We start from the raw sequence: 288358 nt of genomic DNA, 5'->3' as shown, positions 1-288358 counted from the left end.
CGAATTTCGAAGACGTCTAACTCCCTTTAATATTAAGTTATAATTTTCAAACTCGGACCCTAAGTAGGTGTCTATGCTCCAAGCATAATGGCTGGATTAAATTTTTATAGGTGAATTAGGGGGTGCAGGGGGGCACTCAAAGATCTATTGCATAACTGACCATGAGAGGACTTTTGAAGCGAAATTGTGGCGGGCTTATCGTATTTGAGTGGTATGATGGTCAAGACACCGGACTAGTAACTGACGTCTGTGGCGAGGGGTTCGCAGGTTCGAATCCCAGCCTCAGCAACTTTTCTAAAAAAAATTCCTTTTTTTTTCTTCCGCTTATTTTGCATTATATTATTTTTTTAATGTGTTTTTCTATATTTTAGAGGATCCTACATATAGGAAATAATTTTTCTTAATTTGGGAAAATAGCGAATAATGGGGAAAAACTGGAAAAATCCAGGAAAATTGGTTTATTTCCATTGTTTAAAATTATTTTTACAATATATTCGACAGTTTATCATGTGTAAGGTTTTCTATGAGTAGAATAGTGCATCTTTCTTTGTTAAAGAACGTATAAAGAAATATTAATAAAAAAATAAAATGGCGGGTAGGGGTTCGAATTTCGATGCCGTCTAACTCCCTTTAATATTAAGTTATAATTTTAAAACTCGGACCCTAAATAGGTGTCTATGGTCCAAACATAATGGCTGGATTAAATTTTTATAGGTGAATTAGGGGGTGCCGGAGGGCACTCAAAGATCTATTGCATAACTGACCATGAGAGGACTTTTGAAGCGAAATTGTGGCGGTCTTACCGTATTTGAGTTGTATGGTGGTCAAGACACCGGACTAGTCACTAACGTCTGTGGCGAGGGGTTCGCAGGTTCGAATCCCAGTTCAGCAACTTTTCTAAAAAATTTCTTTATTTTTTCCTTCCGCTTATTTTGCATTATATTATATTTTCAATGTGTTTTTCTATATTTTGGAGGATCCTACATATAGGAATTAATATTTCTTAATATGGGAAAATTGCGAATCATGGGGAAAAACTGGAAAAATCCAGGAAAATTGGTTTATTTCCACTGTTTTAAATTATTTTTACAATATATTCGACAGTTTATCATGTGTCAGGTTTTCTATGAGTAGAATAGTGCATCTTTCTTTGTTAAAGAACGCATTAAGGAATAATAATAAAAAAATAAAAAATAAAATAAAATGGCGGGTTGGGATTCGAATTTCGAAGCCGTCTAACTCCCTTTAATATTAAGTTATAATTTTCAAACTCGGACCCTAAGTAGGTGTCTATGGTCCAAACATAATGGCTGGATTAAATTTTTATAGGTGAATTTGGGGGTGCAGGGGGGCACTCAAAGATGTATTGCATAACTGACCATGAGAGGACTTTTGAAGCGAAATTGTGGCGGGCTTTTCGTATTTGAGTGGTATGTTGGTCAAGACACCGGATTAGTAACTGACGTCTGAGACGAGGGGTTCGCAGGTTCGAATTCCAGCCTCAGCAATTTTCTAAAAAATTTCTTTTTTTTTTCTTCCGCTTATTTTGCATTATTTTATTTTTTCAATGTGTTTTTCTATATTTTAGAGGATCCTACATATAGGAAATAATTTTTCTTAATTTGGGAAAATAGCATATAATGGGAAAAAACTGGAAAAATCCAGGAAAATTGGTTTATTTCCACTGTTTAAAATTATCTTTACAATATATTCGACAGTTTATCATGTGTAAGGTTTTCTATGAGTAGAATAGTGCATCTTTCTTTGTTAATGAACGCATAAAGGAATAATAATAAAAAAATAAAATGGCGGGTTGGGGTTCGAATTTTGAAGCCGTTTAATTCCCTTTAATATTAAGTCATAATTTTCAAACTCAGACCCTAAGTAGGTGTCTATGGTCCAAGCATATCTGCTGCAGAAAATTTTTATAGGTTAATTAGGGAGTGCTGGGTCCCCTCAAAGGTCTATTGCATAGCTGACCGTCAGAGGGCTTTTGAAGCGAAATGGTGACTGGCTTCTAGCGTACGAGTGGTCTGATGGTCAAGACACCGGAGAAGTACCTGACTGCTGGGGCGACGGCGCGCAGATTCGAATCAAAGCTTTGTAAGCTTTTCAAAAAAAAAAAAAAATTCTATTATTTTGCATGTTATTATTTTTTCAATATGTTTTTCCATATTTTAGTGGATCCTACATATAAGAAATAATTTTTTTTAAATTGGTAAAATGGCGAATAATGGGTAAAAACAGGAAAAATGCAGGAAAATTGGCTTATTTCCATTGTTTTAAATTATTTTTACAATATATTCGACAGTTTCTCAGGCGTAAGGTGCTCTATAAGTAGAATCGTGCATCTTTCTTTGTTAAAGAACGCATAATGGAATAATAATAAAAAATAAAATAAAATGGCGGACTGGTGTTTGAATTTCGAAGCCGTTTAACTCTCTTTAATATTAAGTTATAATTTTCAAACTCGGACCCTAAGTAGGGGTTTATGGTCCAAACATATCTGCTGCTGGAAATTTTTATAGATGAATTAAGGGATGCAGTGGGGGCCCTCAAATTTCCATTGAATAGCTGAAAGTAAGAGGACTTTTGAAGAGAAATTGTGGCAGGCTTCTCGTGTTCTAGTAGGCTGGTGGTCAAGCCACCAGAGTAGTAACTGACGGCTGGGGCGACGGGGCGCGGGTTCGAATCACAGCTTTAACAACTTTTCAAAACAATTTCTTTCTTTTTTACGATTATTTTACATTATATTATTTTTTCAATGTGTTTTTCCATATTTTAGTGGGTCCTACATATAGGAAATAATTTTTTTAAATTGGTAAAATGACGAATAATGGGAAAAAACTGAAAAAATGCTGGAAAATTAGTTAATTTCCATTGTTTTAAATTATTTTTACAATGTATTCGACAGTTTCTCATGCTCAAGGTGTTCTTTGAGTAAAAGTGTGCATCTTTCTTTGTTAAAGAGCGCATAATGGAATACTAATAAAAAAATTCAAAATAAAATAAAATGGCGTTCTGGGGTTCGAATTTCGAAGCCGTCTAACTCTTTTTAATATTAAGTGTTAATTTTCAAACTCGGACCCTAAGTAGGGGTTAATGGTCCAAACATATCTGCTGCAGGAAAATTTTATAGGTTAATTAGGGAGTGCTGGGTCCCCTCAAAGGTCTATTGAATAGCTGACCGTCAGAGGGCTTTTGAAGCGAAATCGTGACTTACTTCTAGTATTCGAGTGGTCTGGTGGTCAAGACACCGGAGTAGTAACTGACGGCTGGGTCGAAGGGGCGCAGGTTCGAATCCCAGCTTTATTAACTTTTAAAAAAAATTTCTTTTTTTTTTCTTCCGATTATCTTGCATTATATTATTTTTTCATTGTGTTTTTCCATATTTCAGTGGGTTCTATATATAGGAAATAATTTTTTTAAATTGGTAATATGACGAATAATGGATAAAAACTCGAAAAATGCAGGAAAATTAGCTCCTTTCCATTGTTTTAAATTATTTTTTCAATATATTCGACAGTTTCTCATGCGTAAGTTGTTCTTTGTGTAAAAGTGTGCATCTTTCTTCGTTAAAGAACGTATAATAGAATAATAATAAAAAAATAAAATAAAATGGCGGGCTGGGGTTCGAATTTCGAAGCCGTCTAACTCTCTTTAATATTAAGTTATAATTTTCAAACTCGGACCCTAAGTAGGGGTCAATGGACCAAACATGTTCTTTGGAGCAAATTTTTATAGGTTAATTAGGGAGTGCAGGGGACCCCTCAAAGTTCAATTGCGTAGCTGACAGTAAGTGGACTTTTGAAGAGAAATTGTTTCAGGCTTCTCGTGTTCTAGTGGTCTGGTGGTCAAGACACCGGAGTAGTAACTAACGGCTGCGGCGAGTGGGCGCAGGTTCGAATCCCAGCTTTAACAACTTTTCAAAAAAATTTCTACCTCATATACCAGCATTGAATAGGAAACAGAAAGGAGGATAGCGGATTTTCGATTTTAATGAAAATTCTGTATCCTTTTTAATTTAAATCCAATACAGAAAATTTGAAACCTTTCGGAGGTGCAATTTCTCATCAAGGACGAGCCATTTCAGCAAAACCTTGTACATTATTTCAAGGCGAAGAAAACCACGAAACTCTCTCATTCAGACCAAATATTTAGAAAATGTATAACCGGACTGGTTCAGAATTGAAATTATGAAACTAAAGAGTAAAAAAACAACAAGTAGTGAAGAAAATTCAATTTATACTCAAAGCTTATTTATTACATTCATAGGTGCTTCAGTTTAATTATAAGCGTGAATGAACTCAATATATATTTAAATATCCTCAAATGAGCTTCTTTTTAAGTTATGAAACCTTTACACGGATTTTAACAGCTTTATAGGAGTGTATTTTCTCGTAAAACTGGAAAGATTTTAAGAACTTGATGTGTTTCTTGTTTATGAAATTCAAGGAATCATTTAATGTATTTATTAATTGTTTCAAAAGGTTCCTTGTCTTTGAAATTAGCACATTGTAAAAAATTGCTAAAATTTTTACAGAAACTTTCCATGCATTTTTTTTTTTACATTACCGGTAACGATAAGTTAGCCTGGTTGGCAGGCCGCTGAATCCACATTCGTGAGGACGGGAGCTCGAATCCAGCCAGCCGAAGACTCCCCGTGTAGCAAATACAGAGTCCGTTATCCATGATCCTAATCTTTTCCACTAGAGCGTTTTGTTTCATATACTTCTATAGAAAAAGAAAGGTGTGCGATCTGGGAGAGGTCGTCAATTTTATCAATGCAAATATTATAAAATATTTATCTATTAGTATTGATAGATAAATATTTTATATAATATATATTGTTGTTGTAGTCGGATATTAAAGCAGAGGGGGTGCGATTATTCTTGTTTTTCAGTGGTGCTATCTATGGCCAAGAATTTGGCATCTGCTATACTCGTTAATAAGGCGGACTCATTCATGCATTCATCCACAGATCGTAATTTTGACCTGAACCGGAGAACGATAAATCTCCAATTCAGCACCACCAGTATTGATTTTTATGGGAACATCGAGGACTTTGTGACCCATCAGATTTAGCGTGCATCAGTCACCTTTTTCTATACAAAAGTCTACGGCCTGCTGAATTCAAACTCCCCATTTCATAAGCGTAAGTCCAGCGCCCTACATACCAAGCTATTCCGGTCTTATTTTATATCTATCTACCATTACTATGGAAAGCTCCCCGGTCGGAGCTCGGAGATAATTTTAAAGTTGGCAGTTAGGTGCGGCGGGAGTTTCTCCTGATTTTTTATATTTAAATTTAGAGTTGGCTGGCTTGGAACGGCTAAAATCGGTGAAAATTATCGTCCTAACACTGTTTTGAGTCGTGATGGCTCAGTGGTTAACGCTGTCGTTGAGAAGAGCTGGAGTTCGATTTCCAGAGGCGGTATGAAGCCTTCTCAGCCTCAGATCGATGGGGTATCAGTTGGTGCGTAAAGTAAAGGTGGCCTGTGCACAGTGCTAACCACATTGCTACAATCATGCCATTGGTCACGAAATGGCGCAGTCTTATCCTCCATAGTCCACTACGGGCTGTTGCGGGAACTCTTTACTTTACCACTGTTTTATTTTTTATACAACGCTACCACCAGCGATCTTAGGAATTTTAATGAACTATGTATTTCAAAGATAATAAAAAACAATGCGTAAAATTAAAAAGGTAAACACTGAAAAACTATTAATATTTGAACTATCCGTAGTTTAAAGCAGTGCAAATGATGAAATCATTTGCACAATCATTTCCTCACAAGGGTATGAAAAAAAATCCAATTGGGGTGTGGTTAAAATTTCAAAAGTAATTAAATAGTAAAATATTTTTCTGAAATTATTTGAAAAGGCTTTAAGCAAAGCAAGAATCATCTTGCAATGTAGAACGCTAGGTGAAAATTTCAATATAAAAATTTGTTTACGTCACAAGACAAAAAACGTTTAAATTAATGTTAAATTTACTGAATAACTAAAACTACTTTTTAATTCTTTGAAAATATGTTCTGATTCGATGCGGTGTGGTTATTCCTTATAATTTGAATCAAAAATGCGTCGTAAAAAAGACGTGTTTCTCTAGAACACCGGTTCCAAAAATCTGTTCTGCGGATGACCAAGAGTTGAGACAATTCAATTAAATTGTGCCGTGATGGATCAGATTATATATCCTTTCAATGATGTGAACCGGGTGCGAATCCCATCAGTGGCTGGTCGATACGAATTCCGGATGCGGCTTTCTAGCATACATTATCCTCAGTGGTAAACGGATCATGGGTTAGAGTCCCCTTGCAGTCAGGCTAACTGAGGGAGATTTTCCTCTTCATGTAACGCAAATTCGGGTTTGTTCCATCAAAAAGTTCTCCATGAAGGCAAATTTTTCCCAATGCTTGATCCAGGAGTTCTCTTGTCTTTTGGATTGGGTTCAAAATTACAAGGCTACTGAGTTAAACATTAGAAATCGTTAACCCTAACAAATGGGTCAGTCATAAAAGAAAATTCAAATAAAATAGCAACAATTTTTGAAACATACAATTACATTTATACCTAATCATTATTTATTTAATATTTCGATTATTTCTGCTAAATTATTCAAGCAAAATATCACTGAAAAAGTTACCAGTTTTTAAAAAGTAACTCGCCTTTTGGAATTCTTTTAGTTTTGTTTCTCACCTTTATTTTTTCCATTTCACGTTTGCAACTTCGCTTTTTATAATTAAAATAGCCATTGTTTCGTATCATTTACACCTGGCAAATCTTGAAAATGAGTGCCTGTTTTTGAGCGCATGAAACATGTTGATTCTTATTTCCAATCAGTACAGCGAATTAAGTTTTTAATTAAGTAATATCCTACCACTTCTGTCTCCTGTTTTTTAATACTAAAAAATCAAACTTAATTGTTAAAAAAAGTGTTTCTATAATAGCCACTTTCAAGGTTTGTATTATTTGTTTTTTTATATATTCTGAAATCCAGCTTAGTTTATTCATTTTCAGTTCATACTAGACTTATTCTAAATACAAATTCAGAACACATCCAGAAGAATTCAACCAACTGACACAACACCTAATTTTAAAACTATTGTTGTTAAAAAGATAGCATAAACTAATTTTTCACTTCAAAATTAATTTATTAAATTGGTGTTTCGCCACATCAATCATTTAGAGTTCCGCAGCCTGAAAAAATTGGGAAATGTTGCTCATGGAAAAATATGTTTTCTTATGATCTTATATCCTTTATGGCATCTGCAGCGTTTAATAAATTATTTATAATTCGCTTGAAATAATAAGATAGCACCATGGGCTAATCTTTAGATCCAAAAAGTTGTTGGTTATTCTATTTTTCTTTTTAAATTTTGGAGTTTTTATTGGGTTTTATATACTCTTTAAAAAACCGCAGTTTCCGTGAGGAAAAGCCGATTAAAAATGTATTTTCTTATAATATTAACTCTTAGCAATTTTCTTAAGTTACGAAATTAGTCGAGAAAACGCTTTGTCTCTGAATAAACATAACACTTTTTTTGAAGCATGCGGATTCCTGACACTCAAATCTAGTTAGTAGCTGCAATCAAGGAAATATGGTCTGAATATATTAGTCAGTCGAGTGACTGGAATCTCTCTGAGCGAGATGTATCGAACAATTCCTCGGAGGTCAGCAAATTTTAAAAATGCGAATTTTTCTAAAATTTGATATTTCAGAAAATATTTTACCCATTTCGCTCAAATTTTTAAGTAATAAAAATTACTAACATTTGATAAAAACTACTTTTTGATAGAAGTTTTTCCTGAACGTGAAAGTTTACACTATGTTCGAAACGTCGATACAGAGCATTTGGTTGGTTGGTTCTAATGCCACTTGCCACACGGGCAAGCCTGCTTGGTGAAACCGAGCAAATTTAAGGCAGAGTGTACGTTCTTGTTTTTCAGTGGCGCCATCTATGGCCACTTCTGGCACACTATACGTCGCACCCGTTTATAGGGCGGAGCTATTCATACATCCATTCATTCATCTACAGATCGTAATTTTGACCTGAATCAGAGATTGATCGATCTCCAATCCAGTACCCCCACAGGTTGTGATTTGTTATGGGAACATGGAGGACTTTTGCGACTCGACAGATTTAACGTGCATCAGTCACTTTACTACACGGGAAGGCTTCGGCCGGCGGGGTTCGAACGGAGTTCTCGGAAATGGATCCAGCGCCCTACCGACCAGGCTATCCCGGCCCGAGCATTTCTATTTTTCCACTATGACAAAATTTCTCCTAGCTGCCTTGTGGATCCTAGTCCATGATGTTTTCTCCAAATAACACCTGTATTTTTTGGCCCCCTCTAGATGTTGATTGCTACTTATTTTTTCCATCTATATTCCCTTGCTCTCTCTATTTTCTTTATATATATATATATATATATATATATATATATATATATATATATATATATATATATATATATATATATATATATATATATATATATATATATATATATATATATATATATATATATATATATATATATATATATATATATATATATATATATATATATATATATATATATATATATATATATATATATATATATATATATATATATATATATATATATATATAAAAAATTTTTAAAGGAAATACATATGTTTCTTTAATTGAATGCGTTGATAATTAAAATTTGAAAACTATTGTTTGTCTTAACAATGAATTCTTTGTGCTTTCAGTTAAAACATGAATTTTCGTCAGAGGTCCGCTTTCAAGAAAATATTCAACCTATTTCATTGTTCTGAAGGGATCTGGCTGCCAGATCTTCGCTTTACCCAAATTATGACAAGAAAGTTCAAAAATTTTAATTCCTAATTTTTCATCTGAACGATTGGTTTCGTATAAATTTTCTATTTCAATATTCGCTGGTTTTTAATCATTATTTTAATTTATTTCATTGTTAATGCTCATTGCTCCATTGAAAGTAGAAATCGCCCTGTATGGCAATCGCCCTCAGTCTGTGTACCACTGCCTTAATGTATGCCCAGTTATGCGCTGACCATCATTATTAGAAGGAGAATAAAAGCTATTTAGTTTATACTTGTCTGCTATAGCCTCCCACTTCCTGCCAACCGAGGGCGGAGGGCGGGACGGAGGGAACCGTCGCACTCTCTGAATTTTAAGCGAGGGGGCGAAGAACATGTTTTGCCCCTCCTCAAATGTGAACATTCGGCGCTAAAATAAAGTCACGTAAAATTGGTAATTTTAGAAAATAAAAACTTTTTTTTTCAATTTTGAAGTTATTTAAAGAGAAAACTTAATTTCTTAGCTTAATTTTCTTTTGAAACTTAATTAAAGGGCCAATAATGAGTTTTGATTAGAAAAATTAGAAATAGAGTAAAAAAAACTTTTTTTTTTCAACTTTGAAGCGATTTTTTTAAGCAGAAAACTTTTTTTTACCCTGAAATTAAAGTGAAAAAGCGAATAACGTGCTTTGCCTCTTCTAAAATTATATTAGACATTCATGAAAATAATGTCAAGTTAAACTGATAATTTTAAAAAAAAAATTCCACCTTGAAGTTATTTTCGAAATTTAAAACTTTACAATCAATTATACTCTCAATATACTTATAAAACTTTACTCTCAATTTTGATTGAGAGGGTGAACAATTTGCTTCGCTCCTTCTGGACTTTCGACACTTGTGAAAATAAAGTAAAATAAATTGGTTACTTTTCTTTTTTTTTTAAAAAAAAAAAGAACTATTTATTTAAATTTAGACGCTACTTTTTGAAAATAAAACTTTCTTTTGAAATTTTGTTTAAGGGCAAAGGATGTGTTTTGCTCTTTCTGAAATTTAGACATACATTATTGTCAAGTTTAATTAACAAACTTAATAGAGAACAAAAAATTTCCACTTAGAAGTGATAAAACTTTACTATCCTCTGAAATTAAAGTAAGCTGGCGAATAATATGTTTCGTCCTTTCTGAAATTTAGGCATTCGTAAAAATAATGTTAAATTGATAATTTTAGAAAGAAAAAATATTTTTTTTTTTAACTTTACTTTTGCAAGACAAATACTGACGTGAAATATCCTCAGTGATAGACAGATCATGGGTTGGAGTTCCCTTGTCGTCAGGCTGGCTAACCATGGGAGGTTCTCGTGGTCTTCCTCTCCATGTAACGCAAATACGGGTTAGTTCCATCAAAAAGTCCTCCACGAAGGTAAAATTTCTCCCAATGCTTGATCCTGCAGTTCCCTTGATTGGTTCAAAATTACAAGGCTATGGAGTTCAACATTAGTAGTCGTAAACCCAAAAATTGGGTCGGCTGTTCAATGACGGTTATTAAATTAAATTAAATAGATTTTGCAAATAGAATAGGCCGGAATAGACTGGTTGGTAGGGTACTGGGCCCATGTCCAAGAGTTCGTGGGTTCGACCCCCGCCTGCCAAAGTAAATGGTGACTGATGCACGTTAAATCTGTAGGGTCACAAAGTCTTCTGTGTTCCTATAACAAATCATACCTCCGGAGGTACTGATCCAAGAGTCTCCTAGTCTTCTGGATTGGTTCAAAAGTACAAGGATACAGAGTTGAACATTAGTAGTCATAAACCCAAAAAAATTGGGTCGGCTGTTCAACGACGGTTATAAAATATAAAATAGATATTAAAACTATGTTCTTTTAGGAATATAATGTATTCACTAAAAATTGGTGGTAGCTCTCTCAATGCTGTAAAAGCGCTTTATAATGTAACAGGGTTGGCAAGTTTTTGACACATGACGGTTTTTACCGGTTTATACCATGGTTTTTACCGTCATGTCAAAAACCCCTCTGTCAAAAACGTCAAAAACTGTCAAAAACCCTAGTAAAACTGTATTTTTATTTGAGTTTAACTTCTTATCATTTAAAATTAATTTATTTTTGGGCAATAAAATTAGAAAAAAAGTTGTTAAAAGATATTTAAGAACAGGTTCTTGCATTTTCCCAACATGATTATATCAAAACATACTATTTGAAGTAAAATATTAGGATACTAAACAAAATTTTCAACATTTCCAAGCATCATTTTGTTTGTCATATTACATTACTGAAGAATGTCAAGTCATTCTTGACTTAGAGTTTGTTAGTAGTTACAAGTTTTGAAAGTTTTGTTTAGCTTATTTCTAATATTTAAGAAATGCCAAATTTTAAATTCTTCTTTTTAGTTCTTGAATTTATTAATAGTTCCAAGCTTTTTTGTTTGTTTGTTTATTTCTAACAATTAAGAAATGCAAATTTTTGAATCCCTTGCAAATCAAGCTATAATGATAAAAGCAAGTATCACTATTTTCAATAAGTATATTACAATATTTCTGCATGAGTGTATATCCTTCTCTAAGAATGCATGTATATAGTTGCAAAATCAATAGCAATCATTTACAACATTCATTTATAAAGGCAATTATGTGAAAATAATATATTGTCCGCTATATGCCATAAGTTAAAGAAAACAGTAGGTTTTTGACAGTTTTTACCGGTAAAAACACGGATTTTACCACTGTCATGTCAAAAACCAGTTTTTGATGGCAAAAACCCAACCCTGTAATGTAATTAAAACATTTAAATTTAAATGGAATAAAATAATTATGTGAAATATAACGTATAAGTAATTAAAAACTGCTCTGAATTAAAATATATATTATTAACTATGAAAGTATCTATCAGAAATTAAAGTCTAAACTGAAAATTAATAATTAACTTCATAAGTACGATATTAAATGATTTTAGCTGTAAATTGAAATAAATTTTGCCTATTTTTCATTCAGTCTATCATAAATATAATTTTTGAAGTGTTCAGCAGATTATTGTTTTTATAATAATTTTCTTAATAAAAGGGTGAAAAATATGGCCGATTGAAAAAGAACTATCAAATTAAAACTATGTAGATATAGTTGAAATATTAACGTTGAAATATAAATTGAAAGAATTCTTTATAATGTAATATTGGATGGCGAGACTCTCCACACGCTATTGGCGAAAGCATGCGTTGCCTTCGGTAATGAGTTCTGCTCTATGCCACCTGTGTCCCGCAGTGGACTGATAGTAAAGACACGGTTCCCAGTAGAACACCGAAGTCAAGCAAAACTGGCTGCGGTCAGTAAGCGGGTGGATCACCACTTTGATTAGTCTGAGTAGGGACTGAGGGTGAGCGGTATCGGTCCTCGTAAAACTGTTCTGCGGTAAAGTATTCGACTTCGAGCGCAGGTCGTCTGTCTACAGGTTAGCCATCCCCTCAGCAGAGGATTAGAATTGAGATGGCATGTCTTCGTATCATCCTCAGGGATGTTTCCCAGACCATTGCCACATCGTGCAGATCTAGTGCGATGTTAATAAAGTACCCCCCTGTAGCTACTACGTCTCCACAAAGCTTTGAAAGCTTAAAGCTTGTTTTAAATCGCACAGATATATGCAGCAGCAAGCAACTTAGCAAAACAAAAAATTTGATCTCTTTCTGATTCAAGATTCTAGTTATTATTTAGTCTTTCTGAAATAAATATCGAACATTAACTTTTCTAATAAATATATTTCCGAATTAGGATGAGTTCTCCTACTTTTAATGATTCAACTGATGAAGAGCAGGTTGAGTTTAATTTTTTATGTATTTTGTAATCAGCAGTTGGGCATGGAACTGTTTTTCTCATATTTCTTTTAATTATGGTATCTGATTGATTTTTATTAATTCATTCGACTTTAATATGAAATCAAATTATAATATTAATTTGATTTCATATTAAAGTTGAAGAAATGTGAGTCGTTTGTAAAAATTGTAACGAACCTAACTATTATTTTTTTATAGTAAATGATATAGTTACAAGTCAAATGACACTCATATCTTTTGAGCGGTCTGTCAAAAAATTTTATAAAACTATAGATTTTTACTAAACTTTGCGTTAATTCATTAAAATTAAGAGCATAAAGTATTAAAATTAAATTTTTTTAAAAAAACTGGATTTTAAAACAAAAAATATTGTGATGGATCTATTTTCAAGACGAAATATTGGTGTAGAATTACTTAAGGATATTTTTACATTGATGCCTGTTTGGTGCTAGTAAGTTTTTGTCAGCAGTGAACAAAATTGTCCGCTTTTTCTTTTGTAAACAACTAGTTATATAATCATGCATCTAATGATTAGTTACTTTAATTTAGTACATAGGTTATTCCCTACAAATTGTCTATTTTCAGGTAGGAACAACAACTACGAAAATTAATAATTTTCTGTAATAAGCTACAGGATACGGTACTAAACGAAAAAAAAAATAGCAGTCTCGGTTATTATTAAAATAAAATGCTTTTATTATTTTAAGTATTTATTAAAGTGAGTTTATGATAGCATAGTAAGAGAATAATAATTCTAGTCACAAACATGTTAAAAATAATATTTTTAATGAACATGTTTAAGCACAGTACAGAACCCGTTATCCGGAAATTAGAAAACCAAAAAACTGGAACGAAATTCGATGAATTTTCCCGCCATTTAAAAAAAAAAAAAAAATTTTCCTCATAAGATTTTAGGATTTTTCTTTCTTTTTTGAAAGATCTTTACCTTACCATCATTTTGGAAATAATCATTAGTGTACTTCATCGTTTTTTCTTCTTTTTAAGATTATTTCCAAAAATTTTTTTTCAGTTGGGTTTAACAATTAAAAAAACGGCTTTTTGTAGCGATTCAGAAAACCGGAAAAATCAGTTATCCGGAATAGCGATGGTCCCGATCATTCCGGATAATCGGTTACCTACTGTACATCCTTAGTCCTTAATTGCTTTTTGAATTATATATTATCCATTACTGCCAAGTATTAACTGTAAAATATATATATTATTTAATTGTATGAGCTATAAGTAGTAAACATGCAAATAAATTATGGACTGCCAATTTTTAACAGGTTTTGAGTAATTCCATCTTTTTTAACCATTAAGAACCTACTTTTTATCATGTTATGGTAAAACTGGTTATTAAAATCTAACCTGAACCATATAATTCCAAATGTTATTTTAGTGTTTCAGCAATTGAAAAAGCGCTTGATTCCAAAACGATCAATTTTAGGAAACAACTCTAAGAGGGGAAACATATTACTGAATAAAAAGTTTAAGTCTCTTTTTCTGCCCATTATTGAGATTTATAATTTTATTCTTTAGTGTCAAGATCGTCATAGCTATTTTATAGGAGAATTCAGATGATGGATTTCTGACTGATTTAGAAGATGTGATTGGCTGTTGCAAATTCATGAAGCTGGTAAAGTTGCTGTTGATTGGGAGTTTTCTTTAAAGAACAATTGCTGCCAGCTCTAAATATATCTTAATGAGTAAATATCTACCTGATTTTTTCATTGCAGATCCACATATAAGAAAAACAAGTACCAGAAGTTCACATTTAATAAGGAAGATGCAGATACATAGACATTCAACACAACAGACAAAATTCCAAGAGCTCTACACTCTTTAAAATCATAAAGCCATCTTCAAGGTTAATGCCTAAACATATACATATAACTAAGAGTAAAAAATGAAACCACCGTCCACACATGGTTTTATTTTTCTGAAATAACAAATGATTATATGATAGTGTTTTCTTTAAAGAATTATTAAAATAGACTCAAATTAAATTCTAATTTAAAATGTATTCTTAAAAATTATTTTTCTTATTGAAGGGAAAAGATTCTGTTTATAATTATCGTTACGATTGCATCTTATTATTTTTACTTTCTATAAATTATTATTTTCCTCTTTTTATAATGTTTTATGGTATGTTAACATTAATTTTGGTCCCATCTGTTTTAAAAAATAATTTTTTTATGGATAATATAATTGTCTTTAAAGCAATACGAAGCTTTAAAAAAAAAAAGTCATGAACGTGGTATAAGTATTAAAAAATACTGTAGTGTAAAAATAAACGATTAATATTAATTTCGTTGCACTCACTAATTCTATTAAATAGTTTCTACGATTAACCACTGAACCAATAGAAGTTAGTAAAAAGTTTTTAAGAACTGTAATTGGAACCATTACATTAATGAATAAAAATTTACTCATCCATTATTTGAAACATTTTAAATTTTGATTCAAAAACTAATTTAGTTTGCATGGAATGCCGGATTTTTTTTTTCATTAACATTACACTTATTGTTTTGGGTATATACATTTTTCCTGCATTTATATTTTGTTTTGAAAAATGACTTAAGAGAATTCCATCCCCTTAAGAAAACTTTTCATTGCAAGTTCTCCTTCATCTCCATAACTAATTTAAAGTGAAGAAAAAGTGAGTTCAGACAAACCTAGAGTAAGTTATAAATTTTAAATCGCTGAATTTTTTTTTCCTACCTTTAAAAATGCGAAAAATTATTCGAAGTAACCATTGCGTAATCAGAAGTTATCTTCTCATAACTTATTTTCATTTTGATACTTTTAATACTTCATTACCAGTATTTGAAACTTTATGACTTACTCTAGGTTTGTCTGAACTCACTTTTTCTTTCTTTTAAATAAGTTGTTCTAAGGTGAAAGAGAATTTGCAACGAAAAGTTTCCCATATGGTATGATGCATAATTTTGCTCTTAAGCATAATTTTGCATTTAATAGTATCAAAATAATTCTTCTGTCAGCACTTACTTTGGACCAAAGCTTAATGTTGCCTTCTACGTTTCATCATGAAGTATACACACATAATATTTAAGTAGTATTTACCTGTGCAATTACTGGTAAGAAGATAATTAGACTAAAAATTTCTTTACAATGGCAATTAATGAACATAATATAGCTTTAATTATGGTAAATTAAGAAAATATTTTTGAAGAAATTATCCAGATGAAAAACAATGGGTCCAAACCAATTATTTTCTGCTAACCTTGTATTTCTACTTATCAAATTATTTCCTGATAACCTTTACAGTTTGAGCCTATGTCAGTGATCAATTTGGTTGTCATTCATTTTATTGATGCTGAATCTTTTTTTCAGATGCAAAATGTACTTTAAACCCTCCTTATGATGGTTCTACAAAGTGAGAGTGAACTACTTATTCACACATTTTGCGAAATGCTTACAAAAGCAGCTGCCTCAAAAATGGCTGCAGTTTGCCTGAAAGTGTAAGTTTTATTTTAATGCTAAGTTCTGAATATGTTTGGATATGTATATGAATCAGTTTATGTATCACTGTTTCTTAAAAAAAGTTTTTGTTGCAAATTCGGTGTGAAGGAGGATATAGACCCATACGTGTGCAGTTTGTTTTTATAGTTGGGCCATTCCTGGTTTTATGGCCTGCTTATTTGATCCAAGTTTTTGGATGAAAATTGCTTGAAATTGAGGAAAACTTGTTTTGTTTAGAGCTTGGATCGTGTAAACAAGGGGCGCACAACCTTTTTGAGTGAACGGCCACTTGCACAGCTGGTTGACTAACGAAGACTGCACATGTATTTGGACATGTTAACAGCAAATGTAGTAATATTTATTTAAACATTAGTGTTCTAATTTTTTTTATCAATAAACTTAGTAATATATTTGTAGAAAATTAAAGATGTTCAGGTATTAAAATACATTAAAAAATGAAAAAACTAATACTTTTTTTTTAAAAAATTGCCATTTTTATCATATCAAAAATAGATTTATCATAATAAATAAATAAACATTGGAGAAAAGAAGTGCTTTTTTTATCATACTTTGCAGTACAAAAATTCATTTTAAAAATACATTTTAATTAAAAAAAAAGACTAAAATTATCACATTTCAAGGTAAAATAAATTATTATAAGATTTTTAAAATTGCAAACAAATTTTTTTAAGTCCAAATAATGCATCATAACAAGAGGACATGGAATGTTACAGGAAGTCTTACGAATTTGACAAAAAGTTAAAATTAAATATCACTATTATAAGTTACTTTTCGGTTATTTAAAGTTGGAGTTGACATCACTGCTATAATTGAAAACCGTGCTACATCTTTGTAGTTATATTTGGAAGTTTTTATTTTACTAGACCGTGTTTAAAAAATTTAAAAAAAAAAAGTGCATTGTTTGTTTCTTTCCCAATTTCAGTTATTTCAGCAACAAAATTAACTGCTAAATTTTTTCCTAGAGTTTTTTACAGTTACAAAACTATCAATTGTACAATGGTTATAAAGTAAAAAGCCAATTGAGGGATTGTCACAAGTTGTTATGTTTAGTAATTCTATATAGTTATTAGGCAAACAACTATGATTTTAATAGTAAATTCACATTTTCGTGAGTAGCACATACACATTTTATATGGTGTTTTACCTACACATAAAATATGGATAGTTCGTAGTACAGCAAACTTAGATTTGCCAATTTTTATGTTTGGATGGGTCTGCTTAGATACTTGATAAAATTCCATCAAGGTGCACATATGGCTTTGTGGACTTTCTGTCCATTTTCTTTGACAATCATACACTCAGCTCTACCAAAAGTCTGGTAAGAAAATTTATTTGATGAGTAGAAATTTATTACAAGCCTTTTTTGTTTCATCAGAAACTCAGTTACTAAGCTATTTCTTTTGTTTTGGTAGTAAGGTTACAGAATATGCGGAGAACAGTATAATGTTTTATACATATAATGCTTGGTTGGCTTTTTTTAATACCTTTCTCCAATGCCTAAAGAATAAGATAAAGAAAATATTCTTCCTCAATTTCTAATGCTTGTATCAGTGCATTTTTATTGCTCCTTTATCTTCATTTTTTTTTCAATTTATCTATTTTTCTGTTAATTTTTTTTTCAAAATACTTCTGTTATCATAAATATTTGCCTCATATTCTTTATCTTTCTTCTTACAAATACAGTAGAGAACCATTTATCCGGTATCCAGATTACCGGGAAAAATTTTGATCGGTTTTCCCGCCATTTTAAACTAGAACGATTATGAAAAAAAAAAACGAAAATAGAACTCATCCTTGAAGTTGAGTAGAGGAAGATGTAAGGAAGGGGAGAATTTTTTTCCCCGTTTACCCAGAGAAACATCATTTCCTTCGCGACCTTGAAGGCAGGGAAGGGAGGAATGTTTTATTTTCTCCTTTAGGCCGTCAATCAAGCTCAAGGGTGTGGCATGCTGATTTCGTTTTCTGTTTGATTTACGAGGGGGGTGGGAAAATGCATTGCATGCATATCAGTGAACAGAAGATGAAAGAGAAAAATATATTTATCTATTTGACATCAATTAATAAAATAAAATCTTTTTCTTCTGAATAAATTCTCATTCTTTGGAAGTGCGGTATCATTTGCAAGTTTTTATTGATGTGGAATCACATCAGCTGTAATTAAATATCGTGTTTTTATCAACAAAAAAATAAAAGGAGAATTGTTTATTAATTTAAACATAGGATTATTTTATGACGCAGATTGCAGTTTTGTTTTTCCGATTTCACTATGTTTGATTTTTTTTCTTCTTCCTTTCACGATAAATTTCGCACTCAATAAATTAATTCTTTTTATTCATAAATTTTATCATTAGGTTTTTTTTTAAAATTCCGTTGATCTTGCTTTGTTCCGGTTTTAATATTTATGATAGTGCCTTTTTTAACTATCGTTTCGGTTCGATAATTTTCAAGTGTTTTCTTTTTATTTTATCGTTTCCCCCGTATAATTAGGTATGAAATATATTGCGTTATTTAACCATTGGTTTTGTTTATATTAGTTAATTTAGGAATTGTTATTATTTTTAAAAAATAAATACGAGAATTTTGTATTTTTTGAACTTGTTTTTCTTGTCTAAACTTGCACATTTTTTTATTCTTTTAAAGTTAGGAGTACCTTTCTTTTTTCGCTTACTTTATGCATTGCACTTTTTCCTTGTAATTCGGATTCGATAAAACATCGATTAACGACACTTTTTGGTCGATCCAGAAAACCGGGAAATTCAGACATCCGGGATAGCGATGGTCCCGAGCATCCCGGATAATTGGTTCTCTACTGTATCTTTATTTATCTGAGAGAATATAGAACATTCTAGTTCTAGATTCTCTCATTCTTTCAACTGCTGTTTTCCCCATACTGATTACTCACATAAAAATTTTTTAACTATTAACTAAGCACAATGTCAAATAAAAATTGCACAGCTTTGTATAAAAAGTGTGCTCTAATAGTGCAGGAACTGGTTTAAACTAATTGAATCAGGATGCATTAGCACTTGTTTATATTCTTAGAGTTCCTTAATAGTAAACTTATCAATTTTGCAATAGAGAGGGATCATTTAGTTTTGTCCTCTCTGTTATAGAAGAAACTTGAAAATTTTTTAATTTTTTTTTTCAAAAATGTAACATAACATGCTTGTACTTATGGACTTTATTGTAAACACCAAATATTAAGTAAAAAGGTTTTTTGTGTAATGAATAAAATAAACTTAAGAGAATAATTGTAACAGAGGGGACAAACGTATATTTGAGATAATTTTTGACTTAAGCAATAAGAAAAAATTTTTTAGCAGTAATCACTGCATAATTAGACTCAGGAACAATTTATTTTACAATATAAATCAAGCTGTATGTAAAATCATAATATTTTTAATGACCTATTCTTCTTTAAAGCAGACAGTTTTTTTTTTTTTTGGTAAAATAAGTCGAAATCATAAAGCCTATCTATTTATGATAAATTTTACTATACTCATGCATAACTCCAAAGGGGAATACTTATATTGAAAATGAAAGCAAAACTTACTTTTATTGCTTTAAAAATAGATTTCACTTTTTTTTCTTATTAAAAAATATAATGTTTTGCTTATAAAAATTGAACATCAAAAACTTTAATGGCACTATTTGTAGATTTACTTTTCTTTTTATTCACTGGCCCTGGTCTTCTCCAAGCAATCTCTTTTGATGATTGTTTTCCAGATTTTTGCCTTAAAAGTGTTACAAAACTTATGCATCTCATCTGAAATCTGTCTTAAAATAGAGTACTTGTGGAGTTTGCCAGAAATACTTTTTTAAAGCACCAATCTTCTTTCGTGCTGGTCAGGCAACCTGCTTATTTAAATCTCTAATATTTGGAAAATTTTACTGCATGTTGCTATAAATCTTGTTTTCTATCAGGTTGTCTATAGATCTTATAAATTTATAGATTATATCTATATATATATATCTGTTTTAAAGTTATAGATATATCTATTTAAACACAATAAATTACATGATTTCCATGGTTTCAGAAATTATTTTTCCTAGTGATTTTGAAAGTAATCAATTATTAAATAAAAACTGTTGTAAGTTTCTCCACCACTATGTATTCGTTACGTAATTTCAAAACATCTCAAAAATGTCAGATTGGCGAAAATGCCTTGCTCTCAAGTTCTGTGATATATTTCATAAACATTTTATTTTTTAAATAACAAATCCTGCTTTAGTTCACTATGATTGGAAAAACATTTTGCAAAGGCTTCAACTATTATAAGCTATGTATGATATAATATTAAATTCAATACTTAAACCACTTTGAACAACAACAAAAAAAAAGTCACCTGATAAATAAATTTTCTGTTCTGAAAATGGTTTCCTTAACTGCTTTTCAAGCAAATTTTTTTTAATAATCTTATACCTTCCTTACTTTTTATGATTTTAAGTTATATATGGGCAATTTAGTTACGTTGGGCTTGGTATATTTTTTTTGAATATTTATATCAGCTACATCTCTAAATGTAAGCGATATAATTGGTTGATTCTGTTTGATCATCCCTTGTTGCATTAAATTTAGGACTGCTTAATTTTTTTTTGTCCTTCTTACTCTTATCAATCCTAGTTGCGTTTAAAATCATTCTAAATAAACCTCTCCTTGGAAGATATTTACGTAATTGCTAAAAATAATTGTTTAAAATATGTATTTGAGATCGCACTTTAAATTAGTTGGAAAAATATTTCCTGTTGCGAGAGAGGAAAAGTACTTACTTTCATTCAATTTGTTTTATCACTGAAGTATTATGCAGCATTAAAAAAGCTTAATTTCTGACTTTGTTTCCAGGGCAAAAAAAAGAAACTAGTGTCCTACACGGTCCTTAAAAGTGCTTTTAAACTGCTTACCTTTATTTTGAAAAATAAAGACCCTTAAAAGTACTCAATTTTGGTGCAAGGTTTTAAAAAGTCCTTAATGTTTCAGCATCACTATACTCGATAGGAACAATTTTTCAGTTCAGTTTTTTTAAAACAAAGAATCGTTCTCTTATCACCTAGAATTAGACCTTGCACCGAGGGTAAAGCATTTTAGAAAGACTAAAACGGATGTGTATGAGGGGGCAACAAGCAAGGAGAACATATCCTTTCATTTATATATTGGTTCGTTGGTATATGCATTAATATATATAGATTTATAGATGGCTCTTTTTAATTCAGATCTTACTAATCACGAATAATATAAAAAAAGGAAGAAGAAACTTTTCCTCTTTTTTTCTCTCCCCCCCCCCCATTAGATTGAATTTCAGCACCTTATTTGCAATTTTAATGTTGTATGATTCTAACCTCAACTTTCCTCCTTAATGTGTGACAGACTCAGAAAATGAGAAATAGATGAATGATATTTCACTGGACAATGGACTATATTAATAATTTTTTTAGTCATAACATATTTAAAACGTTAATTGTGTTTAATTTTTCTTATCTTTATTTTTTAGTGCTGCTATCCTCTTAAGCTATCCTGGAAAACACAAGATTCCTCTTGAATATGTCATTGTTAAGGTAAAGTTATTTCATACAATAGCTTTAATTAATGTATTTGAGATAAAGAATCCTAAGAAACGGTTGCGGAAATATTTATTTGATAATGTAAAAATTTTAGTTAATTCATGCCTTGAGAATTTATGCATATATTCATACATGCTGACTTTTTCCTCCTTTATAATTTGGAAAGTAAAATTAAGTTTTAACATTTTTAAGTAATATTGCAGTGTTTAAAGATTTTTTTTTAATAGAAAATTTGCTTTGGTTTATACATTTTAAATATCTGTTAGAAGAAAAAATAACTTTTACTTCAGATTTTTTTCCCCTTTTAAAATAATTTTCTTTTTTCTTTTTTTTTTCTACTAGAGTTGAAGTATTTCTAAAAGTTTTATAATAAAATTTAAATAAATCATTTTTTTATGTCGCAATGCTAACTGTACATATTTTCAGGGTTCGTGATTTTTTTGATTTTTTTAAAAAAAAATAAAAAAAATCGGATTATTTTGGTTTAAATCACATTTTTTGGATTTTTATACAAATACACTATAAGAGCTTTAATTTATGATTAAAAAAACTTTATAAATGTTTAATCAAAATTAAATTAATATTAAAACTATATTATAACAATATTTTAGAAGCTCTTATTTACTAAAAATATTTTTCATTATGATGCATAGCGACCATTTTGTTACAAAGGCATGATTGAAATTAAAAGACAAGATAAAATAGATAATTTAAAGAATACTACTTTAACTAGTAACACAAAGTTTCAATTAGCACACCATAATTTTAATTTAAAATTGTGATCTCTTTTTTTTCTCATGATTAATAAAATGGCAAAATAAATGCAACTGATTGTGTTTATAAATGTTGTCATTTATGAAAAAATAAAATATTCAATCTATATATTTTTATGTTAAAATATTCATTTTTATTCCTATATCGAAATACATAAGTTAAGCTATAAAAAAACATTTAAAAAAAAAATCTATGTAGTCATTGGAATTTTTTTTTCACAAAAGAGAAACTGATAATTTCAAAGATACTGTAAACATATTATGAGAAAAAAAAATACCACTTAATAACCCTACTGCTTCAAATAGACTTTGAAAGGGAAGAATGATACTATATCAGGAAAAAATTTCTGAACTCAGCTTTCTTTACCTCATTCTATTTCTTTCACTCGTTCTATTTTTTGGCATTTTAAGGTAATTTCTTTTTAATATAACCTCAAGCTTTAGAAATTTCCATCAATAAACTATAATGTAGATTTGAATTCCATACTTTTTTAATCAAAAGGTCATTTCAAGCTGATCAAGCTCATTTAAATCAACGAACCCTGCATATTTTAGAGAAAATTTCTCAGATCTATCTTCCACCCTTTGTGGGTAGGAGAACTTTGGAGAATAAGATTCAACTTTATAGGCAGCAAGTAACATAAGTTATGGCAGTACAGTCTGATATCTGGCTTCCATACTATCTGACCTAGGGGGGGGGGGAAGTGGAATATAGGAACTAGAAGCTGTTTGTGAAACTCAATGTGGTTGGTGAAAGAGGAAAAAAATTAAGATTGCTAAAGCAGTTGTCCATACACTTTTACTCTTCCTAATCATAAGTTTACACATTTGTGTTATTTATCCATAAACATTGAATATTATTACACTAATAATTTAAGTTAAAATGGGTGATGGGTATTATTAACCCACTGACCATTCTGCCTGTAAAAAATCGTATTTCAACCTGCAGTTTTCCCCACAAATCAAAACCAGTTTTTCCATGTTAGGGGAAATGGGGAGAAACATTCTCTCAAATTTTCCCATTTACTGAACTGCCAGTGGGATTTTGTTTTATAAAGCCGACATTTCCCTCTTAATAGACTGGATAGTTGGGAGCCGAATGTATAATTGCTAAGATTACTGAACTTTGTTTTAAAAAGCTTGAAAGTTAACCTCACTGAGATTTTGGGTTTAGAAATTCTTAGATTTTCTTAGTTGGTGGATCTTGAGCAACAGGAACACCACTGACCTTGAGGTTGGGTGACAAGGAAAAAAAAACTTTGAAAAGTTAAAACTGAAGTTGTCACTGCTTAGGAAAGATGTTAAAAGAAGTGTGGGGTTAAGCAAATGTGCTAGATTTTCTGTGTTTTTAGAAATAAATAATTAAATTTTACTTTTTTTTTAAATAAATTATTGAATTTTACTTTTTTTAGAAATAAATTGTTGGATTTCGCTTCAACATTATTATAATGTGTCATATTTTTCTTCTTCTCTTAAATATTCATCAAAGGAGAACAAAATTTCTCTCTGATGTCATTTTAAAGAAAAAATACCTTATTTTTTTAAACTTCCTATGCTAATTTAAATCTTGATTGATAGTTAGTTCTTTAACGCTATGAAAATAATAACTTCTGATTTTTAATAAAATATGCATTTTAATAAAGAGGTTTCCTTTCTTAATGTTAAAATTTTATACCATTTCTATGCATTTTTGGTTGTTTTCTAAGTGAAAACCTGAGTTTTTAAAATTGTTTAACATATGATTTAACCAAAGAATTTTATTAGAATTATGGTATATATTTATTTAATAAGTGTCTATTTATTATTAAAAATATCCCCAAAATTATGATTTTGGAAATGAACTCAAGAAAACTATTTTTAGATATTAAGACTTTCAATTGCCATTTTAATAGTTTAGGCGACCATTTAATATCTATTTATAGTTATTAAGTTTGTAATATAACTTCCTAAAATATTTTACAGTGGGAGAATAATAAATCAATTTATATTTATTTATTTTTTAATCTTTGTTTTAATTTCAGGTTCTATATGGGGAAATTTTCAAATAACCTGTTTCAAACTATTGTTAGGTCTGCTTAGGTTCGCTTTTTCTTGAACTATGTAAACTGCAACCCAGTACAATGCCTCGAATTGTATCCTTTCAAGTTGCTTTTTTCAATTTTTAGTGTTTTATTTTTATTGGCAAGCATGCAATTATGTAGTGTTATTAGCTAAAATAATTAAAACACATCATCTTCCCTCTCTGTTATTCAGTTTATTATGTTTTACATTAACTGAAATTTAAATATTTATTGATAAGAATTTACAGAGCAACCGAAATTATTATCAACAATTAAATATATATTTGATTTACTTTCTGATGACGTTTGATTTACTTTCTGATGATATTTAATTTATTTTTGAATTTCATTTTAAGTTACATGAGGGTAGTTTTGTTGGAATTAAAGGGTAATTTTTTGAGAAGTTACCAAGTCGATATAAAATATTATTTCTTTTTTAACTCTCTGGACTGCAATATCAGGTTTATGATTCATAAATGAATTGCAGGAATTATACGTCACTTTTATGTGTTTAAGATTGACACATGAATTATTAACTTTCCAAATGAATTAAAATTAATTTCTGAATTTATTAAAATTGTTTGTGAAAGCACATGTCTGACTCCAAATTGTATATATTCAAAATTAATTTCTGTAATAATAGTAGCAATACCATTAAATTACAAATTGAATTTTGGCTATTTAATAATTAATCACATTTATCAGAAGTATTTATTTATTCAGTTTAATATTTATATTTTTTTATGAAACTGATTACTGTTTTTTTCCCTTTTTCTTTTTTTAAGCATAACTGTTCTTGGCTTTGTAATAGCTACTACTAATCAGTATTTTAATAATGTAGATAATAAAAAGGAAGCAGTATTTAATATTTGTTTGTAACTAAAAAAAATTATAGAAGTTTTTTTTTTAATATATCTGTATACCTTAATATTATTTTGATTTTGCACTATAGGTCTATTATTTTAAACCTTTGTTTGAATCATAAATTTTCTTAACTTTTACATAGCTAGCTCAAGCGGTGGAATTAATTTATGAAAGATTAGATACAATGAACATTGATTGTAACAATAGGTCAGTTTATTATTTTTTAAGAATGTTCAGAATTTTTTAAATAATTTTTAGCCAAATTTTCTTTATTCAAGTGTATTTTAATTAATTAAAACTAAAATTTTGGCTATGATAGCTTATCAATTTTTTAGCTAGTTAAATGTAAGCACCTAGTCTACAACATTAACAGTTCTTGGAGCTTTTAACAGCTATGATAAGAATGCTCACATAATTTAGTTTCCAGTTGGATAATGGGAAAATTTAGATTTTATTTTGCTAAATAATATAAGTTTTGTTTGGTTATAATAAATTAATGAATAAATAATATTTATTGCAATTAAATGTCTACTATTTCAGATTTTCTAGTTGGTTTGCTTATCATTTAAGCAATTTTCTGTTTTGTTGGAATTGGGATGACTGGAATGACTGTATTAGTATAGACCCTTTACATCCAAAACCTGTGTTTATTAGAGAAACCCTGCATTAAGCTTTAAGGTAAATGAATCAACTATTCAATTTAAATACATATTCAAGATAATGTTAACTGATTCTATTTGCGTCAAAATCATTCCTGCAAAATTGTTTTAAATTAATTGCTTAGTTATCTGTATGGAAACAAGATAATAATCTTTCAAATTATCTGAAAGTAGCAAAATTCAGAACAAAATGCAAAAAATATTTAAAAGTAATTTTTTTGTATTTTTTTATTTTAATTCAATAAACTATTTCTTATTCAATAAAATAAATGTTTGTAGCATTCAATATAATTTTATGTACTAAAATCCTTTACAATTAGTGGATTAGATATCAAATCATTAGTGAATTATGGACCAAATTATAACAAATTACGCAGACTTTGGTTCTAGATTAATAAAAAAATATTTTATGAAATTAAGAAAAAAAATTTAATTTATTCATATCTGATTAATTCTTGAAATATTGTACCAAACATCTGTTATTATTTTTTTCAAAAGAATAATTTGTGCAATGTTTAATTTTTTTTTAATATGATGCCACACATTCTTCATATTTAGTTAGCAATATTCAAGCAGTTTAAATCACTGTATTCATGTTAATTATATAGCAGCATGTATGCTTCTTTCTTTCTTCATGTATGCTTCTCCCCTAGACTTTCTTATTATCAAAGAGTGACTGACTTAGTGAAAGAAGGTTAATCTTGTTCCTTTGAGACCTGTGACTTCTTTTAAATATGGACAAGAAAAGGCTGGTGAGATTTTTAATTCACTTTTAGATCAAATGATGATTTTAATTTTCGATTATTTATTTAATGATGTTTTATGTGAGTTATAAAAAAAATATTCTATTTATATGGCATTTTTTCCCCAAAATTGTTGTTTAACTGTCAAACTATTGTTTTTGTGTTTAAATTGTTAATTTTATTTATGGTAAGCTGCAAGATATTAACATAAGTCTGTTCAACCAGTGAACATTTTAAAGGTTGCTTTGGAAGTGCATTTTGTTCCAGTGTACTTCATTGTGTCCACCCACCATTATTAAACTCAATACTTGTATTTGATCAATCAATAAAACATTTTGACCTTTATTATGCTGTGAATTGTAATATTTAATTACATCAGACAGAAGATATCAAATTATGAATTTCTGAATTTTATAGGCTGACTGTAAGTCATATTTGGCAACTTTTCCACATTGTGTGTATAATTTTATTTTTGCAAAGTGGTTACTTAATTTATGAGTTTTTTTATTTAATTTATAGATTTATTAATTTGTATATGCTAAATATTGTTATGCATGAAAAATATAAACAATTAATATAAATAAATTCCACATACATGTAAGTGTGTAATAGTTATTAAATTGTTAAACATCCGGTAAAGAAATATTTCTATCTGTTATTGTAATTCAAATGTCATTTCTTTACCATTTTGAAAAACTCTCAGAAAAGTAAAAGTTGCCAAGTGTGCCATAAGTTGGACAAGCTTGTATTAAAAAAGAATTAATCTTCGGTGGCTCATAATGTTTGTTTCTTTATAATTTTTCATAATATTTTAATATGCATAAATAAGGAATAACTAAAACACTATTTTTTGTATCTGATTAATTTTATTAGGGAAAAAAAGTAGGAAAACACATTTGTCAAGTTTCACCAATTCTAATACATATATATATTTGCATACAAAATTAATGAGCCAGAATCAGGGGGAAATTTATATCTTTTGGTGAATTTACATTTTTGTTTAAAAATTTTTTTAAGGCTGTCTGAAATGAAAAAATTGTAATTATAAAATATTTGTAATGGGAAATTTGACTGAGTAAATTTTCATGATGCACATTGTGTTACTATAGGCAACAGCTATACAAGGAAAAAAAAAACAACGATAATACTAGAAGAATTTTTTTTATATCAAACTGTGTGTACAGCTTAAGAAATTAGGTATTCACTTTTGAAATATTTTTTTTTCTAAAAGTATTAAATCCATAATTTTGTTTGAAAAATTAATGAATAAAAAGAATCTTAAATCAAGAAGAAATTCATAATAATTAGGTTATGTGTTATTTACATCACATATCTATAAAAGAGTAAACTGATATAACAATGATATAATTTAGATTGTTAAGTAAACTGAAATGATTTGTTATATTTTTATCTTTTATGAAATCATCCAAAGTCTATGGTATATCAGTTAATATTTTTTGTATTTTTGACTCGTTTTCGTGAACGTTTTTCCATTTTATTTGTTTAATTACTAAATAACTTAGGACAAGACTTTTTAAAAAAATTAGTCTTGGAAACTTTCAACTTTCTTTCCGGGTCACAGTACACTGACTGATAAAGATTGAGTATATGCAATGCTGTATTAAAATTAATATTGCATTATAATAAATATTTTCCAAACCAAAAACTATTTTAGAATAGAATAATCAAGTTAAAATTATGTGAGATTTGTAAATATGTTAATTAAAAAAAAGAAATTCAGCATGATTTTGTGGATTTCCAGAAGTGTTGCCAGGCACTGTTGCAGCTCAGCAGTTGAGAGGTGCACTGCTGAAGAGGCCTTGCCGCTTATCAAAGACTTGCCCTATCCTCTCCAAGAAGATAATGGTACATACTTCTTTTTTTTTTTTTATTGTTGTTATTAAAACTTTTATATGATCTTTAATTTCAAACTTCGGCAAATTTTTGTAAAAATGCTTACTGCAATCCCAGTAAATGTTTTGAAAAATATTAAATGAATTATTTCAATTTAAAAGAAGAAAATATGTGTTTTTTTTAACATATCCCCACTTTATACCGTGTACCCACTTTACCCCACCTGATCCTACATAATGCTATTTCATTTTGGCACGGTATGGCCTATTCCTGCTGGGTCATCAAACTCTTTATCTAAATTACTTATTGTTTTTCGTGTGCCTAATTTTTTAACTCTTTATATGCACCAATATTTGATTTTGATTCTTTATTGCCTGTTTATTATTATATTTTAAGTGTCATTATATCTATATATAGATATATTTTCCTGATTTTTGTAATATGTATTGAATTTGTTACATGCAGTGGAACCTACACACAACCCTTTGAAAATCGATGTATTTGTGCAGTCATTATTAAATTATGCTGATAAATCATTTTCTCATGCATTTGCTGCAATAGCAAAGTGAGTTATTTATTTCCTTGAATATTTTATTTAATATCTAATGGGTTTTTTTTTTAGTCAGTAATGTCAATATTGTTATAATACAATATGATTCTTAAAAAGTTAGTGCTCTAAATATCAGGTTGAAAATAAAATATTGATAATAAATACTTTTTATTTGTCATGAAATTATTGACATATGAATTATCATAGGGTTTGTTTTCTTGTTAGAAACAAGCTGTTGTTCAAATTGGTGGTTTATATAAGATAATTTATTTTCTCAGTTTTTTGTATTTAAGTAAATTACAATATGTTTTATGTGGATATCATGCTGTTATTAAAGTCTTATCCACATCAGAAGAAGCCCAAATTTGTATTTTGCGAAGCATGTTTGAACTCTGGCATGCTCATCAACAGGTTTGTTCATTTTATTTTTTATTGCATTTTCTTTTCCTTTCCTGTTAAATTTATTTTTGTTGTTGACACCTCAACACTAATTATTGATGACTGATGCATACAAAAGTTTGGACCCTCTTAAAAAGTAATCACATCAGCAGGAGTGGAATAGATTAAAGGTAGAAGACTTGTGATCCATTGTTGAAGTGTTTAAGCCACTGCTTCTCTGCAGAAAGCTGTCACTTTGTAATCAATTAAATTTATTAATAATAAGAGTCTACTTTTATTATAATTTATTATATTTTGTTAATTCATTATTTTTAATGAAATTTGATTATTGTTTGTCCAGGTTTTTGTTTTGTTTTGTGTTTTGCTGCTCCCTGTTTATAAAAATGTTTCATTACATGCTTCTAAAGATAATTTTTATTATTTTTTATTTTATTTCAGATGATGGTAGGGTTAGTTACACAGTATTTGAAAGGTAAAATAGTTGAATGTTCTTCTGTAGTTAATTGGCTCTTTTCCAAAGAGATGTCCTCAGAATTTCTTAAGCAAGTATTCTTTATTATTATTATGAGACATTTGACTTATTACTTGTTTATATGAATTTCTAATGTATGTTTATATATATACCTACTGGGTGTTCCGTAAATGTTGCGACAAACTTCTGTGGGAAGTAAGTTGGGCACATCATAAGGTTTAAGAATTACCTTGGAAACCATAATCGGTAATGTCATCATACACTGCTGGGGCGCTTTATTATGGACATGTTGTGCTTTTGAATTTTTTCTAAAATATTTTAATTTCATGTTACTATTAGTTATTGTCGAGAGTTCCATTAAAATAGGCTTATGAACTGCTGTTTTATCGTAATTTAATGATTAGGCAAGCTTGTCCAGTTTGCCAAATCATTAAATTACAATAAAACAGCTAATATTGTACTTATTACAATGTTGTACAATAATTAATAGAAGACAAAAAAATGAAGATAATTTAGATAAATAAAAGTACCTGATGTTCACGGGCACAGGAGGTAACAGTTCATAATAAGAATGCCCCCTTAGCAGCATACGATAACATTTCTGGTCATGGCTTCCTAAGTAATTCTTAATCCTTATGACATGCCCTATTCCCCTAGAAACTTGTCACAACATTTATGGAACACCCTGTATGTGTATATATATGCATACATGTACAATGGATCTCCGGTTTTACGTTGTTAGTTTCATATGTACGTTATTTTACATAGTATTTATTATGCATAATAACTTAGACATAACAAAATACATTAGTTTTTTTATCAGTAATTTGATAAAGTATAATACCGAGCATAGGGATTTGTTTTGATTAGAGATGAATAAAATAGTCCATCAGACTCCAAAAATTATTCGTAGAAACTGTCATAAGAGGCATCTATTTATAACACCCAAAACTACTAAACATATTCCAAAATATCAGAAATGTGTTTTAAATTACTACAAAATAAACATTTCTTAATGATTGTGCTAAATCTTTTTTTAGCTGGTATTTTTTATAAATTTGTGAGATTTGTTCAAAATAAAATTAAAAGAAATATTTGGTTGTAAAAGTTTAAAATAAAAAAACACAAAAGTTTGGATATTGATTATTCTAAGTAGTTTAAAGTTATTGTTCTTCATACTTCTAAAGTTTAAAACTGTTTCTTCAAACAAACAAATTTCGAAAGTGCAAAACTGTGCTGTTCTATATTGTTCCTAATATTCAATCATACACTGTAATTAATTAACAACATTATGGTTCTTTTATATTATCTCAAGTTTTGAAAAATTATTTTATTTTAACTGGTCTTTTTTAGTGGCATAAAACTCTGATTACATTAAAATTAATCTCAACGAAATGCATCTTCATTTGAATCACTTTTTTGTATAATCGTAGTAAAAAAAGTAACATTTACGTAGTTAAATAAGTATGTATGTATATGTCTTTTGATGAATTTTTATATCAACTTAGTCTATGTGTACATTTTGTTTTAAGCTCTTTATTTTTTTCATTATATATTTTTCTTATAAATATGGATGTATTTATATTAACTTGTTTTGGAGCTTAGTTTGTTTTCTGTGACATATGTTATATTTGTAAGATATGTTTATTTAATTTATTATGTATGAAATTTTAAGATTTTTTTTATAAGTGTTATTTTTTATATGAATTTTATGCACTTTTGTTTTTTCTTTTTTAAAATAAAAAAAATCGACTGATTCATTAAGAAAATAGTAATGTAAATTTTATATTGTTTGTTAATAAAATTATTTACTAATAAAATAATTTATTAAATAATAAGAAATGAGCTAAATGTATTGGATGCTAGATAAAAATGCCGCAAGTGTCAAACATTGATGACCTAAAAGCCAGAATTACAACCGCAATAGCCTCTGTGAATGCGGATATGCTTGCCGCTACCTGGCGTGAAATTGCCTATTGACTTGATATTCTCCGTGTGATGAAGGGGGCAGACGTGGAAGTTCATTGAACCATTTATGTTATTAATTTTAATCTATCTTAATTTTTTTATGTTATTAAACATCAAAATGGGTCTGGGACTTTATAAACACCCTGTATATCTAGAAATTTAATGAGTAATTTTTAGAATCAAAACCATTTTTAAGTCTTGGTTCAGTACAGTGCCTCTGTCACACAAATCCACCTAACAATAAATAGTATCGTTAAAAATTTTCATTGGAAATTTAAAGTTGATTTTATCAAAGGTAATTTACTTTTTTAATGGTGTATTTATGATTCATAAACTCTGTACTGGCAAATATTAATTTTGTAAATTAACATAGATAAAAAAAAATGCACTAAGGAGCAGAAAAGCTTAATTCTTTTTCCTGAATTAGTAAAGAAAGTAAAATTTAAAATCTAAAATTTAATATTTTTCTTAATTATTTTGCTCCCCTTATCAAACAAGGAGAAAGTCTATTTGTCTATAATTTCGTATACCGGTAATCTATTTAGTATAGTTATTTTCATCTAATTTTGTATGCTTTTATTTTTAAGAAAATGCCATCCCTAAGAAAATCTTGAAGTATGGTCTATCTTTAAAACTCTTATATCTAATATAAATCTCACAAGGAAACCTTGTGTACTTTTGCTTTGTTAGCTATACATATTCTATAATCTAAAATATATAAAATTTCCTCTTATCTCCAGATTGTTGAATTTTTAATGCAATAAGAAATGCCCATTTCAAAAAGCCTGGCTTTTAGATGAAGCATTTTCCTCATGGTTGGAAGCTATGCCTGATAAATTTTCAGCATATTGCAAACTTTGCAAATCATCATTTAATCTTAGCAACATGGGGAAGCAAGCTGTGCTTAGTCACACAAAAGGAAAGCAGCATAAAGAGGCTGTTAAAGCTTCATCCTCTCTCAAAGTAAAAGATTTTTTCACTATGAATCAGAAAAATTCTGAAAATGATGTATCATGTGTTACAATTGAAGAAACAAACGCTTTTGAAGCAAGTGGCCAATTAGAATTAAACAATTAAGTGCAAAAAAATTTTAAACTCAAAATGTTGCAAAATTTTTAATTCCTGACTCAGTAACTAAAGCTGAAATATTTTGGTGCCTCGTAACTGTAAAGGAACACTTATCCTTTAGAAGTGCATCAAGACAGCTGAAATTCTGTAAAGTGCTATTTTCAGATAGCAAACTTGTTGAATAAATGCAATTAGGAAAAACCAAAATTGCATACACTATAACGCATGGTCTAGGACCCTATCTTAAAAATGAACTTGTAAAAACCTTAAATACTTGCAGTCATCTTGTCATTTCATTTGATGAGAGCTTGAATAAAATTTCACAATCTAATCAGATGGACTTATCAGTCAAGTATTGGAATAGTAAAAGATTCACAAGATACCTAACTTCAGTGTTCCTGGGACATTCAACTGCAACCGATATTTTGAAATCATTCTTAGAAGGATTATCTGGAATTGACTCTTCCAAGTGTCAATGGATGAACCAAATGTCAATTTAAAATTCATAAAACGGGATGATTCTTCACCCATAGTTATTTTAGAAGTTGTGGACTCCATTCAGTTCATTGTGGCTTTAAAGCTGCAATAAAGGATTGGGGAATTACAGAATTCTTAAGAGCTATCTATAATTTGTTTAAAGATGTCCCTGCATGTAGAGCTGATTATATCAGTTACACAGGAAGCAAAATATTCCCTTCTACTGTTCGATGGGTAGAAAATGTAGATGTTCTGTCACTTGCAATTGAAATTTTGCCAAACATCACCAAGTACTTAGAATGCGCTATATCTAACAAAAGAAATCAAAGTTTTGAAACGTTAATGAAAGCTACAAAAGATCATTTAATGGAGTGTAAATTAATTTTTGTGAAGTGTTTAGCTCAAGAAGTAGAACCTTTTTTGACCACTGTTCAAAATAATGCACCATTAGCATCATTTCTACGAAATGACTTTGAAATACTATTATTAAATCTTGCTCATAAATTCATTAAGGAAGATGTTCTTAAAAAGGTATCAATAACAAAGGTTGATTTGGTAACTGACGAAAATCTCAAACCCTTAGAGAATATAAAGTTTAACTGTGAAGTAAAAGCTACTTTGAAAAAAAAATATAAAAAATGTTTTCAGATTTAATGCTTTAAAAAAATTATTACAGAAGTTGATAGAACGATCACCACTGAAATGACAAGATCCATTTCTATAGTAGATCCTTCTGTCTTCCTTAACAAAAGTTAAACGTCTATCATGGAAATTCTTATGGAAAATAATTGGATTTCAGGTAACACTGCTGATAAGGTTGATGCAGAATTTATGTGTTCAAATACATTTATTATTCAAAAAATAGATACTCAGGAAAGAAGTCATTGGGTAGAGATTCTGTCAATGATGCAATGGAATTAAAAAAATTTGTAGAATTAATTCAGATCCTTTCGCATGGAAATATAGAAAGGGGATTTTCAATAAATAAAGAATGTATTATTGAAGACCAATCTGAATTAAGTTTGGTTGCTTTGCGGCAAGTATATGATGTGTTGCAAGATGTTGAGAATGTTGCAGCATTTAAAATCAGTAAAGGCAGGATTCATGCTGCTCGAAATGAACATGCATTATATATTGATACTATATACTGAAAAGAGAAAGAGAATTAGAAAAAAAAGTTCAGAAAATAAAAGAAAGAAAAAGAAAACAGCGGGAATTGAAAGAACTGGAAGCTAAAAAGCGGAAGATAGAAGCAAAAACTGTTAAAGAATTATATATTGTAGATAAGGAAATAGAAAAACTAAAAAAAGAAATATAAAGTTTTAAAAACTTAAGTTAAATATTGTAAAGTGTTATACATAACTTTTGTATTTGTGAATTTAAAATAATTCAACTTTAACATTTCCAGTGTAATAATTTTCCAAATAATAGGAATAATTAAACTAAAAGCCAACTTGTGGACTTTTCCTAAAGTTTGGAATCTAATTAAATTCTATAGAAATTAAACCAGTAACCCAAGGTTCCAAATATTCTTTCTCCATAAAATTGTTTATACTTTAAAATAAGAATAGTTCTTAAGATTTAAAAGTGTATACAGATTTTGTGTAAATCAGATTGCTATAGATTGAAATCAATGATAAATTAATGATATATATAATAATAATTAAATAAATTTCTTTTAAATTATTGTTGTGTATTGTTAATTACTACTCATTTAATATAGATGTTCCATTCATGCATCGGGAACGAATATAAAAATTTGGGAGGATAAAGTTTTTTTTAAATTAAAAATCTTAAACTTTGATTGTATTAGGTTCAAAATATGAAATTTTTTAATAATTTAAAAAATTCTCTAATTTGTTTTTAAGTGTTTTATTTTCAGTTTGCTCGTAATGTATGTAGGCAAAAGTATCGAGAAAATTCAAGTAGTTTGCTTGCTGGTATTTCCAAACTAATTACTTATCTTGATTAATCCTAATGGTTTTTGTCAAGAATATAAGTAAAAAAATACATTTTGAATAAAAGACTTAATAATAATAAAAAATTTTCTTGCAGGTTAAATAACACGGTAACCTGCCTGGAAATTTTAAGATTTTTACCTGGAAAAATCAGGGAAATTTGAAACCAGATTTGAGTGGCCACCCTGTTTATCCCACAAAAGTCATCGTACACTTTAAAAGAAAAAACTCTTTCTATTAGTAAATATTCTAATTTTTCTTTAAATTAACATTTAGTAGAGTTTACTTTCACATCTACAATTATGTGAGTTTAAAAATTTTACAGAAACTTTTACAACACTCAATTGTGAATTTATGAATTTTTCCACAAATTTTATAATTTTAATCTCTGATATGAAGTCCTTCTTTTAAGCATTTTATCACATGTTTCACAGTGCAGTAGGACACAATGAACTAATTTAACATATTCATTACTGATTTACCTCTTATGATGACAAATAATCAAATTTGGTCTATTTTATTATGACTAGGAGTCATTTTTGTATGATAAAATGAAATGTTACGGAGTTAGCAAGCAAAAATTAAAATATAATTTTGCTATTATAAGTTTGATACTAAATTGCTAATAAATAAATAAAAAATAAATAAAAAAATTGAAGCAATTGATAATAATTTTGATTCTGAAATGCGAAAACATTTAACTGTACGATGGAGTAAAATTTTTGTTACTATTTCATTATTAATGTCTTAAAAATTAACTTTTGCTTTGTTTTTAAAATATTCCATGCAGTTTTGCTAAGAATAGATTATACGTCTTATTATCAAATACCCATTGTGAAATATTCATTTTAATTGATGAATATTTCAATAACAGTTATAAGTGAACGAACACTTTTGGGAGCCACTGTAATTATAAAAATTTATTGATATATAATCACCCGAAACGATTTTCCTTTGCTTAATGAAAATATATTAAACAATACTTAACCAAGGTTTTATTGGTCATTCTGTTTTTGCCATTTTGTAGATACACTTTGAGCAAATACTACTTAAAGTAACACATTAAAAAAAATTTTATTCAATAAAAAACAATATATTCTGCAAGCTATACATATTTTCTACACGTGTCTTAATTTTTAAAAAAAAATTAATGTTGTACCAAAACATTAAAAAATAAACAAACAAAATCTTGTCAAGAAAATTTTTTTTTTCTATATGATATGTTAAAAAAAAAAAATGACATTTCGAATAAGATATTGTACAATATAGACACTTTTCTTGTAGACATCCTACACTTTATAAGAAAAAAAAAAAAAACATTAACCTGGAAATTTTAAGATTTTTACCTGGAAAAATCAGGGAAATTGGAAATCTGATTTGAGTGGCCACCCTGTATAATTTCCTTACTTAATTATCAGTCCTGAATTTCATAAAATTTCTATAAAATTTGAAACAATCACAAGTGGGTCTAATATAATTACCTTACTAAACCTTGCATAATTTTCTCTAACTACCTAAATAAAATTATTAAACAAGGTTTTTCTTAGATTATCACTAATAATCAACCGATTTTAGAATTTATTTTCACAATTTAAAGAGTTGTGCTTTTAACTGTATACTTAACCATCAGTTGAAATCTTAACAAGGTATCTTGATTGCAATATTAATTTGAAGGAACTTGTTCTCTTCTAGCTTTTGCCTGGATTCTACTGGTGATTCATATTTGTCCCGGGGAATAGTCTCACAGCATTGTCTGCTTAAAGCTTTTCTGTGAGATATGTTTACCAGGACTTAAAGTTTCTACAGTGGCTTATGCAGATTTTCATTTACTGTGAAAAATATCTCAGTGCCGTAACAAGATGACATATCAGTCATTAATTTTGCAATATGTATTATATATAATTATATATTTTTTTAAATTCATAAAATAATTAAGCTCTTTATTTTCTGGCACGGTTGCCAGTTATTAATATAATTGAAGTCTTCAACCAGAATTTTAAGATAACATGACTGCAGACACCCACTGCAGAATTTAAAGATAACATGATTTCTATCTATAAAAATGATTCTATTTTACTGCTGATTAAGCAGACAATATTTATAAAGAAGACTGCTCCTTTTCTCAGGATGTTGCCGCTAGTAGTGGTCATATGATTGCACCTTCATAGAGTCAACCTGGCTACCAATACTCTCCCAGAGAGCAAAATAAGGTTTATTTTCACTCAGCAAAAACCTTTTAAAATAAAACTAAAAAGGTTTGTAATACGGTTTACGTGTAAACCTTCAAACCTTAAAACGAGATATATGACAATCTGCTCTATATTCTACGCACATTACCCTAATCCAAAACCTTGGAAAAAAAGCTTCTATATAAAAACCTTAATTTGAGGTTGACTCAGGGTTTTCAAGCGTGAAAAGAATCCTTGAATAAAGCTAGTCTCAAGATGAAAATAATCTTAAATCTAGGTCATTATGAGGTTTCTTTTCGCAAAATTTTGTATGCCGTGCTAAAAGCCACCTTGTCATAATGGACAATGCAATTTGATCGTATCTCTAGTGTGACGTTAGCTAAAAAGTGACAATACTTTTTAAAAGGCCGGGATAGCCTGGTCGGTAGGGCGCTGGGCCCATATCCAAGAGGTCGTGGGTTCGATCCTCGCCGGCCGAAGACTCCCCGTGTAGTAAATGGTGACTGATGCACGTTAAATCTGTCGAGTCTCAAAGTCCTCCATGTTCCCACAACAAATCAATACCTCTGGGGGTACTAATCCAGGAGTTTCCTTGTCTTCTGGATTGGTTCAAAATTACAAGGCTACGGAGTTGAACTTAAGTAGTCGTAAACCCATGAAATTGGGTCGGCTGTGCAACGACGGTTATAAAATAAAATACTTTTTAAAAAAGCTTTAAAAAATAACTTTTACTGTAGTAAAAGTACATAATAAGTTAGTAGAATAGTACGTTAGTAGAAGTCAATTGACTAAAATATTGATAAGTATTGAACAAAAGCTGGCTCTATATCCAAGGAAAAGCCAGAGTTTCAGGAAACGAAAGGCGTTAGTTAACTTTTTTTTTAATAAACTAATTTTTATAACTAATTCAGCTTTTTATTTTCAACTAGATGAATATCCGCTCATCGATCAGGATTGACAAAACAAAAACAGTAACTCTGTACTTAACAACGCAGCGAACTCATGGACAAAACCGAACAGTATATACTGACAAAATTAATAAGCACAGGGTATCCGCGCACCTGGAAAGTCATGAATTTTGGTATTGAACAAAATTTGTCATAAAATGTCATGATTTTTACTGTATTTTTTAAAAAAAATCATTGAAAGTCATGGATTTAGGTCTCCGAAAAATCTAATTTTTAAAATGGAATCTCCCTCCCCCCAATTTCATCCTGTTCCAAATATCTGAATTTCTAACAAAATCACCACTCAGTCATATTTTATTTGAATATAAAATGATTTTATCACGTTCTTTAAAAATTATGGAGTTCTTTCAAAAAATGAAAGAAAAAAATATCATTTCTAGAGCGAATTATCCTTTAAACTCTCTTCTGTGATTTAAGAATTTTTATTATTATATTTTTTTTAAATTTTATCAATTAAATTCTAGTTGAAGCAAACCAGTTATTGGCGAATTTTTTTTTCTTCCGAAATGAACAGAAAAATCAGGAGTATTTCTTTCCTCTCTGATGAACACGAAAAGTATCTTTAGAATATAATTCTGCAGAAAAAATTTTTTTTTGCTTTTGTATTTTTTTCAGCTATTTTATTGTTGCAACTCTTTCCTAACTCTGTTTTTTAAGTTTAAAATCTATAAATATGAAGATAAAGAGTATAATAATTTTGGTTATGCCTATTTCGAATAATGTTATTATAATGCTTTTTTAAATTATTGTTGCGTTTTTGTTGGAGAAAATAGCAACTTCGTTAAGTCATGGAAAATCATGAAATGTCATGAATCTAACATGTAGCAGATACCCTGTAAGCAAAAACATAGCAAACCCATTTTTTGTAGTTCAGCCCATGAAAAAATAGAGATTAACTGTATTTAACATTACTAGACCTCATATCGAAATTTACCGTTAACTTGGAATTTTTGTGAATAAGTAATTTTTTTAATTCATATAATAGGTATTATCCTTATTAATTAAGCATCATTGGCGACAATAATAGCATGGCGCTTGTTTATGATTAATCTGAACGAATAAGTACAGCATACCTGAACTCCATAAATGTTGCTTTTTGTAACAGATTATTTTTTAGTTTTTCAATATATGCATCTATTACATTACTTAAATGAATTGAGCGTCAGTGTTAACCATTTGACACAGAATTTTCATTAAACATATTTTTTTCATTATTTCTTTGTAGTAATTTATGTCAGAATAAGGGAGAAATATTATATTTAGAATTTTAATTACATATGATAATAAAATAAAATGTGAAACACCATGTCTTTTTCTGCGTAAATTTTTCATACGCGGTTCACTTCCAAACAATTTAACGCAGTGTATTTAAATCTTAGCGAAATAGTTATTTATAATTTAAACTTCTTTAATCTACAAAATCAATTATTAATACATTTAGTGAACATGAATAAAAAAAAATTCCAAATTAATAATTATGAATTTTATATTTGAGTAAAATTACATAATTCTGTAATCTAACAAATGGAACGGTGATGGCTCCCTTTCGTTTCGATAGACTGACGACATGCACGCGAAATCAAGAACTTCAACAGAAAATTTTAACGAGGACCGATACCGCACACCCTTGATCCCTTCACAGATTGATCCAAGTAGTCTCTCACCCGCACGCTGGCATCGGCCAGTGATGCTCGACTTCGGTGATCTGCTGGGAACCGTGTCGACGATCAGTCAATTGCGGAATTGTTGTTGATTTATGACATGGCTGAAAAAAAGTATGCGCAATAACTCTTTTTTTTTTTTTTTATTAAAAAGAGCTATCAAGTATCAATGATTTCTTTAAGATATTTGAGGAAACAATCGCTAACGCTTAACCAGTTAACCTCGCTTAAAGGAATACCATCGATTCCAGCCAAATCTATGCAATTAAGCGGGTTATTCGACTAAAAGGGGAGTGCAATGTTCATATCTTGAATTTCTGTGAAATTTTACTCTTTAATTGTATTTAATGCAAAGTATATGCGTTTTGATTAAATAAACTTAGTTTTATGATCAATAGACAATTATAATTAATACTATCTGTGTTAGTATCATAAAATATAAATGTAATTTAAAGTTACATAAAAATAAATCAATATTAGTGAAAAGTATAATATAAGTGACGCCCGGTGGCTGAGCGGTAGCGCTGTCGTGCCACAGGTCCCTGGTTCGATCCTCGGGCCGGGCAAGGTTGACTCAGCCTTTCATCCCTTCAGTGGGTCGATAAATGAGTACCAAGCATGCTTGGGAACTAAACACTGGGGGTTCCGCGTTCGGTTGACCACCTGACCGGAACAGGGGCGTACGCAAGGGGGGGATAGGGGTTTAACCCCCCCCCCTTGAACTCAGACAAAGTGAATTTACAAAATAATACAGACAAAAATAAAAATTTTAGTAGAAATTATGCGGGTTATTATTTTTTAAGACTATATATTTTTATTTGCCTTATGCCTACTTTTTTTTTCTCACGGTATTTCTCAGAATACTGATAAAACATTTACTATAATAGGGTTGTATTTTTGAAACCAAATTCACGTGATACTGTTACGGGCGAGCCCCGATCACTGGTTCCTTTCTGACCTGCCAGTCGCGATAGTTTTCGAGACTGGCTGGCATTCGCGAGGTCTGGAATCCTAGACGTTCTGTCGTCCTTGAGACAATTCGAGAATTTTGTAGATGCGGTTACAAAAAATTATATGAAAGGGGGTTACATTTATTTTCGATTTTAGTCAGACTAAGAGTTATCTCTGCCGCTTGTCCTTCGGAGCTTGTTTCTAAATCTGTTTTGTTTTGGAGACTCTGTGTTCGTTGAAGTTATTCATTCCAGCTCGAAGCTTTGAGATCGTAGCTTAGTGGATATTTCTGTGCCAATATATATGTATATATTTTTGCTGTTCTTTGATCTTTAGGATGTCTAAACGCAAGAATTTAACAATTTTTAATTACTTTGAGAAAAAATCACGACCTGAAATTAGTGAGGTGACAGCATCTAGTACCAATGTAAGTTTTTCTGTTGAACAGAAATGTGATACTTCCGTTGAAGAAAACGTTTCTAGCGTAACAGAATCTGATGAATGTGAAAGCGGCCCTCAAAGTGTTACTTCCCACCCATATGACATTGGACTTTTTTCAGAAGATAATACATGCGAGGATAAAAAACTGGATATACTTAAAAATGTTTGGGAACCCAATCCAGCATTTGTTTCTCCTGAAAAAGGAAAAAGAAAATTGAAATTTCAGTACTAATGGCTTTATCGCTGGAAATGGCTTGCATATTCAGAGGTTAAGGGTGGTGCTTTTTGCAAATTTTGTGTACTTTTCGCCCCAAGTGGTGCCGGTTCTGGAAAGCAACCTTTAGGCCAACTGTGCAATGTAAAATTTGACAACTGGAAAAATGCTGTAGAGCAATTTTCTGAACACGAGAAATGTCTTTATCACAAAAAATCGATCGAAACTGCTGGGACATTAAACGATATTTTATTTGGAAAGATGAAACCTGTGGATGAACAAGTTCACTGTGCAGCAAGCAGAAGAAAATTAGAAAATAGAAAAAACATTACTCCAATTATTGAAACCATCCTATTTTGTGGAAATCAAGGTCTCGCTCTAAGAGGACATAAGGATTCGGGAATAATTGCTGAACAACCAGGTGAAGAGAACGACGGAAATTTTCGGGCATTGCTTCGTTTCCGGAGTAAGAACGATTCGACTCTTAAGAACATTTTAGAGTCAAGCAGAAAAAATGCTCAGTATACCAGCCCTCGATTTCAGAACGAAGTTATTGAGGTTTGCAATATTTTAATACTGCAAAAACTAGTCAGCAAGATTAATGATGCAACTTGCTTTTCCATTCTTGCAGATGAAACAACTGATATTGCAGGTATAGAGCAATTATCGTTATGCGTTCGATATGTCGATAAAGAAAATTTTAACATCACCGAACAGTTTTTGCAATTCATTCCGGTGCATGACTTAACCGGAAAAGCAATAGCAACAACAATATTAGACCAATTACAGTCTATGAAAGTTGATATAAAAAAGTTACGTGGACAGGGGTACGATGGTGCTGCATCAATGAGTGGAAAAATTAATGGTGTACAAGCCCACGTAAGAAGTATTGTCCCATCAGCACTCTATGTACATTGCTCTGCTCATAGCCTCAATTTGGCTGTATCAAATGCATGCGAAATAACTGGCATTAGAAATTGCTTAGGGACAATTAAAACATTAGACGACTTTTTAAATACGCCAAAAAGACAGTATGTCCTATCTTCAGCAATAGAGGAGATGGAAACCAGCTCTAAGAGGGAGAAAATTAAACAGCTATGTGCAACCCGTTGGATGGAAAGATATGACTCAGTAACCGCTGTGGTGGAACTTTTCGAGCCTATCGCCGAAACACTACAAAAAATATCAGAATGGAAGGATAAGGAATCAGCTACCCAGGCTAATTCTTTACTGTGCACAGTATCTAATTGCCAGTTCGTAATATCTCTTTTGTGCATTTACAAAGTTTTCACCATAACAATCCATCTCTGTAGATACCTACAAAAAACAAGCATAGATTTGATAGAGGCAGTGAGTCTTGCAGAAGATGTCATTAAAGATCTAAAATTAATGCGTGAAAATGCCACTGAAACATTCTCTGAAATATTCAGCTCTTCTTCTCTTATGCTAACAAGCATTGGATCTTCCACTTCCATGCAAATCCCTAGAATAACAGGAAGACAGAAAAATCGCGATAATTTTCCCTCATCGACACCGGAAACATATTTCAGAGTTAGTGTTTTTATTCCATTTATAGAAAATTTTATAACACAATTAAACTTAAGATTTGTATCGCATCGTGATATTTTGAAAGGATTTCAGTGTCTTCTACCTGCCGATCCTTTCATTTGCCAACCTTCAAAGATAAAGGCTTTTGAAGCATTAGTGGAATTTTACGCTGGAGATTTGGATACCTGTAAAGAAAGCCTTAAGTCTGAACTAAAACTCTGGTATAAAAGATTAAAAAGGATTAGTGAAGACTGAGGTAGTGTTCCAAAAACTGCGGCGGATGCTCTTGGAATGTGCAATAAAGATATAACACCAAACATTTTCAAACTCCTAGAAATATTGGTCGTTCTACCTGTTTCAACGAGTGCAAACGAAAGATCCTTTTCGACTTTGCGCCGTTTGAAGACTTATTTACGCAACTCAACGGGAAATAATAGAATTAATGGATTGACGCTCTTAAGCATTCATAGAAAATTTACCCCAGCTGTCGAAGACATTTTAAACGAACTTGCAAAAAAACCCGTCGTTTGGATATTACAGTATAAATCAATAAATTTTTAGCGTGTTTGTATACTGGTTTAATTCCCTATTTGTTGGTAAGTCATTTTTTAGTTAAATTCATTGGTTTTCTATGGAATATTCACATTTATATGGTTATTATTTAGGTAGCTGTTACAGTATGAGTAGTTTTTTCTGGCTTGATTTATTCCTACTTTTTAATAAAAATAAAATATTTTACCTCTTATTATAAAAAAAATTATATTCTTAAACTTAAAAAATAAAAACAAAATTTAACTAAACAATGTTGTCGAAATAAAAAGTCAAAATTGTCTAGCTGTCTAAATTAGGGAAGTAATAGTGCTTTATTACATACTCGAATTTCTTTTAGTAATTTCTGAAAATTATGAACCCCCCCCCCCCTTGAAAAAATTCTGCGTACGCCACTGGACCGGAACATCTGCTTCTGAACCCCAGAGCCCAAGGTCAAGAAAACTGAGATGGGCACAGTAGGCTTTGGCCCTCTATGGGCTGTCGCGCCGCTGAGTTTTATAATATAAGTGCTAAAATATTATTTGATCCCTTCCAAGAAAATCTATAATTAAAGACTATTTTTATACCCGTTTAATTCGTCAATTTATCAAAGTCAGATTTTCCCTTTCAGTTTCTATTATAACTTTCATGACTTGCGTATTCCTTTCAAATACATTCAGATTGTTTTTTTCTAATCCTCGTCTTGAGAAATTCTAAATTAAAGCGCTATTTTGGATTTTTTTATAAGTATATTGTTTCTCAGATTCATTGCTTTTTTTTTTCTCCAATTAATCCAAATCCATTCTTTTCTCGCTCAGCTTACAACCAACTCAGAGTTATTCACTGGATTAAGCAATAATTATTCTTACTTAAGAGAAAGACACAATGTGTTATGTTTTTGAAACTTTTTCTTATCAAAGCTAATAGCGTGCCAGGAGGGGACCACAAGTCTTGACAACAAAACAAATCCCTCTGTGTCTTTTTTACATTCTAAATAATGAGTGAGTGAAGTAGGTCAAAGTGAGGTAAAAACCCCTTCGCCTACTTCAATGTATAACTCGCAGCAAGATTAGATTAATTTTTCAACTTTATCACTTAACACCTGTTTAGACCAACTAATTAATAGGAATACCCTATTGAAGTGAGTTCCTTTTGTATCCTTATCTTAACTGAAAAACAAAAACTTCATTTAGTCATCAAAAACTTCATTAAGCGGGTTATTCGATTATCCAATATGCAATTAAGTGGGGACAACGCAAGAAAATTCCATTCCGTTTTTCGAACGGTTTGTAATAGAATGTTTTAATGTCGAAAGTGAATATCGTGCGGCGAAGTATTATTATGCCAAATTTCATCCCTCTCTGTCAGACGGTTTAGTCCATAAGGGATAGACAAACAGACATTCATTTTTCACCTGTAGATAATGCTATAAAAATCACAAAACTCAATAGTTCTAAGTGAAGACACGCAAATGATTCAGAAATCAAAAATATTGCCTTACGTGGAATAGTCGGATATTTTTATTCATAAATTTCAGCAAATGCGGTAACATAGACTTACTTGTAAAGAGGAGTTTTGTTCACTAGATAATAAATTTTAAATGAATATTGATATGTTGGATATTAACTAATAAATAATGTTTTATTTTATTTCCTTCACTGCAACAGTTCTAGAAAGATTGTTAAAATATTGATCTATCTCTGCTCCACTAATGAAATGAAACTGAAAACTGGTTAAACTTTTTTGTTCTAAAAAATGGAATTTTGAAGTTAAAAATACAATATATTTTATCATTCTTTTGTCATAAAGTATGTTTTTTAAGTAAATATTTAAAAAATACACCAGGAAAACTAGTTAACGTATATTTTGTATAAAGTAAGAACTCCCCCATCCATTCGTCAGGAACCTTGGCTGTGACTAAGGTTACGAGGTATAACTATTTCAAGGGGTGTGGGGTCATTGCTTAGGATAGATTTTAGCTAAGTGTTAGAGAGAGAAAGGGAACCTTTTTCTTCAATCTACTGTGTTAGCCCTAGAGTGAAGAGAAGCTACCCTCCCTGAAAGGAGCTATTCTTGTATCCATAGCAACAGGCGGCCTCAGACCATGAGGTGGGGGGAGTTCTTACCATAGACAAACTATAAGTACTCAGTAAATTCTACATCCATTTATAATTACATTCATGTTTTTAAAATATAGGAAAGAAGCAAGTGAGTGCGAGCGAAAGGGACACATAGCCTCTAACATAATTGACAACTGATCTTTTTATGTTATTCTATCTAAGTCCTTTTTTTTAATCAATTATTCTAAACTAAATGCTCTCTCTCACACTTATTGAATTATTTTTTATTGTAAGCTGTAATTATTTTTTATTTAGTACTTAAACAAACACAAAGCTAGCCTACCATACATTAGTTATTTTTTTCCTTTTATCTTCTTCAACTTTTTTAGGAGAAGTCTTATAAAATATTTTCTATGAAATAAATGTTATTCTTATCTTGTAACTAATTCACATATTTTTTGCGTATCTAAATGTAAACCATTTTTTAATAAGAAAACTATAATACACTTGCTAAAAATAAAATTTTTATTTCGGATGCATTTTAGGAGCCAAAAGTATGGGATAAATATTATTTTTGATATGAATGGTCGTTGATTTATATATTCGTTTACGAATTTTAAGCTTTTTACTCACTTTTCCATGTATATTGTGTTAAATGTATTGAGGGGGGAAAAGTTGTACAGCAGACCGCTTTCGATTAATAAAAATTTTGGTTTGCAATAATTAATATTTTATTTTTTTAAATTTTTATTTCAATGCTGCAAATTTGTAAAAGAATGCTTCAATTAAAAAAAAAAATTAATTTTTTGAGACCACATATTTTATTAGGTTAAATCAGGTAACTTTGATAGTTGACCTAGCTTCAGAATGTCATATGAGGTATCAAGTGAAATGTCCATTTATTAGCTTTGCAATGATGTTTGAATTTTTTTTTCTGATTTAATTAGAAAAAAGTTACAGCCTTTTGTAAGTATGCAAGTCTGTGGTTTTTTTTTAATGAAAATTTTCTTTTTTCAAATGTCTATAACTTGGACGATTTTCAACTTAAAAATCTAAAAATTGTGTTTGTTCCACCAAATTTCCTTACAATCCGAGTAGGATCGGTCCAAAAGTGATTGATTTGACGTGGAATGACTCATTATAGAATATTTCCTCTGCTAACATTTCCTTCTACTTATTATATTAATATAATTTGAATTTTAAGGGATCTTTTTAATAAATATTTTATAAATCAAAAAATAAAGAATTCTACACTTTTATGTTTCAAATATATATTTATTATTTGACTGTTAAAAACAGTTTTCTAACAAAACAGTGGCAAATTAAAGAAAACTTATACTTGCCACTTGACATAACTATTAAAACTCAGCAGTTTTAATAGTTACGGGCAGTAACAGTTTTAACAGTAGTAGCAGTTTTAATACTCTATAAAACCTCATAAAAATGAGTATTCAACTATTCGAAAACACATTTTCTGTAACGTTAATTTTTATCATTTTAATGTTATTGTTTATCATTATGTTCTTAGATTTACAAAAATTTATTATTACTTTTCATTATTTCCAAATAAATAAATAATAATTGATAAGCATATAAAATTTTTAGAGATAGCGCACGTTACAGATTCTTTTATAAAATGCTATAAGTAGAAACACATTTAATGTCGAATAAACATAATATATAAACACGTAAACATCAAGCTTCACTGAAGAATTTTCTTCTATGTTACAATGCTCAATAATTAAATAACAAAGGTTAGGAAATATGCATAGGATGATTAGCTTTACTTGGCATAACTATTAATTAAAATCCGAATTTTCTTTTTCTAACAACAGAACGTAAGATAATTATATAAATAATGCAGCTAAGGTTTTTATAAGAGAATAATTTAAAAATATTTTTGAGCCCCTGTTCTCCTCTTAATATCAATCTCGCAGTGGAGTGATCCCAGCAGATCACCGAAGTCAAGAGTCAGTGTGCGGGTGGGTGACCGCTTGGATCAGACTGCGCAGGGACCGAGGGTCTGCGGTATGGGTCATCGTTAAACTGTTCAACCAAAAAGTGCTCGACTTCGCGTGTAGGTCGTCGGGCTACCGAAGTGGGGGTGCCATCCTCTCTGCAAAGGATCAAAATTGTGATGACATGTCTTCGGATCATCCACAGGGATGCTTCCCAGACCGTCGCCAATAGCCCATTGGGCAGCTCTAGGGCGACGTAAATGAACTACAACAACAAAAACAATATCAAAATGATATAATTTTATTTAAAAACAAATAATTACCATAGCAAAGAAAATAAATATTTATTGTAACATTTTCAGATATCTAAAAATTCGAAAACACTTTCGTATAATTTCATTTTTTAAGCAGAAGTTGTAGTAGTTCATTTACGTCGCATTTGAGCTGCACAATGAGGCTATTGGCGACAGTCTAGGAAACACCCCTGAGGATGATCCGAAGACATGCCATCACAATTTTGATCCATTGCAGAGGGGACGGCACCCTCGCTTCGGTAGCCCGACGACCTGTTCGCGAAATCGAGCACTTTATGCTAAAACAGTTTAACGAGGACCAATACCGCACACCCTCGGTCCCTATGCAGAATAATTCAAGTGGTCACCCTCCCGCAGTCAGTGATGCTTGATATCGGTGATCTGCTGGGAACCGTGACGATCAGTCCACTGCGGGGCTTTAAGCAGAACTCTCCTCTTTTCTAGTGGTTGTAAACAAAATAAATGTAAACACTATCTATCAATGAATCCAATTGTGACAACACACCAAATAGGAGATTATGCACAAACACAAACATTCATGCACCAAATTATTTGAATTATTAAATATTTTAATTCTCAATAAACGCGATAACTTTCCAAATTCTTGCAACCAAGACTGATATTCAACAGTTAATCACCATGTCAAAAGCTAATTGCCTAATGACATCATATTCTTGTTGCCGTTCTGTAGAAGAAACTATGGTTTAAAATTAAATACCAATTCCTATAACGATAGAGACCCGGGAAAAATAATAATTTTCAAAGGTGTTTAATAAATATTTTTTAGCATATGTATATGCTTTTAGAAACTTTGACAGACATCCAATGACTTGATATTAATATCAAAGTTCTCTAGAGAACCGAAAAATTATAAAAAATCATTAAATTGTCCGCTATACGACCCCCTCAAATGCAGTACATAAAAATAATTAGACTGCAGAGGGTCACAATGCCTATATCCAAAACAGACAATGGTTCCCATTAAGTGAATGCCAAAAAGAATGTTGTAAACCCGACTCATGTCATATGTTTGCATCATTATCGATTATAGCGACGCCTATGCTAAAAATCTAGCATGACATGTACAAAATAACAAATTTTTTAAAGATGTTTAATATGTTCTACTAATTATTTTATTTATAAGACTATCAGTAAAATTAAGATTGTAAGTAATTACCTTCGTTAGATTGGATATGATTGTTTGTAAATTTCCAGCTTTTGTGTACATTTTTTTAACAAAGCAACCATTACTCTTTCATTCATTAACTTGATTTTATTACGATTTTTAAATAGTAAATTAGTTCAAATTTTATTTTGAACTTCTTACGTTAGATACAATTTTTAATCCGTTTTTAACAAGATTTCTTAAACATTATTTTTTACTCTTTATTTCTGGCCCATATTTTCTAAAACTGGATTCATCATCATTCACAGCGACATTCAAAAAATGAATCGAAAATAAATGCTAACAGCAAAGTAAAACTGAGCATTTTTATCAAGAAAATTACGAAATCGACGTAAACAAATTTTTAAAAACTGCTATCCCATTGCCGGAGTAAATTAAAAAATCAATTCTCAACATCAACTGCAGAATCTTTAAAAATGATAATCTCACTTTTCTCAATAATGATTTGTCATACTTCGATAAAGTTTTTTATTTATTTATTTATTTTTCCCTTATTGGATTACTGATTTTCTGCTTTACTTGATTTCTTTAATTCTTAAAAAGATAAGGAAGGTGATGGTGGAGCATTATATATTAAATTAACTATTTTAGATTGTACGCGTTTTTAATTAATAATATTAAATTTAATTTGGCGTAAAATAAATGGAAGGTGAACAAAATCTCACTTGATTTCTGATTGATTTGAATTCAAAAAGTAATAAGCGATAAAAGAAACACTATTTTTTTGCATTAGAAATTTTCTTAGTTAAAATTTCTTTAAACAAAATCGTAATTTAGATTGTCTGAATTCTGAGATTTCTTTTAAAAAAGAACTAAATTTCAAGTTAAAATAGCAAAACGTAGACACATGAGCATATCTCTAGTCAAAATACATTGATTAGAGTGTGCATTTTTAAATCAAAGCTCTTTCAAAAGAAAACGTAATTTGACCTGCTAGATATAATTTATTTAAATGAAAGTTGGAATCAAAATCTTTAATGTTTTCTATTTACTGTTTACTTTTGAAGTGAAGAATTCTGAAAAAGAAAAATACAATACCTATATTGAATAAAATAAATTGTTTGAGGGCAACATTAATTTTAAAGTATTCAATAAAAAGAATTAATGGCGAGTATCACCATCCTGTAAATCAGTCTATCCTGGCAGAATGCGACATTGCGAAAAGTTTCGGCTGTTTGTTTGGTTAGACACAATAATTCCAAGGACTTTAATCACATTTATTTACTGCGTGTTCTTGATCATTATATTAAATATAATAATAACATGTATACGGCCGGGATAGCCTGGTTGGTAGGGCACTAGGCCTATTTCCAAGAGTTCGTGGGTTCGATCCCCACCAGCCAAAGATAAACAGTTAAATCTGTCGAGTCGCAAAGTCCTCCATGTTCCCTAAACAAATCAATATCACCAGAAGCTCCCTTGTCTTCTGGATTGTGATCAAAATTACAGGGCTAAGGAGTTGAACCTTACCAGAGTTAAAACCGAAATTGGCTGTACAACGACGTATAAAATTAAAATAATAAAATAACATGTGTACAGAAGAAAGCATTGCCTAAAATCGAAATCATGAATAGGTTACATTAAAAATGCTGATGAAATTTTTTTAAAACTAGTTTCCTACCATATTTGCTTTAATAGTGATTATAGCGAAACTTGTGTAAACTATATTTAGTGAAAAAGACAGAAAAACTATTTTTTGAAAAGAGCTTATAAATATTTTTTAACATTTTTTTTATGTTTCAGAAATTTTGACACCTAGCCTTTTCACTAGATATTAATATCAAAGTTCTCTCTGTCAGACATATAATAAAAAATTTGTAAATTGTCCACCAAGTGACCCCCTAAAATGCAGCATGTGATAATAATAAGTAAATAAAAGAAAACAATGCCTGAAACCGTAAAAGACAGTAGGGTCTTTTAAACATGGGCTATACAAAATTTCTTATGCCAGCTATTCAGAATAATTTAAAGCATCTCCAATTTGAGCGACAACAGCATTAAAAATGTAGAGACAGGGACAAATTAAAATTTTCTTAAAAATATTTTATACATTATTCTTAGCATATAAATAAGTTTTTCGAAATTTCGACACCTTTCCTTTGACATGGTACTAATATCAAAGTTGTCATTTGATCCCAAAAATTACAAAATATAATATAAGTTTCCACCAAATGATTCCCTCAAAACCAGCTTTTAATAATAATTAGAAAGAAATGCCGATAGTCGAAGTAGACAATAAAATATAGACTAGGCAGAATTTTTTAACCAGCCTGAAATCGGATTTTACATCATTGATTTTGGCGACACCTGTGCTAACTATTGTATATAGATGACAAGGACAAAATAAAATATTTTTTTAAGAAGTGTTATACTTGGTATAAGTATCACAGTTGCCATTTGAACCAAAAAATTATAAAAAAATTTTAAAATGTTCACCAGATTATATATAGAGTATGTGTATATATTTTTAGAAATTTTGACACCTATCCAATGACTTGAAATTAATACCAAAGTTCTCTTGATAACCAAAAAATTATAAAAAATAATTATAGTGCTCACTATTAGTGACACCTGTGCTAAAATAGATACCACTAATAGTGAGTGTACCACTAATAAAAAAATGAATGTATTTTTTACTATAAAAAAATTGCACAAAAGTTAAAAATCACAACTGGCTATTGATATCACTAATTATAAATTGTTAACTCTGCAAAAAATAGCCAATCGAAAAATAGGTTACCGTAAATTTTCACGGCTAGCTTTATTTTTAAATAAAATTTTTTGAAATTTTCGTTTGTTGCATGATATTTCGCATAAGAAAGCGTACCCCCGCAAAACTGTTCCCGTACCCCTGGGGGTACGCGTACCACACTTTGGGAATCACTGGCGTACTTCAAAGTAGGCCAAAACGAATTTTTCCCACCCTTCTTATATCTAATTTGTATCAGTATCGATTTTAGCGATACTTATGGTAATAATCTAGGGAAAGATGGACAAAATAATTTTTTAAAAAGATGTTTAATAATCATTTTTCTTCATATGTTTATGGAAAATAAAAACAAATTATTAAAAAAAAAGAAGTTAGATTTAGTGTTTGTATGTTTTTAAGGAAGTCAATGCTGATATTTTATCGTGTAGAATAATTTCTTTAAAGTATTATTAAATAATATATTCTTATAAATTCTTTCATTTTATAATTAATATATATTTCATGCTAAAGGATTCTCTACATTTAAGTCTAAACGAGCATGCTCACTGCATGTCACATATGCTATTGCACTTCCTTGAACTGTGCTCGGTACGATGTGATTCCTTGATACTCGGGGCAAGTAATTACAATGTCGCCCGCAAATTCGATCATGCTTTAGAAGTTCATTTTACATGTAGTTTCTTAATATTCACACGTATTTCTCGGGCAATCGATTGCAGTATAAATGACTTGCGAGCAATTCGTATGATTGAACTAGAAGATGCGAATGAGAATTTGAGTGGTTGAATATATTTACCCGCGTTATCTTGCTAACTAGGTTTTCGTTGAATATGTTTTAAGAATTTTTATAAGTGTAAAATTAATATATATTCGAAAGGGAAATTACATAACTAACTAGTAATCACAAGATCACTTTGATAACCAGATCACTTAGATGATTTTTTTAATATGATAAATTAGACGATTTATTGTATAAATTAGAATATTTCTTACATCAGGTATTACATTAGTGTATTATAATAATTAGACCTAATTATTAGACATACGCTAGTTTTTTACTAATTCCATGCGTTGCACAAGTTTAGAATGTGAGTGAACAAACCTCATTCATGGCCATATACAACATGGCCAGTATTTTTCATAAATATCAATCTATTATTTTGAATTTCGTCGCATATATATAAGTAACATGTTTCACTGCATTTCAAAATTATAGGTAATTTAGAGGGGAGTGGCAGCTAAAGTACATAATTGAAATCTCTCTCTTTCACAGTTCTTAGTGGTAAGAGTTTGGGTAACATAGTGACTAAGCATATGTATTCACTGTTTTAATTTTTGTCAGAAATTTTTACTTTTAAAGAAAAATAATTAAAAGAGGAATTTTACACTAAACTATATGCATGTTTTCTTGTCTTAAAATTGATTAAATTTAGTTTTACATAAAAAAATGCATATAAAGTTTTACCCTTCTAGAAAAGTGAATCAACAAATTTTATAAATATCAATATATAATAACTTGCATTGGGGCAACTAGGATATTGTTCTAAGGTGTTCCATTGGCCTCTCATTTAAGTTCCAAAGTTTTATGCATTAAACCTATGTAAGAAAATTATTAGTTCTAAGTTTTACAGTTACAATTGCGCCTATGCTTATAATACTTTTGTATCGGTAAACCTGTTTTAAGTACATACAAGAAAGAATATTATTGGAGGTAAATGTAGGATAAGAATGATTCGTTTACTATTATTGTAAGCGAGAATTTATGAGATTTGAGTTTAGTTAGGTTTGGCTAGTTTTGAACAAATTAGCTATTAAAATTGAAAGGTCATGAGGCTATACAACGCCCAATTTTGAAATTGTTTCGAAAGTGCTAAAAGAAAAAAAATGTATAGTCCGTGGGGTGCATTCATTTATCGTTCAAGTTTGTTCCGATACTTAAGGGGCAGTTTTTTCTTTTAACAAAACAATAAGGAATGTTTTAGTAACTTCTATTTTATTAATTTCTCAAAAAAATTATTTGGTCAAAATTTAATAACAATAGATTTTATTCCACAATCTATTTCAGAACGCTTCAGTACAATGAAATCCTTGAATTTTTTTTTCTTCTTCTGACATTGTCTTCTCACAGTTGCTTGCAACAATGTTTGCATTGAAACTAATTTTCTCGATTTCCCTTTAAACTTTTGAAAAAAATAATAATAAAAGGGCTCTTTAAAAAGCCATTTATATATTGAAAATATTTAATTATACCGCTGTGTTGATCAATATTTGATTTTTGTTTCAAAACGAGAATTGTGCAGGCAATCACATTTTAATACTTCACCGACGTACCTATAAGAATTCGTCCTTAATTATAAAATACAAAATATAACCTTTGCTTTAAAATAAGTGTGAATTGCCTTCCCTATTTTAATTTGTATAATATTAGCTCATACATATTTAAAGGGAATATTTCTGTATAAATCACACCAAATGAAATAAAAGTATTATTATTTTTTAAAATATTAACAATATTTTTTTTAAACAATTTTTCCTTTTTTTTATGAAGTAGATAAAATTTTAGTCATAAAAAGATTAATTATTAAAATTAAGTATTGTTTTTGTGCATCATACGGCTTTTCCACTACGCTATTTTGTTAACTTTGTTATACAGGAGAAGAAATGGGCATGGGACCACTTACACCGATTTGGGGGGGGGGAGGGCAGGAAGAACACACTGAATTCTCAAGGTATTGGGGAAGCATGAGAACTTTTAAAGCAATGACTTGGGTCATGTTTTGTCCTTGCATGTACATATTTATATTTTTGTATTTTTATCTTTTTAGATATTTGTACTTTTTGTCTTGCCATTGGTACTAGAAATTTTTTTTCACTTACAAAGGGGCAATGATAAGTATTGTTTCAAAAGTTGGTAGTTATTAATGGCTTATTTATCTTATATAATAGATATTATAAAATAAAGTTGAAAGAAAATACCATTAAATAAATATTAAAAGCACTAAAACTTTATCCCTTTGTTGCGAAATTATTTAAAAAGGTCTGAAACATAAAGATTTAAAAATCTTTCAACATTCTTAATTTCTTCTAGACTAACAGAAAAGAAAGTGCTAATAGTCATTATTCTAAAACAAGAATACTTACTGCAAATCAACATAAGTAAAATGAAGTTTTTTTTCCGAAGAATATTGTTATACACATTTGTATTGCTGGCATTTTATATTGCCGGCGCACATAGCATATTGTTGGCATTTCAATTTAAAAAATTACCTTTTTTGAATATTACCTTTTTTAAAATAAATTATTTAAAAAACAGTATGTTCAGAGGGTGTAAAATACACTGTTCTTGTATAACGTTTTAAGCCTTTAGTAGAAGAGGATTTAAGATAAAGTGTAACACCAAAAGAAAAAATCAAACGAACAAATCAGTTAAAATTTATTTGAATCTTATACAAATGGAATTTTATTATTTTTATGTCAAACTAAATTTCCAATATTCATTTGTATGAAATAGTTATTTTTCTAACTAAAAAATGAAAGTGATATCTGAAATAAAAAAGAAAATAAGTATATATCATATTAATATATAAGAGAAAAATATCTCCATATTTTTAAAGAAAATCAGATTATTTTCTGTAGGGTAGCAAGCAATTCTCAAAAGGTTTATGCAAGTTCTTATTTTTATAGAGAAGAGGAAAGACTTAAATTTTCTACAGAATTCAAATTTAAAATATTTTTACAAAAATTATTTAAAAAAAACTCGAAAATTATTAAAGATAAATTATTATGTCCCTTCATCAAAAAACTATAGTTGTCATAGTCTGAGATTGCTGAAAGCTTTTAGGCCCTGAAGGGGCCTTTTACCTTTTCAGATTGAATTAACAAATTATGTGATATGGTCATCATGATTAAGAAAGGAAAAAAAGAGATTTTAAGATCTTGAAGTAAGTATAATTGTATAAAAATATGGAAGTGCTTTTAATAAAATTGTAGAGTTAAACGCATAATAAACAAGAAAGAACGAAGGCTATCGTAATAAACAGACAGTTGCTTTTCTTCTGATTAGTTCATTCATTTCTAAGCGATGTCAAAGTATGCTTCTCTTCGGATATTCTCAGGCTAATTCTGAATTTGTGAAAATAAAACAGTTCCTCACTGCTTTGATAACTAACAATTAATGGACAGTTAAAATTTTGAGGAACTTTTTAAATTTATGTTTCTCATCCAAGATTGCCTCTCAAATGTCAGAATGAAAATTAGTTTAGAACTACTTTCGAGACTTTAGCCAATGGGCAATTAGTGTTTTTAAATATATGTCTGGAAACAATACTCAGCAACAGTTTAAGGTTGTAAAATTACCGCTACTAAAAAAAAGTATAAATGCTCTTAGTCCTTCAATTGTCTAACAAAATTTCCTTTATTATAAAATTGCTGAAAGATCAAGTTTAAGTTTTATGAACAGGTTAAGTTACAATATGCTTTACGTTTTAAATTTAATGCTTGAATTACAACAGGAAAAATAACAAATTATTGAGACTTCTATATTTACGCTATACATGCACAGCAGTACAAACAAATTCTTGAACAAAATTTTCTGTTGACAGAAATTTTTTGATATAGTAACTTAATTTTGAAAAGTAAAATAACCTATTAATAAAATAAGTCAAAATAATTGACACAGAACAATTGCTTTAGTATAGCTTTTTTTCCTTAAGTTAAAAAAAAAGTCATAGCTGTTTTAGAAAATATCACAGACCTGGCTTCTGATTGTCATAACTGAAAATTTATTTCATGATCAATATTAAATTTTTACAGGAACGTTTTGAGAACATACTGATACCAAAATTTAATTGCTGTGATAATTACTTTCTTAGTTAGTTTATTTTAAAGTTATAAATTTACTCTATGCGTGGCGTTTAGCAATAACTATTCGTAGGAAAATTGAGATTCCCCCCCCCCTTTTATTTTTACTTTTGCAGTCACATACTCTCGTGTCTGGAAATGATTGCACTTTAAACTTTGAAACACTTTTAAGACAATGAAATAGTTTATACTGACGGTTTTTAAAATTTTTCAATGTAATGTAAAATGTTATATACCAAGCTTCCAACATTAATGTACTAGAAAAAAATTTACAATATGAATCATCAGAAATTTTGGTTACATAATCAATTATATATATATATATTATACACCGAAGAGCCATTACATTATGACCACCCTCCATTTATAACATTGGGCTCGCCTAGATTTTCATGGTTTCTCGCCCAGGAACAATGTTTTCATGGGGCACATTAGGACCCATAATCCTCATAGAACAATCCACTAAGTCTGCGGCAGTCTGGTGATATGGAAACAAGAAGAGGGCATTTTAGGGAGGGTGGCTTCGATGAAGAGGTCTCCTTTTCTTTCTTCGAAACTAGTCCTAAAGAGGGACCCCTCATCCCCACTTGAAACTATCATACCTCGTTACCATAGTCACCGCCACAGCTTCAGACGAATTTCTGGCAGAGTATCTATTGTAGACAAACAGTAAGTTACTTGAACATAGATGCAGACCAGGTTCACCCATTCATGGCAACAGTTTTTCCTGCCGGGGATGGTTTTTACCAACAGGATAATGCCCCATGTCATAAGGGTCGAATCGTCATGGATTTGTTCGAAGAACATTCCAGTGACTTTTAAGTCATGTCTTGGCCCCCAAATTCACCTGGCCTTAATCCAATAAAAGAGCATTTGTGGTACTACTTGGAAAACCAATTTCGTGGTGCCACGCTACCCCCTTGCAATGTGAGGGAATTGCAGGACCAGTTGGTGAGCGCTTGGTACTAGATACCTCAGACTACCTATCAGCATCTTGTGGAATCAATGTCACTGCGGGTGCTAGGAGTTTTGAGGGCTAAAGGTGACCCTACACGTTATTAGCAGGGTGGTCATAGTGTAATGGCTCTTCGGTGTATATATACAACAATCAAAAACTAATTTAATGCTAATAAGAACACAAAAGTCAACAGTTACAACATTATCAAAATTCTTACACACATTGTAAAAAATTCCTTCATTAAATATCATATTTTCATAATAAATTGCAAATCGAAAAAAAGTATATTTCAACAAAGGAAATCTATAAAAAAAAAGGGAAATCCAGAAAAAGGAAAATCCATAAAAAAAGAAAAAAACTTTTCATCAACATTTCTCAAGTTTCACTTTAAAACACATTTAATATTGTATCAACATTTTTCTTGATTTATTTTGTCAAAATTTTGATTACAGAAAATCACCTCAAATCTAACTTTTCGCCAAAACAAGATTAACATTATTTTAATATGACTGTTGTACACAAATTTATATATGTAAGAAATGTACACATTTGTGAAAATACTTAAAGTACACTGATATAAAAAGTAATATATGTTATGCAATAGCTGAATGTATGTATCTATAATAAATAAAAAGCGTACATCAAATATGCAAGATAAGATCATTTTCCCTGTGACAAAACTCTCCACCGCTAATGTCTTTCTGCAAGATACTTTTAATAATTAACAAACATATATATCTTACTAATTTAAAATAACAAAAGCGCTGCGTTTACAAGAGGGAAAAAATAAGAAAAAAATATGCATAATTTTTTTTTTTATTGAACATATAATAATTTTTTTTATTTGAATATTATGGGTGATATTCTCGCATTTTGTTGGAGGGGGGGGGAGACGCAAAAATTACTCTCCCTTCTTTGTATTTTGTAAGTGATCGTCACAATAAAAAAAATAATTAAAAATCATGAAATCTATTGTAGTAATTGTTGGAAAAAAGATCAACGGCGAAGTCACGGGACGCGATCGATTAGTCCGATTTGCGTGATGCAAATCGGACTAATCAATTGCATGTTTCGTTTTGAGATTAGGTTGTTGTAAATAATATTGTATCAAAAATATTGGATTTAAAAACTGTGGAAAAATCCACAGCAATAACTGACAAAAATTCGATAGAATTATTGCTTTAAAAAGTTAATACTCAAATGCACAATTCGAATTTTCCATATTGTTTGAAATATATAGGGATATTTAAAAAAACACGTAAAAATCAATATCAGTAACTGCTCAAAATATAACCGAATTCTGCAAGAACTAGGCAACTCTCTGCGACAATGTCGTCGTGTCACAACGATTCTGCCACTGGGGGTTCTATCTCTTATAAAGCCAATAAAGTAAAAGGATTGCACCAAGATTCAAAAGCATATTTCTAAAAAAACTGGCAATTTTCGTGCTTGGAAATCTTATTGAAAGCTTAATATTAACATAGAAGAAACCTATACTCAATCTGCGTTTATCCCACATCCTGTCAACTGTGTTATAAAAGGCTAATTTCTTTTATGTGGTTAATTGTATTTTGCTATTAACAATACACTGACACAAATAAGAATTACTACCCAAAACTATATAACAGGGTGCAACAAAAAATAAGCACATTTTAAGCATTCAAAAAATATTTGTAATCACTTTTTAAAAAATATCATAATTAGGCAGGGTTGGAAAGTTTTTGACAATTGACGGTTTTTATCTTGTTTTAACTGTCATGTAAAAAAAAAATATTTTGGCATTGTTTTTGACAATTATCAAAAATCATGAAATTTTGAATCGTGTAAAACGAATGGCGTTTTCATACTCTACGAACTGATAATACGCCAAAATAGATAGGGATTGAATTAATTGTGAAAACACTGAATAGAGCAATGTGAACTGTGTCTTTTTGCATAATTTGTAGAGAAAATCAACATGGTAAAGTAAAAATCTCATTTTGAAAAAAGGGAAAATTATGCACTTTTTAAAAAACACCCAATGAAAAAAAGCACTTTTAAGAGCTTTTGAAAAACGAACATCGAAAATAAGCACTTTTAAGCACTTTTTAAAAAAGCTATGCACCCTGTATATATGTTATAAGTCTAAATAAATAAAAAAAAGATTTAGAACAAGTAATTTAAAAAGAAAAAAATTAGATTTAAATAAACTGATTTTTTAAAAGTAATTATTAATCTAAATCCCACTTTCCCACTGAGCTACCAACTGACCCATGCTTCACATGCCAGGCCCGCGAATATACAGCTTAAAACACCTCCTCCCGGTTAGTCAACAAAACATATTTTGGCCCATTTTCGGCCCACTAATGGGTCTATAAAAATGTCCTCGGGTGCAGTTGTTCGTCACATTAAACTCTAATGCCTGCCCTAGTTTGAAATTTATAGGTTAATATTATAGGGAGTTACGGGGTGTGATGTGTGCGTGCCTCCTGATACGACTTTTGTCCCTTTTTCAGTCATTATTCGCTCTTTAAGTTTCTTCTCTGATTTTCGTCAGTACTTTTTAAAATAGTAAATCATTTCATAACTTGTAAATCAATGTTATTGAAGTATGTTAAAAATGATAAATCAATTTTTAACATACACTTCAAGAAATTCTAGATGCACAAAAATTCCATGTAATATTTAGTTGAAACTTTCTTAATCGGCTTTAGTTCAGAACATTTGAAATAACTAATTTTTTAAAATTATAAATTATTTCACAACTTAATTTAATATCAAGAAAATCTAGATGCAAAGAAATTTCACGTACATTTAGTTCAAACATTTTTTAATTGGCGAATTTTGAATTGGCGACTTTAGTTCGGAAAATTTCAAGTAACTAATTAGGGAGAACAAGGATTATAACAACCCTGGAACACAAAACAAATTAGAATTCTCTCTCTTCTTGTAGAACATGATTTAATTTTTAAGGTTTCTGTAATTTGATAAGAGACGTTAAATATAAGTTTGTTCTTTGTGTTCGTTGTTTGTTTGTGTCAAAGTATAGTGGTATTTGTAACATAGTGGTATAGATATATGTTAGTGGTTTTCGAGACTGAAAGTAACAACTCAAGTCTGGCTTGTGATCTATCAAGTAAGTTTCCATTACAGTTGCTATATAATTCGTTATTACTATTCGCTTAGTTTTTGCATTTATTTCATAATTGTTTACGCTAATAGTTGTGATTGAAGTGATTTTTTATTTTTATTCATAGATTTGTTTCTTAAGAAATGCAGTTATTTTCATCAATTTCGGATTTTTATTTATGTATTTATATACACTGATTTGTGTGAGGTTAAATTTCAATAGAGATGTATTATACTTTAAAATGGTATGTGTAAGGAATGATTATCAATTATTAAATCTTATATTCTTACAAAGTTATTTTAGGAAGATGTTTATGAATAAATTTGTATAATTATAGATATTTGACACAACTCCTATCGGACACAGATTAAATCACAGTTTTTATATCAATCTTTCGATATCAATTCAGATAAAGATAGTATAAATTAAAGAATAAAGAATTGAATTGTTACTTAAGTAATTTTTACGGGTCTTACATGCTTGCTTAAGAAAATTATCTAGAAATTTTATATATATAAGAACACACAAATAACGTTCTCACGGAATATTAAAATCAAGCATCATGATTCTTATTTATGAAATTTCAAACCACGCATCGTGACTCATATTCACTTGATTTAAAAGTAACACACTGTGATTTGCATCTCAGGAATTGTTATTATCAGTATTTTAAAATTATGTATCCCGGTTTATATTCACGTGATTTTAAAATTAAACTTTGATTCTTCTCCGTGCTAGAGCCCCTGAATTCCTAGCCTTACTCCGTACTATTTTAAATTCAAATATTACGATTCGCAAACACTATAAATATCACGTTTCTTATTCCAATGATTTAAAAGTCGCACATTGCGATCACGAAATTTAGCTTTAAGAATTTAGTTTTAATAGTTGTAAAAAAGTAAGTAAATTTTTCCTCTGACATACTTATAATTTAAAACATACTTGTAATATTTATGTTCCTTACTCAACACAGATAATTAAAAAATGTTGTTTTAAAATTTTTAATTTTTTTTCTGAAGCTATTTTTATCATTATTTTTTAATTATTACTGAAGGATTGTTAAAAACTATCATATAGTGTTATGCATTTCATAAATATTGCTCTAAAATGTATATTAATTGCATGAAATAATATGGCTTGTAAGGCACATGAATTAAATTTATTTGTACTTTAATTATTTCCCAAATGAGATTAAAAATTAAATATTGATTTCTCATTTTTAAAAATTGCAATTAAAATTTGCAATATTCTAAAAGAAGAAATTGGCCATAATAATGAATTTACATGTCTCTTAAGTGAACTTTCTTTACCCCTAAAATGTAACTTATTTTTTCATGAAACCCCATTCACTCATGTTCATGTTTTTTTTTTTTTAAATTGTCATAAAAACATTAAATATAAGACTGAATGATATTCATTTATTTAAAAATATGTAAGGTTATTTTGGTTTAATTTCTAGGTTCATTTATTTTAGAAGTGTGATCTCAATCTTTGATTCTAAATTTAGGATTAATTTTGTTCTAGGATTAAATTCAAATATAAGATTGAACTTCGCTTTGAACGAAATTTGTTATAATTCAATGTATATAATTTTGATAGTAATATTTTTTTGGATCTTTTGTGTTTTGCCCGTGTGTGTACAGAACACTTCAAACAAACTTTTTTCCAATTTTTTTATCTCCCCAAATTTAACATTATATCAAATTTGAAAATTTTCAACGTGCAGTTTCATGTTATAGTTTTTATTTCGCATTTTAAGAAAAATAATAGAAATAAGACAATTTTAACATAAGCATTACTTATATTCCTCCTCTCTTATCAGCAAAAATATTAAAATCACTAACCCTCTCCCAATGTTAAGTGCTTATGTGATATTTTAATAGCCCTGTATCAACCCTATTTTTCCTCTGAACTGTTTTCTTTAAATTTATCTAAATATTTCATACAGTTAAAAACTAAAAATATTTTTCAAAACAAATTTTTTTTATTTTTATTTTTAGTATTTGTACTTATATTTCTTGAAATAGTTTTATCACATTTAAATCGTTTACTCACTTTTTTTTATACGAAATTGCTAATGAAATGTAAAGTACGCATTTAAATATGGAGAAAAAATGTTTTTTTTTAAAAAGTTGTTTTTAGAAGTTATACACCGAAGAGCCATTACATTATTACCACCCTGCTAATAACATGTAGGACCACCTTTAGCCCTCACTACTGCTAGCACCCGCCGTGGCATTGATTCCACAAGGTGCTGATAGGTAGTCTGAGGTATCTAGTACCAAGCGCTCACCAACTGATCCTGCAATTCCCTCACATTGCGAGGGGGTAGCGTGGCAGCACGAATTTGGTTTTCCAAGTAGGACCACAAATGCTCTATTGGATTAAGGTCAGGTGAATTTAGGGGCCTAGACATGACTTGAAAGTGACTGGAATGTTCCTCGACGATTCAACCCTTATGACATGGTGCATTATCCAGTTGGTAAGCACCATCCCCCGCAAGAAAAACTGTTGCTATGAATGGGTGAACCTGGTCTGCAACTATGTTCAAGTAGCTTACAAACGTCAGGGATTGTTCTATGAGGATTATGGGTTCTAATGTGCCCCATGAAAACATTGTTCCTGGGCGAGAAACCATGAAAACCTGGGAGAGCCCATTGTTATAGATGGGTGGACATAATATAATGGCTCTTCGGTGTATATTGAGTTGGTTTAGAATCCAAGCTTAGCTTGAAATTAAAGATGTGAAAACTTATATACACTTTAAATAAAATTGTTTTCTCATATACAATATTATCTTTATATTCATGAGAAATAAATGTCAGTTATTCTATTCAGATATTATGGGTTTGCATTACCTTTAAAAAATACTTTATATCTTTAACAAAAATGTGAGCTTAATAGACAACTGTTTAGCTTTAACCATTGGTTGCTACGCTTTTATTAAATCGCTTTTGTATGTATTTGGCTAGAATCATGAAAACTTTCGACCTATCTTTGATGATCTAGAGGACTAAAATTTAAACTGGGAGAGCTTTAAAACCGTCGTTGAACAGCCAACCCTACTTTTGGGTTTAAGACTATTTATCTTCAACTCCGTAGTCTTGTAATTGTGAACCCAATCCAGAAGACAAGGGAACTCCTGGATCAAGTATTGGGAGAAATTTTGCTTTCGTGGAGGGCTTTTTGATGGAATTATAACCCGCATTAGCGTTACATGGAGAGGAAAACCTCGAAAACTTCCATGGTAAGCCTGTCGGCAAGGAGACTCTAACCCATGATACGTCTACCACTGGGGATATTTTGCGTCAGCACTGTTGTCGGTGTAAATCAGACGCGGTATTCGCATCGACCATCCATCTCTGGGATTCGAACCCGGTTCACCTCATTTAAAGGAAAAAGCTCTCTATCCCTTGAGCCGCTCAGCTGTTTGCGGAAGTTTCTATCATTTTTTCTGATTGCTAGAAGTAGCTTTTATTGTAAATCGAAATTTCGAAAACTTTCCGATTAGCCAAAGCATTCAAATCTCGACTTGAGCTTTATGCAAAAAAAGACAATACATGTTTTAATAGCTCCCTGAAAGCGATAAGAAAAAATATCATTACAATTATATTCCAAACAAAATTTCCTACCAAACAAAATTGCGATTACTTTTCGTCTAGTTAGAGTGTTTAAATTTCAAATGATGTTTTGACCTTGGCTACAACAAATTACTATTTCCTAAAAATTCTAAGCTAAAATTTGTTTCAATTTTTAATTCCAGTTGAAAATCCGATCACTTTCTGGCGTAAACTTAGTCAATAACAAAAAGGAAAGTAATAAAATGAAAAACTTCTTTAAAACTTTTTATGGAATTAAGAAAAAAAGGAGAAAGTAATCCTATCTGCAATGGCAGCCAATACCGACCGTCTTTCAAACGTATTTATCGTTTACCTTACGTTTATAGTTACTTTTAATGACAAACATAGAATTATTTCTACGTTATTGTCTACTTCTTAAAAAACGTTGTTTTTAAAATTTTAATTTTATATATGTTAAATTCATTTTTTTATGTGTCCAAGCTAAGTACATTTGTTTAAAAATGCTGCTATATATTTTTAAATATTGTTTCTATTGTAGTACTCAAATTTAAAACATAAATTCTTTACTTTTCCTATCTGTTTCATTGATGTTTTTCTATATATATATATATATATATATATATATATATATATGTATATGTATATGTATATGTATATGTATATGTATATATATATATATATATATATATATATATATATATATATATATATATATATATATATATATATATATATATATATATATATATATATATATATATATATATATATATATATATATATATATATATAACGGTTATATATATAATAACGGTTATATATATAATATTATAACCGTTAAAAACATTAATTTAATGCCAAAAATGAAATATTTTTTTCTCTCTAGTTTAACCATGATTGAAAATCAAAATATAATTTATATATATTTTTAGACTAATATGTGATTTTGAATGTCGAAATCTAAATTTTAAATAATTTTATTCCCGAAAAATACATGAACTTTTTAATTTTTTTCTCAAGTTTTTTCGATATTGTGGATTTTTTTATTTAAAATTCTTTACCGAAGAATTTTGATTAGTTTGATTAATATTACTAAAATATATAAATTGAACATTAATTTATTGGATGAAAATTATCTTTTGGTTAAGAGGAAAATGTTGAAAATCGATTATATTATAACAATCGATTACCTAGCTATCGGTTAATCGATGGCAATAACTAAGTTAACATTACTTTATTTTCTATTACAAAATGTTACTTAGATTTGACAACAGAAATTAGCGTATCTCTTAAAAAGGTAATTTGATTCAGCTACAAAAAATAGTTTAAGAATATTATGGACGGAATACAAAACTGTGTTTATAAATTTGTTTGATTTAATAACTAATTGAACTTTTTAATTACTTAAAGAATCCTTTCTGGGATAAAATTTTTTTTTAGTTTTGTGAATTTCGAAATATTTAAAATATGATTTTATTTGGTTACTTATAACAAAACGTTAATGTAAAATCCATTTTTTTATCTTTGTTATAAATATTAAGCTTCTTAAATAAATATCAACTGAAAAATCTAGAAATTAAGAACACACACAGACGTTAAAGCACTTAATTTACACAAATATAACACAGATTACACTACCCGCTAATTCGAAGAGTTGAAGAAAAATCTTAATTTTATTTTTCATTTATAAATGTTCAGTTGAAGATCGGTTCCACGTGAATTTTTTTCGTCACAGCAGAAATCTCAGAACGGCGTTTGTGAATTTTACTCTTTCTCTTTTTCATGATAAGCTATGTTTTATATTTGTTTCTTTAATACCAATTTGAAGTTTTAAATTAACTGTGCTGTTTATTTCTAATGTTCTTTTTCAGCTGTCTTTTTTTTAATAATAAGTTACATATATATTAGGTACCAACGTGATTTTTCATTACCGTCAATTTCACGATCTTTTTGACTATTTTTCCATTTAGTTTTACAGTAAATATTTGTTGAATGTCTTACATTATTCTAAAACATCTGAAAAGAGTTCCTGAATTTAATGAATGTTTTAGTTGAAGTAATTACGTTCTACTGATAACTAGATTCAGAAATAAATTAAAATTGTAGAGTCTAGTATTACAATCAGCTTATTTTTCAGAAATGATTAATACAGGAATTTGTTAGTTATAGATGTACTATACGAATATGCAAATTAATATTTTTATAATACCAATGACGATTAAGATGTGCTAAACATGTAATTTTTTTTAACAGAAGAGTTTGTAATTTTTAATTGCTGCCGTTGTAATTTAGAACTAATTTTTAATACTTTCTCTTCTCTGCGTACCCTGGGATTATCATGTCTATTTTCGCCAAAAACCGATATTATCACCAAAAGGTAGCTTCCGATTAGAATGGAGCTCTTTATTTTGCTATCAATTAAAAAAAATTACAACTTGAATTGGAATTTTGTTCACGTGGAAAAACGTGGTTTTTGTGTTTTAAATTAGACTGTGCGAACTTTGTCTTTATTAATGTTTTTTCAAGAATGATTTTATTACTGTTTCCCGATTACAGGGATGTAGCAGATTATGTCTATTTAGGTTTTTACAAATATAACGACAGTTCAGAGTGGGCCAAAGGTATGAGGATTGAGGATTTTGCCAGGGAAACTTATTCTTTGACCTGGACATCCAATTTTTTACCCCAATCACTCTAAAATCTGATTTCAAAGAATTGAGATACCATTGTTTTAGGTGTTTCTCTTATATATTTGCATATATGTAGTTTATTTGAAGAAAAGCCCTCCTCCCTCGAATGAATCGTATTTTCCCTTATTCATTTTGAATTGGTTTTATCACGGATTAAATAATCACTGATATCTTACAATATTTTATCTATGTATATATCTATGTATATATATATATATATATATATATATATATATATATATATATATATATATATATATATATATATATATATATATATATATATATATATATATATATATATATATGTGTGTGTGTGTGTGTGTATCATACAATTGAAAAATTATAAATATGTTTTGGTATTTTTTTAGGTAGTAACGCCTTTACTGGAAATAGCAGTGGGGCCCCTTACTAAAGAAACATTGTTGCATGATCCGAAGACATGCCTACCTAATTTTGATCCTCTTCAGAGGGGGTGGCTCTTCTGCTTTGGTAGCCCTGACGACCTGTGTGCGAAGTAGAACACTTTACTGTAAAACAGTTTCACGAGGTACCACGGGAACCTGATTGAACTGGCAATCTAATCTGGAATTAGTTTACTGGTCATTGTAAGTACTCATATTGATTTATTAATTGCTATTGTGGTCTTTTTTATTTTTATTTTATTTTATAATCGTCGTTGATTTAATTTTATCTCATTAAATGTTTGGGTTTAAGAATACTGATGTTCAACCCCGTAGTCATGTAATTTTGAATCCAATCCAGAAGAAAAGAGAACTCCTGGATCAAGTATTGGGAGAAATTTGCCCTCATGGAGGACTTCTTGATGGAACTAAGTCGCATTTGTCTTTCATGATTTCGGAAAACTTCGAAAAACTCTCACAGTTAGCCTGATGGCAAGGGGACTCTCACCCATGATCCGTCCACCACAGAGGATATTTAACATCAGCAGTGTGGTCGGTGTGGTCACTCTGTCCCCTGAGCCATCACTGCTCGGTCTTTTTTAATTGAAAATATTCGTATATAGAATTTTAATCTAAGTGTAAATATTATGATTTTTTTTACCCCTTTTGTTAAAATTTTTTTCAGCCCATTTTTCTAAAAAAAGTAATGTTTCAAAATAAATGCTAAATAAGGAAAAGTATTTTGCGTTTTCGAAATGTCCCAGTATTGTATTTTTTCCCCTCCTTTAACTTTATAACCTTTTATACTAATACTAACTTCCTTAATCTTGTGTTTTAAGTCCCGCAGTGAACTGATAGTAAAGACATGGTGGTTTCCAGTTGAACACCGAAGTCAAGCCTTACTGGCTGTGGTCAGTAAGTGGGTGGGTGGTCACTTTGATCAACCTGCGCAGGGACCGAGAGAGCACGGTATCTGTTCTCGTTAAACTGCTCTACTGTAAAATGCTCGACTTCACGCGCAGGTTATAGGGCAACCAAATCGAAAGAGCCTCTGTAGAAGATCAAAGTTGTGATGGCACTTCTTCGGATCCTCTTCAGGGATGTTTCCCTGACCGTTGCCTATACCCCATTCTACAGTCCGCAAAAAAAAAAACGAATCACCCTGAATAACTTTCGTTCTAATGATTGGATTTTCACGAACTAAGTGTAAATCTTAATGGTTCCTGGGGGTGACCTCAAATATGCTAATTAATTAGTGCTAACTATTAATTAAGTTACGAAATCAAACACAAAAACGTACTTTCTCTGAATAAACATGCATTTTTTTTACATATTTGGATTTCTTATCTTCAAAATATAGGGGGTAGCCGCAATCTGGGAAAAGTGGTCCCCATAGTTTAGCCAGGAGAGCGATTCAAAGTTCGTACCCCTTAATGTTAATTTCGCTTTTTGCGTTTTCAGTCATATTTTCAAAACTAATGAAGCAATTAAAAAAAAAATTGCACCCACTCGTAAAACTCATTTACCCAAAGATAATTTCCTGCAAAAAATAATTTTTAATAATTATTTATTATTTTTTATTATTTAATTAAAGTGAGGATGAAAAAATATTGAATTATAAGGTATGAATTTTTTCATACCATATTAATCTACATATTTTTCAATTGAAAAATCTAAAGTTTCAACTGTTTTTATTTATTAGAAGCTGAGAAAAATTAAAATTAATTATTTTTAAAAAAATAATTTGGCAGCAATAAAGAAATAACTAATTGGGGTGATTAATATTAAAATGTGATAAACTTGGTAGGAACTTGACTTCGCACGCGTAGCGTAAAATTTCATTCATATTTTTTTCGCTAATAATCGTTTGCTAATCTTTTTATTTTTATTTCTTTCACACTATAAAATGCGATGTTTCTTTTTTAGTCATTTAATAATTTATTTGCAATCTAGTAAAGAATTTTGAATAAAAAACACTTTATTCAACAAATGTCTAGCTTTAAAAAAGCGTGCTTCTGATAGAATACACCAGATTGTGCTTATTTAATGGGATTATTTTTTATTTTTTTTTTATTTTGTTTTTCAATAACTGATACAATTTCAATAATATACAAACGTATGCATAGATTTGGAATAATATATTTATCAATTTCTTGAATATATATTTTATAAATATTAATAAAAATACGTAGTCAACATTTTTAAACATCTCTCACAACATCGCAAATTTCTCAACATCTCATAGGGTAAACTAAACAATGAAAGAACACTTAAACTTAGCTTGCCTTTAAAAAAAATTCATAAAAATTTCAAAATTTGAAATTTTAGTTAAATGATGGTGTCGACATATTTGTTATTAAATGCAAATTATGTAAAAAAAAGTTAGATAACTTACATAATATTGTTTTAAGCTTTTGGTAGTTTAAATAATAAGTAGTAAGATGACCAAGTGAAGGAACAGTTCTTACCACTGAATAAACACTAAATTTTCCAGTGAATGAGCACTTAATTTTGAGAATGTTTGATGCTCGTTAGGAATCCATAGGCCCCACAAATGTCTAAAAGCAAGATTTTTCTTGGAATTACGACATATAACCATAGTTAATGTGGAAAATATTACTTTTTTTCAGTCATGGAATGGAAAGTAAAATATATTTTTGAATACATAATTTTAAAAAAATGTTTTTCATTTTTTTCTCACAGTTTAATAGTCCGTTCTAAATTATGAATGTTTATCCTTGTGTAATCCGATGATGTTTTTATTATTATTATAATTCGATCATTTTTTTGTTTACTCTTTTCTCCATATTTTTTAAGCTTTTTTTAAAATCTTTTTAAGTATTTTTTTCTCTTCGTCATGAGTAATTTATTTCTTTTTCTTTTGATTTAACCTTCCTCTTTTTTCCAAATTTTTGGCCAATGTAAATGTATCTTCGAAATTTCTTTTGATTTTCCAGTTCCATTTCCAGAATTTCTCACTGGATAATAAATGAGAAAAAGGAGTTTCGAAGTTTGAGTAAAACCCATCTCTCATTGACTTATATCTAGTAGTTACTTATGAAACCAATTGTTTTTGCAACTAACAATGCCTCAAGAGGACTTATCTCAAAATCAGTTTTCAAGATACTTTCATTATTAATGTTAGTTGTCTCAGCTTCAGAGCCAAAATTTGATTATACAATTGTTCTTTTTGAAATAAATTCTTCAATATTAAGAAAAGCACAGGCTATTGGATATTTGGGAGATTAAACTTTTCTGTCAATGTTCCTTTAAAAATTTGCAACATAACTTGTGAGATTTCCTTCTCAAACTTCTGAAGAAATAGTGCATCGTTACTCTCGAAGCATGTGTTTTGCTGATAAGTTGTCTTGCTCATTAACTCTTGGTGTCTGTTTTGCATGCATTTGTTACTGTCAACGTTTTCTACATCGAATGGAAAAATATCGCATTTCATAAAAGCATTTTAACTTCATCAGTTGATGCCTCAAATCTTATTTAAAAATGGATGTAAAATTTTCTAGACATATTGTTTTACAATTCTTTTGTTTTCAAGATCTAACGAGAGATGTCCAAGAATTAGGTAGAAAACTAAACCAGAAAATTTGTTTTGAGGAACAAAACTTGCTCAGTTTCAAATTGATATGAGATTTATACCTATCCAGAAGAAGCAAAATATGGAATTTGATTGCATTTTTAATTAGCCATGGGTAGAAACATTTGCAATATATTTTTAAAATGTTGCTGCGGTCATCGTTTCATTTCATGAACAGCTTTTTCCAATGAAATATGTAGCAGGGACTGATTCTGTAAAATCTCTACGAATTCTTCTGTAAGGAAAAACTACCAATGGAGGTACTTTTTCTTTCCTAGGTACTTTAAAATATAAATCCTTATAATTTTTAAGGCCGAAGATTTTTCCCGTTTAAGGGCAGTATTCAACTCTTGTTTCATTTGCATTGTAAATGCTATCACTTTATAAAAAGATGCCAGGGCTACTTCACTCCTAAAGATTCTTCTGAAGTCCTTAAAACCAGTATTTCGAATATTATTCTCTAAGGGAAGTTTTGCCTTTTGAAATTATCTTCGCATTGCACTGAGTTATCGGTGGATGTCGCCTTAAAAAAACTTCACACCCATTTTTCACCTAGATAATTGCCTTTAAATGGATTTTTCCTACCAGTTCCCGTTAGGACATTAAAGACGGCAATAAGATAATAATTTAGCTAATTATTGGCACAAAATCCTGCAAAGAAATTTTCTATTCAAGCTTTCATTATTATATTTAGTTGTTATATTTAGTTAATTAACATAGTTTATTAAGGTGTCTAAGGTATGATGTAATAACTAATCACTACATTTATAAAGATAAATAATAAATTAATTATTATTATAATTCTTTAAATAAATTCAGCAATTAAATTTGCATATTTAAATGAAATTGTTATAGGAACTATTCATGCAACATTTAACTGAATTTTAGGAGTCCTCTATGTCGCTGAACTACTAATTATCCATGTAAAATCATACTTCACACATACTATTCATTCACTTGGAAATCTATTTTCAGTGAAGGAACATGCCTATTCCTTCACTGGTTAGAAGTTTTTTTTATTTTTAACATAATTTTGATTTATAATATGACAAAAGGTACAAGAAAATTAAAATTTTTCTTTTATTTTCATTAACTTGAAAAAATCCCACAACACTTGTTTATTCATTGGTTTTTCATCGTTCGGTAATCCAGTTAATAAACACCCCCTAATCTCAGTACTTGCTTATGTTATGATGATTAAAATAAATAAAACGTAACTTCAATGACCATATTTTAAATCGCAATCGCAATGAGAAAAAAAGCATTATTACATGCAATTAATTGTAGTTTACACGGATAACAACAAACACTGACCTTATAATTTTGTCAAAGAAACAAGGCGTTGAACAGATACTAACACATTCAAAACTTTTTCCAGAGAAGACTCAAAGACCAGGTAACTAAATGCATTGTTAGATGACTTCCTATTGTTAGGTAGTAAGCTACTGTTACCAATCAATCTAAATTAAAACGTTTAGAATCTTATTTCTAAGAAATATCTATGAAATGCTCCTTCATTTGTTGGTTTACCCTATATCATCCTAATCTTAAAAAAAATTTCCGGAAGTGTATCGCAGAACTATTTTGCCAACTATTTAATTAAATTTTAACATTTTAAAAATCTTATTCTTTACCATTTTACGTTTATTATTTCTTCATTAATATACTAATAAATTTTTTAGAACTTTAATTTAGATTTTCTTTAATTTAGGTTTCCTTTTTAAATTATAGTCAAGTTTTTTTTTAAAAGAATTATTGTCTGCTAGCTAAGAATAAAACCTTGTTAAGAAATTAAAAACATTCAGCTGTTTAAAATTATTTAATGCAAAGCAGCTTATTATTTACTTAGCATACTATTTTTCTTTGAAAAAAGAATATAAATTATTGATTGTCTTTTTTTTTTTGTTTCTTGTGACTTCAACTTAGATTATTTAAAATAGTGTTGATGTTTTAGAAGTCACTACAAAGAAGATAAAGATACCGAACATACAAAGCTGTGGAATACGTAGCCAATTTTTTTAGTGTCTTTAAAATATCTCAGTATCTTAAATGTCGTCCTACTATCCTAGTTGTGAAATTAAATTTTTAATTATCTGACCACGTGTGATTCACTAATTATTTCATTATATCTTTTACTCTTTATGATACCAAGTAGACTTTTTTTCTGATAATATACTAAACTATTTTGTTTAATTTTTTACTTTAGCATGATTTCCAAGATATTATTGTAGTATAATTTGTTATCAGGAAAATGCCTTATTTTGTTAAGCAGGAAATACTAAAAATTGAAATTTGTAAGGATTCCGAAGCTGTGCCAATTTTAAAGTCATCTGATTTTTAAAAAAAATGCTATAAAAAATACACAATTTCCGAACTTATTTTAATAAAAAAAAATTTTTAAAAAAACGTGGCAAAGTAGGCTAACATACTTTTTACAGAAACGGTGAAAACTAATTTTTCCTATATTTCGTCAAAAGAGGATAAGAATGATATTGTTCCTAGGGACCTACTCAATAATTTCGCTATTTCCAGAATGAAATCTGTTTGATCGAAACATATTATTCCTTGAAAATTAAAACGAGGGAAAAATTAACTTTTATTATTTATCTAAGCGTATTCCATTTATTTAATGATAGCGGTATTAAGGTTAAGGATATGCGTTGGAAGCTCCGTTTATTATTATACTATAAATGCATTAAATCATGTAGCTTAAATAATTTATTTTAAGTAAATTATTTAATAATTTTAAGCAAATAAGTGTGTAAAAATAAATTCGATCGAAATACTCCGAAAGTATACCCTGAAATATATGTAGAATAAACTTTTGAATCGATATATGAAAAATACCTTTTCAAGCAACTTCGAGTTAGACGGAAACGCTAACTTGTTTAAAAAAGTTGTCCTTGTAACTATTTAATTTCGATTCCTGGTACTAGGGGACATTCCATTTTCACATTCGACTTTTGAAATTTCAATTGTAAACGGAATATTTTTATGACCTTAAATTAAAATGTTAAGGCTTGCAGCAAAAAAAAAAATTTTTTTTTTACTGCACTGATTTTTTTACAAAGTAGTGAATTATTATTTTTTCAATCTAAGAACTTGTGCCTATAACATATGTAAAACTTATTCTAATATCGAGTGAAATAATTTAATATGTTGTGTAACTAAGTGGATAATCCCAAGAAACTGAATCGAAAATATAAAAACTTCATTGATTTAAAAAAAATAATAGATGATAATATAAATAACATGTTTTGAGCGTCCAATAATAAAAGTCATAAGTTATCCAAGCCTGACAAATCTTGAGAATGGGCGATTATATTTGAAATCTCGAAACATGTCGACTTTTACTTCCCTCTTCATATGTTTTGAAGCCAGTTGAGTTTTTATCGTCAATTATACTGTTTTACATTTGGGTCTTGATCATTATTTTGATAAGGATTTTACACTCGTTAAAGTAAACATATGCATTTTAATATTTTATCAGGATTCATGTGATCTTTAAAAATGTAAGAACATCAATATTGTAAAGGTTATATTTAACTTAAAAATTAACATTTTGACACCAGATATTTTGAGTTTATGAAATTAAATATTTTATCTTTTAAGTTTTTGTGCCCCCATTTCAGTATCTTAAGGATCTTACGAGCTCTGTTTAAAAAGAGAGCATCAGATATATATAAGAAAGCAAAAATAATCATAGTAGCAGTATTTGGTGGTAAATGTAGCTTATCGTAATTGAAGAATATGCTGTGCGACATTTTATGGTGAATTTGCGAACGTATAAGTTTCAGAATGTATCGAAACATGAGGATGCTATTTGCTAATCATCTTTATCCAAAGAAAACGATGTAACCTAAATATCTAGTAGAATGAAGAAAACAATGAATCCTACAATATCCAACATATTATTTCAATACCTTATTCTTAAACATAACATATTTCAATCTTTTTAAAATGCCACTAAACATTCAGCAATTCCTTGAGTTATAGAAAAAAGAAATATCGTAAATTATAGAAAACCTTGTGAATGTGCATTCGAATTATTATACAATCTACATTTTATTTTTCAAGCACTTTTTTTTTTCTTCAAACTTTCTTGACTAGAAGACTCGATTAAAGCTGTAAAAATGATTATCCCTAAAATTTTGTATATAGCTATAATGAGTTATGTTAATTTGATTTTAGTATAAAATCCTCGAATAAATATAGTAAAAACAGTGTAATCTAAATAATATCAGATAAAAAGTTCATGTATTTAAATTCTAAAAACTATAATAAATAATTTATAAATCGATTCAAATTTACTTTTCGAAAGAGATTAAAATATTTTTTTTCTTGCTTTTTGGACAGAAATCCCCTAAAAAAATTGTTTATTGCCTAGAAACTTCGAGATATTTTCTATTAACAATAAATTAAACCTCTCCGAGCAATCACTGAACATTATTTCAATTTTTTTACTATCAGAGCTTGGTTGCGTAGCAACCTAGTAAAATTAAGCACTCCTCTTTTGAATTAGTCAATGGGTTATCCTAAAATATTTATTTGCGCAGGCGACTTTTTTTGGCGGTTTTCTGGACTATCGCCAAATATATACACCTTTATTGCTGCCCAATTTACCACCCAATTGTTTTAAAATTTTGTGTACCCCCCCCCCTCCCTAATTCAAGTGTCTAGATTCCAAATATGTAAAAAAAAAATTTATGTTTATTCAGAGAAAGTTCGTTTTTGCGTCTGATTTAGTAACTTAATTAATAATTAGAACTAATTAATTAACATATTTGAGATCACCCCCAGGAACCATTCAGATTGACACTTAGTTCGTGAAAATCCGATCATTAGAACGAAAGTTATTCAGGGTGATTCGTTTTTTTTTTGCGGACTGTACAGCTCTAATGCGAAGTATCTCGTGTTTTTCAATACTTTTTTATCATAAATTTTAATTTTGTGTTAGTTTAAAATGATAAAAAAATATTCTTTTTTATTTATATAAGTGCCAAATAGCTCTCTTTAGAGCTTTATCTTGTGAAATATTGGTTTGATAGACAATTATGGGATTTTTATATTTCAATATTTTATATTTTTCTTTTTTTATATTATGTATTTTAATACCCGCCCGGATATAACCGGATATTGCCCGATGATAAATCCAAATTTTACCGGTTACCTGGAATCTGCTGGGTAGCAGATAAAATCTTTGCTGGTTACCTGGAACTGGCTGTGTAGAAGATTTAATATGACGGGGCAAAATTTTAGTGACCATCAGTACATCTTTAGAAAAAAGTAGCCTCCACTTATATTTCTGCAAGTTTGTCTTTTTTTTAATGAAAACTTCAGTTTTTCATAAGTTTATTGTTCACAATTTTCAAGTTTAATTTTATGATGTGCTTCCAAATCCACCAAATTTTATTAAAATCGAGTGTAGGGGGAGGGAGGTTCAAACTAAAAGTGAATGATATGACGTGGAATTATTCTGTAAATTGTTTGTGATTTATTGTATATGCATTGTTTAATGAAATATTACGAAATACTTTTCTGAATTGCTTTTCAACGGTTTAGTTATTTAAGTTCAGGACATAAAATGTTATTTTCTCCTTAGTTTTAAATAAACCAAAACCCTATTTTAAAATGAATTTTGTTATTTTTTCCATAAGTTTTTTTTTGGGTGTAATATTTGGTGTTTTGTCTTGCAGACAGGAACAGCAAGTTGCACGTCATTGTGGACAGGGCCGGAAATAGATAAGTACATTTTCAGATTATTTTTTAAAATTTTTGTATCATTGCTTCCCGTATGTATCATGTCGTAATGTTCTGAGCTCAAATGTCCAGTCAACTCCACCTAATCTGATCAATATGTCTTGATCCATGTGTTCGATCGTCTTGATGGCGCCCATTTTGCCAGACATTATCAGGACCATGATCACATATATCTCCCTTCTCGACCCATGGTATCACATATTTATATAAAACGAGACTTCCTGACTCCAGCGGCCCATGATCAAACGGACGTGATCATAATTCCTAACACTCGTATAATAAGTAACTTCCGAAAAAACTATCACCGAATGACGTGACATCATTATTCAACGGAACATGTCAAAAAGTAATAACTCGAAATTGAAATTCGCAAACCGTAATAACAATGTATTACAAATAAAAGGAGTTGAAAAATTTATAAATGTGAAATGAGGATAGAATCGTTCCAAATCGAATACTTCAGAAAGTGATAACTCAAATTCGTAACAATGTATTAAATGCAGCGAAATTTAATTAAAAAGCCATAAAGAAGCAGCAAAAAAAAAAAAAAAAATCTTTCGTATTGCAAACGAAAATTAACTATTCATTGTGGGTAAACATTCATTGTTTTAATATTTATTATATATTAGGGGATAACTTTTTATATTCGGTTAAATAATATGAGGGTAAAGATTTGAAATAAGGGACAATCTTAGAGTACCTTTTGATAGATTACAATTTAATATGAAAAAGTTATCCCCAAAATATGATTTATATTTGTCTTTATACACTACCTTTCAGGATTTTCAATACATCTCCATTCATTAACAAGCAAAATTAGGTACCTTCAATACCCTATTAGTAGCTTACATATTAAGACATATCCCCATAAAATCAGCTTGCTGCTTATTTCTGGACTTTTACAGTGCATAAAATAAAAGAAATCACCCGGAATAACTTTCGTTTTAATGATCAGAATTTCACGAATTAACTGTCAATCATATTGACTTAAAAGAACTACTTCAAGTATCTATTTAAGTTACAGAATCAGACAAAAAAACGCGCTTTCTCAGAATAAACCAATGTAACTGAGAAACATTGTTTATAAAACGAATTTAACTTATTAAAATAGGAATGATTAGAATTTGAAATTACTTATGTATTTCTTGTAAATGTCGGAAGAGTAATTAAATTAAATTAAATTAATCAAAACTGATATTAATTACAAGTATTACTTTAATTAGGCATGTGATTAAAATAAAAGTAAGGCTTAGGTTTGAACTATTTTGATGGCATTACCCTTAACGTTAAAAGGTTAATTTTTGAATAAAATTATTATAATATGAATAAACTTATTATAATTATTAAAAATATTATATTTATAATCAATAGTTTGTTATTTCCAAGAATGAAAAAAAAAAAAATCAAAGGACGTATTGAAATGAATTACTCTTCCGACATTTATAAGTAAAGTTAGTAAAGCTATATTTGTGTGACGCATTTTTAAATCTGTAAAAAGTAGACACGACAGTAAAAGTTTTACATTTTGAATAGAAAGACAACTTTTTCCAACTAAAAGTTAAATAACTCCTTAATCTTTTGCGCATTTTCAATTTTAAGCGTTGTGTTTCCTCTTACAATCTTTTAATCTTATACATTCTTTTGTTTTATTTTCTCCTACCATGAGTTTTGAATTGAAATTGCACTTACTCTCGCGCTTAGGGCAATTTACGTAGTATTTAATGTCTAAGTAGTTTTTTTTTTTGAAAGTAATTGCGAAAATTGAGTAACTCCATCTCATCATTCAAGAGGAAGTGGAATTTTTCAGGAAATGAGGAGGAAAAAAGGTTCAGTACCCCCTCTACTGTGATAAAAACCAAATTAAAAAAAAAAAAAAAATAAATAGGAAAAAAAGAGGGAAAAAGGTTCAGTACCCCCTCTACTCTGATAAAAATCAAATTAAAAATAAAATAAATAAATAAATAAATAAATAAATAAAAACGATGCGTATTGCACTTACACAAATTAAATTTCTTTAAAATGTTTTGTTGTCTCCGAGAACGCAAATACTTCACTTCCAAACTGATAAATGTATTGAAAATCCTATTCTTTCAACTTCTTTATTATTAATACATTCGATAAGAAAGAAAAAGCTACCGAATTTTGGGTCAAAAATGTTATTGAGAAATTTCTACTAAATCGTGAATGAATTATGTTATTATGCTTATCTATGTTATTATGCTTAATCACAAAAAAATAAATATTTTTGTGCCATTAAAGTGTTAGAATAGTGAAATAATCAAATGAATAATTTGGAAATAAATGGAGATGACGCAATGGTGCTCAAATTTTTGCAAACAGATATTTATATTCTAAGCTTAAAATTTTTTCTGTAATTTCTGTTGCCTTGATCGTTAACTGCACCTATGATAAGGTTATAGAGAATTTTAATCATCCATATATTTCGGGATGGTATTTCAAAAAGATAAAACTGGATTTTTGCAGGCATATGTTCTGGGGATGTTAAAAGGGTTTAAGGGAGAAGGTAGAAAGCATTAACTAGAAGGGGGTACCGAATCACGTGTTAGAAACCCTAATTGTAATAACTTATTGTGAAACAAAGAAAAAGGAAGAAAAAACATTTTTTCAGATCTTAACGGACCGCCATTTAAATGGCACTTTTATTTTTAGAGTGTCTACAATCACTTTATCATGAATTATATTCAATGAACATACTTAAATTAAGGACCCCAATTTTTTTTAAAAAAATGTTGCTTTATTCATTAGTACTACTAAACATCTATTCCTCATTTGAATAAAAGTTATCTTCTTGTAACAACGTTTCACAGTAAGCTCCTACAATGACATCACGCAACTCGTAGAACGATTTTGCCACAGTTCAAAATCGTGTTTTTCTTAAAGTTTTTAACTTACAAATTTTGAAGTTCTGAATTTATTTAAAGACAAAGCACACTTCTATCATTTAATAATCAAAGGCTTTTTGTGGTTCACTGATTGCGGACTTGCTGAGATTGTGGTGCCCTACGAGTGTGATGCCTTATTTTTTCTATTCGAAACAAGCTCAGTAAGTTGTAGTTTTGTTTCGAGTCTATATCGATTAAAGCAGGGGTGCCAACAATTACAATAATATCCGTAATCATTACGCTTTCCTTGTCAAGATTACTACTTACTTTCGAATAATAAAATGTATACTTTTTAAGAATTTCCGTAATAAGCAGTTTAAAGTAAGTTTATTTTCCTCACAATTGCCAAGAGTTATGAAATTTTTATGGTCTGCAACTAATCTGAGATTTTTTTCTACTCCTCAAACAATTTTACAAAAAAAAAAAGACAATGTTTTGATAGAAACATATAAAAAAGGGAAAGAAACTTTATGTATTTTTCCTTCCAACAAGCTAATCTTCTCTCCTTATGGAAGAGCATATTAGAATGCTGAGATCATAAATTTTTTGCGGTTCAAGTGCAAGATGACAAAAAGCCGTGAAGGCCAGTTTTTGAGGAACTAAGACCTTGAAGATTCATTCCATTTAATTTTACCATCTTATAAAGTTTCAACGTTGTATAATTTTTAAAAATAGTTTTTTTTAAATCTAAATGTTACTTTTTTGTTGAATAGTAAATCCTTGCATAACTTTATTATTATTATATACCTGTATCATATTAGGTTGTATATACAACTTAAAATTGCTCTAATTTATATTCCGATCATATTTTGGTGCTCTGATTTTTGATAGCTAAATAGGAAAGTTGGCACTCCTGCTAAAGTCAGCATTTTTAAATACAAAACTTTAGAGTAAAGTCTATATTGGAATATTAAAAAGGCAGGGAAGAATCTCGAAATTTCGGAAGTGCAATAAAATGTTTAATTTTAAAAAACCAGACTTGTGTAAAAAATAAAATATCGGTGTTCTATATTAGATTAAGCTATTTGGTGAGAAAGGTTTTAACCTGCTAAATGAATGCTAACATTAACAAACCCATCTATCATATGTTTAAAAATGGTTACTTTTTTTCGACAAAAAAAGGAAAAGTTTTTTCTGTGTACAACCTGAACGTGAGGGTTGAAAAGTTTGAGGCACACAAGTGTGTGTCATTTTTCATCTGCAAATTCTTCCCATTTTCCCCTACGGATGGGAACCTCAAGATTGAAAGCTCTCTTGCTATTTGAAAAAAAAAATTTGGTTTTAACGCAATTTTATTTTTTGAGCTATTGGATGGCCATGGGAGTTTGGTGCTGTGAAATCGCTTTTAAATCCTTCTATTATAAGGTCCGAATTAAATTTGATCCTAAGTAAAATCACATAGATTTCATGTAATGATGAATGAAAATGGTGTTCACAAAGGCTTAACAGCCTTCCTGAGGAAATTTTAAAAATATTCATCTTAAAACATTCAAACTGTCTCATATATGCTTTGTGACAGTACAGTTATGGAAATCACTGAATTGATTCAAAGCCTCAAGAAAAAAATTCTAAGATTTATCTGCAGAGCCCGTGTTTAGAATTTTTTTTATCTCCGAAACAAAATAAATAAATCTGAGCTGCATTCATTCTGTTACAGAGTATAACGATCTTAATTCTTGAGCAAGCTTTAAAATGCATAGTGGTTTAAAAATCTTTTATAATTAATATTTTGTTTCTTATAATTTAAATGTTACATGCCTACCTTACATATAGATATTTGTTAATATTGAAATTAGATTATTTCCCTGAATAATTTTGTAATATTAAAAAAAATATTTTGGAATTTTCATTGATAGCTTTATTTTTACGAGATTAAGTGTTTCATAGTAGTATCTGTTATCAAAGAAAAATCCTGTTTTAAGTTCTTCTTAAGCTTCAGACTCATATAATTGATTACGACTTATGGAACATTTCAATAATTTTTTCTTATTTAAAACAAAATTTCTTTAGCTTTCCCATGAAAATACTAGAAAATTGAATTTATTTATAAGCTAAAAACAAAATATTATTTATAATTAATGTTTTTGAATAATTATATTTAAAAAAATAACTTTCAATATGAAAACTAAACTTTAGTTTAGCCTATTAACTACTGCTGTAATTGGCATGATGACATTTTCATGAAGCAAATTGTTTGACTATATTATTTATAACTATGACGAAGATAGTCTGCATAGTGAAACGAGTTGAATAAAAGTTTATTCCTCGGTTGACAGAGCTTACTTGTCAGTGGTTAGATTTTATCCAAGTTAGATAACTTACCCTGATAAGTGGATAATATACAATAATCTTATGTCGTTTATTTAGAAAATATGAACGACACTACAGGTGAATACTATTCAGTTTTAAAGTTAGGCATTGTGCATTAATTTGGTAGTAAATGTTGCGGGTGAATGTTGTCTGAAAAATTATCAAATAAAAAATTTCAAACTGTAATTAAATTTATGAGATAGTTTATTTTCTAATATGACCTCTAATAATGCGAATAAAAGTTTATAGTAAACAGCAGAAATATTTCTCTGTTGTTAAGAACATTTTTTTTCTAAACAGAAGTTCCTGATTTGTATAGTTTGCTGACAATGTTTTTAAAATTAAATTTTCTCATTACTTAATTAATAACTTGACAGCTTTTTTTTTCTCTCTATAAGCAAAAAATTAATGCAGGTACTTTTTTCATTATGATTATATTTGTATTACATTCAAATTACATTTATATTTGTGTTTATTTCATTTAACTGAATGATGTAAAATTAGTTTAAACACTTAAAAATTACTTCAAAGCTAAAAAGGCGGTTAGAAAATTTCTTAAAAATCATTTTTATGTTAAATAAAAGTATATATTTTCAGTTATTTGATAAATTAATAAAAGTTTTGAAAATTTATTTAAAAAATGCATTTCTATAGCATATTGGCAATTTCAGCTGGTTTATTATTTACTATTAATCATCATATAAAATGCAGCATAAGCTTTACAGAAAACTCTTTGCTAAGTATGATACATGAAGGTTTATAGGACAGTTTATAGTATTTTAACGGCTTTAGTTTGTCAACCGAAGTTTATTGAAAACACAAAAATTTTAAATTGTCGCAGAAAAATTTCTAGATACGCTCTATTTTTTCGTTCCAATTAAGATAATTTTTCTAATTTTTATACTACTTCGCATTGATTTAAATTTAAAAAAAAAATTCTTTCACAGTAATCTAAACTTTCTATGATTGAAATCAGTTTTTCCTTAAGATTTACGTTGCCATACGACAACACTGGTTTCATGTGGCTGTATAAACTTTCACTATTGCTATTTTTGTAACTATGGAAATGCAAACTCTTTATTTTCACTTATGCTTATCGATGCTCATAAATTCACATCGTTTTCACATTGGTACCACAATCAACTAGGTGTGCCCTAGGAGGTATTATCTCCCCCTCCCTCCTGAAAACATTGTTAATAAGTAGTTATTTGCTGTAAGCTAATACGAATTTCTAGAACATGAAATATCTTAGTTTTATTTTATTTTGTTTGTTTTTCCATTTATTTTTGCGTCAGACTTATTTTTCCGCACCATTTGAATCTATTAACTTGTATTTCTTCTGGCTCTGCTGTATAAGTTTATTGCACCCGATCCTAAGTATATTTCACCCTACCATAAAATTCCTAAATCATTCTCTTTATGTTAATAGTTTTGAGACATGTATCGATTTCCCTCTAATGCATCATAAAAAGTAAATTTTTTTAAAAATCAATTGAAATTATAAATAAAGCAAGAATGAAGCAAAAATTGAAATGGAACAATTTCCATATTTTTGAGTCATCATTAAACACTTTCTATATTTAAAATATTTTTCTGCTAATTAAGAAATTTATATCTAAAATTCTGATTTAAAAAAATATATGTGTAGAAAATTTCAATTCTTATGTATAATTTTTTTGTCATATTGGTTTCTTTTTGAAGTACTAAAAATATTCACTTGATTCTCAATATTCTCAAATAAAAACATGAATGTTCAAGTATAAATATTAATTTTCTGAGTTGCATTCTAAAATTTCAAAAATATGGATACATGTTTGAAGAATCCGCCGGTGCCATTTTGTAATTTTGACTAATTAAAATATATATATATTTTTTAAGAGGGGTATATTATATATATTAAAGAGGGGAAGTATGTTTGCTATCTAAAATGACTAGGCATTTTATGTATGAAACTTGTATTACTAAAAAACGAACTAAGTGTTTAACAAATATTTGAGAAATAAGTTTAAATAATTAATAAATTGTCCCTATAGTTGATTACTGTGCATATCAAAGTTGTGATCTTAGTACATCTTTGCACTGTATTTATTTTGTTTTGCACTTCAAATCAGCATTAGTTATTAATGCCAGTGTTCTTGATTATACCGTTAACAACTTACAACACACAAAATTATTTATTTCGCAGTTCTGTTTACAAAAGTATAAAATACTAGCTTCCTCAATAAAACTTGAAATAAAATGGCGTAAATATAAATATATTAATGCTCAAAAATAAATATATATAAACTAAAGTTGATTTTGTTTCTTCTGCACAAAAAAGAGCAAACAAGCTTAAAAAAAGCAAAACAAACCGTTACCATAGCAACTTCCTTTTATGAATTACATCAAAATTAAAGATTAAATAAACGATAATTCGTAACAGTATTGCTTTATTTTTTACCTGTTGCACAAAATTATTCTAATATCAGTGCTTCTTTCTATCATGAAAGCTGACTTTTTATCAAACAAATAACTGTTTAGTTAGCATTAATAATACCTACATACAACCTAATACAGCTTCCTACAGCCATGAAACATAACTTATCTAAACACTGTGTATTGTTATTTAGCATTACTTTTGCATGAATAGTTTAAGATGAATTTTTAAAAGCAAGGAAAAAATGAATAACATTGAGATTCCGAATACTTTACATTGTGTCGATTAGAAATTTTTTGTTTCTGATGGTTCTGAGCAAATAGCAGTTCTTTACACGTTTATTCATAACTTTCTACGTTAGATAGAGGATAACCAAGTAGTTTTAAACTCTATTGGGAAAAACTATGAATTGATTTAAACAATCAGTAAATGATTAGTCGTCTCGGAACGGAAAAACGTCATTTGTGTAAAGATGATTTGGAAAATAAATCAGGCGATGATTTCTAAAAAATTGCTGTTTGAATGAAATGCTTTTGTGGACAACCGAAACATGAATTAAATAAATTTCGTGAAAGCATCAATTCGACAACCATAAGCTTCGAAAGAAGTATTAGTTATTTTTTCTATTTGCTTTAAAAGATAGAAAATATGTCGATAACTCTATGTTCTGTGCAACTAATGCTAAAAAAGGTAACAAATGAAATGTTTTAAAGAGCAATTTAATGTATTATCTCAGACGTGTAGCTATGTCTCAAAATATTTCATAACTCATGCATAAAATTTAACAATTTCAATATCTTCCTGTTCATCACACATATGCGTTTCTTCAGGACATGAATTTCATCATAGAAAAATGAAACTAATTAAACTTTAATAATTTAGTATGTTTTTTCTTCTTCTAAAATTAATTTGATTCCTTATATCGTAAGAAATATGAAAATTTAGCTGCTTTAAATATTTTTATCAAACTTACTCAATGAAGCAAAACTATATTGAATATTATTAATTGTACCAAAAAGTGATTAACAAGGTAAATGTCATTTCCAGAAGAATTTTAAAATTAGAATTATGGCTTTTGGAAAGAAATAAGTAGCATGGTATTATATTAAATAATTATTAATGCTCCCACCTATGTCTGCAATTCCGATTGATCATATATTAAATGTTTGAAACTACGTGGAAAACTTTATAGACGTCAATAATTCTTAATTTCCTTTTCATTTGGTTTGTAAAACAGTAATTGCACACGGACGCACAATATAACATTTATTTACATATTCATGAGAAATGCTGTTTAAAGCTCCATAATAAAAATTTCTGGCAAAATTATTTCGGAATTTCAAGATGACAAAAGAGACAAAAACATTTTCTGCCCTAAGGAGATATCTTTAGCTTCTAATTCACAGCAACAGGCTGTTTTTGTCAGATAAAATTTTCTATTATAAGATGATATTTGTATAGTACGAGTTCTTTGTTATTTAATATGTGTTTTAAACTTTAGTAGTGTATTATTAGTAGTTATAAAAATAAAATATGAACAATTTCAAATGGCAAAGCTCATGAAAATGTGCAATTTTGTTCCACATTTTAGCAATCCTGTGAACCGAATTAATTATTTTATTAATAGAATGCCTAAGATAATATTAGCTATTTTTCTGTTGCACACAATACCAACATTGCTAAATGGTTACCTTAATATGAAAACGATCGTTAACGAAAAACCTCCTTTCCTGACACAAAATGATTTTCAAATATATTGGTGTAGCTTTTAAAACTTATTGAAGAAATTTTCCTATAGCTCGGGATAAGGAATGTCATATCTAACCATACTCAATTTACGTATGAGTTTGAGTGTTTTTATGCATCTCTTTGCGATATCTTTGTAATTATGCATTTTTCTTCCGAATTATTTTAAGTAAATATATTTTTTTAATGAATGGATTGGATTTTAATGGTTCCGCTGCTCTTTTTAAATTGCGATCTTATCACGTTTTAAGATGTTTTCTTAAAATAAAAACGAAGTATCACTTTGTAGTGAGTAGTTGGAAAGCTTTGGATATTCATAATTTTTCATCGGCTTCCCGTTTGTGAACGTTTGAATCGATCGAGGTATATAAATTTTTTATTGAATTTGATATTTTTACAAGACTTTGAAAGTTTTGTAAACCTGCTTTTTACATTAAAAAAGCATAACTCTTTTTAAGAATTATTTTTTATTTATTTTGTTTCCGTTGTTTTTTATGAGCGGAATGTTTCGCCCCGAGTAATTCTCTTAAGATAAAAATAATAAGAAAATATTTAATTTTTGAAAGGCTTATAATGAGTTTCAACTGCATCCACGTAACGTCCTCATAATACAATAACTGCACTGTTGATAAAGTGGTGGCTTTTTCTTCTAAATTTTGAAATGAATTTGCTTAGAGGTGTTAATTTGTCTCAAAAATTGTTCAGAAATTATTAGCGCATTAACTTACATTAAGTAACTTGTAACTTATTACGTAAATTTTAGTGCTTGTTGAATGAAGTACAAAAAAAAATGTTAGGAAAAAAGTGACTCATGCAAAGGTTTTTTAAACAAAAAAAAATTCGAATCTAAAACAAAAAATTTTTTTAAAATCCTAGAGAGATTTTTATGAACAAATATTACAGATTATTTGGAAAATTGTAAAATTTTGAGCAATTTTTTCTTAAAAGAAAAAGTTAGCTTTAATGTTACTTTTCTCTTTACTTTTTCTTTAACGACACTTTTTTAATTAAAAAAAATTACTATTTTGAAACAGTTTTATAGAACTAAATATTCTTTGAATGTATCAGTACATGATTAGTCGTCTCAAAACTTGAAGAAGTGGAGTAAAAAGTTGACGGAAATGTGAAAGTTAAGTCTCTAGAGGAAACTAAGAAATCCCCGTAACCTTACTATTAATTAAAAGTATCAATAAATCATTTCATTAAAAAACTGATAATTTACTTAAACCTAAATCATCTGAATCTTATGAAAAAAAAAATCAAACATTTCTACAACTATGAACTACCATAGAAGTAATAAGCTAGCGACTCCTTGTAATCTGCAACCAAATTTGCTGATGTTATCAATAATTATAAGTGCATTGCTTAAAAATATAAATAAATTTGTAACTAGATTGCTGTTCCCAAAATGTTATTTCTTAATTTGATGCTTAAAATTGAACAATCTTCGTAGCTATCCGTGTGCATAACACACAAATTAAGAATTTCAAAGCCCTTTCTTGCTTGTTTTTTAAATGCTTGAAATTGATCTTAGTATTTCAGATTTGTGGGAAAATCAATTTATTTCAAAGATTTCATATATTTCAAAGATATTTTTCATTTTACAAAGAAGAAAAAAAAAACTGGTGTTGTCAAACGTTAATGAAATAAAAATCTTTTCCGGTAAGATAACGTTAATAAAGCGCCGCAATAAAAAGTTCTTTTGACGTTTTACTGTGAAAGGTTGTTTAACAAAAAGCGAAAACATTTTCTGCCAATTTTTAATCGACAGCAGCAGTCCGTTTAAAAACGGCTGTTCTCAGTTACATCAATCATCTATGATCAAAGTCTTTGTCTGGAAACGTTTTTTTTTTATGCAGGATCAGTAAGAGTTTTATTTTATTTGATATGTGTTTTAAAATTAGTAGCCTGTTAATTATAAGAAAAAGTTATAGAATGGCAATACGCAATTTAAAATGGTAAACCTTTCTAAATTTGAGTTTTGCTTCATAGTTTGAAAATATTTTATATCTCTGAAACTTCTCAAAAACCCCTTTTTTTAAAACACACAATACTCATAGTACCTAATGGTTGCATTAATATTTAAACGATCGCTAACGTAAAACCTTCTTTCATACCACAATCTGTTCCATGATTAATAAGATAACGAATGCTAATTGAATAAATGGCGTAAATTCTCAACATTTATTTCCCTGTTCATGTGTTGAAGAAGTTTTTCGATTACTCGTGATAAGACTGGTATGTCTAACTACATTAATCTTATGCAGGAATTTGAGAGTACATTCATCCCCCCCAACCCTTTTTTTATTAAAGAAAGATACTATTTTAACATATTTTTTCAAAAAAAAAAACGAAGTATCAATTTGTAGTGGGTAAATTTTGGATATTTTTTGATGGCTTCTCGTTCGTAAACGTGTGTATCGATCGAGGTATAAGGAAAATTTTAAAAAAAATGCGATTATTTTTACAAGACTTTGAAAGTTTTGTAAATCTGCTTTTTACTTTAAAAAGCAAACTCTTTTAAGAATTTTCATTTTAATTAAGATGTTTTATATGAATCTTCGCCCCGAGTAATTCTTTTTAGATAAAAAATAATTGGAAAATAATTATTTTTTGTTAGGGTTAGATAGGGTTTTAACTGTATCCTCATAACGTCCTCTTAATACAATATATGATGCTGCAGAGTATAGAAATACCGACAAAGCATGTCAGCGTTGCCGACATGTATATCAAAACTCTAATTTAAAATTTGAGAAGTATTGTCACTCAATATTTAGAACTCGAGTTTGATTTCTTTTTCTTTGTTTAATATATAAAAATGTTGCAAAAGTAAAATCACCTATGCAAAGATTTATTATTATCTAAATGTTTTTTTTCTTCAATTATTTTTGTTTTTTAAATAGTTTTAAGCATATTGCATCTTCTTAAAAATTACAAAGACGTAGTTTAAGTTTATAGATAAATAAAAATGAACTGTTCTCTTATAAAATTTCAATAATATTTATCTTTTGCTAGCTCTAAACCTTTTTAACTTTAATTTTTACCCAAATAAAAATTAATGAATTTCTTGTTTTAACGATGAGTTGTTTTGCATGTTTAAAAGTTTTTTTGATTATTTTAAGCATTTTCAAATTCAGAATGATTTTTATTTAATTTACTTGAAAATTTCTCTAGAAAATTCATTTTTTCAAAGTAACTTTTTCATTTCTAATATTAGACCTTAGCTTTATGAGGTTAACGAATTATTATTATTAAACAATGCCTGAACTTTAAAAAATATATCAAGCTTTAAAAACGTGTTAATTTTTGTTTGAAACTGTATAAATATGTATTTGTTTGTGCTGGTTATTAGTAATTTTTTGATCTCTAAAACTTTTTTCTTTATGATGTTATTTTTAAAAGCTAATTTTATTTACGAGTGTATATTTGAATGTAGTTATAATTATTTTAGTTAAAAGAGCATATATTTTAATTGTATTGTGTATTATAAGTAAAAGATTACAAAACGTTTTACAAAACTAGATACAATAGGAAATACTTGAAACAGACATTTTCAGAAAAATGAAACTTTCCTTCGAATGTCATAATCACCCCCCCCCCCCTCACACTGATTAAAAAGTTAAAGACACTGAGTTGGGTCAATAAGCTGGATTTTTTTTAAGAAACAAACTATTTTTACTGTTTTTTAAAACTGCTTCATACTCCGATCAAACGTTTGGAATTCCAAGAATAGTGCAAACTCTGTTCGTAAACTCGCTGAATGAGAGATCGAATTTGAGTAGCTTCTTGAACAGTGTGTTAAAAGATATGCAGAATCAACTGGAAATATTGAATCTCTGAGAACTGAATTGACGTAAAAATAAAAGAAAAAGAAATCGAAAATCCATACGTTCTGGAATATAAACAGCTAGAAAGTAACTTAGTTAAATAAGTTTTAGAGGAAAGATTTGAAAGCTTCAAATATAGCATTCACCATTTTAAACACAACATTTAGACTTTTAATTCGAAAATCGAGAAATGTTACAAAAACTGTAAGCATGTTATATGGATTGTAATTATTTGACAACTTAAATCTATTAGGCCATCTAAATTGTCAGATAAATGCTTGAATAGTCACGTGCGACAAGCTCAATGATTGCGCTTACAGAAAAGCAGTTTACTCAAATTGTTTAAATTGAGCTTTGAACACTTCAGAGAACACTTTGAACACTTCTCAATTCTTAGGAATAGCTCGAAAATCTGGGCTTGTGATTCGTTTTAAAATAACGAGTGATATCAACAAAAGGTTATGAGGAAGCCTGATACAAACTGTCAAAAATCTTATTTCTAAGAAGTTAAACTGATTAGCTTAAACGATCAGTTCATTAGGACTTAAGGAACCATTTTTTAGTAACCAGTTCAAATTTATGCATTTTGGCTCATGAAAAACAAAAATGATGAGACAAGCTTCAATTTCAAGGCTCTAATGATAGTGATCAAACAATCTTACATGCTGCGATGTCAAAAAATTGTTGACCAACTTACTTTTGAAGAAAAAAATACAACATTCGCACAGAATTTGCCCTGAAAATTGAAACTTCAATCTCAAATGTCAAGCTATTCCAAACATATGTGCCTGTAACTAACTCCAAAAAAAAAAAAAAACACTTTGAGATGGTCTGGCCTGTCTGTAAAAATAATACAAGTAAGAGTCAGTTCAGAAGATATGAGATTATAATAGTTGCGAAGATATGAATGGATTAGAAAATACTCGACATTGCCAGTAATTAAGGAACCAGCATTGATCAGGGCAATCCAAGATATATGCAGTATATGGGAATTGGAACAGATGCCGACAGGGAGATAGACTCAAGCCTTTGACTAGTGAGGACGTGTTTTTTCTCTGATCGACCAATGCCGTATCACAGAACAGCGCGCGGCGGAAAGGTTTTCCCTTCCGGCCGCTCTCAAGTACTGCCATTTGATGAGTCATCGTTAGATGATATACTTGCTAACTGCGGGATTCCCCCGCAATATAATTCATCCGGAAACTTAGAGAAGTCTGAAATCGAAGCCTTCTACCTACAGTTTTCCCTAGAGGAACTGTGCAAAATTGATGACTCTTTCCGATATTTCTACAGAAAATATCCTACTTTTGATGGATCTCATCGACGTTACATCACTCAAAGGAGTGAAATTGCCCACTACATCATGTACAGATTAGGCAGACAGAAACCGGAGGGGATGGAATTAGCAAAGAAAGGAGACCCAGTTCCCGCTTCAGTTCCCATAGCTCAAACAACTGAGAAATTGGTCACAACCAATGCTACTGAATTTGACCAATACTTGGAACCTAGTGAGGAGCCTTCGGCCTCTGAGACAAAACCCCAGACAGAAAATTCTAAGGAACCACCTATCAGAAAGAGAAAGAGGAATAATAAGAAGAACTCAACTAATGTAGACTCAACAAAGCCTACTAACTGTTCTTCTGACCCTCTAACTCCGCCAGTGAAACCGACTCCAGTCCCGATGGAAACTCCGGAGGAGAGCACAGAAAAAGTCCCAGAGCCATCCACAAATGTTCATAAAGCTCAACCACCCAAGAACCTAAAAGTTCTCATCCGAGGGCTTCCTTTGTACGGACTTTAGTACGGACAATATTTCCCTTGAATTAGGGAAACAGAATTTAGAAATACTGAAAGTTGTTCAGTTAAAAAAGGAAGTGGGCGGGGCCTATAGGCCACTCCCACTGTTCCTCCTCATCATAACAGAGATGAGAACTACATGAAGATCTACCATATCGAATTCATTAAGGACTTTCCGATTTGTGTAGAGAAATTTCATGGCGGCCGGTGGCCGATACAGGGTTTTAGATGTGAAGGCTACGGACACTCTCAGCGTGCCTGCACTTCCGATCCAAGATGTATGAAGTGTGCCGAAGGGCACTACTCATTCCAGTGCAAAAAAAATCTAGAACACACCGCCTATTTGCTGCAATTGCAGTAAGGATCATACCTCGAACTTCTCTGGGTGCGAGGTCAGGCCCCAGGAGAAAAAGATTCAACAACAAAGCTTCAACTACGGCTACCTCAGCTCATCGTTTGGTTACACTAATGAAAGAGTTACAAGAACTTTTGAAAAATCAGGAGGCACTCAGCCTTCTTCAGACACTTCTTCAGGGGAATACCCCCATCCCAATGATGATTTTCTTCAGTGCAACGCAGGCCCAACATCTGCAATGGACTTATATTGTGTAGATATCTTACAAATATCTTGTGAACTTAGGACATTATAATTTAGGACTAACTAGATTCGATGAATCGGTTAGAAGCGCTTCGTGCTTAATGCCGAGATAACACCTATTTCCAGCATTCCAGCATGGAGCAGATGCCCATTGAATGGGATGATGGTTTTATCTGCTTAATCTACAAAAAGGGAGATTTGATGGATTGTAAAAGTTATAGTGGGATTACCTTATTGAATACAGCATACAAGATTTTCTCCAATGTATTATATAAAAGACTTTTTCCACACGTGGAGAAGGTGGTTGGAAGTTAACAGTGTGGTTTACAAAGAGAAAAATCTACAACCGATTTAATACAAGTTTTAAGACAAATTATTGAGAAGACAAACGAATTTAATATTGAGACTTTTCCTATTTTTATTGACTTTAAGGCAGCATACGACAGTATCAAGAGAAATAAGTTGTATGAAGCAATGGAGGAATTTGGTATTCCCCCTATTAACTTGACAAAGGCAACACTCAGAAGAGTCAAGTGCAGACGTAAGTTGCAAAATTAACTCTCCGAGCTCTTCTACACTGATGGTGGTCTGAGGCAGGGGCATACACTTGTCTGCCTTTTATTTAATATCGCACTTGAAAAAGTAAATCAGAGCATCTGAAATCAATGTAAGAGGCAGTATCTTTCAAAGATCAACACAAATTCTTTCTTATGCAGATGATCTTGATATTATAGGAAGATCTAGACAATCAGTAGTGGAGAACTCCAAAGCTCTTGAAGTAGCAGCTAGTGAAATGGGACTACTAATCATTAATGCTGACAGAACTAAACACATGGATACAAACAGAGGGCTCGCTAAGGCAATAAATGCCCTTTCATGTGAATGATTATGACTTTGAAACTGTTGATGAATTTAAATATTTTGGGACTACTGTTACCTGCAAAAATGTCACAAATACTGAAATCAATAGCCGTTTAGCAATGGCAAACAAGTGCTACTTTGGTTCAAAACGCCAACTAAAAAGTGAATTTCCTAAAAGACAAAAATTGACATATACAAAACACTCGTACGGCCTGCGATCCTATATGGTAGTGAGTGCTGGACTCTTAATAAAAAAGAGAACAAATTGCTGATATTTGAGAGAGGGATACTAAGAAGAATATTTAGTGCAGTCTATGAGAATAACAAATGGTGCACCCTTTACAATCATGAGTTATATAAAAAAGTATAAACAACCAGGCATAGTTCATGTTATTCAGGCCAGTCGTATTCGATGTCTGGGACACCTTTATAGATCTAAAGACCAAAACCCCGCAAAAAAGTATAAAAAAACTTTTTTAACCAAATTTACCAACCTTTTTTTAACCTGGTTTAAGAAAGAAACTTTTTTTAAACCAGAAGGTACAAGAAAAAGGGGTCGTCCACCGACTAGGTGGCTGGACGCAGTTGAGAGGGACCTAAAGATAAAAGGAATAACTAACTGGAAGACCATGGCACAGAATATATTAAGACGGCAAAACTTATTGGGACAGCCTTGGCCTGCCATAGGCTGTAGTGCCCAAGAAAAAGAAGACGAATCAACTTGTTGTGAAAACTAGGAAGCATATGAAAAAGGTGGACTAATGGGAAACAAGCTCACATATCTGCTTAGTAACTGGACTATTTCTTCATTTAAATTTGATGTATCCCAACTGTAAAATGACACTCAGTTCTGATGCATACATTACACCATACCAACAAGTATATGGACAACTGCTTAACAATTCCGTAGAGAAAATAACTGTCAAGAATTGAATTTTCCTCTGAAAAATAACTAATACTGAAACTGTGCACAAAATGTGCAACAAACCTTTCGATTGTCTGATAAATTGTCTGACACGACTAACATATAACTTTAGTTTTTCTTCTCTATAAACAATAGTGGCAATCTATAAACTTCTGGCTAAATAATAGTGTAGAATGTCGAATAACAGAAACAAGGAAATGGGGGTGATTAAAAATAAACAAACTTACTCAAGAAAGATGTCTTAGTTTATTCATTATGTTCCTATTTGTTTTAAAAGCTTGTGATTATTTGCGAATTTTTCTTGAATCGTTTTTATGTAAGTAAGATGAAAACTTTGTTAAACTTGCTTTGCTGTTTTTATGGAGGCTTGTTCTAAAAGTATTTTATCGTTCATTGTTAGTTTACATGCATACTTCATCTGTAGTATTCTAATTTTGATAAGTAATATATAAACATAATTCTTTTAGCTGCAAAATAACTTTATTTTTAAAAATGAATTATGTTGATAGATAAACATTTTAAGAAATGTATAGCTCAATTTTTTCATTTAGTCTTAGTTTAAAATCTGCAGTCAGTTAGATCATTATATATCTTAAATGTTTTATAGTTTTAATCAATTTAAACAAAAGAAAATCCATTTGCCCTAATCGCAACAAAAAAAAAAGATGGGGCACAAAGTTTTTTATATTCCAAATTATTATTATTTTTTTATTTCATTAAATGTGAATTTTTAAAAAAAAGTTTTTTCGGACTAAATGGATTTTCTGCAGTGTTTTGAAAGATTTTATATTTGTTTAATTAATTTATTTATAGTTAATTCTTGCCATCAAGAAAATCCATTTCTCCCCATCGTAGCAAATTAAAAAGATGGGGTATAAAACTTTTTATTCCAAATTTTTAATTTTTTTTATTTCTTTAAATGTGATTTTTTTTTTGAGAAATTATTTTCGGTTTGAATGGTTTTTCTTGGGCATTTGAAAGCTATTTAATTTAATTCATCTGTTTATTCATGTTTATATACTTATTTAATTCATTTATTTATAAATCTTGTCATTAAAAAAAAATTCCCCCCCATCGTAAAAAAGGGGGTATAAAGTGATCTATTAAACAATTACTTAAAAAATCCAATTCGACATTATATATAACATACATCCAACCAATTTAAGCCTCCATGAAACACTTGCAAATCCAATGCTTACTTGATTGTAATCTTTTGAACCTATGTATTATGTAAACAATCTAACAGTTTGCTTAAAAAAAAAAAAAAAAAAAAAAAAAAAAAAAAAAAAAAAAAAAACATTAAAAAATATAGAAAGTAAGAAATATTAAAAAAAAATATTTAAAAAATATATAAAAAAAGAAAATACGGAGAAAAGAAAAAAATATAAAAAAAGAAAAAAAAAGGAGAAAAAAAGAAAAAATATAATATTGAAAATATAAAAAAAGAAAAAAAAAAAAGAAAATATAAAAAAAAAAGTTAAAGAAAGCAAACTGTGGTAATAGTATTTTGTATAATATTTTTATGCAAATGTGTGCTTTATGTTTTGAATAATATGTACTTTAAATTTTTTGTACTATTTATCTAGAAAAGTTAAGAAATTAATATTATGTATGCTTTTTTGTTTTTAGTGTTCTATTTATTGAAAAATTGTTTTCATCATTATATTTATCTATAAACATAGACAATTTTTTCTAATTACATTAATGTCATTCGTTACATTTAAAGTTTCTATTTTTCAATAGCTTTCTTTTTTTTGTTGTTTAATTATAGGCTATTTGTAAAATATAATAATTTTCTAAAAACTTTTTTAACTGAATCATTTTGTTAAATTAAAGAAAATTAAATCTTTGCATCAGTGCTTCATACTTTTTCATGCATTACTTTTTCATAACTTGAGTGACTGATATTATATTTTAATTTCGGAATTGTTGAAAACCTCCAGTAAAAAGTTATATTTTTACGAATTAAATTTTAAATACAGAGTAGAGTTTGTAAGAATGAACTTAAATCATTCGAAAGAAACAAAATTTTTTTCAGTTTTTGAGTATCTTTAAAGTAATAGATTCGAATCAATTAATAGAATCCTCAAAAACATTGAATCAAACCAAAGACTCGTGAATATTTCTATTCGGAGCTTCGACTCAATATTTAACTATAATCGGCAGCATCATAAGTTGATATTTAAAGGACGTTTTTACAAAGTTGAACCTGTTATTTTCTTGTCTTAAATATTTACTATAAAATCAATAAAAATTCTTTATGAAACAGGGTGAAGCTACCTCTCGTTGCAACTATCGTTCTAACGACTTGAAGCCAGTCAAAGAATTATCAAATCCCTTCAAGTGTAAAGTCTATTAAAATAATTATATAACTTCAATTTGTTGAGCTGAACTTAAATGAAATTTTGAACTATTTCTATTGAAATATTTTAACTGAAAGAATCATTTACTAAAAATTTTAAAATTTTTGTTTCGATTTTTATGTGTGCAAAGTTTTCATAATATTGAAAAAATGCATTAAATGCATTAAAATTTTTTAATTACATTTTTATTTCTTTCTGTCTAAAAATTAAGGTTTAAAAGTAAATAAAAGGTTAAAAACCAAAACAGTACGATGATTAAAATACACATTGATATTTAGCCCTAATTAGTTATGGAAGTCATGAAAGTTTTGAATTATTTTTAGAAGAATTTTTTGATTGTATTTGTAGTGGGCTTTAATCAAATTAAAAATTCAACCTTTAACTTTACGCTTTGTGATAAATACGCCCTACAATTTTACCTATTGAATATTGAATATATTCAATACTTAGTATTCAATGGTTTATCTATTGAATATTTAAAATTTCTGTCTTCGCAGAAAAATTTCTTCACCGATGCAAAGCAATTTGTACAAGGTATGGCAGAAAATGTTTTGTCGCTTTCTGTATATCAGCCGCAACTGTGATTAATGATTTTTTGCAAACTGAAGAGCAGTCATTTGCTATAAATATAAAACTTAGCATATTCTATGTCAGTTATTATGAACTCAACAAAGGAGACTAGGGCAGTTACGAAGTTAAATAGCTAGCTACATTTACCAGTGTCTTCGATGGAGATAGTTTTGAAAAAAATCTTTCGCTGTTAGCGTGAGAGTTATGGAACTGTAAAATAATGATCCATATATCCTCTGGGGAAATTTTATTCCTGCCCTGTATTCTGTGTGGGTTAGGATAAGAAATTTAATTAAATACTGCTATGGAACCGAGATTTGCATTTAGATTCTATTAACGGATCGAAATATGTAGCAGCGTTTTCTTATTACTACTAAAATATCAATTAAAAGAAGCAAAGTGTCATTTTTAATGATTCAATTTCAAGCATATATAAATAAGTTCATTTATTAAAAATTGAATTTACGGAGTTGTTAATAATTTCAAATTCTAATGAATAAGAAATATCAGTTTTAAAATGTTTATACATGAACTTAAATCGTTTATCTAAAATGTTTTCAAATTATGTGCGTCTATTAGTAAGTGCAAAAAAAAAAAAAAAAAAAAAAAAAAAAAAACGAGTTGAAAAAAAAGTAATCTGAAACTAATCTTTATACTTTACTTTTATTTATTAACGTATAATTTCCACTTTTCATGCATACCTTTTTTATGATTTTAATGACAAAGGATATATTCAATATAAGTAAAATAAAACCATACAATGCTTAAAAAAATGTTACAAAAATGCAACTTGCGCATAGTTGTTAAGAAGCCTTATTATTAACTCTGAAACTTTTTAGTCAGAAAACAGGGATTTTCATATCAGCAAATTATTTCTCTGATTGTTTAATTGCAAACTAGTCATGTACTGTTATATTCGTCAAGTTTACTGTTATTTGAAGAGTTTTATTGGTAACTAATTGTCTGTGAATATTATGTTAACTTCAGTAATTAATTTTAATATATAATTAGATTTTTTTAATCTTATTAAAAAACTTGCTTTTTTTTAAGAAAGCTTGCTTTTTTTAAACTTTTTTCTGTACATTGCCAGGCTTAAAAGCACGTGTTTATGCTTCAAATTTAAGAAAAAATTTATTTGGATTGCATTGGTTGTCAGATCACTAAACATATTTAAGATATATTATTTTAAAAAGCTAACTTTTTTGTAACTGTATATTTGAGAATGGAAATATTTTCTGAATTGAAAATAATATAAAAAAATTATTGTATTTTAAATGTTATAATTAAAAATAGTCTTACTGATTTTTATTATAAACCACAATCTATATTTTTTCTTTTCTTTAAACTTTTGTGAAAAACAAAATTGTATGATCTTCAGGGTCACCCCCTTGCAAATATGGCATTTTTTAAAATTAATAGCAGTTTAGCTGGGTCATTAAGTTATGGATATTAAATAAAAATGTAACTTTGTACAGAGGATGTCAACCTACGATCCATATGACGAGGAATTATTAGGAGAACTATCATCAAAAATACTTGCAAAATACATACAAACTTGATAATCAAAAATGTAATAAATTATAAATAGTGTGACTTATATCTCGAATCAAAATATGTAGAATTTAGGAAGGGAGCATGAAATTGACAACTTCTTGAAAAAGATGATCTCAAGGTCAAACATGTCTGAACAGGAAATTCTGAAATACAAGAACAAAAGCAGGTTGCAAAAAAAAAAAAAAATTTCTAATTGTCAGGAAACGTTACAATTTGAAAGAAGTTTAATTAAACAAGATACAACGAAAATATTTAAGTTTCAAAGATATCATTCCTAATACAGAATATTTACCTGTATTTATAAAAATAAATACTATCATATTCCAAAAGATTAGGATGATGCCGATTACAAATTAGCTGAAAACTGAACATAAAGAATTGAACTGATATGCTTAAAAAAACTGGTTTCCGAGAACTTTACAGACAATGTTGCTGCCAACTAGCAAATGTTTACAGTTTCTTGTGTTTTTCTGATAAAATGCGAAGTTGTTTGAATAAACTACAAGTTCAAGTCTTGAATGATAAATTCAAAAAGGTAGATGAATCTTACAAAAATTAACCAAAAGAATATGTCAAAATATTTTTAAAGACCAACTTATTTTTGATGAGTGGAAAATACAACGTTTTTACAGAATATGCCCTATAAAGTACTGGGAATTTCCCTATTGATGATAAGTAATTTTAAAAGAGTTTATAAGGCAGAAAACAATTTCCAAAATGAAGTTTTGACAACTAAGACATTAGCATTTTCAGTTTAGATTTGAAGGAAACAAAATGAAGTAATTGATAATCAGAAGATAGAAAAGGCTGAGTGGTAAAAAATTTCTTAAAAAAAAAAAAAAAAAAAAAACCTCTACTTTTAAACAAACTAGTCGACTCCAAACAAACTAGACGATCCCAAATTTCAGTTATGCATGAAGAAGTTGACGAATTTGATTCCACAAAAAAACGAAGATATTTGCTAAATGATTTTTGTGCACGTAAACAACTTGAAAAAGTTTTTGAGCCATCCTTTGGTGTGCTGTGAATAAAAAAAGTAATTGCAGACGACGTTTTGAATCGTTCCATTTTATTAGCTTTTGAACTTTATCAAAAAGATATCCTATATTTAGAAATGATGCAACTAGGAATCTGCTAAGAAAATTTTTTATTTTAATTATTGAGAAGCTAGAAATGCTCAAAATAGATAAAAGTAGAATCCACACAACCAGTAATACCGCCTGAGAGCGAGCAAAGAATTTTATAATATATTTTTAAAGGAAAAAGAAAATAATATCAAGAATTTATGTCTCCTTTTTATTAATGATAAAGACTGAAATAGACTTGTTACTCATAAGATCAGAGCAATCCCATGAAAGTTGTTAACGATACAAAATAACGTTGACTGATAGATATGAACATTCCCTGCCTTTTTAGTGGTCTGTTAAATAATTCAAATTTGATACATGCATCTTAGCAAAGTGCTACGCAGTTCTACACATGTTACACGATACCAACAAGTATATGGACAGTTAATTGTTCTATAAGACAATAAATGCCAAAAATTCATTCTTCTTTTGATCAATAATAAAGACTGAAATAGATACATTGTGTAAAAGATGCAATATTAAAAGAAACTACGAAAATCGCTTACCTGTTCTATGATTGAACTTTGCATCATCCTTATTCATCTTGCAATTTTTATAGTTATATATTGCCAATAACTATATAAACTATTATTTAAAATTCCTATAAAAAATTATCATTTTTGCTAAAAATTATTCCTATTTTGTGAAATATTTTTCCCCTTACATGTCTGATGATAAAGAATCTCTTCGAAAACGATTTAGAAACAGATAAAAGCGGACAATTAGTGGAACTTATACTGAGTTTGACCATACAGATATTATCTCACTTCCTTTCTGAACCATGATCTAAATAGTGTGACATCTCCCCGTGTATAGTAGTGTGACTTCTCCTCGTGTATAGTAGTGTGACTTCTCCCCGTGTATAGTAGTGTGACTTCTCCCCGTGTAGCACAGTGAGACAGTTCCTAGTGTGACATAGTGAGAAAAATCTCCCAGTGACATTTGTTCTACTCATGCGCAGAAATTTTATTCAGGACTTACATGCATGAGGTCTCGACATTATTGTTCGATATTGCAACAATCAACATTACTTGAGCTCCATCAAGTGGTGGTGTTGATATTTACTCTGCAGGATAGACATTTTGGTGAAACAACAGATATGCGTGTTCTGGTTTACTCTATTGCTTGGTAAAAAGAACTTTGATCCTACTCCCGCACATCGTTGTCACATAATAGTGTCGAACTATTTATTCAAAGAGTGCTAATTTCAATGACATTCACGCCTATAAACAGAGGCAACAAACTAAATAAAATGGGGGTGACTGAAAAAATGAGTTTTTTGATAATCTTAATAAACAAATATCAATGTCTAAGTTCAGTTATATTCTTTTAAGTTTAAAATGTATTTTCCTCTATTTTTCTTGAAGTGTTTGCTATGTAAATATAATCAATGTCAAAAATTTGCCATTTTATGGAGGTGTATCTTACACATTTCGAATATTTTTATAGTAAATTACTTGAAAATATATCATAAACATACAATAGGTTTCAGTGTTTTAAATAAATGAAATTCCATGCAAAATGGTTGGACATGACATTTTCTTAAATTCCAAATTTTATCTTTTTCATTACTGCAAATGTGTATTTATGAGTAAAATAATGACGGATTCAGCTGATTTTTCCAGAAATTTGCATCAATAATAAATTATTAATTTGCAGTTATTTATCCCAATATCTTACGTATTTTTTATCATATGTCATTAATTTCAAATGTAGTCAATTACGTCAACTTAAATTTGTCATGTTTTCAAATAAGAGTTCCATTACACCAAAAATATGGTTTCCGCATTAAGTTCCAAATAATTATTTTTATTTTTTTTATTTTGAAATGTGAAATTTAAAAATAAAAATTTTATAACTGATTTAATTTATTTTTCATTAATTTGGAAAACTTTATTTTATTGTTAGAGAAAGACTGTTTTCAAATCATAATTGTTGTTTTTTTGTTTTCGATTGAGAATGAGTTTTCTGTGTTAAAAAATTTTCTTAAGTTAAAACATGCTCATTGTTTCAATGCTTTGTAGAGAAATAGAATGAAAAGTTCGTTTATAGTATTAAAAGCAGGTTTACATAGTTTAAGCTATCTAAACAAACTCCATGAAAAATTCGCAAATTCATTTTTAATTTATGTAATGCTTACCAGATTGTAATTTATTGCACTAAAGTATAATATAAACAACCTCACGGTTTGCTTAAAAAAATAAAAAATATAGAGAAAAAAATGAAAAAGAAAAAAATATATATATGTATTAAAAGAAGAAAAAAAGAAAAAAAAAAGTAAAAAAATGTATAAGAAATGTAAAAAAAATATATATAAAAAAAAGAAAAAAGATAAAAAAAAAAAAAAAAAAAAAAAAAATTGCAAAAAAAAAATTAAAAAAATTGCAAAAAAAAAATTAAAAAAAAAAAAAAATACAAATAAAAATATGAAGAAAAAAAAAAGAAAAATATATATACATAAAAAAAAATGAAAAAAATTATTAAAAAAAGCAAACTGTGGGGATATTTTATAGATCATTATTTTATATATTTATCTTTTAATTTGTATGCAAACTTATTTTTGTATTATTCTACTGAAAAAGTGAACAAATTAATATTTTGTATACTTTTTTTTAATTGTTGTGGTTTGTGTATTAAATTGCTCTTACTATTTTATTTATTTATAAATATTGACAATTTTCCATAATTATAGTAATTTCATCTATTACTTCAAGAATTAAACAGTGAGTTATACCAAATTTTTTTATTTCCTGAAACCTTTTCGAAATTTTTTTGACCTAATTATAGGCTAATTGTGAAATAAATTAATTGCCTTGAACTCTTTGAATTGAAAAAATTTAAGTATTATGCATTAAAAATCTTTGCATAAGTGTTTTACACTTTTTTCCCCCATATTCATTTTAAAATGGGTGAGATACATTGTTTTAAGTTCGGAAATGATGAAAACCTTCAGCACAAGAATTAAATTTTAAATGATGAACGAAATTAAGTACTCCGAACCAAACAATAGATTTTCAATTTTGGAATATCTTTAAGCTAATAAATTTGAATCGATTAATGGAATCCTCAAAAACATTGAATCAAATGAACGACTTAATGTTTCACTCTAATCAGCAGTGCTATAAAATATTAAGAGGACGTTCTTCAAAAATTGAACCTGTTATTTTAAATATTTGCTATGAAATAAATAAAATTATTTTTAAAAGAGGGTGAAGCCATACCTCTCGTTTTACTTATCGTTCGACTTACTGGAAGCCAGAAATTATGAAATTAAGAGTATTTTTAAAAGCAGAGCGAAGCGTAATCTTTCGTTTTGAAATGTTCGTTCCATTCACAGAAAATTAATAAGATTTTGCGCACACTTTCTTAAACATAACTCGTAAGTGCAAACTTTTTTTAAAAATTATTTTGAAGATTTTGTTTAGCTTTTGGTTAGTTCTTTTTCTTTAAGTTTTTTTTTTCATTGTGGTGATATTTATATTCATGCTTATATGATTGTATGTAAATGAATGACAAGCTTTATCACGATATCCTCTTACATGAATGACAGTTGTTCTTAGAGTAAATAAATAATAACTTAATTACTTTTTCAAGATTTCAATTAACAATCGTGTTTTATTTTTATTGCAAAATTTCCCCTAAAACACCAATTTACTAAAAAAAGTTCAAATTTTATTTTTTTTTAGAAAATTTGTATGTGCTAAACTTTTATGATATGCAACAAAAACCTGAATTTTGTACAAATATTTTAATTAAAATTATAATTTCTTGTCATAGAAGATAAAATAATACAGAAATCAACAGTTAGAAACGGAAATAAAATGTTGATTAAAGAACACAGTAATTGCTAAGCCATAAACAAAAATATACTAACTTGAAAGATTTTTCTTAAATTTAGCAAATTTTTGGTATTGTGCATGTAGCGATTTCTAATCAAATTAATAAAGTCAACATTTATATATGTTTCAATAGTTTGCGAGACGACATTGGCAGAAAATGTTTCGTCTCTTTCTGTTTATCAGCCAATGTTGTATCAGTCATTGAAAAAATTATTTTTTTGCATCTAAAGCGCAGGAAATTATTATAAAAAATAATTTTTATTACACAAAAAAATTGCGATAGTCACCTTGAGTAAGTTAATATTTATTAGTAGTTATTATGTACCTTTGTTATTTTTTTAAAAATAATTTTTTTCTTTAATTGATGTTTATCCCTTTCTGTAAAAGGCAAATATAGACTTGTTGATCTACAATATTTAGACGACCAGCTTATTTTAGTTTCGGTTTCTTTGAATTGAAATGGGCATTTTTAAGGGAAATGGAACAAATAATTAGCTGTATATACAAATGGCATCGATGAATATTCTTTTAGAGAAACCTTTCACTCTTTGCGTGAGAGTACTTTTAAAATAATGATCCATTTAACTAAGAGGGAATTTTATACCTGTTCTGTATTCCGTGTGGGGCAGGATAAGGAATCTGAACTGAATCTACTATAGAATCAGGATTTTGTATTGCGATTCTATTAACGGATTGAGATATTTAAGGTATTTTTTTATCACTACCAAATTGTTAATTAAGAAGACATAATTTTGATTGATTTATTTCATGAATACTAGCATATATTATTATTTTTTTAATTTTAAAAGTTTATTTCAATTTGTGATGAACAGGAAGTATTAAAAGATGCGTACGCTAATAGTTTCTTTAATGTGCTTTCAAAATAATTCAGTAACACGGACAAATTTACAAAAATGGGTAATTTACTAAAAATAAGCTTTTTGTTTTGCTTTATTTATGAAATGTTTTTAGTATTATTGAGACAGACTTTTACATGACTGTAGCGAGGAAAAATATGTTCAATGTAAATAAAAAATGATGTTCGCAATGTTTAAAAAAAGTATTTCAGCCATGATATTTTCCTAAAACTATTATAATTTTTTTAAAATTTTTAGAGGTCTTGAGTCAGTCATGAGCTTTCAGAAACAAAATATAAAAAAAATCATGTAATTTATCTGCAGTAAATGACACTTGCCCATAGTTTTCTGTTCCTTTTCGAGAAAACTCATGCGGTTTTCCTTTGAAACAACATTTTTAAAACTTGTTAATGACAGTTACTTCTGAATAAAAGATATTTTTATGATTTTTTATTTTTAGTGCAAACTTTAAATCTCAGTTTTTGAAATATTTATTTCGAAAATAATTTTGGTTAATGAAATATATTTTCGTAAAATTATGTGGCTGTAATATCAATGCACACACTATAATGACTCTGCATAGAAAGAATTCACTTCGAATGAGTGGTTAAGTGCAATGTGTAAAAAGTTTGCTCTCAGTTTGGCGATGAGTATATTACAAATTCATAATTAATGGGTTAATTTATATTTTCTAAATATTTTCAAATGCGTGACTCGTCGATTATAAAAGTTATATATCTTAAAGAGTTTCTGAATATAAAGTTTTTCTCTTTTAAACGTACTTCCCTTCTTTGATTTTTACAAATTGCCGGATCATTTCCAACATGAATCTCTTAACTATTTTCAAGTTAGAAAAACTGTCAGAAAAGAAACAAATATCCTGAATTTTTAATGTTAATGTGCCCAATGATTTAAATATTTAACTAGTAATTGATTGCCTGTGCAAAACATTGGCAATAATTACAGCTTAAAAATATAAATATATAGAGCACAGTTACATGTTTTGTTTAAATATGCATTATCCCTATTGTTTAGTATTTAACTAGTATATGAACTGTCGCGATGAGCACTAATTTTTTCTTAAACATCTGCAAATTTGGAAGAGTTTAAAATTGTTGGTCGGTTGATTATTATGTCAAAAAGAAACCAATATATCATTGAAGAGATTTTTTATTTTTAAATTTAGTGTGCAAATTTTTTTAAGCCCTTAATAGTATTCAAATTAGTATTTTTGGAATTTCAATGCCATAAAAACTCATTGCATTAAAAAAATGAACAAGGAACGAACTCACAATTCTCTCTTAAATTTAGTCTTATAACTCAATTAGTCATGTTGTCAAAAAAACAAAATATCTTACATATACAATTTTTTTAAAGAAATTTCACTACGCTTTTGTTCGTTTATGGTCAACAGTTAACAACGAAACTGTGAGTTGGCACTTCTTTTCTTTGTAGTTTATCCCTGAGATTAGCGATGAGTTCTCAGGTTTTTGATAGTGACTCCCAGCGTTTCAACCGAAAAAAGATTTTTTCAGGGCCAGCGAATTTCAATCTCTCTACAACTCGCGGATAGCCAGAAAGTATCGGAAATAATTGATGATAATACCCATGCACGAATGATAATATAACAACCGTTCCTAACGTTAGTGTTTTAAATTATCACATAGAAGTACGAACTAAAAAGAAAAACACAATCAGAAACACACTCTCAACTATGAGAAACGGGGGGGGGGGGATAAAGTTCAATAGACGTACGACGACAGTACTACCTGTCAATAGCTCATTCTAATAAATATATTTTGCTTTTTGATCGATAAATGAAAATGCGAAATCCATGAAATTGTCAGTAATATATTTTTTTGAAATTAAGAAAAAATTTATTTCGTGATAAGTATAAAAAATTCTCAATATTATGATAATATGCAAATTGTGTAAATGATGAGAGCTTTTTTTTTAAAGTAATAAAAATACAGAATCAAAGAAATTGCCAATACGTTTTTTTAACCATTGCATTTTATTAAGTCTGTTTTAAGAAAGAAATATTTATGAAAACATAATTCTCGACTATTTTTTCCTTATTCAGCAGGGCTCGAAAAACCGCCCGTCCGCCCGTCCTCGGCGGTTAAAAAATTCCCCGCGGACAACAAATTTCTCGAATCCAGCGTCCGCGCGGACGGCCATTTTCACGTTCATGTTCGTGATACATTTTCAATTTTTGTTATCTTACAAGAGTCTAGCGCCTCACTTCTAAAATGACCCTCTAATCTCGAAATACAGCAACATACTGCGCATGGTGGAATTGATGTTTTCTCTGTCTAGGAGTACTGCAACGGTTGAAAGGGGCTTTTCAGCAATGAACTTACAAAAAAACACTTTACTTACTGGTCTTAAACAAGAAGCGTTAAACGCATTTATGAACATCTACCTAAATGGAAAGCCTCTTTCAGATTTCTGTGCCCTCTGTAAATCATTGTAACCTCTGTAAATCATTGGCTTGATTGTGGAACTGGCAAACATCATATTTGATTCGTTTAAAAAACGCAGTACCATCGGATAAATTGACATGATAATTGACAGATAACTTAACCTTTGTTATTTAAATTATTTCATCAAAGAAATAAATTATTTCATAATAGAAATACTAGGTTTTACTATTAGTAACCTAGTATTTCTTTTATTACTGTATAATGTAATCCTTGTAACTACTAATTCATTGTGCAATTTACATAAATGTTTGTAATAAATAAGAGAAAATTATATTTTTATTTATTTAGAAGCGACGGGTTAGTTTCAAAGGAGGACGGGTACATTGCTGGACAAGCCGTTTTTAAAAGGAAACATTTCTTTTTGAAGATAATTATCATTTTTTCAATCAAATTTTCTTATGTGTTTTCTTTAACCTATCCGTTTTCAGAAAGATTTTCTTATTACATAAAACCGTCAACTGAATAAAACAACAATAGCTAAAACATATAACAGCAGTGTTTCGTTACTATAATTTTTATTCCAAGCTTATGATTGAAATAAAAACAGACAAAGTTTAAAACTTTAAATGGTTGCTCATCTATTTCCTTAAAGTAGATATTTTGTGATTTGCAGTGAAGTGGAATATATTTGATTTTTATATTTTTCAAGTTGTTACTGCTTCTTATTAAAGTGGTCTCAAAATGTGTTCAAGGAATTATATGATAACGAATTACCCAAAATAAAATTCAATTATACTGAAATGTAGTTAATTATGCAAACTTCAATATTATTTTGATATTCATCTTTACTTTAAGGTCCTGTTGAAAAAAATATAATTTAAGAGGGTGCAAAAAAAATCTTAATTCCATATATGAACTGAAAATCATTCATTAAAATTATATAATATATTGAAATAGCAGTTAAAATGTCAAATTGAGATTTCGATATAATTGATCAATATTTACTAATTTAAAATCTTTCCAATAGTTTCCTCCACCATCATAATTGATGATGATTCCAATGATTAGTGAGAAAATAGTTCTTAAAACTAATTCCTTAAATTCTTTAAAATTCTTCGTAATTGCTCTAGTTTAAGAAATTAATTTTTTCTGTTAGCAGCTTATTAATTAATACAATAACAGTAATTTATATCTAATGTTTGTACACACGTATCAGTATCCGTATCAGTAATTACACACTACTTTTGTAGCTTGTCTTTTTTTAAATATAATTTACTAAAGACAGTTAAATATTTAATAAGTATAAATTGCAATAATATTTGGCGCAATAACTTTCAAATAAATAATTAGCAGAAGAGAATCAAATCGTATAACTCCAGAAAAATATAAGAATTGGACTAATGTCATGTCTCCACAAATTCTTTTATTTTTATTACTTCAGTTGATGTATTCTTTGGCATACCTTAGTTTAAAATAAAGCACTTTTTCTGCCAGTGATCTAGCTTGGATAAATTCCCAAAATTTAACAGTCACTTTTTAATTTCTTTCCACGATTCATGATTACGTTGTAGATAAAACCAGGCGGTAATTCTCGAAACATAGAAACCTTCTATTTCAACTTAATCAAAATAAATTTGCAAATATAAGTTAAATTGTTTCAAAACCTATTTCCTAGTAAACACGATAGCAGAAACAATACTCCAGGGCTCTGCAGATTTTTTTCCTTTTTTCTTGGGTGAAATAGAACGAAAATAAAACGGCCAGAATTGTCATGCTGAACATTTTTTATATATACATATTTTTGTTTTAAGACTAATTTCTTTTTTATTTGGGCTTAGAGTAAACATCTTCTAGACCAAAATTATGCAATTTTTTAAAACCATCTTACTTTTCAATCCAAAGACAGCAACAATAAATTGTTTGTTATATGCTAAAGTAAAACCAAAGATTTTGATTTTCTAGAAATTTTTGGAGACTAATTTTATATCTTGGAAATAAAGCGAAAAAAATAATTTTAGAAAAGCGCTTAAGTACAGCAGATGGAGAGAGGATTACTCCCTCCAAAAAATTTCCAAACCTTTCTCCAAATTCCTTTACTCCAAAAAATTTCTGATCCATTATTAGATTATTAGTATTGGAGTTACAAGTATTAGATTCATAAATAAGATTAATAAATGCAAAAGTATGAATACTTTTTTTAAAATTGTAGACAATTTTAGATTTTAAAATTCATGGACAAATTTAAACATTTTGCATTGCATTTTATTTTTTTAACAAATCTAACTTATTTTTTTCAGTTTTTAGAGCGATTTCTTTTAAAACAATATTCAAAATATATTCTAATTCATATCTTATTTATCATTGCTTAATAAAAGGCATCTGCTTATATATTCTCCAACCTCACACTTATTGACTTTCTTAATATGAATATAGTAAACACCATTTCCATTTTTATTCAGTTCAAACGATAGCAATCGACTTTCATTTTCTTTTCAACAAATATTTTATTTTATAACCGTCGTTGAACAGCCAATTTTTGGTTAACCACCACTAATGTTCCACTCCGTAGTCTTAAAACTTTGAACCCAATCCAGAATACAAGGTAACTCTTTGATCAAGTATTGGGTGAAATAACCCGTTGGGAAAGACTTTTTGATAGAACTAACCCGCATTTGCGTTACATGGAGAGGAAAGCCACGAAAACCTCCAAAGGTTAGTCTCTAGGCAAGGGGACTCTAACCTATGATCAGTCTACCACTGAGGATATTTTACGTCAGCGCTGTGGTCAGTGCGAGCTGAGTATGGAATTCGTATTAACCAGCCATCACTGGGATTTGAACCCGGTTCACTTCATTAGAAGGCAATCTCTCTCCCCTGGTCTACCATGGTTCTTTCAGAAAGTACTGTTATTAATGACATTTTTACCACGATTATTGTATTGGATATTTGCCTTCTTGTGCAATATAATACAAAAGAGTGCCGCTAACGCAGCGTGTGAGTTAAGGTTGCTTACGTTACCCAAGAGAAAGAATTTTATAGCTTAATATTATTCCAGACTTTATGTTCGATACGCAAAAGATGTATTTAATATTTTTTGTTTTGATGTTTTAGGATATAATGCGAACTCCAGATTGGAAAAAATTGTAGCAAGAGAGCTAGATCTAGAAGAGTTTAACCCTTTCACATCAAATTGTTTTTTCCTTTTTTTGTGAAACTCCGGTAAAATAGAGCAAAAATTGAAACCGGGAAAATGTAAGGAAAACTAAGAAAATTCAGGGGAAAATATTTCATTATTGATAATTGTAGGGACAAACTTTTCTCGCTTATTTATCCCCTTCTCTATCATACAGATATGGTGGTTTCCTACTACCTTAAATGTATCATGCATGGATATCTAGTTTCCGACTGCGAACAGTATTATGTATAGGGCACACCATTGACCGTGCTCGAATAGTGTCCCCATACATTAAAAGATTGACTAAAGTCTTGAAGTCTGGACCCGTGTGATAATCAAATTGTGAGTGCAAGGAAAATATGTTGTAGATTTGAGATGCAGTGATGAAATTGTATCCAATTATTGCTTCAAAGCAATATCAGGTTAATTTTCACCAAAGAGGGAATCTTTTAGATTGCTTAGATATGATTGGAAAGAATAAATAGACTTATTATTAAGCTTAGTTTCAATACGTAAGGTTAATATATTCTCAACACTTGCTAAATAAGTTAGACTTGATGCATGCTGATAATCAACTTTTAAATGTTAATTCCTGCATTCCTTCATTTGCTTAGCAGTAAAAAGCTTCAGATTTGAAATGAAAAAGTCATTAAGATAAAACAGTTGGCCCATGATCATTAAAAATTAATTTTACTCGTTCCAAAACCAAAAAAAAGAGAAAAATGTTAGATGCTGCAACGGGGAATAACAAAAATGATAGAAACAAATGGAAGTGTTTTTGTCTATTATAAGGGACAATCAAAATAAGAATGTTTGATGGAGAATTATTGCTTGTTTTGAATGACTAGAAAAAATAAGGAGGGTTTCTAACACGAATTTAAAATGTGCCCCTGAAAAATTCCATTTTTCCAACAATGAATGATGTTATGGATTTCCTCGGTCTTCGCAATGAACCCCAAAAAAAAAAATATTTAGACATTAAATACAATGTAAATTCCCCTTTTTGTTGTTTTTTCCAGTGCAATTGGATTTAAAATCCATGGTTTGCGAAAGGAAGTAAACAAAAGTAAATCAAAAAGTAAAGACAATTTCGTATTTTTGCATTATTGTGTTATCTGAAGTCACCACATATATGCTCTGAGTGAAGTTGGAATATCCATTCATTCAATGGAATGTCGGGGAGGCAAATTTATGGACGCACTACTCCATGAATGCATCATTGAGGAACCTTTCGATTTATGGGGCGAAACACTATACCACAGTTTACTCGATGGTGCTTTCATTGAGCAGAGCTTTCATATGTATGACTCGCGTCATTCTATTGATTCATGGGCTATAATCGATATACCAATCACACTCATAGTGTATATGTGAGGACATCAGTGTTTTTTTTCTCTCTTTTTTTTTTCCTTGCAAAAATACGGAATTTAACTTCTTGAGTTACTTTCATATTAATGCGTAATTCAAATTAGGAGGGTGGATCAAATTTTGAACATATTCTTAAATTTCTTGCATATTTACTTCCTTTTGCGTGTTTTATTCACAATTTTAGGTTTTCCTCCCTTTGCATGTTTTTTTAATTCCTTTTCCTTAAGTCTCTCGATTTAATTTTCTGGCTTTTTTTTTCTTGTTATACTCCGTGTTAATTCATTATATGTATATATTTTTTAAATCTGATTTCTTTTTTGTATAATAATTTTTTCTTCCTTACCTTTAACCCATAATTGCTTTTCACCTTTTTGTTCCTAGATTTTGTTTGCTTCTAATAACTAAATTCTACGTGCGCTTTATATACCTACCTATCTTACTTTTTATTTTTTAGGTACTATTTTACAATTTACTATTTCTACTGAGTTATCAATGCAGTGCTTGAAATTTTCTTGAAAATGCATAATTTTGAAATTTGATATTAAAAATAATTTTTGAAAATAAAATTACAAGCTGATTGAAAATTTTCAATTAATTTGTTTTTGTGAATTTTAATATTTAAATTTATTTTTTCGTTTAAAGTTCTTATAAAATAGTGCCAAAATACAAATTTGAGCTTTGCAGAAGCTTATCGAAATTTGAGCTTATCGAAAATGTGAGCTTGTGACATTACGAATTGCATTCACAATAATTTTTAACGATATGCAGATTTAACTTGGAATCTCACATAATGATTTGTATAGATTTTAATGCATTGTCTATAAATCCTTGTAATTTTGAACTGAACTCAGAAGGCAAAGACACTTTATACCAAAAGAGGAATATAAAGAGATAATAGAAAGTTTTCCGATTTGTGAAATCTAAATAAAATTGTAATTCACGATATGTGTTTTTTATTATTATTAAGGATATGTTTTTAAATTATACAGTGGACAGTTAAATATAATGCTAACGTAACTCTCAAAGCTGGAATTCAAACCTCAAAACAAGAGTTCAATATTCAATTCTTGATTTTTTTTACTAAAAGTTGTGATTGATTTGGCTAACAATTTTTTCTCCTTAATTGAAGTAAAGTTTTTCCCCAGGGGGTTTGCTTAATCCTACAATACGGATTTACTTTATTCTTAATTCTTACTATTTTTGAATTCCTATTTTGAAAAGCATTTATTTATGTGCATTTCCCTTGAAGAAAAAAAAATCACATTTAAAAGTAACTATTTTTTTTTAAATTTGAAAATAAACATTTTTATTTTTTTAAATTTAATTTTTAAATATGTATTAATTTTAAAACTTTTAAGTTTCAAAAAGAAATTCGAAAATTTTCCAATTTTAAAATTCAAATTTTTTAACGTTTAAAAAGAATTTTATGAAAAGAATTTTATGAAAAGAATTTTTTGAAAATCAATGGAGAAGAACGGCTTATATTCGTTTTTTAACAAAAATAACGATTGGTTCGTGAATTTTGAGGGTTGCTAAGTTTTGACAAATCATTACAGTGAAAAATTTTCACGAGAGTTATTGCATAGTGAAGATAGGCCGTGTTATATAAAATGGTCCATAGATAAGAAAAGTATAGTGAGTAAGAAAAGAAATGCGAGGGAATATTTATGGGAAAGAAGTTTGGAGGAAATGTTTTTCCATTCAGATTTTAAAATTGAGCAATTCAAGAACAACCAGATATTCAAATACAATTCCCAACACCCAGAATTGTAAATTTCGTTTTGAAATTTCCAAGGGACGCAGATAAATGCTTGTGATATTCGTATACATTTTTACCTTTACTATTACAATAATCTTGAAAACTTCCAAGACGAGAAATATCTTTCACGGATATAAATCTCCCCCCTTGATTTTTAGTTGTTATTTCATCCGCTTAAATTGTAGGGTTTAGCAAATACGGGCTTCACATACCCGGGGCCCCAGTGACGTCCATCTTCATTTATATCCTTAATTTTTGGCGAAAATCATGCTTGATGCATTGCTAACTTCTAATGACTGGAATCTTATTCTATAAAAGAAATGGTTTTTAAATAAGTAACCACAAAGAAATATTTTAAGACTCACTTGCTAAAATTACGCATTTTAAGTAGTTAAAAAATTTTTGGAGTAAATTAAATCATGTCTAATATTTCTACAATAAATTCGCATTTTTCCCAGGAAAAAAATGAAGATGGACCGTTCGGATAGAGAATTTTCGTTTAAGGTAAATTTTCAACTCTGTTCTCGGCCCTTTTTTTCAGGTATTAGTTAAGGACTCTGGAAAAAATTAAAATTATCACATTGACTTGTTCACAAAAATTTCTTTATTTTGGATATCTGGAAAGTAATTGGAGATAAGAGAATTGTTTCATTATCCAGTTTTACTTACAAAGAAAAGCATATTTAATTAGCATTGATTAAAATACTTTTATGAGAAACTGTATACATTAAAATATATTAAATATTAAAATGTGATAAGATATATATTAAAATGTGATTTAAAAGAGAAGAATTCATAAGACTTTCATGGGTTTAGAATTCTAGAGCTTTCTATTTACTTTTATTAAACTTTTAGATTTACGATATTTTTAATGCATGGAAAAACAAATGCCGCAGAAGAAAATATTTTCAAAAAAGTTTCAAGATTAGCAATTTGAGTGCTTGTTTTTAATGGACTTTTTTTGGTGATTGGTTCTTAAACCAAACAACCACACTTGTAATCAATTCATCTGAAAAGATTACACCACTATTAATTGCCTTCTACGATTGTTGCCTTTTGATTTAAGAATGAAAATGGAATGTTCTCTAAATTTAAATTCCAATACATTTGTTTTTCCAAATTGAAAAGTTTCTGTTCTGAATTTAAAGAAGTGTCGCAACTGTTTTTAAATCACAACTAATAAAAACCTATTTGTTCAAAAAATTGTATTTTGATTCGAAACTAAGTATAAAAAATGTGGGTGGCTAGTAAGATTATAAAAATCGCGTTTATTAAAACTATAAATAAATATTTTGCAATATGATTCAACGAATTTTTTTTAAAGGAAGAAAAGGTAAGAAAACTGCCGGTTTTCACAAAGTAAAATTTTTTCTTGAAACAGATTCAATGAAAATACCTTCTTTAAGTGCAGAAACTTCTTATTTATTAGATTTGATTACATGTATTTTACATAGTTGTAAGTGTTTGACTATTCCTTTCTGTACTGTTGTAATTTTTAAGGAAAAACATATTCCATAAATGGAACAAAATTTCAGAAAAAAAAAACTTAAATGCAAACTCGTTTTCATAAAGAAACTAGATTATCCATTTCAAATAATCTCTATTTTAAAATACTCTTCATTTACAATATCCTTTATTTTCTTGATTGGGGAAAAAGCAATTTTCAACATCAGTTTTTTTTAATACATGGGATTCTCTAAAAGTAATTAAGTTTTGATTTTGTGAAGTATGAATGTTGAAACATTAAAATTATTTTAAGTTATTTATTGAAAACATTAAAATTGTTTTAACGCTTTAACTAAAATAAGCATGTACAAAAAAATTTTTTTATAAAAAAAATAAATAAAAGCTACTGCTTTCTTAGATTTTAAAGTTATAGCCAAGCAATCTAAGCATTAAAGAGTAAAGCTTTTCACTTTCTTTTTATTGTTAAAATTTAATATTTACATTGCTATGATGATTTTAAGATATTTTTTTTACTACATTGCACCCGTCTTACAAAGTTTAAGACATTTTAATAGGAAAATTTTAGTAATTAAATCAGTTGAATGTTTAGTTGTTTCCGTCCTGAATTTAAACGAGGTAATTCTTTCAATTAAGAAAAATATAAGTGATATTTTTTGTGTTCTGAACACAGATTTTTAAGCTGTCAACTGTGTCATATTTTCACATTAAACGAAATGCAATGATACTAATTTTTTTTAAACATTTTCAGCATTTACGAATAACAACGTAAATGCATGCATGAATGTTTGAGGAGGCTCTTAAATATCAATTTTCCAATTTTATTTCAGACAAAAATGAAATATTCTTAAAATTTTCTGATAATTAAGAAGACTAAATTTTTGTTTTTAGAATGTAAAAATTCTTTTTTAATGCGAACTTACTTCATATTTTAAAAGCTTTCTACTTATTCCTCTTTTGAAGGAGGCGCCAACTATTACGGTTTGTTGGTAATATTTAGCTAGGAACTATATATATATATATATATATATATATATATGCCGTCAAACCCCGCTATAGTGAATCTTCAAGAGACCGAAATTTTGGTTCACTATAACCGTTACAAAAACAAGAAAAAATACTTATCGCTACATTCCCCTCTATAAATGGTTCTGAAAATCGGTTTATGTATTTATTTTGAAGTAAAAATATCAAAATTATTACAAAAAAAGGAGAAAAAAAATCAGTCGAAAACAGAAAAAAGTTCATTATACCCAACTTCCTCACTTTTTTGGTTCACTATATCCTCAAAAAATAACATTATACGTGTATAACGAGGCACGGTACTGAACACTTTGTTCACTATATCCGGGAGTTCACTATAAACCATGTTCACTATAGCGGGGTTAGACTGTATATATATATTAATAAACATATAAGGATATATTTTATTATTAGTATTACTATATATTATTAGACAGACTATATAGAATTAAGTAGATTATTTTATATTTCTTTAGATTATATATGTTACCGTGAAGGATCGAAATCAAGAGAATGTCTACTTTCATCGATGAATGTTAGCAATCACATAGTCATTTTGATGAATGTCTGAAATGTTTCCTATATCCGATTTGATAACTGTTGATATCGTTGATAACACTGAATGTTGATTTCTACATTCAATGTCCGTAACGTTGTTCATGCCAGAAATATTTGTTATATCCGATTTGATATTGATTTATTCGTTGATATTATTACATTTATTCGATATTTCAATATCTGCAAAGGATAAATTAGGAGAAACATCAGTATTCGGAGTACCGGTTAAATGCACACCTTACAGTGGCACTTGACTGTAAGAAACCTCAGGGTTGGGTATACCGGGCAAATGTACACCCGGCAGTGGCACTTAAGTATACCTAGTATATATTTCGGACATTTACCTAAGCGACTATGGGATTGTCAACAGTTACCGGTGTAAATCAACAACCAATTTCGGTCATTCACAGTATATATTATACTATATCAAAAATTAGAAATATTGCAATAATACACACATATATTATTGTAATACTTCTAATTTCTGATATCTAGTTTGGAAAGTTGGCACTCTTTTATCTAGAGATTTTAAATTTTCATTCCTTGATTTAGCAATATTTATTTGTTTTTATTTTGTTCTATTTCTCATAAATTTGTTCCAATTTAAAGAAAAATGTATAAATACAATTTCGGTATTGTGGTTTAAATACTATGGCACTTGATACCATGGATTTCTTAAAGTGTTTTCTTGAGGTCAAATGCAAATCAGGAATTTTAAATCTATTACTATTGATGTATGCTGACCATGTTTATAATTTATATTAGTTATCTGAAATACGATTGTAATATTTCTTTGTTTTCTTAAATAGAAAGCTTCTAGAAAATTTGATTGTTGGCTTATCATGCGGATGTTTTGCATCATTAGTCATAGACAAATAAAATCGGATTAGACTGTTACCCTAATCGTAAAAACCCACCCCTGCTCTTGAAACTCCCTTCCCCCCCCCCCTTCATCACATTTAATTAATCAAAACTGATTCCTTTAAGAATTAATTATAAGAATGGCTTATTGGTTTTCAATTGGTTTGGCGAAAATGCTAAAAAATTTATGTAGCATAAAAAATATGAAAAAATTTGAAAAACTAAAGTACATAAAAAATAAAAAAGATTGACAGCTATTTTTCATAATTAAAAGATTTTATTATATTTTTATAATTTTTTTCTGTGACACTAGCCAACTTATAAAGTTCTAAATTGAATTATGTCAGAGTTGAATAAAATTGTTAGACACCACGTTAAGTTTAATGAAGCTAAAATGCTGCAATTTTCTTTCATAAAAATGATGAGTTGTGAATAAGGAAAAGTGAAATTTATTTACGCAGAACAAAATATAATTTACTCAATTGAAAAACAAATATACAACTTCGAAGAGTTTGTCCTAAGTGCAGTTTTTTTCCCTGATCAATAATTCTCAAAATTTAATTTCAATTGAGCTTTGAATTTAATAAAAAAATATTTTTAGTAGTAATTTTTTTGTTACAGTTACATGATTTTTAAAATAAAATATAAAACGAAATTTGATTCCAGCGTAGTTTGTTTGAATGTTTGTATACATTCATTTATATCGCTCATCATTACATTTTTAGTTATAAAAACACTTAACTAAATAAAACAAAGTTAGCACTAATTTTCATGCATTAGCAAACAAAAGGAATTGTTATATATAAACTCTTTTTCTGTCTTAAATTAAAATGAAATATTGATCTAAAATTTACAAGTCAGCTCAATAATTCCGTGCAAATATTTGTAATTTATTCAAGAAGAAAATTATTAAAATGTAGGTTTTATTCAACTTTAAAAATTTTAAATTCGTAATCTTTATTGTTTTTAAGGAAAGAATCAACAAAATTATTTTGTGCGCAATGAATTGATTATTAAAAATAAATTTAAATCACTGATCTTTTCTTTTATAGAAGCACTATTAAACACTCATAAAATTTTTCAGCCATAAATAAGTTTTTGAAAAATCACTAAATTTCACTTTGATTTATCAAGTAATTATTTCAGATAGATAAAGTATTGCAAAATTTTTTTTGTAAGAAAATACTGATTTTTTTATTTTGCTGTCGCTTTGACTTCAATTAGCTATATGAGTAATGATTGCGAAATTGGACTCGAAGATTATCTTGCTTTGACATTAAAGCAATCGCCTATAAAATTTATTTACGAAAATTGGTTAAAAGCAGTACAAAGTCAACAAAAAAAAAACTCTTTTTTAAATTATTTTCAAAGTAATCAAAGATGAATGTTTCGCCCTTTTTATTTGGCGCTCCTTTTGCCATTGCCTAGGTTCACTAAATGATAAGTCCAGCCCTGTCCAAACACACCAAGGATTTGCCATTTTGTTCTTAAAATTCTTCCTAGTTGCCAATTGGCAATCATAGATGAGCAGTCTACCTATATTATTAGTCTATGAAAGAACTCTTCCGTATGTGTAGCTAACTTTATTTATTCTGTTTTGTGCCATACATAAAACAGACGGTAAAATTTTAAGTGAATATGGATAATGAAAGGTTTTTAACGTCTTCTGAGTTCGGAGTTCAAACAAAGAGAGGGAGAAATAATAGAGAGCAAAGCTGATTATCAAAGGTAACACCTATCAAATTTACGACGTCGGTAGTCATGTGTCTACTTTTTACTCTTTAAAAAATGTTGTGCGATGTTTATTTTTTAAAGATTTAATTTTTGATTATCATAAAATGATATTTTTTTCAGGTAAACTAATCAATATTTTAGATTTCTTTTTTAGTTTCTAGGAGTCGTTGTTGACTTGTATTCTCTGATTTCATTCGTATGGATGAATGACTTTTTTGTATGCATACACACAGATGAAGAGAGGAGGAAATATTTAGAAAATTCTGCAAGCCTGTCTTTTCGTTTATCAGGTAATCTTAAAAATGAAATTAAACATTAAAAATTACTTGATAATTGATTGATAATGTTCTGAAACCTATTTCCGCAAATGTTGATAATAACTAAAGTGATTTGTTTTTTTTTCTGGTGAATAAAATCCCCGAATTAAGTACTCTCGGGTTGAATGGAAGTCACATACAGTGCGCAAACAGATCTCTATGAACAACTTTTGATCTAATGGTCTGATTGTTACATACTATGACTCAATCTTAGAGGTTCAAGAACCAAAATTTTACAGATGCTTATTAGTTATTGCTGACGATAGTTTTAGTTATGAACGCACTTTTAGTTTTATTTAGAACCTTTAGTTACAAGCGTACGAAAAACGTTCTTTTTTTTGGAATAAACATGCCTTTTTTTCCCAACAACGGATTTGGATTCATGACCCTTAAAATTCGGGAGAGAGGGGTTGTTGGAATCTGAGAAATAAATCCCTAAACCACAGGAGAGCGGATGAAAGTTTGGTTTTAGTCATACGACAGGAGAGCGGTTTGAATCATATTTGATCAGAAGAGCGATATAGGTCCGAACCTGGGTATCTTTAACGTTAAATTTACTTTTTGCAAATTCAACTATAGTTCTCAAACTTTTTAAGCGAACTGAAATTTTTTTTCCCACTGAATTATATAATTCGTATATCGAAAGATTATTCCATGGAATTTTTTTAATAATTATTTATTATTTATAATTGATTTGTTTTATAATGGTTGAAAAATTTTGCACAGTAAGGTATACAATTTTGTGTCCTATTTTTAAAAAAGTAATTTTAAGGGACAGAATTTGAACGAAATCGGTCGAATAGTTCTTGAAAAATTAAATTTTAAATATAAGCTTTTTTTCTGCACTTCACAAGTTTTGTAAACGCATCACAATTTTCCTTATCTTCAAATAAAACAAAAGAATCGTTATTTAAACTTAAACGAAATCGCTGATGAGGATGATTACATAGCTGCCAACTTGTTACGGTCATCGGGAAATATTCTTAAAGAGTGGTATCATAATATAACTTAAATTTTACTACTTAGTGCACTTTTTTTTGCTACTTTTAAATTTTACTACTTTCACTTTGTGTCACAGAGGGTTTCCCAATTTTTTTTAACCTAAATTGACGACTTTTCTTTAGAGGAGAAGTGATTTTCTAAATAAATTTCATAATTAATTGTGAGCATATTAACAAAAAAAAAAGACTAACTGCTAATCCGTTATCAATCTTGAATTATTTTATTAATTTTGTTTTCATAATTATTTTGAAAGTTAAGATTTCTTCATTTTATCAATCTTAAGATAAGGTTAAATTTGCACTTCCGGAGTTTCTATATTAATTTTTAATATGAAAGTGAATAACGGTTTTTATTGAAATGAAAACAAATGCTATAACTGACAGTATTACTTGGGGCATTGCTTGAGACCAAAGTTTACCATAATCAATCAATTTCCTCCCGTACCCTTTCGAAGAGCCTTCAGTCCCTATCCCTGGTATCTATATTTTTTCAGTTAGGTACCTTTATTCAGTCAAATTATAAGACGCAGTATGAAAAAAATCTTAATTATCAGATGACAGCTTTTATCGTTTTTATGTGACTGAAAGCGGTTTGCACTTGTTTACGTATCATTTGTTTAAATTAGTCGCTTTAATGAAGTATTTTACGGTAACTCTACTTTATATGGTTAAATATGCATAGTGGCTCTTCATAACATTCTACTGTAGATTATCCTTATGGCGGACTGTTTTCTGATTTAATGTTAAAATAATAAGACTTGAATGTGTACAGAAGCTGTTGACATCATTGATGACACTGAATGTTGATTTCAACATTCACTGTCCGTACCGTTGTCAAAAATATTTGTCAAATCCGATTTGATATATTCGTTGATATTATTATTCGATATCTGCTGAGGGTAGATTAGGAGAAACATCAGTGTTTTTGGAGTACTGGGCACTTTACCTTAGAAAAACATCACTATAGGGCATACCGGGCAAATGTATACCTGGCACCTTAGAAAAGTATCAGTTGTAGGGTATACCGGGAAGTGGTACTTAACTAGACCTAGTATATATTTCAGACATTTACCAAAGCGACTTCGTGATTGTCAACATTCGCTGGTGTAAGTCAAAAACAACCCATTTCGGTCTTTCACAGTAACATATGCATAAGAAACAAACTATTTTTAAAAAAATGAGTAACTGCATTTACATATAGAACGAGTCATTCGATTGCTCATTATGAATCCAGTCTAATTTTCTTCCTTTTTCCTCCCTAGAGTCTGCATGAAACTCTTAACCAAGAAATTTAAAACTAAGAACTCCAGTAAGTACCTGCATTCATGAGTGTAATCGGATTGAATAGTAAGAGGTAAGTTTTAATTAATTGAATAGTTAGAGGTAAGTTTTAATTAATGTAAAAAGATTTTTTTACGTGACGATCACAAAATGGTTGTGCATTTTTCTATGTTAAAAGGTAAGATCGTACTGGTAATGTATTTATTTATCTTAAGTTTTGTTTAATTAAATGGCCATTTATTATTGGAATGGATTTAGTTCGGGTCTTGTTTTATTGCCCGTCGCGACGGGACCGACGCGTCGGTTATCGTATTTTTCATTGCGCCGCTCTCAACATGCGCTCGAGAATCGCCCGCTCTTAAATTATGTGCGACGAATTTCGTTTGTTTCGTTTTCTATATTATTCAAACTTTTTCATCATGTTTTCTCTTACTTCATTTTCCAATTTTATCCTTTTTTTTGCTTTTCTTTCTCCAAATGACTAGCGACGAATTTCATTGGTACCATATCATTGTATTTGCGTTTTCCAATTTTATTTTGTTTTCAAATTAGTGTGTTTTGTGTCCTTTTTTCCCCAATCTTTTTCACTTTGCTTTCCAAATCACTACTATTCATGTGTTCACTGATTTGTTTTCCAGTTTATTCATCCTTTTTTGTTCTAGCTTGTTTTCTAGTATTATCTAGTATTTTATCTAGTATCATCCAGTGTGTGTTCCCATTTTTTTCATCCTTTTTTATTCTATTTTGTTTCTTAGTATTTTATTTTGGTGTTATAGTTCATCTAATGTGTTTTACAATTTTTTCATTCCTTGTTTTTTTCTATTTTGTTTTCTAGAACTTTATTCTGGTATTATAATCTATCCAGTGTGCTCCAAATTTTTTTTATCATCCAGTGTACTTTCCAATGTTTTTTTTTCTTTCAATTTATGTGTTCCTATTAGTTTCTTTCAATGTGGGTGTCCCATTTTTTAATCAGTGCATTTTTAGTGTGTCTTGCATTTTCCAAGTTTTTCTGCAGCTTTCTCAGAGTGTTTTTTTATCAATTTTTATTTCAATGCGTTTTCTATTATGTGTTCAAATTTTTATTTTCCAATACGTCTTCTGTTTTAATTCATTATAGTTGCTTCAAATTTCATTTTCTAATAATTGTTCTAATTTTTATTAATCCAATATGTATTACAATCTTTATTTTCCAATATATGCTCCAATTTAGATTTTTCATTGTGTATTCCAATTATTTTTTGCATTCAGCGTTTGTTCCAGTTTTTTTCTCAAAATATGTGTTACAATTTTTTTTTCTTCTTGCAAATCTTTTTCTAATTTTCGTCCTCCACTGTGCGTTCCATTTCTTTAATGCGAGATTTTGTAATAATTTTTTTGTTGCATTTTTTCTATATTTTTCTTTAGCTTTCAGAAAATTTGCTTTCTTTTTTAGCTTGTTTTGATTTTTTTCGATGTTTTTCCTTTGTCTGTTTTAGGGAGATTTTCGATTGGCATTCACGAGAAGTTGATCAAATCCACTTGTGATTTTTTTGCTCTATATTGTTTTCGTAACTTCGCTCCCTGTTTATAAGTGAATCTTTATGTTTTCCGTGTTCACTATTTTTCTTTTTTCAGTTTTCTGTAGTAATTTTAAGAACTTCTATTAGGTATTTTTATTCTTCCAATTTTCGTTTCTCCAACTTTTAACACATTATTTTTTTATGCGCTTTCCAATTTTATTCATTGTTTTTCAGCTTTTTGAGTGTTTTGTTTTATTCCTAAGTATGTGTCTTTGTATATGTATGTTTTTAATTACAACTGCCCTAAAACTCTGGTTTAATTTTCATCGCTTCTATTTCAATTTCCAATGTACATTCTGGCTTTGTTTGTATTGTTCGTTCTGTTTTTATCTCAAATGTGTGCTGATGTTTTTACTTCAAATGTGTTTCTTTTTCAATGAATTTTTTTTTCCAGTAAGTGTTTTGTATCTTTCCTTTTTTTCCCCTTATCTTCTTTGTTTTTTCAAGTGGTGTACTATTTCTGTAATTCTTGCAGATGTTTTTCGATTGTTAATATTTTCTTTAAATTAAAGTTGGTCAAATCCACTCATGTTTTGTTTTCCCTATTTCGTTTTTCGTATCTTTTCTCTTAGTTTATATGTGAATCGTTTTTTTCCCCGAACTCTGTATTTCTCGCTTTTCAATTTTTTGAGTTATTTCCAAATTTTTTTTTATTAATATGTATATTCTGCTTATTTTCAATGGATGTGCTGTTTTTTTATGCGTAATTTTTTAAATATTTTTTGTTTTTATTTTCAATGAGTTCTGTTCCTACATCCAATTTTTGTGCTGTTTTCATTTCCAATGATTTTCTATATAATTTCTAAAATATTCTGTATTTACTTCGAATGTGTTTTTATTTGTTTTGTTAATTGAATATGTATGTTTTTTTTCGATAAGTGTTTTTTTTTCCAGTTGGTGTACCATTTTTCCTTCTATGTTTTTTCATCCTTTTCTTTTATGATGTGTGCTCTAGTTTTTCTGATTAGTAACATTTCCATTCAAGTGCACCTGATCTAATCCATTCGTGACCATCGGCCTACTTTGTTTTCTTTATCTTCCATCTTTCGCATTCGTTTTTCAGTTTTTTTTTTTTTTTAATATTTAGTCCAAGTATTTCCGATTATGTCCATTATGTCATGTCTTCCAATTCTTTGCAAACTTTCATTTTCCTGTTATTAATTTTATGTAATTAATTTATATAAATATGTTTGATATAATTATATTTTATGCTATTAATTTCATAGAAATTTTTTTTTCTTGAGTTCATTTTTTTCTGGTTTTTATCTAATTTATTTTATTGCTTTTTAACCTTTTTTTTTTTTTAGCTCTTTTCATCAAAAATTTGGGTAAGTTTAATGATTTTATTATGCTGTGTTTCAGTTGTTTCCAATATCTTTAACTTTTTCCAATTTTAATTTCTTTTCTTATGACCTGTACAATTTTTGAAACTTACCATGTCTCTAATTTATCATAAACCCACGTAATTTATCTTTATAGCATACATTTCTGCTTAATACTCTGACAAAGAGGAAGAATCTGACAAAATAGGATCTGTTATGTTGCTTAGAATCTGCCTGAGATTAATTCCAAAATGATCCTGTAGAACTGACTGCCTGATATAGACCTAACAATGCAAGAAAATTTATTTTGGAATATTGCCATTTTATTTGTAAGTAAAACATTTTTCAATCTATTTTATCGACTATTTAAAATCTCGCTATTAATTTTAAAACCAAATACACATTGCACAAAGCAGTGTTTTTTTTTAATTTTTTATTGTATCATTTTTTTTATGCTGATATGCACAATGCGAAAAATTTAATAGATATAATTCTAAATAACTTTTGTTCTAGTAACCAGATCGAAGGTTGAATCATAATGGTACAAAGAAAAGTAACATCAGATGCGCTAATTAATTAACTATTAATTAAGTTAGACGAGCAAATCAACTTTGTATTGTATACGTACTTTTTTTCTCGCAAATTATGGAGTTGCCGTGATTGAGAAAGTAGTTCAGTCAGAGGAGCCGCCGAAATATCTCGTTCCTGTCAAAATGACAAAGTTTTGCTTTCGATTCCCTCATGGTCGTGATATTTCCAGGCTGATAGTGTTAAAAAGTAATACACGAAAAAAGGGTTCAGACAATCCATTTCTTATGCCCCGAATCATATATATTTCTCAAGATCAGATGGAAGTATTAGATTATTTTAGTTTAGAGATAGATAGTTTATTTTAAGCTAGATGTCAGCGCTCATCATTATTTTATTTTAAGCTAAAAATTTGTTCAAAAATTAAAAAAGATATTGTTCACACACTTAATTTTATACTCTCTATGTCCGAAAATGCTTGCTACATTTGATTACTTTTATACTGATATTGATGATTTTATTTGAACATTATTCAGAGATTTCAGGATGTTACGCTATCAATCAACGAAATTTATATACCAATCATTCTTTCCTTAAACCATCCAAGTCAAAATTTTTGATAATTTTCCATTGATGAACCAACATGATCTTGATGGTAACCATCAATGAGCCATTTTATCATGAACCATTATATTTTTCTTTGGTAAACAGCATAAGTAACCATCTCCCCAATGTATGAATTCTGACGGATTTGTGATTGTCCAACATTGGTATAGCAAATAGTTTTGTTGTTTTTCTCATGCCAAATCATCATAAATTTCCATCATGGTTTCTTAGAAATAAAATGTTGGAACGATCATGAACAACCATCACCCCAAAGTATAAATTCGGACCGATTTATGAGGGGACAACATAAAAAATCCCGAATTGTTTTGATGGATTATTCCAGAGAACAGATGGAAATTTTGATTAAACCATCATGGAAATGTATAGTAGGAACCATCACGGATTTTTGGTCCATGAGAATCAAACCTGCCTTGATGGTTAGCCATCATAATAATAAAGTAGCATTTTCCATCATGGAATGATGCAGGTTTGCTGGCATATCAAATATTATGTACGCATAAGGGAAAATGTTGGATGATGGTGACCTTCAAATGATATTGGACCATCATGAATCGCACTGAAACCAACATAAACCATCGAAATAATTTGATGAGATATCAAGAATACTGGGTTAAAAAATTTAAAAAAATTATTTCAAAATGCCGGGGTTCGCACGCTTTTAACCCATATTGAAAGGACTCATCAACAATAGCGTAAAAACTTTTTTCCAGACAAATGAACCATAAATTAAATAGACCTAAATGTAGCAACTAATGTGAAAGGGGAAGTCTAATTCTGTTGAATAAAAAAAAGCACTTTTATAATCGTTTTCTTCAAAATTATAAGATCATTAAATGATTATTCTTAATTTTTGTTTTTGCATATTTCGTAATTTGTCAGAATTGTTTTAAGTTCCACTAACCATTTTCATTTGTCATTAAAAAAAACTGCAGTCAAAACAAGTTTTAGCCGAATTTTAACCTAGAACACAAGATTGAATTTATCTTCAAAAGTTAAAATTGTTACCCCACGGGAAAAAGTTTTGTCTAAACAAGTTTTCGCCAGTAAGAAAGAAAGAAGTGTGAAATTAACCTATTTATGTTCGAGCAATAGACCAACAAATATTTTCGTTGGTCTGATATGGTAAAAAACGTTTTAAATAATTTTTGATCAAACAATCACTTCAACTGTTATTGGGGAGCCTATCAAAATTTTTTTTTAGTCCAACTGTTAAAAGAGTTACAGCCAAAACGAATTGTATCTAATTTCTGATGAATTGACTATTTCTTATATAACCAAAAATTTTGATTTCGAGCAACATTTGAAATTATTCCACGATACGTTAGCCCATCGAACAAAATCGTTATTCCACTAAAATGTTTCGTCAGCAAAACGAATTATTCAGCAAATAGAACATATTGCACTTATCGACATTTTGTAATCCAACTTAACAACGAAGGAAAAACCACATGAACCTGTATGTAAGCTTCTCTATACATGCTTGCATTTTATAACCAATCTCATGAATCGCATTTTAAAACATTGAAATACTTTTGATTACTTATTTATCTCAAATTATTTAGCTTTAATGTTCCGTGTACAAATTCCAGACATTCCATCTAATAATCTAATTTTCAATAACTAATTGGAAATTTTATTGGTTCCAGAGGGGATTACCAAAATGCTATTTAATTAGTACTAACAATTCATTAAATTACGAAATCAGAAACAAAAAAAACTGATTTATCTGAATAAAAAGACATTTTTTTTACATTTTTGGATACCTGACGCTCAAAATATGGGAGGAAGACAAAATGTTGGAAAAAAATTGGATTATAAATTGGGGTTTTTAGGGTTTTTGACCACTGTTGTAAAAAAAGGCCAAACAATATCGCTATATTAAGTCGATTAATTTGAAATAAATATAAACTAAATGTGTGATTTTAAAGAGTGCAATACATAGTGTTTCAGCGTAAAATAGCAATCAAGTATAAGCAATAAAAAAGACTGAAATAAAAACCGATATTTTTCTTTCAATGTTTTGGATATAAAAAAGCATTGATCACATAAATCACAAATATTTGATAGTTTCCAAACATTTCGTGAACCACTGTCAAAAAAAGCGTATAATATAATTAAAAAAATAGTTTTTCACCCAGAACTCCTATTGAAAAGATAAAACCTTGATAGTTTCCTGTTTGTTTTTAAAGTTTAAAAAAAATAATACTTAATTAATAAAATATTATAATATGAAAATAATAAAGGGAATAAAATTAATGTATTTTAAAGTAATATGTTTGATACTGTAACAAAAATTTGCATATTTCTAGGATTTAGAAGAAGTCTGATGAGTCCTTATGATTCGTACTATGATAGTGTGATGGCTACAGTCCCGGCAGTGGTCTACTCTGTGACAAAAGTGGACTGCAGGCATTTGTGACCTTGAAGAGCTTTCGGTACGTCTTCTTAAATCTCAGATATTTTGATAACAAAAGCTCAAAAATATTGCATAATTTAGCATTTTCAAAGTTCAGTACTGGGCTATATTGTAGTAATTGCTAGTGTAATTGTTAAACCATTAAATTGCAAATCATTATTGTTAAATCATAATGTAATTGTTAAACCAAAATTGTTAGTGTAAAAAATTTTATAGAGTTAGAAAAAAGATCTTTTTTGATGAATTGATTCGATATCATAATCTATTAATGAAAGATTGCATTTTATCCCTTAATAGTCGCATAATTTTGAAGAAAGCAGTCGTAATTTTTTTTAAAGGAAAATTATACAAAACTAAGTGTTTATACAGTCGATGTACTCATTTTTAATTTTTGAGTTAATTTTTAGCTTTCATGTTTGATAAGTGCTGATTTAAAATAAACTATCTCCAAACACGTGGCAAATAATCTTGCACTGCCATCTGGTGTGTAGAGTAGGTAATATGCATAATTCGGTACATAAGAAATAAGTTAAGAAAACATCAACTAAGTTAAGAAACAGTTAAGAAACTTTTAAGAAAACATCAGCCTGGAAATATCACGGTCATGAGAAATAGAGGGTGGAATATCACCCCGGTATATCTTGAACGGAGCGAGAAGGTACGGGTTAAGATAATTCTTTTATCTTAACCCGTTCTCTGGATAAAAATATTTTTTACTTGTGTGAATCGTTTATTATTATTGGTATTCTTACATTTCCAATTACCACATCAATAATTTTTTTAATACTTAATTAATGTAAATATTTGTCTATCATAGCTGCAGAACAATTAACTGAATTTTGCCATCAATTCTCCTGGTTTTTGTTAGCTATTTTTGTTGTTGGGAGAAATTTTTCTTAAATTGTTGCATATCTGTGTGCAACAGATATGTGTATACTTTTCACAAACATTGATTTATTTTTATGTAACTTTAAATTACATTTATATTTTCTGATACTAACACAGACAGTTTTAATTATAATTGTTCATTAATCATAAGACTGAGTGTATTTTATCAAAACGCTATAACTACGCATTAAATACCCTTAAAAAATAAAATTTTGCAAAAATTTAGAATTTACGATTAAATATTGCATTTACATTTTAACAGAGATGCCAACTGCTTCGGACGTGCCAAAATAATTAAAAAAAACGGTGTAAATTTTGAAAATATTTGACAATTTTTGCTTGCTTTTTAAAAGGAATAGAATGACAGTAATAAAGTGGTGAATTATATAAGCCTACGAATTATTTCGAAATAGTGGTGGATAAAAATCTACTAAATTGAATTTATTAAACCAAGAATCACGATTGATAAACTACCACTTTAAAATATGTATTTGCAGTCCGGAACAAGTTGGCATCTCTGTTTTAATTGAATAACCTGTAATAATTGAATTACATAGATTTGGTTGGAGCAGATTGTATTCGTTTAAGCGGGGTTGACTGTATTTGTCATTCTGGGCATATTTACTCAGTCCATTATTTGTTCTGGATTTTAACTATGTAATAAATAATGAAATAAATATCATTCAGATCAATGAGTTTGACACTTATGAACAAATTTGACATATTCTTTAAATGTCATACTTTTTTTTTCTTTTGAAAAAAAAAATTATTTTTGAATGAATTTAGTTTAACAATTTTGTTATTTGAAAGTTATTAACCACTGTACGTTATTCAAGAATTAATAATACAGTAAAAAAAATGTGTGTATGTCGTTCATAATGTTTTTTAGACGATTATAAATGACGTCTATTATCTACCAGAATTCACTCTCGAATAATGTTTGCAAAGTTTAATCCTTTTAAAAAGAATTTTTTTTTAAAGTATTGATACTTCAATAAAAATTGTGTTTAAAAATGTGTTGTATTAGTTACAAATAATGAAATTACACCATTGGTTTTAAAACTCAGAGGAAAGTCAAGAAATTTTTTACTGAATGTTAGTGGCCAGCCTGATACACTATCTGGACTACGGTGATTTTGGTGCAATTTTTATAAAAATACTTACTCATTTTTCTATAAGTTTGTGTAAAATGTGTGTTATGTCTGAGTGAAAAAAGTATTTAGTTTTTAAAGCCTTAATCAATAAAAATAAAATTAATAATTAAAGAATTAGAAAGGTATATTTCGCATACTATACGACATAAAAATACAAGCCAGTCTTTTACATATGTATTTTGAAATGTTCTAAACTCTTCCACGTGTAGAAAAATGATATTGCTTTTGTGAATAAATTTGTTAGGCCGTAGTTTAATGGTTAAATCTTTTCACTGTGGCATTCGTCGAATTTTTTAATGACATTTAAGCAGAACTTCTACGCGACCCTGCCTTATCGCTGAAAAATATGTAGTTCATTATACTTATCTTATGATTCTGTGAAATTTCAAAACTATTTCAGATTATTTTAATTTCTATTTCAGATATTGTAGCAATTATTTGTGTTATTTATGGAACTTCTAATATCATTCGTGCCTTTAATTATCATCAGGACTGCTCAAAATGTACACTATTTGGTACCGTTTAGTTAACTGTACTATTTAAGTGCTCAAAATGTGTACTAAATGCGTATAAACCTGTAATGTAATTAGTTACGAACTTATTATTTATTTTTTAATTGTTTTACCAACTATTTTAAAAATTCTGTTACTCAATTTTTGAACAAATATCAACTTGAAAAGATTGAATACTTTATTTCTAGCTTATACTGAATTGGGTATTCATACGCACTTGAAGTGAAATCTGAATACCATTAATTGAGGAAGCTTAGATGTATTTATTTGCTTTATTAATTATTTTTGCTAATTTTGGCGTTTTCTTGAAAGCCGTCTGAGGGCAACTGTTGATTGTTTATAATAGAGCACGAGACGGTGGAACATTTATCTCACTCGCTACTGAACATTCCACAGAAACAAAGTTAACTGTTATTAAAGGCAAGTTAGTAACAAATAACAGAAGTTGTTATTAAAGGCATGAGTTGTGTAATAAAAATAGTTATGTTTTCATTAGAATATTTACATAAAAATGTCAATTCCATTAAATAATTTTATAATATTAATTTTTGATTCTCCTCTATTTGGTTTAGCCTAGTTAGATTTTATCTTAATGTCCTCTCTGATGTGTGTAAGTTTGATTTGCAAACAAGCTTTATTTTAAGAATTAGTGTATTTATGCAATTTAAATAAATGATAATTACCTTTATTATAATATTCGAAATAAATAACTTTCGAACTTTTTTTTTCGAAGTAACTTTTATTTTGAAATAAGTTTCTTGCTGACTCTTATGTGTATCCATAGCTGTCAACATGGATAAGAAAATATCTAGTAGATTTTACGAAATAATAACTGTTCCATAATACGTTAAATATTTTTCATATAAGGAAGTTATGGGATTTTTTTTGTCATCAAAATACAAAAACTTAAATAACTGTATAATATTTATTTTTGAATCTCTTTTATTTGGTTAAGCCTAATTTGAGTTCATCTTAATCTTTGATAAATGTAAGTTTGATTAACAAACAAATTTTATTTTAAGAATTAGTGTATATATGCACCCCAGATTGATGATTTTTACTTCATACTATATTATAATTTAAAAAGGAAGTACAGATTAAAAATAAACTGAAATTTTTGGACTCAAAAACTTACTCAATTGTAGGGAATTTTCTGAAATGTACGAAAACCAGGAAAATCACTATTTCAAGAATTATTTTTTGTTCATTGGGTAGCAAAATGCTTAAGTACGAAGAGTTATTTATGGTGTTTCACTTTGGTGTAAAGTAGTTGCCACCATTTTCGGTATTGAGATAATTGTTGCTCCAAAGTTGTAACAGAAAAACGATGTCTCTTGCAGGAGAAGTCGTTATTGCAGTTGAAAGGGAAAGATGACAAAATTTGTCCACCGAAGTGTTTTGATCCAATAAGTGAGAACTGCTCGACACTAAGATGTTAACCTTTTGCTATTCAGGATCGAAATGGACTAGAGGTGTCGTAGATAAGAACTCTCTACTTATGGCAACCCCTCGAATGTTTTCATCATTAGCGTGTGGAGAGTCGTAGGAGAAGAAAGTAAGTTAGTTTCTCTCTTGATTTTCATATTGATTAAAAACTTTTAAATTAGTAACTATATGAAGCTAAATCAAACATAGTTCTAAAAGAAAGTGTCGTGCAAATTTGAAAAAAATATTTTTGTTATTAAAAATATTACGAAAAATGTTAAGAAGGTTGAAAATATCGTAGTAAATTCCTCTGCAACTGAGAAGAGAAGGGAGGGGGAGGGCTAAAGGTAACAAAATGAAGGAAAATAAATATTTTCTTCTAACAAAAAGTAAGCATGTCATTGATATAATATAAGGGCCATATTTTTGAAGAAAAGTACATTTTTCAGTCAGTGAGGTTTTAATTTCTAGAAATTCTGCTAAACGCTAGCCCGTGTGAATTAGTCAAAAAGTACAGTGTTGACATTTTTTTTTGGAGTGGGTACCCCTTGAGTATAATTAAAAGAATTTTTTTGCTAATGAAAAAATTTTGAGTTTGAAAAATTTATTAAACTGCTCTTAAAAAAGTCTTTCTCTTCATATAAGAACTTTATAACGAACCCTATAGTACTAGACGATAGTACAATATAATTTGCCAATATTTTGAAGATTTTCCATGTGCAGGTTACTACAGGCATTTATTGTAAGTGTTTAACTAATGTTTAAGAAAAAAATTCATACTTTTTCATGCTTTAAGAAAACTTTGTGCAATGAAAATATAAAATAAAATGCAAAACAAAAATATATTAACAAAATAATGATCGCTTTTTTTATTTATGTTTTGCAACATTTATATTCTTTGCTTATTTAAGAATAATTTAAATATAGCTCGTAATCTGTTCATATGCAAAATTAAAAAGGGAGAGGAGATAGGGCTAGATTGGACATCATAATAACTTTTTTTTGTTTATATGTCAAATTTCTTATGTGGCATATTATAGGTTGACAACATTAATGTGCTTAAAAAAAATTCAAACAACGAGCCACCCAGAATAATTTTTGATCTGATGATCGGATTTTCACATTCTAGGACCCAGTCTTAATGGTTAGAGAGGGTAATCTTAAATATGCTAATTAATTAGTGAAGACGATATTTTAAGTTATAAAATTCATTTATCCCAAAATAATTCAATTCAGAGAATAACATTTAGAAAATATTTATAATTTTTTTATTATTTTATTTAATGAAAGTCAGAAAGATTTTGAAATGTAAACTATGTAACCTATACTTTAAAGGATGTAATTTTACACGGCAAAATACAAAATTTGAGCGAAATAGGTCGAATAGTTCGTGAAAATTGAATTTTAAAAATACGACTTTTGTAAAAGTCAATTTCTCCGAAACTATAAAAGGATTCTTACCATAGCCGCTGAAAATAGTTACGATCAAATTAAGTTTTAACTAACTTATGATCTTAAAATCTAAAACACTATAAGCCATTCAACCAACAACATTGTCTGCCGTCAAATTAGTAAACCCGTTGTAGGAACTCGTTAAACGTATAAAGCAATGCGTGTTCGACCACTGTTTAAGTTATGTTCTGCCTAACTACAACATTGTACATTTACTTTTAAAATTCCTGCGTGTACTTCAAAAGAATGTACATTTTTTTGATCACTATCATGTTCCCTTAAGGGATCTCGAAGATTTTTCCTAACAAAGTTTTCGACTTTTAGACGGAAAAAAAATGCGTGCTATAACTTGTTTTATGCTGAGCATTGAAATACTAAATATAAGATAATTTTTCTGAAGTTCTAAACTTCTAAAATTACAGCAAAAATACTGCAAACCTTTTACAGAAAACAAAAAGTATCTAATTAATTTTATTAATTGAAATCGTCTGCAAACTCATATATTTTGTTTTATTCAAAATTATGCCTTTTAATCTGTTTTTTTTTTCAATTCAAATATTTCGACTTTTAATACACCTATTAAGTTAAAACTTGGTAATTGGTTAAAGTATAGCTTGTTGTTTAAATTTATTCTAGCACTTGAATTTTGGTAGATACTTTATTTAATTTATTTGCATTTTCGGGAACAAAATATTTTTTTCCAGCCAATTCCTAAAACTTTGTTTTATTTTAAAAAAATACTTTTTATTTTTTCAATTTCTATGCACTAGTAAGTTTGGTAAGAGACCATTTTTGTTTGCCTATAAAAGGTTTTTTCAAATAATTTTTATGATTTTGTCTTCAATATGCGATAGTTTTGTGTTATATATAAATTTTAACTGTAAAGAAAACTAAATTATGAAAGTTCTTTGCGATGCATTACAAAAATATTTGCATTTAAATAATGTCTTTGCTCTTGTTAAAATATATTGGAAAATTCAGAATCTTAAGTTAAATTTTAGATAAGTTATAGAAATTTTTAAAAAAATGTTATACATTGATGCTTTTCCGATGAAATCAGTACCTTTTAATTCCTAAATTACCACTTATTATTAGAATTAGCATTTACTGTTATCTTTGACGTTAAAAGTTATTGCACATTATGAATTTTCTTCTTGTAAAATTTTGTTACGGCTTGCAAAGTTGTTGGTCAAACATTTCGGTAAATCAAATTACTTTCTTATGCTAAGTACAGAGTTTCAGACTACAATTTATAGATAAATGTTAGATATCTATTTTGAATCGAAATATAATAATAGAAAATTTGTTCCAAATAGTTTAAATCGGAAAACCTTCGAGCCTTTTGCGATTAATTTTATTTTTTTGCATCCAAATCTCCGGAACTATTTAAACAAATCCGAAAACAAATTTACGGAATTAAAAAATATTATTTGTTTGAAAGTAATTTATAATAACAGGAACATTTTGAATAGGAATTCTTGCATTGTAATTTGTACAAAATGATTCCTTCCTTAAACAATTTTTTTTTTAAAAATTCCAAACAAATGTTTCAAAAATTATTAATAACGTTTGTCATTTTAACCACATTCAAATTCAATACAACATACATTTTAGTTTATTTCGGAAATTTTTAAGTTAAATATTCCTTAAGAGTTTTTTTTTCCATAGTCAAATGTCTTGACCTCAAAAACTTATTAAAGATATTTTTTTAACTTCTTTCCCCAAATTTAACTTTAATTACAAATATAAAATTTTATAATTTTTTCCGCATTATTTGTTATAATTTTTTGCAAAAAAAAATATTCCGGAATAGTGAATTCTTATGCATGTATCTCTGTCCCCTTGTAGGTAACAATAAGCAAACCTCAGATGATTTCGTAATATTTTAACTGCTACAAATTGAATCAGATCAAAGCTTAACCCTGTCCCACCCCTGTCAGGGGGCATCCGGAGAATACTGTAGACTCTAAGTGACCTCTCAGTCAAAAAAAAAAAAAAAAAAAGAGGATTCCAAAAGGTAGGCTTGGTGGCGATTCATGGCAACACCAGAAGGCCTCAAGGAATTTAGTGAAATCTTAATAGTAGTGATTCAGAAAATAGAATTTAGAAGTTTGAGTGTTCAAACATAATAGGTGAGGCAACAAAAAAAAAAAACATTGAAAAACGGTAACAAACATATTGTGATGATGAAAAGTACCAGAATTTGTTCAAAGCCCATGAAAACAGATATAATTTCAGAAAGAAGAGTTACGGCAAGGCAGCTTTGAAGAAAAATCCTCAAACAAGAGGAAACTCAAAACATGAATTGTTAGAAAATTTAACAAAATTTTGAACAATAAATTAATCGAAAATTCGAAAATCATTTCTAAAGAACACAAATACAGTGTTTGCGAAGGTTGCAAGATAAAAATAAATAAAATCATAAATAAATACGTAAAATAATAATGATAATGTTAATAAAAATACTAATAGCATACAGAAAATTGTTAACAGTGAGATACAATTAATGCATTACATGAAATATAGAGCTCGTTAAATGTACAGCTCACATTTGTTGACGCCGTCTATTCAAGTTCCCTTGTAAGGAAAAGGCGTTCCATTATTTTAATAATTTCCTGTTTGACTTTCTTCTGCTTCCAAAATAATTCAAGTTGGATGTAAATCAAATGGCTACAATTTAAATATTTAGTTAGCTTTTAGTAAATAATACAAGAGTTTTGTCTTCGTAAATAGATCGTGTGTCATCGAATCTGCAAGAAATTGTGCTCGCGACGAATTTTTGAAAAATACAAATTGTAGCCCTGAGATTAATTGTGTTTGCGACGAGTGGTCCCCACAATGAATTGTCGCCGCGACGACTTGTGTCTTCACTGAACTGTACCTCAAAAAATTATACATGACAAGTTAAAGTAGAACTAGAAATAAAAAAGATTATTGCTAAAGCAAGTTATAAATATTGACTAAAATATCGCAAATTGGAATTTCAATTCCAAATCGTCCTTTGAATTTAACTTCCTAATTTAGAAGTTTTCTTTAATTCATCCGGTAGAACAAATTTCTGGTCAAAACAACCTTTGGCTAAATTTTGACCTTGATATCACAAGTTCAACTTTGCATTCAAGCGTTAGCTCAGCAAACATTTTCGTACACTGCTTATCCACCAAAAATAAGTTATGGCATAAGCATACTTAACAAATTTCTAACCAAAAATCATTAAGTTTAAATTTTGCATCTAAAATAGGGCTTATTATGGAAATCATCATCTCCTTTAAAAATTGTTGTAAAAAAGAAAACGTCAAAATGAGTTATGGTTAAATTGGTAAGGTGGCAATCAGAAAAGATAATTTTGCTAACAAACCAATAGTATAAAATGATTATCCAACCCTCAAAAATCGGTTTTTGCTATAAACTTGCTTTAGCTAAATTTTAATCAAAAAAAAAGTCTACATTTTGATCGCTAGTAATAGCGTACCAGAAAAAATTGTTAGCTCATAATTGAGTGCCTGTCGCTTTTATTAATCCATTAAAAGATAGTTATAGCTAAAATATGATTTTGCTAGAACTTTAAAAATATACCATCCTAGGAATTTAGTCGCAAATTTTAAGCCGATCGAAGGAAAGCTTTAGGTCACCAAAACGTTCTTAGTAACACTTCAATGAAGAAGCAAAGCAAAAATTACCCTTTGACTCAGATGGTACATCGGTGTCCCTTATAAATATTTTTTCCAATGTTCAAATTACAAGCAGAAACGCATTCTAATATTTTTTAAATATAAAAAAAAGTTTCATGGTTACTAAAAAACTGTTACATTATCGGATAGTTTTTATATATTTGTACTAAAATATGAAATTTAAAAAAAAAAATTCTATGCATATAACGTTAAGACCCATCTTGATTAAAGGTAATATTTGATTGACGAAAACTTAAACGAACCGGAAAAAATGCAAGTGAAAAACAAATTTTTAAAGAAACGAAATCGAAAAAATGGTATTAAAAATTATTAGTTTACAATAAAAAGAACGTTCACAGTGAACTCGAAATTTTTCTTAGTCCAAGCATCTAAAAAAAGTTACGACCCATAACGTTTCATTCTATTTTTGACCAAACACCACGGCATTGAATTTTTCACCAAACATTAACTCTCCAAATATTTTGTTAGCTCAGCTGAAAGAAGAAAAGATAAAGGTTTAGATTAAACACTACCAATTTTTTTCTTCCATTTAATCGACTTTTCGATACGCAATTGCATTAAATCATATTTAGCAAAATTCTTCAAAATAATTAGTATTGTATGCCTCAATTTCAGTAAAAATGTTGTTTTCACCCATCTGTATGACATAAGTCCTTAAAAAGTCTCAATATAATCATAATAACGAGTGTTCAAACACTTTCATGTTTATTCACTGGTAGGATCTGTCCAATCACTTCATTATCTTACTACTTATTATTTGAACCACCAAGACTTTGAAATAATAATTTATAAATTTCAAATATGTTAAAACTTTCATTTTCCAAAATTTACATAGTTAAAAAATATTATGATTTTTTTTTAAAATATAAGCTGTTCTTAATTGTTCATTCAATGGTTGATTTACCCTACCACAAGTTTGAATTTTGCCTCCACACCTTAACCCTTGAAAATAAATCATTGACCCACCAAAAGTTGCTTGTTAATAAACTTTAGAAGATAAGTATCATTCACCCAGTCGTAGGAAATCAATAATCCAGCTAAAAGTTTCGTTAAACCTCTCTCTCTTAAAAAAAAATTATAACAATAAAAAATTGTGTCAAAATTGTGAAATTGACAAACAATCTTTAAACACACGAATTCCCATAACAGAAAAATTAAAAAAAAAGTAAAAATTGCTAAAAATATGTTTTAGATCATTAATAAGCTTAAAAAAATGAAATGTGGACTATCTGAAATATTTTCAATAGCAAGGACGGTGGGTGAAATTTTATAATTCTTGCAACTAATATGTTAGGACACATACAAATCATATGCTTAGCCAAGATAAAATAAAAATATGCTTAGCCAAGATAAAATACTTTACAGCCAATATAACTTTTTTTTCAAAAAATTATGTTAGGAACTTAAAACTAGCCACTGTAATCACTGCCATTAAAAAATAAAGAAAGAAATTAAAATAAGGATATTTTAAGGTCCTAAGCAAGCATTTCTCATAACTCTCCTCCCCTCTCCCTCTTTGAAGCCGTGGAGACTCATGGGATAGAATGTTTGCTTCCCGATGAGATGAACTGGGTTCGATTCTGAGCGATGGCTGGTAGATACGAATTCCGCACCCTGCTCACACCGACTACAGTGCTGCACTGTGGGCCAGAAGACCATGATCTTTGGCCAAAAGTAAAACATTAATTTTTCAATTAAATATGTGTAGGCAGTTTTAAAATATCCCGAATTCCAAGCACTATAATTTACTTTTTGGACCGATGAAAGTAAAATTTTATGAAAAATATGTTTAAAGAAATTGCTTTAAATGTAACTTTTAATTTTTTTTCTTCAGAAATATATATATAGGAATTTCACCCTACTGTTACATTTTCATCAGAGTAATAAGTCTGAAATTACAGTACAATTTTCAGTTTGTTGGTTAATACTCTTGACAAACTTATACTTTATATCTTATCATTTGACATTTTACAATGTTTGAATGACTTTCGAAACTTAATTCTAAAAAGTTCCATGAGTTCTAAACTTTTCTTTGCTGTCTTCTTTCGAAAACACCTGCCCCATTTTGCCCGTATTGCAAAGGTGGACTAAATATACCGAAAAACAAAAATTATGTTTTTTTTCTTCATGTTTTCACGTTATTTTGTAATTCACGTTATTTTATAATATTACTTCGGAAATATAATTTGCTTTTAATTTTTAGTATAAAATTACGAAAATTATTATATTTTCATTGCTATATGTAACTATTTAAACGTACTATATCATTTTTCTATTTCTGCTCGCCATATTTCAGCCGCCATTTTGTATTTTTGGAGTATTTTTAGTGTATTTCAAAATTTCAACTATGAAGTTTACCTGCACAGTTTACCTGCACATAAAAACCCCTAAATGCACATTTTATCTAAATACTAATTTTGGCCATGAAACCTTGGATGCTGGCCCACTGTGTGCTGACGTAAAATATACTCAATGGTAGACGGATCATAGGTTAGAGTCCCTTAACCGCCAGGCTTACCGTGGGAGGTTTTCGGGATTTTTCTCTCTATGTAATGCAAATGTGGGTTACTTCCATCAAAAAAGTGCTCCATGAAGGCAAATTTCTCTCAATACAGGATCCCGAAGTTCCCTTGTCTTCTGGATTGGGTTCAAATTTACAAGAATACGGAATTGAACATTAATAGTCGTAAGCCAGCCCCCCCCCCTCAGAAAAAAGTATTGGAAACCACAAAAAATAAGAAAATATAAGAACCACAATTCTTCTATTGCAGCTACCCCTCCCCCCTCCCTGGATTTTTAGAGTCAAAAATCCAAATATGTAAAACTAAAATGAAATTTAGTCAGAAAAGGTGCGTTTTTGTGTCTGATTTCGTAACTTAATTAATAATTAACCTATTTAATTAGCAGGTGTCACCCATTAATATTGGAACTCATAATGGGAGACTTTATCTGGTGGAACCATTAAGATTGTTTTCTCGGTTTTCCTCCTTATGTTATGTTTCCTTCCTTCTCCTAATATTTGATCTATGAATTCCTTTGTCTTCTGTATTGTGAACAAAATTACAAGGCTACGAAGTTTAACAATTGTAGTTAAACCCTAAATTGGGACGGTTATAAAATAAAATGAAATAACCCTCTACCCCCTTGTACGAAACAATTAGCAAATCATAAGCCATTCGCCCTCCTTGGTGCTTTCGTATTATTTGACAGATCACAAATTAAATATTTAGTTTTGCAAGCAATGCAAGAGTTTTTCGAGGAATTGACGCTCGACATCTCGTTTTGCTTATTGTACTAAATTGTCAGCCCACACTTCCTCACCAGAAATTTTCTTTTCTCTATCCGTCTGTAAAAAGAAAACAAAAACTAGTGTTTTTTTATATATTTTTGAATTAATTTTAATTTTAGACCAAAAAACAACCATTAAACAAAGACCGCGTAAAAACAACAAAGATGTATAGTATCACCTAATAATTAAGATTTAAAATAGAATCGTATAGTACGTGTAATAATTTGGCCAGAAACTGTATATGTTTAAAAGATTTTTTCTGTTTGCATAGTATATGTTTATTCAATAGTAACATTATAATTCAACTTAAAATTACTTAATCTTAAATAAAACTCAAATCTGTTTTTATTTAGGATTCAATGTATAGCAAAACTATTCATTTGTATGATTGGATATTTGATGGCATATTAAGCAAATTGTATTTACAGATAATGTAAAATATATTATTGTGAGCTGGAAATGGTTTCTTAATCTTTTATTTATATATAGGTGTTGTGTGTAAATTAGACTTGTTTATAGTGTGATATTAGGAACTTCCATGTGTGTACTAAAAATTTAAATTAACCATTTATGAACACTGGACAATCTGTAGTAGTCCACTCTGTGTAGCACAATGTTAATAATCAAACCAAAGTACTATATTTTAAAAAAGTACCTGAGTTTACGTTTATTTGGCTAATGTTAAGAAAATATTTTATTTTTTCGAAAATTTATGTAGAAATCTTAAAATATATAGTTATTACAATTTTTACAAGAACACTTTATTGAAAGAAAAGTGTTTATATTTGCAAATTATGCTGATAATTTATCTTTTCAAAACATGTGGAAAAAAGTATAAATTGAAGTAAGAGGGTCATTCAAATGAAACCTGGTCAGTGCATCGAACTTTGCATTAGACGTAATGGGGCGTAACTGCGCATATGGGAACATGGATGACTTTGTGACTTGACAGATTTAACGTGCACCAGTCACCTTTTAATACACCTAGAGTCTTCGGACACGACCTCTTGGACATGGGCCCAGTGCCCTACCAACCGAGCTACCCCAGCCCCCTACCCATTAATCTATAAGTGTGAACCTGAACTATTAACCAGTGGACTCAACCTCCTGTTTGCTGACCCACCCCAATTCCTCCATCTTTTATGGCCATCTTTTAATGGCAATCAAAAAAACTTGGTGAAAAAAATAAATATAATTACTATAAAATAAAAATAATTACTATTAAAGATTCACAACTCTTAAAAACATAATTATAACTTTCAGACCTTAGAGTCAGACTTTCAGACTTGTAAGTCTGTCAAATGGCCTAACTATTAATGAGTTAAATTGAAATGAAAGACATGCAATCAAAACAGTTGCAGAAACATCAATTATGCTTTTAAAAAAAATTAGTATGCATAAGTATGTTAGGAAAGCATACAGCAACAGGTGAATTGTTAGCAAGGAAGGAAAAAAAACAAGAAACATTAATAATTCGTTTTATGACTTTGCTTTTGAAGTAGAAAAATAGTTTAAATATTATTATTATATGAAAAGCTGCTTTTGATGATGATTTTTTAAAATTTTTATACAATAAATTCAGATAGTGCTAGTTTATTATAGAAGTTGTTTTTTTAACTCAACAATGATATATTTTAATTTTTAACAATTTTGTGAGTAATTTCCGAAAGATATCAATAATACCCATCTCTTTCTTAACCTCTTGACAACTGAAGTATAAAGGAATATAAAAAAATATTTTACAGTTATTTAATTTCGATTTTACTACCGTAAGCAGCGCGTAGCTTTGGGGAGGGCTTGGTGGACAAAACCTCCTTACTTAACGAGCTACTGTATGGTAAATGTTGTAGTTAAGAGAAGAAAAAAAAATTTTTTTTTTGTAATATAGACATTTGGAGAAAAAATAAGTTGTGTGTATATATATGTATGTATGTATATTTAGGACTGATAATTAAGTAAGGAAATTGTATATTGCTAATTTTAATTTTTAATCCCTTATATAAAGCTAAAATTTTTTTAACCACAATATTGTTTAAATTACTAAGTTTAAAATTTTTACTTTTTTTTAAATTCCGTATTTAAAAGTTCAACATAGAATTTTTTACAGAAGATTGTATAATTATTGTTAGCTTTGTCTATGGGAATAATTACAAAATTTTTTTGAAGTTGCTTAATAGATTAAACAATTTTGGAAAAATTTGTTGAATTGTTACTGTTATTTAAATTGTCCTTATTATTGAAAACAAATTTTTTAAAGTAATTATAAACACCCCATTTCCATTCTGTTAGCATACCTAAAGGTAAAGAAAATCTATTTGATATTTTTTCTTAATTTTCTTCGTGTTTTTCTGTTTTTATTTATTTATTTATATATATATATATATATATATATATATATATATATATATATATATATATATATATATATATATATATATATATATATATATATATCGTATTTATACACATACAGTGTGATTCTAAAAAGATGGGCAAAATTTTTATAAAAGAATGCATGGTCGAAAACTAAACGCGAAGGTGCTGGCGCATTTGGAAAGTTGTTTGATGCAAACGAGAAAGCTCCATTCCTATTGCGAGTTACTGCGCTACGTTATTTGTCGCCAAGCTTTCGGCCGCTGCAGGGAAAGTTCGCCTATCTTTTCTTCGCCGTTGTACCAGCATAGCCGCTGCCGGCCACTGTTTTGAACACTTATTGTAAGCACATGCCATTAAATTTACTTTTATAACTTAACTTCATCGTTCTTTGTGTGTTTTTGCCTCATATAAGAACATACACTCTGACGCCCTCTAGCAGTTTTTGGTTTTGTTTTCGACCACGCATTCCTTAATAAAAAATTGTTTGCTTGGGTGTGTACTATCACTTCCTAAAATTTAGCCCATCTTTTTAGAATCACCCTGTATGTATATATATATACACTTATTTTTTCTATTTTAACTTATTTATAATGTCGATCCTCACTGGTGAATGTCCGAAATATTTGTTATATCCGATTTGTTGTTAATTTATTCGTTGATGTAGTTGTATTTATTCGATATTCTTATATCTGCTGAAGATAGCTTAGGAGAAATATCAGAGTTGGGATTACCGGTTAAATGCAAAGAGGGCAGTGGCTCTAGAGCTTTAAAAAACATTGATGTAGGGCATACCGGGCAAGGGCACTTAACTTGATATTTTGCACATTTACCAAAGCTACGATGTGATTGTCAACATTCACCGGTGGAAGTCAACAATCACTGATTTGGGGCATTCACAGTAACATACAAATATAATGTAAGAAATAGATAAACGGACATTAAAACTATGACACAGGCCGTAAGACATAATAAGAAAAACAAAATATGAATTATTTTGCCAGGGGACTAATAATTTTCGGTACACATATACAGAATTCAAGTTTTGACTAAGTAAAAGACGATAAATTTTTCTAGTGTTGAATGTTATTTAAATTTTTTTTTTTTAAATGCGGAGTTTTATATTTAAGTGTAATGCAATGCTGCATCAAATCTCAGTTTCAAAACTATTTTAATTGTACAAAATCAATAATCACTGTAAAGAATCTAACATCAATTATAATAGAAATATTTAAAACTGGGGGATTGCATTTCAAAATTATTCAAAAAGTTAAAGTGATTAAATCTATGTCGCCATACCCACCAACGTACACAATGCATATTCCTGTTGATACTATTTTTAAATGTCAGATAAATATAAATTTAAAAGCTTCATAAAGATAACAGAACTACTAAGTCAAAAGAACAATAATTGTTTTTAGAATTATCTCATTTTATAATATTTAAAACTGCTTTTTTAAGTTTTCGCGCACATGCTTTTAGTGGCCTTTTATTAAAAATCACTCTTTTTATGTGGAATTTTACCAAATACTTTAAATGTTCTGAATCAACAATCTCTGCTCAAATTATTAGACGCACTGTAAGATTCTACATAAAATCTTAATTATCAGGTGATACTTTGCAACTTTAACGCGGCTGTAACCGGTTTACGCTTGTTTAAGTTTGTGTATTAATTGGTTAACATTGTAATGCAATATGTTAAAAATAAATACGAATGGGAAGTATATAAAAAATCTCCATAGAAACCCATTACATTTATGTTTAAATTTGAAAGTATTGCATATGTACTCGTGCAAAACATGCAATTATAAGAACGCTACAGTGTATCTAATAATTTGGTCTAATTATTATACAATGCTAATATAATGTAATAAATATTCTATATTTGTATAATATATCGTCTAATTTATCCAATCATTAAATTTATATTATATATCGTCTAATTTAACCAATTGATACACGATCGAAAACAAGTGCAAATCGCGTAAAAACAATAAAGCTGTATAGTATCATCTGATAATTAAGATTTTGCATAGAATATTACATTGCAAGTAATAATTTCGCTGTATGGAAATCCTGGAAAGCTTGAAAGTTCAAGAATGTTTCAGTGAGGCTATGAATTTTATTATACTGTTTTTCTAGAATCTAAAAAGCGAAGGTCGACATATGTGAACAAAAGTAATAATGAAGAGCTTAAACTGACTTATGAATACTTAAAATTTATTTACCAAAAGGTTGATCAAAAAAAATTTTTTTAAGTTTTTGTCTTGGCATTATTATTTTTTAAATTTTATATTGTTGCCTTCAACTAACTGGAAAAATAAGAGAGTAAAAAAGAATAAAAATAAGCTATAGATTTTTAAGTAATTTGCTTTTGTTAAACTGTTACTCAGATAACTAAAAGCAATAAAAACATTGCACAAAAGAGAAAATTTTTTTGAGTCAATAAGCAAATAAGTAAGAGATAAGCATTTTCATTTCTAAAATGCAAACCCCCTTCCCACTAAAGGAAATTTCAATAAACAATTTTGAGCACAAGACAAATGCTATTTCGTAATAGAATTTTAAAAAAAAAACAATTTGTATTAACAAAAATGTCAAGTTAATTAAAAAAATAATTAATATATATATATATATATATATGTGTGTGTATATATATATATATATATATTGCGCATTGCACACATTTATCTTGTAAAACATGAAAGTCGTGAATTTATTGATTAGTTTCTATTTTATTTTGTGATTTGTTTATTATTTCTTATTTTTCTCCTATTCTTAATTAATTTCAGGTGGTCATCATTGATTTTCTGAAAAAAAGAAGAGTTACTGGTCCCTCCACTGGCAAGTGAAATGTGGCTATTTGCAACTAAGATCGAGGTGAAGTAACTGAGGCTACTATTTTTTTTTATTTCAAGAAATAGCTAAGAAGTTGGCAATTTCGGAAAAAATTAGTCTTATTTTACAAATATCTGACTATTTAAAAAGTATATTGTTGCTGAACTATCGAGTAGTGTCAAATCTAATGCCTCTATCACACGAGAGAAAAATAAGTGCAACCGTAAGTGTAACTTCAACTCTATCTGCAACTCTAAGCACAATTCCTCCGTTCGGAGTTGCCGAAACGGTTGCTTAATTGCCTGAACAGTTGCATGTAATTGGGTTACCATATTTTGTTATTTATCTTTACTTTTGGCTCATATTTTATTTTATCATATGATTCTATTATATCATAGTTTCTCAACGATGTTCGTAAAGGGAGGAAAAAGAAATCACAGACGCTGTAGAATATTGATTGATTTTGATTAAATTTTTTACATTTGTATTTGTGTTGTCTTTTTTTCAGCAGCAAATAAAAATTCTGAAAACTTTATTTCCCCGTTAGTGAAGTAGCATATTATAAAAAGGATTATGATTTCTACCTCATAATATGAGATGATATTAACATATCATTGAATTTCATGCTGCGTCCCTAAAGACTTAAATACTATCTAGAATTTTGACGATTTTTTTTGCGTTGATTTGAGTGACTAATGTATAAAACATGATGTGCAGCGTTTTTAAAAAGTGATTAGCGTTTTTAAAAAGTGCTTCTTAAGTGAAGTAGCATAGTATAAAAAGGTTTATGATTTCTATCTCATAATATAAGATGATGTTAAGATATCAATGAATTTCATGTTGCATCCCTAAAAGGATAAGGGGGTGAACGGGGGATGGACTTAAATACTATCTAGAATCTTGACGATTTTTTTTATCTTGATTTGAGTGACTAAGGTAAACATGGTGCGTAGCTTTTTTAAAAAGTGCTTTATTTTCCCTTTTCGAAAATGAGATTTTTGAAAGGGAATGTCGATTTTCGCCACGTATTATGTAAAAACGTGCTTTTCACATTCTTCTATTTCACGTTTTCAGAATTCATTCAACCACGAGCAATTTCAGCGTACCGTCAATTCATAGTGTATGAAAGCGCCAATCATTTTACAGGTTTGGTGAAATACTTGCAAGTCCGCATGTGCGTCTAGTGAGCTAGGTTCGGTGAGATTCTTACTCTCTCATATGCAACTTTGCTGCATTTTGCAAGATATTCTCAATTTCAGACTTCATTTTCCACCCTCTGAAATCGAACCGAAAAATCTCTTGATCATTTTTTAATGGCTAATATAATCAAGAAAAGAGTTCTTTTTCGAATTCTAGTTATTTTATCATGATCATGTAAAGTCTTTGAAAATTATTCTGCATTTTTTCAATTTACATAGTGCTTAAAATTATTTTTTGAGTGCCTAAAATGTTTTTAAAAGTTGCTTATTTTTTGTTGAAAGATTTGGCTCCGCACCCTGTAAAAGCATAGTATATTTATATATATATTTACTATCTAACATGCTAGTTAGGTATCATTATCTGTGAATGCTAGTGGGGTATCATTATCTGTGTATATGCTAAATTGAATGAGTATAAAACCACGTTGTCTGATTTAATAGTTTAGCAATTCGAAAATTTATAAAAGTTTAATGTGTAGAAAGGACAATTTTATGACTTATACCACTTTATGCAACTGACATTGCTATCTAAGCAAGTAAGTCATTTCTACAAATTTAATTTTTTAAGCTTAATTCAAAAAAACAGTCCTTTGAAATAATTCTTTAGAAGAAATGAGGGTTCAATGTATGAAATATACAATTTTTGACTTACCTTTTACTCATAAAATATTCATAACATCAAAACTATTAGATCTATCAAATCAATTCTATTTTTTTAAAATTTAGTCTAAAAAATGCATAATAAATAATGTCAGACTTATCTATACTACAATGTCTCAGAATTTTATTGTCATCAAATTAATTTACATTGCATTAAGGGATCATCAATTTTATTCATTTACACATTGCATATCAGGAATATCACTTTTATGAAAATTATTTTTTCTAATTTCTTAGTAAAATTGTTTTTTAAATATAAGAGGATTTTCAATGTCATACTTACAAATTATTATTGTAAAATTTAAAACATTCATTATTGGTATAAAATAATTTAATTAAGAATTATAGGATTTATTTTAGAACAAATTTATCGTAATTTATAGTATATAAATTAAAATTTATTAATAACTAAGAAAAAAACAATATTTTATTAAGAACATACTTTTTATGTATCATATTATTTTGTTATAGCCTCTTACGAGTTTTGTTTTGCTTTTAAATAATACAAGAATCAATTTAAAAAATAAAACTTTTATTGTCAAGTGAAACAATTAGAACATTATTCATTTTCATTTCTTATTTTTTAATTTTTTTCATAAAAACAGTATTACATCTCTTTCCTTCTTCACCAGACAAACCTTACAGGATTATACGAAGTATCTGAAATAAAAGAAAGAAAACACTTTCATGATAAAATTTTACCAACACATTATTAGAATAAGGGAGAGTAAATACCATTAATTTGAAATCATTTCAGTCCTTAGGTATCCCTTTTAAACTTACTTTAAGTTTGACAGATATTTTGATTATAGTTCTAAGATTATTCTATACACTAATGAAAGATGGCAGGTATATTTGGTTTTGTAGTTCTTATGTTTGGATTGAAATGTGTTTTAAGAAAAATAAATTGTATTTATAAACGAAGACTATTAAAAATGTAAGTATATTGAAAAATTAGTAAGGTACACTTATATACTTACTGTCATTGTAGAAAAGTTAAGTATCAAAAGATAAATGTGAAGTATAAATAAAAAGTAAAGTATCATTAGTTAACTTTGAATAATTATAAACAAAATATTATGCAAATCATCATACACCAAAAAAAAATAAATAAATAAAGGGGATGAATGTAGAAACAGACAAGGAGATTGGGAATTTGCATTTTTAATAATTACTTCTTATATATAATACCCTATCTTTTTTTTAATACTTTTTAATAATTACTGGAAAATGGGGTAACTTTGTGAGAGACAAGGTAAATATTTACCACACATATTTTCTAACTTGTTTTAAAATGAGATTTTCAAAAATTAAAAGAATTCTTAGAGAAGAATAAAATAATTATTTCACAAATAATTATAATAATAAAAAAACTTCAAATAATCGGACACATGCTTTTACAATCAACAGAAATAAAGATTAAAATTAAAAAATAAAGAAATATAATCATTATTATATTTTACGTTATAATAATGCAACAAAGTTTGGCGAGTTGCTTGGCGAATATTTCAAAGTAAAGTTTTTCGCCAGCATAAATCTTTACATATTTAAAAATAGAAATTATTTCTATTTAAAGTAATTAAAACTTTGATCGGAACAAATTATAATAAGTTTTAACTTTTTTAGCTTAAAATAAATAAATATTTTAAAAGAAAATTTATCTAGAAAATAGTGTACTATACTTGTGGGGATATTACAAATCGACTATGTCAACCTTCATCTATCAAAAGGTACCTCATGATAGAATCAAGTTAACATGTCTTATATACTAGTGAATTGGTATTTATTATTTATAGTGGTAGTTACACCACATTATTCCCCTTCCAGAATTTTATCTGTGATAGAATTCGATGAACAGATACCAGTAGTTGATTAATGCTGTTTTATTTATTAACTTAAATTTTTGCTCATTATATATATATATTTTTTTTTCTTCCAAGTATTTCGCTCGTTATTTTTTTTTTTTTAATAGCTTTTTCGCTATTTTTTCCCATCATTTTTTTATAGCTTTTCGCTATTATTATTTTTTTTCTAGCATTTCGCTCATTATTATTTATTAACCGGGAGACTTTATTTACTTCACCGGATTTTTTTTTTTAAGCATATCAACTGTTTAATGTGAATTCATCCATCAATATTGACAATTTCTTATCACGTCCGTAGGTCACCAATGTGGGGGAATTAATTATCGACTATGTCAACTTTCATCTATCAAAAGGTACCTCATGATAGAATCCTAATCCTGTAGTTTGGCCGAGGTGCCTGAGGCCATAGGGCCCTTTACCTCTTCATCATGTGTTGCAGATCCTTCTGGTGTAACCTTGAAGTCTTTGTTCCTAGAATTGAAATTAGAAAATTAGTATGAGCCATTGCTCAGGTATAATCATAAAGATGATTTAATAGTATAATTATGAGATATTAGTAAATATTAACATAGTAAAATAAAATAAAGTAGAAATATACATGATAATACATAAATATGCAATTAGAAATAAGAAAGTCCTGTAAAGAAAAAGTGGAGATTATTATTGACTCCTGATTAGGAGTCTGTTAGATTGCTCGCCAATAAAGCAAAAGTCAAGATTATAATGACCCATTATAGGGTATGGTCCGATTTATAATTATGAGGTATGGTCCATTATGAGTCGTATGATTCAGATTGTTTTATATTTGTCCGTGATTTAGTCATGTCCGAGTTAATTGTCAATATTCAGTGTCATTATATAAAATTATAGTGCCATTTTAAGGTTATTTGCCATTATATTTTGCTGCCATTGAGTTAAACTCACATGGTCAGTATGGCATCACTTGTAAAAAAGTGAGCCACTGGCTCCTCATGATAGAATCAAGTTAACATGTCTTATATACTGGTGAATTGGTATTTATTATTTATAGTGGTAGTAACACCACATACTCACCGATACTAAAATGATGTGCAGGTTCCTGTTATGGTAGTACATCAACTGCATTGAAATGGTTATCTCATCGTGTGAAAGTATTTTTAATGCTTTAATTTTAAAGGAAATGTTATTATTAAATTAAGAAAACTGATCCGTTTCGTCTATAAAAAAATTTCATCCGATCATCCTCTTCATCAACATCGCCGCCATTTTTATTTACATTTGTATACGTCATCACATAAAATTGAAACGTCATAAAAAGCAAACGATCTGATTTGTTGATATAAGAAATTGCCTGAACAGTTGCAGATATTTCGTGCAACCGTGATTTCTATATCGATTTTTCGAGCAATTTTTGGAGAAATTGCAGTTACAGTTTCGGTTACACTTACAGTTGCACTTATTTCCTCTCGTGTGATATAGGCTTTTAATTATCAAATTCATATAATTATGTCAAAACCGAAACACCGTGTGAAAATGGCCGAATCACAATAAATATAAAGTTCAGTAAACCAATATGAATATGTAATGCAATCGTCACAAGCTGCATGAAAAAGTGATAATTAAATTTCCAAATCGCGTGCAGTCATTCACAAACCTATAGAGGACGTTATTATTACGTGCTCTGAAGATTTCTTCAGTGTAATATGGTTGCATCCTGTGATCGGAAAAACTGCATTTTCTTTGCAGTTAACTACAACTATTTTTTTTTTTTTTTTTTAATGTTGCGACTAGAAGCTACTTTCGAAATGTAGTCACTACTTTGCTACTTATGGAAGACAAAAACTTAACTGGATATCTTAATTTTCACCAATATTCGAAATGATTTTGAATAAAAAATTGATTTGGTTAAATATGAGGAGATATTAAGAAGTCTTAATTCATGTTTACATGAAATTGTTTTTATTTTAAAGCATTTTTTACGAATTTGTTCCTTTAGTTTTCAAACTCTATGCTTTTTTCGACAGTGATTTAAGAAATACTTGGAAACTGTCAAAGGTCATTTAAGTTATAAAAGCTTTTTTTATATCCTCCAAGAAATAAAGTACAGAGCGAAAAGCAAAAACGGACCACCCTGAATAACTTCTGATCTAATGATCGGATCCCCACGTTCTCAATCTTAATGATTCGAGAAGATGACCACCAATATGCCAATTAATAAATGCAGTGGATAATTTAAGTCTCGAAATCAGACACAAAAACGTACTTTATAGTTCCTGCAAAATCAAATTTTGAAAAAGTGAGGTTTTTAAAATTTGATTTCTCAGGAACAACTAGGCCGATTACTCATCTATTTTTTTCGAAATTTTTTGAGTTTAAACTTGGTTTCTTTATTTAATAACGTTAAAAGAAGTTATCAAGGATCGCTACAAACTACATTTTTTTTTGTATCGTATCACTCACTGCAAAACTTCTTTTAAAAAACTGCACACGATACTACCAACTACGGAAGAAAGTAGCAAATACAGTAGTTTCGCTACTTGCAGCGCGCTACTGCCGACAACTGGTTACGTCCCTTTTTAATTACGGCAAGGCACTTAAATATCTTCATTTTAATTTACACGAAAATGAACATTAAAAAACTTATTTTACAGTAATAAGTATCCGTAATAGTATGCGATTACGAAATCGATAGTTCTCAGTTCACCGAAATGATATTAGAAGTTCGTCGATAAGGAAATCATTAATGAAAAATATGTTTTGAAATGTTGTTTGCGTTCAGTTAAAACAAAGATTTACGGATGTTCTAGATTGCTCTGTTCAGCTTTCTTCTTAGAGAAATTTTGCGACTATTAATGTTCAACTTCCTAGCCTCATAATTTTGAACCCAATCCAGAAGACAATGGAACTTCTGGATCAAGTATTGGGAGAAATTTGCCTTCGTGGAGGGATTTTTGAGGGAACTAACGAGCATTTGCGCTACGTGAAAGGTAAAGGAAGACCTTGAAAACCTCCCACGGTTAGCCTAACGGCAAAAGAATTCTAACCCACCATCCATCTACAAAAGTATGAATGTAATTTTAAGCTACGGGTGCGTAAATCAAGTTCGTCTCGTCAAACAACCACATTTAAATACTAATCTTCCCATCTAAATATTTCTTCTTGTCTTCAAATTATTTTCTTTAAAAATTATTCACTTAAATTTTTTTTTTTTTTTTGGCTTATACTAAATAAAAATAGTTCATACTTTTGATTTCATAATAGTAATATACGTTGATTTACATGGTATAAAAAATTTATACCTTAATTCAATTTCTTTTCATCCACAATTAAATAATAAAAATTAATAAATAAATATTAAAAAGTATTGTTTTTTGCATGAAATAATCTTTAGATAAATTAGTTTTATGAGTGGGTGCAATCTAATTAATGTTGTTAAATTAGTCTTTAAAGTATGACTAAAAACGCTAAAAGTGAAAATAATTTTTAGGAGACCAAAATTTCATCCGCTCTCCTAACTAAACTATTTGAGTAGTAATATCAATAATGAAGCATCTTAAGAAGGTTAGGAATTCAAATATGCAACAAAAAGAAAGTTATATGTGTAATCAGAGAAAGTACTTTTTTGTGTTCGATTTAGAGAAAATCCAATAATTCAGACAAAATTTTTTCAGGGTGATTTTTCTTGCGCACTTTACACATTTATTTTGTAAAAAAAAAAAAAAAACATGAATTTGTTATTTTTGTTTTATTTTGTGATTTTATTGCTATTTCTTATTTTTTACCTATTTTTTAATTCAGGTGGTCGCATTCAATTTTCTGGTAAAGAAGAGTTACAGGTCCTCCTTTGGCAAGAGAAATGTAACCTATCGCTACTAAGAATGAGGTAAAACAACTAAGGATACCATTTTGTGGGCTAATGAGAGAATAAAAGGGCTGGTTTACTCCTTTGAAGAGACTCGTACCTCTCCGAGCTTCTGATTTCAGTCAGTGACGTCACTGTGGCGAAAGCATCAACTTCTGGCTTTATAAAATAAATTGTTTCGCTTGTAACTAGCTTCTTTTTTAAACTTCTTTCAATACATTCATTGTTTTTTATGTTTTTTAAAAACTTTTTAGGTCATTTTCTTTATCTGTTTTCAAAAATTTAAAAGTAGTATTCAGAAAATCAGTTTGCTCGATAGCGACCTGCAAGAATTATTATAAAACACAAAGTGAGAAAGCGCAATTTTCTCTGTTTTATTTTAGAAAATACGAAGGTGACATCAAATGAAGTATAAAATATATTGGAAGAATTTATCCTTCTACATTATACTTCATGTTTTTTATTTAGACGTTTAAGGATAACTTTAAACAGAAAAGAAGAATCAGAATTTCTATAATTCTGATTGATCTTCAAAGAAGAAAGAAATCCTGATCGAGGAAAATAAAATCCTGAATTTAAAAAATAAAAGACATTAATGCTTATAAATTTTTCCACGATATATTTTAATGATATTATTGAAAATATTTATGCGTTTTAATTATAACGCCTTAATTTCCAATATTTATGAGGACGTGTATTATATGCATTTCTATATGCTCAAAAATTATTGTTTTAGTAGTTAGCATTTAATATTTTTGTTTCCAGGTGATAATATACAGAAATAAATTGTTCTTTTAATTATAAGTAAGCAAATAAATTAAAATGAGGCATAACAATTAATAAAATATATTATGACACTTTTATTAAATATGCACTAGTTGCATATTATTATCGAACAATAAGTAACTGTAAAAGTGTTCTTATATGCCCTTTTTTTACTTAACAGAAAGAGTTTAAAACTAAAATTAAAAAACGATGACAACCATTGCTGTATTTTTCTAACTCTAAATTTTTTTTATTATACTATAAGGAATACCAAGAAAATGTATGAATACTATATTTTTAAACAGAAATAATTCTTGACAGTGTCAAATTTGACAGCTAGTATCAGAAAAGTGTCGAACATTCAGCTCATTTCTTACTGAAAGCAGCAAATTTTTCATATCCTCTAGTTCTGATTTTTGAGATCTGTGTGCGGCGTGACGTCAGCTTTGAGTATGAAATGAACCAGCCCTTCTATATCCTCTTTTTAGCCCAAATTATTTTTACAAAAAGTAGCTCAAAACCGACATTTTCGGAAAAAATCTGAACTTCTTTTACAAATATGCGACTATTTTAAATTATATATTGCTGATCAACTATGGAGTAGTGTCTAGTCTTGTTATCGAATCAAAATCAAAATATCAGAAACAAAAAAAAACACAAACAAAAACGCGTGTAAATTGCCAAAGAGCAATAAATAAAAGCACAGGAAACCTATATGAATTTATAATGCAGCTGTCTGGAGCTGCATCAAAAAGTGAAAATTAATTTTCGTAATCGCGTGTCGTTATTCGCAACGCAGTGACAATATAGATGTCAAAATAGAATCTATTGTTTTTTGTTTTTTTTAAAGAAAGGAACAAATATATATGTCATTAAATATTAATATATATATATATATTTGTAAGAGAGAAATCTTAATAGTCTATTTAAACTTTACATCCCATAATTTTAGGAATCTAATTACTTCAAAAATTAAATTCATGCATCAAGTTTGTCAGAATATTATTACTCTACAATTTTAAATTCTTGTGTCGTAATGTAATATAAAAATATTGGAATTTGAAACCCCGTAAGGAAATGATCAGAAAAGGATCGTGATTGTACAGTTACTTATTAAGAGTGCCTGAGAATAATTATGTTACTGCAAAAGGCCGAAGTCTTGTAAATCTTAAGATTTATTGGTAAAACCTAGTATTTACGAAAGTAGCTTACTAAAAGCCCGAAGTTTGCTCTAATATAAAATTCGGACTTTCACCAAGCATTCTGATAAAACCTAAGATTTACCACCGCCTTCCAGCAAAAGCTCGAAACCAGTTATACCTAATGATAGAACTTTTCATTCGCAGATATATTATGTTCTGTTACGTTATAAGGGACCGCCACATCGTGGTGAATGAATTCACAAGCGCAACCCTCAACCTCAATGGGCAATATTGGGAACATCGGGAGCAATAGAAGAGGGCAAAATATTTATTTAATAATTATTAGAAAGAGAACAATCATCACCGTAAAATGTTTCGTTTTAGGGGATAAGGGAAATTTAAAAAGTTATAATTGGTCTGCTAATTAGGTTGAGGGAAAAAGTCCTACTCGCGAGATAGCAAAGGGAAAAACGTTAAAATGCTTAACACACACATAATACAGAACTTGAAAACCAAAATTGTAGATTAAAAGACAGGATGTGAGTATTAACGTGTGAGAAAGACCTCTTTGTCTAGAATAATAGTTTAAGAAAGAAATTTAGATAAATAAATAACATAAAGTGATTAATTGAAGCTCTTTATGTAGCACACACACCCATACATACTTACATACACAGCGAAAGAGGGTGAGATAGATACAGGACCAACATGAAGGAATTTATATTATTAGCCAGGAAATTAGCTGAATATAAAAAATATTAGCCAAATTTCAAAATTCTTAGTCAAAGGCATTACATAAAGCGAAATATTTTATAAAATGCAAATTCAAAGGAAGAGTCATTTTGCAGTTGAGAAGAAAATGAGCAATGAATGGTGGTGAAATGATAATAAAATGCAAGTAATAAAGAGGATAATTTTAAAATATCAAATATCACTGCAGTAAATGTAAATGGAAAGTTGACACATCCCGGTTTCCTTCGCTAGCTAGTTATCTTTAGTAAATTGAGTCTAATTCGATATTCAACCTAGAGCGAATATAGAACTTTTATTTTTAATAAAATAGACGTTTTATCAGTTAAACTCTCAGATCTGTTGTTATGACGCCAGCATTTATTTCACTCCCTCCCCCTCACTAACCCTGCACTCTGCAGAAACAAGAGAGGAGATCGAGTGAAGATAGACAGAACATAAAACTTCACATCATTCTGCAGAGAAGGATTACTGAACTTCAGGTAGATCAAATTTTTTTATTGCATGGACACGTTCTTTAAAAAAATCTTTCAAATTGTCACAACAGAACGTTTAAAGAAATCAGGAGGACTCGAGGTCTACAAACGCGATTAAATGCATCCTTTTGTTTGGAAGTTATTAAAAGGTGTAATGAAACTTTTCTGGTGTTGTTCTAGGTACTCCCACTCTGACGATGGTTCTTCAGTTTTTCTCTCTCTCCAAGGATACAGAATAAACAGGGATTGAGTGGTCAACACTCATCTCATATGCTTATCACGATGGATCTGGATATGTTCCGCCATACTTAGGTTAAAATATCTAATAACTAAAAATGAGTAACACTGTATGATATTATACTATAATTTATTTTGTATATGCTAAACCAGTGATGTAAGTAAAATATATTTTGTGTGGGCGTCATCTTTCACAACGAAAACAGGAATTTTTAGCAAGGTAGGGAAATATTAGGCTAAGCAATTAATCCTCTTCTGTGACATATTCTAAGTAATTCACAAGGATTTCAATTCTTTCACTACATATTTACACAGAGACTTAACACAAGGACAGGTACGAACCTATGTAAACTTATTATACATCAAAGTTACCAGATACACAAAACAAAAATATATGACGGGTACAATAAAATGCATAAACAAATAATAAATATTAGGTGAATAACAAAAGTAGACAAGAAAGAAATATATTTTAACTAATGCAATGTGCGATACGGCTCGGTACTTATTTAACCTCGTTAATTAACATTCTTACTTATGTAGAGAAACTTAACACCATTTTCGCTGGCCACATGTTATAAAGATTAGGTAACATATGGCTAAATTAGTTCTTGTAGACTCGACAATGAACATATAACAGGTTTGAGTGGCGATAAATGGTTAGAGGGTTCGAGTCTAACATTAGAAAGTGGTTTAAAAAGTTAGCAGTTACTAAAGCGAGCAGTTTAAAAAAGCGTTCAAAAGGACACTGAAGTCGAATACTGTTCAAATGTTAGCAAGCTCGAATAATATTGGGTTAGATTAATTACTAACGAAATGATAGTAGCTTCGGCAACCGTTAAATGGGTAATTGATTTAATGTATAAGTGGTCCAAATAATAGTGCGATAGAGCATTGCTTTGATATTAGGTATGAATAAAAGACTCCAGTTCATCAAAAGAAAATGATATAAAAAGCGATCACATGATAATAAGAACGAATAATGTTCGATTGATCACATGTGAACGGGGTAGAGTACCGATAAATAGTTTATTGGTTAGAGTTTAACAAATGAGAATGGTTAAAAAGTTAGTATTTGGAGTGACTTAGAAAATCATTAAAAATATGAAATACCAGATACAAGCAAATCAAATGATAACAGAATTAAATACTGTTGAATAATAGATTGTATCATTGATAATAGGGAACGAGTGATGCGCAAAGGTAAGTTAAAAACGTGCCAAATGATAGCATAATCATGTAATGTTCAAATAATAGTAAGATTGAAAACTGATCATGTGATAAAGGGTTCGATTATTGATCATATGAAAGCTGGTGTGAGTAACGATAAATAATTCAAGGTTAACAATTAAACGGTTTAGAAAAGTGCTCAAATTAAATGACCAAATGATGCGTTCAAATACTGATAATGAATGAGTGTGCTCTAGATTTTAAGAAATAATCATATAGTATCATACATATAATAGCCGGTCGCATTATTGATTAAATGATAGAGGGCTCATACATAATTTAATTATAATAGGTTCAAGCACCATTAAATGGGTAGCGCGTTCGAGTATAGTATTAAAGAAAAGAAAATTTCTTCAAATGATAAGCCGATCATTTGATATTTAAATGAGCGTGGGTACCATTATTGATCACGTGATAGCAAGTTAGATTCATCTTATTAGTTAGTAAACCCCAGTTTAACAAAAGAGAGGATTATACCAGATAAATGTAATAACAGAGAGATCGAGTAATATACCAAAGATAGTAAATTCGATTACAGATCAAATAATAGGTTTGTGTACTGTTGAAATGTTAGCGAAGTTAAACATTGATAAAATGTAGGGCTTATGGAACCGATACATACAGTGTCAGTTCAATTGCTAATATAAAGCGAGGATTTTGATCACAACTTGATCAGAATCAACTGTCATTTAATCGATTTCAGAACTGACTCAATAAATCGAACTCGCTCTATTTCAATAAGTTTTCGTATACTCACTCTCTTTTGATCACTATCTTACTGTCATTGGATTAATAATAGGACCTTTTATTTATTTTCGTCACTGGTTACTACAATAATTTGATCAAAATTCTACTATCAATTGATCAATGCTCGCAATACCATTATTTTAATCGCAACCTGAACCCGCTATCATTTGATTAACATTAGTGCTTACTATTATTTAAACACACCTGGATTTCACAATTGTACACTTTCTCAACTCTCTTCAGTTAAATACTCGAACTGACGAACTGCTTATCATTTGATTAATAATCGAACACTCTATTTTCCGTTAATCATTATAGAATATGCTCGAATCCGCTTAAGTTTGATCCGCATTACAAGAATTTATCTTATTATAGTTACTTGAATCCCTATCATTTAAGCAGTTTCGAACCCACGGTCATTAAATAAATAATGAAACCCCTGCTTTTACTGCTATCATTTGATTAATTTTAACAGAATCTCTCAAAGTATACATTCAGTGTCGTTTTATTAGAAAGGTTAATCATATTTTTTAATATTGGTTCCCAAATCTACTATTCTTAATCGTTTCTCGAACCTACTCTGTATTGATCAAACTCACGACTTGGAATCGACTATGAGTTTCTCGTTTACTTACTAGCATTAGATCAAAAATTAATCCTACTGTTTAGTTCGATACACGAATCCACTAAGATATGTACTTATTTGATTCGTTTGTAAACTAGCGTTAGAAATTTCTACCATTTGGGTAAATTTACGAACAGACAATTGTTTTTGTTCAGAATTTTAGCTCATTAATGCCACCCACTTTCTTTTGATCAATCACCATTTTTCGATATATGATCAAAAGATATCGCAACCGAGAACAGATTGAAAGAAATGGGTTAGAGTAATGATCAAATCATTGTGTGATCAATTTCTGGTTACGTAATAGGAGGTTCAATAATTGATCATATGATAGTGGGTTCCAGCATTGATGAAAAATTCGAGTAATGATTAAAAGAGAGAGGTAATGGACTAGAGTACTGATCTATTAAAAGCGAATTTGGAAACTAGGGGTTACGAGTATTGAGAGCGGATGAAAACTGTGTAGGTTCGAGTGCTAGTAAATAGATAGCGGGTGCATATAATGATTAAACAGTAGGTGAAAATACTTATCAAATGAAAGTTCGTTTGTGGCTTGATAAAAATTGCGACTTAATCAAATGATAGTGGGCTCCGGCCATATAAAAAAAAGGTTCGAAATGTGTTTAAATGAAAGAGGCTTCGATAACTGTTTAAAAGGCATAAAATGATAACAGAAGCAAGTTCCAATAACCAAAATGTGTATTCAACTATTGATCCAATGATAGCGGGTTCGATTATTGACCTAATAATAATGAATAAGAGTATCACTTTAAGGAAAGTCGGTTCGAGAATGAGTTAGGGTACCATTTGATAGGTGAAGGATTGAGTACCGGTCTAATAATAGCGAGTTCTATAACCGATTAAAAGTTATTAGACCGATTATCCATCAAATGATACTGCGTTCGAGTCTTAATAACAAAAGAGTGGAAATAAGAATTGATTAAATGGCTGCGTGTTCTAGTATCCGAACCAACAATTCTCTTTAGAGAATCTCGAACGAATAATCAAACCATTAGGAATTGAATCAATAAATGTTTACTGTACTCCAGTGATCAGCTTTCAAACCTTAAATCATATGATTAATACTCGAACCCACTATCATCTTATCAATTTCTGAACCGCCTTAACATTGCTCAAACAACCTATTATATATATGTCCTCTAATCTACATTTTATGCAAAGCCTCGTTAAACAGCTGTTCAAACCTGTTGTCTTTTCAACAGTATTTGAACCCACTACCTTTTAATTGGTACTCGATGATTTGATCCACAATCGAGTTTGCCATAATACAAGCTCGATCTCACTAACAAGAGAGTTTAGTTACAGAAGTGTTCAACTGATTTACTCACTCAAACGAATTATTCCAGAACCGATTTAAAGTAATAATGATCAGATCTCCCAGAGTTCATTTGCTGATCAAGTAAAAGGAGGCTCCAGAATCGAAAGTACAAATGTGGGTTCAATAATTTACGAAATGAAAGTGAGTTTCAGCATTGACAAAGGGCAGAGTTGGTTGGATCAGTGGTGTGTATTAGTATTAATTAAAAGAGAGTGTGTTAGAGAACAAATTGAAAGTTAAGTGACTTAAGTACCGATCAAATGATAAGTTCGACAACGCGAAAAATATTGGTTACAAGTATTGATAAAATTATATGGGATTTGAGAGGGATTAAAAAAAGTATGTTGGTTCGAGAGCTAATAAAAAGATAGTGAATTCAAATAAAAATTAAATGCCTGTAAGTGAAATACTGATATTGAGTCAGTTCTGAAATCGATTATATGACAGTTGATTCTGATCAAGTTGTGATCAAAATCCTCGCTTTATATTCGCAATTGAACTGACACTGTATATATCGGTTCCATAACCCCTACATTTTATCAATGTTTAACTTCGCTAACATTTCAACAGTACACAGTCCCGCAGTGGACTGATCGTTAAGACACGGTTCCCAGCAGGTCACCGAAGTCAAGCATCACTGGCTGCGGTCAGTGTGCGGGTGGGTCACCACTTGGATCAGTCTGCGTAGGGACCGAGGGTGTGCGGTATTGGTCCTCGTTAAACTGTCTACCGTAAAGTGCTCGACTTCGCGCGCAGGTCGTCGGGCTACCGAAGCGGGGGTGCCATCCCCTCCGCAGAGGATCAAAATTGTGATGGCATGTCTTCGGATCATCCTCCGGGATGTTTCCCAGACCGTCGCCAATAGCCCATTGTGCTGTTCTAGTGCGACGTAAATTAACAATCAACAGTACACAAACTTATTATTTGATCTGTAATCGAATTTACCATCTTTGGTATATTACTCGATTTCTCTGTTATTACATTTATCTGGTATAATCCTCTCTTTTGTTAAACTGGGGTTTACTAACTAATAAGATGAATCTAACTTGCTATCACGTGATCAATAATGGTACCCACGCTCATTTAAATATCAAATGATCAACTTATCATTTGAACAAATTTTCTTTTCTTTAATACTATACTCGAACGCGCTACCCATTTAATGGTGCTTGAACCTATTATAATTAAATTATGTATGAGCCCTCTATCATTTAATCAATAATGCGACCGGCTATTATATGTACGATACTATATGATTATTTCTTAAAATCTAGAGCACACTCATTCATTATCAGTATTTGAACGCATCATTTGGTCATTTAATTTGAGCACTTTTCTAAACCATTTAATTGTTAACCTTGAATTATTTATCGTTACTCACACCAGCTTTCATATGATCAATAATCGAACCCTTTATCATATGATCAGTTTTCAATCTTACTATTATTTGAACATTACTTGATTATACTATCATTTGGCACGTTTTTAACTTACCTTTGCGCATCACTCGTTCCCTATTATCAATGATACAATCTATTAATCAACAGTACTTAATTCTGTTATCATTTGATTTGCTTGTATCTGGTATTTCATATTTTTAATGATTTTCTAAGTCACTCCAAATACTAACTTTTTAACCATTCTCATTTGTTAAACTCTAACCAATAAACTATTTATCGGTACTCTACCCCGCTCACATGTGATCAATCGAACATTATTCGTTCTTATTATCATGTGATCGCTTTTTATATCATTTTCTTTTGATGAACTGGAGTCTTTTATTCATACCTAATATCAAAGCAATGCTCGATCGCACTATTATTTGGACCACTTATACATTAAATCAATTACCCATTTAACGGTTGCCGAAGCTACTATCATTTCGTTAGTAATTAATCTAATCCAATATTATTTAATCATTATTCGAGCTTGCTAACATTTGAACAGTATTCGACTTCAGTGTCCTTTTGAACGCTTTTTTAAACTGCTCGCTTTAGTAACTGCTAACTTTTTAAACCACTTTCTAATGTTAGACTCGAACCCTCTAACCATTTATCGCCACTCAAACCTGTTATATGTTCATTGTCGAGTCTACAAGAACTAATTTAGCCATATGTTACCTAATCTTTATAACATATGGCCAGCGAAAATGGTGTTAAGTTTCTCTACATAAGTAAGAATGTTAATTAACGAGGTTAAATAAGTACCGAGCCGTATCGCACATTGCATTAGTTAAAATATATTTCTTTCTTGTCTACTTTTGTTATTCACCTAATATTTATTATTTGTTTATGCATTTTATTGTACCCGTCATATATTTCTGTTTTGTGTATCTGGTAACTTTGATGTATAATAAGTTTACATAGGTTCGTGCATGTCCTTGTGTTAAGTCTCTGTGTAAATATGTATATGTCACAGAAGAGGATTAATTGCTTAGCCTAATATTTCCCTACCTTGCTAAAAATTCCTGTTTTCGTTGTGAAAGATGACGCCCACACAAAATATATTTTACTTACAACACTGGTTTAGCATATACAAAATAAATTATAGTATAATATCATACAGTGTTACTCATTTTTAGTTATTAGATATTTTAACCTAAGTATGGCGGAACATATCCAGATCCATCGTGATAAGCATATGAGATGAGTGTTGACCACTCAATTCCTGTTTATTCTGTATCCTTGGAGAGAGAAAAAAACTGAAGAACCATCGTCAGAGTGGGAGTACCTAGAACAACACGAGAAAAGTTTCATTGCACCTTTTAAGAACTTCCAAACAAAAGGATGCATTTAATCGCGTTTGTAGACCTCGAGTCCTCCTGATTTCCTTAAACGTTCTGTTGTGACAATTTGAAAGATTTTTTTAAAGAACGTGTCCATGCAATAAAAAATTTGATCTACCTGAAGTTCAGTAATCCTTCTCTGCAGAACGATGTGAAGTTTTATGTTCTGTCTATCTTCACTCGATCTCCTCTCTTGTTTCTGCAGAGTGCAGGGTTAGTGAGGGGGAGGGAGTGAAATAAATGCTGGCGTCATAACAACAGATCTGAGAGTTTAACTGATAAAACGTCTATTTTATTAAAAATAAAAGTTCTATATTCGCTCTAGGTTGAATATCGAATTAGACTCAATTTACTAAAGATAACTAGTTAGCGAAGGAAACCGGGATGTGTCAACTTTCCATTTACATTTACTGCAGTGATATTTGATATTTTAAAATTATCCTCTTTATTACTTGCATTTTATTATCATTTCACCACCATTCATTGCTCATTTTCTTCTCAACTGCAAAATGACTCTTCCTTTGAATTTGCATTTTATAAAATATTTCGCTTTATGTAATGCCTTTGACTAAGAATTTTGAAATTTGGCTAATATTTTTTATATTCAGCTAATTTCCTGGCTAATAATTTAAATTCCTTCATGTTGGTCCTGTATCTATCTCACCCTCTTTCGCTGTGTATGTAAGTATGTATGGGTGTGTGTGCTACATAAAGAGCTTCAATTAATCACTTTATGTTATTTATTTATCTAAATTTCTTTCTTAAACTATTATTCTAGACAAAAAGGTCTTTCTCACACGTTAATACTCACATCCTGTCTTTTAATCTACAATTTTGGTTTTCAAGTTCTGTATTATGTGTGTGTTAAGCATTTTAACGTTTTTCCCTTTGCTATCTCGCGAGTAGGACTTTTTCCCTCAACCTAATTAGCAGACCAATTATAACTTTTTAAATTTCCCTTATCCCCTAAAACGAAACATTTTATGGAGATGATTGTTCTCCTTCTAATAATTATTAAATAAATATTTTGCCCTCTTCTATTGCTCCCGATGTTCCCAATATTGCCCATTGAGGTTGAGGGTTGCGCTTGTGAATTCATTCACCACGATGTGGCGGTCCCTTATAACGTAACAGAACATAATATATCTGCGAATGAAAAGTTCTATCATTAGGTATAACTGGTTTCGAGCTTTTGCTGGAAGGCGGTGGTAAATCTTAGGTTTTATCAGAATGCTTGGTGAAAGTCCGAATTTTATATTAGAGCAAACTTCGGGCTTTTAGTAAGCTACTTTCGTAAATACTAGGTTTTACCAATAAATCTTAAGATTTACAAGACTTCGGCCTTTTGCAGTAACATAATTATTCTCAGGCACTCTTAATAAGTAACTGTACAATCACGATCCTTTTCTGATCATTTCCTTACGGGGTTTCAAATTCCAATATTTTTATATTACATTACGACACAAGAATTTAAAATTGTAGAGTAATAATATTCTGACAAACTTGATGCATGAATTTAATTTTTGAAGTAATTAGATTTCTAAAATTATGGGATGTAAAGTTTAAATAGACTATTAAGATTTCTCTCTTACAAATATATATATATATATTAATATTTAATGACATATATATTTGTTCCTTTCTTTAAAAAAAACAAAAGATTCTATTTTGACATCTATATTGTCACTGCGTTGCGAATAACGACACGCGATTACGAAAATTAATTTTCACTTTTTGATGCAGCTCCAGACAGCTGCATTATAAATTCATATAGGTTTCCTGTGCTTTTATTTATTGCTCTTTGGCAATTTACACGCGTTTTTGTTTGTGTTTTTTTTTGTTTCTGATATTTTGATTTTGATTCGATAACAAGACTAGACACTACTCCATAGTTGATCAGCAATATATAATTTAAAATAGTCGCATATTTGTAAAAGAAGTTCAGATTTTTTCCGAAAATGTCGGTTTTGAGCTACTTTTTGTAAAAATAATTTGGGCTAAAAAGAGGATATAGAAGGGCTGGTTCATTTCATACTCAAAGCTGACGTCACGCCGCACACAGATCTCAAAAATCAGAACTAGAGGATATGAAAAATTTGCTGCTTTCAGTAAGAAATGAGCTGAATGTTCGACACTTTTCTGATACTAGCTGTCAAATTTGACACTGTCAAAAATTATTTCTGTTTAAAAATATAGTATTCATACATTTTCTTGGTATTCCTTATAGTATAATAAAAAAAATTTAGAGTTAGAAAAATACAGCAATGGTTGTCATCGTTTTTTAATTTTAGTTTTAAACTCTTTCTGTTAAGTAAAAAAAGGGCATATAAGAACACTTTTACAGTTACTTATTGTTCGATAATAATATGCAACTAGTGCATATTTAATAAAAGTGTCATAATATATTTTATTAATTGTTATGCCTCATTTTAATTTATTTGCTTACTTATAATTAAAAGAACAATTTATTTCTGTATATTATCACCTGGAAACAAAAATATTAAATGCTAACTACTAAAACAATAATTTTTGAGCATATAGAAATGCATATAATACACGTCCTCATAAATATTGGAAATTAAGGCGTTATAATTAAAACGCATAAATATTTTCAATAATATCATTAAAATATATCGTGGAAAAATTTATAAGCATTAATGTCTTTTATTTTTTAAATTCAGGATTTTATTTTCCTCGATCAGGATTTCTTTCTTCTTTGAAGATCAATCAGAATTATAGAAATTCTGATTCTTCTTTTCTGTTTAAAGTTATCCTTAAACGTCTAAATAAAAAACATGAAGTATAATGTAGAAGGATAAATTCTTCCAATATATTTTATACTTCATTTGATGTCACCTTCGTATTTTCTAAAATAAAACAGAGAAAATTGCGCTTTCTCACTTTGTGTTTTATAATAATTCTTGCAGGTCGCTATCGAGCAAGCTGATTTTCTGAATACTACTTTTAAATTTTTGAAAACAGATAAAGAAAATCACCTAAAAAGTTTTTAAAAAACATAAAAAACAATGAATGTATTGAAAGAAGTTTAAAAAAGATGCTAGTTACAAGCGAAACAATTTATTTTATAAAGCCAGAAGTTGATGCTTTCGCCACAGTGACGTCACTGACTGAAATCAAAAGCTCGGAGAGGTACGAGTCTCTTCAAAGGAGTAAACCAGCCCTTTTATTCTCTCATTAGCCCACAAAATGGTATCCTTAGTTGTTTTACCTCATTCTTAGTAGCGATAGGTTACATTTCTCTTGCCAAAGGAGGACCTGTAACTCTTCTTTACCAGAAAATTGAATGCGACCACCTGAATTAAAAAATAGGTAAAAAATAAGAAATAGCAATAAAATCACAAAATAAAACAAAAATAACAAATTCATGTTTTTTTTTCTTTTTTTTACAAAATAAATGTGTAAAGTGCGCAAGAAAAATCACCCTGAAAAAATTTTGTCTGAATTATTGGATTTTCTCTAAATCGAACACAAAAACGTACTTTCTCTGACTACACATATAACTTTCTTTTTGTTGCATATTTGAATTCCTAACCTTCTTAAGATGCTTCATTATTGATATTACTACTCAAATAGTTTAGTTAGGAGAGCGGATGAAATTTTGGTCGCCTAAAAATTATTTTCACTTTTAGCGTTTTTAGTCATACTTTAAAGACTAATTTAACAACATTAATTAGATTGCACCCACTCATAAAACTAATTTATCTAAAGATTATTTCATGCAAAAAACAATACTTTTTAATATTTATTTATTAATTTTTATTATTTAATTGTGGATGAAAAGAAATTGAATTAAGGTATAAATTTTTTATACCATGTAAATCAACGTATATTACTATTATGAAATCAAAAGTATGAACTATTTTTATTTAGTATAAGCCAAAAAAAAAAAAAAAATTTAAGTGAATAATTTTTAAAGAAAATAATTTGAAGACAAGAAGAAATATTTAGATGGGAAGATTAGTATTTAAATGTGGTTGTTTGACGAGACGAACTTGATTTACGCACCCGTAGCTTAAAATTACATTCATACTTTTGTAGATGGATGGTGGGTTAGAATTCTTTTGCCGTTAGGCTAACCGTGGGAGGTTTTCAAGGTCTTCCTTTACCTTTCACGTAGCGCAAATGCTCGTTAGTTCCCTCAAAAATCCCTCCACGAAGGCAAATTTCTCCCAATACTTGATCCAGAAGTTCCATTGTCTTCTGGATTGGGTTCAAAATTATGAGGCTAGGAAGTTGAACATTAATAGTCGCAAAATTTCTCTAAGAAGAAAGCTGAACAGAGCAATCTAGAACATCCGTAAATCTTTGTTTTAACTGAACGCAAACAACATTTCAAAACATATTTTTCATTAATGATTTCCTTATCGACGAACTTCTAATATCATTTCGGTGAACTGAGAACTATCGATTTCGTAATCGCATACTATTACGGATACTTATTACTGTAAAATAAGTTTTTTAATGTTCATTTTCGTGTAAATTAAAATGAAGATATTTAAGTGCCTTGCCGTAATTAAAAAGGGACGTAACCAGTTGTCGGCAGTAGCGCGCTGCAAGTAGCGAAACTACTGTATTTGCTACTTTCTTCCGTAGTTGGTAGTATCGTGTGCAGTTTTTTAAAAGAAGTTTTGCAGTGAGTGGTACGATAAAAAAAAATGTAGTTTGTAGCGATCCTTGATAACTTCTTTTAACGTTATTAAATAAAGAAACCAAGTTTAAACTAAAAAAATTTCGAAAAAAATAGATGAGTAATCGGCCTAGTTGTTCCTGAGAAATCAAATTTTAAAAACCTCACTTTTTCAAAATTTGATTTTGCAGGAACTATAAAGTACGTTTTTGTGTCTGATTTCGAGACTTAAATTATCCACTGCATTTATTAATTGGCATATTGGTGGTCATCTTCTCAAATCATTAAGGTTGAGAACGTGGGGATCCGATCATTAGATCAGAAGTTATTCAGGGTGGTCCGTTTTTGCTTTTCGCTCTGTACTTTATTTCTTGGAGGATATAAAAAAAGCTTTTATAACTTAAATGACCTTTGACAGTTTCCAAGTATTTCTTAAATCACTGTCGAAAAAAGCATAGAGTTTGAAAACTAAAGGAACAAATTCGTAAAAAATGCTTTAAAATAAAAACAATTTCATGTAAACATGAATTAAGACTTCTTAATATCTCCTCATATTTAACCAAATCAATTTTTTATTCAAAATCATTTCTAATATTGGTGAAAATTAAGATATCCAGTTAAGTTTTTGTCTTCCATAAGTAGCAAAGTAGTGACTACATTTCGAAAGTAGCTTCTAGTCGCAACATTAAAAAAAAAAAAAAAAATAGTTGTAGTTAACTGCAAAGAAAATGCAGTTTTTCCGATCACAGGATGCAACCATATTACACTGAAGAAATCTTCAGAGCACGTAATAATAACGTCCTCTATAGGTTTGTGAATGACTGCACGCGATTTGGAAATTTAATTATCACTTTTTCATGCAGCTTGTGACGATTGCATTACATATTCATATTGGTTTACTGAACTTTATATTTATTGTGATTCGGCCATTTTCACACGGTGTTTCGGTTTTGACATAATTATTTGAATTTGATAATTAAAAGCCTATATCACACGAGAGGAAATAAGTGCAACTGTAAGTGTAACCGAAACTGTAACTGCAATTTCTCCAAAAATTGCTCGAAAAATCGATATAGAAATCACGGTTGCACGAAATATCTGCAACTGTTCAGGCAATTTCTTATATCAACAAATCAGATCGTTTGCTTTTTATGACGTTTCAATTTTATGTGATGACGTATACAAATGTAAATAAAAATGGCGGCGATGTTGATGAAGAGGATGATCGGATGAAATTTTTTTATAGACGAAACGGATCAGTTTTCTTAATTTAATAATAACATTTCCTTTAAAATTAAAGCATTAAAAATACTTTCACACGATGAGATAACCATTTCAATGCAGTTGATGTACTACCATAACAGGAACCTGCACATCATTTTAGTATCGGTGAGTATGTGGTGTTACTACCACTATAAATAATAAATACCAATTCACCAGTATATAAGACATGTTAACTTGATTCTATCATGAGGAGCCAGTGGCTCACTTTTTTACAAGTGATGCCATACTGACCATGTGAGTTTAACTCAATGGCAGCAAAATATAATGGCAAATAACCTTAAAATGGCACTATAATTTTATATAATGACACTGAATATTGACAATTAACTCGGACATGACTAAATCACGGACAAATATAAAACAATCTGAATCATACGACTCATAATGGACCATACCTCATAATTATAAATCGGACCATACCCTATAATGGGTCATTATAATCTTGACTTTTGCTTTATTGGCGAGCAATCTAACAGACTCCTAATCAGGAGTCAATAATAATCTCCACTTTTTCTTTACAGGACTTTCTTATTTCTAATTGCATATTTATGTATTATCATGTATATTTCTACTTTATTTTATTTTACTATGTTAATATTTACTAATATCTCATAATTATACTATTAAATCATCTTTATGATTATACCTGAGCAATGGCTCATACTAATTTTCTAATTTCAATTCTAGGAACAAAGACTTCAAGGTTACACCAGAAGGATCTGCAACACATGATGAAGAGGTAAAGGGCCCTATGGCCTCAGGCACCTCGGCCAAACTACAGGATTAGGATTCTATCATGAGGTACCTTTTGATAGATGAAAGTTGACATAGTCGATAATTAATTCCCCCACATTGGTGACCTACGGACGTGATAAGAAATTGTCAATATTGATGGATGAATTCACATTAAACAGTTGATATGCTTAAAAAAAAAAATCCGGTGAAGTAAATAAAGTCTCCCGGTTAATAAATAATAATGAGCGAAATGCTAGAAAAAAAATAATAATAGCGAAAAGCTATAAAAAAATGATGGGAAAAAATAGCGAAAAAGCTATTAAAAAAAAAAAAAATAACGAGCGAAATACTTGGAAGAAAAAAAAATATATATATATAATGAGCAAAAATTTAAGTTAATAAATAAAACAGCATTAATCAACTACTGGTATCTGTTCATCGAATTCTATCACAGATAAAATTCTGGAAGGGGAGTAATGTGGTGTAACTACCACTATAAATAATAAATACCAATTCACTAGTATATAAGACATGTTAACTTGATTCTATCATGAGGTACCTTTTGATAGATGAAGGTTGACATAGTCGATTTGTAATTTCCCCACAAGTATAGTACACTATTTTCTAGATAAATTTTCTTTTAAAATATTTATTTATTTTAAGCTAAAAAAGTTAAAACTTATTATAATTTGTTCCGATCAAAGTTTTAATTACTTTAAATAGAAATAATTTCTATTTTTAAATATGTAAAGATTTATGCTGGCGAAAAGCTTTACTTTGAAATATTCGCCAAGCAACTCGCCAAACTTTGTTGCATTATTATAACGTAAAATATAATAATGATTATATTTCTTTATTTTTTAATTTTAATCTTTATTTCTGTTGATTGTAAAAGCATGTGTCCGATTATTTGAAGTTTTTTTATTATTATAATTATTTGTGAAATAATTATTTTATTCTTCTCTAAGAATTCTTTTAATTTTTGAAAATCTCATTTTAAAACAAGTTAGAAAATATGTGTGGTAAATATTTACCTTGTCTCTCACAAAGTTACCCCATTTTCCAGTAATTATTAAAAAGTATTAAAAAAAAGATAGGGTATTATATATAAGAAGTAATTATTAAAAATGCAAATTCCCAATCTCCTTGTCTGTTTCTACATTCATCCCCTTTATTTATTTATTTTTTTTTGGTGTATGATGATTTGCATAATATTTTGTTTATAATTATTCAAAGTTAACTAATGATACTTTACTTTTTATTTATACTTCACATTTATCTTCTGATACTTAACTTTTCTACAATGACAGTAAGTATATAAGTGTACCTTACTAATTTTTCAATATACTTACATTTTTAATAGTCTTCGTTTATAAATACAATTTATTTTTCTTAAAACACATTTCAATCCAAACATAAGAACTACAAAACCAAATATACCTGCCATCTTTCATTAGTGTATAGAATAATCTTAGAACTATAATCAAAATATCTGTCAAACTTAAAGTAAGTTTAAAAGGGATACCTAAGGACTGAAATGATTTCAAATTAATGGTATTTACTCTCCCTTATTCTAATAATGTGTTGGTAAAATTTTATCATGAAAGTGTTTTCTTTCTTTTATTTCAGATACTTCGTATAATCCTGTAAGGTTTGTCTGGTGAAGAAGGAAAGAGATGTAATACTGTTTTTATGAAAAAAATTAAAAAACAAGAAATGAAAATGAATAATGTTCTAATTGTTTCACTTGACAATAAAAGTTTTATTTTTTAAATTGATTCTTGTATTATTTAAAAGCAAAACAAAACTCGTAAGAGGCTATAACAAAATAATATGATACATAAAAAGTATGTTCTTAATAAAATATTGTTTTTTTCTTAGTTATTAATAAATTTTAATTTATATACTATAAATTACGATAAATTTGTTCTAAAATAAATCCTATAATTCTTAATTAAATTATTTTATACCAATAATGAATGTTTTAAATTTTACAATAATAATTTGTAAGTATGACATTGAAAATCCTCTTATATTTAAAAAACAATTTTACTAAGAAATTAGAAAAAATAATTTTCATAAAAGTGATATTCCTGATATGCAATGTGTAAATGAATAAAATTGATGATCCCTTAATGCAATGTAAATTAATTTGATGACAATAAAATTCTGAGACATTGTAGTATAGATAAGTCTGACATTATTTATTATGCATTTTTTAGACTAAATTTTAAAAAAATAGAATTGATTTGATAGATCTAATAGTTTTGATGTTATGAATATTTTATGAGTAAAAGGTAAGTCAAAAATTGTATATTTCATACATTGAACCCTCATTTCTTCTAAAGAATTATTTCAAAGGACTGTTTTTTTGAATTAAGCTTAAAAAATTAAATTTGTAGAAATGACTTACTTGCTTAGATAGCAATGTCAGTTGCATAAAGTGGTATAAGTCATAAAATTGTCCTTTCTACACATTAAACTTTTATAAATTTTCGAATTGCTAAACTATTAAATCAGACAACGTGGTTTTATACTCATTCAATTTAGCATATACACAGATAATGATACCCCACTAGCATTCACAGATAATGATACCTAACTAGCATGTTAGATAGTAAATATATATATAAATATACTATGCTTTTACAGGGTGCGGAGCCAAATCTTTCAACAAAAAATAAGCAACTTTTAAAAACATTTTAGGCACTCAAAAAATAATTTTAAGCACTATGTAAATTGAAAAAATGCAGAATAATTTTCAAAGACTTTACATGATCATGATAAAATAACTAGAATTCGAAAAAGAACTCTTTTCTTGATTATATTAGCCATTAAAAAATGATCAAGAGATTTTTCGGTTCGATTTCAGAGGGTGGAAAATGAAGTCTGAAATTGAGAATATCTTGCAAAATGCAGCAAAGTTGCACATGAGAGAGTAAGAATCTCACCGAACCTAGCTCACTAGACGCACATGCGGACTTGCAAGTATTTCACCAAACCTGTAAAATGATTGGCGCTTTCATACACTATGAATTGACGGTACGCTGAAATTGCTCGTGGTTGAATGAATTCTGAAAACGTGAAATAGAAGAATGTGAAAAGCACGTTTTTACATAATACGTGGCGAAAATCGACATTCCCTTTCAAAAATCTCATTTTCGAAAAGGGAAAATAAAGCACTTTTTAAAAAAGCTACGCACCATGTTTACCTTAGTCACTCAAATCAAGATAAAAAAAATCGTCAAGATTCTAGATAGTATTTAAGTCCATCCCCCGTTCACCCCCTTATCCTTTTAGGGATGCAACATGAAATTCATTGATATCTTAACATCATCTTATATTATGAGATAGAAATCATAAACCTTTTTATACTATGCTACTTCACTTAAGAAGCACTTTTTAAAAACGCTAATCACTTTTTAAAAACGCTGCACATCATGTTTTATACATTAGTCACTCAAATCAACGCAAAAAAAATCGTCAAAATTCTAGATAGTATTTAAGTCTTTAGGGACGCAGCATGAAATTCAATGATATGTTAATATCATCTCATATTATGAGGTAGAAATCATAATCCTTTTTATAATATGCTACTTCACTAACGGGGAAATAAAGTTTTCAGAATTTTTATTTGCTGCTGAAAAAAAGACAACACAAATACAAATGTAAAAAATTTAATCAAAATCAATCAATATTCTACAGCGTCTGTGATTTCTTTTTCCTCCCTTTACGAACATCGTTGAGAAACTATGATATAATAGAATCATATGATAAAATAAAATATGAGCCAAAAGTAAAGATAAATAACAAAATATGGTAACCCAATTACATGCAACTGTTCAGGCAATTAAGCAACCGTTTCGGCAACTCCGAACGGAGGAATTGTGCTTAGAGTTGCAGATAGAGTTGAAGTTACACTTACGGTTGCACTTATTTTTCTCTCGTGTGATAGAGGCATTAGATTTGACACTACTCGATAGTTCAGCAACAATATACTTTTTAAATAGTCAGATATTTGTAAAATAAGACTAATTTTTTCCGAAATTGCCAACTTCTTAGCTATTTCTTGAAATAAAAAAAAATAGTAGCCTTAGTTACTTCACCTCGATCTTAGTTGCAAATAGCCACATTTCACTTGCCAGTGGAGGGACCAGTAACTCTTCTTTTTTTCAGAAAATCAATGATGACCACCTGAAATTAATTAAGAATAGGAGAAAAATAAGAAATAATAAACAAATCACAAAATAAAATAGAAACTAATCAATAAATTCACGACTTTCATGTTTTACAAGATAAATGTGTGCAATGCGCAATATATATATATATATATATACACACACATATATATATATATATATATTAATTATTTTTTTAATTAACTTGACATTTTTGTTAATACAAATTGTTTTTTTTTTAAAATTCTATTACGAAATAGCATTTGTCTTGTGCTCAAAATTGTTTATTGAAATTTCCTTTAGTGGGAAGGGGGTTTGCATTTTAGAAATGAAAATGCTTATCTCTTACTTATTTGCTTATTGACTCAAAAAAATTTTCTCTTTTGTGCAATGTTTTTATTGCTTTTAGTTATCTGAGTAACAGTTTAACAAAAGCAAATTACTTAAAAATCTATAGCTTATTTTTATTCTTTTTTACTCTCTTATTTTTCCAGTTAGTTGAAGGCAACAATATAAAATTTAAAAAATAATAATGCCAAGACAAAAACTTAAAAAAATTTTTTTTGATCAACCTTTTGGTAAATAAATTTTAAGTATTCATAAGTCAGTTTAAGCTCTTCATTATTACTTTTGTTCACATATGTCGACCTTCGCTTTTTAGATTCTAGAAAAACAGTATAATAAAATTCATAGCCTCACTGAAACATTCTTGAACTTTCAAGCTTTCCAGGATTTCCATACAGCGAAATTATTACTTGCAATGTAATATTCTATGCAAAATCTTAATTATCAGATGATACTATACAGCTTTATTGTTTTTACGCGATTTGCACTTGTTTTCGATCGTGTATCAATTGGTTAAATTAGACGATATATAATATAAATTTAATGATTGGATAAATTAGACGATATATTATACAAATATAGAATATTTATTACATTATATTAGCATTGTATAATAATTAGACCAAATTATTAGATACACTGTAGCGTTCTTATAATTGCATGTTTTGCACGAGTACATATGCAATACTTTCAAATTTAAACATAAATGTAATGGGTTTCTATGGAGATTTTTTATATACTTCCCATTCGTATTTATTTTTAACATATTGCATTACAATGTTAACCAATTAATACACAAACTTAAACAAGCGTAAACCGGTTACAGCCGCGTTAAAGTTGCAAAGTATCACCTGATAATTAAGATTTTATGTAGAATCTTACAGTGCGTCTAATAATTTGAGCAGAGATTGTTGATTCAGAACATTTAAAGTATTTGGTAAAATTCCACATAAAAAGAGTGATTTTTAATAAAAGGCCACTAAAAGCATGTGCGCGAAAACTTAAAAAAGCAGTTTTAAATATTATAAAATGAGATAATTCTAAAAACAATTATTGTTCTTTTGACTTAGTAGTTCTGTTATCTTTATGAAGCTTTTAAATTTATATTTATCTGACATTTAAAAATAGTATCAACAGGAATATGCATTGTGTACGTTGGTGGGTATGGCGACATAGATTTAATCACTTTAACTTTTTGAATAATTTTGAAATGCAATCCCCCAGTTTTAAATATTTCTATTATAATTGATGTTAGATTCTTTACAGTGATTATTGATTTTGTATAATTAAAATAGTTTTGAAACTGAGATTTGATGCAGCATTGCATTACACTTAAATATAAAACTCCGCATTTAAAAAAAAAAATTAAATAACATTCAACACTAGAAAAATTTATCGTCTTTTACTTAGTCAAAACTTGAATTCTGTATATGTGTACCGAAAATTATTAGTCCCCTGGCAAAATAATTCATATTTTGTTTTTCTTATTATGTCTTACGGCCTGTGTCATAGTTTTAATGTCCGTTTATCTGTTTCTTACATTATATTTGTATGTTACTGTGAATGCCCCAAATCAGTGGTTGTTGACTTCCACCGGTGAATGTTGACAATCACATCGTAGCTTTGGTAAATGTGCAAAATATCAAGTTAAGTGCCCTTGCCCGGTATGCCCTACATCAATGTTTTTTAAAGCTCTAGAGCCACTGCCCTCTTTGCATTTAACCGGTAATCCCAACTCTGATATTTCTCCTAAGCTATCTTCAGCAGATATAAGAATATCGAATAAATACAACTACATCAACGAATAAATTAACAACAAATCGGATATAACAAATATTTCGGACATTCACCAGTGAGGATCGACATTATAAATAAGTTAAAATAGAAAAAATAAGTGTATATATATATATACATACAGGGTGATTCTAAAAAGATGGGCTAAATTTTAGGAAGTGATAGTACACATCCAAGCAAACAATTTTTATTAAGGAATGCGTGGTCGAAAACAAAACCAAAAACTGCTAGAGGGCGTCAGAGTGTATGTTCTTATATGAGGCAAAAACACACAAAGAACGATGAAGTTAAGTTATAAAAGTAAATTTAATGGCATGTGCTTACAATAAGTGTTCAAAACAGTGGCCGGCAGCGGCTAGGCTGGCACAACGGCGAAGAAAAGATAGGCGAACTTTCCCTGCAGCGGCCGAAAGCTTGGCGACAAATAACGTAACAGTAACTCTCAATAGGAATGGAGCTTTCTCATTTGCATCAAACAACTTTCCAAATGCGCCAGAACCTTCGGGTTTTGTTTTCGACCATGCATTCTTTGATAAAAATTTTGCCCATCTTTTTAGAATCACACTGTATGTATATAAATACGATATAAATATATATATATATATATATATATATATATATATATATATATATATATATATATATATATATATATATATATAAATAAATAAATACAAGAAAACACTAAGAAAGTTAAAAAAACAAAAAAAAAACAATAAGTATCATTTATTGCGCTTAAGCTGCAAGTAAACAGCACTCATTAGATAAGTTCAAAATGAAGAATAAAACAAAGAAAAATTATAGACATATGAAAAAAAGGGGGTGGGAAATAATAAGTAAAAAAATAACAAACAACATATTATTAAAAAAAAAAAAATATTATGAAATTTTAATTAAAAAACCGGAAAAAAAAAAGAATTTTTATAAAATAACTACAGAAATAACTACAGAAGAAAAAAATTTTTTTATAAAATAACTACATAAAAATAGTACTATTTTTATGTAGTTATTTTATAAAAATTTTTTTGAGTGCTCCTCACACTATTGTATTAATATATTTTGCTTTGGCTTTATTGATACAATATCAGAAAGCACTCTGTTTTGCGGATATAATCATGTGGGCTGAAGAAAAGATTATATATTTTTTTTTCCGGTTTTTTAATTAAAATTTCATAATTTTTTTTTTTTAAATAATATGTTGTTTGTTATTTTTTTACTTATTATTTCCCACCCCCTTTTTTTCATATGTCTATAATTTTTCTTTGTTTTATTCTTCATTTTGAACTTATATACATATATATATATACATATATACATATATATACATATATATATATATACATATATATACATATATATATATATACATATCATAATAAATAAAAACAGAAAAACACGAAGAAAATTAAGAAAAAATATCAAATAGATTTTCTTTACCTTTAGGTATGCTAACAGAATGGAAATGGGGTGTTTATAATTACTTTAAAAAATTTGTTTTCAATAATAAGGACAATTTAAATGACAGTAACAATTCAACAAATTTTTCCAAAATTGTTTAATCTATTAAGCAACTTCAAAAAAATTTTGTAATTATTCCCATAGACAAATAACAATAATTATGCAATCTTCTGTAAAAAATTCTATGTTGAACTTTTAAATACGGAATTTAAAAAAAAGTAAAAATTTTAAACTTAGTAATTTAAACAATATTGTCGTTAAAAAAATTTTAGCTTTATATAAGAGATTAAAAATTAAAATTAGCAATATACAATTTCCTAACTTAATTATCAGTCCTAAATATACATACATACATATATATATATACACACAACTTATTTTTTCTCCAAATGTCTATATTACAAAAAAAAAAAATTTTTTTTTCTTCTCTTAACTACAACATTTACCATACAGTAGCTCGTTAATCAAGTAAGGAGGTTTTGTCCACCAAGCCCTCCCCAAAGCTATGCGCTGCTTACGGTAGTAAAATCGAAATTAAATAAATGTAAAATATTTTTTTATATTCCTTTATACTTCAGTTGTCAAGAGGTTAAGAAAGAGATGGGTATTATTGATATCTTTCGGAAATTACTCACAAAATTGTTAAAAATTAAAATATATCATTGTTGAGTTAAAAAAAACTTCTATAATAAACTAGCACTATCTGAATTTATTGTATAAAAATTTTAAAAAATCATCATCAAAAGCAGCTTTTCATATAATAATAATATTTAAACTATTTTTCTACTTCAAAAGCAAAGTCATAAAACGAATTATTAATGTTTCTTGTTTTTTTTCCTTCCTTGCTAACAATTCACCTGTTGCTGTATGGTTTCCTAACATACTTATGAATACTAATTATTTTTTAAAAGCATAATTGATGTTTCTGCAACTGTTTTGATTGCATGTCTTTCATTTCAATTTAACTCATTAGTAGTTAGGCCATTTGACAGACTTACAAGTCTGACTCTAAGGTCTGAAAGTTATAATTATGTTTTTAAGAGTTGTGAATCTTTAATAGTAATTATTTTTATTTTATAGTAATTATATTTATTTTTTTCAGCAAGATTTTTTGATTGCCATTAAAAGATGGCCATAAAAGATGGAGGAATTGGGGTGGGTCAGCAAACAGGAGGTTGAGTCTACTGGTTAATAGTTCAGGTTCACACTTATAGATTAATGGGTAGGGGGCTGGGGTAGCTCGGTTGGTAGGGCACTGGGCCCATGTCCAAGAGGTCGTGTCCGAAGACTCTAGGTATATTAAAAGGTGACTGGTGCACGTTAAATCTGTCAAGTCACAAAGTCATCCATGTTCCCATACGCGCAGTTACGCCCATTACGTCTAATGCAAAGTTCGATGCACTGACCAGGTTTCATTTGAATGACCCTCTTACTTCAATTTATACTTTTTTCCACATGCTTTGAAAAGATAAATTATCAGCATAATTTGCAAATATAAACACTTTTCTTTCAATAAAGTGTTCTTGTAAAAATTGTAATAACTACATATTTTAAGATTTTTACATAAATTTTCGAAAAAATAAAATATTTTCTTAACATTAGCCAAATAAACGTAAACTCAGGTACTTTTTTAAAATATAGTACTTTGGTTTGATTATTAACATTGTGCTACACAGAGTGGACTACTACAGATTGTCCAGTGTTCATAAATGGTTAATTTAAATATTTAGTACACACATGGAAGTTCCTAATATCACACTATAAACAAGTCTAATTTACACACTACACCTATATATAAATAAAAGATTAAGAAACTATTTCCAGCTCACAATAATATATTTTACATTATCTGTAAATACAATTTGCTTAATATGCCATCAAATATCCAATCATACAAATGAATAGTTTTGCTATACATTGAATCCTAAATAAAAACAGATTTGAGTTTTATTTAAGATTAAGTAATTTTAAGTTGAATTATAATGTTACTATTGAATAAACATATACTATGCAAACAGAAAAAATCTTTTAAACATATACAGTTTCTGGCCAAATTATTAGACGCACTATACGATTCTATTTTAAATCTTAATTATTAGGTGATACTATACATCTTTGTTGTTTTTACGTGGTCTTTTTTCTGATGAATGGGCACATTATTTTATGGGGTTCGATGCATGTTTAGAGGCAAAATTAAATTGCGGTTTTCTGGTCTAATCTTAACTAAAGCTAGATTTTGTTTTATTTTTACAGATGGATAGAGGAAAGAAAATTTCTGGTGAGGAAGTGTGAACTGACAATCTATAATAAGCAAACCGGGATGTCAATTCCTCAAAGCGAAAGTTCGTCGTTGGCACAATTCATCACAGACACAATTCTTTGCGGGCAAAATTCGTCACGATGATAATTTCATCGTTGGCACAATTTCATGCGGTAGCATTGAAATGCATCTATAAACGATGTATTTCAATGCATACATTTATTAAAGATGTATATAATCTTTTAACGATGTATTTCAATGCATACATTTATTAAAGATGAATATAATCTTTTAACGATGTCTAGCAAAAACTCTTGCATTGCTTACAAAACTATATATTTAATTTTTGATCGGTCATATAATACAAAACCATCAAGGAGGGCGAATGGCTTATGATTCGCTTATCGTTACTTACAAGGCGGTGGAGGGCTATTTATTTTATTTTATAACTGTCCCAATTAGCCGACCCAATTTAGGGTTTAACTACTAATGTGCAATTGTAATTTTGATCACAATACAGAAGACAAAGGAATTCATAGATCAAATATTAGGAGAAATTTATCTTTGATGTGGAGTTTTTGGTGGAACTCGCATTTGCGTTACATGAAGAGGAAACCAAGAAAACAATCTTAATGGTTCCATCAGATGAAGTCACCCATTATGAGTTCCAATCTTAATGGGTGACACCAAGTATGCTAATTAATTAGTGTAATTATTAATTAAGTTATGAAATCAAACAAAACGTACTAACTCAAAATTGTACTTTTTCTGAATAACCATGCATTTCTTTTTTACATATTTCGATTTCTGACTCCTGAAAATAGTTTAGTTATTTTTGTTTAAAACTTTACACGGCACTTTCTTTTAGAACTATGTTTGATTTAGTACCCCGCAGTTTTCTAACCTAAAAGTTTCTAATCAATATGAATATCAAGACAGAAACTAACTTACTTTCTTCTCCTATGACTCTCCACACGCTGATGATGAAAACATGCGTTGCCATAAGTAGAGAATTCTTATCTACGACACCTCTAGTCCATTTCGATCATGAATAGCAAAAGGTTAACATCTTAGTGTCGAACAGTTCTCATTCATTGGATCAAAACACTTCGGTGGACAAATTTTGTCATCTTTCCCCTTCAACTGCAATAACGACCTCCTGCAAGAGACATCATTTTTCTGTTACAACTTTGGAGCAACAATTATCTCAATACCGAAAATGGTGGCAACTACTTTACACCAAAGTGAAACACCATAAATAACTCTTCGTACTTAAGCATTTTGCTACCCAATGAACAAAAAATAATTCTTGAAATAGTGAAACACCGAAAATGCCCTTTTAAAAATACTTGGTTGTTAAAGTAGCTGCCACCATTTTGGTATTTAACAACACTAAAATTTAAAATTTCAGTAAGATATGATACACATAGCTGCCATTTCTCCTGGATTTACCAGTCGACTATTGGATTTTGCCATTTTCTCCTGGTCTACTCGTACAATAAAAATTTTCCTGGTTTTCGTACATTTCAGAAAATTCCCTATTCCCTAAAAGATAATTTATCGCTTGCTTGAATTTTTAAGTACTAATGCATACCTGCCAACTTTTACGCATTTGGCGTAAAATTTTATTTTTATATTTAAAGTGGTATTAAATATTTTTTTTTTCCCTTTATAATCTTAATTTTTAAATGATTTTGATCACCACTATTCTTAAAAAAATTAAGCATATATATTAATATGTGTTACTATCAGAGTTGTCAGTCAATACTTTTTGAAATACAACAGATTTCTATGCTTAAAATGGAAATTTTAATTCCTTTTAATACCACAGGAAAAAATCATAACGGAAAGAATTAAAAGTTGGCAGGTATGCTAATGAATAAAAAATTGAACTTCATTTATATTAATCAGTTTAAAACTTTTCTTTTTCTTTGTTCCAAAAATTTCAGTTTATTTTTATTCTGTACTTCCTTTTTAAATTATAATATAGTATGAAGTAAAAATCATCAATTTGGGGTGCATACATACACTAATTCTTAAAATAAAGTTTGTTCGCTAATCAAACTTAGATTTATCAAAGATTAAGATGAACTCAAACTAGGCTTAACCAAATAAAAGAGAATCAAAAATAAATATGATAAAGTTATTTAAGTTTTTGTATTTTCATGACAAAAAAAATCTCCTAACTTCCCTACATGAAAAATATTTAAAGTATTATGAAATAGTTATTATTTCGTAAAATCTACTAGATATTTTCTTATCCATGTTGACAGCTATGGATACACATAAGAGCCAGTAAGTTACTTATTTCGAAATAAAAGTTATTTCGAAAAAAAAGTTCGAAAGTTATTTATTTCGAATATTACAATAAAAAGTCATTATCAGTTATTTAAGTTGCATAAATACACTAATTCTTAAAATAAAGCTTGTTTTCAAATCAAACTTACACACATCAGAGAGGACATTAAGATAAAATCTAACTAGGCTAAACCAAATAGAGGAGAATCAAAAATTAATATTATAAAATTATTTAATGGAATTGACATTTTTATGTAAATATTCTAATGAAAACATAATTATTTTTATTACACAACTCATGCCTTTAATAACAACTTCTGTTATTTCTTACTAACTTGCCTTTAATAACAGTTAACTTTGTTTTGTTTCTGTGGAATGTTCAGTAGCGAGTGAGATAAATGTTACACCGTCTCGTAATCTATTATAAGCAATCTACAGTTGCCATCTGACGGCTTTCAAGAATACGTCAAAATTAGCAAAAAAAATTACTAAAGCAAATAAATACATCTAAGCTTCCTCAATTAATGGTATTTAGATTTCACTTCAAGTGTGATATTTGTTCAAAAATTGAGTAACAGAATTTTTAAAATAGTTGGTAAAACAATTAAAAAATAAATAATAAGTTCGTAACTAATTACATTACAGGTTTATATGCATTTAGTACACATTTTGAGTACTTAAATAGTACAGTTAACTAAACGGTACCAAATAGTGTACATTTTGAGCACTCCTGATGATAATTAAAAGCACGAATGATATTAGAAGTTCCATAAATATCAGAAATAATTGCTACAATATCTGAATTAAAAATTAAAATAATCTGAAATAGTTTTGAAATTTCACAGAATAAGATAAGTATAATAAACTAAATATTTTTCAGTGATAAGGCAGGTTAGCGTAGAAGTTCTGCTTAAATGTCATTAAAAAATTCGACGAATGCCACAGTGAAAAGGTTTAACCATTAAACTACAGCCTAACAAATTTATTCACAAAAGCAATATCATTTTTCTACAAGTGGAAGAGTTTAGAACATTTTAAAATACATATGTAAAAGACTGGCTTGTATTTTTATGTCGTATAGTATTTGAAATATACCTTTTTAATTCCTTAATTATTAATTTTATTTTTATTGATTAAGGCTTTAAAAACTAAATACTTTTTTCACTCAGACATAACACACATTTTACACAAACTTACAGAAAAATGAGTAAGTATTTCTATAAAAATTGCACAAATTGAAAGTGCCCAAAATCACCGTAGTCCAGATAGTGTATCAGGCTGGCCACTAGCATTCAGTAAAAAATTTCTCGACTTTCCTCTGAGTTTTAAAACCAATGGTGTAATTTCATTATTTGTAACTAATACAACACATTTTTAAACAAAATTTTTATTGAAGTATCAATACTTTTTAAAGAAAAAAAATCTTTTTTTAAAAGGATTAAACTTTGCAAACATTTTTCGAGAGTGAATTCTGGTAGATAATAGACGTCATTTATAATCGTCTAAAAAACATTATGAACGACATACACACATTTTTTTTCACCATATTACTAATTCTTGAATAACGTACGGTGGTTAAAAACTTTCAAATAACAAAATTGTGAAACTAAATTCATTCAAAAAGAATTTTTTTTTCAAAAGAAAAAAAAATTATGACATTTAAAGAATATGTCAAATTTGTTCATAAGTGTCAAACTCATTGATCTGAATGATATTTATTTCATTATTTATTACATAGTTAAAATCCAGAACAAATAATGGACTGAGTAAATATGCCCAGAATGACAAATACAGTCAACCCCGCTTAAACGAATACAATCGGCTCCAATCAAATCTATGTAATTCAATTATTACAGGTTATTCAATTAAAACAGAGATGCCAACTTGTTCCGGACTGCAAATACATATTTTAAAGTGGTAGTTTATCAATCGTGATTCTTGGTTTAATAAATTCAATTTAGTAGATTTTTATCCACCACTATTTCGAAATAATTCGTAGGCTTATATAATTCACCACTTTATTACTGTCATTCTATTCCTTTTAAAAAGCAAGCAAAAATTGTCAAATATTTTCAAAATGTACCGTTTTTTTTTAATTATTTTGGCACGTCCGAAGCAGTTGGCATCTCTGTTAAAATGTAAATGCAATATTTAATCATAAATTCTAAATTTTTGCGAAATTTTATTTTTTAAGGGTATTTAATGCGTAGTATAGCGTTTTGATAAAATACACTCAGTCTTATGATTAATGAGCAATTATAATTAAAACTGTCTGTGTTAGTATCAGAAAATATAAATGTAATTTAAAGTTACATAAAAATAAATCAATGTTTGTGAAAAGTATAACACAGATATACAACAATTTAAGAAAAATTTCTCCCAACAACAAAAATAGCAAACAAAAACCAGGAGACTTGATGACAAAATTCAGTTAATTGTTCTGCAGCTATGATATACAAATATTTACATTAATTAAGTATTAAAAAAATTATTGATGTGGTAATTGGAAATGTAAGAATACCAATAATAATAAACGATTCACACAAGTAAAAAATATTTTTATCCAGAGAATATTATTATGTTTCGGATAAAAGAATTATCTTAACCCGTACCTTCTCGCTCCGTTCAAGATATACCGGGGTGATGTTCCACCCTCTATTTCTCATGACCGTGATATTTCCAGGCTGATGTTTTCTTAAAAGTTTCTTAAATTAGTTGATGTTTTCTTAACTTATTTCTTATGTACCGAATTATGCATATTACCTACTCTACACACCAGATGGCAGTGCAAGATTATTTGCCATGTGTTTGGAGATAGTTTATTTTAAATCAGCACTTATCAAACATGAAAGCTAAAAATTAACTCAAAAATTAAAAATGAGTACATCGACTGTATAAACACTTAGTTTTGTATAATTTTCCTTTAAAAAAAATTACGACTGCTTTCTTCAAAATTATGCGACTATTAAGAGATAAAATGCAATCTTTCATTAATAGATTATGATATCGAATCAATTCATCAAAAAAGATCTTTTTTCTAACTCTATAAAATTTTTTACACTAACAATTTTGGTTTAACAATTACATTATGATTTAACAATAATGATTTGCAATTTGATGGTTTAACAATTACACTAGCAATTACTACAATATACCCCAGTACTGAACTTTGAAAATGCTAAATTATGCAATATTTTTGAGCTTTTGTTATCAAAATATCTGAGATTTAAGAAGACGTACCGAAAGCTCTTCAAGGTCACAGATGCCTGCAGTCCACTTTTGTCACTGAGTAGACCACTGCCGGGACTGTAGCCATCACACTATCATAGTACGAATCATAAGGACTCATCAGACTTCTTCTAAATCCTAGAAATTTGCAAATTTTTGTTACAGTATCAAACATATTACTTTAAAATACATTAATTTTATTCCCTTTATTATTTTTCATATTACAATATTTTATTAATTAAGTATTATTTTTCTTAAACTTTAAAAACAAACAGGAAACTATCAAGGTTTTATCTTTTCAATAGGAGTTCTGGGTGAAAAACTATTTTTTTAATTATATTATACGCTTTTTTTGACAGTGGTTCACGAAATGTTTGGAAACTATCAAATATTTGTGATTTATGTTATCAATGCTTTTTTATATCCAAAACATTGAAAGAAAAATATCAGTTTTTATTTCATTCTTTTTTATTGCTTATACTTGATTGCTATTTTACGCTGAAACACTATGTATTGCACTCCTTAAAATCACACATTTAGTTTATAATTATTTCAAATTAATCGACTTAATATAGCGATATTGTTTGGCCTTTTTTTACAACAGTAGTCAAAAACCCTAAAAACCCCAATTTATAATCCAATTTTTTTTCCAACATTTTGTCTTCCTCCCATATTTTGAGCGTCAGGTATCCAAAAATGTAAAAAAAATGTCTTTTTATTCAGATAAATCATTTTTTTTTTTGTTTCTGATTTCGTAATTTAATGAATTGTTAGTACTAATTAAATAGCATTTTGGTAATCCCCTCTGGAACCAATAAAATTTCCAATTAGTTGTTGAAAATTAGATTATTAGACGGAATGTCTGAAATTTGTACACGGAACATTAAAGCTAAATAATTTGAGATAAATAAGTAATCAAAAGTATTTCAATGTTTTAAAATGCGATTCATGAGATTGGTTATAAAATGCAAGCATGTATAGAGAAGTTTACATACAGGTTCATGTGGATTTTCCCTCGTTGTTAAGTTAGATTACAAAATGTCGATAGGTGAAATATGTTCTATTTGCTGACGAAACATTTTAGCGGAATAACGATTTTGTTCGATGGGCTAACGTATCGTGGAATAATTTCAAATGTTGCTCGAAATCAAAATTTTTGGTTATATAAGAAATAGTCAATTCATCAGAAATTAGATACAATTCGTTTTGGCTGTAACTCTTTTAACAGTTAGACTAAAAAAAAAATTTTGATAGGCTCCCCAATAACGGTTGAAGTGATTGTTTGATCAAAAGTTATTTAAAATGTTTTTTACCATATCAGACCAACGAAAATATTTGTTGGTCTATTGCTATAACATAAATAGGTTAATTTCACATTTCTTTCTTTCTTACTGGCAAAAACTTGTTTAGACAAAACTTTTTCCCGTGGGGTAACAATTTTAACTTTTGAAGATAAATTCAATCTTGTGTTCTAGGTTAAAATTCGGCTAAAACTTGTTTTGACTGCAGTTTTTTTTAATGACAAACGAAAATGGTTAGTGGAACTTAAAACAATTCTAAGAAATTACGAAATAAGCAAAAACAAAAATTAAGAATAATCATTTAATGATCTTATAATTTTGAAGAAAACGATTATAAGAGCGCTTTTCTTTCTTTTTCATTCAACAGAATTAGACTTCCCCTTTCACATTAGTTGCTACATTTAGATCAAAAATCTGGTTCGAATTAGTCACTACATTTCAAGTAGGAGGAGTGAATATCAACGCAGTTAAGTTTACCGACACCAGTAAAATTATACAACTATTTAATTTATGATTCATTTGTCTAGAAAAAAGTTTTTACGCTATTGTTGGTAGATAAGTCCTTTCAATATGGGTTAAGGGCATGTGAACCCCGGCATTTTGAATTTTTTTTTAAATTTTTTAACCCAGTATTCTTGATATCTCAAATTATTTTGATGGTTTTTGTTGGTTTCAGTGCGATTCATGATGGTCCAATATCATTTGAAGGTCACCATCATCCAACATTTTCCCTTATGCGTTCATAATATTTGATATGCCAGCCAGCAAACCTGCATCATTCCATGATGGAAAATGCTACTTTATTATTATGATGGCTAACCATCAAGGCAGGTTTGATTCTCATGGAACAACAATCCGTGATGGTTCCTACTATACATTTCCATGATGGTTTAGTCAAAATTTCCATCTGTTCTCTGGAATAATCCATCAAAACAATTCGGGATTTTTTATGTTGTCCCCTCATAAATCAGTCCGAATTTGTACTTTGGGGTGATAGTTGTTCATGATCATTCCAACATTTTATTTCTAAGAAACCATGATGGAAATTTCTGATGATTTGGCATGAGAAAAACAACAAAACTAGTTGCTATACCAATGTTGGACAATCACAAATCAGTCAGAATTCATACATTGGGGAGATGGTTACTTATGCTGTTTACCATAGAAAAATATAATGGTTCATGATAAAATGGCTCATTGACGGTTACCATCAAGATCATGTTGGTTCATCAATGGAAAATTATCGAAAATTTTGACTTGGATGGTTTAAAGAAAGAATGATTGGTATATAAATTTTGTTGATTGATAGCGTAACATCCTGAAATCTCTGAATAATGTTCAAACGAAATTTTCAATATCAGTATAAAAGTAATCAAATGTAGCAAGCATTTTCGGACAAAGAGAGTATAAAATTAAGTGTGTGAACAATATCTTTTTTAATTTTTGAACAAATTTTTAGCTTAAAATAAAATAATGATGAGCTCTGACATCTAGCTTAAAATAAACTATCTATCTCTAAACTAAAATAATCTAATACTTCCATCTGATCTTGAGAAATATATATGATTCGGGGCATAAGAAATAGATTGTCTGAACCCTTTTTTCGTGTATTACTTTTTAACACTATCAGCCTGGAAATATCACGACCATGAGGGAATCGAAAGCAAAACTGTGTCATTTTGACAGGAACGAGATATTTCGGCGGCTCCTTTGACTGAACTACTTTCTCAATCACGGCAACTCCATAATTTGCGAGAAAAAAAGTACGTATACAATACAAAGTTGATTTGCTCGTCTAACTTAATTAATAGTTAATTAATTAGCGCATCTGATGCTACTTTTCTTTGTACCATTATGATTCAACCTTCGATCTGGTTACTAGAACAAAAGTTATTTAGAATTATATCTATTAAATTTTTCGCATTGTGCATATCAGCATAAAAAAAAATGATACAATAAAAAATTAAAAAAAAACACTGCTTTGTGCAATGTGTATTTGGTTTTAAAATTAATAGCGAGATTTTAAATAGTCGATAAAATAGATTGAAAAATGTTTTACTTACAAATAAAATGGCAATATTCCAAAATAAATTTTCTTGCATTGTTAGGTCTATATCAGGCAGTCAGTTCTACAGGATCATTTTGGAATTAATCTCAGGCAGATTCTAAGCAACATAACAGATCCTATTTTGTCAGATTCTTCCTCTTTGTCAGAGTATTAAGCAGAAATGTATGCTATAAAGATAAATTACGTGGGTTTATGATAAATTAGAGACATGGTAAGTTTCAAAAATTGTACAGGTCATAAGAAAAGAAATTAAAATTGGAAAAAGTTAAAGATATTGGAAACAACTGAAACACAGCATAATAAAATCATTAAACTTACCCAAATTTTTGATGAAAAGAGCTAAAAAAAAAAAAAGGTTAAAAAGCAATAAAATAAATTAGATAAAAACCAGAAAAAAATGAACTTAAGAAAAAAAAATTTTATGAAATTAATAGCATAAAATATAATTATATCAAACATATTTATATAAATTAATTACATAAAATTAATAACATGAAAATGAAAATTTGCAAAGAATTGGAAGACATGACATAATAATAAAATCGGAAATACTTGGAATAAATATTAAAAAAAAAAAAAAAAAAAAACAGAAAAACGAATGCGAAAGATGGAAGATAAAGAAAACAAAGTAGGCCGATGGTCACGAATGGATTAGATCAGGTGCACTTGTACGGAATTGTTACCAATCAGAAAAACTAGAGCACACATCATAAAAGAAAGGGATAAAAAAACATAGAAGGAAAAATGGTACCCCAACTGGAAAAAAAACACTCATTGAAAAAAAAAACATACTTATTCAATTAACAAAGCAAATAAAAACACATTTGAAGTAAATACAGAATATTTCAGAAATTATATAGAAAATCATTGGAAATGAAAACAGCACATGAGTTGGATGTAGGAACAGAACACATTGAAAATAAAAACAAACAATATTTAAAAAATTACACATAAAAAAACAGCACATGCATTAAAAATAAGCAGAATATACATATTAGTAAAGAAATTGTTAAAAGTTGGAATACAATGAATAAAGCTTGAAAACGTGAAAAAAATTGAAGAAATCAGAAACGAAATTTAGATGGAAAAAAATTCATTTGTACAAAAGTGTCACCAATCGAAAAACATCGTGAGGAAGCTAAGGAAAACATGGAAAAAAAACATGGAATATTGACAATCGAAAAAATCTGCAAGAATTATAGAAATAGTACACCACTTGAAAAAATAAAGAAGATAAGGGGGAAAAAAGGAAAGATACAAAACACTTAATGGAAAAAAACATTATTTGAAAAAGAAACATATTTGAAGTAACATTTGAGATAAAAACAGAACGAACAATACAAACAAAGCCAAAATGTACATTGGAAATTGAAATAGAAATGATGAAAATTAAACCAGAGTTTTAGGGCAGTTGTAATTAAAAACATACATATACAAAGACACATACTTAGGAATAAAACAAAACACTCAAAAAGCTGAAAAACAATGAATAAAATTGGAAAGCGCATAAAAAAATAATGTCTTAAAAGTTGGAGAAACGAAAATTGGAAGAATAAAAATACCAAATAGAAGTTCTTAACATTACTACAGAAAACTGAAAAAAGAAAAATAGTGAACACGGAAAACATAAAGATTCACTTATAAACAGGGAGCGAAGTTACGAAAACAATATAGAGCAACAAAATCACAATTGGATTTGATCAACTTCACTTGAACGCCAATCGAAAATCTCCCTAAAACAGACAAAGGAAAAACATCGAAAAAAATCAAAACAAGCTAAAAAAAAAGCACATTTTCTGAAAGCTAAAGAAAAATAGAGAAAAAAATGCAAGAAAAAAATTATTACAAAATCTCGCATTAAAGAAATGGAACGCACAGTGGAGGACGAAAATTAGAAAAAGATTTGCAAGAAAAAAAAATTGGAACACATACTTTGAGAAAAAAACTGGAACAAACGCTAAATGCAAAAAATAATTGGAATACACAATGAAAAATCTAAATTGGAGCATATATTGGAAAAAAAAGATTGGAATACATATTGGATTAATAAAAATTGGAACAATTATTAGAAAATAAAATTTGGAGTAACTATAATGAATTAAAACAGAAGACGTATTGGAAGATAAAAATTTGAACACATAATAGAAAACGCATTGAAATAAAAACAGATAAAAAAACAATCTGAGAAAGCTACAGAAAAACTTGGAAAATGCAAGACACACTAAAAATGCACAGATTAAAAAATGGGACACCCACATTGAAAGAAACTAATAGGAACACATAAATTGAAAGAAAAAAAAAACATTGGAAAGTACACTGGATGATAAAAAAAATTTGGAGCACACTGGATAGATTATAATACTAGAATAAAGTTCTAGAAAACAAAATAGAAAAAAACAAAGAATGAAAAAATTGTAAAACACATTGGATGAACTATAACACCAAAAATAAAATACTAAGAAACAAAATAGAATAAAAAAGGATGAAAAAAATGGGAACACACACTGGATGATACTAGAATAAAATACTAGAAAACAAGCTAGAACAAAAAAGGATGAAAAAACTGGAAAACAAATCAGTGAACACATGAATAGTAGTGATTTGGAAAGCAAAGTGAACCATTGGAAAGCTAATTTGAAAACAAAATAAAATTGGAAAACGCAAATACAATGATATGGTACCAATGAAATTTGCCGCTAGTCATTAGGAGAAAGAAAAGCGAAAAAAAGAATAAAATTGGAAAATGAAGTAAGAGAAAACATGATGAAAAAGTTTGAATAATATAGAAAACGAAATTCTTTGCACATAATTTAAGAGCAGGCGATTCTCGAGCGCATGTTGAGAGCGGCGCAATGAAAATACGATAACCGACGCGTCGGTCCCGTCGCGACGGGCAATAAAATTAGACCCGAACTAAACTCATTCCAATAATAAATGGCCATTTAATTAAACAAAACGTAAGATAAATAAATACATTACCAGTACGATCTTACCTTTTAACATAGAAAAATGCACAACCATTTTGTGATCGTCACGTAAAAAATCTTTTTACATTAATTAAAACTTACCTCTAACTATTCAATTAATTAAAACTTACCTCTTACTATTCAATCCGATTACACTCATGAATGCAGGTACTTACTGGAGTTCTTAGTTTTAAATTTCTTGGTTAAGAGTTTCCTGCAGACTCTAGGAAGGAAAAAGGAAGAAAATTAGACTGGATTCATAATGAGCAATCGAATGACTCGTTCCATGTGTAAATGCAGTTATTCATTCCTTTGAAAATAGTTTGTTTCTTATGCATATGTTACTGTGAAAGACCGAAAGATTTATAGACAATACATTAAAATCTATATAAATCGTTATGTGAGATTCCAAGTTAATTCTGCATATCGTTAAAAATTATTGTGAATGCAACTCGTGGCTTGTGCAATGTCACAAGCTCACATTTTCGAAAAGCTCAAAATTCGATAAGCTTCTGCAAAGCTCAAATTTGTATTTTGGCACTATTTTATAAGAACTTTAAATGAAAAAATAAATTTAAATATTAAAATTCACAAAAACAAATTAATTGAAAATTTTCAATCAGTTTATTTTCAAAAGTTATTCTTAATATCAAATTTCAAAATTATGCATTTTCAAGAAAATTTCAAACACTGCATTGATAATAAATTGTAAAATAGTACCTAAAAAATAAAAAGTAAGATAGGTAGGTATATAAAGCACACGTAGAATTTAGTTATTAGAAGCAAACAAAATCTAGGAACAAAAAGGTGAAAAGCAGTTATGGGTTAAAGGTAAGGGAGAAAAAATTATTATACAAAAAAGTAATCAGATTTAAGAAAAATATACATAGAATGAAATAACACGGAGTATAACAAAAAAAAAATAACCAGAAAATTAAATCGATAGATTTAAGGAAAAGGAATTAAAAAAACATGCAAAGGGAGGAAAACCTAAAATTGTGAATGAAACAGGCAAAAGGAAGTAAATATGCAAGAAATTTAGGAATATATTTGAAATTTGACCCACCCTCCTAATTTGAATTACGCATTAATATGAAAGTAACTCAAGAAGTTAAATTCCGTATTTTTGCAAGGAAAAAAAAGAGAGAAAAAAAAAAACACTGATGTCCTCACATATACACTATGAGTGTGATAGGAATATCGATTACAGCCCATGAATCAATAGAATGACGCAAGTCATACATATGAAATCACTGCTTAATGAAAGCACCATCGAGTAAACTGTGGTATAGTGTTTCGCCCCATAAATCGAAGGGTCCCTCAATGATGAATTCATGGAGTAGTGTGTCCATAAATTTGCCTCCCCAACATTCCATTGAATGAATGGATATTCCAACTTCACTCATAGCATATATGTGGTGACTTCAGATAACACAATAATGCACAAATACAAAATTGTCTTCACTTTTTGATTTACTTTTGTTTACTTCCTTTCGCAAACCATGGATTTTAAATCCAATTACACTGGAAAAAACAACAAAAAGGGGAATTTACATTGTATTTAATGTCTAAATATTTTTTTTTTTGGGTTCATTGCAAAGACCAAAGAAATCCATAACATCATTAATTGTTGGAAAAATGGAATTTTTCAGGGGCACATTTTAAATTCGTGTTAGAAACCCTCCTTATTTTTTCTAGTCATTCAAAACAAGCAATAATTCTCCATCAAACATTCTTATTTTGATTGCCCCTTATAACAGACAAAAACACTTCCATTGGTTAAGTAAATTATTTCCACGAGTAAAATTAATTTTTAATGATCATGGGCCAACTGTTTTATCTTAATGACTTTTTCATTTCAATTCTTAAGCTTTTTACTGCTAAGCAAATGAAGGAATGTAGGAATTAACATTTAAAAGTTGATTATCAGCATGCATCAAGTCTAACTTATTTAGCAAGTGTTGAGAATATATTAACCTTACATATTGAAACTAAGCTTAGTAATTAAGAAGTCTATTTATTCTTTCCAATCATATCTAAGCAATCTAAAAGACTCATTCTTTGGTGAAAATTAACCTGATATTGCTTTGCAGCAATAATTGGATACAATTTCATCACTGCATCTCAAATCTACAACATATTTTCCTTGTACTCACAATTTGATTATCACACGGGCCCAGACTTCAAGACTTTAGTCAATCTTTTAATGTATGGGGGACACTATTCGAGCACAATCAATGGTGCGTCCTATACATAATACTATTCCAAATAATTCGCAGTCGGAAACTAGATATCCATGCATGATACATTTAAGGCAATAGGAAACTACCATATCTGTATGATAGAGAAGGGGATAAATAAGAGAGAAAAGTTTATCCCTACAATAATCAATAATGAAATATTTTCCCCTGAATTTTCCTCAAATTTATGGAATTTCCTTACATTTTCCCGGTTTCAATTTTTGCTCTATTTTACCGGAGTTTCAAAAAAAAAAAAAAAAGAAGACTATATGGTGTGAAAGGGTTAAACTCTTCTAGATCTAGCTCTCTTACTACAAATCTTACTCTCTTACTTACTTACTAAAAAATATTAAATACATCTTTTGAGTATCGAACATAAAGTCTGGAATAATATTAAGCTTTAAAATTATATCTCTTGGGTAACGTAAGCAACCATAACCCACACGCTGCACTCTTTTGTATTATATTGCACAAGAAGGCAAATATCCAATGCAATAATCGCGGTAAAAATGTCATTAATAACAGTACTTTCTGAAAGAGCCATGGTAGAACAGGGGAGAGAGATCGCCTTCTAATGAGGTGAACCGGGTTCAAATCCCAGTGATGGCTGGTTAATACGAATTCCACTCGCACTGACCACAGCGCTGACGTAAAATATCCTCAGTGGTAGACTGATCATAGGTTAGAGTCCCCTTGCCTACAGACTAACCTTTGGAGCTTTTCGTGGCTTTCCTCTCCATGTAACGCAAATGCGGGTTATTTCTATCAAAATGTCTTCCCTGATGGGACATTTCACCCAATACTTGATCAAGGAGTTGTATTCTTTGTATTCTGGATTGGGTTCAAAGTTTTAAGGCAACGGAGGGAAACATTAGTAGTGGTAAACCCAAAATTGGCTGTTCAACGACGGTTATAAAATAAAATATTTGTTGAAAAGAAAGTCGATTGCTATCGTTTGAATTGAATAAAAATGGAAATGGTGTTTACTATATTCATATTAACAAAGTCAATAAGTGTGAGGTTGGAGAATATATAAGCAGATGCCTTTTATTAAGCAATGATAAATGGGATATGAATTAGAATATATTTGGAATATTTTTTTAAAGGAAATCGCTCTAAAAACTGACAAAAATAAGTTAGATTTTTAAAAAAAAATAAAATGCTATGCAAAATGTTTAAATTTGTCAATGAATTTTAAAATCTAAAATTGTCTACAATTTTGAAAAAAATACTCATACTTTTGCATTTATTAATCTTACTTATGAATCTAATACTTGTTACTCCAATACTAATAATCTAATAATGGATCAGAAATTTTTTGCATATACGAAGGGAGTAATCCTCTCTCCATCTGCTGTACTTAAGGGCCTCCCATTTTTCTGAAATTACTTTTTCGCTTTATTTCCAAGATATAAAATTAAAGTCTCCAAAAATTTCTAGAAAATCAAAATCTTTGGTTTTACTTTAGCATATAAGAAACAATTTATTCTTGCTGTCTTTTCAGCTATATATTTTTGATTGAAAGGTAAGCTTAAAGATGGAAATTGTATAATTAAAAATGAATAATTTTGGTCTAAAAGATGTTTACGCTAAGCCCAAATGAAAAAGAAATTATTATTAAAACAAAAATATGTATATATAAAAAATGTTTAGCATGACAATTTAATGTCTGGGCGTTTTATTTTCGTTCTATTTCACCCAAGAAAAAGGAAAAAGCCCTGCAGAGCCCTGGAGCATTGTTTCTGCTATCGTGTTTACTAGGAAATAGGTTTTGAAACAATTTAACTTATATTTGCAAATTTATTTTAAGTTGAAATAGAAGGTTTCTATGATTCGAGAATTACCGTCTGGTTTTATCTACAACGTAATCATGAATCGTGGAAAGAAATTAAAAAGTGGCTGTTAAATTTTGGGGATTTAGCCAAGCTAGATCACTGGCAGAATAAGTGCTTTATTTCAAACTAAGGTATGACAAAGAATACAGCAACTGATGTAATAAAAATAAAAGAAGTGGAGACATGACATTAGTCCAATTCTTATATGTTTCTGGAGTTATACGATTTGATTCTCTTCTGCTAATTATTTGAAAGTTATCGCGCCAAATATTATTGCAATTTATACTTATTAAATATTTAACTGTCTTATTTAAAAAAAATGACAAGCAACAAAAGTAGTGTGTAATTACTGTTCTTGTATTAATTAATAAGCTGCTACTAGAAAATTTTATTTCTTAAACATGAGCAATTAAGAAGAATTTTAAAGAATTTAAAGAATTAGTTTTAAGAACTATTTTCTCACTAATCATTGGAATCATCATCAATTATAAGGGTGGAGGAAACTTTTGGAAAGATGATAAATTAGTAAATATTGATCAATTATATTGAAATCTCAATTTGACATTTTAACTGCTATTTCAATATATTATATAATTTTAATGAATGATTTTCAGTGCATATATGGAATTTTTGTACCCTTTTAAATCATATTTTTTTCAACAGGACCCGAAAGTAAAGATGAATATCAAAATAATATTGAAGTTTACATAATTAACTACATTTCAGTATAATTGAATTTTATTTTAGGTAATTCGTTATCATATAATTCCTTGAACATATTTTGAGACCACTTTAATAAGAAGCAGTAACAATTTGAAAAATATAAAAATCAAATATATTCCACTTCACTACAAATCACAAAATATCTACTTTAAAGAAATAGATGAGCAACCATTTAAAGTCTTTAACTTTGTCTGTTTTTATTTCAATAATAAGCTTAGAATAAAAATTATAGTAACGTTCTCTTTTCAAAAAATCAAATTTAAAAAAAGTATAATTTTTTTTACTTTTAAACTGTCAAAACGATCAGCAAACACTGCTGTTATATGTTTTAGCTATTGTTGTTTTATTCAGTTGACGGTTTTATGCAATAAGAAAATCTTTCAGAAAACGGATAGGTTAAAGAAAAAACATAAGAAAATTTGATTGAAAAAATGATAATTTTCTTCAAAAAGAAATGTTTCCTTTTTAATCCCTCTTATTTTTGCATCAAACTTGTTTTACATCACTGTTTGATTTCATTAAATTGAATATCTTAAACATCCTAAATCTCAAACAAAATCAACGAACTTTGAAGAATCCGCCACAGAAATGAATTGCATATCATTCGATCCCGCCACCAGCAAAGAGAATAATATCAACCACAAAATGAATTAAAAACTATTATTAAATTTGAGGATGCAGCACTGATATATAAGTGTTTTAATGAAGTTCTGAATAAGGAAAAAATAGTGGAGAATTATGTTTTCATAAATATTTTTTTCCTAGAACAGACTTAGTAAAAAGCAATGGTTAAAAAAACGTATTGGCAATTTTTGATTCTGTATTTTTATTACTTTAAAATAAAACCCTCATCATTTACACAATTTGCATATTATCATAATATTGAGAATTTTTTATACTTATCACGAAATCAATTTTTTTTTTAATTTCATAAAAATATATTACTGGCAATTTCATGGATTTCGCATTTTAATTTATTGCTCAAAAGGCAAAATATATTTATAAGAATGAGCTATTCACAGGTAATAATGTCGTCGTCCGCCGATTGAACTTTATCCCCCCCCCCTGTTTCTCATAGTGTGTTTTCGCGTTTTTTATTTTTAGTTTGTAGTTTTATGTGATAATTCAAAACACTAACGTTAGGAACGGTTGTTATATTATCATTCGTGCATGGGTATTATCATCAATTATTTCCGATACTTTCTGGCTATCCGCGAGTTATAGAGAAATTGAAATTCGCTGGCCCAGAAAAAAGCCTTTTTCTGTTGAAACGCTGGGAGTCACTATCAAACACCTGAGAACTCATCTCTAATCTCAGGGATAAACTACAAAGAAAAGTGCCAACTCACAGTTTCGTGGTTAAACTGTTGACCATAAACGAACAAAAGCGTAGTGAAATTTCTTTTAAAAAAATGGCATATGTAAGATATTTTGTTTTTTTTTGACAACATGACTAATTGACTTATAAGACTAAAGTTAAGAGAGAATTGTGAGTTCGTTCCTTGTTCATTTTTTTTAATGCAATGAGTTTTTATGGCATTTAAATTCCAAAGATACTAATTTGAATACTATTAAGGGCATAAAAAATTTGCACAATAAATTTAAAAATAAAAAATCTCTTCAATGATATATTGGTTTCTTTTTGACATAATAATCAACCGACCAACAATTTGAAACTCTTCCAAATTTGCAGAAGTTTAAGAAAAAATGAGTGCTCATCACGGCAGTTCATATACTAGTTAAATACTAAACAATAGGGATAATACATATTTAAACAAAACCTGTAACTGTGCTCTATATATTTAAATTTTTAAGCTGCAATTATTGCCAATGTTTTGCACAGACAATCAATTACTAGTTAAATATTTAACTCATTGGGCACATTAACATTGAAAATTCAGGATATTTGTTTCTTTTCTGGCAGTTTTTCTAACTTGAAAATAGTTAAAAGATTCAAGTTGGAAATGATCCGGCAATTTTTAAAAATCAAAGAAGGGAAGTACGTTTAAAGGAGAAAAACTTTATATTTAGAAACTCTTTAAGATATGTAACTTTTATAATCGATGAGTCACGCATTTGAAAATATTTGGAAAATATAAGTTAACCCATTAATTATGAATTTGTAATATACTCATCGACAAACTGAGAGCAAACTGTCTTTGGTATTTTTTTTTTTTTACACATTGCACTTAACCACTCATTCGAAGTGAATTCTTTCTATACAGAGTCAGTATAGTTGTGTGCATTGATATTACAGCCACATAATTTTAAGAAAATATATTTCATTGATCAAAATTATTTTCGAAATAAATATTTCAAAAACTGAGATTTAAAGTTTGCACTGAAAATAAAAAATCATAAAAATATCTTTTATTTAGAAGTAACTGTCATTAACAAGTTTTAAAAATGTAGTTTCAAAGGAAAACCGAATGAGTTTTCTCAAAAAAGAACATAAAACTATGGGTAAGTGTCATTTACTGCAGATAAATTAAACATTAATCGACAATTATTTAGTAATAAAGTTACAAAAATAACAGTGAATAATTTAATTACATGATTTTTTTTATATTTTGTTTCTGAAAGCTCATGACTGACTCAAGACCTCTAAAAATTAAAAAAAAATTATAATAGTTTTATGAAAATATCATAGTTGAAATACTTTTTGTAACATTGCGAACATCATTTTTTATTTACATTGAACATATTTTTCTTCGCTAGAGTCATGAAAAAGTTATTCTCAATAATACTAAAAACATTTCATAAATAAAGTAAAACAAAAAGCTTAGTTTTAGAATGCAAACGTTTCACCCATTTTTGTAAATTTGTCCGTGTTACTGAATTAATTTGAAAGCACATTAGAGAAACTATTAGCGTACACTTCTTTTAATACTTCCTGTTCATCACAAATTGAAATAAACTTTTAAAATTAAAAAAATAATAGTATATACTAGTATGCATGAAATACGTCAATAAAAATTATGTCCTCTTAATTAATAATTTGGTAGTGATAAAAAAATACCTTAAATATCTCAATACATTAATAGAATCGCAATACAAAATCCTGATTCTATAGTTAAGATTCCTTATCCTGCCCCACACGGAATACAGGACAGGTATAAAATTTCCCTCTTAGTTAAATGGATCATTATTTTAAAAGTACTCTCACGCAAAGAGTGAAAGGTTTCTCTAAAAGAATATTCATCGACGCCACTTGTATATACAGCTAATTATTTGTTCCATTTCCCTTAAAAATGCCCATTTCAATTCAAAGAAACCTAAACTAAAATAAGCTGGTCGTCTAAATGTTGTAGATCAACAAGTCTATTGGCCTTTTACAGAAAGTGATAAACATCAATTAAAGAAGAAAATTATTTCTTAAAAAATAACAAAGGTACATAATAACTGCTAATAAATATTAACTTACTCAAGGTGATTATCGCAACTTTTTTGTGTAATAAAAATTATTTTTTATTATAATTTCCTGCACTTTAGATGCAAAAAAATAATTTTTTCAATGACTGATACAACATTGGCTGATAAACAGAAAGAGACGAAACATTTTCTGCCAATGTCTCGTACAAATAACATTGCATAAAAGTAGAAGAAATTTCTTTGCTATGACAGAAAAACTATTGAAACATTTATGAATGTTGACTTTATTAATTTGATTAGACATGCACAATACCAAAAATTTGCTGAATTTAAAGAAAATCTTTCAAGTTAGTATATTTTTGTTTATGGCTTAGCAATTACTGTGTTCTTTAATCAACATTTTATTTCCGTTTTTAACTGTTGATTTCTGCATTATTTTATCTTCTATGACAAAAAATTATAATTTTAATTAAAATATTTGTACAATATTCAGGTTTTTGTTGCATATCATGAAAGTTTCGCACATACAAATTTTCTAAAAAAAAAATAAAATTTGAACTTTTTTTAGTAAATTGGTGTTTTAGGGGAAATTTTGCAATAAAAATAAAACACGATTGTTAATTGAAATCTTGAAAAAGTAATTAAGTTATTATTTATTTACTCTAAGAACAACTGTCATTCATGTAAGAGGATATCGTGATAAAGCTTGTCATTCATTTACATACAATCATATAAGCATGAATATAAATATCACCACAATGAAAAAAAAAGCTTAAAGAAAAAGAACTAACCAAAAGCTAAACAAAATCTTCAAAATAATTTTTAAAAAAAGTTTGCACTTACGAGTTATGTTTAAGAAAGTGTGCGCAAAATCTTATTAATTTTCTGTGAATGGAACGAACATTTCAAAACGAAAGATTACGCTTCGCTCTGCTTTTATAAATACTCTTAATTTCATAATTTCTGGCTTCCAGTAAGTCGAACGATAAGTAAAACGAGAGGTATGGCTTCGCCCTCTTTTAAAAATAATTTTATTTATTTCATAGCAAATATTTAAAATAACAGGTTTAATTTTTGAAGAACGTCCTCTTAATATTTTATAGCACTGCTGATTAGAGTGAAACATTAAGTCGTTCATTTGATTCAATGTTTTTGAGGATTCCATTAATCGATTCAAATTTATTAGCTTAAAGATATTCCAAAATTGAAAATCTATTGTTTGGTTCGGAGTACTTAATTTCGTTCATCATTTAAAATTTAATTCTTGTGCTGAAGGTTTTCATCATTTCCGAACTTAAAACAATGTATCTCACCCATTTTAAAATGAATATGGGGGAAAAAAGTGTAAAACACTTATGCAAAGATTTTTAATGCATAATACTTAAATTTTTTCAATTCAAAGAGTTCAAGGCAATTAATTTATTTCACAATTAGCCTATAATTAGGTCAAAAAAATTTCGAAAAGGTTTCAGGAAATAAAAAAATTTGGTATAACTCACTGTTTAATTCTTGAAGTAATAGATGAAATTACTATAATTATGGAAAATTGTCAATATTTATAAATAAATAAAATAGTAAGAGCAATTTAATACACAAACCACAACAATTAAAAAAAAGCATACAAAATATTAATTTGTTCACTTTTTCAGTAGAATAATACAAAAATAAGTTTGCATACAAATTAAAAGATAAATATATAAAATAATGATATATAAAATATCCCCACAGTTTGCTTTTTTTTATAATTTTTTTTTCATTTTTTTTTATATATATATTTTTTTTTTTTTTTCTTTATATTTTCATTTGTATTTTTTTTTTAAACATTTTTTTCATTTTTTTTATATATTTTTTTTACATTTTTTTTCTTTTTTTTTTCTTTGTATTTTTATTTGTAATTTTTTTTTTTACACTTTTTTTATTCTTTTTTTTTTTATATATATTTTTTTTACATTTTTTTTTCTTTTTTTCTTCTTTTAATACATATATTTTTTTTTCTTTTTCATTTTTTTCTGTATATTTTTTTTGGATTTTTTTAAGCAAACCGTGCGGTTGTTTATATTATACTTTAGTACAATAAATTTCAATCTGGTAAGCATTACATAAATTAAAAATGAATTTGCGAATTTTTTATGGAGGTTGTATAGATAGCTTAAAATATGTAAACCTGCTTTTAATACTATAAGCGAACTTTTCATACGATTTTTCTACAAACCATTGAAACAATGAGCATGTTTTAACTAAAGAAAAATTTTTAACACAGAAAACTCATTTTCAATAGGAAACAAAAAAAAACAACAATTATGATTTGAAAACAATCTTTCTCTAACAATAAAATAAAGTTTTCAAAATTAATGAAAAATAAGTTAAATCAGTTATAAAATTTTTATTTTTAAATTTCACATTTCAAAATATAAAAAAAAAATAATAATTTGGAACTTAAACTTAATGCGGAAACCATATTTTTGGTGTAATGGAACTCTTATTTGAAAACATGACAAATTTAAGTTGACGTAATTGACTACATTTGAAATTAATGACATATAATGATAAAAAATACGTAAGATATTGGGATAAATAACAGCAAATTAATAATTCATTATTGATGCAAATTTCTGGAAAAATCAGCTGAATCCGTCATTATTTTACTCATAAATACACATTTGCAGTAATGAAGAAGATAAAATTTGAAATTTAAGAAAGTTTCATGTCCAACTATTTTGCATGGAATTTCATTTATTTAAAACACTGAAACCTATTGTATGTTTATGATATATTTTCAAGTAATTTACTATAAAAATATTCGAAATGTGTAAGATACACCTCCATAAAATGGCAAATTTTTGACATTGATTATATTTACATTGCAAACACTTCAAGAAAAATAGAGGAAAATACATTTTAAACTTAAAAGAATATAACTGAACTTAGACATTGATATTTGTTTATTAAGATTATCAAAAAACTTATTTTTTCAGTCACCCCCATTTTATTAAGACTCTGTTTATAGGCATGAATGTCATTGAAATTAGCACTCTTTGAATCAACACTATTATGTGACAACGTTGTGCGAGATCAAAACTCTTTTTACCAAGCAATAGAGAACATCTGTTGTTTCACCAAAATGTCTATCCTGCAGAGTAAATATCAACACCACCACTTGATGGAGCTCAAGTAATGTTGATTGTTGCAATATCGAACAATAATGTCGAGAACTCATGCAAGTAAGTCCTGAACAGAATTTCTGCGCAAGAGTAGAACAAATGTCACTGGGAGATTTTTCTCACTATGTCACACTGGGAACTGTCTCATTGTGCTACACGGGGTGATGTCACACTACTATGCACGGGGAGACGTCACACTATTTAGATCCTGGTTCAAAGCAGAAGCGAGGTAATATCTGAATGGTCAGACTCAGTAAATGTTCCACTAATTGTCCTCTTTTATCTGTTTCCAAATCGTTTTAGAAGGGATTCTTTATCATCAGACATGTAAGGGGGGAAATATTTCACAAAATAGGAATAATTTTTAGCAAAAATGATAATTTTTTATAGGAATTTCAAATAATAGTTTATATAGTTATTGTGAATATATAGCTATAAAAATTGCAAAATGATAATGGATGATACAAAATTCAATCATAGAACAGGTAGGCGATTTTCATAGTTTCATTTAATATTGCATCTTTCCCACAATGTATCTATTTTAGTCTTTATTATTGCTCAAAAGAAGAATGAATTTTTGGCATTTATTGTCTTATAGAACAATTAACTGTCCATATACTTGTTGGGATAGTGTAATATGTGTAGAACTGCGTAGCACTTTGCTAAGATGTATATATCAAATTTGAATTATTTAACAGACCACTAAAAAGGCAAGGAATGTTCATGTCTATCAGTCCACATGGATAACAACTTTCATGGAATTGTTCTGATCTTATGAGTAACAAGTCTATTTCAGTCTTTATCATTAATAAAAAGGAGAAATAAATTCTTGATATTATTTTTTTTCCATTAAAAATATATTGTAAAATTCTTTGTTCGCTCTCATGCAGTATTACGTGTGGATTCTACTTTAATCTATTTTGAGCATTTCTATCTTCCCTATAATTAAAGTAAAAAATTAATTTTCTTAGCTGATTCTTAGTTGCATCATTTTTAAAGATAGGATATCTTTTTGATAAAGTTCAAAAGCTAATAAAATGGGAAAAATCAAAACGTCGTTTATAATTCTTTTTTTATTCACAGCACACCAAAGGATGGCACAAAAACTTTTTTCAAGTTTTCTTGCACAAAAATCATTTAGCAAAAATATATTCGTTTTTTTTTTTTTTTTTTTTTTTGTGGCTTCAAAATCGTTTACTTCTTTATGCATAACTGAAACTTCGGTTCGACTAATTCGTTTGGAGTTTGTTTGGAGTCGACCAGTTTGTTTAGAAGTAAAGTTTTCTTTTAATGGTTTTTTTTTTTTTTTTTTTTTTTTTTCCTTTAAGAAATTTTTTACCACTCAGCCTTTTCTATCTTCTGATCATCAATCACTTCATTTTGTTTCCTTCAAATTTAAACTGGAAATTCTAATGTCTTAGTTGTCAAAACTTCATTTTGGTAATTGTTTTCTGCCTTAGAAACTCTATTTAAATTACTTATCATCAATGGTGAAATTCCCAGTACTTTTTAGGGCATATTCCATAAAAACGTTGTATTTTCCACTCATCGAAAATAAGTTGGTCTTCAAAAATATTTTGACATATTCTTTTGGTTAATTTTTGCAAGATTCATCTACCTTTTTGAATTTATCATTCGAGACTTGAATTTCCAGTTTATCCAAACAACTTTGTATTTTATCAGAAAAACACTAGAAACTGTAAACATTTGCTAGTTGGCAGCAACATTGTCTGTAAAGTTCTCAGAAACCAGTTTTTTAAGCAGATCAGTTCAATTCTTTATTCCTCATCAGTTTTCCGCTAATTTGTAATCGGCATCATCCTAATCTTTTGGAATATGATAGTATTTATTTTTATAAACAACAGGTAAATATTCTGTATTAGGAATGATATCTTTGAAACTTAAATATTTTCGTTTCATCTTGTTTAACTAAACTTCTTTCAAATTGTAACATTTCCTGACAATTAGAATTTTTGTTTCTTTTTTTTATTTTATTTGCAACCTGCTTTTGATCTTGCATTTCAGAATTTTCTGTTCAGACATGTTTGACCTTGAGATCATCTTTTTCAAGAAGTTACTCAATTTCATGCTCCCTTCCCAAATTCTTGAGATATTTTGAAGTCGCACTATTTATAATTTATTACATTTTTGATTATCACCCATTGCTGGATTTTAGTTCTCCTAATAATTCCTCGTCATACGGATCGTAGGCTGACATCTTATGTACAAAGTTGCATTTTTATTTAATATCCATAACTTAATGACCCAGCTAAACTGCTATTAATTTTAAAAAATGGCATATTTACAAGGGGGTGATCCTGATAAGTTTAAACAATTTTGTTTTTCAAAAAAGTTCATAGAAAGGAAAATATATAGGTTGTGGTTTACAATAACAATCAGTAAGACTATTTTTAATTATAACACTTAAAATACAATGATATTTTACATATTATTTTCAATTCAGAAAATATTTCCAATCTCAAATATACAGTTACAAAAAAGTTAGTTTTTTTAAATAACATATCTAAGAAAATATGTTTAGTGATCGGACAACCAATGCAACCAAATAAATTTTTTCTTAAATTTGAAGCATTAAGATGTGCTTTTAAGCCTGACAATGTACAGAAAAAAGTTAAAATCTGGAAAAAATGTGTTTTAAAGTTTGAATTTTTTTAAAAAATGCTTATAAAATATCGTTTATGGTAAAGTAATTAAACATATTTTTTGAAAAAAAGAAAGTTTTATAATAAGATTAAAAAAATCTAATTACATATTAAAATTAATTACTGAAGTTAACATAAATATTTACAGACAATATTAATAAATATTAAGACTGAATATTCATCAGAAATTGAAATTATTAACAGCTCCGTAAATTCAATTTTTAATAAATGAACTTATTTATATATGCTTGAAATTCATTCATGACACTTTGTTTCTTTTAATTGATATTTTAGTAATAATAAGAAAACGCTGCTACATATTTTGATCCGTTAATAGAATCTAAATGCCGATTCCATAGCAGTATTTCCTTATATTTCTTATCCTAACCCACACAGGGCAAGAATAAAATTTCCCCAGAGGATATATGGATCATTATTTTACAGTTCCATAATTCTCACGCTAACAGCAAAAGGTTTTTTTATTAAACTATCTCCATCGAAGACAGTGGTAAATGTAGCTAGCTATTTAACTTCGTAAATACCCTAGTCTCCTTTGTTGAGTTCATAATAACTGACATAGAATATGTCAAGTTTTATATTTATAGCAATTTACTGCTCTTCAGTTTGCAAAAAATCACAGTTGCGGCTGATATACAGAAAGCGACAAAACATTTTCTGCCATACCTTGTACAAATTGCTTTGCATCGGTGAGGAAATTTTTCTGCGAAGACAGAAATTTTAAATATTCAATAGGTAAAAAGTATTGAATATATTCAATATTCAATAGGTGAAATTGTAGGACGGATTTATCACAAAGCGTAAATTTAAAGGTTGAACTTTTAATTTGATTAAAGCCCATTACAAATACAATTAAAAAATTCTTCTAAAAATGATTCAAAACTTTTATGACTTCCATAACTAAATAATCAATGTGTATTTTAATCATCGTACTGTTTTTTTAACCTTTTATTTATTTTTAAACCTTAATTTTTAGACAGAAAGAAATAAAAATGTAATTAAAAAATTTTAATGCATTTAATGCATTTTTTTAATATTATAAAAACTTTGCACACATAAAAATCGAAACAAAAATTTGAAAATTTTTAGTAAATGATTCTTTCAGTTAAAAAATTTCAATAGAAATAGTTCAAAATTTCATTTAAGTTCAGCTCAACAAATTGAAGTTACATAGTTACTTTAATAAACTTTACACTTGAAGGGATTTGATAATTCTTTGACTGGCTTCAAGTCGTTAGAACGATAGTTGCAACGAGAGGTAGCTTCGCCCTGTTTCATAAAGAATTTTATTTATTTCATAGTAAATATTTAAGACAAGAAAATAACAGGTTCAACTTTGTAAAAACGTCCTTTAAATATCAACTTATGATGCTGCCAATTATAGTTAAATATTGAGTCGAAGCTCCGAATAGAAATATTCACGAGTCTTTGGTTTGATTCAATGTTTTTGAGGATTCTATTAATTGATTCGAATCTATTACTTTAAAGATACTCAAAAATTGGAAAAAAATTTGTTTTCTTCGAATGATTTAAATTCATTCTTACAAACTCTACTCTGTATTTAAAATTTAATTCGTAAAAATATAACTTTTTACTGGAGGTTTTCAACAATTCCGAAATTAAAATATAATATCACTCACTCATGTGATAAAAAAGTAATGCATGAAAAAGTATGAAGCACTGATGCAAAGATTTAACTTTCTTTAATTTAACAAAATGATTCAGTTAAAAAAGTTTTTAAAAAATTATTATATTTTACAAATAGCCTATAATTAAACAAAAAAAAAGAAAGATATTGAAAAATAGAAACTTTAAATGTAACGAATGACATTAATGTAATTAGAAAAAATTGTCTATGTTTATAGATAAATAAAATGATGAGAACAATTTTTCAATAAATAGAACACTAAAAACAAAAAAGCATACATAATATTAATTTGTTAACTTTTCTAGATAAATAGTACAAACAATTTTAAGTACATATTATTCAAAACATAAAGCATACATTTACACAGAAATATTATACAAAATACTATTACCACAGTTTGCTTTCTTTAATTTTTTTTTATATTTTCATTTTTTTTTCCATATTTTTAATATTATATTTTTTCTTTTTTCACCTTTTTTTTTCTTCTTTTTTTTTCTTTTCTCTGTATTTTCTTTTTTTTATGTATTTTTTAAATTTTTCTATATTTTTTTACTTTATATTTTTTTAAATATTTTTTTTTTAATATTTCTTACTTTTTTTTTTTTTTCTTTTTTTTTTTTTTAAGCAAACTGTTAGATTGTTTACATAATACATAGGTTCAAAAGATTACAATCAAGTAAACATTGGATTTGCAAGTGTTTCATGGAGGCTTAAATTGGTTGGATGTATGTTATATATAATGTCGAATTGGATTTTTTAAGTAATTGGTTAATAGATCACTTTTAAAAAAAATTGAGTGTATTTCAAAGGAAAAAATTTTTTTTCAAAAAAAAAAATTCACATTTAAGGAAATAGTAACATGGAATAAAAAATTTTATACCCCCTTTTTACGATGGAGGGGGGAAATAGGTTTTCTTAATGACAAGAATTATAAATAAATGAATTAGCACAATAAATAAATGAATTAAATAAGTATATAAACATGAATAAACAAATGAATTAAATCAAATAACTTTTAAAAGCCCAAGAAAATCCATTCTAACCAAAAACAATTTTTCAAAAAAAAAAAAAAAAAGATCACATTTAAAGAAATAAAAAAAAAAAATTAAAAATTTGGAATAAAAAGTTTTATACCCCATCTTTTTAATTTGTTACGATGGGGAGAAAAAAGGATTTTCTTGATGGCAAGAATTAGCTATAAATAAATTAATTAAACAAATATAAAATCTTTCAAAACACTGCAGAAAATCCATTTAGTCCGAAAAAACTTTTTTTTAAAAATTCACATTTAATGAAATAAAAAAAAATAATAATTTGGAATATAAAAAACTTTGTGCCCCATCTTTTTTTTTTTGTTGCGATTAGGGCAAATGGATTTTCTTTTGTTTAAATTGATTAAAACTATAAAACATTTAAGATATATAATGATCTAACTGACTGCAGATTTTAAACTAAGACTAAATGAAAAAATTGAGCTATACATTTCTTAAAATGTTTATCTATCAATATAATTAATTTTTAAAAATAAAGTTATTTTGCAGATAAAAGAATAATGTTTATATATTACTTATCAAAATTAAAATACTATAAATTAACAATGAACGATAAAACACTTTTAGAACAAGCCTCCATAAAAACAGCAAGTTTAACAAAGTTTTCATTTTACTTACATAAAAACGATTCAAGAAAAATTAGCAAATAATCACAAGCTTTTAAAACAAATAGGAGCATAATAAATAAACTAAAACATCTTTCTTGAGTAAGTTTGTTTATTTTTAATCACCCCCATTTCCTTGTTTCTGTTATTCGACTGTGTATACTATTATTTTGCGTAAATAGAGAAGCAAAACTAAAGTTATGTTAGTCGTGTCAAAGCTGCTTTTATCAGACAATCGAAAGGTTCGTTGCACATTTTGTGCACAGTATGCACAGTTTCAGTTTTTTAAACCAGGTTAAAAAAAGGTTGGTAAATATGGTTAAAAGAGTTTTTTTAACTTTTTTGCAGGGTTTTGGTCTTCAGACCTATAAAGGTGTCCCAGAAATCGAATACGATTGGCCTGAATAACATGAACTATGCCTGGTTGCATATACTTTTTATATAACTCATGATTGTAAAGGGTGCACCATTTGTTATTCTCATAGACTGCACCAAATATTCTTCTTAGTATCCCTCTCTCAAATATCAGCAATTTGTTCTCTTTTTTATTAAGAGTCCAGCACTCACTACCATATAGGATCACAGGCCGTAAGAGTGTTTTGTATATGTTAATTTTTGTCTTTTTAGAAATTCACTTTTTAGTTGGCGTTTTAAACCAAAGTAGCACTTGTTTGCCATTGCTAAACGGCTATTGATTTCAGTATTTGTGACATTTTTGCAGGTAACAGTAGTCCCAAGATATTTAAATTCATCAACAGCTTCAAAGTCATAATCATTCACATGAAAGGGCATTCATTGCCTTAGTGAGTCCTCTGTTTATATCTATGTGTTTAGTTCTGTCAGCATTAATGATTAGTAGCCCCATTTCACTAGCTGCTACTTCAAGAGCTTTGGAGTTCTCCACTACTGATTGTCTAGATCTTCCTATAATATCAAGATCATCTGCATAAGCAAGAATTTGAGTAGATCTTTGAAAGATACTGCCTTTTACATTGATTTCAGATGCTCTGATTTACTTTTTCAAGTGCCATATTAAATAAAAGGCAGGCAAGTGTATGCCCCTGCCTCAGACCACCATCAGTGTAGAAGAGCTCGGAGAGTTAATTTTGCAACTCACCTCTGCACTTGACTCTTCTGAGTGTTGCCTTTGTCAAGTTAATAGGGGGAATACCAAATTCCTCCATTGCTTCATACAACTTATTTCTCTTGATACTGTCGTATGCTGCCTTAAAGTCAATAAAAATAGGAAAAGTCTCAATGTTAAATTCGTTTGTCTTCTCAATAATTTGTCTTAAAACTTGTATTAAATCGGTTGTAGATTTTTCTATAAACCACACTGTTAACTTCCAACCACCTTCTCCACGTGTGGTAAAAGTTTTTTATATAATACATTGGAGAAAATCTTGTATGCTGTATTCAAGAAGGTGATCCCCCTACAACTTTTACAATCCATCAAATCTCCCTTTTTGTAGATTAGGCAGATAAAATCATCATCCCATTCAATAGGCATCTGTTCCATGATGGAATGCAGGAAATATGTGTTATCTCGGCATTAAGCACGAAGAGCTTCTAACCTATTCATCGAATCTAGTAAGTCCTAAATTATAATGTCCTAAGTTCACAAGATATTTGTAAGATATCTACACAATATAAGTCCATTGCAGATGTTGGGCCTGCGTTGCACTGAAGAAAATCATCATTGGGATGGGGTATTCCCCTGAAGAAGTGCCTGAAGAAGGCTGAGTGCCTCCTGATTTCTCAAAAGTTCTTGTAACTCTTTCATTAGAGTAACCAAACGATGAGCTGAGGTAGCTGTAGTTGAGGCTTTGTTGTTGAATCTTTTTCTCCTGGGGCCTGACCTCGCACCCAGAGAAGTTCGAGATATGATCCTTACTGCAATTGCAGCAGGTAGGAGGTGTGTGCTTGCTTTTTTTTGCACTGGAATGAGTAGTGCCCTCCGGCACACTTCATACATCTTGTATCGGAAGGGCAGGTACGCTGAGAGTGTCCGAAGCCTTGACATCTAAAACACTGTATCGGCCCCCGGCCGCCATGAAATTTCTCTACACAAATCGGAAAGTCCTTAATGAATTCGATATGGTAGATCTTCATGTAGTTCTCGATCTCTGGTATGATGATGAGGAACAGTGGGAATGGCCTATAGGCCCCGCAACACTTTCTTTTTTAATTGAACAACTTTCAGTATTTCTAAATTCTGTTTCCCTAATTCAAGGGAAATATTGTCCGTACTAAAGTCCGTACAAAGGAAGCCCTCGGATGAGAACTTTTAGGTTCTTGGGAGGTTGAGCTTTATGAACATTTGTGGATGGCTCTGGGACTTTTTCTGTGCTCTCCTCCGGAGTTTCCATCGGGACTGGAGTCGGCTTCACTGGCGAATTTAGAGGGTCAGAGGAACAGTTAGTATGCTTTGTTGAGTCTACATTAGTTGAGTTCTTCTTATTATTCCTCTTTCTCTTTTTGATAGGTGGCTCCTTAGGATTTTCAGTCTGGGGTTTTGTCTCAGAGGCCGAAGGCTCCTCACAGGGTTCCAAGTATTGGTCAGGTTCAGTAGCATTGGTTGTGACCAATTTCTCAGTTGTTTGAGCTATGGGAACTGGGTCTTCTTTCTTTGCTAATTCCATTTCCTCCTGTTTCTGCCTGCTTAATCTGTACATGATGTAGTGGGCAATTTCACTCCTTTGAGTGATGTAACGTCGATGAGATCTATCAAAAGTAGGATACTTTCTGTAGAAATATCGGAAAGAGTCATCAATTTTGTACAGTTCCTCTAAGGGAAACTGTAGGTAGAAGGCTTCAGTTTCAGACTTCTCTAAGTTTCCGGGTGAATTATATTGCGGGGGAATCCCGCAGTTAGCAAGTATATCATCTAACGATGACTCATCAAATGGCAGTACTTGAGAGCGGCCGGAAGGGAAAACCTTTCCGCAGTGCGCTGTTCTGTGATACGGCATTGGTCGATCAGAGAAAAAACACGTCCTCACTAGTCAAAGGCTTGAGTCGATCTCTCTGTCGGCATCTGTTCCAATTCCCATATCCTGCATATATCTTGGATTGCCCTGATCAATGCTGGTTCCTTAATTACTGGCAATGTCGAGTATTTTCTAATCCATTCATATCTTCGCAACTATTATAATCTCATATCTTCTGAACTGACTCTTACTTGTATTATTTTTACAGACAGGCCAGACCATCTCAAAGTGTTTTTTTTTTTTTTTTGGGAGTTAGTTACAGGCACATATGTTTGGAATAGCTTGACATTTGAGATTGAAGTTTCAATTTTCAGGGCAAATTCTGTGCGAATGTTGTATTTTTTTCTTCAAAAGTAAGTTGGTCAACAATTTTTTGACATCGCAGCATGTAAGATTGTTTGATCACTATCATTAGAGCCTTGAAATTGAAGCTTGTCTCATCATTTTTGTTTTTCATGAGCCAAAATGCATAAATTTGAACTGGTTACTAAAAAATGGTTCCTTAAGTCCTAATGAACTGATCGTTTAAGCTAATCAGTTTAACTTCTTAGAAATAAGATTTTTGACAGTTTGTATCAGGCTTCCTCATAACCTTTTGTTGATATCACTCGTTATTTTAAAACGAATCACAAGCCCAGATTTTCGAGCTATTCCTAAGAATTGAGAAGTGTTCAAAGTGTTCTCTGAAGTGTTCAAAGCTCAATTTAAACAATTTGAGTAAACTGCTTTTCTGTAAGCGCAATCATTGAGCTTGTCGCACGTGACTATTCAAGCATTTATCTGACAATTTAGATGGCCTAATAGATTTAAGTTGTCAAATAATTACAATCCATATAACATGCTTACAGTTTTTGTAACATTTCTCGATTTTCGAATTAAAAGTCTAAATGTTGTGTTTAAAATGGTGAATGCTATATTTGAAGCTTTCAAATCTTTCCTCTAAAACTTATTTAACTAAGTTACTTTCTAGCTGTTTATATTCCAGAACGTTTGGATTTTCGATTTCTTTTTCTTTTATTTTTACGTCAATTCAGTTCTCAGAGATTCAATATTTCCAGTTGATTCTGCATATCTTTTAACACACTGTTCAAGAAGCTACTCAAATTCGAGCTCTCATTCAGCGAGTTTACGAACATAGTTTGCACTATTCTTGGAATTCCAAACGTTTGATCGGAGTATGAAGTAGTTTTAAAAAACAGTAAAAATAGTTTGTTTCTTAAAAAAAAATCCAGCTTATTGACCCAACTCAGTGTCTTTAACTTTTTAATCAGTGTGAGGGGGGGGGGTGATTATGACATTCGAAGGAAAGTTTCATTTTTCTGAAAATGTCTGTTTCAAGTATTTCCTATTGTATCTAGTTTTGTAAAACGTTTTGTAATCTTTTACTTATAATACACAATACAATTAAAATATATGCTCTTTTAACTAAAATAATTATAACTACATTCAAATATACACTTGTAAATAAAATTAGCTTTTAAAAATAACATCATAAAGAAAAAAGTTTTAGAGATCAAAAAATTACTAATAACCAGTATAAACAAATACATTTGAAACAAAAATTAACACGATTTTAAAGCTTGATATATTTTTCAAAGTTCAGGCATTGTTTAATAATAATAATTCGTTAAGCTCATAAAGCTACGGTCTAATCTTAGAAATGAAAAAGTTACTTTGGAAAAATGAATTTTCTAGAGAAATTTTTAAGTAAATTAAATAAAAATCATTCTGAATTTAAAACTGTTTAAAAATAATCAAAAAAAGCTTTTAAACATGCAAAACAACTCATCGTTAAAACGAGAAATTCATTAATTTTTATTTGGGTAAAAAGTAAAAGTTAAAAAAGTTTAGAGCTAGCAAAAGATAAATATTATTAAAAGTTTATAAAAGAACAGTTTATTTATCTATAAACATAAACTACGCCTTTGTAATTTTTAAGAAAATGCAATATGCTTAAAACTATTTAAAGAAAAAATTGAAGGAAAAAAATCATTTAGATTATAATAAATCTTTGCATCGGTGTTTTTACTTTTGTAACATTTTTATATATGAAACAAACAAGAAATGAAACTCGAGTTCTAAATATTGAGTGACAGTACAAGCTCTTAAATTTTTGAAATAGAATTTTGACACACATGTCGGCAATGCTGGCATGCTTTGTCGGTATTGCTATAATGAACTGTATCATACATTGTATTAAGAGGACGTTATGAGGATACATTTGAAACCCGATCTAACCCTAACAAAAAAGAAATATTTTCTATTTATTTTTTATCTGAAAAGAATTACTCGGGGCGAAGATTCATATAAAGCATCTGAATTTAAATGAAAATTCTTAAAAGAGTTTGCTTTTTAAAGTAAAAAGCAGATTTACAAAACTTTCAAAGTCTTGTAAAAATAATCACATTTTTTAAAAATTTTCCTTAAACCTCGATCGATGCACACGTTCACGAACGAGAAGCCATCAAAAAATATCCAAAATTTACCCACTACAAATTGATGCTTCGTTTTTTTTTGAAAAAATTTTAAAATAGTATCTTTCCTTAAAAAAAGGGGGGTATTTGAGATGTTTTAGAGGTATAAAATATTTTCAAACTATGAAGCAAAACTCACATTTACAAAGATTTGCCATTTTAAACTGCGTATTGCCGTTCTACAACTTTTTCTTATAATTAAGAAAGCTACTAAGTTTAAAACACATATCGAAATAAAAGTCTTACTGATCGTGTATAATAAAACGTTTCCCGACAAAGACTTTGATCATAGATGATTGGTGCAACTGAGAACAGACGTTTTTAAAAAGACTGCTGCGATCGATTAGAAACTGGCAGAAAATGTTTTCGCTTTTTGTTAAACCACCTTACACTGTCAAAACTTTTCATTACGGCGCTTTACTAACGTTATCTTGCTGGAAAAGATTTCTATTAATTTCTATTTCATAACAGAAATCCCTTGTATCAAACTTCATTAAAGATTGATAACACCAAAATTTTTTTTTCGTGAAGTAAAGAAAATCTTAAATAAAATAAAAAAGTACTTTTTGTAAAATAAAAAAAATATATGAAATCTCTAAAATAAATTGCTTTTCCCACATATCTGGAATACTAAGGTGAATTTCAAGCATTTATAAAACAAGCAAGGGCTAAGAAATTCTTAATTTGTGTGTTATGCACACGGATAGCTTCGAATCTTGTTCAATTTTAAACATCAAATTAAGAAATAACATTTTGGGAACAGCAATCTAGATACAAATTTAGTTATATTTTGAAACAATGCATTTATAATTATTGATAACATCAACAAATTTGGTTGCAGATTACATGGAATCACTAACTTATTACTTCTCTGGTAGTTCATGGTTGTAGAAATGTTTGAATTTTTTCACAAGATTCAGATAATTTAGGTTTAAGTAAATTATCAGTTTTTAATGAAATGACTTCTTGATAATTTTAATTAATATAAAGGTTACGGGGATTTCTTAGTTTCTTTTAGAGATTTGATATCACATTTCCGTCAACTTTTTACTCCATTTCTTCAAGTTTTGAGACGACTAATCATGTACTGATACATTCAAAGAATATTTAGTTTCATAAAACTGTTTCAAAAGAGTAATTTTTTTAATTAAAAAAGTGTCGTTAAAGTAAAGAGAAAAGAAACAGTAAAACTAACTTTTTTTTAAAAAAAAATTGCTCAAAATTTGACAATTTTCCAAATGATCTGTAATTCCAAATTTTCCAAATGTTCAGAAAAATTGCTCGAGGATTTAAAAAAATTTTTTGTTTTAGATTCAAATTTTTTTTCTTTAATAAACCTTTGCATGAGTCACTTTTTTCCTAACATTTTTCTTTGTACTTCATTCAACAAGCACTAAAATTTACGTAATAAGTTACAAGTTACTTAATATAAGTTAATGCGCTAATAATTTCTGAAAAATTTTTGAGACAAATTTACACTTCTAAGCAAATTCATTTCAAAATTTGAAAAAAATGTCACCACTTTATAAACAGTGTTGTATTAAGAGGACGTTACGTGGATGCAGTTGAAACTCATTATAAACCTTTCAAAAAATAAATATTTTCTTATTTTTTTTATCTTAAGAGAATTACTCGGGGCGAAACATTCCGCTCAGAAAAAACAACGGAAACAAAATAAATAAAAAATAATTCTTAAAAAGAGTTATGCTTTTTTAATTTAAAAAGCGGGTTTACAAAATGTTCAAAGTCTTTTAAAAATAATGAAATTTAGTAAAAATTTTATATACCTCGATCGATACAAACGTTAACAAACGGGAAGCCGATGAAAAATTATGAATATCCAAAACCTTCCAACTACTCACTACAAAGTGATACTTCGTTTTTATTTTAAGAAAATATGTGAAAACATGATAAGATCTCAATTTAAAAAGATCAGCGGAACCATTAAAATCCAATCTATTCATTAAAAAAATATATTTATTTAAAATAATTCATAAGAAAAATACATAATTGCAAAGATATCGCAAAGAGATGCATAAAAACACTCAAACTCATACGTAAATTGAGCATGGTTAGATATGACATTCCTTATCACGAGCTATAGGAAGATTTCTTCAATAAGTTTTAAAAGCTACACCAATATATTTGAAAATCATTTTGTGACAGGAAAAGAGGTTTTTCGCTAACGATCGTTTTAATATTAAGGTAACCATTTAGCACAGTGTGCAACAGCTAATATTAGCAGCTAATATAGCTAATATTATCTTTGGCATTCTATTAATAAAATAATTAATTCGGTTCACAGGATTGCTAAAATGTACAACAAAATTGCACATTTTCATGAGCTTTGCCATTTGAAATTGTTCATATTTTATTTTTATAACTACTAATAATACACTACTAAAGTTTAAAACACATTAAATAACAGAGAACTCGTACTATACAAATATCATCTTATAATAGAAAATTTTATCTGACAAAAACAGCCTGTTGCTGTGAATTAGAGGCTAAAGATATCTTCTTAGGGCAGAAAATGTTTTTGTCTCTTTTGTCACCTTGAAATTCCGAAATAATTTTGCCACAAATTTTTATTATGGAGCTTTAAACAGCATTTCTCATGAATATGTAAATAAATGTTATATTGTGCGTCCATGCGCAATTACTGTTTTACAAACCAAATGAAAAGGAAATTAAGAATGATTGACGTCTATGAAGTTTTCCACATAGTATTAAACATTTAATATATGATCAATCGGAATTGCGGATATAGGTGGGAGCATTAATAATTACTTAATATAATACCATACTAATTATTTCTTTCCAAATGCCATAATTCTAATTTCAAAATTCTTCGGAAATGACATTTACCTTGTTAATCACTTTTTGGTACAATTAATAATATTCAAAATAGTTTTGCTTCATTGAGTAAGTTTGATAAAAATATTTAAAGCAGCTAAATTTTCATATTTCTTACGATATAAGGAATCAAGTTAATTTTAGAAGAAGAAAAAACATACTAAATTATTAAAGTTTAATTAGTTTCATTTTTCTATGATGAAATTCATGTCCTGAAGAAACGCATATGTGTGATGAACAGGAATAGATATTGAAATTGTTAAATTTTATGCATAAGTTATGAAATATTTTGAAACATAGCTACACGTCTAAAATAATAAATTAAATTGCTCTTTAAAACATTTCCTTTGTTACCGTTTTTTAGCACTAGTTGCACGGAACATAAAGTTATCGACATATTTTCCATCTTTCAAAACAAATAGAAAAATAACTAATACTTCTTTCGAAGCTTAAGGTTGTCGAATTGATGCTTGCACGAAATTTATTTAATTCATGTCTCGGTTGTCCACAAAAGCATTTAATTCAAACAGCAATTTTTTAGAAATCATCGCCTGATTTATTTTCCAAATCATCTTTACACTAATGACATTTTTCCGTTCCGAGACGACTAATCATTTACTGATTGTTTAAATCAATTCATAGTTTTTCACAATAGAGTTTAAAACTACTTGGTTATTCTCTATCTAACGTAGAAAGTTAAGACTAAGCGTGTAAAGAACTGCTTTTTGCTGAGAACCACCAGAAACAAAACATTTCTAACAGACACAATGTAAAGTATTTGGAATCTCAATGTTATTAGTTATTCATTTTTTCAAAAATTCATCATAACTATTTATGCTAAAGTAATGCTAAATAACAATACAGTGTTTAGATAAGTTATATTTTATGGCTGTAGGAAGCTGTATTAGGTTATATGTAGGTGTTATTAATGCTATCTAAACAGTTATTTGTTTGATAAAAAGTTAGTTTTCATGATGGAAAGAAGCACTGATATTAGAATAATTTTCTGCAACAGGTAAAAAATAAAGCGATACTGTTATGAATTATAGTTTGTTTAAGAACTTGTTTGTTATTTTTTGTGTAGAAGAAACAAAATCACCTTTAGTTTATAAATATTTATATTTACGCCATTTTTTTTCGAGTTTTATTGAGGAAGCTAGTATTTAATATTATATTAAAGTGAGGAAGCCATATTTTTTAAATTTTAAAATGCTACTCAAAATTAATATTTATGCTAGAAATTATTTATATTTGTATTTGAGAACAGAAATCTTGCTTAAATCAATAATCTAAAATCAAGGAAATATTTTTAGTACTTCAAAAAGAAACCAATATGAATAAAAAAAAATTACGCATAAGAATTGAAATTTTATAATTTATGAAATTTTATAATTTTTTTAAGTCAGAATTTTAGATATAAATTTCTTTTTTAATTATCAGAAAAATATTTAAAATATAGAAAGCTTTTAACAATGACAATATGGAAATTGTCCCTTTCTATTTTTGAGAAAATTCTCATGTCTTAATTTTTTTTTTTGAAAAAAAAAAGGACTTTTTATGATGCATTAGAGGGAAATCGATGCATGTCTTAAAACTATTAACATAAAGAGAAAGATTTGAGAATTTTATGGTTGGGTGAGATATACTTATGATCGGGTATAAAAGACTTATACAGCTTAACCAAAAGAAATACAAGTTAATAGATTCAAATGGTGCACAAAAATAAGTCTGACGCAAAAATAAATGGAAAAACAAACAAAATAAAATAAAACTAAGATATTTCGTGTTCTAGAAATTCGTATTAGCTTACAGCAAATAACTACTTATTAACAATGTTTTCAGGAGGGAGGGGGAGATAATACCTCCTAGGGCACACCTAGCTGATTGTGGTACCAATGCGAAAACGATGTGAATTTATGAGCATCGATAAGCATAAGTGAAAATAAAGAGTTTGCCTTTCTATAGTTATAAAAATAGCAATAGTGAAAGTTTATACAGTCACATGAAACCAGTGTTGTCGTATGGCAACGTAAATCTTAAGGAAAAACTGATTTCAATCATAGAAAATTTAGATTACTGTGAAAGAATTTTTTTTTTTAATTTAAATTAATGCGAAGTAGTATAAAAATTAGAAAAATTATCTTAATTGGAGCGAAAAAATAGAGCGTATCTAAAAAATTTTCTGCGACAATTTAAAATTTTTGTGCTTTTAATATACTTCGGTTGACAAACTAAAGCCGTTAAAATACTATAAACTGTGACCTTCACTTATTATACTTAGCAAAAAGTTTTCTGTAAAGCTTATGCTGCATTTTATATGATGATTAATAGTAAATAATAAACCAGCTGAAATTGTCAATATGCTATAGAAATGCATTTCTTAAATAAATTTTCAAAATTTTTATTAATTTATCAAATAACTAAAAATATATACTTTTATTTAACATAAAAATGATTTTTAAGAAATTTTCTAACCGTCTTTTTAGCTTTAAAGTAATTTTTAAGTGTTTAAACTAATTTTACATCATTCAGTTAAATGAAATAAACACAAATATAAATGTAATTTGAATATAATACAAATATAATCATAATGAAAAAAGTACCCGCATAAAGTATTCAATATTGTAATCTATTGCTCCTGATTCAAACTCTCAAGTTTATATTTAAATGAAGACTTGCATTTTTTGTCTTTCTTAACTACTATACTTTCAGCACGATGTTGAAAAGAAATTTGATATTTTTTAGAAAAAATAAAGATAACTAACACTTTTTACTAAAAAAGACCTAATCAGATCTGCAACCCTCGTTATTTGTGATATTTTCTGACGGATTTGCAATCATGAAAACTTATTTTTGTAGAAACTATAAAAAATGACTCCTACAAAAAAATTAGATTTCACATTCAAATATTATTTTCTAACAAGTTTGAAAATGTTTTTTCCACTTTTTTTAAAATAAAAATCAACCGAATTAATATCGCTCTAACGACCGGACGGTTTCTTAGTTTTCTTTTAAATGTAGCCAAATGTGTATTAATAATTAGGAATTATCCCATAAACGTGAGTTTATATGAATATCTATTAGGAGTTCATATCTTCTAAACTAAGTTCAAAATATGAAAAGATAAGGAGTTGACATCACTACAAATCAATTACATGAATAAATTGATAAGTTGAATGTATAGTTTAATAGTAAACGGCGCAAGGAAGTTGCTACGGATCTAATCACTAACTTTATTAAGTAATCAATGCAACAAAATCAAACAGTTTTAAAAACCAAGTCTTGAACAAAAAAAAAGGAGGGAACGATTACTATTCTACGTCTGAGTCTGTAAAGTTGTAGATACTTAAATTCTATCAAATTTTGCAATAGAAAATAACAAATTTGTTTTCAGCTAATTTTCAAGTTCTGATAGAGCTTTCATAATGAAATATTTCATAAGGGCTTATGATTACATTCTGGAAAGAATGTGTAATAAAATAAACAGTGCGTTTTTAAAAGGAAACGTTTAACTTAAACTGAAATGTTTCATGCATTAGATTTTGTCACAGTGGTCGGAATTAACTTTCGTTGAATAAATTTAATGTGTAAACAATAAGGAAAAAAAAACTCCTTAAAAAAGCACTTCAAGCACTTTTAGTAAAATATCATTTAACTTTCAGATATCTCCAAAGCCTATCAAGGTAAATGAATAAATGTTCAATTCTTTGGATCATTGTCAAGGTCGCTGAAAGCTGACAAAAATGACCAAGATTGAAATAAAGGGCGTTTTTATTTGAGAAGGTTACTGTCTTTAGCCTTTAAAGATTAATAATGATTCTTCTTTAATTATTATTTCGAATATTAATTAATAACAATTCTTCTATCAGCGGCATAAAATTGAAAGCATTATTTTCTGACAGTATTGCGCAGAAAATAATATTCAGGAGATAAATACCAGGTAAAAAATATACCTAGTTATGTCAAAAAATTATATAAATATTAACATTACTAAAGAACTTTTTGGTTGCTCATCATTTGATTTTATTTGTCTTTCTAGTAAAATATATTATAGAAACAAAATTCAGTGACAAGTATAAATGTGCAATCATAAATAATTAATGCAGTTGTTTATGATAAATTGAATTCTAATTGTTACAAGTTTATTGTAATATATCATTCATTTTTCATTTCATAGAATGAAAAATAAAAGCTGGCAAGTTATTAATTAAGTAATAAGAAAATGTTCTTTTAAAAACATTGTGAGCAAACAGTAAAAATCACAAAATTTTGTTTCGAAAAAATGTTCTTAACAATGATAAATATTTTTGTTGTTAACCATAAACTTTTATTCTTATTATTGGAGTTCATATTAGAAAATAAACTATCTCATAAGTTTGATTACATTTTGAAACCCTTCGTCGAAGATTTAATTGTTTTTTTAATGTATAGTGAAAAAAAATATTTTTTCGAAATCTATCAATATTTTCCTAGAAAGCGTATCAGACCCGTATCCACAATATTTGCCCGGAGGAGGGGGAGTAAACAAAAAATATATATATTTTTTTAATAATTTTTCTAACAATATTCATCCGCAACATTTGCTACCAAATGAATGTACAATGCCTTTAACTTTAAAAAGGAATAGTATTCACCTATAGTGTCGTTCATGTTTTTTAAATAAATGACAAAAGCTTTACTGTATATTATCTACTTATCAGGATAAGTTATCTAACTTGGATAAAATCTCACAACTGACAAGAAAGCTCTGTTAACCTGGGAATAAACTTTTATTCAACTAGTTTGACAATGCAGACTATCTTCTTCATAGTTATAAATTATATAGTCACACCTCAAGCAATTTGCATGTCGAAAATGTCGTCATGCCAATTACAGCAATTATGCAATAGTTCACAATGTCCATTGCAGCAGTGGTTAACATGTTGAACTAAAGTTTAGCTTTGATATCGGAAGTTATTTTCTTAAATATAATTATCTAAAAACATTATTCATAAATAATATTTTGTTCGTAGCTTTATAATTGAATTCAATTTTATATTATTTTAGAGGGAAAACTAAAGCAATTTTGTTTCAAACAAGAAAAAATTATTAAAATGTTCCATATTAAAGAATTATATCTGTCTGAAGCTTGTGGAGAACTTGAAGCAGGACTTTTCTTTGATAACAGATATCACTACGAAATATGTAATCACGCGTAAATAAGGCTACCAATAAAAATTCCAAAATATTTTTTTTAATGGTGTAAAATTATCCAGTGAAATAATCTAATTTCAATATTAACAAATATCTATATGTAAGGTAGGCATGTAACATTTAAAATATAAAAAATAAAGCATTAATTATAAAAGATTTTTAAGACACTATCCATTTTTAAGTTTGTTCAAGAATTAAGATCGTCGTACTCAGTAACAGAATTAATGCAGCACAAATTTATTTATTTTGTTTTGGAGATAAAAAAAATCCAAACACGGGCTCTGCAGATAAGTCTTAGAATATTTTTTTCTTGAGGCTTTAAATCAATTCAGTGATTTCTATAGTTGTTGTGTCACAAAGCATACATGAGACAGTTCGAATGTTTTACAGTGAATATTTTAAAACTTTCAACAGGAAAGCAGTCAAGCCTTCGTGAACACCATTTAAATTACATGAAATCGATGTGAATTTACTTGGGATCAAATTTAATTCAGACCTTATAATCAAAAGATTTAAAAGCAACTACACAGCACCAAACTCAAACGGCATTACGCACCCAAGAGGTCAAAAAATGAAATTGCGTTTAAACCAAATTTTTTTCAAGTAGCAAGAGAGCTTTCAATCTTGAGGTTCCTATCTGTAGGGGAAAATGGAAAGAATTTGCAGATGAAAAATAACACACAATTGTGTGCCTCAACTTCTCAACCCTCACGTTCTGGTTGTACACACAAAGAACTTTTCCCTTTTTTTTGTTGAAAAAAGTAACTATTTTTAAACATATGATAGATGGGTTTGTTAATGTTATTCATTTTAGCATAAGTATAGAGGAACTTTCGGTAAAAAACCTTTCTCACCAAATAGCTTCATCTAACATAAAACAGTGATGGTTTATTTTTGACGCAACTCTGGTTTTTTAAACTTAAACATTTTATTCCACCTCCGATATTTCGAGATTTTTCACTACCTTTTTACTATTCTAATACAGACTTTACTCTAAAGTCTTATATTTTAAAATGCTGACTTTTGCAGAGGTGCCAACTTTCCAATTTAGCTATCAGACATCAGAGCTCCAAAATATAAACGGAATATAAATTAGAGCAATTTTAAGGTGTATATACAACCTAATATGATAAAGGTATAAAATTTTAATAAAATTATGCATGGATTTAGTATTAAACAAAAAATAACATTTAGATAAAAAAGAAACTATTTTAAAAATTATGCAAAGTTGAAACTTTATAAGATGGTAAAATGAAATGGAATGAATTTTCAAGGTCTTAGTTCATTAAAAACTAGCCTTCACGGTTTTTTGTCATGTTGCACTTGAACCTTAAAAAATTTATGATCCAGCATCAGTTTTAGTTATCCTTCTAATATGCTCTTCCATAAGGAGAGAAGTTTAGCTTATTGGAAGGAAATATAAATAAAGTTTCTTTCTCTTTTTTATAAGTTTCTATCAAAACATTGTTTTTTCTTACTTGTAGAATTGTTTGAGGAGTAGAAAAAAATCTCAGATTAGTTGCAGACCATAAAAATTTCATAACTCTTTGTAACGGAGAGGAAAATAAGCTTACTTTAAACTGCTTATTATGGAAATTCTTAAAAAGTATAAATTTTATTATTTGAAAGTAAGTAGTAATTTTGACAATGAAAGCGTAATGATTGCGGATAAATTGTAATTGTTGGCACCCCTGCTTTAATCGATATAGACTCGAAACAAAACTACAACTTTCTGAGCTTGCTTTGAATAGAAAAAATAAGGCATCACACTCGTAGGGCACCACAATCTCAGCATGTCCGCAACCACTGAACCACAAAAAGGCTTTGACAGTTAAATGATAGAAGTGTGCTTTAAATAAATTCAGAGCTTCGAAATTTGTAAGTTAAAAACTTTAAGAAAAACACTATTTTGAACTGTGGCAAAATCGTTCTACGAGTTGCATGATGTCATTGTAGGAGCTTATTGTGAAACGCTGTTACAAAAAGATAACTTTTATTCAAATGAGGAATAGATGTTTAGTAGTACTAATGAATAAAGCCACATTCATTTTTAAAAAAATTGGGGCCCTTTTATTAAGTATTTTAATTGAATATAATTCATAATAAAGAGATTGTAGACACCCTAAAAATAAAAGTGCCATTTAAATGGCGGTTCATTAAGGGCTGGAAAAAAATTCCCCTTTTTCTTTGTTTCACAATAAGTTATTACAATTAGGGTTTCTAACACGTGATTCGGAACTCCCTTTTTGTTAATGCTTCGTACCTTCTCCCTAAACCCCTTTTAAAATCCCCAGAACATATGCCTACAATATTCCAGCTTTATCATTTTAAAATACCACTCAGAAGTATATGGACGTTTAAAATTGCTTATAATCTTATCATAGATGCAGTTACAAATGAAGGCAACAGAAAATACAGAAAAAATTTCCAGCTTAGAATATAAATATCCATTGCAAAATTTTGTTTTGAAATATATTTTTCTGTACTTAATTATTTTTCTTTCATTATTAAAATTCGATATTTTGCAGTCGATCAAACTCTAGTTTTTAGATTGAAAATTTGGCCCAAAATTCGGTAGCTTTTGCATTCTAATCAAATGTATTAATAATAAAAAAGTATCACTTGAAAGAATAGGATTTTCTGAGCATTTATCAAGCTATGGATAAGTTTGGAAGTGAAGTATTTGCAGCTCGGAGACAAAAAATTTTAAAGAAATTTAATTTGTGTAGGTGCAATACGCATCGCTTTTTTTAATTTTTTATTTGGTTTCAATCAGAGTAGAGGGGGTTCTGAACCTTTTTCCTTCTCATCTCCTGAAAAATTCCACTTCCTCTTGAATGATGAGATGGAGTTACTCAATTTTCGCAATTACTTTAATAAAAAAAAACTATTTAGACAATAAATACTACATAAATTGCCCTAAACGCGAGCGTTAATTTAGATTTAATTTAAAATTCATGGTAGGAGAAAATAAAACAAAAGAATGTATAAGATTAAAAGATTGTAAGAGGTAACACAATGCTTGAAAATTGAAAATGCACAACAGATTAAGAAGTTATTTAACTTTTAGTTGAAAAAAATTGTCTTTCTATTCAAAATGTAAAACTTTTACTGTCGTGTCTACTTTTTACAGATTTAAAAAAGTGTCACACAAATATAGCTTTACGCCACTGATTTTTTTTTCTTTCATAGAACCACAAACAACAAACTACTGATTATAAATGTAATATTTTCAATAATTATAATAAGTTTATTCATATTATAATAATTTTATTCAAAAATTAACCTTTTAACGTTAAGGGTAATGCCATCAAAATAGTTCAAACTTAAGCCTTACTTTTATTTTAATCACATGCCTAATTAAAGTAATATTTGTAATTAATATTAGTTTTGATTAATTTAGTTTAATTTAATTACTCTTCCGACATTTACAAGAAATACATAAGTAATTTCAAATTCTAATCATTCCTATTTTAATAAGTTAAATTCGTTTTATAAACAATGTTTCTCAGTTACATATGTTTATTCTGAGAAAGCAAGAGTGTTTTTTTGTCTGATTCTGTAACTTAATTAGATATTTGAAGTAGTTCCTTTAAGTCAATATGATTGACAGTTAATTCGAGAAATTCTGATCATTACTATAACTTTTCATATATTGGGATAACTTTTTCATATTAAATTGTAAGCTGTATTAAATTGTAATCTATCAAAAGTACCCTCAGATTGTCCCGTATTTTAAATCTTTACCCTGATATTATTTAACCGAATTTGATCGATGTATGAAAAGTTATCCCCTAATATATCACTACTAATAAATATTCAAACAATGAATGTTTACCCATAATGAATAGTTAATTTTCGTTTGCAATACGAAAGATTGTTTCGATTTTTTTTTTTTTCTTTTTTGCTGCTTCTAAATGGCTTTTTAAATAAATTTCGCTGCATTTAATACATTGTTACGAATTTGAGTTATCAATTTCTGAAGCATTCAATTTGGAACGATTCTATCGTCATTTCACATTTATGAATTTTTCAACTCCTTTTATTTTTAATACATTGTTATTACGCTTTGCGAATTTCAATTTCGAGTAATTACTTTTTGACATGTTCGGTTGAATAATGATGTCACGTCATTCGGGGATAGTTTTTTCGGAAGTTACTTATTATACGACAGTTAGGAATTATGATCAAGTCCGTTTGATCATGGGCCGCTGGAGTCAGAAAGTCTCGTTTTATATAAATATGTGATACCATGGGTCGAGAAGGGAGATATATGTGATCATGGTCTTGATAATGTCTGGCAAAATGGGTGCAATCAAGACGATCGAACACATGGATCAAGACATATTGATCAGATTAGGTGGAGTTGAGTGGACATTTGAGCTATGAACATTACGACATGATACATACGGGAAGCACTGATACAAAAATTCCTAAAAAATAATCTGAAAATGTACTTATCTATTTCCGGCCCTGTCCACAATGACGTGCAACTTGCTGTTCCTGTCTGCAAGACAAAACACCAAATATTACATAAAAAAAAAAACTTATAGAAAAAATAACAAAATCCATTTTAAAATAGGGTTTCCATTTGGTTTATTTAAAACTAAGGAGAAAATAACATTTTATGTCCTGAACTTAAATAATTAAACCGTTGAAAAGCAATTCAGAAAAGTATTTCGTAATATTTCATTAAACAATGCATATACAATAAATCACAAACAATTAACAGAATAATTCCACGTCATATCAATCACTTTTAGTTTGAACCGTCCCTCCCCCTACACTCGATTTTAGTAAAATTTGGTGGATTTGGAAGCACATCATGAAATAATTCATGTAATTAAACTTGGAAATTGTGAACAATAAACTTATGAAAAACTGAAGTTTTCATTAAAAAAAAGACAAACTTGCAGAAATATAAGTGGAGGCTACTTTTTTCTAGAGATGTACTGGTGGTCACTAAAATTTTGCTGCGTCATATTAAATCTTCTACCCAGCCAGTTCCAGGTAACCAGCAAAGATTTTTAAAATTTAGATTTATCATCCGGCAATTTCCGGTTATATCCGGGCCGGTTATATCCGGGCCGGTATTAAAATACATAATATAAAAAAAGAAAAATATAAAATATTAAAATATAAAAATCCCATAATTCTCTATCGAACCAATATTTTACCAGATAAAGCTCTAGAGCAGGGTTTCTTAACCTGTGGTTCATGGACCCCTTAGGGGTCCATGGGTCATAATTTAGGGGTCCGTTAACTTCTCCTAATTTTTAAAACATTTGGATCAATAATATTTAAATAACGTTGACTTTTTTTCTAAACGGTGAAAATACATATTTGAAACTAGGTGATCGAGATACCCTAAATTCAGTGCGGACAGCACACAGCCCTCTAATATCCCTGTCATATTTTTAACAACCTCCACTAACCGGCATTCAGTTTGCACCATCAGGGGCAACCCCCTGATGACGTCCGCTGTGCTAGTTTTATCAACCCCTATCAAGCTACGTGCATTTGACACCTTGTTCAGGTTACTAGATCTAGAAGTTTTTACTAAGAAGAAAGCCCAGTTTTTGAAATCTGGAACATTAACCAAACTTGCATTTGGTATTTCGTGAAAACCTCTAGTTGAGGCATTACTCAAAGTTGCATATCGTATTGTCAAAAGCAAGAAACCGCTTAGTATTGGAGAGACGTTAATTAAGCTTTGTGCGCTGGATATGATTGAATTAGTTTGTGGACTGGAACAAAGAAAAAAACTTGAGGATATTCCATTATCAAATGATGTGATACATTCAAGAATAGTTGAAATTTCTTTAATATCTTGAAACAGATCATCGATAAATTGAAAGCATCGACATTTCCCTTTAGTATGCTACTGAATGAAACTACAGACATCTCGAACTGTAATTAACTTCTTGTTTTTGTTCGTTGCGTGTCTCACTGAGGAATTCTTATTTTGTGAGTCTCTTTTGCGAACTACAAAGTCGGTTAATGTTTTAGTAATGTTAAATGTTTTCTTTACCAAACACGACTTCGACTGGAAAAGAAAAACTTCACTCTCTTTGTACAGATGCAGCACATGAGATGCTCGGCAATAAATCTCGTTTTGCCCTATTGGTAAAAAGTCTCCTAATAGACATGCACTAGCTACAAAAACTCTTCCAACCAGCTTAAAAGAAGTATTATCAATAGTTATTAAAACTGTGAATTTTATTAGAAGCACGAGGACAGGTTTTGAAACGAATTTTCATGTAGGGGACAGAAGTATCACTTTTTCTAGAAGAAAAAGATAACCCACTCTGCGAATATTTCAAAAAAAAAAAAAAAAAAAAAAAAAGAAGAAGATATTTTTAACCATGTGAACAATATAAGTCTTTTAATTCAAGGGCCTGATATTACCATTATGGATGCACCTGAGAAATTACAAGCATTCTTTTTGAAAATGCCACTTTGAAAAAATAGAATTCAAAATGAGATATATGCAAACTTTCAAATGTTGGACGAAGTTCTTTCAGAAAATGCATCTCAGTAAGATAATTTATTACTAAATAACTTAAAAAATGGAATCTGAACACCTGGAGGTACCTCAAGTTTCCTGTAAAAAATATTTTATTTTGGATGAGATAAATATAAAAGATGAGTTGGGGATTCGTAATCCTTTTCTTTGTGATATTGACTGTATTGATGATATAAACTAAAGATGAGCTTATTGATCTTAGAACAAAGTTCTAGCTAAAAATGGATTTCGATTCAAAAACACTCGGAGAGTTCTGGTCTTTTGTGAGAGAAGCCTACTAATTGCTTGTAAAGCGAGCTATGGCAACTATAATTCCGTTAGCTACAGTGTATCTTAACGAAGCCGGATTTTCCACACTTGTGACAATAAAAACTTGTGATTGAATGTTGAACATGATATGCGCGTTGCTTTGTCGAAAACTATCCCTCAGTTCAATTTATTAATTAAGGAACAGTAGCAACAACCTTCACATAAAAAATTTTGATTTTAAAAATTTTGTGCTCTTAAAATAATAAAATTAAATGTTTTCTAATAATTGATGTTGTTTTCACAGTTATTTTGTCCCAGGGAGGGGGAGGGGGTCCGTGACTCCTTAAAAAATTTTAAAAAGGGTCCATTGTGAAAAAAGGTTAAGAAACATTGCTCTAAAGAGAGCTATTTTGCACTTATATAAATAAAAAAGAATATTTTTTTATCATTTTAAACTAACACAAAATTAAAATTTATGATAAAAAAGTATTGAAAAACACAAGATACTTTATTTACTTCGAGCTGTACAATGGGGTATAGGCAATGGTCAGGGAAACATCCCTGAAGAGGATCCGAAGAAGTGCCATCACAATTTTGATCTTTTGCAGAGGGGATGGCTCCTTCGCTTTGGTTGCCCGATAACCTGCGCGTGAAGTCGAGCATTTTACGGTAGAGCAGTTTAACGAGAACAGATACCGTGCTCTCTCGGTCCCTGCGCAGGTTGATCAAAATGACCACCCACCCACTTACTGACCGCAGCCAGTAAGGCTTGACTTCGGTGTTCAACTGGGAACCACCATGTCTTTACTATCAGTTCACTGCGGGACTTAAAAACACAAGATTAAGGAAGTTAGTATTAGTATAAAAGGTTATAAAGTTAAAGAAGGGGAAAAATACAATATTGGGACATTTTCAAAACGCAAAATACTTTTCCTTATTTAGCATTTATTTTGAAACATTAAATTTTTTAGAAAAATCGGCTGAAAATTTTTTTTAGCAAAAGGGGTAAAAAAGTCATAATTTTTACACTTAGATTAAAATTCTATGTACGAATATTTTCAATTAAAAAAGACCGAACAGTTTTGGTTCAGAGGACAGAGTGACCACACCGACCACACTGCTGATGTTAAATATCCTCTGTGGTAGACGGATCATGGGTGAGAGTCCCCTTGCCATCAGGCTAACTGTGGGAGTTTTTCGAAGTTTTCCGAAATCATGAAAGGCAAATGCGACATAGTTCCATCAAGAAGTCCTCCACGAGGGCAAATTTCTCCCAATACTTGATCCAGGAGTTCTCTTTTCTTCTGGATTGGATTCAAAATTACATGACTACGGGGTTGAACATCAGTATTCTTAAACCCAAAGATTTAATGAGATAAAATTAAATCAACGACGATTATAAAATAAAATAAAAATAAAAAAGACCACAATAACAATTAATAAATCAATACGAGTACTTACAATGCCCAGTAAACTAATTCCAGATTAGATTGCCAGTTCAATCAGGTTTCCGTGGTACCTCGTGAAACTGTTCTGCAGTAAAGTGTTCTACTTCGCACACAGGTCGTCAGGGCTACCAAAGCAGAAGAGCCACCCCCTCTGAAGAGGATCAAAATTAGGATGGCATGTCTTCGGATCATATTTCTGATGTTCTCCAAAGCAACAACGTTTCTTTAGTAAGTCTTGAGAGGCCCCACTGATAGTTCCAGTAAAGGCGTTAATACCTATAAAATACCAAAACATTTTTATAATTTTTCAATTGTATGACAGACACACACACACACACACACACACACATATATATATATATATATATATATATATATATATATATATATATATATATATGCATAGATATATACATAGATAAAATATTGTATGATATCAGTGATTATTTAATCCGTGATAAAACCAATTTAAAATGAATAAGGGAAAATACGATTCATTCGAGGGAGGAGGGCTTTTTTCAAATAAACTACATATATGCAAATATATAAGAGAAACATCTAAAACAATGGCATCTCAATTCTTTGAAATCAGATTTTAGAGTGATTGGGGTAAAAAATCGGATGTCCAGGTCAAAGAATAAGTTTCCCTGGCAAAATCCTCAAACCTTTGGCCCACTCTGGACTGTCGTTAGATTTGTAAAAACCTAAATAGACATAATCTGCAACATCCCTGTAATCGGGAAACAGTAATAAAATCATTCTTGAAAAAACATTAGTAAAGACAAAGTTCGCACACTTTCATTTAAAACACAAAACAACGTTTTTCCACGTAAAGTGAACAAAATTCCAATTCAAGTTGTAATTTTTTTTAATTGATAGCAAAATAAAGAGCTCCAATCTAATCGTTTTATGTTCGTTTAATTAAATGAAGCATTTTTTTTTCTATGGACGATCTGGATTTGTTGAAACTTTGAACAGCTCTTTCAAAAAAAAAAAAAAAACAATTTTTTTTTTGAAATATCAAAAAGTTGAAATGGAGCTTCTAACTCTAGGTGTGTCACCCTAAAGATGGTTAAGTATAATTTTATTTTGGTATTAGTTACAGGAAAAAAAAGGATATTTATAGTATCAGACATGCAATGTAATTTTAGATCCAACTAATAGAAACAAATTTTAAGTAAACTACAATCACTTTTATCAATAATGAGCTATATGTTTATTTTAAATTTATAAAGCTTAGATTGAATTTATTTAGCTAAAAATAAAAATTAAAAAGGTATTTGGGGATCTTCCTGTCGACCTGTCAGCGGGAATGCGCAAGTCATTTGATGCCATCATAATGAAAAACAATTTCCAAATATTCTAAACACATTGATTTTATCAAATAATAAAATAACAAAAAACTGTAAGTGTAAAAATACGCAATAAAAAAGTGTAATAAAAAGAATCAAAACAAAATAAGAACCTCTATTTTTCCTCACTAAACTTTCAAAACTAACTCGCGTAGTCAAGGATTATACACAGAAAATATGATAAAATTTGGTTTATTGACACGGAATCTACCTTTTGGTGATAATATCGGTTTTGGCGAAAATAGACATGATAATCCCGGGATACTCAGAGAAGAGAAAGTATTAAAAATTAGTTTTAAATTACAACGGCAGAAATTAAAAATTACAAACTCTTCTGTTAAAAAAAATTACATGTTTAGCACATCTTAATCGGTATTGGTGTTATAAAAATATTAATTTGCATATTCGTATAGTACATCTATAACTAACAAATTCGTGTATTAATCATTTCTGAAAAATAAACTGATTGTAATACTAGACTCTACAATTTTAATTTATTTCTGAATCTAGTTATCAGTAGAACGTAATTGCTTCAACAAAAACATTCATTAAATTCAGGAACTCTTTTTGAATGTTTTATAATAATGTAAGACATTCAACAAATATTTACTGTAAAGCTAAGTGGAAAAATAGTAAAAAAAGATCGTGAAATTGACGGTAATGAAAAATCAAGTTGGTACCTAATATATACCTAATATATACGACGATATAAAAAAAGACAGCTGAAAAAGAACATTAGAAATAAATAGCACAGTTAATTTAAAACTTCAAATTGGTATTAAAGAAACAAATATAAAACATAGCTTATCATGAAAAAAAGAAAGAGTAAAATTCACAAACGCCGTTCTGAGATTTCTGATGTGACGAAAAAAAATCACGTGGAACAGATCTTCAACTGAACACTTATTAATGAAAAATAAAATTAAGATTCAACTCTTCGAATTAGCGGGTAGTGTAATCTGTGTTATATTTGTGTAAACTAAGTGCTTTAACGTCTGTGTGTTTTCTTGATTTCTAGATTTTTCAGTTGATATTTATTTAAGAAGCTTAATATTTATAACAATGATAAAAAAATGGATTTTACATTAAAGTTTTGATATAGGTAACCAAACAAAATCATATTTTAAATATTTCGAAATTCACGAAACTAAAAAAAAAAAATTATCCTAAAAAGGATTCTTTAAGTAATTAAAAAGTTCAATTAGTTATTAAATCAAACAAATTTATAAACGCAGTTTTGTATTCCGTCCATAATATTCTTAAACTATTTTTTGTTGCTGAATCAAATCACCTTTTTAAGAGATACGCTGATTTCTGTTGTCAAATCTAAGTAATATTTTGTAATAGAAAATAAAGTAATGTTAACCTAGTTATTGCCATCGATTAACCGATAGCTAGGTAACCGATTGTTATAATATAATCGATTTTTAACATTTTCCTCTTAAGAAAAAGATAATTTTCATCCAATAAATTAATGTTCAATTTATATATTTCAGTAATATTAATCAAAATAATCAAAATGCTTCGGTAAAGAATTTTAAATAAAAAAATCCACAATATCGAAAAAACTTGAGAAAAAAATTAAAAAGTTCATGTATTTTTCTGGAATAAAATTATTTAAAATTTAGATTTCGACATTCAAAATCACATATTAGTCTAAAAATATATATAAATTTTATTTTGATTTTCAATCATGGTTAAACTAGAGAGAAAAAAATATTTCATTTTTGGCATTAAATTAATGTTTTTAACGGTTATAATATTTTTCAATTGGTTCTATTTTTTTATTAGCTTGATAGTTTAATACGCAAAAGTAAACAATCTTTCACACTTCCTCTTGCCTTTAACAATCAAGCTAGATTTCACATGTTGGAGACAGATTCATCAATTTCTTTGTTTCATGAAAAAAAAAAAGAAGTCAAAATCTTTACGGAAAATATTTCAGATTTGGAAACAGTTCTTGCACAATAAGGGCTACGAATCCACAACTCATGACACACACACATTATATATATATATTTGAGAAAAAACATCAATGATGCAGATAGGAAAAGTAAAGAATTGATGTTTTAAATTTGAGTACTACAACAGAAACAATATTTAAAAATATATAGCAGCATTTTTAGACAAATATACTTTGCTTGGACACACAAAAAATGAATTTAACATAAATAAAATTAAAATTTTAAAAACAATGTTTTTTAAGTAGAAGTAGACAATAAAGTAGAAATAATTCCATGTTTGTCATAAAAAAAACTATAAAGGTAAGTAAAACGATAAATACGTTTGAAAGACGGTCGGTATTAGTAGCCGTTGCAGATAAGATTACTTTCTCCTTTTTTTTTTAATTTGATAAAAAGTTTTAAAGAAGTTTTTCATTTTATTACTTTCCTTTTTGTTATTGTCTAAGTTTACGCCAGAAAGTGGTCAGATTTTCAATTGGAATTAAAAATTGAAACAAAGTTCAGCTTAGAATTTTTAGAAGACAAAAGTAATTTGTTGTAGCCAAGATCAAAACACCATTTGAAATTTAAACACTCTAACTATACGAAAAGTAGTTGCAGTTTTGTTTGGTAAGAAATTTTGTAGGGAATATAATTGTAATGATATTTTCCTATCGCTTTCAGGAAGCTATTAAAACATGTATTGTCTTTTTTGAATAAAGCTCTAGTCGAGATTTGAATGCTCTGGCTAATCGGAAAGTTGTTGAAATTTCGATTGACGATAAAAGCTACTTCTAGCAATCAGAAAAAATTATAGAAACTTTGTCATTCGGCAAACAGGTCCAGCTAAGCCGTGATGGCTCAAGGGATAGAGCTTTTGCCTTAAAATGATGTGAACCGGGTTCGAATCCCAGAGATGGATCGTCGATACGAATTCCGATTCTGGTTGCACCGACAAGAGTGCTGGCGCAAAATATCCCCAGTGATAGACGTATCGTGGTTTAGAGTCTCCTTGCCGTCAGGCTAACCGTGGAAGTTTTCGAGGTTTTCCTCTCCATCTAACGCTAATGTGTGTTATATTTCCATCAAAAAGCCCTCCACGAAGGCAAAATTTCTCCCAATACTTAATCCAGGAGTTCTCTTGTCTTCTGGATTGAGTTCAAAATTACAAGACTATGGAGTTGAAGATAAGTAGTCTTAAACCTAAAAATAGGGTTGGCGGTTTAACGACGGTTATAAAACAGTTGCAGCTAAACTTTTAGTCCTCTAGATCATCAAAGATAGGCCGAAAGTTTTCATGATTCCAGCCAAATACATACAAAAGCGATTTAATAAAAATGTAGCAACCAATGATTAAAGCTAAACAGTTGTCTATTCAGCTCACATTTTTGTTAAAGATATAAAGTATTTTTTTAAAGGTAATGCAAACGCATAATATCTGGATTGAATAATTGACATTCATTTCTCATGAAAATAAAGATAATATTGTATAGGAGAAAACAATTTTTATAAAGTGCAAATAAGTTTTCACATCTTTAATTTCAAGTTAAGCTTAGATTCTAAATCAACTCAATACGTAACTTCTAAAAAAAAACTTTTTAAAAAAAAAACTATAATAGCAATTTTGTATTAAAAAAAAGTGAATAAACAATTTAAATGTGATAAAACTATTTCAAAAAATATAAGTACAAATACTAAAAATAAAAATAAAAATAATTTGTTTTGAAAAATATTTTTAGTTTTTAAGTGTATGAAATATTTAGATAAATTTAAAGAAAACAGTTCAAAGGCAAAATAGGGTTGATACAGGGTAGTTCAAATATCAAGTAAGAACTTAACAGTGGGAGGGGGTTAAGTGATTTGAATATTTTTGCTGATAAGGGGGGAGGGATGTTAGTAATGCTTATGATAAAATTTTGTTATTTCCAAAATTTTTCCTAAAATGCAAAATAAAAACTTTAACAAAAAACTACACTTTGAAAAATAACAAATTTGATATAAATGTTAAATTTGGGGAGATAAAAAAACTGAAAAAAAGTTTCTTTCAAGTGTTGTGTATATACACAAATATGCAAAACACAAAAGATTCCAAAAAATATTACTATCAAAATTTTATATGTAGAATTAAAACAAATTTAAAGAGAAGTTCAATATTGTATTTGAATTTAATCCCGGAACAAAATTAATCCTCAATTTAGAATCAAAGATTGAGATCACGATCACACTACTGTAATAAATGAACCTAGAAATTAAACCAAAATAACTTAATATCTTTAAACAAATAAATACCATTCCAACTTATATTTAAAGTTTTTATCACAATTAAAAAAAAAAAAAAACATGAACATGAGTGAATGGGGTTTCATGAAAAAACAAGTGACATTTAAGAGGCAAAAGAAGTTTACTTAGGAGGCATGTCAATTCATTATTGTGGTCAATTTCAGCTGTTAGAAAATTACAAATTTTAATTAAAATTTTTGAAAATGAGACTATGTTTACTTTTTAATCTCATTTGGGAAATAATTAAAGTACAAATAAATTTGATTTATGTGACTTACAAGTCACATAATTTCAAGTAATAAAAATTTAGAAAAATATTTCTGAAATGCATAACTCTATAAGATAGATTTTAACAATCCTTCAGTAATAATTAAAAAAAAATAATGAAAATAGCTTCAGAAAAAGAAAAAAAAATTTTAAAACAACATTTTTTAATTATCTGTGTTGAATATTGAACATAAATATTTCAAATATGTTTTAAATAATAAGTATGTCAGAGGAAAAATTTACTTTCTTTTTTTCAGCTATAGAAACTAAATTCTTAAAAATATTTCTTAAAAAAATTTTCTTAAGTTAATTCTTAAAAAAATTTTCAATATAGTTTTCTTTATTTTTTATTTTTAAATTCTTGTTATTTACTAAAACATGTCTCGAAATTTTCTTTACGAGCGGATAAGTTTCGGCTCCGACGCTACGCATACGAATCAACACCATTTAATACTAACTTATAATTTTCAAACGTAGCCAGAAATTGTAGTTCAAAAAACTAAACAACCATACCAAGGAAGTTTTTATAGACAAATTAGGGGGCCTATAATAGGTTCCGATAAATAACAGCAGGAAAGTTCTTTAGGCTTAATATTCGTGGAACCAGCGTGTGAGACGGGGCGTGGTTAGAAGTGTCGCGGGTTGGTTAGCGAAAAAATGAGGAGTCCGAGGGGTCAGGTGTCCTATCCCGGTCTAAGTTTAATTTCTAATTTTTTTAATTATTTATTTTTTTCTATTTCTTTAATTTATTTCTTTTTCAATATTTCAACGTGAATAAAATGTTTTATATATATAGAAATTAAGACCTTTACTGACTTACTACATACTGACTTTTAAAGAATGTTGTGTAAAAATATTTGGGGGGAGCAAAATATATTTGATATTACTATTTTGGAATATGTGAATTGTTAAAGAATTCCCCTTCTGCATGTTTGTGTCAACCACGAATTGATAGCTTCTCAAAGTATCTTTTAGCATTGGCGTACTTATACATTAAATGACTTTTTAAAAAAGCATTTGTTTATTTAACACTTTTCGCCTCTTTTTTTGTTGACTTTCCATGATATGTTATTGACTTATTGCCCGTTTAGGCAGAGGGGGTGCGATTGTTCTTGTTTTCCAGTGGCTCTATCTATGGCCCCGAAATCGACTTCTGCCACACCCATACGTCACACCCGTTTAAAGGATGGACCCTATCATACATCCATTCTTTCCTCCACTGATCGTAATTTTGACCTGAATCAGAGAACGATCGATCTCCCATCCAGTACCCCCAGAGGTATTGATTTGTTATGGGAACATGGAGGACTTTTGCGACTCGGCAGATTTAACGTGCCTCAGTCACTTTACTACATTTAAAAACATTTTCAAATTAAATAATATAGGTTTTAAATAGATATTCAATGCTAAATAGTTTTAAATTTGTTTTTTATTGTAAAGTTTAATTTATTTTCTTTTATAATTTCAGCTGTAGCTCTTCATCCTCAGGAAAATCTACTTGTATATAAAACATGTTAACTTGATTCTACGTTGGGGTACCTTTTCATAGATGATGGTTGACAATGTTAATAGTTATATCCCCACATTGGTGACTTTCGGACTTGATGTGAGCATGCCTGCTTTGACAGAAACTCCCACTTCTATTTGAACATGCCTGCCTCGATGGATGGTCCACTTTGAAAATTTGACTTGCTACTTGTGACATTATCCACCTTCTCGCGCTGTTGCTACTCAGTTTCGATCACACACAACGTATTCACTCGACTGCTAAAGGCAACCCAAGAGAGACCACTACCGTTAACTTAATACAGCTCTACCGATCAGTACTTAAAATTACGGTGATCTTAATACATCTCTCAAGGCCTCTCACAAAAAAGCAATGAATCATCTAGTGGTATCCGTTCATCGAATTCTGTTGTCATCGAATCCGTTCATTATAATTCTGGTTGGCGAGTATTGTAGCGTCTACCACTACAAAAATTTTAATGCCAATTCACTAGTATATAAAGCATGTCAACTTGATTTTATGTTGAAAATTATATTTTGTCTTTCTCTCATATTTAATGAATGAATTAATATTTGAAAAAAAAAACTTTATTAACATGAACTGTCATCCACTACAAGTTGGTAAAAAATGTATTAGAACTTGAGAGTGGATGAATAAAAAGTACAGTAGGGAACCGATTATCCGGAACGAACATCCATCACTATTCCGGATAACTGATTTTTCCGGTTTTCTGAAATGCTACAAAAAGCCGTTTTTTTATTGTTAAACCCTGAGGGGGAAAAAAAATTTTTTTTAAATGGCAGGAAAATTTATCGAACTTCGTTCCGGTTTTTTGGTTTTCCGGCCTTCTGATTTCCGGATAACGGGTTCTGTACTGTATTAACGATTGAAAATTTGAACAAGATATAAGGAGAGTGTAAACTAATAGTAGGAATAGAATAAAAGAAGTAAAAATACTATCTCCTCAAGAAATTTAGCTTAGTTTAGATCGAAAAAAAAAATCGAATTAAATTTAATTTTGAGCTATCTATTAAAATATAGACTTCAGAATTCGTGGACTTCACAAATCTTATTGCTGCATTGATTCTATTATTTATATGCTTTATTGTTATAGTAAAAGAAATTTAAAATGTCTCTGAAATAATTCAATTAAAAACAACTGCTTCCTTCAGATAATAGCATTATTTTAAAGATGATTAAAATTGATTTGCAGAAAATAGGTTTATAAAACCTTATTTTAAACTGCTTTTAATTTTTACTATTATTAATTCATTTCTTACTATATATAAAAATTTAATGGTGTCGTAGTTTTCCATTGTTGTCCATAGATTTTTATTAGCTGGAAAATCACATGGCTGGATCCAGTTTGCCCACATTATTTTTCATATTGGCTTGGTTGTCAGCATGAAATTGATATAAGTTATAAAGTTATTGTTTTCAAATAAATATTTTTGTTTCCTTCATTTACCTTAGTTTTCTAAATTTTTGCTTCCTTAAAAATTACCTATTAAGTTTTTGATTTTGTTTAATTTTGAAATAAAGAGTTTAGGAGGATTGATTTTATTATTATTATTAAAGCTTTTCAGAAGACTATTTTAGACATACATAGTAAACAACAGGGGCACATTGTGTACCCTCTATGAGGTCTATAATCATTTCCTCAGGTAGGGTACACTATTACCTGGTAATATAATATGTGGTTCAATTTGAATATTATACAGGGTGGCCACTCAAATCAGATTTCAAATTTCACTGATTTTTCCAGGTTTTCCAGATAAAAATCTTAAAATTTCCAGGTTTTTGTTTCTTTTTTCTTATAAAGTATAGGATGTGTACAAGAAAAGTGTTTATACTATTAAATATTCTATTCAAAATGTTATTATTTTAACATATCATCTTGAAAAAAATAATTTATTTTGACAGTTTGGCAAGATTTTTTTATTTATTTTTTTAATGTTTTGGTACAAAATTTTGAATCAAAAATCATATATTGATCAACAAAAGAATAAAATTAAATAATATATAGTAAGTTCTTAAAAAAACCTTTTTTAAAATTAAAATATGTTATAAAAGGTTAAAATGAAATAGAAAAAATTAGCATTAATGCAACAATTGTAATGATTTGTCGGCAAATATTGCTGTTAGCGATTGTAAAAAAATGTGTGATTGGGTGGTTTGAATGGGAGAAAAGCTTTCAGAAAAAAAGTGCGATATAAAATCTATTATTATTAAATTATAACCAATTAATCTTTGGAGAATTTTATAAAGTTAAAAATACAAAAACATTTTGTCATAATAGAAAAAAAAATTACCACCAAAACATCGAACAAACTTGAGCCACAAATGGATTCAGCCCACGGACAGAATTAAAAAACAGAAGCTAACATCCTAACCTCTTTTTCCACCTCCACCAGAATCTTTCCTAAATTGCACAGTCCCATAGCGGTCAAAGACTTCTACATTTGTTTAGCAACCGTGGGAGAATTTTATATGGCATTCTAGTTTAACAGAGCTATAATGGAGCAAATTTTGATGAAAGCTAAGTATCACTAAGTTGATGATATATCAACTGTTTGGCGATATATTTCCGTTTAAAAAAGTGGGTATAATGGATGATATAATTTAAATTAAGAATATTAGTAAATAATTTAAATTAGTGAAATTAAAAAAAATATCAAAGAAAAAATTTCCAGCTTTTCGTTAAAATTCTCTGATTTTTCCAGGTTTCTATCCAAATTTCCCTGATATTTCCAGGTTTTTTCCAGTATAAATAAATTCCCTGATAATTCCAGGTTTTCAAGGTTTTTCAGGTGCGTGACCACCTTGTTATAGGTTAATATTAGAGGGAGATATAGGAGCATATTTTTATACAGAATATTTACTTCGAATTTCTTTATTTAAACGCTATTCAACACACAATTATAATTATACATACATAGGAAATTAAAGAGACACATTGTGTACCCCCTATGAGGTCTATTATTATTTCCTCTGGTAGAGCACACTATTACCCAGTAATATAATAGATGGTCCAATTTGAATATTATAGGTTAATATTAGAGGGAGATATAGGACCATATTTTTATACAGAATATTTACTTCGAATTTCATTTAAACGCTATTCAACACACTATTATATTTATACATACATAGGAAATTAAAGAGCCACATTGTGTACTATGAGGTCTATAATTATTTCCTCTGGTAGAGTACACTATTACCCGGTTATATAATGCGTGGTCCAATTAAAATATTATGGGTCAATATTAAGGTCCGATATCGGGCCTTGTGTTAGTTAATACTGAAAAATGGCTTCGAATTTTTAAAGCTCTTTAGAAGAAGAATTTCCTCATTTTAAAGCTTTTCAGAATAATATTTAGGGGCAAAATTAAATTGTGGTTTTATGGTCTAAAAATAGCTAAAACCAGTTTTTGTTTTCTCTTTACAGACGGATTGAGAAAAGAAAATTTCTGGTGAGGAAGTGTGGGCTGACGACGTAGTACAATAAACGAAACGGGATGCCGCGCGTCAATTCCTTGAAGCGAAAGTTCGTCGTGTGCACAATTCATCAAAAACACAATTCTTTGTGGGCAAAATTTGTCGTGGTGATAATTTCATCGTCAGCACAGTTCATCGTTGGCACAATTTTATGCGGTATCATTGAAATACATCTATTAACGATGTATTTCAATTCATACATTTATTAACGATGTAAATAATCTTTTAACAATGTATAATAAAAACTCTTGCATTATTTGCAAAACAAAATATTTTATTTTTGATCCGTCAAATAATACGAAAACACCAAGGAGGGTAAATGGCTTATGATTTGCTTATTGTTACTTACAAGGGGGTGGAGGTTTATTTTAATTTATTTTATAACAGTCGTTGAACAGTCGACCCAATTTAGGGTTTACGACTACTAATGTTCAACTCCGTAACCTTGAAATTTTGATCACAATACGGAAGACAAAGGATTTCATAGATCAAATATTAGGAGAAATTTACATTCGTAAGGGAGCTTTTGGAGGTACTCGCATTTGCGTTGCATGAAGAAGAAAACCAAGAAAACAATCTTAATGGTTCCATCAGATGAAGTTACCCATTATGAGTTCCAATCTTAATGGGTGTAACCAAATACGCTAATTAATTAGTGTAACAATTAAGTTACGAAATCAAACACTAAAACGTACTTTTCTGAATAAACATGCATTTCTTTTTTACATACTTGGATTTTTGACGCTTGAAATCTGGGGGGAGGTAGCTGTAATCTTGGCCAGCCTCCAAGGTTTCAAGGCCAAAATTAGTATTTCAATAAAATTTGTATTTAGGGATTAGGGCAGGTAAATTGAATTCATAGTTGAAATTTTGAAATAGACTAAAAATACCCCCCCCCCAAAAAAAAATGGTGGCTGAAATATGGTGAGCAAAAATAAAATAATAATGTAGTATGTTTAAATAATTGAATATAGCAATGAAAATATAATAATTTTTGTAATTTTATATTAAAAATGAAAAGCAAATTATATTTTCAACGTAATATTAGAAAAAAACGCGAATTACAAAATAACGCAAAAACATGAGAGAAAAAAACATAATTTTTGTTTTTTGGTACATTTAGTCCACCTTTGCAATACGGGCAAAATGGGGCATGTTTTTTCGAAAGAAGAAACATAAAAAAAGACAACAAAAAAATTTAGCCAATTACCTCGTGGAACTTTTTGAAATTAATTTTCAAAACTCGTTCAAGCATTGCAAAATGTCAAATATAAACTATAAGTTTGTGAAGAATATTAACTAATCGAACAAACTGAAAAATTTTACTATAATTTAACACTAATTACTCTGATAAACATGTAACAGTAAGGTGAAATTTCTATAAATATTTCTGAAATAATAATTTAAAAGATAAATTTAAAACAATTTTTTTAACATATTTTTCATTACATTGTACTCTCGTCGGTTAAAAAAGTAAATTATAATGTTTGGAATGATTATGAATACTCAATTTGGGATATATTAAAACTGCCTACGCATATTTTAGTGGAAAAATTAATTTTTTACTTTTGGTCAAAGATCATAGTCTTCTGGCCCACAGTACAGCACTGCAGTCGGTGTGAGCCGGGTGCGGAATTCGTATCGACCAGCTGTCACTCAGAATCGAACACAGTCCATCAGATCAGTTGGGAGGCGAACGCTCTATCCCATGAGTCGCCACAGCTTCAAAGAGGGAGAGGGGAGAAGAGTTATGAGCAATACTTGCATAGGACCTTAAAATCTCCTTATTTAAATTTTTTTTTCATATGCTAATGATAATACTGGCTAGTTCTTAGATCCCGACATAATTTTTTGAAAAAAAATTATATTGGTTGAAAAGTATTTTATCTTGGCTAAGCATATTTTTATTTTATCTTGGCTAAGCATATGATTTGTATGTGTCCTAACATATTAGTTGCAAGAATTATAAAATTTCACCCACCGTCCTTGCTATTGAAAATATTTCAGATAGTCCACATTTCATTTTTTTATGCTTATTAATGATCTAAAACATATTTTTAGCAATTTTTACTCTTTTTTTAAAATTTTTCTGACATGGGAATTCGTATGTTTAAAGATTGTTTGTCAATTTCACAATTTTGACACAATTTTTTATTGTTATAATTCTTTTTAAGGGAGAGAGGGTTAACGAAACTTTTAGCTGGATTATTGATTTCCCACGATTGGGTGAATGATACTTATCTTCTAAAGTTTATTAACAAGCAATTTTTGGTGGGTCAATGATTTATTTTCAAGGGTTAACGTGTGGAGGCAAAATTCAAACTTGTGGTAGGGTAAACCAACCATTGAATGAACAATTAAGAACAGCTTATATTTTTAAAAAAAAAATCATAATATTTTTCAACTATGTAATTTTTGGAAAATGAAAGTGTCAACATATTTGAAATTTATAAATTATTATTTCAAAGTCTTGGTGGTTCAAATAATAAGTAGTAAGATAATGAAGTGATTGGACAGATCCTACCAGTGAATAAACATGAAATTTTAAAATGTTTGAACACTTGTAATTATGATTATATTGAGACTTTTTATAATTCATACAAATGCCTGTAATTTTTTTTTTACTGAAATTGAGGTCCACAAAACTAATTATTTAGAAAAAACTTTCTAAATATGTTATAAGGAATTTGCGTATCGAAAAGTAGAAGTCGATTCAATAGAGAAAAAAAATTGGCAGTGTTTAATCTAAACCTTTCTCTTTTCTTCTATCAGCTGAGCCAACAAAACTTGAGTTAATATTTGGAGACTCTGAGTTAATGTTTGGTGAAAAATTCAATGCCGTGGTGTTCGGTCAAAAATAGGTTGAAAACGTTATGGGTCGTAACTTTTTTTTAGATGCTTGGACTAAGAAAAATTTCGAGTGCGCTGTGAAAATTCTTTTTATTGTAAATTAATTATTTTCAATACTATTTTTTCGATGTTTTTTTTTTTAAAAAAAATTAGTTGTTCTCTTACATTTTTCCCGGTTCATTTAAGTTTTCGTCAATCAAATATTGCCTTTAATCAAGATGGGTCTTATCGTTTGCAGACAACCAAAGTTACTGGAATGATTGCTACTAATGCCTAAGGTTTGGGTACAAATTTTGTAGTTTTAAACACAAAAATTAGCTTACATTTTTGACGCAGAATTTTTATTAAACATATTTTTCATATATTTCATATTCATATTAATTTAGGTGAAAATAAGTAAAAAATATTATATTCACTACCTTAATAATTTATGGTTATGAAATAAGGAAAGATAGGCACAGACAGAGATGTCCCTTTACAAATATGAACTCAAATGACAAAAAAATTTAAATTGCACTTATTTGCATTTATTAAGAGAAACTGTTATCCATCATTGATATCTAGGTAAATTACAAAATCAGAGGATGAATTTTTGAATATGAGTGTATACTACTATGTTGAATATGAAAAAATGCATAATTTTTTTTAAATTTCATATTTTAGTACAAATATATAAAAACTGTCCAATAATGGAACAGTTTTTTTCGTAACCATTAAACTTTTTTTATATTTAAAAAATACTAGAATGTATTTTTGCTTGTAATTTGAACATTAGAAAAAATATTTATAAGGGACACCAATGTTCCATCTGGATCAAAGGGTAAAGCTAATTTTTGCTTTATTTCTTCATGAAAGTGTTACTTTCACTAAACTTTTTGGTATACTAAAGATTTCCTTCGATTGGCTTAAAATTTGAGACAAAATTCCTAGGTTGATATATTTTTAAAATTCTAGCAAAATCATATTTTAGCTAATACTATCTCCTAATGAATTAATAAAAGCGACAGGTGCTCAATTATTAGCTAACAATTTGTTCTGGTACGCTATTACTAGCTATCAGAATGCAAACTTTTTTTTATTAAAATTTAGTTTATAGCAAAAACCGATTTTTGAGGGTTAAATAATCATTTTCTACTATTGGTTTGTTAACAAAATTATCTTTTCTGATTGCCACCTTAACAATTTAACTATAATTCATTTTTGACGTTTTCTTTTTTACAACAATTTTTAAAGGAGATGATGATTTCCATAATAAGCCCTATTTTAGATGCAAAATTTAAACTTAATGATTTTTGGTTAGAAATTTGTTAAACATGCTTATCCATAACTTATTTTTGGGGGATAAGCAGAGTGCGAGAATGTTTGCCGAGCTAGAGTGGTCTAATATTTTCCTTTAGTGGGCTAACGCTTGAATGCAAAGTTGAACTTGTGATTTCAAGGTCAAAATTTAGCCGAAGGTTGTTTTGGCCAGAAATTTGTTTTACCAGATGAACTAAAGAAAATTTCTAAATTAAGTTAAATTCAAAGGACGATTTGGAGGTTAAATTACGATTTGAGATATTTTAGTAAATACTTATAGCTTGCTTCAGCTACAATCTTTTTTATTTCTAGTTCTACTTTAACTTATCCTGTCAAATTTTTCGCGGAACAGTTCAGCAAGGGCACAAGTCATCAATGTGACAATTCATTGTGGGAACCACTTGTCGCAAACACAATTCATCTCTGGGCTACAATTTGTATTTTTCAAATTTCATCGCGAGCTCAAATTCTTGCAGATTCAATGACACACCATCTATTTACGAAGACAAAACTCTTGTATTGCTTACTAAAAGCAAACTAAATTTTTAAATTGTAGCCGTTAAAATATTACGAAAGCATCTAAGGTTTGTAATTTGCTTATTGTCACTTACAGGGGGGCAGAGATACATGTACAAGACGCCATAATTCACTATTCTCAAATTATTATTTTTTTTTGCAAAAAAATATAACAAATAATGAGGAAAAAATTAGAAAATTTCATTTTTGTAATAAAAGTTAAATTTGGGGAAAAAAGTTTAAAAAAATATCTTTAATACAATTTTGAGGTCAAGACTATGGAAAAAAAAAAATCACAAAAAAAACTCTTAAGGAATATTTAACTTATAAATTTCCGAAATGAACTAAAATGTATGTTTAGTTTTATGCAAAATTATTTTATTATTTATTTAAATTTATTTCTAAAATTACATTATTACAGTAAAAGTAAAAACAAAAAAAAACAAAAAAAAAAAAAAAATGATGAGAATTTCTTGTGTATGCACGAAAAATTGTTTGTAATTATCTTTTTTTGCTGAGAGGGCATATCAAAATTTAGGGAAACATGTTTATCTAACATATGAACGGCCCTTTTTCTAAACTTCTCTCAAATTTAAAAATATATCATATAAAAATTTGCGAAACTTTTGATAATTCTTCTATAACTATTTTTTATACAATTCTCAGGCTTCCGGGTTTAGATTATTAAAAACACTAAGTTTATAAATAATAATAAAGTGTGAAATTTTGAAAATAAATAACAAAAGAATTTAAAAACTTATAAAGCTATTTCTATTTGAAATAATAGATTTAAGTAGTGCAGGCGTCGAAAGAAAGTTTTTCCCACAAGTTAATGTGGATGTCGAATTTGAATGTGGTTAAAATGTCAAACGTTATTAATAATTTTTAAAATATTTGTTTGGAATTTTTAGAAAAGAATCTGAATAAGGAAGGAATCATCTTGTACAAATTACAGTGCAAGAATTCCCGTTAAAAATGCTCCAGTTATTATTATAAATTACTTTCAAACAAATGACATTTTTTTAATTCTCTAAATTTGTTTAAATAGTTCTGGAGATTTGAATGCAAAAAAGTAAAATTAACTGTAAAAGGCTCAAAGATTTTTCTATTTAAACTATTTGGAACAAAATTTCTATTATTATATTTTGATTTAAATTACATATGTAACATTTATGTACTTAGCATAAGAAAGAAATTTGATTTATCGAAATGTTTAACAAACAAGTTTGCAACAAAACAACAAAATTTTGCAAGAAGAAAAGAAATAATGTGCAATAACTTTAAACATCATAGATAACAGCAAATGCTAATTTTAATATTAAGCTGCAAGGGTTTTGATTTCATCAAAAAAGCATCAATGTATTTTTTTTTTTTAAATTTTCCACTTAATTTTCCTAAATAGTTTGACAAAAACAAAGATATTATTTAAATGCAAATATTTTTGCAATGCATCGTTGCAATGCATTTTTATAATTTAATTTTCTTTTGAGTTAAAATTTATATATATATATAAACAATACTATCGCACATTGAAGACAAAACCATACAAATTATTTGAAAAAACTTTTTATATGCAAGCAAAAATGGTCTTTTAACAACCTTAGTAGCGCATAGAAAGTAAAAAAATAAAAAGTACTTTTTGAAATAAAACAAAGTTTTAGGATTTGGCTGGGGAAAAAATATTTCGTTCCAAAAAATGCTAATAAATAAAATAAAATATTTACCAATAAAGTGCTAGAATAAATTTAAACAGCATGCTATACTTAAACCAATTACCAAGTTTTAACTTAATGGGTTTATTAAAAGTCGAAAAATTTGAATTGAGAAAAAAAAATGGAAAAAAAGGCATAACTCTGAATAAAACAAAATATGTGAGTTTGCAGACGATTTCAATTAAGGGAATCAATGAGATATCTTTTGTTTTCAGTAAAAGGTTTGCAGTACTTTTGCCGTCATTTTAAAAATTTTGGAACAAGTATTATCTTATATTTGGTATTTAAATGCTCAGCATAAAACAAGTTATAGCATGCATTTCCTCTAAAAGTCGAAAATTTTGTTAGGAAAAGTCCTCGAAATCCTTTAAGTTAGCATGATAGTCATCCAAAAATTGTACATTCTTTTGAAGTACACGCAGAAATTTTAAAAATAACTGTACAATGTTTTAGTTAGGCAGAACATAACTTAAATAGTGGTCGAACACGCAATGCTTTATACGTTTAACGAGTTCCTACAACTACTAATTTGACGGCAGACAATGTTGTTGGTTCAATGGCTTATAGTGTTACAGATATTAAGATCATAAGTCAGTTAAAACTTAATTTTATCATAACTAATTTGAATGGCTATGCTAAAAATCATCTTATAGTTTCTGAGAAATTGACTTTTACAAAAGTCGTATTTTTAAAATTCAATTTTCACGAACTATTCGACCAATTTTACTCAAATTCTGTAATTTGTCGTGTAAAATTACATCCTTTAAAGTACAAATTACATAGTTTACAATTCAAAATCTTTCTGCCCTTTATTAAATAAAATAATTATAGATATTTGCAATGAAAAATTATAAATATTTACAAAAAGTTATTCTCTGAATTGAATTATTTTTGGATAAATGAATTTCATAACTGTAACTTAAAATTTCGTGTGCTCTAATTAATTAGCCTATTTAAGGTCACCCTCTCTAACCATTAAGACTGAGTCCTAGAACATGAAGATCCGATCATCAGATCAAAAATTATTCAGGGTACTCCGTTTTTATTATGCACTGTACAGTAATGTTACCAAGCTATGATACCTCACAGAAATAATTTGACCTATAAATTAAAACAAAAAGTTATTACTCATGTCTAATCTAGCCCAATGTCCAAACTAACTTCCCTTACTAAAAAAAAAAGATATTTTTTTGTAACATATTGAATTTTTTTTAAACATTTATTTCATATTGTGATTACAAAGTTTTCTTAAACCATTAAAAAGTAGGAATTAATTTTTTAAACACAAACTTTAATACTAAATAAACTTTACTGATATAAACATATTTTTTAAATATTAATTAGACACTTACAATAAATGCCTGTAGTAACCTGTACATGGAGAATCTTCAAAATATTGGCAAATTATTATATTGTAATATCTTCTAGCACTTTTGGGTTCTTATAAAGCTCTTATATGAGGAGAAAGACCTTTTTAAAGAGCTGTTTAATAAATGTTTGAAACTTAACATTCTTACATTAGCAAAAAAATTTTTTAATCATACTCTAGGGGTACCCACTCCAAAAAAAGTTTCAACACTGAACTTTTTTGACTAATTCTCAAGGTATGATTTGTTTAGCAGAATTTCCAGAAATTAATAGCTCACTGACAGCAAAATGTACCTTTTCAGAAAAATGACCCTTACATTATAACAATGACCTGTTTATTTTTCCTTACAAAAAAATATTTTTTTTTCTTCATTATTTTAGTCTATTTTTACAGTAAACAAAACAAATCTAACAGTTAGCCATCTTTTTACAATAATCATCTTAGAGGCCATTCACATCTCTACTTATATTTCACTTCCTCATTCATTTCTTATCTTAGTTAACTAATTTCTTATTAATTAATTTCTTATCTTAAATTGAATAAATTTCATTAAAAAAACATCTACAAATACATCTAAGCTTCTTCAATTATTGGTGTTTAGGTTTCACTTTAAGTGTGTATGAATTCGCAATTATAGGCATGAAATAAAGTATTCACACTTTTCAAGTTGACATTTGTCTAAGAAATTGCATGACAGAATTTTTAAAATAGTTGATAAAACAAAGAATTAAAAATTAGATAATAAGCTTGTAACTAATTATTAAATTTTGATCACTCATGATAATCAAAAGCACAAATGATATTAGAAGTCCATCAATATTACAAATATTTGCTTCAAAAATTTAAAAAGTCAGAATCAGTTTTTTTTAATTATTATTATTTCGCAGAATTGTAAGAACAATTTCCTAAATTTATATTTTCCAACAATAAATGGCAAGGGCCTTAAAGACGTTCTGACAAAATCAACAGTGAAAAAGTTTAAACTATAAAATATGGCTTATACAATTTCCCACAAAAGCAATAACATTTTTCTGCAGAATGAATAGTTTAGAATATATTGAAATACATAAGTAAAAGACTGATCTGTATGAACACTATATGTCTGCATACACTGTAAAAGACTGGACTTTTATGTCGTCAGGGTTGCCACAGTAAAAAATGAACAAAAATAGTTGTTTTTAGTAGCCTCAAGCATGAAAATAGTTGCCTAAAACTATGAAAATAGTTGCCTGAACAGGAGCAAAAATTTATCAAAAATAGTAGCCAAATAACTAAAATTATAGCTTAATTGCCAAATACTATTATTAGGACAGGGTGATGTCAGAAATTTTAAATCGTAATACATCGTCAGTTAGACATCACGATATAGTAATGTATCGCAATTTAGCATATGTTCAAAAATTACCTATGGGAAATCTTTAAATCAATCAAAAATAAATAAAAAGGAATAAATCTATTACAAAAGAAAATATTAATTCTAAGCATATTATACTATGACATCAATATCATTGCTTAATTTTTTCAATTAAATTAATAAAGAAGTTCAAGTAAAAGCAAACCCCAGCTTTATTTCATTTTTCTTAAATTAAAAATGATTTAAGATTTATTGGTTTAAAAATAATAATACTGTAACAAATTATTTTACATACATGCATTAAAAATTAAAAGAAGAAAAAAAAAGGGAAGTAGAAAACAAATCAAAGAAATATTCACTTTAGGAAGAAAAAATTTTTTTTATTATTTGTTGGAAAAAAAACACGCTTTTGAAACATCATTAGACTCTTTTTTATTTACTTATTTAAAATAATAAAAAGTAGTATTAACTAATGGTCAAATTCTGTACTTAATAAATGTAAAAATATTTTTACTTATTTATTATTATTTTCATTTTTGAAAATAAAATTGACTAAAGATCTATTTGTTTAAAAATGATACTGACTATCTAACAAATTATAAAACAAACAAGTATTGAAAGAATTTTAATAAAAATTTCAAAAAAATACTTTAAGAACTAATGTAAAATAAATTGGAAACCTCAAAACATTACAAACTTTTTATTTGATTCTAAAAAAAAATTTGTTTTAACTAAATAGCCAAATTTTCTTAAAACTTTGTTTTCATTTTCTCAAAAATAAAAGCAAATTAAATAAAGGTAAGCTTTGTTTTAATTTTTTTATAATTAAAAAAGACTGACGTTGAAAAACAATCAAATTATTATACTTACCTACATTTGATAAATTTAAAAAAACTAACTTTTTATAACAAAGTTAAATACAAAATACCCCTATTAAATTGTATCGCTTAAAATAAAAAACAATAATTGAAAAAAATTAATGAGTTGATCTATTAAGTTCAGAACAAAAATTTAAGATAACAGCGATTGTGCAGCAATCGCAGAGTAACAGTAGGTCTACTAAACATAATTGACAAGAATCGTCAAACCCAGACAGAAAAAAAATGGTATGAAATAATGCAGAACGAAACGATCGCTGAAAAAGTCTCACTGAAAATAACTTACAAGAAACCCGACAATTATTTTCGACGAAATAAAATGCACAACGATCGCAAAATGACTCAAGTCCCATTGAAAATAATCTTCAAAAAAAGCAAAATCCCAAAGCCAAAAATGGACATAAAAAAACCATGCATTGCATTCTATATTACAACACTGATCCTCGCCACGAAACCGGAAGTTCTGATTCAATTCGCTCTTCGTCATTCAACATCACGAAACTAACATCACCCTAATAGCAAAACGCTATCTACATCTCTGCAGCTAGACGAAATCAAAATCGACTTCGTTAGCGTAGTAACAGCGCTAGCCTGGTCAAGGATCCTTGCATATTAAATCGTTAAACCGCAATTGTAATCTTATTCCGGCAGCTTAAATCACATTTCTGATGCATCTCCTAAAACGAAAGTCACTACATCGGCCTACTGGTTTATGCGTTAAATCGATGTTTCACAATACATCGTTTTATAGCCCAGTCCTAACTATGCTCCAATTAAAAAAAAAAAGTTTTGTACAAATATAAAAGGTATACATATTAGAAAATAGGTACCTAAATAATAGTCGAATTACAATAAAATATGAATGTTAATAGAAGGAAAAAACAATTAAAAATAACAAAACTGCCCCTCAGAGAGAAAATATAACAAGTACTTTATTAAATCCAATGGAAATTTAAATTTTCGGCTCTTAGGACATAAATGATTGTATAAAAGTTTGCTTTCTTTTATTAACGTTCTGAAAAGAAACGTTCATTTTTGCGAAAAAACTTTGCCAAGAGTAAAAAAAGTCTCCTAATAGTCCTGAAAATAGTTGTTTTTTTTAGCTTTATCAGGCAAAAAAAAGTCGCTATAGTCGCCTAAAGCCGATAATAGTAGCATTTTAGTAGCCTGTGGCAACCCTGTGTCGTATAATATTGTGGAATATATATTTTTATTTTTCATTTTTCACTGATTACTTAAGCCCTTAAAAACTAAATACTCTTTTTAACACAGTTTTATTGATAAACTTACAGAAAAATGCGTTAGCACTTCTTTAAAGATTGCATAATCTGAAAGTGCTCAAAATCAATTTTGTCCATCAGCGGGCTGGTCACTAACATCCAAAAAAAAAAAATCCTTGGCTTTCCTTTGAATTTTGTAACTATAATGGCATACTGCAATTATTTATAACTGATAGCACACATTTTTAATTGTTATTAAAGTGTCAATATAGAAAAAAAAAACTTTTTTTAAAAGGATTAAACTTCGCAAACATTTTTCGAGAGTGAATTCTGGTAGATAATAGACGTCACTTATAAATGTTTAAAAAACATTATGTACAACATACACACATTTTTTTTTACCATATTACTTATTCTTGAATAACATACAGTGGTTAAAAACTTTCAAATAACAAAATTGTGAAGCTAAATTCAAACAAAAATATTTTTTTTTCAAAAATAAAATAAAAAGTATGACATTTAAAGAATAAGTCAAATTTGTTCTTCGTTCATAAGTGTAAAACTCATTGATCTAAATCAGTGGTCTCCAACTGGCGGCCCGTGAAGCTTTTTGTGGCCCGCGAACTAAGATATATTAGTTGTCATTTTTTGCAGACAATTTTCGTAAAAAATCTGTATGGGTTTAAAATACTTTTCTCGTTAATAAAAACATAATTTCTTCGTTTCTGTGAAATTTAACATTCCAATGAAGCAAAAAAATTTATTTCTCAGGTTTTGTATCCAAGAAAATATTTATTCAAATACAAAAATAATCGTGTATGTTGCTATTTTTTATTTCATTTTTTTGTATTTTATTAACATAATTTAGCATGTGTGTATCAGAAATTACCACTAATTTTGGATGAAAATATTTACACACACATTTTTAAATTTTAAATATCTATTCTCTGGTGGTTGCAGCAGACAAACCTCACTTTTCTCAGTGAATATTTTGTGTGTTACTATGTAAGTTTTGATACCAACCTTTTAAAAGGTTTATATCTTAACAATTAGATATCTGTTGCACATTAATTATTTAATACATAGGTGCTCATTAAAGTTATTGTTGGCCGAATTTTTTAATATGCAATTAAATATTTTTAAAAATCTACTTCTTATTTTAATTTGTAATTCAATACTTTTGTTTTGTACAACTTAGTAAAAATCTGACAGTAATATTTAATGTTCCTTCAAACATAAAAGTGTCCTACATAAAATTTTTATAAAGTTGCGGCCTGCCATTTGATTTGTGTGTTTAATTGAGGCCCCGGCCTCATGTAAGTTGGAAAACCCAGATCTAAATTATATTTATTTCATTATTCATTATATAGCTAAAATCCAGAACAAATAATGGACTGAGTAAATAAGCCCAGAATGACAAATACAGTCAACCCCCGCTTAAAGGAATACCATCGGTTCCAACCAAATCTATTCAATTAAGCGGGTTATATAATTAAAAGGGGAGGGCAATATTCAATCTTAAATTATAAATTTTTGCGAAATTTTACTTTTTAATAGTATTTAATGTGTAGTATAGCATTTTGATTAAATACACTCAGTTTTATGATTAATAAACAATTATAATTAAAACTGTGTTAGTATCAGAAAATATAAATGTAATTTAAAGTTACAAGAAAATAAATCAATGTTTGTGAAAAATATAATATAGATATACAGCAATTTAAGAGAATTTTTTTATATCAAGAACAGCAAATAAAAACCAGGAGATTGATGGCAAAATTTAGTTAACTGTTTTGCAGCTATGATATACAAATATTTACATTAATTAATTATTAAAAAAATTATTGACGTGGTATTAGGAAATGTAACATACCAATAATAAACCATTCAAACAAGTGAAAAATATTTTTATCCAGCAAATATTATCATGTTTCGGATAAAAGAATTATCATAACCCGTACCTTCTTGCTCCCATCAAATTATGCCCTGGTGATGTTCAACCCTCTATTTCTCGTGTCCGTGATATTTCTGTGCTGATGTTTTCAAAAGTAACGCGCCAGTAAGATTAAAGCAATCTTATGCCCCAAATTATGCATATTACCCAATCTACACACCAGATGGCAGTGACAGACTATTTGCATGTGTTTAGAGATAGTTTATTTGGAAGTAGATATCAGCACTCATCAAAAATGTAAACTAAAAATTAACTCAAAAATTAAAAATGAGTAATATTGTATAAGCACTTAGTTTTGTATAATTTTCTTGAATTAAAAAGGGGTCTTTTAAGATTTTTTTTCTTTGACATTATGCCCCTATTAAGAGATTAAATACAATCTTTCAATTGATTAATTTTAAAATCGAATCAATTCATTAAAAAAGATAATTTTTTTCCAATCATGATATAATTTTTACACTAACAATTATGGTAAGTGCTGAGCTTTGAAAATGCAATATTTTTGGGCTTTTGTTATCATAATATCTGATACTGAAGATGACTTACCGAAATCTCTCCGAGATCAGAGATGCCTGTAGTCTGGAAGTAAGGAGTTTTTGGCACAAAGCAGGACCACTGCCAGGACTGCTGACATACAATCATCCGAAGGATAAGGACTCATGGGACTTTTTCTAAAACCTAGAAATGTGCAAACTTTTTGTTACAATATCAAACATATTACTTTAAAATACATTAATTTTGTTCCCTTTATTATTTTTCATATCAAAATATTTCAATAATTAATATTAACTTTTTTTAAACCCGAACAAATTGAGAACTATCATGGTTTTGCCTTTCAAATAGGAATTGTGTGTGTAAATTTTTTTTCAAAAATTATATTGAATCAAATAATTCATTAAATTACAATTTATCAAAAGCAGTGGTTGGAAAAACATTCTTTTTGTAGTTAACTACAACTGCTTTTTCTTCTTCTTTTTTTTTTAAATGTAACGACTACAAACTACATTCGAAATGTCTTCTAAAAGTGGTGATATAGTAACAACAGGTTTGACCGGAGAACTCAATTTTCACAAGTAAATGGATTTGAATAAAATATTATTTTGATTAAATATGAGGAGATATTAAAAAGTTTTAGTTCATGTTTAAATGAAATAGTTCTTTATTCAAAAGCACTTTTTACGAATTCGATTTCTCAGGTTCAATTTGACCGATTTTGCATAGATCAGATGATGATCTTATTAAATCTCGACCACAAAGGCAATCTCATAGAGTACGTTGACAGGTTCGCAAAAGATTTGAGTCAATCAAATTCAATTTTTTTTTTTGCCTTTGAACTTTATTTCTTTACTCAACTAACGTTAAAAATAGTTGCCAAGAATTGCTGCAAACCACAGTAGTTTCAGTAGTTTCGCTACTCGTAGCTCGCGTAGCTTAGATGAGGAAGCGGCATTATTAAAAAATCTTTTGTGCCTCTTTGTCGCTAGATGTTTAGTAATATTGTTTTTTCCACCATGTGAGACCGAAAATTCAGCATTGCGTTTATCACACCATACCATATAGTCTATTTTGGTACTTTTAATAAATGGAAATTCTCTGCTTAGCTCTTCATTAAATTTGCATCCTCTTTTTTTACTCATCTTTTATTTTGTGGGTAAATACTAGAAATAAATAAAAAAATTATTACAAAGGCTAAAAAAGAGTATTAAATTTTACCTTATTGACCGTTACTCTGTGGCGACTATTGCTCAACCTTGGTCAATCAAATAACGAGTCAAACCGAACGTAAAATTGAAAACAACAAACCGCATAACGGCAGTCCGCACTTATCTGAATTAAGCCGAGACGTAAAGACAATGATTGCACACCACCGAGTAAATCTAACTTGGTACATTGCCTAATTTAGTTTACTCTGCAGGCATTTTATATGTTTTTTATGCATTTTTTATTTCTTTATACTCACCATAATACTTAATAAATAATAGGAATATATTTTTACAATACATTTAATATAAGAAATGCAGATATTTTCTAAAAAGCGGGACATTTTTAAAAATTGGCGGGACGCGGGACTGTCACTTAAACTATATGTTTTTTATTCTATCACAAAAATATAAAATGTATAAATAACAAAGAGTAAGAAAATGAGTATAGTCGTGGAAAAAGCTAAAATTATAATATAGTATTTGTCAGTTAAAATAAAACTTTTTGTTTAAGTCGTTGCTAACAATTCAAATTTCTCTGAAGCAATTCTAAACCTTAATTTTGTTCTAAATGTCAGTATTCAGACACACAACAGAAGTTTAATATGAAGTTGTTAAATGCAAATATATATATATATATACATATAAATAGATGTAGAAATATAAAAAATGATCATAGAAGTAAAAATTAAGGTAGTATTGTCAAGTTGAAACACGATATTTTTAGTTTTGATGTCAACAATACAATTCAATTGTTTTCATTGTTAAATACCATGGCAACAATTCAAATTTTTCTGAGGCAAGTCTTAACCTCTAAATATTATTTTTTTTATGTACACATCTCTAAATGTCAGTATTCAACCATAGAACTCGTTCTGTAGCATTTCTAATTGTTCTCCGCTGATATCGCTCTTCTGGAGTTTCAGTAGAGCGGCTTTCTCTTCTTCGTAGATTGTTATATACCGTTAGCATATTATTAAGATTCATAATTTAACTCTAATAAAATTTAACTTAAAACGTGAAATAATAAAACGGCATCTAATAATATAACAAAGCGTGGAATAGTAAAGAGCTCAACTCAAAACACTTCTCATTTCTGCCAATGAAAAGGAACTATTTCAGATCTGAAAACCAACCATTTTTTTTCTCGGCGAAAATCGGAGATGTGGCACACCCATATTCGGTTAGAATTCGTTGAGAATCGAAGACAAATACTATTGTGTTTATGTAATGAGTTCACAACTTCTTAATTATGTGGATAAATACAAAAAAAAGTTTAGAGATTTGTACAAAGAGCCTACAACTAAAAATGTAAACTGTCGTCAACGCGAGAAAAGAAATATCATCGGTTTTATTGATACATACGTACGTATAAGCGTTTTATATAATATAGATTATTATTACATCTGAACGGGTACTAAGCACTGAAACAAGAGAACCATCCCTTTTTATTTTTGGGTTCATCCTAAACATATCCCTCTGTTACTAGAGAATTTCTGTATTTTCAGAAAATATATTTCTTCTGTGGAAATATATTCTTAGAATATCCTTAGAAAATATATTCTTAGTGGTAACAAAAATCGTGCATTAATACTCAGGGATGAGATTGGCCAAAAGGCAAAAAAGCTGAATTTCCAAGTGAGTAAATTTCAAGCGTGTGCAATCGTTTAATAATAAATTACAGACAATTTAAGATAATAAATAACAATGTGTTGACATAAAATTGCGTACTAATTAAATTAAGTACCACTGCCCGATATACCATACAACTCTTCGTTTTTTTTTTTTTTTTAAGATTCAGTCCCACTACCAGGTATACATTTGCCCAATATATCCTATATCAGTGTTTTCCAAACTTTTGTGTACCCTTTCTAAATGTTGATGATTGAAGCAATGTCAAATAATACTGTCATCGTGCTTATAGCATTTGTTTTTATTTCAATGAAAACCACTATTCGGCTTTATCTAAGAAATAAAAATATAGAAACCGAGACAAAGTGCAAATTCAACCTTATTTTACAGTCCTAAGCAGCACGTTTTGCCAAGCGATGCTGAGATTTTATGTCCAGAAAATCTAGTACATTTCGAGCATTGTGGACAACTGACGGTGAGTTACAGATTGTTGAAGTCGAGCGCTCAGATTTACTGTAACAAGTCCATAACACAGCTCTTTTTAATGTAAATACTAAACTAAATTCCGTGGCCACGACAGTCCATAGAGGGCCATGGCATATTGTGCCCATCTCAGTTTTCCTGCTTTGGGCTCTGGGATGCAGATGTTCCGGCTAGGTGGTCAGCCGAGCTCGAAACCCTCAGTGTTTTGTTCCCAAGCATGCTTGGTACTCATTTTATTGTCCCACTTCGATGCATAATACGTTACAAAATAAATTTTTTAATTTCATTGTTATCACTATCCTTTGAAGTACTGAAAATGTGTTGTCTTTTGCAGGAACAATGTAGTCTTTGTAGTCGTCAATAATATGATCACATGGATTACTGATTATGCTCATAGATTTTCGATTCTTTCTACCTTTTTGGGGATACACCAACAGTAAATGCAGATTAATTTTTTGCGTTGCATAGTCTAATCATTTTGAAACACAATTATTAACAAACACTTACGCTAGAATACGTCCTTTGCAAACTGCAATAAATGATGAGAAAAAGCAGAGATACCTAAAAAATAGACTATTGATCGGATTGGGGACTCATCGATGAAAAATAAACAAACCACACTGCTTGGTATGTTTCGACGTAAAATAAAACCTTTTCGTACTCATATAGAGCGCTGTCTAGGATTCTTCGACAATACGGGACTCAAACGGTTAAGATTTATAAAGTGAAGAAAGTTTATTCTTGACTTTCATTATTTTCAAAATAATTCATTATAAAGCCAAAATTAGTAAATTAATTAATGATAACGGATTAACAGTTAGTCTTTTTTTCGTTAATATGCTCACTGTTTATGAAATTTATTTAAAAAATCACCTGTAAAGAAAAGTCGACAATTTAGGTAAAAAAATATTGGGAAACCCTCAGTGACACAAAGTGCTGGCGAAGTAGTGAAATTTAAGTTATATTATGATACCACTCTTCAAAAATCTTTCCCGGTGACCATAACAAGTTGGCAGCTATGATCATCAGCGATTTTGTTTGAGTTGAAATAACGATGTTAATTCTTTTGTTTTATTTGAAGATGGAGAACCCAAAAAATTTCGATGCGTTTACAAAACATGAATTAGTGCTTACAGTGCGCAGATATATGATCATACATTTAAAATTCAATTTTTCAAGGACTATTCACCCGATTTTGTTCAAATTTTGTATTTTGTCCTGTAGCATTACTTTATTAAAAATGGGGCAAAAATTTGTGTACCTTATTGTTCAAAATTTTTCGACCATTAGAAAATAAATCAATTAAAAATGATAACTAATTATTAAATGCTTTTTGCAGGGAATTATCCATTTTGTAATTGAGTGCAAAAATTTGCAAAAATTGTAATTGAGCTCAATTCGCTTAAAAAGTAAATTTAACGTTAAAGAAATCCAAATTCGGACCACTATCGCTCTTCTGATCCGATATGATTTAAACCGCTCTCCTGACGTATGACTAAAACCTAACTTTCGAACGCTCTCATATGATTTAGGGTACTATATCCCAGATTCCAACGACCCCTCTCCCAAATTTTGAAAGTCAGGAATCCAAATGTGTAGGGAAAAAAAAAGCATATTTATAAAAATCAAGTTTTTTGAACGTTTATAACTAAAAGTAGGTGTTAATTGCAACTGAAAATACTTTCATAACTAAAACTATCGTCTGCAATAACTAATAAGCACATTTTAAATTTTGGCTCTTGAGTTTTTAAGATTGAATCATAGTACGGAAAAATCTGATCATTAGATCAAAAATTATTCATAGGGATTTGTTTACGCACTGTATTTCATTTCATTCCGAGAGTACTTCATTTCGGAATTTTACTCACCGAAAAAAAAATCTCTTTAGTTATTAACAACATTTACGGAAAATATGTTTCAAAACATTATGAATCACAAAACTTTCAATATTTAGTATTAATTTTTAAGATTACCTGAAATACGAAAAGACAAGCTTGCTGAATTTTTTAAATATTTCCTCCTCTTTTCATCTGTGTGTATGCATACAAAATTCATCCATACAAATAAAATCAGAGAACACAAGAGAACGATGACTTTTAGGAACTGAAAAAAAAATCTAAAATATTGATTAGTTTCCCTAAAAAAAAATCGTTTTATGAAAATCAAAAATGTAATCGTTAAAAGTAAACATTGCACAGCATTTTTTAAAAAGTGAAAAGTAGACTACCGATGTCGTAAATTGGATGAGTAAATTTTTGTCTTTTAGATGTAATCAGCTTTGCAATTGGGCGCTCTATTATTTCTCTCTTTTTTTGGACCCTGAACTCAGAAGAAGCTAAAAACTTTTCATTATCCATATTCACATAAAATATTACTTTCTGTTTTATGCAAGGTACAAAACGGAATAAATAAAGTTAGCTTCACTTACAGAAGAGTTCTTTCATAGACTAATAATATAGGTAAACTGCTCATCTATGATTGTCAATCGGCAGCTACTAAGAATCTTGTAAAGAAAACAGTAAATGAATTATTGATTAGAGAAAAAAAAAATACACTTAGGACAAACTCTTCGAAGCTGTATATTTGTTTTTCAATTGAGTAAATTACATTTTGATCTGCGTAAATAAATTTCACTTTTCCTTATTCACAACTAGTCATTTTTCTGAAAGAAAATTTCAATATTTTAGCTTAATTGAACTTAACGTTGTGTCTAACAAGCTTACTCAATTCTTTCATAACTCAATTAAAAACTATATAATTTCATGCACTACCCAGGAAGTTTATTCAACTCTGGCATAACTCAATTTAGAACTTTATAAGTTGGCTAGGGACGTAGAAAAAATTATAAAAGCATAATAAAATCTTTTAATTGTGAAAAATAGCTGGCAATCTTTTCTGTTTTATGTACTTTGGTTTTTCCATATTTTTTATACTACATAAGACTGTGTGACCTACATGAAACTGTTTTTTTAGCATTTTTGCCAAACTAAGTGAGAACCATTAAATCATTATTATAATTAATTCTTTCAAGAATCAGTTTAGATTGATTTAATGTGATCAAGGGGGGGGGTAAGTTTTTAGGGGAAGATAGTTTCAGGAGGAGTGGTGGGTTTTACGATTAGGGTAACAGTCTAATCCGATTTTATTTGAAATGATGAACTCCTAATCTGCATGTTAAGCCAACAATTAAATTTTCTAGAAGCTTTCTATTTAAGAAAAGAAATATCACAAACTTATTTTAGAGGACTAATATATAATTATAAACAGGGTAAGCATATAATAATAGCTCAATAGTAATAGATTTATGATTATAGCCCCTCTGAGAATGTCACTTACCTGGTTTCTTCACTAAAATCTCCAATTAATACAAATTAACTTTTATCATTTACTTATCTCAAATATTTGCCCTTCTCTTGTTGACTCTACGTTATTATTTTAAACAAAACACGTGTTTTATTCCATTAGAATTAACTGCATCACTTGGTGTGAGGATATTGATCGCTGTCAAATTTATGAGTCATAATTTTAGTATTGGTGAGGTTTTAATAATTACCAAATATATAAAATATCAATATACTTAGTATTAGTATATTTCGTGCTTATTCCATAACCCTTCATCATTTGAGTTTTGTTTGAAATATATTTAGCAGTAGTAGAAGAGTAAAGCCGATATTTTAAAATATATACACATACATACATATACACATACATATATACATATATATATATACATATATATATACATATATATATACATATATATATACATATATATATACACATATATATACACATATATATACACATATATATATACATACATATATATATACATACATATATATATACATACATATATATATACATACATATATATATACATACATATATATATACATACATATATATACATACATATATACATACATACATATATACATACATATATACATACATATATATATACATACATATATACATACATACATATATACATACATATATACATACATATATACATACATATATATATACATACATATATACATACATACATATATATATACATACATATATATATATACATATGTGGAGAGAGAGAGAGATTAAAAGAAAACAAAAGAAACAATTCAGAGAAAATGAGAATAATAAATTTAGCAATGCGAAACGAGCTCAACAAAGGTATTTCACAAAACATTATAATAATTTTTTTAAAAAAAACAAAGAAAAAAGGAGAGAAATAAAACAAAAAACTAAACAAACACTGTGAAAAAGTGAATAAATAAATGGAAATCAATAAAAAGACGGAAAAAAGTATTCTGAACAAACGAAAAACAAACATAATCAAAAAACTGAAAATAACTAGAATAAAATAGAAAAATCATCAGAAAAAAAGAATGAAAAATGCAAAGAAAAACGGAAAAAACATATTAAAAAATTGAAAAAGTTCAAGGAACAAATAGGAGGTAACGACAAAATAAGAAACAGAGCACCGCAAACTTTAAAAAAAAGGAAAGAACGAAAAAAATAGCATGAGCAAACCGAAAACAGACATAACCTTGAACACCTTTCAAAGAAAACCAAACCAGAATGAAGAAAAAAAAACTGAGAACAAAAAATTAAAAACTGAATAAATAACACAAGACGGAAAACAAAGCAATGCGAAGAAAAAAATGAACAAAGGAGAAACAAAACACCGGAAACTAATAGGAGACAAACACGATGAAAAAGAATCCGAAACGAACAAGAAAAAAAAAAAACCTAAGTAAAATAGCAAAGCCCATTGAAAAACGAAAAAAATAAATAAAGGAACAGAAAAAACAAACAGAATGAATAGGATAAAACAAAGCACCGAGAACAAATACAATAAAAATATACTGTATCAAATAAACATAAAACACACTGAACAAACGACAAGTTGATAAAGCGAAAAACAAAACATCACAACGGAAGATAAACATACTGTAAAGACGAAAAACAAATTAGCAAAGAATATATGGAATAAACCGTGAGAAAATTAAAAACATACCGTAAAGAAAATTAACAACAAAGAAACATAATCAAAGATCCCAATAAAAAACACGAGAGATAAAAAACAAGGTGAAAAGGCAAAAAACAAACCATGAAAAAATGGAAAGCAAAAACACATTAAAAAGACAAACAAACTCCTGTAAAAAAAAAAGAAAAAACAAATATATTGAAAAAAAGAAAAATATAATTGTTGTCTTTTGACAAGTGCAGAAAAGTCAAAGTGCAAGTCAAATGTGACAGAAGGCATGGAGCACAGCCCTATTGCACACCTGTTGGTCCGCGGAAGGTATTTTATTTCCCTTCTACCACCCACTGGAAAATCAGTGGAGGCATTCCCCTATCCGCCACCTTGGGGACGCGCTCTCTAGGGGTTACAGGCTCCCCCGAGAGAAAAATATAAAAAACGAGAAACAAAGTATTCTTAACACATATAGGACAAAAAGAAAAGAATAAACAAAAAAGAAGTACTTTAAATAAAGGAAAATAAACTTTTCAAAAGACGAAAAACAAAGAAAGGTGAGCAAAGGAGAAAAAATTATGAATAAACGGAAAACGAAACAAACTCAACAAAGGAAAAATCAACACAATGAAAAGGAGAATGAAAAAAAACATAACAAATAAAAGACAAACACAATGAAAAGAAGGAAAACAAAGCACCTGAAAAAAAAATGTCAGAATGGGAAAACTAAGAATATGCCAGTACACTAGAACAAGAAAATGTTGAAAGAAAAAAAAAAGGAAGAAAATGCAAGAACACTGTAACAAAAAAACAAAATGCTGGAGCACAAGAAAAAAATAAAATTATCACAGAACAACAGAACCAAGAAAATTAACCAAGAGCACTAGAACCTGGAAAACATATGAATAATAAAAATTAACCAAGAAAACAGGAACGAAGCAGATTAACCAAGAAAACAGGAAAGACAACATTTGAATTGAGGAAAATACATTTATCAGAGGCAGCCAACAGAATTCTTTTAAGAACATGATAAGAACTTTGGAAAACGACCATTTTCCTATCCGATCTTTAATTTACTGTTTAAAATATTTATAAATGTGGTGGGTAAATTTTAATTATAATTCATCAAAATATTAATGCACTATCTTTGCTACCACTGGAAAAATAATTTTCGAAACTACGGAAAATCCGTTAAAGAATTCTCATTAAAATTATTGAGAATATCACCATTAATATTAGAATACCAATATTTATTTCATACTTTGATTACAAAAAAAAATATACGATGTATTTTTTCCCTTTTGCTTTTAAATTATATATATGAACATTATTTAAAGTAAATAAATTTTATGCATTGTAAAATTGACATCATATTACAAGGTGAAAAAAAAAAGAAAAAAAAAACTGAACAAGTAACCAAGTGTAGTAAAACCTAGCTACTTTTGAGTTAATCCTCTTTAACTTAAAATAGTTTTCTATTATCGTTACGAGTTTCCCATAAAAAAAATTAGCTTTTTTTACCTTTACCTTTTTTTAACTTACCTTTTTTTAAAAGGAAATTTCCTGTAAATAAGATTTTATAGTATCTACAGTTTTGTTTGGTAATAAAAAGAACGTATTAGGTTCTTTAACGGAAAACATCCTTTTCTGACAACAACGAAACTACTCCATGAACCCATGTTAATTTAGCTATATATTCTTGTTCATTTTAGAGTTGAATCGTATTACTAACACTAGACACTATAGTTTTAACGAGTCCAAGTTATGGCAGCAATTTTAATGATGTATTTTACCGTCAGAATGCTTGCTAATTTACAAGAGTCCTTTGTTAATTGAGCATGCTTTTAAACAAACACGATAATGGGTACTACTTTAAAAAATTTCAAGAATGAACTTAGATTTTAACCAATTAACATAATTTAGCGTTACATATCAAAATTTTTCTGAAATAATAAAAGAGGTAATGAATACGAAATGTTTGCTTTTTTTCCCTGTCAATTTTGTAAGCAGTATTGCGTTGTACTGGACAAAAAGTTTTTAAATCTGATTTAAGAAAACTACACAGTTTAGATTTCTATATTCTACTACAACTCAGAAAACACTTCAGGATATAACAGATAAGCTGGTAGCTATGCTATTTTTAAAGTTGGACTCCAAATATATAAAAACATTAAATGCACATCAATGTCTTTTATACCATGACTTTACTTTAGTTCAACTGTTGCTGGTTGAAATTTTTTAATGAAATAACTTAAAAATTAAACTTAAGAATATCTTAAAAAGCACATCAATGTCTTTTATACCATGACTTTACTTTAGTTCAACTGTTGCTGGTTAAAATTTTTTAATGAAATAACTTAAAAATTAAACTTAAGAATATCTTAAAAATATCAATGATAGACAAAATTAAACAAACAATGTAAACGTGACAAAAATTTATTGTCGTAACAAAATATACCAAATAAGTAATACAAAACATTTTTAAAATGAAAGAAAAACACAACAAAAGTACTTCCTTGGAGTACATATGAAACATAACTAAACAATCTGAACAAAATTCTGTTTTCAAAATAAAAACATAAAAATATTAAAAATTGTCAAAATTAAACAAACATAACAACACTTTGTTGCCATAAAATAAACCAAATACTAATAAGAAATAAAAAACAATACTTTTTTAAAACAAAATAACAAACGTGCTTCTTTGAAGTGCTCACAAAATATAATTAAATAATTTGTTTAAACAAACTTTTGTTTTCCAAATAAAAACATTTTCTTAAAAAATATCAAAAAGCATAACATGCTCGTTAAACAATAATAAATTACTTCGAATCAATTTTTCAAGAAGTAAATTTAGAATAATGTTAATTTTGATTACCTAATAATCAAAAGTATATATACTTAAAAGCAACTACATTTGTTTTCAACCATAAAATGGAAGCAAGTAACATAATTGCAACCAACCAAACATTATTTAATATAAAAATGACTAACTTACTCAGTTAAGAAAATAATGCATTAAACGTAACGTTGAGTATTTTTAGAATTGGATCAGCGTCTGCCGTAGTAAAGATTTTCTAAGATTACGGAAAATTAAAAAATTTATATGTCTCATAGTCTTTATAATTTATCCCATTACCTAAAGGAGGTTTGAAAAATTTAATAAGAAAGGATTCTCCAGCTTTTAAAAAATTGACCGTCTCTTTTGAAATTTAAAGATAAGATTTATGTCTTATAAAAAAGAAATATCAGTCTCCAGCTTTTAAAAAATCGACCGTCTCTTTTGAATTTAAAGATAAGATTTATGTCTTATAAAAAAGAAATATCAGTCTCCAGCTTTTAAAAAATCGAATGCATCTACTGAAATTTGAAGATTAAATTTATGTCTCAAAACCTAACCCTTATTCATGAGTCACATTAGACTGAAAAGTTGGCACTACAAAATGTTATTAAAAAATATAAGTGCCTGAATAAATTTCACATGCCCCATAGCAGTAAAGCCCTCGTAATTTAATTGATATACTACTATAAGAAATCAAAGATCAACCAACACTTACTAGAAGTGCAGATTAAATATGGCTAATTTATTAATAAAGGAACTTTGCCTCATTAAAATAAACTAATATTTAAGTTGTAATACTTAAACCACTTCAGAACAGAAACAAAGCCAAACGAAGCAACTTCATTGAAGCACACGCAAAATACAACTAATTTTTACAACTAATACAACTAATTTAATACATTTATAACAAGCTTTGTTGAAATAAATTTTAGTATGAGTTGACGATTATTTAAGAAACCTATTTTGAATGAAAGGTAATTTTGATTACCTACTAAGCAAGTAGTATATGTAGTTAACTAAATTAGTATGCAAACAATAAAATTAAGGCACTCAGATTATCCTATAAATTATCATAACACTGAAAACATAGATCAAGGAATGCAAAAAGTTGTGGAAATAGGTAATGGAGTAACTCTTGTAGTTCACATTCCATTATTTTTACAGAAAAGAGGTGCAGAGTACCCATAACAAAAAGTATAACAAAAGTACGTATAACAAAAATTACAGCAATCTTTAATTGCCTCACTTCAGATAACGATTTCTAAATAAAGACTTGCATATTAGTATGCAAAGAAGATGCTTAGATTTTGTATTAAAAAGGAAGAACGCCAGGATTATTTAAAAAATGCACAGTCACCTTTAATTGAAAAGAATTACTTTTATCGCTAAGAAGGTAATTTGAATATTTAATGAAAGAAGTTGGTAATTATTATTGAAATCTTACAGCCAAATTTGATTTCCTAACAACAATAAAAAAAACTTATATTGCAGAGAAGAGCTGTAGAGTACATATAACAACTACTATGCATTTCTACAGAAGTTACAGCAATCTTTTATTGCCTCATTTCAGATAACGATTTCTAAATAAAGATTTGCATATTAGTATGCAAAGAAGATGCTTAGATTTTGTATTAAAAAGGAAGAAGGCCAGGATTATTTAAAAAATGCACAGTCACCTTTAATTGAAAAGAATTACTTTTATCGCTAAGAAGGTAATTTGAATATTTAATGAAAGAAGTTGGTAATTATTATTGAAATCTTACAGCCAAATTTGATTTCCTAACAACAATAAAAAAAACTTATATTGCAGAGAAGAGCTGTAGAGTACATATAACAACTACTATGCATTTCTACAGAAGTTACAGCAATCTTTTATTGCCTCATTTCAGATAACGATTTCTAAATAAAGACTTGCATATTAGAATGTAAAGAAGATGCTTAGATTTTGTATTAAAAAGGAAGAACGCCAGGATTATTTAAAAAATGCACAGTCACCTTTAATTGAAAAGAATTACTTTTATCGCTAAGAAGGTAATTTGAATATTTAATGAAAGAAGTTGGTAATTATTATTGAAATCTTACAGCCAAATTTGATTTCCTAACAACAATAAAAAAAACTTATATTGCAGAGAAGAGCTGTAGAGTACATATAACAACTACTATGCATTTCTACAGAAGTTACAGCAATCTTTTATTGCCTCATTTCAGATAACGATTTCTAAATAAAGATTTGCATATTAGTATGCAAAGAAGATGCTTAGATTTTGTATTAAAAAGGAAGAACGCCAGGATTATTTAAAAAATGCACAGTCACCTTTAATTGAAAAGAATTACTTTTATCGCTAAGAAGGTAATTTGAATATTTAATGAAAGAAGTTGGTAATTATTATTGAAATCTTACAGCCAAATTTGATTTCCTAACAACAATAAAAAAAACTTATATTGCAGAGAAGAGCTGTAGAGTACATATAACAACTACTATGCATTTCTACAGAAGTTACAGCAATCTTTTATTGCCTCATTTCAGATAACGATTTCTAAATAAAGACTTGCATATTAGAATGTAAAGAAGATGCTTAGATTTTGTATTAAAAAGGAAGAACGCCAGGATTATTTAAAAAATGCACAGTCACCTTTAATTGAAAAGAATTACTTTTATCGCTAAGAAGGTAATTTGAATATTTAATGAAAGAAGTTGGTAATTATTATTGAAATCTTACAGCCAAATTTGATTTCCTAACAACAATAAAAAAAACTTATATTGCAGAGAAGAGCTGTAGAGTACATATAACAACTACTATACATTTCTACAGAAGTTACAGCAATCTTTTATTGCCTCATTTCAGATAACGATTTCTAAATAAAGATTTGCATATTAGTATGCAAAGAAGATGCTTAGATTTTGTATTAAAAAGGAAGAACGCCAGGATTATTTAAAAAATGCACAGTCACCTTTAATTGAAAAGAATTACTTTTATCGCTAAGAAGGTAATTTGAATATTTAATGAAAGAAGTTGGTAATTATTATTGAAATCTTACAGCCAAATTTGATTTCCTAACAACAATAAAAAAAACTTATATTGCAGAGAAGAGCTGTAGAGTACATATAACAACTACTATGCATTTCTACAGAAGTTACAGCAATCTTTTATTGCCTCATTTCAGATAACGATTTCTAAATAAAGACTTGCATATTAGAATGTAAAGAAGATGCTTAGATTTTGTATTAAAAAGGAAGAACGCCAGGATTATTTAAAAAATGCACAGTCACCTTTAATTGAAAAGAATTACTTTTATCGCTAAGAAGGTAATTTGAATATTTAATGAAAGAAGTTGGTAATTATTATTGAAATCTTACAGCCAAATTTGATTTCCTAACAACAATAAAAAAAACTTATATTGCAGAGAAGAGCTGTAGAGTACATATAACAACTACTATGCATTTCTACAGAAGTTACAGCAATCTTTTATTGCCTCATTTCAGATAACGATTTCTAAATAAAGATTTGCATATTAGTATGCAAAGAAGATGCTTAGATTTTGTATTAAAAAGGAAGAACGCCAGGATTATTTAAAAAATGCACAGTCACCTTTAATTGAAAAGAATTACTTTTATCGCTAAGAAGGTAATTTGAATATTTAATGAAAGAAGTTGGTAATTATTATTGAAATCTTACAACCAAATTTGATTTCCTAACAACAATAAAAAAAACTTATATTGCAGAGAAGAGCTGTAGAGTACATATAACAACTACTATGCATTTCTACAGAAGTTACAGCAATCTTTTATTGCCTCATTTCAGATAACGATTTCTAAATAAAGACTTGCATATTAGAATGTAAAGAAGATGCTTAGATTTTGTATTAAAAAGGAAGAACGCCAGGATTATTTAAAAAATGCACAGTCACCTTTAATTGAAAAGAATTACTTTTATCGCTAAGAAGGTAATTTGAATATTTAATGAAAGAAGTTGGTAATTATTATTGAAATCTTACAGCCAAATTTGATTTCCTAACAACAATAAAAAAAACTTATATTGCAGAGAAGAGCTGTAGAGTACATATAACAACTAGTATGCATTTCTACAGAAGTTACAGCAATCTTTTATTGCCTCATTTCAGATAACGATTTCTAAATAAAGACTTGCATATTAGTATGCAAAGAAGATGCTTAGATTTTGTATTAAAAAGGAAGAAGGCCAGGATTATTTAAAAAATGCACAGTCACCTTTAATTGAAAAGAATTACTTTTAAGAAGATATTTTGAATATTTAATGAAACAAGTTGACCAGGATTATGAAAGAAATCTTATTCTCAAGCATTAAATGAAATTCTCTGCATCTTTAAAAACAAATATTAAATATTAATTTTTGACTCATAGTAAGCGTGATGATTTATCACATTAAGAAGGAAAATTCTTATTTTAAATGAATTGTATTTTACCAACTGGTAACCTATCAGTCATCAAAGAGAAATGTTTATTTCAGAAATTTGCTTAAGAGAAAAAATATTTCAGCTATATATTCATATATTCAAAATTTCTTCAACATATTATATCTTGCGTAAATAAAGACGCAAGATTTGTACATACATTTGGTTGGTCATTTTTTTTTTTTTTTACAAATTAAAAAGCATTGCTGACAAGTTTGTAGACACATAAAACTTTTTCCTAACTTAAAGTATTGTTATTGAAAAGTGTTAATAAGGCAGGACTAGTATTGAATTTTTAAAAATTTGAGGAAATTTATTAAAATAATTTTTTTGGATATCTCACATTGATTTGCAACTAATTATTATGTAGACTTAATTTTGTCGTAACTTCATACATACATTTCTGAGGAACATTTTTTTCTTAACTTAAGATCTGCTAAGTTTCAATTTTCTGTTAATTCCATCTTTTAAATTCTTCCTTAAGCTTTTATCTATTTCCTAATTTCTTCAAATGATGGTGTTTCAAGCACTTCTTTGTTATCAATTTACAACTATATTTTTTAATGTATCGTGTTTTTCTTTACAAAGATTATTAGGATATCAAAGTGTTTATTTCATCTTTTAAAATTCTTTTTCAGCTTTCCATGAGAATGAAAGTGTGCTCTTTCAGCTTCACAGCTTTCCATGTCTAGATTCGGGCTTTGTACCAGTTCAACGTTCCATCTCACTCTTAATTGGGGCTTTTAACCACCTTGCAGTTTTCAATCTCAGTCTAAATTGGAGCTTTCTAACGCTTCACATCTTTCCATCTCACTCTCAATTGGGGCTTTCTACCACTTCACAGCTTTCCATGTCTAGATTCGGGCTTTCTACCAGTTCAACGTTCCATCTCACTCTTAATTGGGGCTTTTAACCACCTTGCAGTTTTCAATCTCAGTCTAAATTGGAGCTTTCTAACGCTTCACATCTTTCCATCTCACTCTCAATTGGGGCTTTCTACCACTTCACAGCTTTCCATGTCTAGATTCGGGCTTTCTACCAGTTCAACGTTCCATCTCACTCTTAATTGGGGCTTTTAACCACCTTGCAGTTTTCAATCTCAGTCTAAATTGGAGCTTTCTAACGCTTCACATCTTTCCATCTCACTCTCAATTGGGGCTTTCTACCACTTCACAGCTTTCCATGTCTAGATTCGGGCTTTCTACCAGTCCAACGTTCCATCTCACTCTTAAGTGGGGCTTTTAACCACCTTGCAGTTTTCAATGTCAGTCTAAATTGGAGCTTTCTAACGCTTCACATCTTTCCATCTCACTCTCAATTGGGGCTTTCTACCACTTCACAGCTTTCCATGTCTAGATTCAGGCTTTCTACCAGTTCAACGTTCCATCTCACTCCTAATTGGGGCTTTTAACCACCTTGCAGTTTTCAATCTCAGTCTAAATTGGAGCTTTCTAACGCTTCACATCTTTCCATCTCACTCTCAATTGGGGCTTTCTACCACTTCACAGCTTTCCATGTCTAGATTCGGGCTTTCTACCAGTTCAACGTTCCATCTCACTCTTAATTGGGGCTTTTAACCACCTTGCAGTTTTCAATCTCAGTCTAAATTGGAGCTTTCTAACGCTTCACATCTTTCCATCTCACTCTCAATTGGGGCTTTCTACCACTTCACAGCTTTCCATGTCTAGATTCGGGCTTTCTACCAGTCCAACGTTCCATCTCACTCTTAAGTGGGGCTTTTAACCACCTTGCAGTTTTCAATGTCAGTCTAAATTGGAGCTTTCTAACGCTTCACATCTTTCCATCTCACTCTCAATTGGGGCTTTCTACCACTTCACAGCTTTCCATGTCTAGATTCAGGCTTTCTACCAGTTCAACGTTCCATCTCACTCCTAATTGGGGCTTTTAACCACCTTGCAGTTTTCAATCTCAGTCTAAATTGGAGCTTTCTAACGCTTCACATCTTTCCATCTCACTCTCAATTGGGGCTTTCTACCACTTCACAGCTTTCCATGTCTAGATTCGGGCTTTCTACCAGTCCAACGTTCCATCTCACTCTTAAGTGGGGCTTTTAACCACCTTGCAGTTTTCAATGTCAGTCTAAATTGGAGCTTTCTAACGCTTCACATCTTTCCATCTCACTCTCAATTGGGGCTTTCTACCACTTCACAGCTTTCCATGTCTAGATTCAGGCTTTCTACCAGTTCAACGTTCCATCTCACTCCTAATTGGGGCTTTTAACCACCTTGCAGTTTTCAATCTCAGTCTAAGTTGGAGCTTTCTAACGCTTCACATCTTTCCATCTCACTCTCAATTGGGGCTTTCTACCACTTCACAGCTTTCCATGTCTAGATTCGGGCTTTCTACCAGTTCAACGCTCCATCTCACTCTTAATTGGGGCTTTTAACCACCTTGCAGTTTTCAATCTCAGTCTAAATTGGAGCTTTCTAATGCTTCACATCTTTCCATCTCACTCTCAATTGGGGCTTTCTACCACTTCACAGCTTTCCATGTCTAGATTCAGGTTTTCTACCAGTTCAACGTTCCATCTCACTCTTAAGTGGGGCTTTTAACCACCTTGCAATTTTCAATCTCAGTCTAAGTTGGAGCTTTCTAACGCTTCACATCTTTCCATCTCACTCTCAATTGGGGCTTTCTACCACTTCACAGCTTTCCATGTCTAGATTCAGGCTTTCTACCAGTTCAACGTTCCATCTCACTCTTAATTGGGGCTTTTAACCACCTTGCAGTTTTCAATCTCAGTCTAAGTTAGAGCTTTCTAACGCTCCACATCTTTCCATCTCACTCTCAATTGGGGCTTTCTACCACTTCACAGCTTTCCATGTCTAGATTCGAGCTTTCTACCAGTTCAAGGTTCCATCTCACTCTTAATTGGGGCTTTTAACCACCTTGCAGTTTTCAATCTCAGTCTAAATTGGAGCTTTCTAACGCTTCACATCTTTCCATCTCACTCTCAATTGGGGCTTTCTACCACTTCACAGCTTTCCATGTCTAGATTCGGGCTTTCTACCAGTTCAACGTTCCATCTCACTCTTAATTGGGGCTTTTAACCACCTTGCAGTTTTCAATGTCAGTCTAAATTGGAGCTTTCTAACGCTTCACATCTTTCCATCTCACTCTCAATTGGGGCTTTCTACCACTTCACAGCTTTTCATGTCTAGATTCGAGCTTTCTACCAGTTCAACGTTCCATCTCACTCTTAATTTGGGCTTTTAACCACCTTGCAGTTTTCAATCTCAGTCTAAATTGGAGCTTTCTAACGCTTCACATCTTTCCATCTCACTCTCAATTGGGGCTTTCTACCACTTCACAGCTTTCCATGTCTAGATTCAGGCTTTCTACCAGTTCAACGTTCCATCTCACTCTTAAGTGGGGCTTTTAACCACCTTGCAGTTTTCAATCTCAGTCTAAGTTGGAGCTTTCTAACGCTCCACATCTTTCCATCTCACTCTCAATTGGGGCTTTCTACCACTTCACAGCTTTCCATGTCTAGATTCAGGCTTTCTACCAGTTCAGCATTCCATCTCACTCTTAATTGGGGCTTTTAACCACCTTGCAGTTTTCAATCTCAGTCTAAATTGGAGCTTTCTAACGCTTCACATCTTTCCATCTCACTCTCAATTGGGGCTTTCTACCACTTCACAGCTTTCCATGTCTAGATTCAGGCTTTCTACCAGTTCAACGTTCCATCTCACTCCTAATTGGGGCTTTTAACCACCTTGCAGTTTTCAATCTCAGTCTAAATTGGAGCTTTCTAACGCTTCACATCTTTCCATCTCACTCTCAATTGGGGCTTTCTACCACTTCACAGCTTTCCATGTCTAGATTCGGGCTTTCTACCAGTCCAACGTTCCATCTCACTCTTAAGTGGGGCTTTTAACCACCTTGCAGTTTTCAATGTCAGTCTAAATTGGAGCTTTCTAACGCTTCACATCTTTCCATCTCACTCTCAATTGGGGCTTTCTACCACTTCACAGCTTTCCATGTCTAGATTCAGGCTTTCTACCAGTTCAACGTTCCATCTCACTCCTAATTGGGGCTTTTAACCACCTTGCAGTTTTCAATCTCAGTCTAAGTTGGAGCTTTCTAACGCTTCACATCTTTCCATCTCACTCTCAATTGGGGCTTTCTACCACTTCACAGCTTTCCATGTCTAGATTCGGGCTTTCTACCAGTTCAACGCTCCATCTCACTCTTAATTGGGGCTTTTAACCACCTTGCAGTTTTCAATCTCAGTCTAAATTGGAGCTTTCTAATGCTTCACATCTTTCCATCTCACTCTCAATTGGGGCTTTCTACCACTTCACAGCTTTCCATGTCTAGATTCAGGTTTTCTACCAGTTCAACGTTCCATCTCACTCTTAAGTGGGGCTTTTAACCACCTTGCAATTTTCAATCTCAGTCTAAGTTGGAGCTTTCTAACGCTTCACATCTTTCCATCTCACTCTCAATTGGGGCTTTCTACCACTTCACAGCTTTCCATGTCTAGATTCAGGCTTTCTACCAGTTCAACGTTCCATCTCACTCTTAATTGGGGCTTTTAACCACCTTGCAGTTTTCAATCTCAGTCTAAGTTGGAGCTTTCTAACGCTCCACATCTTTCCATCTCACTCTCAATTGGGGCTTTCTACCACTTCACAGCTTTCCATGTCTAGATTCGAGCTTTCTACCAGTTCAAGGTTCCATCTCACTCTTAATTGGGGCTTTTAACCACCTTGCAGTTTTCAATCTCAGTCTAAATTGGAGCTTTCTAACGCTTCACATCTTTCCATCTCACTCTCAATTGGGGCTTTCTACCACTTCACAGCTTTCCATGTCTAGATTCAGGCTTTCTACCAGTTCAACGTTCCATCTCACTCTTAAGTGGGGCTTTTAACCACCTTGCAGTTTTCAATCTCAGTCTAAGTTGGAGCTTTCTAACGCTCCACATCTTTCCATCTCACTCTCAATTGGGGCTTTCTACCACTTCACAGCTTTCCATGTCTAGATTCAGGCTTTCTACCAGTTCAGCATTCCATCTCACTCTTAATTGGGGCTTTTAACCACCTTGCAGTTTTCAATCTCAGTCTAAATTGGAGCTTTCTAACGCTTCACATCTTTCCATCTCACTCTCAATTGGGGCTTTCTACCACTTCACAGCTTTCCATGTCTAGATTCGGGCTTTCTACCAGTCCAACGTTCCATCTCACTCTTAAGTGGGGCTTTTAACCACCTTGCAGTTTTCAATGTCAGTCTAAATTGGAGCTTTCTAACGCTTCACATCTTTCCATCTCACTCTCAATTGGGGCTTTCTACCACTTCACAGCTTTCCATGTCTAGATTCAGGCTTTCTACCAGTTCAACGTTCCATCTCACTCCTAATTGGGGCTTTTAACCACCTTGCAGTTTTCAATCTCAGTCTAAATTGGAGCTTTCTAACGCTTCACATCTTTCCATCTCACTCTCAATTGGGGCTTTCTACCACTTCACAGCTTTCCATGTCTAGATTCGGGCTTTCTACCAGTCCAACGTTCCATCTCACTCTTAAGTGGGGCTTTTAACCACCTTGCAGTTTTCAATGTCAGTCTAAATTGGAGCTTTCTAACGCTTCACATCTTTCCATCTCACTCTCAATTGGGGCTTTCTACCACTTCACAGCTTTCCATGTCTAGATTCAGGCTTTCTACCAGTTCAACGTTCCATCTCACTCCTAATTGGGGCTTTTAACCACCTTGCAGTTTTCAATCTCAGTCTAAGTTGGAGCTTTCTAACGCTTCACATCTTTCCATCTCACTCTCAATTGGGGCTTTCTACCACTTCACAGCTTTCCATGTCTAGATTCGGGCTTTCTACCAGTTCAACGCTCCATCTCACTCTTAATTGGGGCTTTTAACCACCTTGCAGTTTTCAATCTCAGTCTAAATTGGAGCTTTCTAATGCTTCACATCTTTCCATCTCACTCTCAATTGGGGCTTTCTACCACTTCACAGCTTTCCATGTCTAGATTCAGGTTTTCTACCAGTTCAACGTTCCATCTCACTCTTAAGTGGGGCTTTTAACCACCTTGCAATTTTCAATCTCAGTCTAAGTTGGAGCTTTCTAACGCTTCACATCTTTCCATCTCACTCTCAATTGGGGCTTTCTACCACTTCACAGCTTTCCATGTCTAGATTCAGGCTTTCTACCAGTTCAACGTTCCATCTCACTCTTAATTGGGGCTTTTAACCACCTTGCAGTTTTCAATCTCAGTCTAAGTTGGAGCTTTCTAACGCTCCACATCTTTCCATCTCACTCTCAATTGGGGCTTTCTACCACTTCACAGCTTTCCATGTCTAGATTCGAGCTTTCTACCAGTTCAAGGTTCCATCTCACTCTTAATTGGGGCTTTTAACCACCTTGCAGTTTTCAATCTCAGTCTAAATTGGAGCTTTCTAACGCTTCACATCTTTCCATCTCACTCTCAATTGGGGCTTTCTACCACTTCACAGCTTTCCATGTCTAGATTCGGGCTTTCTACCAGTTCAACGTTCCATCTCACTCTTAATTGGGGCTTTTAACCACCTTGCAGTTTTCAATGTCAGTCTAAATTGGAGCTTTCTAACGCTTCACATCTTTCCATCTCACTCTCAATTGGGGCTTTCTACCACTTCACAGCTTTTCATGTCTAGATTCGAGCTTTCTACCAGTTCAACGTTCCATCTCACTCTTAATTTGGGCTTTTAACCACCTTGCAGTTTTCAATCTCAGTCTAAATTGGAGCTTTCTAACGCTTCACATCTTTCCATCTCACTCTCAATTGGGGCTTTCTACCACTTCACAGCTTTCCATGTCTAGATTCAGGCTTTCTACCAGTTCAACGTTCCATCTCACTCTTAAGTGGGGCTTTTAACCACCTTGCAGTTTTCAATCTCAGTCTAAGTTGGAGCTTTCTAACGCTCCACATCTTTCCATCTCACTCTCAATTGGGGCTTTCTACCACTTCACAGCTTTCCATGTCTAGATTCAGGCTTTCTACCAGTTCAGCATTCCATCTCACTCTTAATTGGGGCTTTTAACCACCTTGCAGTTTTCAATCTCAGTCTAAATTGGAGCTTTCCATCTCACATCTTTCCATCTAACTCTCAATTGGGGTTTTCTACCACTTCACAGCTTTCCATGTCTAGATTCGGGCTTTCTACCAGTTCAGCATTCCATCTCACTTTTAATTGGGGCTTTTAACCACTTTACAGTTTTCAATCACAGTCTAAATTGAAGCTTTCTAACAGTTCACATCTTTCCATCTCACTCTAAATTGGTGCTTTCTTCCATCCATCAGCTTTCCATCTCTCTAAATTTCAGCATAGATCTTCTATCACAGCTTTCCATCTCATTCTATTTGTGTCTGGATCGCTTATCTTACTTCATGTCTTTCCTATTGTTTTCAATCCGCTTGCAATCATCTTGGGCAAAGTAATTTTAGTTCTACCTCTTTCTCAAAGTCCTGAGAGCTCCAAACAAAAAAAATGTTTCTTTAAAATTTTCAGGTTTATGTAGAAATATGATTAATCCGTTTTCATTTACAGTTTTTAATTTCCAGATTAGTTTGTGTTTTTCTTGTCTAAATATTTCTGCATGAGAAATTTTACTTTGATGCACTCGATTCTTCTTAAACAGTTGATAATAAATACTTTACTTTTTCAAGTTATTTTTCTTGCCGTGCCATGTCATAGATCCATATTATAAAACAGATTTACCATTCGTTTTTATAATTCTAATTTCTGCTGAATTTGTTATGTTTTTGTCTTTCCAAAATTTATTGAATAATGTAACTGCTTCGGTCTTTATTTAAACTACTTAGCATATATTTATCAGTTCGTACATTATTATATTTCAAAGGTGGCAGACATTGAATCTATTAACACTTGGTTATAATCTTTTTGGTTAATTGTTGTGGGGAAAATGTTTGACTAAGGTAATTTGGAGTTTATCCAAGTTTCTCATACAATTAATGTATTGGCAGCAGTATCAAATTCCATCTTGATTAGTTGAGTATCAATTTTAGCATTTACTGCATATTTATTTCTATTCTCACCTTGATACATTTCCTACTATACAGCTTATTCCAGTTTCTGAATGATCTTCGATGATTCTGAGTCTGATAGAATTCTGATGGTTTTACTCTCTTTACTTGGCTTTGACATGCAAACTGGTGCAATTAAACAAAAATTGCATTTGGAAATGCATTTTCAGCTTTTAATGATTAGCTTCAAATAAAAAGCATTTACTTTTCATTTCTTTTTTGACTTGTTCTTAATTTAACTTTGGGTGATTTGGGGAAATTTTTTTCATTGTTGAGCACTGGACTAAGTGTTTTCAACTTGGAAATATCTGAGTTTGTAATTTTTATTGCAATACAAATGCTCGTGGCATCTGAATGCTTTATTCTTCTTAAATCTAATATCGTGAAACATATTGATTTGCCTCGTTCACTTTGTTGGCAGTAAATTTTAAATCGCCGAAAATTGGCTGACAGCTTTATTCTTCATTGGTAAAACTACCACAGGAGTAGAAACTTTGGAGAGTTCTACCAGACACCTCTTCTCTGTAGTTGCTTGACTTCGTCAGTCTTTTTTTGTAAAGTATGTCTGAAACTTAGCAGAGGTTTATCTATTGTTCTGCGAGGTGATAAATCAACAAAAAACTTAATACATCATTGGTTAGAAAAGATTTATTATCCTCATCTGCAGTAATTTAATCTATAACAGTCCAGAATGCATTGTATTTTGATTTTGAATGATAAGCAGACAGAACAGCAATCATTTGCAAATGACTTTTAAATTGCAAATCATTGTCTGACAGAATTTCCTGAGGATATCTTGAGAGCAATTGTCTGTAATGATAACAGATGCCACTGTAGATGATATGTTTCGTTTTTATTTTTTTCTTCTTAATTTCAGTCGCTTTCTTTTAGGTACGAAGCAATTTCGCTTTCAAGTGTCCCGTTATTGGAATAAAAATATCTATTGATTTAATATTACTTTTGTTGTTTCGTTATTTCGTCTAATTTTTTAAAATTAAACATAATTTAACATGAAAAGATATACTCAGATTATCTAAAGCAGAAAATATAAAAATTATGAAATTCCTGCTGAAGAATTTAAGTTTGTATCAGAATTTATAATGTCCAAAAGTTTGCTTAAAATTTTATAATAATAATATTTATATTATGTTCGCATGAATATATAATTTGATATATAGCTAATAGAAGTTTATTTTTCTTTTTAATTTTTCTTTGTCAAATAAAGTTATTTTTAATTTTAAAAAATAGCTTTTCATGAAAACAGCATATTATAGTTCTGCTTAATGCTGTTTTATGCATCTACAACTTTTTTTTATTTTGTTACATTTCAATTTTAGATTCATATTCAATATAATAAATTATAAGAAGATTCAAAAACATTATAAGCAGACACACAAAATGGGTATTTATAAAACTTGTTTGCTTTATGAATTTCCTGATTTTTAAAATTATGGGTAGCAGAAACCATGCAGCAAAGCAATAGGTGCTGCAGTGCTTAGTATTGCACCTCAGTTAACATTACTTTTTGGTAAATAAAAAAAATTGCAAAGATTTATATTTTAATTAAGTGATTTATTTTAAATAATATTACTAAAAATCGCATATAAAATTAACAAAAAATTTTTTAAAAATTTCCTTTTGACCCTATTAACGCAGTACCTCATAATTGCAAGCAGGTTGGGAATCTGTCTTTATTTCAATAAGTGATGCACTAATTGAATAAGTTATGCATCGCATATCAAATTAACAAAATAATTTTTTTTTTTAATTTCCTTTTGACCTTACTAACACATTACCTTATAATTGCAAGCAGGTTGGGAATCTGTCTTTTTATTTCAATAAGTGATGCACCAGACAAAAAAACTGTAAAATCTTAATTTCATATTACAAGCTTAGAATATTTAGTAAAGTATCTTTAGAACGACAGTATTTAAATAGAAGATCAGTGAAGCTACTGAAAAAATTGTATCTTCAAAGCTTTGTTCGGTTTACGCTATTTTCTGCAACGCAGGCGTTATATGCATGAACACTTTTAAAAATAACTAACTCAATTATAGCATTCAGGATTTATTATTGTTTTCTTTTATATTTTTACAACACTAGGGAAATTTTGAACAATGAAATATGGAAGATTAGTACGCAATTTTATATTAATAAATTTTTCAATTCTGTAAATACTTTTAGGCAAATTTCAAATGATTAATTTTTAATTTTTTCAGACTCCAGCAATATTAGTGATTGAATTTAATGATAATTTCAGTACAATAGAATTTAATGAGTATTTTTTTAGATTGTTCAGATACTCGCTTCCTCCTTTACCTCAACCATCATTTCAAAGGAATTTGCAAAAATTTCTTTGATTTTTTTTAGCATTATTTAACATAGGAATTTTCCAAAGTTCGCTGTAAATATTTTTTTTCGCAAAAGAATGTTTTTTAGAAAAGAAATTATCAAATTCTACGTAAAATTAAATTTATAAAGAGAAGTTTATTACAAAATGTTCAGATAAAAATAAGTGTAATAAAATGATTAACTTTTTTGACTTTTAGATGAAATTGAATTAAAAATGAAAAAAAAAATCTAATAGTAGGATTAAAATTAGTATGAACTACTGCGAAAAAAACCCTAAATAAAGCTTAAATAAAAGTACTGAAATCCCCGTACTTTTGTTTTATAAACATAGATAAACCTACACCTCTTTAATCATGTTTTTAACTAATAGGAACAGATGAACAAGTTTGAATTAGATAATAAATGAAAGGAGATAAGCAGATGAAGGGATTTGGAAGGTGCTCTATGAGTCAAAATATTAAATTACAATTAAAATCGTTGCAAACATAGGGGAAAAAGTAGGCTACTGGAAATAGCTTTAACTTTATAAGAATTTTTCAACATACAGAATGATTCCTAAAAATAAAAATCGGTAGATTAGGAGCAGCATTGAATGTTTTGATAAAGTTCAGTTAATATCCTGATATTGGACATATATTTCTTGTTATTTAAATCAAAGTTTAAGGTACATTTGAATTTTCCAATGTATACAACAAGGCTACATTGACACAAAATTTGATTAATACCCTAGATATTAATATGAACATAGGGTGTATAAAGTTGGGGAAAATATATTAACATGGGAGAATCAACTCAAATTTTCTCATCATCATAGCAATTTGGGCACTGCTCACGGTAACACAATCAAACTGTTAAAGTTTGAATTAGAGAGCTTGGTGAATTGTTAGAGTAATTTTCTGTCGATAAATCAACAAAATTAGAAAGAAAACCACGGTCTACAGTGTTAACTTTAATGTAAAGAGGCTTTCAATATGGCGATAGTTATTTGCACAAAATTTAGAAGCACTACATTAAAGAATTGGTAAGCCATCAATCTTTTCTATAGAGAGAATAAAATGTTATGAAGGAAATTGTAATTACGAAAAATAAAGATTTCCAAGACAAGCAACTTATTTTCTTGTTTAAATGTTAATTCTACGCAAAGATCTATAAAAATCATAATATTGGGGAACTTATCAACGTCCTTATTGGCTATCAGTGTGAAACAATCGTCGACCGGCGTCTATTAAGAAGGAACTTTAATTGATCCAAAAGTTTCATTTTAAAGTAGTGGATACTTAAGGGACTGACAGTATTACCCATAGCTAAGCATTTAATCATTAAATAAAATTTGCAATTAAAATAATTTGAAAAAAAAAATACAAAAATAAGGGAAAAATAATTTTTAAAAAAACACAATAGAAAAATTACATTAAAAAAAACAAGAAAAAATAGAAATAACACAATGAGAACTTGAAAAAACAGAATTGAGAAAATTTTAAAAATAAGGAAAAAGAATCAGGAAAAGACACAATGAAACAAAACTTGAAAATAAAAGGAGTGAAAAAAAATCGAAAAAGCATTGAAAAAACCCTTGAAAAAAACAACACAAAGAAAACTTTGGAAGCACACTGAAGGAAACTTTGGAAACACATTGAATGAAACTTTGGAAACACATTGAATGAAACTTTGGAAACACATTGAATGAAACTTTGGAAACACATTGAATGAAACTTTGGAAACACATTGAATGAAACTTTGGAAACACATTGAATGAAACTTTGGAAACACATTGAATGAAACTTTGGAAACACATTGAATGAAACTTTGGAAACACATTGAATGAAACTTTGGAAACACATTGAATGAAACTTTGGAAACACATTGAATGAAACTTTGGAAACACATTGAATGAAACTTTGGAAACACATTGAATGAAACTTTGGAAACACATTGAATGAAACTTTGGAAACACATTGAATGAAACATTGGAAACACATTGAATGAAACATTGGAAACACATTGAATGAAACATTGGAAACACATTGAATGAAACATTGGAAACACATTGAATGAAACATTGGAAACACATTGAATGAAACATTGGAAACACATTGAATGAAACTTTGGAAACACATCGAATGAAATTTTGGAAAAACACAACCTTGGAAGAAATATATTTGAAAAGAAATTAAAAAAATAATGAAATAAAATCCTGGGAGAAAACGATGAAAGGAAAATTGAAAAAAAAAACGATGTAAAGAAACTTGAAAAAAAAAAATAATGGAGCAAGCTTATTTGGAAAGAGTTAGTATAAATTAATAAACCTCTTAGTAGTAAACCACAAAAAGTTATAAGTCATCCCTCTTTAGTTTTAATGGTAAATTTTATCAAATGATTAACGACTTAGCTATGGGAAATCCACTTCTAAAGCGACTCTTATGAAACTGATTTATTGAAGTTTATCTACGATTGTTCCACATTGATAGACAAACGCGACATTGATCATGTACTTAGTAGTATGAATTCCTTCCATACAAATCACGTTTAAACAGGAAATAAGAGCTCATGCTTATCAGAAACTGTTTCATTATCACCTCATAAATTTTCATTACATCCCTGGAACCAATATTGGCCTCGCATGTTTAAGGTGCATCTAAAATTTGTTCTACTAGTTATCTAATCAACAAAAAGCTATGTACCCTTAAAAGCTATAGCTGTAGACCGTGGGTTTTCTAATATTATTGATTCCATCTATAAAAAAATTGATCTTGCAATCTTCCAAACTTTGTAAATCGAGCTTTAACAATTAGATTGTTTTACCTTATCTGACCAGTCCCCAAATTTACTAAGATTTTAAGCAAATTTGAGTTTCAAGTCGTTTTCAGCTCTGTAAATAAACTGAATTTCAGCAGCTTTAAAGATTATTAATGAATGAGTGTTTTGTCAAATTTTGTGTCAACGTGATCTTGCATATATATTTTGCAAACTAAACGCACTGGTAAATTAAGATTTAAATAGCACGAAATATATATCTAAAATTATAATTCTCAACTAATCTTCGTAGTTGGAATTCAAATCGCATATTTTAGTTTTCTTCTTCTAAAAAATCATTCAACACTACTCTTCCTCTACTGAACTTGATTTCTGGGAATCATTGCATCTTTGAAAAAATTCAAATAAACTTTCTAATGACCTTCTTAATATCCCACCATTTCCCAATGATTGGAAATCTATTTTAATATAATCTATTGCATTCTGGGGTCACAGCCAAACCTAATCACACTTTTCTTTTCTTTTATTATCTTGTTCAAAATTGTTTCTCTGTCCCTATTGGTTGAGCAACTTTGCACATGTTTGTTGCTTTATTTTTCTATTATCCTCTGGTGTTGCGGAAGATTTTTGTTTATAGAACTAAAACAGTATGTCAATTTCTATACTTTTATTTATGTTTTATTCAAGTTTTTTTTCTTTACATTAAATTTTCATATATTTTTCCCTTTTTTTTGTAAATCGAAAACAACTTGAAGTTTTCATCATATAGAAGAGGGTTGTCAATATTTCGAACGATTCCAAAATTTGCCTAAAAATATTTACAGAATTTAAAAAAGAAAATACTTTCTAAGAAACACCTAAAGCCAGCTTTAAATATTATATGCTTTCAATTAAATTTCTTTCCAAGTTTTTTGTCAGGATAGACTCATTTGGAGTCATAGAAAATTGGAATTTGATATTTTTGAATTAAAGTGTTTTGCAAATTATGTAGGCAACTAAACATTTTTAAAATTTTGACGTCTATTGAATTATATTTAAATCATTTTAAGTCTACAGAAAACAATTAAAAACTTTTTGGTCAGTGTTATACAAGATTCGATTTCAACTAAGGAATACACGACCTTTAATTCCCTCTCATAAACTTCGTAAGAAAAATTCCATAACATAATTTATTTTAATATAGTATAATTAACACTAGAAACACTAACACTAGAAAAAAAATTGACAGCGACAACAGCCAACGTTAAATGAGTTTTTAAACAATAATTAATTTTTGAACTAAACATTTTGGTATCTCTTTTTGTTACTACAGTCATATTTGTGTGCTGCATCACTTATTGAAAGAAAGTGTCCTTTCCTTTTTTTTATTCTTTTTTTTTGGCTTTTTTATTTTGGCTTTTTTTTTTTAGTTCCTTTCTTTGGATACTCATTTTACTGTCCCCTCTGCTTTGAACACGCTAATTTGAAACATTTACATCTTTTCTACTACTTGAAGAAGGCTAGCTTTCATTTTTGTAGGAAAAAAAACTGAATTTTTAATACATAATGAGAATAATAATTCGTCACAGTATGAGATTTTTCTTTTAAATTGTATAACAGAGGGAAAACCAATTCACTAAAATATACTCACTATAATGCACTTACTTTCTCACTAAAATACACTCACTATAAATATTTGCCCTGTTGCATTATCTAATATTTTACATATTTAATTTATAGAATCTTTTAACTTTAGAACTTTATTATTTCTTCCTTAGCTATGAAATTCTAAATAATTTAATTTTTGCAATAATCTTTATCATTGGCTAAGATTTTTTTTAGTATTTCTCACATTCAACTGTTTTGAATACGCCTGAATATCGTTTCGATTACAGTTTTGAATATTGTTTTTTTTTTATTTTTAATTTCGATATAATTCTTTCCTTTTGAGGGTCGCAATAAATGGTGGGCATTTTTTTACCCTCTACTCTTTTGGTCATCTGTTAAACTGCTGTTGACATTATGAGTCACGTGATCTGGTTTACATGTTCATAAAGTACTTCTCACAGTCTTGCTACTAAAACTAAGGGAAGCCCTGACAAAAATCAGAAAATTCATTTGAGGCAAATATTTTTTTTTAACAAAAATTAAAACACATGAGTATTTGTTACACTAAAAAGTTTTCACAGAAACACTTAATTGTAAATTAATAAAAATGACATATCTGTGTTCTGAGGTCATCAAACGTTGTCGACAGAGCAATGTTGGAAGGACGTTGCTACATCAAAGCTTCAATAAGTGAGATTCTACATGAAGATATCACGGTAAGTCTGGATTATGGAACAGTCTTGATTGACAATCTTGCATCCAGTTTAGTTTTGTTCTAAAAAAAGAATATTTTATTAAGATTAAAATTGAATGCCAAGATGAAAAAATGAAACACAGAGTTAAATAAGATAAAAAAGAAAAACATTCCAGATAATGCAATGTGTCAAATTAAATTGAAAGTGTGTAAAAGTAATGCACCAGAAGCGGCAAATCGATATCAAAGAAAACACATTCAAAAAGGATTTAATTAGGCATTTTTGTATGAAATACTGAATACTGAAAAAAAATATCAGTAAAACATTTGGTTTCTCCTTTCTAAGGAATCAATTGAAATATCATTCAAATAAATTATTTTAACCCATTTCAGGCCTGGCATAGAAATTTGATAAAATGTGGTATAATTTTTATTGAAATATGCTTATATTTCAATATGACAAAAAATATTTTGTGTATGAAAAATTATATTTTATGTAAGAAATAAAATGCTGCGTGTAGTCATCTTTCGCCAAATTAATGAGTAAGCCATTTAGCTGAACGCTTGTGTTTATGAAATTTTTTCACTTATTTACTTTTTTTACCGACTTGCAACTTTAACCCATTGTAAAAACACATGATAAATTTTAAAAGGAATAATCATACATTTTCAAAACATTTCACTTGTCAATAACCATATTAATAAAAAAATATTGATTGAAATGTTGTGTTCACGCAACTTTGGTCGAAAATGAATTAAGAGTTAAAGTGAAATCTTATGTAATATGGCAGGGGTGGCCAACCTGCTGCTCGCCAGCCACATACGGCTCTTTGAAAGATTATTAGTGGCTCTCGATAAATGTACTCGAGTTCCCTTTTCCTTTTTGTGCTATTATATTTAAAAAAAATTATTGTCGTTTAGTTTGTGTTTTAAAATGTATTTTGAATTACTGAGAGCAAATATGAAAAACTAAGTGCAACGTTTTTCAATTCAAGGTGAGTTTTCCATTTCCAATATAATTATGACACAAAAAGCATCTTGAATTAGAATTTATAAAGATGTAAGAAGATCCAGCTCTACAATTAAAATATTAGTTGACGTCGGTTACTGAATTTCGGAGCACTCTTATCACCTCAGCCACAGCTGCTCAATATTTTTTTTAAATAAAAGAGGAAATGGATACTTTCGAGAATAAAAAATTTAGAACTCTTTCGGAGCCCCCGTAACATGGCTCCAAAGCAGATCAAACTCCTTGTCCATATAAAAGAATATGTAAAAAATCTATATATTTTATATAAATATCTATATCTTCTGCTCTGGAGAAGGGAATATATATTTCAGATAATAATATATATTCCTTTCTCCAGATATGTGGCATAGAAAATTATGAAAAGCATGAGAGAAAAAAAAAACAAAATTAAATTACCTCATAAAGATTTGCAATCATGTTTCGGAATTGTTGTAACATGGTTTTACTCTACTTCGACACAAAAAGCTTCAACGATACAGGAAGTTAACCTAAGAATTTATAAAAAATCTATATATTTTATATAAAAATTTATATCTTCTACTCTGTAGA

General features: G+C 29.1%; 3 protein-coding genes, 4 long non-coding RNA genes and 1 other non-coding gene across 30 annotated transcripts; 5 read left to right on the top strand and 3 right to left on the bottom strand.

Moving 5' to 3' along the window:
- Positions 1-12000: 12000 nt before the first annotated feature.
- On the top strand, positions 12001-35201 carry LOC147816823 (nuclear cap-binding protein subunit 1-like). 16 transcript variants are annotated; one of them, XM_087160140.1, is made up of 12 exons: positions 12001-14284; positions 14385-14515; positions 16003-16130; positions 21642-21705; positions 24506-24616; positions 25551-25615; positions 25949-26086; positions 26721-26819; positions 28573-28676; positions 29130-29229; positions 30052-30155; positions 32794-35201. In XM_087160140.1, exons 3-5 carry the CDS (start codon positions 16030-16032, stop codon positions 24530-24532), a joined length of 192 nt encoding a protein of 63 aa, XP_087016266.1. In that variant the 5' UTR covers positions 12001-14284; positions 14385-14515; positions 16003-16029; the 3' UTR covers positions 24533-24616; positions 25551-25615; positions 25949-26086; positions 26721-26819; positions 28573-28676; positions 29130-29229; positions 30052-30155; positions 32794-35201. The 16 variants fall into 16 exon arrangements, 14 of the variants coding, with proteins under 14 accessions (XP_087016266.1, XP_087016295.1, XP_087016330.1 ...); XM_087160169.1 differs by lacking the exon at positions 32794-35201 and having other exon boundaries at positions 12001-12629; positions 14188-14284; positions 30052-31854; XM_087159851.1 differs by lacking the exon at positions 14385-14515 and having other exon boundaries at positions 12067-12629; positions 14188-14354; positions 32794-34770.
- An 11826-nt stretch (positions 35202-47027) lies between these two features.
- Positions 47028-47098, top strand: LOC147816822 (small nucleolar RNA SNORD36). Its single transcript, XR_015430353.1, has one exon. It is a non-coding gene; the product is annotated as a small nucleolar RNA SNORD36 (small nucleolar RNA).
- Positions 47099-61050: 13952 nt separating this feature from the next.
- On the top strand, positions 61051-81638 carry LOC147816821 (uncharacterized). The gene is made up of 3 exons (XR_015432662.1): positions 61051-61220; positions 67857-68093; positions 77178-81638. It is a non-coding gene; the product is annotated as an uncharacterized LOC147816821 (long non-coding RNA).
- Positions 81639-82892: 1254 nt separating this feature from the next.
- Positions 82893-164366, top strand: LOC147816819 (uncharacterized). Of its 4 annotated transcripts, XM_087159499.1 has the most exons (9): positions 82893-119592; positions 121883-121974; positions 124771-124791; positions 124943-125114; positions 128250-128375; positions 132251-132465; positions 145934-146021; positions 153481-153565; positions 156858-164366. In XM_087159499.1, exon 1 carries the CDS (start codon positions 91510-91512, stop codon positions 92242-92244), a length of 735 nt encoding a protein of 244 aa, XP_087015625.1. In that variant the 5' UTR covers positions 82893-91509; the 3' UTR covers positions 92245-119592; positions 121883-121974; positions 124771-124791; positions 124943-125114; positions 128250-128375; positions 132251-132465; positions 145934-146021; positions 153481-153565; positions 156858-164366. The 4 variants fall into 4 exon arrangements, with proteins under 4 accessions (XP_087015625.1, XP_087015592.1, XP_087015603.1 ...); XM_087159466.1 differs by lacking the exon at positions 156858-164366 and having other exon boundaries at positions 153481-153732; XM_087159477.1 differs by lacking the exons at positions 124771-124791; positions 156858-164366 and having other exon boundaries at positions 153481-153732.
- On the bottom strand, positions 148354-153483 carry LOC147816820 (uncharacterized). Its single transcript, XR_015432637.1, has 3 exons — positions 150757-153483; positions 150061-150174; positions 148354-148498 (listed from the first exon to the last, which is right to left on the bottom strand). It is a non-coding gene; the product is annotated as an uncharacterized LOC147816820 (long non-coding RNA).
- A 2336-nt stretch (positions 164367-166702) lies between the features above and the next one.
- On the bottom strand, positions 166703-262754 carry LOC147816817 (uncharacterized). 5 transcript variants are annotated; one of them, XM_087159648.1, is made up of 10 exons: positions 261044-262754; positions 255802-255933; positions 231270-231532; positions 192335-227540; positions 189556-189576; positions 189233-189404; positions 185881-186006; positions 181294-181501; positions 174414-174501; positions 166703-166954 (listed from the first exon to the last, which is right to left on the bottom strand). In XM_087159648.1, exon 4 carries the CDS (start codon positions 212490-212492, stop codon positions 211770-211772), a length of 723 nt encoding a protein of 240 aa, XP_087015774.1. In that variant the 5' UTR covers positions 212493-227540; positions 231270-231532; positions 255802-255933; positions 261044-262754; the 3' UTR covers positions 166703-166954; positions 174414-174501; positions 181294-181501; positions 185881-186006; positions 189233-189404; positions 189556-189576; positions 192335-211769. The 5 variants fall into 5 exon arrangements, with proteins under 5 accessions (XP_087015774.1, XP_087015801.1, XP_087015753.1 ...); XM_087159675.1 differs by lacking the exon at positions 261044-262754 and adding an exon at positions 258092-260998; XM_087159627.1 differs by lacking the exon at positions 261044-262754 and adding an exon at positions 257728-258069.
- On the top strand, positions 166954-172081 carry LOC147816818 (uncharacterized). The gene is made up of 3 exons (XR_015432650.1): positions 166954-169677; positions 170260-170373; positions 171937-172081. It is a non-coding gene; the product is annotated as an uncharacterized LOC147816818 (long non-coding RNA).
- A 3726-nt stretch (positions 262755-266480) lies between the features above and the next one.
- LOC147816816 (uncharacterized) lies at positions 266481-281414 on the bottom strand. Its single transcript, XR_015432581.1, has 2 exons — positions 273579-281414; positions 266481-273412 (listed from the first exon to the last, which is right to left on the bottom strand). It is a non-coding gene; the product is annotated as an uncharacterized LOC147816816 (long non-coding RNA).
- Positions 281415-288358: the final 6944 nt, after the last annotated feature.

This window comes from Parasteatoda tepidariorum, chromosome 1 (genome assembly GCF_982258835.1).
Source record: "Parasteatoda tepidariorum strain Cologne lab strain chromosome 1, Ptep-v5.0, whole genome shotgun sequence".
Classification (NCBI taxonomy): Eukaryota; Metazoa; Arthropoda; class Arachnida; order Araneae; family Theridiidae; genus Parasteatoda; species Parasteatoda tepidariorum.
The sequence above is the reverse complement of the archived record's forward strand: the minus strand, read 5'-3'. Positions and strand labels throughout refer to the sequence as shown.

Coding starts and splice junctions, on each gene's coding strand:
- LOC147816823 (XM_087159851.1), top strand. Junction 25,616..25,948: donor AACATTGATTGTAACAATAG/GTCAGTTTATTA, acceptor CTACTATTTCAG/ATTTTCTAGTTGGTTTGCTT.
- LOC147816819 (XM_087159499.1), top strand. CDS start 91,510: ATGCCGTATCACAGAACAGCGCGCGGCGGAAAGGTTTTCCCTTCCGGC.
- LOC147816817 (XM_087159648.1), bottom strand. CDS start 212,492: ATGCCGTATCACAGAACAGCGCACTGCGGAAAGGTTTTCCCTTCCGGC.